This window comes from Xenopus laevis, chromosome 2L (assembly GCF_017654675.1).
Source record: "Xenopus laevis strain J_2021 chromosome 2L, Xenopus_laevis_v10.1, whole genome shotgun sequence".
NCBI classification, from domain to species: domain Eukaryota; kingdom Metazoa; phylum Chordata; class Amphibia; order Anura; family Pipidae; genus Xenopus; species Xenopus laevis.
The window spans coordinates 110,722,421-110,973,661 of record NC_054373.1 but is presented as its reverse complement, the minus strand read 5'-3'; the positions used below and the strand labels follow the sequence as shown (position 1 = coordinate 110,973,661).

The 251,241-nt window shown below is 36.8% G+C and overlaps 2 protein-coding genes across 5 annotated transcripts; one reads left to right on the top strand and one right to left on the bottom strand.

Annotated features, from left to right (window-relative positions):
• Nucleotides 1-7,776: 7,776 nt before the first annotated feature.
• On the bottom strand, nucleotides 7,777-138,168 carry LOC108708384 (rho GTPase-activating protein 6). Of its 4 annotated transcripts, none has more exons than XM_018247036.2 (14): nucleotides 137,879-138,168; nucleotides 111,217-111,286; nucleotides 50,734-50,893; nucleotides 35,538-35,609; nucleotides 32,471-32,727; nucleotides 28,097-28,292; nucleotides 26,680-26,735; nucleotides 25,461-25,611; nucleotides 24,798-24,946; nucleotides 23,500-23,679; nucleotides 22,424-22,521; nucleotides 15,350-15,606; nucleotides 14,535-14,615; nucleotides 7,778-9,936 (listed from the first exon to the last, which is right to left on the bottom strand). In XM_018247036.2, the coding sequence occupies exons 3-14, from the start codon at nucleotides 50,870-50,872 to the stop codon at nucleotides 9,245-9,247; spliced, it is 2,328 nt and encodes a 775-aa protein (XP_018102525.1). In that variant the 5' UTR covers nucleotides 50,873-50,893; nucleotides 111,217-111,286; nucleotides 137,879-138,168; the 3' UTR covers nucleotides 7,778-9,244. The 4 variants fall into 4 exon arrangements, with proteins under 4 accessions (XP_041438287.1, XP_018102525.1, XP_018102524.1 ...); XM_018247035.2 differs by lacking the exon at nucleotides 137,879-138,168 and adding an exon at nucleotides 111,517-112,387; XM_041582353.1 differs by lacking the exons at nucleotides 111,217-111,286; nucleotides 137,879-138,168 and adding an exon at nucleotides 55,713-56,109 and having other exon boundaries at nucleotides 7,777-9,936.
• amelx.L (amelogenin X-linked L homeolog) lies at nucleotides 77,179-86,880 on the top strand. The gene is given in 6 exon segments (NM_001085683.1): nucleotides 77,179-77,190; nucleotides 80,710-80,785; nucleotides 81,808-81,855; nucleotides 83,438-83,482; nucleotides 84,948-85,316; nucleotides 86,719-86,880. Coding segments are annotated over 5 exon segments (522 nt in total). The 5' UTR covers nucleotides 77,179-77,190; nucleotides 80,710-80,731; the 3' UTR covers nucleotides 86,725-86,880.
• Nucleotides 138,169-251,241: the final 113,073 nt, after the last annotated feature.

Below are 251,241 nucleotides of genomic sequence, written 5' to 3'. Positions count from 1 at the left end.
CACTTCTTCTTTTTCTTCTTAATAATTATGCTAGCAACCATGTATTGATTTGAATAAGAGACATGAATATGAATAGGAGAAGGCCTGAACAAAAAGAGGGTTAAAAATTAGCAATAGCAAGACAATTTGTAGTCTTGTTTTTTAGATGTGGTCAGTGACACCCCCCCCCCCCCATTTGAAAGCTGGAAAATGTTAGAAGGAAACGGCACATAATTTAAAAAACTGTAAAACTATTTGAATTTGAATTGGCCATTCTGTAACATACTAGACGTTAACTTAAAGATGAACTACCTCTTTAAAGAAGAATGAAAGGCAACAATCAACAGGGGGTGCCAAGAGTTAGGCACCCAAAAGATTGTATTAATTTACCCAATACCCCGGGCCAGTGCTCCTATCAGCAGAAAGCTGATAGGAGCCCAACGATCGGATCATAACTTGGAGAAAACTGTTGGTCCGATTGAAGACTGCATCAAAGAACCAATTTTGGCCCTCGATCAAATGGGATTTTTAAGCCAGGCCGATCAACATCTGGCCGAAAGGCCAGATATTGATCAGGGAAGCAATCTGTTGGCAGTCTATATCTGCCCGTGTACGGGGGCCTTAAAGGAAAACTATAACCCCAAAATGAATACTTAAGCAACAGATTTTACATATGGGTTTACATATGAGCTGTTTTATGCAATATCTTTTTATAGAGACCTACATTGTTTGGGGGTATAGTTTTCCTTTACGTGATTACAATCACTTGGGGCAACCCAATTGCCTTTTGTTGGTTTTCTTCAGTCCAATTGAGGTTATCATCAGTTTACAGTCTGGGGGGGGGGGGGCTGAAGAAAGATTCTGACTCTTAAAACAACATAGCAGAAGTTAGTTCTTATCAGCTTGTTTCTGTTGCATTGTTTCAGGAATTAGAACCAGCAGTGCATATAAACAGGCAAATGTCTCTCGTGCAGTGAGTTGAGTTTCAATATGTGTAATTTTCCACATTGGACAAAGGGATAGGTCAGAAAAGCCACAAGAACCAGAGGCACGTGCTGCTTGTTTGTTTATGTGGACATTCTAACACTGTGTTACTTTTCATACATAAATAGTATCACACACAGAACAAGAATACTGGCAGATTTATAGACATACAGACACATTTTATACACAATACTCCTCTTTATTAAGCTTGACAATTGTATAGTGGATACAAAGATGTAACCATCATTAAATGCACCTATGTACAGCCACAGACTGACAGATTCAGCTTTACATATAAGTACTGGAGTATTTTTGTAGCACATATTCCCTGGCACTAACTAAAACATATTTATGGATTCTGCCACTGGAAGGGCTTGAAGTAAAACTGCCCAGCAATAAACCACAAGCTTTTACAGCAGCGACTGTTACAAAGTTATACTTTTGAAGCAGTGAGAATATTTTTCAAATGCCTGTATCACCCATGAAAACATAAGAATTCCAACATATATTTAAATAAATCTTGGCAGAGAACAACAGTTTGCAAAACTAACTTGACCCAGTACAGATAGAGCATTGATATTGCAGTATAAGTCCAGAGAGCATGCAATTTGTAGCTACGCAATATTGACGGTGAGAAAAAAAATCAGTTACATTATAGACACAGCACATACGTTCACCACTAAGACACACACTCCTTCCTTTATATGGTGTATTTGACTGGCTCTGCTGTTAGCTCTGCTGATCAGTCTATGATGTAAATTGCTACACCCCTTACTAATTCACCTTGAGCTAGGAAATGTTTGTAACTGCAAACAAGCCTCTGCCATGAAAGATATGATTAATGCACCCACATGTTAAAGAAGCAGCAATGTGATTTTCTGCTATTTGAATGGCCTAGTGTATTGTATGGTGGCTAGTGCAGATCATTTACTACTTGCCGTAATATACTGGAAATGATTAATGTGTGTATAGTTGTGAGATGGCATACTGAAGTGATGAGTAAACCGTCCTATGAATTGCAGTAGGGTATACATTAGACATTTAAATAAACACCAGGGGAATGAGGGTACTTTCAGCTAAGCACTTTACCACCATATTCGTCCACTTTCCCAGGTATTCCCTGATCTGCCCTGTGTGAGCTGATGATTAGTATGGAACTTGCTCTATATCGCTCACTTGCCTAGTTTCAATGGGTGCAGGGAACGTCTGAGAACAGAGTAGAGGCCTTGCACTTCTGTAAAGTACCATGAACCGGCACATTTTTTGAAGAAGGGGAGGGACGGCCTGACGTTACAGGTTATCTTAAATTGGTATCCCTTAGTGATTTTAACCTTGGTTTTCCTCCACTTAAATTAGCAATGTCAGGTTTTGCCATTGCACTGGATTATGGTATAAGATATCATATTCCATAGAAGGCTACGAACAATGGCATTTTCCCAATGGATAAGATCAAGATCAATAGAATTCAAGATCAATAGAATCTAGCTGATCCAACTAGTGAAAGTAATTATAGTTTCACTGTTCTTGTTAGCATAAGTAATAATAGGCAAATAGTTGTCATTAAAAAAATAATTTAATTCAACTCAAACATGGGCCCTTCAACTTAAATCAAAAACCCCATCCTATTCCGTCCATTGGCCCCCTCACTGCTTTCTTCCTCCTTAGTAACTCGGTGGAAAAAGTATCCCTGTCATGTACCTTGGCATATTCATGCAGAGTAGCGCAGCAGAGCTCTCTGGCGCCATCTTTTTTATCTTCTGGTTCCTCACAGAAGTGAGCTCTGACAGAGAGCTTTTTTGCGCAAGCGCAGTTGGGACCATTCTTGTATTTGTGCCTACTGCGCATGCGCAGAAAGCTCAGAAGATTGCCGAAGGAAAAGAAGAGTATCGACGATGGCGCCGAAGAGCTCTGTTGCGCTACTCTGCATATTTATGCCAAGGTACATGATTGAGATACTTTTTCCACTGAGTTACTAAGGAGGGAGAAAGCATTGAGGGGGCTAATGGACAGAAGAGGATGGGGATTTTTGATTAAAGTGGGGTTTAGTTCTCCTTTAAAATACATGTAATGGCCTAACATCATAAGCTTCTTCCAAATGATGGAAGTTAGAGAAAAATAAAAAATATATTGTTCATAATTTCTTGATTTTTTTTAACATAAAGTTTAACTTTAACTGATACTACAGCTTAAATAATACATTTGGATATATTCCTTTAACCTTTGAAGTGTTGGCAGATCCTTTAAACTATGCAGTACATGGCAATACACTGTGCTGCATTTCAAGTAAAGTAGACTTTATTTTGCTTGCACTATGGTCCTTAAAAGTCTGATTCGTAGGTTTTGTGATGTACAGCGTTTAAAGGGGTAAAAGTATATTTCTTTAGCAAGTAGTCCTGCATTTGTTTTCATTTGCAGCTATTTAGAATATAATCAATTTCATGGGTTACAAAGTTAAGAAGATATAACCCTCCAATTATAGGAATATTTGACATCATTACTGGTTCTTTAGAATAAGAGTGCTCAGGCAGGAAAATTGCAGAAAAGTTTTGGCCAAGGTAATAAAAGTATAAAGGTTCCAAGTTAAGTTGCAGGTATATGCATATCGGTGCAGGCCCAATTTCTTTGCATTGAGGTATAAAGTGTTTACCTAATATATAGTGTCAATTGGCTCACAAAAAAAGGCAAAAACAATGATTAAATGCAGATGCTGCACAGGGGACAATTTTGGGAGCACTGAGCCAAAACATGCAGTGCTAAACCTCATTCATTGCCTGCTATTATGTTCATTGCCTGCCAGTGCTGGTGCAACAATTGTTGCTTGGAAATGCCTTGCAAAAGCAAGTCACATAGAAGTCATTGGGGATCCTTTTTTTGTGTCCTGTTTGGGTTACTTATAAACATGGCTTCCAAAGATTCAGAAATCCCCCCTTGTGCAATCTACCTTAGTCTACATTAGTCTATATTATTGTACCTCTATTTGTGAAGACTATTGTTCTAAATTTATCTTCCAACTATCTGCGATCATTGAGCCTAACTTGTGGGTTAAATTGGAGCATGTAGAGTTTAGCAAGAACATCTCAGGGTGAAGAATAATACACCATAACTGTGTTTGGCACATTAAATCAAACCAGAAGAACTACACACCGATGTTTGTAATATTGTCTTATAGAGAAGCTTAGCTTATAAATACTGTACAAAGGGAAAAGTTGTGATGGGATTTCATTTACAAAAACGCTGGGTAAACTCTGTTAATATACAGGGCTTCATTTTAGATCAGATCAGCAAATTCTTAAATTTTCCACAATGAGGCAGATGAAGTCCCTCTTGTCCCAAAAGGGCCTCAGGCTGTGTTTAGTATGCTCACTCTAATTACTCCTAGGAATGCGGCCTAGCAAATGTCTGGGACAACCCAAAACATCACTTCAGGATAACACAGGCTACACCTGACTTAGCAGTCTTGAGGTTATAACCCTTTTTGACCATATAAGGTCATTAAAAGCTAAGTAACTTGTTATGAAGTACCTTCATAATACTGTGCTCTGATTAAAAAAAAAATATATATATATATACATACATACAATGACAAAATGAACATACCTAATATACAGCATTATATTTCTCAATTCATATTGCAGAACAAATGTAGTCTGCGAATACGTCTTATTCAAGAAAGCATCACTGTGTATGTGTGAAACAGATACCATTTTATGGCATTTCCAACATTTAAGAACAGTTAGACAAACAATATGGATATTTCTTCTTTGTTACAGAACAATCTACATTTCCAATATCTAAGATACTTTAAATCGACTTGATAGTAACACTACAGCCAGTTCCAGTGATACAATTCTGGTGAAATAATGACTGGCAAATTACACATTTCAACTTAGAATCTCACAAATATACTGTCATTTATTACTGTCAACTGTCGGAAATCTTTGGCACCATCGTTTAATACTTATTTTTCATTTTCAGACTATCCTAAGCAATAAAAATGAAGCTAGACATGTGAGCCATATAGAAAAATATGTGAGTGGTTTTTTTTAATAAAAGCAAGCTCTTTAAAGGGAAAGAATCAAATAAAAATAAGTTTAAAGGGATACTGTCATGGGAAAAAAAATTTTTTCAAAATGAATCCGTTAATAGTGCTGCTCCAGCAGAAGTCTGCACTGAAATCCATTTCTCAAAAGAGCAAACAGATTTTTTTATATTCAATTTTAAAATTTGACATGGGGGTAGACATATTGTCAATTTCCCAGCTGCCTCAAGTCATGTGACTTGTGCTCTGATAAACTTCAATCACTCTTTACTGCTGTACTGCAAGTTGGAGTGATATCACCCCCTCCCTTTCCCCCCCCCAGCAGCCAAACAAAAGAACAATGGGAAGGTAACCAGATAGCAGCTCCCTAACACAAAATAACAGCTGCCTGGTAGATCTAAGAACAACACTCAATAGTAAAAACCCATGTCCCACTGAGACACATTCAGTTACATTGAGAAGGAAAAACAGCAGCCTGCCAGAAAGCATTTCTCTCCTAAAGTGCAGGCACAAGTCACATGACCAGGGGCAGCTGGGAAATTGACAAAATGTCTAGCCCCATGTCAGATTTCAAAATTGAATATAAAAAAAATCTGTTTGCTCTTTTGAGAAATGGATTTCAGTGCAGAATTCTGCTGGAGCAGCACTATTAACTGATTCATTTTGAAAAAATGTTTTTTTCCCATGACAGTATCCCTTTAAGTTATACAAAAGAGCAACAATGAATAACAGACCTGAGTAAAACGCTCTGCACTGCCATAATATTGTAGAAAGTTGTATAGTAAGCGATACTGTTTTTGGCTAAATTAGATTAGAAAATGCTAGCTTTAAGGACAACTTAGGTCTGGCTTTGGGCAATGTCTTAAAAATAGACAGACCTAAGCAGCTGTAAAAGTGTGCATTTTGTTACCTACTGAATTAGCCAATATACCTTTTATCTCTACATTTTTCTGTTTTGATCAATGGCTTATACAGTACAACATTCCGCTAATATAATATTGTAGATCTGAATTGTATTCTGAAGGGATATCCTACAGCAAAGGTGAAATTTTAGGAGTCAGTAAAATCATTCCTGATGAAAACCTTATGTCTGGGCAGCTCTGATTAATGATTCCAACCATCAACATGGTGGTACAATGCTTTGTAGAATTGACTATTATTTGTAATACCAGGGTTGAAGGGCTAAAGCAGAATGATGTGCTGGTCATGTATAGGGAGATATTTGGCCAGTATATAGATGCTGACAAGCATATATCTTATTTGCATGATTCTCAATGGCAAAATAAATTGTCTGTGGATGTAATGTGTCCTTGTTCATGGCAGACATTAATCAGAGGGCTACTTTTTATCTTCAGAGCACTGCACTCTGCAACAGTGGTGCAACCGGCACACTTTATAGAGCAAACATTGCATCAGTAGGCATAAGTGCAAGTAAATGAAATGCAACTGCTTCCCTTAGTTCCAAAAAAATAAGAAAAAAATATACATATATTCCAATTTGAAACAATATATATGTTGTCTTGTAGAACAGCGCCTAAAGCAAACGGAGAGAGCAAAAAAACAGGGGCATAATATGGTGTAGTATTTTCAATCAATTAGAACACCCTGTGATGAAAAAGTGTGAGAAAATTTTTTTTTTTTTTAAAAAAAGTGAAAAAATAGGAGATAAATATAAGAAAAAATAGATAAAAAGTAAAAATAAAGAGTGGTCCAGGTAAATAGGTAAAAATCAGAAAGGGATTGAATTGAGTGTTTTCCCTTTAAAAAGATCTTCCTTTTCCACAATGTGTAGAAGCAAAGAAATGTAGTGCCTTTTAAATCCTTCACCGAAGTTTAGTAAAATTGCCTACTTACAAGACAGTGGCAGTTTTATCGCATGTAGTTTTGGTTTCTTGTGTTCTTCCCTCCTATCAGTCACCATTGGGCTCCCAAGTAAAAATATAGAGGGTACATAGTGCAATGACGTTTTATTAAAAAGAATTTAAAAACAATAAAAAGATTTACACTCACATTTGTTTGTAAGATTTTGTCACATATAAGCAAGTCCTTTTTTGGAGATATCACCAGTTGTAAAGCGAAGGAGGATATGTGCCGGCGTCTCTCTCCCTCGTGGTGTCTGCTCCGTGTCTTGCTGTGACATCACTTCCGCCTGACGCGTTTCACCGACCAATCGGCTTCCTCTGAGGAACATATCCTCCTTCGCTTTACAACTGGTGATATCTCCAAAAAAGGACTTGCTTATATGTGACAAAATCTTACAAACAAATGTGAGTGTAAATCTTTTTATTGTTTTTAAATTCTTTTTAATAAAACGTCATTGCACTATGTACCCTCTATATTTTTACTTGGGAGCCCAATGGTGACTGATAGGAGGGAAGAACACAAGAAACCGAAACTACATGCGATAAAACTGCCACTGTCTTGTAAGTAGGCAATTTTACTAAACTTCGGTGAAGGATTTAAAAGGCACTACATTTCTTTGCTTCTACACATTGTGGAAAAGGAAGATCTTTTTAAAGGGAAAACACTCAATTCAATCCCTTTCTGATTTTTACCTATTTACCTGGACCACTCTTTATTTTTACTTTTTATCTATTTTTTCTTATATTTATCTCCTATTTTTTCACTTTTTTTTAAAAAAAAAAATTTTCTCACACTTTTTCATCACAGGGTGTTCTAATTGATTGAAAATACTACACCATATTATGCCCCTGTTTTTTTGCTCTCTCCGTTTGCTTTAGGCGCTGTTCTACAAGACAACATATATATTGTTTCAAATTGGAATATATGTATATTTTTTTCTTATTTTTTTGGAACTTTTTTCACGCAGTTGAGAGACTGAAAGGGAACGGCAGGAGGGGGTTACTCTAAGGGATTAACTTTTTTCTTTTTTATTGTATATTGCTTCCCTTAGTGTTTTGTAACTCAAACTGAACACTGGGCAAAATTACAAATGGGCAGTAACCCACAGCAGCCAATCAGTGATTAGCTTCTTTCAGCAAGATGCAGGTACAGCAAGGGATAATTTATTAGTTGACAAGTAATCTTAGGACCTGTTTGTAAATCTGAATCTAAATTTAGATCTAAAAAAACCCATATTAAGATCCACGGGTGATATGTTTTAATGTCGCCTAGTTTTGGTAATTTTTGTCCAGCTGGAGGAGGCACACATTGTATTTTAGACTTATTGCCTACAATTGACTTTTCATACTTGCAAAACTGTTTCTTGGAGTGAAAATAGGGGTGGAAGCACTGAAACCCACACATAGTAGGGCAAGTCAAGATGGCCACCATATCACTTTATTTACAGTTACCCTTACTATGGCCTTAATTTGCACTTCCAAAATCCCCCAACAACTAAAGGGACATAGGTATGCATATGTTAATGCATAGGACAGAAAGTCAATGAGCAGCGATGGGGCATTACATTTGAAGGGTGAGTTGGATTGCACATATAGGGGGTTATTTATAAAATGTTATAGCTGTGACTAGCACTTTCAGTGCTTACAAGAAAGATGTGGTGAGTGATGAATGTATGTAGACTGCTCTTGAGACCCTTGTTTTCTAATAGTTTTTCTTTTTATATCCTATGGTAGCTACATTCCAACCTACTGTACTTGATTAAAATGGAACTATATATAGTCTTTCTTAGAAGCAAACATGTAAAAGTTAAAACATGGAGTCAATTACAGTCCTCCTATGATAGTGCCCTGCAATATGGCATTTTAAGCTGCTTCTTTCCCCCCAGCAACCTGAGAATAAAAAAAAAAGTAACCCCCCCAATAAAAAAATGAAAAGCACAGAAACCAGCGTGTGCGTAATTTATAAAGAAGTTCTTGATTATCATGGCAAGACAAGTGCAGTGAAGAACAAAACTATTTCAACTGATTGTTTTACTGCTTGTGTCCACAGCACATAGTGTAATGCCGACAAGCTCACTGAAGAATATACATAGGGAATGTCTAGGCTTTAAGACAGCCAATCTACTTAGCTGCTTTCTTAGCATACACCATTCACCGTGATAAGAACTGTTCAACTCCTGTCCTTAGATGTAAGCAGCGATTTATAAAGAAAAGACAACATGGCAGTGATGCATACGTATAAATGCAAAAAATAGTTCCAAAGGAATTAAAAAATAAAAGTGTAAAAAAATAAAAAAAGTACATAATTTTCACTTTCTTGTTTCTTTAGTCTCAAGTAAGACTATGGCTTCTGTGTCCATTCTGAATATTCTTTTGTCCATCATACTAGTGTTTCAGGGAGAGTATCTGGGTTATCTGCAGATAAGAGTTCCCAGATCTGCCACCTCTCTCTCTGCCAGTCCTGCCAGTCTTGTTCTGTCAGATTCCTACTGTTCTGGTTATTGTTTGGGTTTTTCTGAGAAATCTGCCTGTTACAAGCAGCTTGTTCTGTGGCTTGAGTCCGACCCAACGATGTCCCAGCAATTGTCTCTGACTTTGGCAATCTCCACAAACCCTGCTCATTTGAAAATACTGGGGGACGATGAGTCTGTGCTGCACTTTGTTTTACTGAGCCTGGGTAGGGAGGGGGGAGACGGGCCTCATTTTTACTGACATCAATATGCTGCAGGTATAAAGGCCTGGGTTTATTCTCAATACAAGGTAATGTTGCATCTTTGTCAGTGATGTCCTCAGCATTGCTGGTATTTAAGTGCTGATCACACCTTGTCGAGTATTCCAGGTTTCTTCTGCTTAACTCTGTCTGTGGATTGCTGCATACTCGTGTCACTGGAATGTGTGATCGGAACTCAGAAATGGCAGACGACGTCTGACTCCTCCGTATGTTTGGCTTTCCGTTGTCCAATTCTTTTACAGAGTTTTTACACTGCTGCCAGTCCTGAGCAAGGTTTCCTTGGGAATGAGAACACTGTCCTTGTTGCAAAGAGTTATTTTCATAGATATTCCCATATGAATCTGCAATTCAAAGAAATAGACTGAAAAAAATGCAGATAGAAATATAGCAGACTAAATCATATCCTTCTCCTTTAACAAAAATCAAAGCCCTGATATTAATCCATCTGACAAATTATGGCACAGATTATGCACAATTGTCAGCCTACTAACCTGAATAATCAGGAGCAAATCTGCCTGGAAGTACAGTGTATAGGCCAAAATCACTATATACTTAACCCTAATGATTTTAAAGGAACAGTTCAATGTAAAGATAAAAGCTGGGTAAATAGATAGGCTTTGCAAAATAATAAATGTTTCTAATATAGTTATTTAGCAAAAAATTTAATGTATAAAGGCTGGAGTGACTGGATGTCTAACAAAACAGAACACAATTTCCTGCTTTTCAGCTCTCTAACTCTGAGTTAGTCAGCGACTTGAAGGGGGGCAAGATGCGACATATCTGTTCAGTGAGTTTGTAATTGATCCTCAGCATTCAGCTCAGATTTAAAAGAAACAGTTATGACCCATGTGGCTCTCCCACAAGTTACTGATTGGTAACTGCCTGGTAACCAATCAGCGGAAACCAAGAGAGCTAAAAAACATGAAGTAGTGTTCTGGCTATTATGTTACACATCCAGTCACTCCAGCCTTTATACATTACATTTTTGGCTAACTAACTATATTAGACACATTTTTTATTTTGCACAGCCTATCTATTTACCCAGTTTTTATTTCTCTACTGAACAATTCCTTTAAGCTGTTATTGATGGAAAAGGTGCCTTCACAAAGTATAGAAAGCCTGCAAATACAGCTATATGATATGTTATCCAGAATTCTTAAGACCTTGGTATTTCCAGATAAGGGGTCCTTAAGACGTTATGGCTGCTAAAAATCATTGAAACAAACTCATTAGTACAGTTTTGACACCAATATGGATTCATGCAGTTTAGTTACCACCAAGTACACAGAACTGTTTTATTATTACAGAGAAAAAGGAAAACATAAGACCTGAAATAGGGTGAGAAATTGCATTGCATTTTGCATAATGGGTGTGCTGTTAATATATTTTTCAAATATAAAGCATATATTAATAAAATGAAATTTACATTAGTGGTTGGGGCCAGGAGGATAGACATTTTGAGAATCACATGTGATTTCACACACGTTGGGGGGGGGGCAGAAATAAGATTTTTGAGTGTGTGGGAAGGGGGTCCGGGCTCCTGAAGTTATGCCCCTGCAAATGTATAGTTTTTTTATTCAAAAAAGTAAGAGAATTGACCAAGGGTCTGTGTACCTTTTCCATGATTTTGCAAAGACTTAAATTATTTCATATCTAAGCAGAAAAGATTCCAGCCTTTGTCATTCCAGTCACTCTGTCGTGTTTATACTCAGTTGCATAAATATTCAATTTATTTTATTGAAAACCATAGCACAATATGTTCTGTCTGCTTCACCGGAATACAATTTAATGTGTTCTTTTAAGAGCTATTTCATACTGAAGAAAAAAAAATCCTACGATTTAATTAGGCAAAATAAACTTTATAAGCTTGCGCTTTGTTATATTTTTCTGAACAATTGAAGTCATATGACTTTTGCAGTATTGTCTGAAAAGTGGGATGGTTTTAGTCAAGGGACATTAGTTAACTACTGGTTGTTTCACTGGTTGCTGCACCATTTCTGCCATTGCTCCACCTATAGGGCAATCGTATGTATATATATGTCCCACAGTGCCCGCACTCAAACTTGTCAAGGCCAGAGTTGCACGATCAATATTATTAGATATATGCAGATGAGGATCAGCAGTTTCAGTCCCACATGGGGACCTTTTTTAAGGATACGGTGCACAGTAGTGTTACAACTTAGATACCAGCTCCCTATGATGTGGGGTTTCCGGATAAGGAATCTTTCCGAATTTGGATCTTTATACCTTAGGTCTATTAAAAAATCACTTAAACATTAAATAAACCCAATAATGATATAAAATAAACCCAATAATGATATAAAATAAACTCCAAAAATGATATAATATATATATAAATTTGATTATGTCTTAGTTGGGACCACATACAAAGTACTGTTTTAGTAATATACAGAAATTAATATTAATACAAAAACCAAGAAAATATATTTTAACATTTTGAATTATTTGAGTCTACAGGAGATGGCCTTCCCGTAATTTGGAACTTTCTGGATAATGGAATTACAGATAATGGATGCTATACCTACTGTATATTCCCATTGTACTTTATATTCTGCATGTAATACACTCTGCAATTTATATTAATTTCCCTTACTAAATACAACATGTACTTCATTCAGTTCCCGAACCAAAGATCCTGTTTGCAGTTAATAGATACTGAAAGAACCATGCCAACTCCCCTGAGCATAGGGAACAGACAATAAAAATCTCTCAATAGCTAGATCAGGGGTAGGCAACCCGCGGCTCCGGAGCCTCATGCGGCTCTTCATCCTGCTTGCTGCAGCTCGGTCTTGTGGCTTTGCCTGTCACGTCGTCTATACAGCCCTAGCACCTGCTGGCGGCTACTTAAGTTCAGTTGTGAGTGCTGTAAAGATGTCCCAGGAGTGACAGGCAAAAACGAGCCACAGCAAGATGATTCACCATGGTCCTTACCAAGTTCACACACTCAAGACAAGAGAGGGAAGGTCAGCATGGAGCTTCAGAAACAGAAGTCACATTAAACTAGGGTTGCCACCTGGCTGGTATTTTACCAGCCTGGTCGGTAAAAATTATGGTTGATCCCAATGTTATCAATAGGGAAAAATTATAAATATATAGGAAAGCAGGTAAAAGGTGGCAACCCTACATTAAACAGATGACTACACTAGCATTTAATAGGGCTATTAAGTGTTTAATTTATTTAAAAGTAGGCCTACACATAGACAATGCACTTCTGTTTGTTGTATTCTGTTGTTGTAACAGTTAAAATTTAAAAAAGTTTAAAACTTTTAAAAGTTTATAAGCTGGGTTATGTTTTGCGGCTCCAGACTATTTTTCTTTAGTGGAAGAGGGGGCAAAATGGCTCTTTTGATAGTAAAGGTTGCTGACCCCTGAGCTAGATAATAAGAAAACATAGGTTCTTTAATCAGCTGATACTACACAGCAAATGTACAAGGATACATTTATGTTGTTATGTTGAAACAATTCCAATGTTCCAGATATAACAACTTTTCTGGAAAATACAGTAGTTGTAACTCTCAGATTGCATCCGGAATTAAATCTGGAAGTATGTTAGAGCTCAGAATCGTAAAACATCTATATAAAATGCATTGATTACATATGTCAATATGAATATATAGTAATAAATAAAAATATATAGTTAGTAGGGTGCTGTTAAGCTGTGCAGCAACTAGAAACATTTCCAATATGGACTCTCCAATGCTAGTAATGTGCCATAATGTGTAGCAGTTCATTGTATTGTATAGTAAACAAATTCTGATAAATGGACACATTTATTTGTTTTAGTGAATGTGCCAACTCATTAAATACTTTGCTGAAACTTTTCTTGACAATAAGGGAAAAAGATTATCTCCATTTAGAACCTCTTGAGCAGTGCGTAAAGTGCAAAAAACAGGCCCAATTCTCCGTCATGTTTCGAGCTTAAAAGCTCTTTATCAAGCTCTTGATAAAGAGCTTTTAAGCTTGAAACATTTTGTGTTGTCAATAAAAGCACCTTGCAGCAGTACACCTGCGCTGATTGGTTTCATTACCCATTCACCTGGATTGAAGATTTTCCTTCCTCCAGGTCATGGTATATCTAATATAAGCAATTCAAAAAAAACAACTGGACTTGCTGAGCAAAGAGTGCACAGTTCTGTACATTGGGGAGACAAAACAACTGCTCACCAAGTGAATTGCTCAGCATAGGAGGGCAAACTCTACAGGGCAAGACTCAGCTGTCTTTCTACACCTAAAAGACAAGGGACACTCCTCTGAAGAGTACAATGTCCAAATCTTGGATAAAGAAGACCGCTGGTTTGAACGAGGCACAACAGAGGCAATTCATGTCAAGGTGGAGAGACCATCTTTGAACAGAGGGGGGGGGGGCTTCGACACCACCTGTCTGCTATATACAATGCTGTTCTAACATCTGTACCCAAGCGGTTTCAGAACACTTCAAACATCCATTCATGCAACTCTCACAAGTAATACCTGTTTCTAGGAGTTGCATGACACATTGGATAATCCTATCACAGTAACTACATAGAATCAACACCTCTGTGAATTTCTTCAGATGTCACCTCTTTGAAGAGTTACAATGTACCATTGTGATTGGATTAGTGGAAGAGTTTATATGCCGAGAATTTCCCACACCAGTCAGTTGAACTGAAGAAGCTGCTTGGATGAGTAGTGAAATGTCAGCAAATCCAGTTGTTTTTTTTTTTTTAAATTACTTATATTAGACAATACCAAACAGTTTCTACAGATCTGTGAAACAATCAGACAGATAAAAAACAAGCATTAATGCTAGTAACTTAGAACCTTAGTAACTGTATGCCATTAATACAGCATGTTTGTAGCAATGATGTCAGATCCCTTGCTCGTGTTTTATTAACTGTGTGGGATGCCATTAAAATGCATTATATGGCCCAAACTATACCTGTCATTCCTTGATCTTTGGATGTAGATTTTAAAGTTGAATGCCAGGTGCCCCATATATCAAAATTATCCTCTGGAATTTCTGGAAAAAAGAAAGTATCCAAACATGAAACATTTTGTAAATAAAGCTTTACTTTATAGATCTAAACATTCAGAGCAATAGATGGCTTAAAGGAAAACGATACCCCCCAAACAATGTAGGTCTCTATAAAAAGATGTGCATGAAACAGCTCATATTTAAAACCCTGCTTCATGTAAATAAACCATTTTCATAATCATATACTTTTCTAGTAGTATGTGCCATTGGGTAATCATAAATAGAAAATTGCCATTTTAAAAAATAAGGGCCGCCCCCTGGGATCGTATGATTCACAGTGCACACAAACATACCATACATGTTAGGTCACATGAGCCAATTAACAGACAGAGTTCTTTCTTTTGCTTCCACACTTCTTCCTGTTACAGTTAGAGTTGAAGTATTTCTGGTCAGGTGATCTCTGAGGCAGCACAGAGACCATCATGAAATGGTGGTTAAAGGCAAGTGAGGTAAAAGGCAATATTTACTTAAATATATATAACAGTTTGGTAAGATTCTTTAATATGCCACTTAATATGATATAAACTATCTGTTGTGGGGTATAGTTTTCCTTTGCCTTGCTTTGTATTTTTTAACCTGTAATGTTGAACACAACATTAAGTTCAGTTAATCTAGACAAACCCCGGAATAAGTGCTACTAATGTGTTCAATGAACTGATATACTAAAGGCCCCCACACTTGTATAGGGCACACAACAAATTCCAATATAACTGTCTTACCCTTATTGCACTGTGTAGAGGAATAATCCCTGGTTTTGACCAATAGGTGCCCAACCAGGGTGTGTGGTTCAGGAGCCTTGTGAAGCTTCTCTGAATTGACATTGTCCTCTTGCCTTGCAATAGCAGAACGTTCAGACAGGATTGGAGAGTTATTGTCATATGGAGAAACATCCCCGCTAGAAGCTTTATTTGAGTCTGTGGATGAATGTCTTCCTTCTGCTGAGAAAGATGGCTCTGATCTTAGCAACTCAGGACTCCTAGCAACAAACAGAAAACAAGATTAGAACCCCCCCATCTTGCACTTGTGCCCTGTACTAGTGAGGTCAGAGCAGCAGTTGTCTGGAAGAGAGAGAGGTGGATTTTCAAATGCCAAAGAAACACGATGAGATTAGACTATAAAAAATACAATTAGCAGAGCTGCACTAATTGCAGATTGATTGCATTTAATTTACATGCAATGTTCCTGATTTAACATCTGGTAACATGGAAACCTTACTGTCAAAGTGACATTACCCTTACTGAAATATTTCACTGAGAAGAGTTTCACGCCTATAAGCAGTATAACATATATAAAAAAGATTTAACACCAGTACTGCAAAATAAAAGAAACATTTCACATTAAACAAATTCTTGTTCTCATTCTGTAGCATCACGTTTGAAGATAACATTAACGTTTTATGTTTTAAAATACCCACTAGAGGTCAGGCTATCACTACAAGAATGTTTTAATGCCAGCGCACATTGCCATTGAGCTTATAGGGACTCCATTTAGCCTTTTTACCCTTAATAACAGTAAAATAATGGGAATATATGTTGGCAGGGGTAGCTCCATTCCTTCCAGGTAAAGGTAGGTAACAACAGCCTTATTGCAACCTATCCAAAATACCTAATAATAAATTATCTATAAGATTACAGGAAGCACTGTTGTGCCTTATAATGAAGACACACTTTCTGTTTAATAACATTCAAAGCTCAATGACTCTATGGGGCAGATTTACTCGAGGGTGAAGTGGCTAATACTAGCGTCAATTTGCTAGCTTTACTGCCTGCAATTACATCGACAATTTACTAACCAGCTCAGGCATCACTTCGCTAGCGAATTTTCACTCTGGCGAATGGATGTAACTGTCCAACTCAGTAAAATGTCCCACCGTATGCAAATTAACCTGAGCACAAGACTCTAACGAATTTGCACTAGGCAGAAATGAATGCTAGAGCATCTTTGCTTTCAATCGCATTGCCAAAGTAACGCTAGCGAAACATCGCCAGCGTTCGGTGCCCACGGCGAAACTCCACATTCCAGTGAATTAGCATTGTCTGAGCAAATTTTAGCCTGGCAAAGTATAGCGATAGCTGCAAAGCAGTCGCTGGCGAATTTTCGCCCTTGAGTAAATCTGCCCCTATACATTCTGTTTGTGGAAGATTTGGTAGTTTTCTGAGAAACTGAATAGTCAGTAGCAATAGCACTGATACATTTGCCCATTCTTCTATATTCTCTACATAGAAAATAAAGCAAGCTATTATACTTTATGGATTTATATAGTGAATAAAGTACTCCCTCTTGTAAAACATACGAATATTATAAGTGACTGAGGAGGACCATATAAAAACACGAGGCCAAAAGCCAAATCTTTATACAGGTCATGGAACATCGAGGTGACTTCTAATATCCTCATATTTTGCAACAGGGGGTACTTTATACACAAGTTTCAGTGAGTTATGGGACAGAAATGACTACGCTCCGATTATAACCAATAACATCACTAAGTACCGTTTATAAGGATATCATTTACAGGATTTATGGCTCTTGTATATTATACAGTATAACCTTATATCCATATAAACAGTGCTTACTGATGTCATTGGTTATAATCGGAGCTTAGTGATGTCTTCTCTGTCGCATAACTCACTGAAACTTGTGTATTATAATAAACAGTACCCCCTGTTGCAAGGTATGAGCATATTATGTCACCTTGGTGTCCTTCGGCCTTGTGTTTTAATATGGTCGTGGAGCTCCTCGGTAACTTATAATATCCTTATATTTTTATTTATCAAGAGGGGGTACTTTATTCACTATATAATACTTCCATGCCTTGATTATCCTTATAAATGGTGCTCAGTGATGGCATCAGTTACATAGTTACATAGTTAAATTGGGTTGAAAAAAGACAAAGTCCAACCCCTCCAAATGAAAACCCAGCATCCATACACACACTCCTTCCTACTTTCACATAAATAATATATACCCATATCTATACTAACTATAGAGTTTAGTATCACAATAGCCTTTGATATTCTGTCTGTCCAAAAAATCATCCAAGCCATTCTTAAAGGCTGAATCAGCCATCACAACATCACCCGGCAGTGCATTCCACAACCTCACTGTCCTGACTGTGAAGAACCACCTACGTTGCTTCAAATGAAAGTTCTTTTCTTCTAGTCTAAAGGGGTGGCCTCTGGTACGGTGATCCACTTTATGGGTAAAAAGGTCCCCTGCTATTTGTCTATAATGTCCTCTAATGTACTTGTAAAGTGTAATCATGTCCCCCGCAAGCGCCTTTTTTCCAGAGAAAACAACCCCAACCTTGACAGTCTACCCTCATAATTTAAGTCTTCCATCCCTCTAACCAGTTTAGTTGCACGTCTCTGCACTCTCTCCAGCTCATTTATATCCCTCTTAAGGACTGGAGTATAAAACTGCACTGCATACTCCAGATGAGGCCTTACCAGGGACCTATAAAGAGGCATAATTATGTATTCATCCCTTGAGTTAATGCCCTTTTTTATGCAAGACAGAATTTTATTTGCTTTAGTAGCCCCAGAATGACACTGCCCAGAATTAAACAACTTGTTATCTACAAAAAACCCTAGATCCTTTTCATTTAAGGAAACTCCCAACACACTGCCATTTAGTGTATAACTTGCATTTATATTATTTTTGCCAAAGTGCATAACCTTGCATTTATTAACATTGAACCTCATTTTCCAGTTTGCTGCCCAGTTTTAAAACTTAGACAAATCACTCTACAAAGTGGCAGCATCCTGCATGGAACCTATAGTTCTGCACAATTTAGTATCATCTGCAAAAATAGAAACAGTACTTTCAATGCCCACCTCCAGGTCATTAATAAACAAGTTGAAAAGCAAGGGACCTAGTACAGAGCCCTGCGGTACTCCACTAACAACACTGGTCCAATTAGAAAATGTTCCATTTACCACCACTCTTTGTAAACTATCTTGTAGCCAGTTCTCTATCCAGGTACAAATACTATGTACCAAGTACAGAGCCCTGTGGGACTCCTCTAAGAATATTGGTCTAATTGGAAGTTCTCTATCCAGGTACAAATACTATGTTCCAGGCTAACATTCCTTAATTTAACCAGTAACCTTTTGTGTGGCACTGTATCAAATGCTTTAGCAAAGTCTAAGTAAATCACATCCACTGCCATCCCAGAATCGAGGTCTCTACTTACCTTCTCATAAAAATAAATTAAGTTAGTCTGGCAAGATCTATTATGCATACAACCATGCTGGCACACACTTATAGTATTATGATTTGCTATAAAGTCCGGTATCTTATCCTTTATTAACCCTCCAAAAAGCTTTCCTACCACTGACGTCAGACTAACTGGCCTATAGTTTTTTCAATAGAGGCACCACATTAGCAATTTGCCCGTCCTCAATGAATCCTGAAAAATTAAGTAAAGAGGTTTGGCAATCACAGTGCTAAGCTCGCTAAGTACCCTGGGATGAATACCATCTGGCCCCGGTCCTTTGTTGATCTTAACATGTTCTAGTCTCTTTTGAATTTCCTCATGTGTGAACCATGCATCATTAGTTGTGTTACTAGAATTAGGACTATTAAGAAGGAAACCTTCATTAACTGGTTCCTCATTTGTGTAGACAGACGAAAAATCTGAATTCAGAAACCGCGCTTTTATTTTGTTTTCATCAACCAGCTGACCCCCCTGGGATACTAAAGGTCCCACCCCTTCCTGCTTAATTTTTTTAATAATTAGTTATAATTGGTGCTTAGTGATTTAATATTATTTAATATCACCATATCAGAACACACACACACACAAATATATACAGGTATGGTACCTGTTATCCAGAATGCTCAGGACCTAGGGTTTTCCAGATAACTGATCTTTCTGTAATTTGGATCTTCGTCTACTACAAAATCATGTAAACATTAAATACACCCAATAGGCTGGTTTTGCTTCCAATAAGGATTAATTATATCTTAGTTGGGATCAAGTACAAGGTTCTGTTTTATTATCAAAGGAAAGGAAATAATTTTTAAAAATGTTAATTATTTGGATAAAATGGAGTCTATAGGAGATGTTCACTTCCTGGATAATGGTTTTCTGGCTAACGGATCCCATACCTGTATGTTATAATCAGAACGCATTAGGGTCTCATAAAGTACCTGTGTATAGACTGATATGACTAATTATAAATGGCTAGATATATGATTTCTGCATTTCAAAGGATTAAACTTTGGGTAAATATGATTTACATATTCATGAACCATCTCCCTACAATGTAATTATAATGTTTATGCACAATAAGAATGTACACATTCAATTCCCTGCAAAGGTTATGCAGAACCAAATTCCATGTACATAACAATAGATCTCTGTGGTGTTTTGTATAAAGTTGTGATACATTTTGTATAACTTTGTTGTTGGCTATGAATCATTTATGATTCCCTGAATGCTTTCTTTGGTCTTTTTGACATTCATCACATGTGGGCGTTGTGACTCATTCCATGAAATTGTATTTAAGAAAGCTGTTGCTATGTTACAGGATTTGACTTGATTCATATCTCGGAATATCTATTCTTTGTGTAGGGATTATGCACAAATCCACTGTATGTATTGTACCTCCAAGATATGAAGCAGGAAAGCTACTGTATTATAATTTGTTGTTTTATGTGATAACTCTGCCTGGATCTTCCTGCACCTGTCAGTTGGAATCCTGAGTAAGCAGTACCACAGATATACAAGAAGTGAATAACAGGAGAGAATTTCCCAAAGTAACAATAGAAAGGAAGCCAAAACAGCACCTATAAAAATAGGGTTCATCCCTCAGTGTTACTCTACACAGGAAAGTAATGACACATGAATACGTGTCTCCGACAGATAGATGACAGGAAGGAAGGAAAAAAGCAAAATCTTTGTAATAATGATGGACTAGAACTCCATGCTCCATGTAATTTTTCCTTCTAGTGATGCAGCCTTAGCAGGTGAGTAGCTTTTATGCTGTACAAAAGCAGCACTGAGATCTCTCAGCTCTTTACATATTATGTCCCACTTATGCTGAGCCTCCATTCTGAATACAGGGAAGGTACAGGGCAGTTTGTACAAGGGATGTGCATCCAAGAACTGTTGTGCATACTGAAAAATATATATATAATTCAATATGTTTAAACAATATGTTTAAATATAATCGTAACTGAAAGCAGTAATGGTTCATTCCTTTCCATTCTCCGGTTCTGGCTCTTAAAACCATGTAGAAAAACAATTCTTCTCCAAGTCTGTTAATCAGCCGGCTACTGCTACATAGTTTCAAGGGCAAAATAAACAGTGCAGAGAACAGTAGAAGTCGTAGCGCATTTGAGTTTGGCGAGCTGGTGTGAGCTGTGCAAAGCTGACGCTGGCGAAAATTCACCCGTTAGTGAATCTACCCCGAAGACGGGGAGAGAGGAAGGAAGAGCTCAACCCGAACCCGACAATGGCATATGGAAGTCTGCCTGAACTCTCCCGACTAGCGGGTGTTGGGTTGGCCCGCACATCACTACTGTTTACAACAGCAACCACATTTACAGGTAACCTTCTAAAACCATGTAAACATTTTCATTAATGTACACTGTAAATTCTGGCTTGAATTATAGTCTTTTTTTAGGTGTACATCATCTTAAAGGACAGGCACATATTACTGGGCACAAGAACTGTATAAAAAACCTTGAATCACTGGTGGTATTTTTCATTATCGGAAAGGAGAAATTAAATCAATTGCAATTCATAGTTAATTTTGCATACAAAACCATTAACTGGGTATGACCAACCTGAAACCTTTCAATTGTGATTGAATTAGAAGGCTGGGCCCAGGTAGAAATTGCTTTGGACCCATAGGAGAAGCAGCCGCATAGTTTGGTGTTCTCCACTCCAGTTCTTTACTCCTGTTCCTTCGTATATTTCTATCCACTATCCTCTAGCTAAATGAATTTCACTGCATTTTTTCTCTTAAAGGGGACCCGTCAACCAAAATAATTATTCAAAATCCTATTTTATCACATTAGTCAAGCAAAATGAACTTTAATTACACTCTATAAATTATTTGAATCTTGTTTCCTTGAGTCTGGGAATTCAAAATGATAGCAAGCAGGCAGCAGCCATTTTGTGCACACAGCTTTTAAGGAAAGCTTTGCATCATCTCAGAATCTTGTTTGCGCACCATAATGGGGGATGTGATGTCCATTCCCATGCCCTGGCTACACAATGAAATGGTAAAGAGAACGTGGAATGTGGGGAGAGCAGTGACATCTAGGAAGTTCTGAATGGAAAGTGAAAGTAATTGTCTGCCCCCCCCCTCTATGCCCGGGCATATTTTTGAGATTTTTAAATGAGCTTACAACAGCTATGAATGTTTTAATAAAACATAGAAATTGGATTTCATGTTTAATTTGAAAAATACTTTTATTATACAGATTTTTGTGTCTGGGTGAAAGGTCCACTTTAAATCATAGTAATATTAGTTTTGGAAATTAGCATTATTCTGGAAATCAGATTAACGCCGTTTCATAACAAAAGCTATCTAGCATTCAGTAAAGGGAGTATTTATTCTACATCTGTCAACCCACACTATGTCGAAAGCATTAAATGTTGATATGTTTATTACTAAAAGTTGGAATTGGGTGATTTCTAAGCAAATACTGTACATGTTTGATTAAATAAAAGATTATTTTTCTTTCTAATTCATTGCCATTTGGTATTGTTTCATTATGTTCAGTAGCTTATCCACAGAACACAACAGCAAAATGAACTGGGAGAAAAATGTTGTACTTACGATGATTGGGAAGCCTTCCTTCTTAGCAAATAGTCCACTACATCGGGGTCAGTCTCTAACAGACTCATGAGAACTTCATTCTGTAAATCAGGAGGGACCTTTAAATAAAGAACAGGAGACTTTTAAATTGTCTTGTAGATAGGGACCTGGCAGGAATCAAACTTTGGGCCCCACTGGGGCAGCAATGCTAACATATAATATATATATAAATGTAAACACAGGTAAACAACTTCTTATTCCCTTCAAATTTCAGCACTCCAAATAACACTTCCTTCTCACATTAAGAGATTACATAGCAAGGCCAGTACAATTGTGTGTTCTGTTGCCAAAAACAATAGAAGCCGAGAGAAACCCTTCCTGCATAAAATAGCTAGGACATCCAAGCCAAGAGTTATTTCTAATCTCAAAAGAGTGGGAAAAGGTTATTGCATGTCTAATGCTATGTACATTAGAGCACATGTACACACAACAGTGAGCAAAAAGCCAAAATCTGCCATCTCAGACCTGTTGGGAAGGCACCTACAGTATCTCAATTTGACATTTTCATGTTCTATGCTGGGTTTAGCCTGAAAATCTGATTTTTTTCAGGGGTTATCGGCAAAAACCTGAAAAATGTAAGCAATTCGGGGGGGGGGGAGACAGAAACATATGATCGATTCAGATTTTCACTCGATTTTATCGAGTTTTTCCACAATCTGGTTGAATTGAGTTATTTTATCAGTAAATAAGCTAAAATTAGGGCCTAGGAGTTTGGTTGTGTTTTTTTTTTTTTAAATAAAAAATATTAGTTAATAACCCCCTAAGTTTCTTTAGGTTTAATAACATATATCAACCAAAATGCCTACTTCAGATCATTAATTACTGCATATTGACTGCTTGCTAGCAAATGTTGATCTTATAATGGTATTATGTAAATAGTTTTATATATGTACACTTTATATCACTCTATTCTTATTGTTGCTAATACCATTTGTCATGAAGTTACATTTCTGGACTCTTCACTATACACCAAGAAGTTACAGCAAGACTGTCGTATGAAGAAACATTCAATATTTAACTTATATAAGTACACTTACCATAAAAAGGCTTTCAAAGTGCTCAATCATTTTCTGTACAACTGCAATTATGATTGTACTTTCCTCTGCGCGGGCCGTACTCTGAACTGTAAACTCTTTGTCAGATGATTTCTGCTTGTGCAACAGGTTGGGCCCAAATATTGTGGCCAGGTTTAAAGATGTCATTTTGTTCCCAGTAATCTGGTAAAAATCACATTAAACACAGTAGAACATGAAAGGAATGCTCATGAGTGCATTTTTATTGGCTACAACTACTTTGTTCAGCAGCCATTTTAGTGATATTGGTTAGTGCAGCAAACTCCATTATTTGTATATAAATATGTGTCTTAAATGGTTATAAATGCCTAAGACTTTAGGCCTGGAAGAGTAAAGTCAAGAGACGTTGATGACCCAAGTCAAGGTTGATTATATTATCAATTAAAGAATCTTACCAAACTGGAACCAAACTGGAATATGTATTTAAAGGGGTGGTTCACCTTTAATTAAACTTTCAGTATGCAATAGAATGGCCCGTTCTAAGCAACTTTTACATTGATTTTCGTTATTTATTTTTTATAGTTTTATATTTATTTCCGTTTTTCTTCTGACTATTTCCAGCTTTCAAATGGGCGTCACTGACCCCATCTTAAAACAAATGCTCTGTAAAGCTACAAATTTATTGTTATTGCTAATTTTTATTTCTCATCTTTCTAATAAGGTCCTCTCCTATTCATATCCCAGTCTCTTATTCAAATCAATGCATGGTTGCTAGGGTAAGTTGGACCTTGCTACCAGATTGTTTATAAGGCAAATTGAAGAGCTGCTGCATAAAAAGCTAAATAATTTAAAAACCTTAAATAATAAAAAATTAAAACAAATTGCAAATTGTCTCTGTATATCACTCTTTACATCATAATAAAAGTTAACTCAAAGATGAACAAACCCTTTAAGTAAATATTGTCCTTTTACACCATTTTGTGATGGTCTGTGTGCTGCCTCAGAGATCACCTGACCAGACATAATGCAGCTTGAAGAAGTGTGGGAAGTAAAAGACAACTCTGTCTTTTAATTGGCTCATGTGACCTAACATTTTTTAAAATGGCAATTTTCTATTTATGATTACCCAATGGCACATACTAGTAAAAAATTATATTATTATGAAAATGGTTTATTTACATGAAGCAGGGTTTTACAAAGGAGTTGTTTTATGCAATACCTTTTTTTAGGGAGCTACATTGCTGGGTAGAGTTTTCCTTTAAGACTGGAAGTGACATTGTGGTGTATTTTGTTCAGTTAGCACAAGAAGCCTATTGACTTACCTCTTGTCCATCTTTGTCCATTGTGTCATCTGCATGGTTGGCAACGGTTGAAAGGAACTGCAACAGCCTGTGTAGTGTATCACAGTTGCAGGGAGGTAGCAAGTAAATAAGTAGTTGTAACGTAAAAAGTTGGTCATCTGTATCTAATACTACAAGGAGCACAAAAGAAAAAATAAAATTAGCAGTGCTCATGTTCATGCTAGCATGCTGTAGGTGCTGATTACTACAAATACTAAGCCCTTTGGCTAAAGTATATCATAGGTTAGAACTAACATGGTGGCAGGTAAAGGATACTCTCATCAAAATGAACAGTGTTTATTTATAGGTGAAATCGATTAGTAACACAGAAAATTCAGTGAAGATTACAAGAAGCCAGAAGGAGCCTTGCACACTTAAGGATGTTACAGTATATAGCTTTCAGTCACAGATCTCTATACTGATTAAATATTTTATTTTTAAACTGTCACTACCAAAGCAAGCAATGTAATAAGTCATACTCCTTTGTACCCAAGCCCATGTAATCAGCCTGACTGGCTGTCTGACTCGTTACCTCACTGACCACTGTGCTGCCTGTCACTGACCCAAAACAGCTAATGGCAATTGGCATTGATATCCCATAGTTTATTGTGCTAAGGAAATCAAGTATAACATTGTTCAACCTACACAAAGTATTAATAAACGCTGTATAGAGTTCTCTGGTAAGAAGGGGATCCGGCATATCTCTCAGAAATTCTTTCAGCAAGGCAGCAACATCATGAACACTGTGTTCTTCTTCTAAAGCCACATCTATGCCACGGTCAAACTCTTCACGTAACTGAAGAGAAAGGAACACATTTCTAGGGGTGAATTTCAGCAGCAAACTACATCCTGTCAAGCTTCTAATAGAAATCTTGCATATTAAGTTACATTTAGTTGGGTTATCATTTTCCTATGGTTAACCACATACACACAATAATGTAAAAAAAAAGTTTGCACATTATATATATATATATATATATATATATATATATATATACAAAGAAGAAGGTAAGCACTCACAGGTCTTAAAATGTTCAAAAAGTGAAAATTTATTGAAGAATTTTTTCTGAAAAAATTCTTCAATAAATTTTCACTTTTTGAACATTTTAAGACCTGTGAGTGCTTACCTTCTTCTTTGTATATCCTACCGTTTTGGCGCAGCACCCAGGCACTTTATACCCTACAGACGAGTAGTGCCGGCCCTCTTTGGACATTATATATATATATATATATATATATATATATATATATATATATATATATATATATATATATATATATATATATATATATATATATATATATATATATATATATATATATATATATACAGTATATATATTGATCTAGCTATCCATGAATACACATAAAGGGCCCCAATACTATACCCTCAAATGGTATTGCTGAATTGTGCCTATTACAGGGAACTAATCATTTTCTTGAAATCACACAGCTTTGTTTCCAAGTTGTACCCCCTGCTGGCTCATTGCAATAACAATTTTAAAAAATCAGAGGGCTATGGGAAGTAATAAGTCAGGTAGTGGCTGGCCAGCGAAAGACAATAGAAGTTTAAGCAAAGCAAAACTACAAGCTAAATCAGTAACACTTTCACAGAAATGTAGCAGAAAGAAGTTATGGAAAATAGTCACCTATTACCCTGTAGATCCAGCTTGCTTGCCCTTTAATGTGCAGAATATATGCAATTATCCTATATTCTAACCATAAAATATCAACATATTCAATGCAATTGCCTTTCTTATATATACACAACAGGAAAAGTTACATAGAAAGCAAGAATAGATAGATAACACTACCAGCTACAAACACTAATAATACGTTTCTACTACATCAGTTGAACAAATACCTGTCGAACTCTCTTTTTGGAACTTCCAACCCTAAAGATCCCCACTGTCTGGAGCCCTGTAAAACAGAACTGATTACTTTAGAAAAAAATAACTATTATGCAGATTTCAGCAATTAAAATTATCAGGGTCAACATATAATTTAGGGTAAAGTCAAACAGAAATTAATTATTGAGGGCCTGTGCCTAGGGTGACACAGGAGGGTGGTCCTGGGGTGCCTATATAATTGATTAAATTTTTTAAAGAAAAATAAAAAATCCCTCCTGCCACCGTGGGAGACTTTTTGTGTAAATCTGGCAGCGGAGCTGGGGGGTGAGTGAGGGGTACCATGCTCATTGCAACGAAAACCCTCAGTGATGCATACCAGAAGTGATGGTACCCACAGCCGCGTGAGTGACGTGACTTTTGTAAGTTGGGGGCGCAGGATTCTAAATGCAGCTCTGGTGGCAGATATGTTTAGTACAGGAAAACATGAAGGTGTAATTTCTGTCACATGGCTCACTGAAACTTGTGTATTATAATAAATAATGTACTGCACTCCCTGTTGTAATCTATGATAGTAAGTGTCACCTTGGAATTCTGTAACAGCAACTTTCTATCCGCACACACACAAATTTTCTGCAGTGGGGAAATTGCCCCTTCTTTTTATTTGTTTATCAACATTTGGGGGGGGATACAAACTCCCTTCATCAGGAGGGAGGTTGTACCCCCCGAAACGTTGATATTGGTGGTGTAAACAAATAAAAAAAGGGGCACTTTCCCCACTGCAGAAAATTTGTGTGTGTGCGGATCCGTGAATAGAAAGTTGCTGTTACTAGGGGATTAGGCCGGGTCTACAGAGAACCAGCACCACTACTGCAGAGAGTAAATTCCGGGTGTGCAGTATACCTACAACATTACCTTGGAATTCTGTGACATATATATGGTCATGGAACTCCTTTGTGACTTATTATAACCTTATAATACACAAAAGCCATGAATATCTTGTAAATTATATCCTTATAAACGGTGAGTTCTGATGTCATCAGTTATAAACGGCGAGTTCTGATGTCATTTCTGTCACATGACTCACTGAAATTTGTGTATTATAATAAATAAAGTACCCCCAGTTGTAAAATATGAGGATATTAGAAGTTACCTCGGAGTTCCATGACCTGTATAAAAACACTCGGCCTTTGGCCTCGTGTTTTTATATGGTCATGAAACTCCTCGGTAACTTATAATATCCTTATATTTTACAAGAGGGGGTACTTTATTCACTATATATTTTACAAGAGGGGGTACTTTATTACCTATATATCTTACAGGTTATTTGTGGCTCTGTTATTATTTTATTGTAATGATATAAAGAGTCAGCTCATAGTTGACATAGTCAATTGTTGACGTTATTTTGTCATAAAAATACAGTTGCAGGCTTACCATACTTTTCTAAATGTAAACAGCAGCTGTCCACAAGTCTGGGAACTTGCCGGTAGATAGGGTTCAGACTTAACTTTTTGTCCCTTTCTTTTTCTTTCTTACTTTGGGCCTCTGCTGGCAGTGACAGCTGCAAAGCTTCTAGGAGTCTAGACTGATTGTCATCAAGATCAGTAATAGAGTCTACAGACATTGCACCCTGCAATATAAACATATATTTAGCAACAAGCATCTACTAGAACATCATATAAACCACTATGGCTCCTGAACTACAATATCATTTTAGAATCTTCAACCTCTGAATCAGAGGGGACTTTGGTTGAGTAATGGTGGCCATACGCTATTAGATACGCTCATTTGCATATGCAAATTAGGGGCGGAAGGGAAATCACATAACTTTTTTGGCATAAAACAAGGAAGTAAGAAATGTTTTCCCCTCCCACACCTAATTTGCATATGCAAATTAGGATTCAGTTTGGTACTCGGCCGAATCTTTCGCAAAGGATTCCGGAATCTGGCAGAATCCAAAATAGTGGATTTGGTGCATCCCTTATATAAACAGTATCCTGCATAACCAACATGCACTGATGTGCCTAGCCGTCTGAATCAGAAAGCATCAAACAAACAAAGCAGCATGAGACCGATCCAAAATATATTTATCAGACAGTTTTCCTTTGATCCAGCAATGTGCTCTAGGCTCCACTGGCAAGGAAGGAAGAAATAGAGGATTTGAATGTGCTTTTTTAAAAGTAGGTTCATTTTTAAGCTCTTACAAATGCAGTTCTGTGGAGGGCGTAGGACTTGACACGAGTCATCTGCTGAGATGAAGCTAGATAATTCCTGCAATCAATGATTTCACTTCCAAAATATATACTGGTTCCCACAGTAAGACAGTCTAATCACAAGAAGTTTTTTTTTTTCCTTGGCCCGGTCATGTATTTATTTGATCTGGAACTCTGAATAGCTCTGCGGTTTGTTTGTGAGGAAATTGAAAAGCCAAGGAAGCAGATGATATCCAACAAACACCAAACAATATGCTACACAGTTTGTGCACTTTTGTGAGCAGTGATATGAGGTATGAACTGTAATGTTAAACTCTGGACGCCTACCACCCGCAGTGATGTATGAATCTCCCAGCATGCTCAGTCAGACAACAACTGGTGATTCTGGCATGTGTGGTGGTAGTGGGAGAAGGATACTGCAGACCCTTCTGTTCTACAGTAATACTGATAATAAATGACAGATGCTTTATCTACAAACATTTACAAAACATTTTAACTGTATATGCTGCTTTACATGTATGCTTTTATCATTCAAACATAACTAGACTGGGAGGCCCATTTATCAACATTCTCATTTTAGTGGTTTTAAGGACAAGGAAAGTGTAATAGTAAGTTCAGCTCCATTGAAATGCATACCTTTATTCTCGTTTGAAGTTATTAATTCTGATTACTTTCCAGACTATTATCAGTTTAAAAGCATCAGTTTTAAAAAAAAAAAAAAATGAATAAAGGAAAAAAAATCCCATCATGCAGTGCTTCGTTTGCAAGACCAAGACTATTTACTTGCGCAGTAAAAAGTATTACTATTAGGTGTATGTGCCCAAAATAAATTCATGCACTTGTGCAGTGTGAGCAGAAGCACTTGCAAACATTGAGTCGCTACCCCAACCTCCATTCAGCACAAACCAATAGCAAGCAGTTGCTATGGTGATGTGCGACAAAGCCACCAATCTGCCAAGCTCTTAGTATTTATTGCATTGTTATGCAAAAGAAAATGGCGGCCACAATGAAGCTTTAACACATCTTATCAAAGCACACAGCAGGAGAGATCGGAAGAATTGAAAAAAAAAATAATTTAGCGGTCAGGTACAGGCATGTGTTTTCTTTTAAATACTAGGGCCTTGGGGTACAGGTTTTAGTTGTTGTTCAAGAGTTTTTTTACATATATGATTAAACGCTACTCCTCTAATATCTAGAATGCCTTGTAATTTATTATAAGATCGAATATAAAAAGGACATATGAAAAACAGCACAGAATGATCCAAAAAAAACAAATGCCTTGAGTTTTTTGGGCAATTACTAGTAAAAAAAAATCTGAAAACCTCTAAAAGCCCGAAGGGCTAAAAAAATAGAATTTGCACAGCTCCCATTAACTTCTATAGGACCTTGAATGCTTTTTTCATGTTGTTCATAGTTTTAACAATTTATAATTCTCACATTTTTCGAGTTTTAAAGACAAAGAAACCCCACATATTTTTAGAGAAAAATTTGATTTGTGAAAAAATAGATTTTGAATGTTAGTAAATAGACCTCTTAAGACTTTTCCACTGCTCGCTAAGAAAGTAGACATGAGTTACAGCAATCTAAGATCTCTTTGTTAAATGGTCAGTGAAAGCATCTTCATGCAGTTTGCTATTAACAGAAACACTTAATCATCAACAAAACATCTTAGATGACATTCTGGTTTCCATCAAGCACTGAGGTAATTAAAAGCTGACAGCTACACTACATCATCGGGATTTAATAGTTTATCGTTTCAATATGTTAGGGAGTTGAGATTTAATTGAAAATTACTCTCTATCAAGTACTGCTTCTTTGAAAGAATTTCAGCCCAAATACGCAGCTGGCTTGGCCACTGATATTTCAAAACTAAAGTAAAAAGAGCCAAATAGCACATTCAATAAAAAGGGTGAGTCAGTGTGAGCATAATAAAGTGAAAGTGCAACAATAATGCTTTTTTTTTTTTTTTTTTACAAAATTTTATACCAATTTAAATAGGGTCTTGTTGGTTTTTGTAAAGCAGGGATCTCCAACCTTTAAGCTAGTACTTTAAGCTGCATGAATCCATAAAGGTGGCAAAACAATTCTATTGGGTTCATTTATTATATGTTTAAAACTTTTTAGAGAGGCATAAGATATGGTGATGCAAATAATGGAAAATATCCTTATTCAGAAAACCTCACAAGCATTCTGGATAATAGATCCCATAGCTGCATAATTTTTGTTCCAAAATGAAAATCAGGTACACTCAGAGCCAGCCCAATAGCTTTGAATATGATGCCTGTTGTCACATGCAGTAATCTTGTAATGCACAGATAAACACATATGGCTAACCTTTCACTCTTCACTTCTTCACAGCATGCACCCGCACAATATATATAGCATATACAATAATAAAGAATGGAGCCAAGTAGTCTATTCAGTGTCATTAATGGCATTCACATACATCTGCATGCACTAGTTACAAGCTGTACTATAGCCCTTAGCTTACTACTTATATCAACTACATAGCAGCTACAGTATGGGGCAAGTGTTGCTTTAGGTTTTCCTGGGTTTAACCATATTGCACATCTTGCCTCTGCAGTGCAGGTCTTTGCACAATTGCCTGTGACTCCTGATGCTGAGCTGTGGACCTCACAACACATTTTCTATCCTCCATGAGGAACACAGCATAGCCATTCCACTAACATGGTAGAGTCCATCAGAAAAGTCACACAAGAGAGGTCATTTACATGTTCCTCAGGGAGAAGTGCAAGATTACTACTACACAAGAGCAGGGCTATTAAAGGGGAACTAAAGTCTAAAATAGAATAATGTTAAAATGCTGTATTTTGTATACTAAATATAAAAATGAACTTACTGCACCAATAAAATAAATGATGTATGCTTTCAAATTTGGCCACAGGGGGGTCACCATCTTGTAACTTTGTTATACATCTTTACAAGACCCTGCACATGCTCAGTGTGGTTTGGGCTTCTGTTGGGAGGTTAAGCTTAGGGGTCATCATAAATTATCAACAGCACAAGTTAAATAATTTCTGCCATAGAAGCAGATACAGCAAGACTGATTAATAAACAGAATATGCAGACTGCATTGTCTGTGGATACAAATCGCTATACAGTCGATGGCTGTTCTACAGGGAAACAGACAAAGCTGCTCCAGTTCTGGGAAGTAAGGTGGGGGGCTCCCCCTGTTGTTTGAAAGTATGATCATTTCCCTGCAGAGCAGTTTGGGACTATCTGAGGTTTCCTATCTGCAGCTGTCAGAGCAAGTAAAACAAATGGGGAATCTCACTGCATACAGTCAAGTTTCTTATAAAAACAGTATGCATTTTTTAATTAAAGTATATTGGAGATAGATTCATTTTTCATTTAAGAAAGTAAAAATTGGATTTTATTTTTTGCCTTTAATGCTCAATGAGGCAGCACTTCTACCCGGGAATGGGTGTTCCATGCACCTCACACCCAATAAAAATCCAATCCCTGTTCTTACAGCCGGTCATAAAGCCCTGCGACAATTCTGTATCATGGAAATACCTTTTTTTATATTAAAGTACATAACTGTTTCGTACAGTGCCCTTGAGTAGAAACTCACCCTCCTCCTTGCCCGAGGTGCTGCTTCTGGTGTATTGGGGGAGGTCGATTCATTTGGTGTTTCTGAAGTGGAGCTCAGAGATGAATTACTGCTCGAGAGTTCTTTATTCTGTCTCTTTGATCCAAAGGGTAAAATTGAAGCTACAAAATCGACAACATCTTTCTGCTCTTCTTTTTGAGAATCCTGACGAAGTTTGTGGGCTCTGTCATTGGCAATAACTTGTGATAGTGGCATTCCAAATGCCTGCGGTAAGAATTCTAAATGAGTGACATGAAAAAAAAAGAATCATCAAACAGGAACATACAGTACATTATTTGTACATACTGCATGGGAGTATTCATGCCCTGAAGACAATGCTATAGTAAAATGATTGTATTGTACAATCTGTTAATCTAAAAATAATCTGATTTTAATTAAGATAATGGGGACATTTTAAGGATATTGTCACTGGGCCAGCACATCTAGATTTGACATAGAAATAAAGAAAAAGAGTTTCCATTTCATTTGCTTGCTCAGAGAGTGTGGATGGTGAAACTGCCTATTAAAGTAGCTAAATAAATGGTGCTGTGTGGAAATTGTACTCAATATAGGTTAAAGGGGTGGTTCACCTTCAAGTTAACTTTTAGTATGTTGTAGAATTACCAATTCTTGATAACCTTTCATTTGGTTTTCATTTTTTTGAGTTTTTAAATTATTTGCCTTCTTCATCTAAAGTTTTCCAGCTTTCAGGTGAGGGTCACTGACCCCAAACTTCTGTGAGGCTGCTATTGTATTGTTATTGTTACATTGTATTACTTATATTTCCATTTGGGTTTCCTAAATTCATATCCTAGTCTGTCATTCATACCACTGCTTGGTTGCTAGGGTAATTTGGACCCAAGCAACCAGATAGCTGTTGAAAGCAGAGCTGCTGAACAAAAGGCTAAATAATTTACAATCTGCACATATTAAAAAAAATCAGACCAATTGCACATTGTCTCAGAATATCACTATCATATAACTCTACGTCATACTAAAAGTTATTATGAAGGTGAACAAACCCCTTTCACATAAGGTTAGATTTAAGATTTACAGTAAATCCCTAGGATTTTGTGCTGTATTTTCCAACAACTGTATTAGGGTGTGGGGCAAACAAAGTGGCAGTAACCTCAGAATAAGAATGAAATTTTCTGCAGCCAGCCCTGACAGACTCAGGAACAGCAGCCATGGCTGGGAAGAAAATGTATTTTATATATATATATATATATAAATGTGGTAACCACTGATTCATTTGAAAATTTAAGGGAAACTAGTCATTTTTATTAACAATTCCCTAATGTCAAAATACGTATTATGGTGATAGGGAATTGTTGAAGATGTTAAAAAAAGTGGGAAATATCTCTTGATGCATTTTGTTACACGATAAATGGATACAGGTCCTCTGAGCAAAAAAACAATTCACGAATTATTCCATGATGAATTAATCAGTGATATTAAATAACAATTGATTGAAAGTGAACCCAGTATCCAGATTAAATGCCTTTTAAATCCAATAAAAAGTTAATATCTTACAAGAATAAAGTGCATAAGTTAAAAATAAATTATTGAGGTGCTGAAGGAGTCAAATATATAGTTAATTAATTGCCAACTCTAAGGATTAAAGTGTGATGCTAATCAAATAAATAAATGAAATTCAATTAATTAGACTAATTCCTTTCAGAAATAAAATAAAAATCAATTGATCTTCTATTTTACAATCCCCAAATTCATGAATTTTAAAGTGCAGTGCTATAAATAGTGTTACAATCCCAATCGAGAATGAATTGTTGGTATGTTGACAAATTACAGAATTATGTGACCAGTATTAAATTAGGATCTAAAAACTTGTAAAACCATGCGTTCAATTCATATGAAATTGGTAGGAAAAGGAAAAAAGAACGGTGGTTATAAAATACCACCAAGGTAATAGATCTGCCCTACAAGTTTTACTGTTTAGGGGTTGTTCACCTTTGGGTTTTTTGGCTGCTGACCCCTATTTGAAAGTTCAAAAAAGTCAGAAGAAAAAAACAAATAAAAAAAAAAATGAACAACTGGGCATTCTATAACATACTAAAAGTTAACTTAAAGGTGGCTAGACTATAAAAACATGATATAAATCGTCACTTTAGGAGTTTCTATGGAGAAACGATGTTACGTACATTTAAAAAGTACACTGCATCAATCATATTTATAATCTCTGGCGTAGGTGGAATTCAATTACCAGCTATTGCCACTAACTTCAGTTTAGTGCATCATAGTATTTACTGCAAAACCGATGCATAATCATTTCAGAGTTACTGTAGGCAAGAGCTTTCTGAATAATACATTCATAATTTCTACTTTGCAGAGCACATTTTTATTATTGCTTTGATGCTTTGCATTTGCTATTGCTTTATATTTGTTCCCTTAATTCTTTGCCCCCAGAAAATGTATACTATTAACAGAACAAATATTCCAGGTTTCCAAAGTAAAAGATCAATCAGCACGTGCAATATCTTTTATTTATTTTTCCTTATAAGAAAACTATAATGTAAACATGAAGCCCTTCTGGAGACGAGATCTTGGAGCCAGTATAAACAATGAAGTAAACATTTTCCCAAGTTTTAACATGCCGAGGTGCGTATGCCAAACCACAATATGTTTCTACATGTGCCATTTGACTTCATAGGGTGACAGAGCAATATGTAGGCTATGATCAGTTACTTATTAACAGCTCATCACCAGGACACTCGTGTAAGGACTCTCTCTAGGACACTGACTGAGGTCTCATGGAACACAAAAAAAAAAGCACAAAATAAAGATGACTTTTTATTGCAGGATGTAGACACTGCTTGTGCATTTGATATAGGAAGCCATGATCCTGCTACCCATATCAAATTTACAGGAAACCTGTGCTGTACTTATGATAGTAACTTTGATTCACATCGAGGTCACTATTATACATAAAGGCCCATAGGCCCCACATCAGCAGTTTGCTGTGCATCACTGGACAGCTATCACAAGGCTAAACAGCAGAAAGTATTTTTAGCATATCTTTTCTTGGTTTTACCTTTGTCTTTGTTTTTCTCCTTTCCTAATGAGTCCAGCTTCTTCCGCAAAGACTTTTTCCTCTTCTGCCCATCTGAAAGTACATTGTATTTAGAATTGTTGCAAACAGAAGTACATGATGTTATATAGTTTGTATATATACTTGTGTATATATACTTATACTGTTAACATTATTAATATGCCTTGAAGCAGTTTCTATATATATATATATATATATATATATATATATATATATATATATATATATATATATATATATATATATATATATATATATATATACATACACACACACACACACATATGTTCAATAGACTGGATATTGGGCTTATCCAAAAAGTCATCCAATCCTCTGAAGTCATTAACAGAATCAGCAATCACAGAGCATTTCACAACCTCACTGCTCCCACTGTGAAGAACCATTTACACTGCTTTAAGCTGAAATTTTGTTCGTGAAGTCTAAAAGGATGGCCTATTATTCTTCTTGTAAAATACGGTTCCCTGCTATTTGTCTATAAAGTCCTTTAATGTACTTGAAAAGATTAAGTCACTAGCAAGAACTTTTTCTTAAGAGAAAACAACCCCAACCTTGACAGAATTTCCTCATAGTTTAATTCTTTCATCCTGCTAACCAGTTTAGGTGCACATCTCTGCACTCTCTCTAGCTCATTAATATTCTTCTAAAGGACTGGAGCCCAATACTACTATATGCTTAAAGCTAGGCCTTATTACATATCTATAAAGAGTCAAAATCATGTTTTTATCCCTCAGTTGACTGGAATAAAAAAGGATGTATATAAGTATTTCAGCAATTTCATAACATTATATATGCCCCACGTAAAGTAAATTTCATAAATATTTTACTGAATCTGGGTAAATATTTACAATTAGCAGTGTAAATTGTGATGTCTCTAATTCTACAGTATCATAGTAATGTAAAACATACTGAAAGTCTATATATTTTTCGTGGACAACCCTAAATTTAAATGCCTTTGTGTCACATGAGAAAAATATTGGCATCAATTGATCAAGTTAATCAAGCAAAAAAATAAGGTCCCTAAGAGAGGTATTTATCAACTCTAATATTTAATAACCTGTCACGCACAAAAAATACATCTTATATGTTAACAACACACAACCTCCTAAATAATAAAACAAATATAAAGAATATTTTTACTAAGACTATCACAGTTCATCTTTTCTCTTTAAACAAAGCTTTCGCTTACTGTTTGCTTCACACATTCCTTTTCTGCATATTTACCCTTATACAAGAGAGTAGGAGGTGCTATAATTCTTGTCTCAACAAACCACCCTCCACTAAATTTATTATTCTACTTTCATAGCATTTTTTAACTTGCTTATATGGATCTTTACATCAACATTTACAGTCTGCACCTAGTTGCTCTAATTGACCTAGTTAATCACATTGGTCTGCTTGACCTACCTTGACCAATTCTTTTAGTTGTCACTCTACTTTCAGACACTAGTTGTACTGTCTTCTCAGGTATTGATTGTACATGTGATAATGCTATATCTTAAGACATTGTGTGATGTGACAATAAGATTGTAATGTACTATATATGCCTTTATTTTGTATGGAGATACACCGTGAAATAAATAAAGAGAAGTTTAAAACATTTACAGTCTGCGAGACATACAGGACAATTGCCTACCCCCAAATTAGGGTATGAAAAGACTAGATATAATAATTATTATGGACTTCACTGCCAACAATTCCTTTATACATTAATTCTCCCCCTACATAAGGGGAGACTCCCAATAATTGGGCATCCCTTGGGAAACTTAAATGTGGTGAAAGCTGGAAAGAGTCAGAAGAAGAAGGCAAATAATTAATAATTAAAAAAACTATAAAAAATAAAAAAATTAAGGCCAACTGAAAAGTTGCTTAGACGTAGCCATTCTGTAAGATACTAAAAGTGAACTTAAAGGTGAACCACCCATTTAAAATAAGTATAGACAAGACAAAACACAACGCCACTGAAAATGTGCTTCAAGGAATCTAGTAAACAAGGTCAAAATCCAAATGACCAAGAAAAATCGGAGCATTCCCAAGTTCACAGGCGGAACTATGGATAGTCAGCATACAGTAGGTACCTGCCTTGGTGGCAACTATTTTTCTCCATTGGATAACATGGAGTCTTTGGGTGACTGCATTCCTGTAATTTGGGGGTTTCTAGATAGCAGGTTTTCCAGATAGTTGATCCCATACCTGTATTTCAAATATGGGTAACGGTGTAGTTGTACTTGCCTGGAATGCCAAAGCTCTTAGCTCGGCTCTGGTAAATAGACTTTGGCAAAATGATGTAAGCCTGGTAACCAGTAGGTGGATTAATTTACCAAACGACTATGTTGAAAATATTGTAGTTTCTTATACAGTGTATTGCCACATATTTATTTAGCACATCTATTTTAATGATGGTTAAACTGAAATGAATATCATTACGAACAAATAGAACTCTAGCAACAATAAAAATGGGTCTTGATGGGCATTCGTGTATGGTGTACAAATCTCCAGTTTAATTGTTTAACCAAAGCCTTGGTATATTAACTGTTGGAATCGTCTACTGGAAAGGAAAATGTTTACCACAATGATTAGGTGTCCGAGATCAACAAAATCATTCTTGTTATGATAGCATTCATAAAATAGCTTTTAATAATTTGTTATTAGTGTTGATTCTGTTTGTGTTACTGCTTACATTTCCAGAGGATATTTATTTTCTCCATTCCGCTTGTCATGCGTGTGTATCCTGGCAGCCATGCAGAAATATCTAATTACGTTGTTTTGGGCATTTGGTAGTCCCTAGTTCAGTCACAGTTCAGTGGGCATACTCATGGCGTGAACGTCAGATTTGTGTTGAGAACTTTTTGTACATTTCTGTAGAGCCTTCTTCGTACATGGAGCATGACAACAAGAAATATGTTTGAATGAACCAGAATCACCGCAATTGCTTAAGCCAAACAATTTACTATTTGGAAGCATAACAAGTGTTTTTACTAGCAATATGGTTAGATGTTTTCAATTAGCAGTAGATACCACAAATAACACATTTAGCTACATACATATTTATTTGTCCATCAAATTCACTTTATAGGATATTTACCATACTTTTATTTAAAGGACACCTATCACTAAAATAGTTTCCCCCACTGGAGGTGTGGGCTAATAGAGGCACACTCTACCAGGTCTGGTGTACTTGCTCATTATACACCTGCATGTGTGCCAACATGGCAATCCACACCAGGATCTCCCTCGCCCTCACTGGCGAGGGGCATTTTTAGTAAAAAGAAAAGAAAAATATTGTTTCCCCCTAACTTGCTCATTATGCTCATGTGTGTGCCCCAACATGGCCAACCACATCAGGATCTCCTTCTTCACTATGATGAGAAGGGCATTTTTAGTGAAAAGGGAACTATTGTTTCTCCCCTAACGGCAGAGGTAGCACATAGGCACAGTTAGTACAATTACTACAGAATATGGATAATCTGTATATTAACCCCCAACTGTCAGCCCCAGTCTAATCACAGTAGAAATGGACAATAAGCACTCCATCAATCCCAGACATGCCAGAAACATCACTAAACAATTTCCAATGAACACTCCATTTACTTCAGACATTCCAGTAAGATAGGGTTGACAACTTTCCCTGCTGCTAACTTCAGGCAGGGTGGTGACGTAGCAGTGGTGGGGTAAAGATGTTGGTGCGATCAACGACCAGCCAATCACCGCATCAATCTCAGGGAAAACCTGGCAGGCAGTTTTGACCTGGACAGCCCTTCTGGTGACAACCCTATAGTGAGATCTTTAAAAATGAAAAAAGGACCTTACTAACTCCACACATGCCAGTAAGATCACTGAAAAAAATCCAATAAGCACCACACTAACTCCACACATACCAGTAAGATCACTGAAACATGGCCAATTACCAGTAAGATCTGTGGATAGACCAGTAGCAAATATTCGTTCTGTCCTTGTGCCCCCATAGCTGCTTTGGCACTCTCTGTCTGCCTGCTCAATACTCTGCTGAAAAATCCAAGATGGCCAAAAAACAACATAACGTCAAATAGAAAATTAATTTACATTTTTAAAAACCTTGTGGCACAGTGGCCCTTTTATTAAAGCAGCACTGCAGAAGTACCAGTGTGCCTTTTAGATCACTGCACATCTAATTTCAAATATAAAGAGAAAAATAACTTATTCGTACATTAAATCACACAACACTGATTTCATTACATATTTAAGATGAAATAATGAAAGAAAAGCCTAACAGCTTTTCAGGTAATTTTAGTTTTTAGTCCCCGTGCTTCTACATTCCCTCCCCCCTCATCTTTTCTGCTTACTACTCAACAGATTTCAAATTCTCTTCCTGCTTCATATTTTCTGGCTTCTCTCCAACCACAGAAGATTCCTCTTTTACTTGCCCTCTTCCTCCCTTTTTACAGACCAAAATTGATATTTGACATTCCACAGATTTACAATTTCCTGCAACGGGCACCTTTATGTTTAAGTTCCATAAGGTAAAGTGTAATTTTTTTCCCTTGATTTCCCTTCTATTTACAACTTCTTTTAACTTATCTAAAACAAAGGTTCTACTGTATTAACATCACTCCACTTCCCTAGGCTCTTCCCCTTCTTTCCCTCTCTCCACTTGGCATTTTCTAGTGGTGTGCTTCTACTAGTGTCTTCTTAGTTTTGTCCCCTCACTTTTTCTACTCTTCTCTTTTTTTCTAATCTCCCATTCTCGCTATGCCCCCTCTGTTCTATTATTCTTTCTTTCTCGGTATATCATTTTTCTTTTTATATCACTAACTTTCTTTCTTTTGTCAATTTGATCCACACTACTGCTTTTTTTGTAACCCTTCTTATACTAAGCATTGAACACTATTCATAAAAATTTCCAGGTACCCATTAGGCAAAGCCCATGTTAAATTAATCACAAAGTGCTTTCATAGGGCAGGATCCTCACCCACGTGTAGTTATTATCCAACATCCTACCCAAGACTCCTGGTTGGCAAGCCCTGCCAACTAATTAGAATGGATTTGCACATTTTTTTTTTAAAAAAAATGCTCATCTAAAATGAACACACCTGGTGACAACCCCGATATGCTCTGTTTTGCCAACAACTGCTGATGATACTAATTATATTCTTGTTCTATATATTAGTAGAGCAATCATTTGGATAACAGGCCAAACAAATAAATAACTGGTGCAAAAGCCAGAAACACCAATGACTACACAGATACCAAAATGCTATTCTTACTACAGGAATATCTGAAAGGGACACAACGTTCAATCCTTAATTTAAAAATAAGAATATTTAATATGCAGGTGGACCTTAGGGTTCATGATTTAAATGTGTTTAAAAGCCAACCAACATATTATTGGGCCGTTACCTGACATTTTTGCATTTAATCCCTTAAAGTGGCAGTATAGTTCCTTTTTCAACATTACATCAACGAATAGGGCTTGTGTGCATTACACTTTCTGCCTATTGGTTTTAATCAAAACTTATATATGGTTTATATTTCTCACAGCAGGGCAAAGTCTGAAACTAAAAGGAAAGTCACATTCTACATTCTGTGCTTCAGCGCATAATCCAAACAAATCACTAGTCTACTAAAAAGCCCCTGTGTAATTAGCTGCTCTTTATCTAAAAGCCTGCAGCTGTTAGAAGATAGGGATTTGTTTATACACAGGGCTTCTCAGTGGACTAATATTTTTTTTTTGTGGGCATATGAACCATTGAAATAAACAGGGTATACTGCTCCTTTAAAACTATATAGCTATATAATTGTTTATTTAAATAAGAATGCAGGTATTGGATCTATTATTGCGGACACCATTATCTTGAAAGCTTACAAATAGAGAAGACATTTTAATTCGTATTGTTTTGATGAATTCCTTTTTTTTGTAATATGTAATAAAACAGTACCTTGTACTTGATGGTAACTGTGGTATGGTTATCCAGATTATGGAAATATCCCTTTATAGAGGAAAACCTTCAGGGCCCAATATTTTTTTTATAATAGTTTCCATACCCATATATTTTGTCATTTAGATTAATCACCTAATCAAGATTGAACTTTTGATTGTTTGTATTGGAATATGTGTGGACTACCTGTTTTGGGACAGCACTTGGCTTTTTTCTCATTTGTGGGACTACTTCTGATATGCTCCAAAGAAATTGGAAATAATCGCACACACTACGTTCCCAAATCTCTCCTCTTGGTGCTCAGTGATGGGGGAATCGGCCACCTCCAGTCAAACGTGTTACAATATCACCGCACACAAGGCATGGGTTTAGCAGGGCAAGCCCTTGCAATTTTATTAAATGCATGGTGCAACATTTTTGGGACACATTTTGTCAAGCATAGTGCATGTGTGGTGCAGAAAACATTTAAATACTTTCTCAAAAAACAAATTAACATATAATTAAACCAATAGTAGATAGTCCCCGAAATGTTGCACCATGCAGTAAATAAAATTGCAAGGGCTTGCCCTGCTAAACGCATGCCTTGTGTGCTGGTAATATTTTTACACTGTGATATGTGATAATCACTGTCCAGCCACAGTAGAATTCTGATCACAGAACCACTGCTAACACCAAGGGGGTCTACAGTAATTGGCTACATTTAATCCAGCTTGTATGCAGGTAAGTCTTGTTGTTTGGCAAGTTGGATAGTAGATCTATTAGCTTACTGTATGTTGCCAATGTAATAATGCTAAAACTTTTTTACTTTCTGAAACCTTCCACAGGGATCCTTAATTCATCATGTCTGCTATTTTCTTGTACTTTCTATATGAAAATTCTATGCCAGTATAAATGTTGTCACTTGGGGTGTCTGAATAGAAAACTGGAGATTAATCATTTATCTTCTGTGAGCTGTGTATTTGGCCTCAATTATGGTAGGTCAGTAGATGTGGAAGGCATTCAAAGGTAAATATTATTACTGTCAGGGTTGTATTTACCATATTTGCACCCGAGGAGAATTGGGGGAGGAAGGTAATGTAAAACAGTGTTAAAAAGACTGTATATATATATATATATATATATATATATATATATATATATATATATATATATATATATAAGCAAAAATAAGACCAGCAACACTGAGATCTCTTGTGATATACTCAAATCTGTATTGTGAAATCACATGCAAGCCGACGTGACGTTTCGGTCCACACAGGGACCTTTCTCAAGGCAACCATGTTTGCCTAACATGGTTGCCTTGAGAAAGGTCCCTGTGTGGTCGGAAACGTCACGTCGGCTTGCATGTGATTTCACAATACAGATTTGAGTATATCACAAGTGATCTCGGTGTTGCTGGTCTTCTTTTTGCTTATATTATACATTACCGTGCACCCCAAGGAATGTTGCAAAGGCGGAGTGCTGCCCTTACCAAGTAAGTATATATATATATATATATATATATATATATATATATATATATATATATATATATATATATATATATATATATATATATATAAAAGAACTTTGGGGGAGCCGGCACTCTCGTCACTAAGTTCAACTTGCCTGGGTGCAGTGTCCAAAATTTTTAAATAATTATTCAGTAAAGAAGGTCCGCACTCTCAGGACTTAAAAATTAGATAATGTTTTATTAACAAAAGACTATATTTTCAAAGCGTACCCTACCTGTGCAAGGAGCAACCAGAGTCAAAATGCATAACATCATTGACAAAATCATCCAAAAACTGGCCTGGCTCGTGTATGGAGCCCTTGTGAAATGATTCTACTCCTAAAAGAAATATGTCATTATAAAAATACACACCATTATCAGCAGATGCAAATAATGGAATTAGTAAATCACGAAAGAAACTTTGTTTAATACCTGGTGTCACAATGTTTCAAAACCCCATTGTGTACATCTCTATATAAGAAGTTATTTACACTTTTAAGGTTTAAAAACCGCAGGCATCAGTTAGATGGATGTACTCCGTAATAGTATAAACATCTAAATGCCAAGTTTATTTTAATTCATCGGAGAAGTCAGCATTAAAAATATCAGAGTGGTGATGCTAAATCAGGCCAGAGAGTCACACTTTCATTCTGATGTGGCTTTGCAGATGCGGGACCATTTTCTTTTCAGAAATACTTCTATTTGGGTAACATTATTTTAAAAGATTCAGGTTACATAGACATAAAATGTGGTGCCAGTTTCATTTATGAAAAATGGGGCAATGTACAAAAATGGTCTCAAACCAATTTTTTCCCTGCTTCTTTCACCCCAAGGCTCATTTCTTGGCAAAGTGCTGCTCCTCACTTCCTGAGTGCCACCAGCAGGGAAACAGTAGAATGGCTAAACATGGATTCCTCTGGAACTCTCTTTAACCTGATCATTTAGATGCTCAAGTTAGGCTGCAGGATTCAAGGTGGTGGAGAGCTCTGTACTTACCTTACTACATGCCTATGACAGATGTTAAATACAGGGCTCCCTTGCATCCAACAGTGCTGTGCCATCACCATGCATACCTTATGCTCCAAAAACTGAACATGCACATATTTGAAGTATATTAATTATATTAACAATGTCTAGTATGATGAATAAGCCTTTAAGGGCATCATAAACAATACTTTATATTACTATTGGTGTGTTCTATTGGTGTATTTTCTTCCAATACAGCATATTTATGTTTTACTTGCACAACTTACTGTTTTGATACAAAGCCTAAGGGAATGGACATATTTTGGGAAGTCAAAGAGCATTTCATCTGATCCTCTGCCTGTAATTCTAAAAAAAAACAGTGGGAAACTATCTTGCCTTACATAAGCTGTTACTTATATCCAGTGATTGGATACATGGAGGTGAATTTATCATATACAGTTTTTCAATAAAGCATCATTCAAAGTATTTTGGCAGATATTATTAAAACATTAATGAGAAATTGTTACACTACTTTAAATACATTTATGCTGGTATGGAATCCACTATCCGAAAACCAGTTCAAAATTCTCTGTATTTTTGAAAGGTCATCTCCTATGGAGTCAGTTTTAAGCAAATAATTCCTTTTTTTTTAATGATTAATTTCTATGTGATAATAAAAATTGTTACACTACTTTAAATACATTTATGCTGGTATGGAATCCACTATCCGAAAACCAGTTCAAAATGCTCTGTATTTTTGAAAGGTCATCTCCTATGGAGTCAGTTTTAAGCAAATAATTCCTTTTTTTTTTTAATGATTAATTTCTATGTGATAATAAAACAATACCTTGTACTTGATGGTAACTAAGCTGCATGAATCCATATTGGTGGCAAAACAATCCTATTGTGTTGATTTTGTGTTTAAAGGTGAAGGAAAGGCTAAAATTAAGTAAACTTTATCAGAAAGGTCTATATAAATACACCAGTAAACTCTCAAAGTAATGCTGCTCTGAGTCCTCAAAAGAAACAATGCTTTTTTGCATTTCTTTCCTTCTATTATGTACATGGCAGGGCCAGAACTAGGGGTAGGCAGAGAAGGCATGTGCCTAGGGCACAAAGCAGGGGGGCACCAGGCATGCACCTTCTCTGCCTCTCCTACCTCCTAGTCCGGTCCCCACTCGCTGCTCTGGCCGGTGTGTGCGCTCTGTCTGCATCTTTGCTTCACGCGCGCACATCTTTTCCGTGCATGCCCACGTTGTTGTGCGCTGCGACGAGCCAGGCCACCTAGGACGCATGACCGGGTTGGCCTGGCGCTGATACATGGGCTTCTGCATCAGACTTCCTGTTTTCAGCATAAACCGCTAGGGCAGGGCTTGAGCATGCTCAGTTTGCTCCTCTCTCCTCCTCCCTTTTCTCCCTCCCTCCTCCCCTCCCTGCTGTAATCTGAGCCCAGAGCTATGAGCGAGCAGTAGTGATGTGCGGGTCTGGTAAAACCCAACCTGAACCTGCCCTCACTCCACCTGCCCGAGCCCAACTTTCAGTTTCTATTTATAGACCCGCGTCACCCCGCCCCACCAATGATATCACAGAAGGGATGAGTCAAGCAGGAGCGTGTCTATAAAAAAGGAAGCCGGAAGTTGGAATCCGGCAGTGTAAATGGGGGTGTGAGGTCGACCCGAACCCACGGGTCCCGTTGGTTCCCAAACATTACTAGCGAGCAGGGAGAGACTCAGGCAGGAAGTGATGTCACACCAAGCTAATATGGCAGCTGCTATCCTAAACAAACAGAGGAAGCTTCTAGAGCTGTTTACACTGGTATGGTAAAGCATTCTGCAGAATAAATATAACATTCACTTTTGTGGCTAATCTATTGGCAATAAACTGCTTTGGTAGCTTTCCTTCTCCTTTAAATATTTTTTTAGTAGTCTTAAGATATGGTCTTTAAGGTCATCATAAACAATAATTTATTTTACTCTTGGTGTGTTCATTCTGTTGTTTGGAAATGTTCCATTACATTTATATACAAGTGTTAAAAAATATAATTCAGTACTAAGGGACAAAATATCCCCAGTATTAAAGTTGCTAATCAAATAAATGTTGAACTTTGTGGAACCAAGCACAATCCTTACAAGCATTATTTTAATGCTGATTAACACCCTTCCTATGTAGAGTCTCCCAGCTATAGGTATAGTATGCTATATGGAATGCAAACATGTCATATGGAATGGAGGATGTCAGTGGAAGGAACTTTGTTCTTCACTACTCCCTTCCTGGTAAGAAGCATTTTTAAAAAGCAATATATTATGTTATAATTGATTATCATACATGTATGTTAAACAGATCATTTGTTTGACTTCCTTTGTATCCCCCTTTATCCCTCTTTTGTTTTTCTGTATCCCAAGTTATTTCTTTTGGAAAAATATTTGAAAATGTAATTAAATAAAATTATGAGGGAAAAAATACATGATTATCATCTCTATCTTTTAGTAAGTAACGTTAATGCATTCTACAGTGAGATTCCCAGTAAAAGTTATTCCTTCTTAATAAAATCAGCGCTTTCTTAATATACTTTATGACTTTAACGTTTATGTTGTTTAAGTTTTACAAAACGTATTTAAGAAACTTCTAAAGGAAGATAATTCAGTCTGTACCCAATTCCCGCTGGAGAGCCAGAGAATCTGCTTAAAGGTTATGCAAGATGCAAAATAATAGCACGGAGCATAAGCCTCATATTCAGTGATCTAAGACGAGTTTGAAAAGTTATGATAATATTCAGTTGGGAAATCTTAGCATTGGCTTTGGCTTACTGAGAAGACATATTTGAATGACTGTTTATGGAGCTGAAATGTATCCTAGCAAGAGAATTACATATGTATTTACAAGAGAGACTCCAAAATTTCACCCTCATAATGCTGTATGTTTGTTTTTAAGACTTACATATACAGTAACTTGAGCAACTTTGACATCTGTACAGTATATTTGAAACATTACCCTACCACATATACATAGCAAGTGGCACTACCAGAGCTTTGACAATTATATGCAGTGATATTAGTATATGCACAACCTAGCCTCGAATAATAAACCTATCTATGGGACAATAATACCAAGTTCTCCTTTACAACTAAATACCACACACAAAAGCTCTTGTGTTACTATTTATAATTATATTTTTTTAATACAGTTATCAGATGCTTTATCCAGAAACTCATTATCCAGAAATCTCTGTATAACAGGAAGGCCATCTCCTGTAGACTCTACTTTATCAATAATTCTAATGTTTAAAAATGATTTCCCTGTTCTCTGTTATAATAAAACAGTAGCTTGTACTTGATGGTAACTAAGCTGCATCCATCCATATTCATGGCAAAACAATACTATTGGGTTTATTTGGAGGCACATTTATCAAGGGTCGAATTTGGAATTCATGTGAGTTTTTTTAAACTCCCATGAATCGAAATTCGACTAGTAGAAATGTATTAATAACATGGAATTTTTTAAACTCAGATTAATTTAAACGTCCCAGAAACTCAAATCGAAGTTGTTTTGAATTATAAAAACTCGATTCAAATTCGATTTGAATTATAAAAACTCGATTCGAATTTAAAAAATATAAGAAATAAACTTGAATGTCAGGAAGTCTACAGACATCACCAAATTGATCCCTGGAACTCTCCCATTGACTTATACAGTAATTAGGCAAGATTAAGTTGGCAAATAGTCAAATTTGAGTTCTTAAATTGCCAGAGTATGATAAATCTTGAAATTCAAATTAAAACTCGAATCGAAAAAAAAAAATTGATAATTCGAATTTTCACTTCGACTTTTAATAAATCTGCCCCTTAATGGTTGCATGATTTTTAAGGTATGGAGATCCAAGGCCGTATCTTAAGGTATCCAAATTACAGAAAGGTCCCTTATCTGGAAAACCCCAGTTCCCAAGCATTCTGGATAATAGATCCTATACCTGTATAAAAGTTAGTTCACCAAGAGCTGTCATTTTATAGGAAGGCAATTGGCGAGCTCTGATGAATAAAAGGGCAAAGCTTAACTGTCACCACAAATTAAAAAATAAACAATGACCGGAGTTATGAAATCAAGCAAACTTTTCTTCCAAGATTATTCATCCAATGCAGCATGTTTATGTTTCCCTTGCACAATTTACTGCTTTGATACAAAGGGATTGGACATATTTTGGGAAGTCAAAGAGCATTTCATCTGACCCTCTGCCTGTAATTCTAAAAAAAACCCAAAAAAACAGTGGGAAACTATCTTGCCTTATCTAAGCGGTTAGTTGTGTCCAGTTCTTAGATTCATGGAGATGAATTTTAAGTTTACAGTTTTCCAATAAAGCATGATACAAAGGTATTTTGGCAGATATTACTAAAATATTCATGAGAAATTGTTCTTGATAGAAGCATCTCTATACAAAAGTAGGTTAGGGCCATTGCACATGAATGTTTTCATTAAATAAATGGGAAGTAGCACAGGCTGCTAACTCCTGGCAGAGATGAAACATGCTGACACTCAGTTCAAGCAATGGAGCAATGGAAGCAGCAATATTGTATATGAGCTCTAATGCGTTCATAAGAAATAAAATCTAAGACTTCTTAGAAGACTTCTTTTACAGAAAATGATACATATATAAATGCTTTCAAAATATAAAACTAACAACTGGAAAGTATTTCGCTTTACCCCATTCTCCTAGAGACTGTAACCATGGCGACACAGCCAATCTAGGTATAAGTATATACTGTGTATTTTGGCACATTTGCTGCTCTGCACGTGGATAATTACTGCTGATACCAGGGAGCTTTCTGCAGTTCCCAGAACATAGCTAGGCTTTGACATATTTAAATGTTTCAAATGGGAGTAAATGGGCACTTCTGTGATCATATTTCTTATAAAGTGCTATAAAGGCAAAAAAGAGAGAAAGGAATGGCTATAAACTACACAATCAGAGGCAGCAGCACCAACAGAACATGGTAGGCAGCATGCTATGGGAAAGATGCTTCCATGTTAATAAACTCTGTGCAAATGAGAGGGTTAAAAATGCAAAGTGTGTTCAAGGTGTTTCCTTTAGTGACTAACTGTAAAATATATTTTGCAAGCATTCAGGATGTTATGAATCCTTTGTCAGGCTCGAGTTACAGATAAAGTATGTCATATATGTACAGGAAGCAGTCCTGAAAAATGTTTAAGGTGCAAAAAAATGGGGTAATTCGAGCAAACCAGATGCTGGAAATGTTACAATGGCACCAGCATTTAGATTCTTCTGTTACAGAGTGATGTAAAGTACACACAAAGGGGCAAATTCACTAAGATTCGTAGTTGCACCAGGCGTAACTTCGCCGCACTTCGCCACACTTCGCCAGGCGTAGTTTCGCCAGCGCTTCGCAAATTCACTAAAATCCGAAGTTGCGCTCAGGGGTAGCGTAAGGTTGCGAAGTTGCGCTAGCGTTGATTCGCTAAGCGAAGCGAAGTTACGCTAGCGATGGTTAATTTGCATGCGCCGCCAAATTCAAATTTCAATGGAGGAATACGTAGAATCACTACAAATGCCTGGGAAACCTTCAAAACATCAAATAAAATTTTTATTTTGCCCTACACATGTGCCCACTGTATAGGTAAGTTGCCATGAGTCAGGAAATGTAGGGGGGAAGGAGGGGAGCCCCAAAAATTTTTTCGATCTTTTTCAGCCTATCACCCATAATGTAGAAAACACGCCAGCGTTTTTTGGGACTTAGAAAAAAATTTGACTTTTTTTGAAGCAATCCCTATCTACTCTATTGCGCTTCGCCTGGTCTGAGGTGGCGAAGGAAGTCTAGCGTAAAAGGTAGCATTCAGTACAATGCGCGTGTTAGTGAATTTGCGTAGTTACGTCCATACGAAAATTCGCCAGGCGTAAGGGTGCGAAGTAACACTAGCGAATCGACGCCAGCGTTCGTTAGTGAATTTGCGCAGTAACAAAAATGCCAAACGCTAGCGAAGTAACGCTAGCGTTCAGCGCTTTGGCGCTTAGTGAATTTGCCCCAAAGTGTGCGATGTCACACTTTCAGTCACATCAAGATAATGAAATATGAGAGACCAGCCAGATGGGATTGTGTTGAATCCCACAATTAGGACTTGTATCCAACTTCAGAACAAGTCAATGCACAATACCACCACATCACCAATATCTGTGAGGACTCGTATTTGATTTACATTAGTGGGTTTGTCTGACTACAGAAGGTTTGTTGAGAACAAAAGGGTTATGTAATAAAAGGCACTAAGTTTGCCCAGGAGCAGTAACCCATAGCAACCAACCAGCAGTTAGGATTTACTGGTCACCTGTTTAAAAGCAAACATCTTATTGGTTGCTATGGGTTACTGTTCCTAGAAAAACGTAATGCCTTTTATTACATTTGGGGGAAAGAGCTCAGCTTATCACCAAAATAATATATTGCCCCATACACATCCAGTGGTGCATTAATGAGGATATTCAGCAGCACGGAACCAGCCTGCCTCTGGCCCAACCTCACCACCAACTTGCCAAAACCCATCCCTAATTAGGCAAAATCCCGGCCATTTTGCAGAATTCCCAACAACTGTACAGACCCCCTTATTTCACCGGCTCCTGACGCCCACTCATGGCATACCTAGTAATCTGTAAATTAGCAATCAGACACACTCTCTATTTTTTGAACTAGCAATAATTTATACAGAAAGCATTCTCATCGTAACAGCAATCCATCCATGCAGGAATTATATACAACGTAGTATGAATAAAGCAAAAGCACAAAGTTACCTTTGGGAATGGTGATCTGACAATTCAAATCATAATCTTGCTGCAGACGGTAAAAAGCAACCTCCTGAAGTCGCGCTCGCTCCAGTTCCGAGAGGCTTTGGATGGGAACAGATTTCAGACGGACGCTGCGCCCAGACATGCTTTTCCATGTAAAGTCACCCTAAAAAAAGGGAACACGAAACATAACAAACTTTAACAAGCACATTTTTTCCACATCAAATAAAAATTTCAATTACAGCTGCAATTAGCATATTATAATCTGGAATCCCTCGCCAGAAGGCCATTTTTAGGTGTTAAATTATTATAATTAATTTATATAGACCTAATACTTTTCTACCAGGCTTTACATGTATTCTTTAGGACTAAAAAAAGTTTAGAAGACCATTTCTATAATGTTGAACAAGTTGAAATACACAGGTTATTTCCCTTTATTTATTAATACATTTTCACAAAAAATTTGAGTGGCGAAAAAACTTGTAAAAAATGTACGAAAATTCAAATCGTACAATATTTTAAGATTTTTGCCCGAAAACGACAAAATCTTCAAATTTTTGCACGAAACTCAGCGCAGATCAGGATATCTTCGGGACTTCTCCCATTGACTTATATACAACCTCGGCAAGTCTGAGATACCAGATTTTTGGATTCTGACTTTTTCCATCGACGGTGTGTAATAAATCACGAAAAAATTTGAGGGGTTTTTTTTTCACCAAAAAACTAATTAACTAATTAACTAACATATTTGAACTAAGCGGCAGATTTACTCGAGGGTGAAAATTCGCCAGAGGCGCTTCACAGCTATCGCTACACTTTCACCAGGCGAAAATTTGTTTGGAAATTTACTAAGATTCAAAGTTTCGTCCAGGCCGACAAACACTCGCGAATTTTCACTAGCGTTACTTCAGCAATGTGAGCAAATCAAAGCAAAGATGCTCTATCGTTCAATTCTGCCTAGCGCAACTTTGTTAGAGGTCTTGCTAATTTGCACACAGCGTGAAATTTAAGTTAAATGGACCACTTTATGTTACATGCTGCATCTAATACATTACATTTACATTGATAACAACACATGCCAAGGGAACCTTAATAAAGTCAATTGAGATGTTATAATGCCCTACACATGAGCCCACTGTAAAATAATGTTCCCATATGTTATAAAATGTATGGGGGAAACTGGTTACACAAAAAAAAAATTTTAAACACGTTTGCAGTCTGTCACCCTGAAAAAAGGAAAAGATGCCAGGGTTTTTTGGACTTAGAAGTTTTGTAAGTAAGTAACTGAAGATTGAGGGAGTCCTATGCACTCCATTGCACTTCTACTGGTCTGAGCTGACGAAGGAAAGTCTGGCAAAAGAGGTAACGTGCAGTAAAATCTGCATTCCGGTGAATTTGCACCGTTACATCTATTTGACAGAGCAAAAATTGGCCTGGCGATAGAGTGTGAATGACCGCTAGCATCTGTCTCTGTCACTAGCGAAGTGACACCTACGCCCATGTGTTAGCCACTTCGTCGTTGAGTTAATCTGCCCCTATGTATCCAACAGTGATTTACAAACTCAGCCCACTGTCAGTAAAAGACAAATAATTCAAGTATAAAAAAAAATGAAGACCAGCTGAAAAGTTGCTACATATAAGACATACTAGTCATGCTAAATTCACTTAAAGCGTGACTATAGTTCTATAAAAGTCTTCTCACTTTGGTTATAGCTCATCACAGGATACCAATACTTAAAAAGATAACATTTCCTCTCATGGACACATACTTTTAATTAAATCAGTTAGCATCTATCAGATACTAAAGACTATGGTTCTTTACAGAAAGACTGCAAAGTACATACTGTACTCACATTTTTAAAGATATTTGGATGCAAAGTGTAAATTGACCCTAAGACACATTTGCTTTCCTTAACTTGATATACATAGACAATGTTTGTTTTAAAAATATACTTGAAACTCTAATGTAAGCAGTGAAAATGGACATTTGTTTAAGTGTTTAGATATATTATAGCGTCTTGCCAAAAACTGGATTAAGAGGCGACCCACAATATATGAAATAATAACAGACATCAGCAAAATACATTCTGCAAAATGGGGGTGGGGTGGCAGCTTAAGGGATGAACACATAAACACTGGAGTCTACACTGAAAGATGAAATTTCCTACAGTTCAAGTAAAAATAACATTTTTAAGCTCCAGACATATTTTCATATCAAAGGCCATATGAAAAAAAAAGTTCTAGGCTTCAAATATTGTGCTACATGAAACATGATGTTTTATTCTCCTCTTTAGTGTATGGTAGTGATGTGTGGGCCGAGAAAAAACCCGGCCCTAACCCGCCACCCAAAACCCCGCCCCTAACCTGCTGTGCGATCACATTTATATACCCTCCCTGCAATAACATCACAGAAGGGGCGGGGAGCGCGAGTATATAAAAAAGAAAGCAGCGGTCGAAGTGGGGCACTAGAAGGCCCCCAAACTTTGTGCGGAAGCCGATCTGAACCTGTGGATCCCCGGCTTCAAGTCAGGCCCACATCACTAGTGTATAGTGACAAATGGTAAACAGAGGTCTCTGCCCAGCACTCTGGTAGTCACATATTGAACTTGAATGATTGTACACATGGCTAATAAATATCATTGTAGCATATTATTAAATTACTAATAGTAATTTGTAATAGCATTTGTTCAGATATCTCTCTAAATTCCAGAATAAATTATTTACAAATCCACTAACTGAATATAGCAGTTGTCGGAAGGGACATGTAGAAGGAAGAGTACATATTATACCATGTGGAAAGCTAAAGCATATAATTATGGTTTATTATGCTCATTTAGGAATTATGGTACAGACATCCATAAAAATAATTACAGCATTGTGTGTGTAAATGTTAAGAAGCAGCTATGATTCTCATGCAAGGGAAATATTTATATCCTATTTGGTGTCCCTCAGGTAATTTGTTTTATTTGACCAATTCAACTCTTTCCCCCTGCCAAACTAGCAGCTATTGTAGTATGGTATAAAATCTGTGTCTTGCTGGAATTTTGTGAGTATTTTAGATGTGCAAACAGGCCCCAAGGTTCAGGCTTATGGGGCAAAATTATGGGAACGGCATGCCGCCAGGCCCGGGCCTAGGGCTGCGAAATTTTAGTGGCGGCATGCCGCCCAGCCGCATCCTGAGGTGTATGGGGAACGCAGCGTTCCCCAGTGCTATGACGCTCACTTGTGCGGGGAGGGGGAATGGTGTGTGCCGATATCGGGCACTAAGACCCAGAGGCCTTGAGGTGCCGGGGAGAGAAATCTGGTGCTGCATGCCACCCAGCCATATCTGTTCCCCAACTCCTGAAAAATTGGGGTGCGTGCTCTTCAAATCTCCCACACGCCAACGCATGAAAGCATGCCTTCCCTCGGGGCGGGGGGAGTGCTTAGACACAGACAGCAAGCATCGGCACTCACCAAATTTCGCACCAAATCCTGAGTGCTTCCCCCCTTCTCCCTGGCTTTTTCAAATAGATGTGTGTGTATGTGTGTTTGTGTGTGTATCTTACTTTATTACTAAGCTTCAGCAAACATTGGTGCAAAGAATGAAGATGCTTAGTGACGGTGCTGTAAAAAATTTTGGTGCTTTATAAATAAATGTAATAACTACAAGATGCCTTTAAGGGGCCTCTTTACTAACAAAGTTCGTTTTTTTTCCACGAATATCTAAAAATGTTAGTTTTTCCCCATTTCATTTAAAAGCTCTAAAAACATTTAGACTTAAGTGTAAAAATCACTAAAACTTCGCCAGGTCAAAGTCGTCGAGGTCCTATAGAAGTCAATGGGAGCTGCCCGGATCCTATTGGACAGTTTTAAATCAATTCAGACTTTTAGAGGTTTTCAGATTTTTTTTTCACTAGGAATTGTCCTAGTGATCTTTCACTAAATGTCATGACACAGTTTTAGACAAAGTGAGTTTAGTGTTTTTGGTTTCAAAAACCTCTAAAACCACTAAAATCCAACTTTTGATAAATAGGCCTCTAATTAGCATACAATCAAGAGGCAGAAGCATTAGGTGCTCCAGTGCAAGGACATATTTATACACAATGGCACGCTATAATGTGTGTAAACTAATTTCTTTTTAAAAAGTAGTGTTTACCCGGTTGTTATGTTGTGTGAATTATTGAATAATTATTTTTGTAAGGAAAAGTATAACGTAGGGTTACATTTATTTTATTTTTTTTAGAATGTTCAGTAAAATATTTGATAAAAGGTTACTCTGCACTAGGAGCCTTATTTAGCTGCATGCATGTTTTTTATTTACTGTACATGAGCAGGAGGAAACTTCATCCATAAGCACTAATGACAGTGTGACCTCTGCTCTCATAAACAAATAATAACAATGCTGGTAAATAGCTTTAGAATTGTTTTTCTGCTCAGCAAGAATAGTACTGAGAAATCAGGTATAAAGCGTACAAACCTAATCTCCATTTAGAAAATATAAGGATATCAGAGGGCAGAATTCCAAGAACTCTGAGGCGATTTCTAATATTCAATTTAATTTTATTTTTAATAATACACTATTGTTAAGCCATGTGATACAAATGATATATTTATGCACCAATTATAACTGATAACATCACTAAGCATCATTTACAGTGTATTTTACAGAAAATTCATTATTTTTAGAAGTTTTTATTTTTTTAAAATCATTATAAATTATGCTGGGTTATAACCCATTTCCTAACTCCGTTTTTTTTTTGAAGTGCTGTCTAGGTCAAAACTGCCTGCCCAGTTTTCCCAATTAGGAAAACTGATTGCCACGTCAATCATAGGAAATCCTGGCCTGTTTTACTAATTTGGAAACTTAGGAAAACCTCCGCCCCCTGATGTCATGACCCGCCCCACCGCATTATGGACCCAGCCCCATTATGTCGCGCTCCACCCCCTGCCCAGCGTTCCACGGGACAGAAGGTGGCAACCCTAATACAGAAGATGATACATACTAGTGATGTGCACACTATTTGGGGGTCGTGGTCAGGTTTGTGTTGAGCACTTCTGTCTGTTCTCCCATCTACGACCTTACACTGCTGCCTTCCTGCTGCCGGTTCTATTGGTTTGCTCACTCGGGCAGGTTGGGGTTGAGTTTTTCTTGACCGGCACATCACTAATACATACTCCTGTGACAGAGAACACATAATATCTGCAGTAGCATTGGTGGGGACTGGGCGTTTTTTTTAACCTTAAAGTAAACATACATCTGCTGAAGATGTCAACATGTAGTGTGTAAATGTCTTAATTAAACCTGTTCTGCCCTTAGCCCTGTTAAAATTAAAACAATGGAAAATGCCTAAATAAACACAAGAACAATTTTGTGTAACACCCTTGTTACACAAAAGAGAATGAAAAACAAATATTGGTAGAAATGTCATATTTTATATACAGGTATGGGACCAGTTATCCAGAATGCTCGGGACCTGGGGTTTTCCGTATAAGGGATCTTTCTGTACTTCGAATCTTCATACCTCAAGTGTACTAGAAAATCATGTAAACTAGGGATGCACCGAATCCAGGCTTCAATTTGGGATTCGTACAGGATTCGGCCTTTTTCAGCAGGATTCGGGCGAATCCGAATCCTAATTTGCATATGTAAATTATGGGCGGGTAGGAAAATCACGTGACTTTGTCACAAAATAAGATTTTTTTTCCACTTTTTCCTTTCCTGACCCTAATTTGCATATGCAAATTAGGATTCTGATTCGGTCTGGTATTCGGCCAAATCTTTCATCAAGGATTCGGGGATTCGGTGCATCCCTATTGTAAACATGAAATAAACTCAATATGCTTGCTTTGCTTCCAATAAGGAGTAATTATATCTTAGTTTGGATAAAGTAAAAGCTGCTATTTTATTACTACAGAAAAAAGGTAATCATTTTTAAAAATGTGGATTATTTGAATAAAATGGAGACTATGGGAGACAACCTTTCTGGATAACAGGTCTCTGGATAACTGATCCCATACTTGTACTAAACTTATTGCACCAGCCTAGATGTTCTTAATCTTTATAACAGCAATAATCCATCCCTTCAAAGTTGTGCACTGGAGCTCTCCATCTTGGATTTTGTTAGGATTAGGGGTGGTCACAAATCATCAAGCAAAAAATAAGATTCCAAAATTAAATTTGGATGCTGGCTTCTGAGGTGGTATCTGGAGTCAACAAAAATATACAGACTCCAAGTTACCGCTCCTTTAAGTCGGAGTCTGAGGTACCATAAAATGAGGAGTTGGAGTTCAAGGATTTATGTAACACAAAGTGATACCTATATTGGCTAACAATAAAAATACATTGCAAGCTTTCGTCGCACAAGGCCCCTTCTTCAGGCAAAATACAAATGAAAGCTGGAAAGGTACAGCATAAATACTGTTAGATCAGTGAAAGGTATTCGTGGGCAATAAATTAGGAAGTTACAGATAGATAGAGATCAATTGTACAGATAATACAATGAATTAAGCTGGCCATAGACGCAAAGATCAGATAGTATGAATCATTGTATGATCGGACTTTCCCATCTCCCGACCTGCCACTAACCATTCAGATCAAAGTCTTACCATTCCGATCAAATACAGTAGTTAAAGAACAGATCAGCCGATGTTCTGCCCCTGACAGCAATCATACGATAGACAAAGCTAGTGACAGTCTCCCACTGAAAATCGTACGATCGGCAATACACGCAGAGATATTATCGGCAGCCGACAGAAATTTTCTAACCTGTCCGATCGATCAAATGACCGATCTCCGCCGGACGAAAACTGTCAGGACTCGGGCCACACACGGTCCGAAAATCGTACAAATCGGATAGTTGCGTCTATGGCCAGCTTTAGAGTGGGATGTAAATAGTCCAGGAGTCTGGATTCAGTCAGGTCACATAGTGTGACATGAAACCTGATCCTAAATTAAGGCCCTGTCTTAATGTGTTATACAACTCCATACATTTAAATTCATAAATCTTCCTTTCCCGTTCAGTTTGAAAGTTCCCTTTTAGAATTAAGACCTTCTGCATGGCTAACACGGTACCACAGTTTTTGTTTTAGGATTTATTTACCAACTCCACGGCCCTGGCTCAAACAGTCCAGTCCTGAGGTATTCAGAACAGCAAGCAGCATGTAACACATTATTTTAGCCACTATTAGACCCCCCAAGTGAGACCAGCCTCAGTAGATCAATCACAAACATTCGACATATGACAGAATTCTCAGTGTGACCCATGTATTAGGGGCAGTGCAGTGGTGCTTGTTGCTTTAGGTAATACATGTAAGAAAATGTGAAATGTATTCATATTCCTGCATTTGCATTACCAGTTCAATGTGTGTAGAATACCAGAACCATTAGATCACACGGAGCTGAGATTGAATGCAGGTCCTTGGCTGGCTATCAACTGTTTATTCTAAGGTAAAAGAGAGAAGGAGACGATGCCTTCCAATAAATGGCTCTGTTCTCTATCTCAGCTATTTCATAAACACACACACACAGATATACACACATATTAACTTACACTAACATCATTACAAATGTTCACACTCTAAACAGACTTGAGGAGTTCATGGTTAATTCATTGAAGAAAAGAGATATACTCAAATTATAATTATAAGAGGCCTTCCTGAAAGACTAACAAATAGTTGCAGGGATGGAATACAGGGCTGAATGCAATCATCATTAAATGGTCTTGTACAACTAATTCTAGCATTGGAGAGCCATAACTGGCTGGTGTGTATGAATGGTGTGTAGGCATGAGCGTATAAATGATCTGAACACTCTGTGCCTTCTGAAAATAGACATTTCAGTTGTACACTAAAGGGGAACTGACTAGCTGCTGCTGTTTGATGTGAATTATTTTGTGCCCTGTGCAGTATAACTCCCACAATCCCTCCTGCTCTCAGAAGTGCACTGATAATGTTTCTGTCATCAGAAACCAAAAAGTAGCGCAGAAAATGAAACCTACAAAAATATCTGTTAGAAAGCGGTACATCGCACAGGGAACCCGCACAGGGAACCCGCACAGGGAACCCGCACAGAAAGGGGCAGATTTATTAAGGGTTGAATAGTAAATTAGAATTTTTTATTTTTTTTTTGCTGTCAAAATTCACACATTTAAATTTTAATCCCTCTATTCAAATGTAAATTGGAATGTGAGATTTATTACACCTCAACCATGGAAACAGTACTAATTAGAATATTCGCCAGCTAAAACCTGCCAAGTTCATATACAAGTCAATGGCAGAGGTCCATTGAGCCATTTGGAAATGTTAATAGCCTTCCTGACATTTGAGTTTTTTTATGGTGAAAAACGAAATTCTTACAAATCAAATATGATTCAAATTTTGGGGTCGGAACCATTTGATCGAATATCAGACATTCAAATTTTTTCTTAACCTCCCAGTCAAATTGTGAGTATATTTGAGTTGAAAACAATTCACATGAATTCGAAATTCGACCTTTTATAAATGGGCCTCTGCATATCTAAAAAAAGGACATTAACATACATTTTGTTTTATTGGCATTGTTATTCCAACAACTATACTTGAATACTGTTCTGCCACTTCTATGACAAACAACTGAATTTATAAGACACTACTCATTTACTTATATATTTCACTCCATTATTTCAGTGAAAAACACACAATTACCTACAGCATTTTTGAGCTAAAATGACCCAGCACCACTACACATTTCCTATTCAAGTCATTAATAGGCGCCAGTGGCAGTTTCAGGCACTTCTCTGCCAGTTTAAATATATCAGCATAGAATATATCCTGTGTGGAATCTGCATAGCAAACCTGCGTGTGCAAAAACCACTGAGAACAGTGCAGGTTTTTTAATGCAAAAAAAACAGTTTCTACCCAAGGCTTTGAATTTAACACATTTTTAATTGCAGCTCATCATCAAAAAAAAACAAAAAACAAATACAAAATTCCACAGCTTTGTAAATATACAATCTTGTACACAGCAAACTGCAATATAAAATGCAGCAATGTAAACTATAATTCTGCACTCGTTTTTAACAGACGTCTAACTCTCCTTCAAAGTAAGATCAAAAGTATGTTTGAAAGAGATGAAATGGTACAATACTTTTAGAATGATGTCCTAGCCACTGTAAAGGCACCAAGAAAATGTACTACTGTATTTAATGTATAAATGTATTGATACCACACTGAGCACTTTACGGAGTACTTCAATTAATGATGTTTTTGACCCTTTAAGAGGAAGTCAGCCTTTTGACTGCTATGGTGTTGCTCACTACTCGCCCTGACAGCATATCTCCCAAGCCAGCGTATGCTGCAACCTTTTAACTTCTGGGGAAGCTTTTTTAACTAATACATTAAATAAAGTATTTCATGACGCAAATAGAAACATTTATAATAGGCACTGTCAAACTAGTGTTTATAACTGACCTATAACTGGTCATATTTGGCTTTCTCTAAACACAGAGAATGCCAGACTTCTTCTTTTCCATAGCAACATGATATTTGTAAATTTTTTACAGGAACAATTCCCTCCATCCTGAATACAACTGGCAGACCAAATACTAAATTACAATCCACAATGGGACCAGGCTTACATTTGTTGTAAAATGCAACTACCAGATCTATTATCTTGAATACTAAGGACTTGGGGTTTTCAAGATAAGAGATCGTTCTGCAATGTGAATCACCATACCTTAAGTCTGCTAAAAACAATGTAAACATTAAATAAACTCAATATTGTTTTGCCACCAAAATGGATTCATGCAGCTTAGTTATCATCATGGGGCCCATTTACTTAGTTTGAGTGAAGGAATAGAGGAAAAATAGTCCGAACTTCGAATGGTCGAATATGGCTACTTCGACCATTGAATGGGCTACTTCGACCTTCGACTATGACCTTCGACTTCGAATCGAATGATTCAAACTAAAAATCGTTCGACTATTCGAAGTACTGTCTCTTTAAAAAATTCTTCAACCCCCTAGTTCACCACCTTAAACCTACCGAGGCCAATGTTAGCCTATGGGGAAGGTCCCCATAGGCTTCCTAACAATTTTCTGATGGATCAAAATCCTTCAAGTCATTCGATTCGAAGGATTTAATCGCTCGATCGATCGATTATTCCTTTGATCGTTCGATCGTAGGAATAGCAGTAAATCCTTCAACTTCGATATTCAAAGTCGAAGGATTTTACTTCGACCCTAGGTAAATGTGCCCCTATATGTTAAAATGTACTCTAAGAGAGTTGGCCTTTCTGGAATTTTGAACTCTCTGGATAATTGGTTTCCGGATAAGGAAACCAATACCTGTGACATTTTCTATCAAGACTGAGAGATGTAACATATTATAGATAGCATGTTTGTGAGGACAGTCAGTATGGAATGGAGTACATCTGCCCTGGGAAACACCTATAACATATACCCATTGTACATTATGAAGACCAGATAGTAGCCAAACTAAGAAAATCCCAAACCATTTGAAATATAAAAAGTTGAATGGCTGGCATTTCTACTTTTAAGTACAGTGGATGGTGTTTTATTAATCACAAACTTATGAAGGCTTTAAATAGCCAAATGCAAACACAATGGGCTATTTTTGTGTCATATGTACAACTTTTTTGTACAACATCTTTACAGATATTTTTTTCCTCCAAATGTCTGTGCCATAACGAAAATGGCAGAGAAAAGAGTTAATTTGACTTAAGTCTGTATAGAGAATTTTTTATGGCGCACAAACAACATTTTCACCATGCAATAACAACCATTTTTAACGGGTATATGTCAAAGTAAAATTTGGAGGCATTACAACAAATCCATAAAACTATAACATACCTTCTGTGAATTTGTCGTCCTTACAACATTTTTACAATTTGGCGAGCGACACTTTAAAAATTGTGTACTTCCATCATTTCTGTATTTTCCCCAATGAGTTCTACACATTAGCTATCAGAATCTCAACTTATTGGCATTCACCAGTGATTAACCCTTTTCTTTGTCCTTTGAACAAAAAGAAGATTTGAGGTATAAACCTTAACATTTAAAGCAGGTCAAAAGTGAAGATAAAACACAGTATTTATAATTATAATAAGTCTATACAGGTGAGAGAGAAAAAAAATCTGTATATGCAGATTCCTTCATGAGCCCCCTGACTTGGATGGATTCTGTTCTCAAGCTAGCCTTAGTTAGTAGTACCCTAGCCTTGAGGCAGAACCACCTGATTGGCTATAAGAGCAGTTCTTTGTTTTTCTATGCTGTGAAGAGATATCTCTTTGCTCTCCCACCAGTAACTCCATTTTTACAAGTCTATAAAGACTCTGTGATTCCTTTGTTCAGGGTTCTTCTTTGTGTGTTTAGAATCCAGGGAGCTTGTGTAAAATAAACCTTATCTCTTACTTCAAATACATTTCCACAACACAGGTGTAACTTCAAGTACCCTACATCCCCTAATACTCACAAATATATAAATTCTAACACAAACCGAAATAATCATACATTAAAATTAAAGATTAATGTCTAGTCATGACAATCCTTTCTTCAGGCAAAACAAAGAGCAGCTTAAGCCTGTCCAATATTCATATTATTATGTTTCTTATTCATAACTGCACTGTACAGAAATACATCAAAGCTGCACCTGTGATTCTCAGTTAAGTCATTTATGTATTTTTAAGCTTGAAATTTCTGACATGGCAATCTCATTTTAATCCCCAGAGCCCACTGTCCCCAGAACCCATATCCATTTATTAGTTCCAACTGCAATTTATAAATTCGGATGCCTTCAAGTACGCTATGTAGATACTTCAGAACTCTGCATAAAGATATGTTTCATTCTAATTATATACATGGCTGTTACACAAAAGAACAGGAAGGGGAAAGAACATCTCAAAATATTTGTGGTTTCTACAGCAAACTTTAGTTAAATCCAAAAGGTTCTTTAATAAAAAATCACTAATTATTATATAAAAGTCTTACACACCCGCACATGCAAACTTTGGTTTATTCCACTTGTGATTAGCAGTGCTGTGTTCGCAGAAGTAAGTGGTGTGCTTCCCCCTGGATGCCTTTTATTTAGATGTACAACTAGGTAGTGCCCTTATTACAAAGTGCAGGAACGCCCTCTATTTACTACATTGCTATAGCAGCCATTATCTACAGGGCTACCTTGAGCCTGACAGCACTGCGATTTGCGATTTGAAAAATAAATGTAGCACTAACAAATAGTACTTGAGCATTGTCAGATTGACCCTTTAGAAACTTTCAGTAGGCCTCAGAAGGGACACTTATGTCAATGTTATTATGCAGGGAAGTACCAGCCTATGATAAATGACCAGAGGAATATGCAGTATGGGGATTACGTTTGTGTGCTGTGGTGTCTTGTCAAACTGTACGACCATATCTTTGTAACTAAACACCCTGTTTTGGGAAGTATACACACTTGCAAATATACTAAATTACTGGTGGACCAGGAAATGTGCATTTATCAAATCCCTCTCTTTGTATGTTTGGGCCTAAGAATCAGAAAGTGGACTCTTTAGTGTAATGGATGCCATTATTATTGATAGAAAATTTAAACTGCAAACACACAGGAGTTTCAAAGCTGAACCGTTCTTAACCCATTTATAGAGGACACAAAACTTTGGCAGAAAAAAAAGACAGAATGAAAAAAGAGAATAAACTGATGAGCAGACAGAATGGGAAAGAAGAAAGCTAGAGGGGTAGAGGAAAGTGGGCCAGGATAAGAGAAAGAAATAATAAAATAGAGAAAAGTGCAAAGTAAAATGGGAGTAAAGTGGAGCAGTACATACACACACTGTAGTTTTACAGTAGCCTCCCAACACCAATATCTGAAACTGTGTCCAAGTCTAGGGCTGCTTAGGTTAGACATGGGTTACTTGGGACACAACTACAGTAGGCAAAGTTAAGCCTCCAATGTATTTGTAAAACAGTAAATTTTTGGAGAAGTTGGATATAGTTTAGCAATACGTATACAGTATACTAAGAAGTGCAGTTTAGTGGCTAAAACGAGCACACTTTAGAACATTTATATAGCTCCAGCATTCACATTCCCATTAGGGTTAACAATGAAATGCTTAATTTCAGCATGCCACTTACTCCTTATGGTGATACATTCCAAGCATTGAGCAATATTCCCAATGCATAATCAAAATCCCAAAAGCGATTGAAATTATAAAGTGCCAGGGAACACTGTGTCCTGGAAAGTCACACAAAAACAAAACCCCAACACTCTGGGGTTACCAATAAGAGAGCTTGACTCTTGACTTTGCAAGACATAAAAGAATAAAATAACACATCAGTTAACAACATTCTGTCCTTAATAGTGGCACACAGCTCTTTTGCTACATCTTGTTCGTCAATAAACATTTCAAAACTATGCATTCTCATTTCTTTCCAATGAGGCATCCCTAACAAATGCCAGACAGAAATTGGTTAGTGTGTTTTCCATCTACTGCAACAACAGAATAAATTACATTTTTCATGTATTAAGTCTTATCTGCTTAGAAAATACAACTAAGACGACTATTTGTTAAGAACTTCAGTTTGTCAGAGGTCCCATTTTTTTAATCACACCCTTATTTTTTTCAGAATATACACCAGATAATGATTTGTGCTGTTTTATTATGTATTACTGGATTAATAGACCCAGAAACTTACATGACATGGCAAATAGTATCCGGACACCTGCTTCTCTAACATCTTATTCTAAAACCAATGGTATTAATATGAAGTAGGTCTTCTCTTTGCTGCTATATCAACATCATCATCACCATTTATTTATATAGCGCTGACAAGATACGCAGTGCTTTATCTTAGTTATAAAAACAGGGAATAAATGGTGGATAACAAACAAGGGTTACAGAGTACAATAGGATTAGAGGGCCCTACAAATTAGTGTTTACAAACTGAAGGTTAGAGTACAATTGAGACATTAGGATTTACTTCTCTGGGAAGAATTTCCATTGGATGTTGAAACATTTATACTGAAACAATTATTTTGCAAACTAAAGGTAATATTTTACCCAAAACAGTGTTAACAGGGTTGGACAGGCTCACCAGAAAAGATTCCCAATGAGCCCGGGCCATTGGGTGGCCTAGCCTGCAAAATTGCCATCACCTGTCCTTATTTCCACCATGAGCTATATTAAAAACTTTCTACATCTAATTAGTCTGAGAGTTGGTCCAGCTTTTTCTATGGTGGGCCTTAACAAAGTCAGTCCAACACTGACGGTTACTAAATTCGATGCTACAATTCTTTGCTTGAATCTTGGAAAATGGAATGCATTGATTTACTTATTTAAAAATTTATCAAAAATATGAAAATATTAAATATGCTACTGTAATGGAAATTTTATGTAACAAAGACAAAATTTTGTTAGGTTTACTCTAATAACTACTCTAATCAATAACAAAAAAATATAAGCATGTGAGCAGATTTTGGTTGAACATAATTTGGGAATTCTATACAAATCTTAATTGCAGTTCTGAATGGTGATTTTGCCTTGTGAGTGGTCTTCACACATATTTGAGATCATCTGTGTGTGCTATTAAAATGGAGTACTGTATAAGAAGACATTTGCTGCTTCCCATACTGCCATTTGTAAAGTCCTTTTTGCTTGAAATTCTAAGTAGTATTTAATAGGTTTTGTAAACCAATAAGTTCAAAGTAAGTACAAAGAACACTAAAAAGAAAAGCTAAAAGAATGCTTCTTGAAACTGAAGCCAAAGTCAATGAACTAAACTCTAATTTATTCCTAATGATCCTAATAACATATTTATCTCAATTTTACTATGATATCACTAAGTATTTTGGATTGCGGTTTTAATAAAATAAATTATTTCATCATACTTTGTTAGTAGGAGAAAAACCCACTCAGCCACAGGGAAATTACTGTCTACATAATACTAAGAGGTTGATTTTAAGGAATTTACTACCCCTTCCCAGAGGCAGTATACCTCATTCTTAATATGAGTTCAATGAGTAGGGCCTTTGCCAAAAATACTTCTTGCCTAGAAGCAAATTTACTTACCTTCGAAGTTGCACCAGCGTTGGCTTCACCGCACTTCGCCAGGGCGCTGCTAAATCACTATAATCCGAAGTTGCGCTCAGGGAGAGGCGAAAGGTAGCGAAGTTGCGCCAGCATTAATTTGTCAAGCAAAGCGAAGTTATGCTAGCGATGCCTTATTTGCATACGGAGCCAAGTGAAAGTACAAAGGACGTATATGTAGCAGCAAATACATTACACTACACAAGCCTTGGAAAGCTTCATAAAATAAAGTTGTTATTTTGCCCTATACATGTGTCCACTGTATAGTTTAGGTGCCCAGTGTCGGACTAGCCCACCGGGCTACCAGGAAAACTCCCGGTGGGCCCAGGTGTCAGTGGGCCCTTTTGCTTCTAACTATATGGCCAATTTCATGGTCATTCCTTATTTTTTTTATGGGAAAAATGCTTAATAATGGAAGAATAGACTAAGTAGATATAAAAGACTAGAAAAATAAAGAGGTTGAGAGAGGAGAGGAGGAATAATAGTTTGGAAAGTGGGCCCACTGTCTTATGTTTTCTGGTGGGCCCCTAGCATCCCAGTTCAACACTGTAGGTACCATATGTTAGAAAATATAGCCTTTAAAAAAGTAAAACACGCCAGCGTTTTTTAATGTCAACTTTTTTTAAAGCAAGTCTTATCCTATTACACTTCGCCTGGTCTGGGGTGGCGAAGGCAAGTCTGGTGCAAGAGGTAACGTTCAGAAAAATGTGCAAGTTAGTGAATTAACATAGTTACGTCCCCTTCGCCATAGTGCAACTTCACCTGGCATAAGGGAGCGAAGTAGCGCTAGAGTAGGTCCACTTCGCTAGCGCATTTATACCAGCACCCGTTAGTAAATTGTTGAAGTAACAAAATGACGTCACGCTGGCGAATTTTCGCTAGCGTTAGTAACTTCACCCTTTAGTAAATTTGCCCCTTATTGTTTTAATCACCAAAAATCTATGCCTTGTTCGGCTCAAGAAATAACAAAATAGGGAAACTGAAGGTTTGGTTCTTGCAAGACAGATAAATTACCTGTACACAGATAATCTCGCTACATAATGCTAACAAAACTGTTACAACAACGGGGGAAGGTGTATACCAGTAATCTAATTATCTGCCTCGCAAGGACCAAGCTTTTGCGACTTTAAAACAGTGTTAAAAATGTTGCAGAGAAAAATTATTGGGTATTATGGGAAAAGGCTAACCCTGGCTTTAAGCCAAATTTACTTTGCATAATGTTTATACAGCAATGTCAAATTCCCGAGATTATTCTTTCAATGTAATTTTTTGCACAGTTCGTATTTTGTATATATCTCTTATTATACAGTCACCTAGAAAGTGTTTAGAATATTGTTTGTTGTGCTAGTGAAAACTACTCGTTTAGTAATTCAATGTAAAGCGATCTATTGCCTAAAACTGGACAAACTTAAACTATATACTATAATACATTTTCTCTGCCAGTGATTTAAATAAAATTAGTGTTCATTTGACGTGAGCTTAATACTATTTCATACAGTTCAAAACATGGTTAAGCGTGTTATTGTTTTCTAACCTCTGCTCCCTCGGGTATAATTAAAAATACAATTATAACCCATTTTATCCCATTCTTCTATTTATTTATATCGCACTAGTAAGCTTTTATTATTCAAATGAACACAGTTTCTGGAATGCATTGTATAGCCTTTAAAATAGCACTGTTCTATAGTTTCTATACTATTCCACATTTTACAACAAATACAAATTGCAGTAAAATCATTGTTGCTATGTCCGCACTATATAAATAAAAGATAATAATAATTTCTTACCCTTAATAACTAAAAATATTACTTCTTTGTTTCAACTTTGAACTGTCAATGGACTACAAACACAAACTCCAAAAAATAATATAAAATGCTTCATCCTGAGCAGAGCTGGAGTGTCCAGGATATGTTCTTGTTTTTCAGAAGGAATTCACTACTCCCAGGAACCTTTTGAAAACTGTTCTTGACATCAATATGGAAAATAAAGGCTTATTATGTTAAGTGTCGCTCTCTCACACTGTTGATGCAGCAGTAATGCAAATCCTCCTTTCTCGTGTCAAAAGCACTGATTTGTCATAGCCAACAAAGTCATTAGAAATGTTCCTCATATACAAAGAAGTAATAGAGAATAATAAAAATCATACACGATACTCTGTGCCTCTTAGCCAGACGGGATCTGTGCAAGCTTTCCTTATTAGGAATAGGCTTAAGAATGCTGGAAGGGTCGAGTAACATGCTTTCTAGTTTTGTAAAGCACATTTTATGATTTTTTTTCCCCTTTTTAGAAGATGTGCTCTGTGCTGTATTCAAATCAAACAAAATGCTTCAGTACAAATGTACATACTGTATTGGGTATCTTAGGCTCATTAAAAAAATGTACATTTTTACACTTTAATAGCAAATGCAGGAAGAATTCAATATTTTGTTAAACTTTGAATTCTAAAATGAGGCTTTGTGCTTATGTCATTATTGCTGACATGCATAAAAGTACTTCCATTTTGTACCAGTAAATAGCTGGTAAGGAATACTGGCTTTATGGCGATTTTGCCATCCATACTGACAATTCTTACAAATTAACAGTATGAAGATTTAATGTAAGAAACCCTGTGAATAAACAGTTCAATTTAAATTTTTCTGTTATGCGGGATCAGTTTAGAGACTATTATTACTGAAAGGGGATACCAAGGTGAATTTAGGATTATACTGCATTAACTGTTGCTATGCATTTTCTTACATAGACTCTGGACAAGTAGCAGGCTATAGATCAATGGATAAAAAATAGTTAAACTTGAAATGCCCTACAATTCAATATGAAAGCATCAGCTGTAATGAATGCATTTAGTTTAGTAAAGCTGTTCCTTTTTTAAAAAAAATCAGAGCTTCTGTTTCAAAGTACTCACACTTTGGGTTGCTACTATTGGTGAAATGAAGATTCGGGGGGGTAGATAATGTTAGTAACGTGGTGCATGATGTCAAGGTGAGAAACAATGACATGTATGGGTGGACATGTGACATCAGGGGGCAGGGCTATGACACGGCAGTCAGTGACTGGCGTAGTAAAAAATTTGACTTAATGGAGGCCTATCTAAGCAACAGAGCCCTATTAGTTGACATGCCAGGTCTCTGCTCCTTCTATCTGTGAGTCTGCACACAAGAAGCAATTCCCATACATTAGAGTTTATTTAAAGAAGTATAAGTTGAAGACAATCTCTATTTATAAATTAATGGTATTTATCCTTTTAAATTAAAGAGATATAAATGAAAACGAACTAAGTAATCGGCATCATTGCATTTTATGTATATGTCTTGCTTGGCAACTAGATAAGCATATTTTTTTGGGTTTTCAGCAGAACTCATTCAGAGAGGAATGTTCCTTTGTATCTAAAAAGGCAGTTAAATATTCTCCTATAAACCAGATGTATGATGATGGCTGAAATGTAATCAATGCTGAAAAGCATGTGTTAAAATGCAGGTAAGGCTGCAGTATTTAGTGCTCATATAGATAGCACTTCCATCTGGGGTCTGGCTGTGCTCTGAACCTTTTGCTGCAGTTTTGCCTTCTGTAACTCACTTACTGATTTTGTTGGACCTCAAATGGGGGTTTGATCCAAAACAATCGGAAAACACAGAGCTAACTAATCCCTGGCTGCTGTTGTTTACCTGTACCTGCGTATATATATCTTCACACTCAAAACCATTTTACTCAATCAATTAGGTGTGTTCGGTCAATCGAACCCAGCACTGCAGCCTATTAGCATGTGTAACAAGCAATAAGTTGAATTTATGAAGATCCAGTGAGGGGAGGCACGCAGGCATCCTGAACAACAACTTTTATCCATGAGGTGCTGAATTAGGGTGAGCCAGCAGGAATTAACCGCATTGGGACCCTTTGCTTACCACCTGACCTATGGCCTTCTGTAAATGCTGTATTCTGCACCTCACGGCAGATAGAACTGGTCTTTGAATGAGAACTAAGGAACATACTTTTGTGCCCCTTAAAGGAACAGTTCAGTTTACTAATAAAAAAATAGGTAAATAGATAGTATGTGCAAAATAAAAAATGTTTCTAATATAGTTAGTTAGGCAAAAATGTGATATATAAAGGCTAGAGTGACCGAATGTCTAATCTAATAGCCAAAACCCAACTTCCTGCTTTTCAGCTCTCTAATTCTGAGTTAGTCAGCCTTGAAGGGAGGCCACATGGGACATAACTGTTCAGTGAGTTTGCAATTGTTCCTTAGAATACAGGTCAGATCCAAAAGCAATCAGTTATGACCCATGTGCCCCCCCCCTCAAGTCACTGATTGGTTACTGCCTGGTAACCAATCAGTGGAAACCAAGTGAGCTGCAAAGCAGGAAGTTTGGTTCTGTTCTGTTAGACATCCAGTCACTTTAGCCTTTATACATTTTTGGCTTTCCTGGAATAAGGGGTGATCGGTAGAGGGGAAAGAGAGGGATATACTGTATAGGGCTTAATTAATTTTAGAGCAAGTAGATTGCAGATACTAGTGCCTGTCCTAGCTGGTGATTTACTGGCTAGGCTGGTCAAATACTGGCAGGGTAGCAACCATATTTATAGAAGACCTTCCATGATATGTGTCAGAGCCTGCATAACTAAGTATTGGCAGGAACATAACTAAAGAAAAAAAAGTGAGCATGACGAGCATCACATACACTAAACAATCCAGTTTCTGTGTGTAAATCTTTACTGAAAGACATTGTAACACAGTTTCTCTTATAAATTGTGGACAATGTAACGGTGGTGATAATTATAACAATATTAATACTATAATACTGGTATCTGTTCCTGTGGAGCTTCCTGTGTACTTCCTTGAGCTGCGGTTTGCCATTAATAGAGAGTAAATTCATGCACCGTATAAAGGAGAAAGTTGTTTTCATGTGATAGTTTCATTCTTTGGCTACGTCCTCTGTCGCTACAAAGCAGCTTTTTAACCCCTCTTGTGCATAAATGGATTTCTAAATATCTTCACTAATAGGTCCAAAGAAGACTAGGAACCACTAATTGTGAAAAACAGGTTATATATAGACTCTGTAATCAACCAAATAAAGCAAAGTTTAATTACTTATTATACCAAAAACAGATTTTGTTCATGGAAGCCAATCCCATCCCAGTTATTATTTTCATTCTAATAAAAAGTGGATCACTGAACTGTAGTGCCTATTTTGAGATATAAGCTTTTTTTTCTTTTTTAAAAGCATTTCATCTTTGTACTTTTCCCCATTAATTATCTAATTATAAGAGAGAATGAACTGCTAATGCAGCTCCACAAAAGCTTTTCAACTGTGAAACAAACAGGGTGTATTACAGAAAAAGATGAAAAGAAAGAAAGCAACACAAAAACAATACAAACTCCTATATAAATTAAATGGAACTAGGCTGAAATCCAATTTTATGAAATACCCCACTGCACCAAGTGCAAATATATATATTTTTATGCACTAAAGAGAGCTAATTCAAGTGCTTTTTATGAAAATTGTATTAACTTCATCCAATTATTAACGTTTTAAATTAATGACAGATTCAGGGGGTTATTTACTAAACTTCAAATTTATTTGGTGTGGCTTTTTTGAGGAAATGTTTTTTACCCAAGATTTATTATACACCAATGCTGCAAAAAGCACGAATCCGAAAATCCGCCATCTCAGAAGGGTAGAGGTCCTGTATATAGTAAGTCAATGGGAGAGGCACCTATCCCAATTTGGAGATATTTTGGCTGGGTTTAGCCCGATAATCCGAAAAATCTGGAGTTTTGGGTGAACAACCTGTTTCAGGAAAAAATGGATGATTAAAGTTTTTACTTGATTGTATTGCTTTTTTTCCCGAACCGATTAATTTGAGTTTTTTTTATTATTAAATAAGGTCAAATAGAGCATGGGAGTATGGTCATGGTTTTTTAAATAAAACAGTGAGATACATTTGGAGTTTAGTAAATAACCACCTCAGTGTTGCATAAAAGATTGTTTCAGTTCAATGTCATACTGAGCCTATGGGTCTACCAGGTAATTTGACATTTAGGGCCCACAATCATATAAATAATATCTATACAAGTCTTTTAGATAGCAATAACAAAATACTATATGCCTATAGTAAAAATATAAAAAAAAGAATTGATGGCAACTGTGGGTAGGCACCCACAAGGGTCTGGGCCCTTTAGGAGATACTTTGGTTTTCCGAAAGTACAGTCCAATCTTGTTTCGGCATTTCATATTAATGCCAAAAAAAACACATTGTAGGGAATGCCAAAAAACTTGGATGTCGCAAATTATGACACTGTGTAATATAAGCATGTAGGACGTCTCCATTGATTCCATTACAATAGCTAATCACATTTGCTAACTGGTGTAATATTAGAGTTGGAGGAGACTGAAAATTGGCGTCTAACAATCATCTACAAATCTTATAAGGGTCACTGCTACAGTGGGGAAATTATGTAAAGTTGTGCAACTTCATATTGCAATGTAAAGATGAGATACAGTATGTGAGATGGGTTTTTATTGTACTCACTAGTGAATTTATATGTGCCTTATATATACTGTGTTACTATTGGTACTAAAAATATCTGTTTGGTATATTGAATATTATAGAGAGAGAGAGAGAGAGAGAGAGAGAGAGAGAGAGAGAGAGGTTTAAATAGAATACAATTAAGATCTTGTGCTTTACTGACTTGAAAGGTTGTCAGATGTCAGTGAGGGGATATTAGGCCTACTGTAATGATGGGTTAAGGTGGAAGATTATAGGAATATCCATATCACCTCACATTATCATATTTATGTTTTAAATGCCTTTGTTTAAGATACAAAAATCCCAGCTGCAAAATCCCTGGAAACATCATTAGATATGTTCTGTGCCACAACATCAGTTCAGCATCATATTTCTCATCCATTTGTAACAGTTTTCAGTAGAGAACCTGTAGCTCTTTTAGGAGATGTTTATTATTCTATGTTCATGTTTATTGCTATACAGCACAGGGGACATTAGTGAGCACCTACTATAGCAGACCAGGTTGTATCCATGCACTAGGGTTGATGCAGCCATGTGGAATGTTAAATAAATTCTATAATGAAATCCTGTTCTGTGGGGGGTCTATACTTTAGAGAACCAGTTAAAACATTGACTCAAACCTGCTTGTTATTGGGTAATGAGCATGTTGCTTTTTATTGGTCCAGTAATTTGATTGACAATACAGCATTGATATTGTGTCTGCTTTGTGGAACTGAGGGTTAACTTTTTTAATAGAATCCTTTATGTCACAAGCATCTACATGGCTTCACTAGTCATTAACACCATTATATATTTTGTCCAAGCTTTCTTCATTTTTACATAATTCATTATGTAAATAACTTTACACATCCCTGGTCCTGTTACATGTATGTTATACATTTGCGAGACAGAATGCTTGTTAAAATTTACAGAATATCGTTTGTGCACAAAAGGATATCATTATATTACAAACTTGATTTTGTTTACTTTATTCACTAGAAGTGCACAGGAGTTTTTGATCACTGCTTCACTAAGGTGGAAAACAGTGATTTCACTTCCTATAGAAATATATAGGACAAACGATCAGAAAAAAATTTAACTTACACTGGATTTGTTTATAAGTTTGAATTGTATGTTTAACAAAACACAAAGATTTTATTATTCTGCACCAGACACATTAATTATTTACATATTTATATTAAATCATGTGAGAGGAGCCAAGAACCCTGACAGCGTAACAACATCAATAAAAAAAAAAAGTGTTCTATTTGTCAAGTGTTTCTGGCATTCTTTCTGGAATTCTTCTTTTGTTTAATGATATAATCATTATCAAACTCTAATGCATGCCTGTGGCTACTTGTCTGGAAGTAACTCAAGTAATAATAATAAAAACACAAAGTTTGACCAGGAGCAGTTACCCATTGCAACCAATACGATGTTTACTTTTAACCAGTTTATTAGCAAATGTTGCCTATTGATTAGTTACCATAGGTGACTAGACTTGTGGCAAACAATGAATCATTTATCATACTATATAGTTTGTAAACTTCAATAATTGATCAGAATAATGTCCTTTAAAGTGTTTCATTTTTCCTTGTTAGTTCAAGGAATATTCATTATTATTTATTAAAAATGTTGCCTTTTGACAAACAAAAGTGCAAGCAATGTTATATATACTTCAAAGTGACCAGCAAGTTCAGTGACCCTGAATTCCTAAGTCCAGTACCATCTTTTGTGGGATAAGGAGCACTACAGGTTCAACATCACTCTTTTCTAATTCTCTTTTTTTTCACCCTGTACTTTCCTCATTATGTTGCGACTTAAGGCTATAAACATTAAAGAAGCAGTTTATAATGCTACGTCTACCTCCAGGGTGGCATAGGCTGCATTGTTAATCCAGCTGAGAGAAAACAACCTCCTATCATTATTATTATTTACAGCTGCAGTCTAGACAAGGACTCTCTGAAAGACAGATAGAAAGATAGAAAACGACATACTTTTCAGGACTTGTGCTGCTTCCAGCCAAGTTACCACAGGTATGCATTGTAGGAGAGTTTAACTTTGTGCAAAGCAAAGTAAAATAAGAGGAGGTGTTTAGGGACACAAGCTGTATTTTGGTTGTTAGCGGTTTATAGCTGGCAAGATCAGCAAGCCACATTCATGCTACGACAGGCTCAGTTGTGGAGACTATACCTTCTTTTGCAGGTGCAAAATTCTTCTAAATGCACAGCGATATCTGTCTTTCAGGTACATCACAAAACTTTTTGTATATTTTGGCAATAACATACATTATAGAATGCTCTATTGCCCCTCCTTCTATAATATTTCTTTTCCACATTCCTGATTCTTTTAGATTTTTGTATATGCAAAATGTATTACAGATACCTGTATTATATTATGCATTTCATGTTTGAGGGGGAAAAGTAAGGTTGCCACGCATTGTTCAATCTAACTTTAACAAAATGATCTTATTGTTATTGTTGTGTGTAGTTCCCTACAACATTTCTACACTGGGCTCTTTTGTGCAAACATGATTAGATTACAGAGACTGAAAATGCTGTTGGAAACGTTTTGGTCTGATCTTAAAGGAGAACATAACCCCAAAAATACTGTAAATATGGCTAGAGATGCCTATTTTATAAACTGAATTTACTGAAGCAGCCTAAAACTTCAGTATCTCTATAATAATAATGATCCAGGCCTTCAAATTTGTAACAGGAGATACCAATACAGGTATTACATTTAGTTAGGAGTGTCTGTGACATACTCAGTGGAGATTAGTCGCCGCGAAGAAGAGGAGCAGCTGATGAGAAGCTAAGCTTAGGGTTTGTCGGAAACCATCATTCCAACTTCGGAGAACTAAGCGATCCGAGTGCCATCCGCCCGCGATTTAGATTCTAGCCGACGGGAAGGCCTTTCGGGGGAGATTTGTCGCCCGAAGAAGAGGCAATCAATCTCCCTGAATCTCCACGTGTGTCTCTGACCTTGGGGTCTGGCCACACGGGCAGATTCGGGGGGGAAATTAGTCTTAATCTCCTCTTCTGCCTTTCGCCGGCCAAAATGAAAATCGCCTGGGGGCAGGCACTCGGAGCGCTTCGATTTCCGAAGTCGCCCGAAGTTTCCTCATGAGACAATTACAGGCGACTGCACAAAACGAAGCGCTCCGAGTGCCTGCCCCCATGCCATTTTCATTTTAGCCGGGGGAAGGCAAGGGAAAGGCAGATCGGGGAGATTAGTTGCCGCGAAGAAGAGGAGATTTGTTGCCTGGAGACTAATCTCCCCGAATCTGCCCGTGTGGCCAGACCCTTAGGAATTGCAAGTAGGCTGCATCTGAAAAGATGGGGTTTGTCTAAGCCTTATCTTAAAACAAACAATTTACCATACCATGACACACAATGTACTGCAAACGATTGCCATTTCCCAGCAGAGGATTTAGATTACTTTATACAACCAAGTAAAAACGTTTCCTCCTCCTGAATAAATCTGGTAATATTATCCATGTGTCTCAAGTATTCTAAGGGAGGTTGGCTGGAGAGCCAAAACAACAGTTGGATTCTATTTCCTTTTTATATTACTTTAGAAAAATTAAGGAGACAGTTGCTTTGTGATACATGTTATATGTTATATATACAGTATGTTGCTTTGTGATACATGTTATATGTTATAAGTCCAGCTAGCGCAATAGGTAAAATTTGTTATGCTGGAAATGGAGCAGTTTTATTGCAAAGTGATTGCTCCATGTGTGCAAGGTCAATCATAGCTCTAATATCAATGGTACTTACAAGGCACACAATGCTACACCATTTGCACACCCTTCACTTGCTTGTGTTCAAGTATACAGTACATGTCCCATGGTCATTCCCATGGTGCGAGCTGTGTGTAATTTATTAACAGGCCCACACATGGTATTCGGCTTAAATATTTGTTAAGCACGATATTACTTTACCCAAGATATATCCAATAAAATTTAGCTTTCTCCCAAAATTAAAAAAACAATCATATAAATGCTCATTTACAATTGTGGTGCAAAATACCATGTTTTTTCTAGTTTTTTTTTGCAGTTTTGCCCTCTGCTATTTCCATGATGAGCTTATAGGTGTAACTGTTTCTGCTTGAAACATGGAGCACAGATGTTTATGTAATGTGGAACTGGCAGCACTTTCTGGTGTTTAATAATAATATGGCCAGTACTTTGCCAGGACATAGGTATCCCCCATTATGTTGCTAACTTGTGTATCATTAGGACATGTAAGAAGAGTAGCAGAGGGCAGTAGTTGTAAAAAAAAAAAGCCCTTTATTTACTACCACACAAAGGCAGGCATAAAAATCAGTGCGTCTGTTGCAAACTGTCCAGAAGCAGCTTGCAGTTGCAAGTGTTCCCTATATGGGGGCACTTGTATCTGGTCCATTGGTAAATAAGCCCTATACAGTTTCTCTTCCACAAAATGCTCCTTCATATGGGAACAGAACGACTTTTAACCATAGCTTCCCTTTAAGATAACTTAGCTCTGAAGTCATATATTTTGCAATAGTTGCTGATTTGGTTATAGCTTCCTGTTTTCCCCGTATAATTGGAAACATATTATCTGGCAAGTGAAACGATGCCATGTTAGCAAATCCAGGCTGGGAGGTGAGTAAATCACTGGGTACAGGTTGGCTGACTTGCCGTTTTTGTTTTTATTTACAGTAATGGCACATGCTATTTAAGAGTGGTATATTATTTAAAGTAAACCTAGCATTTTAGTTTAATTGGATAGTAAATATGCTGACATCTTATGCCCTTGCAGTTTCCCAACTAAATGGTGATTGGCTGCATGAGAGATACAGAATGATTTAAATGTTATGCTTCCAGGGACTTGCATACCTTCCACATGCTCTACAGTAACCAGTTCAGCCAAAGGTAAGAACATTATTTACAATACTCAGCAACAACAGGGATTCAGTCCAATAAGAACAACTGGACACCAGTGTTTTCCTTCTTACTCATTTAACACTTAAGCCTTCCCCTCTGTATTTCCTACTTGTTTTGTTTTGCTGTTAAGGGAACTCAAAATTCCAAAGTAACCAAAAAGAAATTAACGTCCTGCAAGGGAAATAAAATAAATGTGTGACAATGGCAGTATATTTCCATCACTACACTTGAAATGCCTTGGGTTAAAACTTTAAAATGAAACTAACCCTTTGCGTTGGCAAGCTGGCTGACTTCATAGTCATTTCTACAATTTAAACACACACGCTGAAGGCAAAATGTCATTAATACAATGAAATTGCAATGAAAAGCAGGCATTGTAGCCCATGCATGTACTGAAGCAGGCCAATGGCTGGCCCATTTTTCCCGTTTGGCCAATCAGATGTAGTGTACCACAGATTTGTTGACTTAAATGTTCAGTAGATAAGATCATAGAATTTGATCATAGATTAACCAAAGTATATCAGTGTTCAGTCAGGTCAAAAAAGTATGTCCTTTGATGTCAAAGTCCCAATATTTAGCACTTTACCAAGAGAGGCAAACATCTGCCCCCGGTAACTTTTGCTTTTGAGGAAGTGGCGTGAGGCCACGGAATGCGTCAAGCGTGGGGGTTTTGATACACTGTTTGCGGTTACCTTAATGATTTTTATGTAGCCAATTTACTAATAAACTTCAACTTTTAAGACCCGGTAACTTTTAAAGCCTGATTTCTATTTTTATAGCAATTCTTTTTTAATCAAATTGTGCCCAGGGGCATAACTACAGAGGAAGCAGACCCTGCGACTGCAGGGGGGCCCAGGAGGTACAGGGGGCCCCATGAGGCTCTCATTGATGAGCAATTTGAACATATATTGGTAAAACAGGACAAACACTGGATATGTTGGGGGCCCTAAAATTAATTTGCTGTGGGGCGTAAATCTAGTTACGCCACTGATTGTGCCCAACTGTGTTCTCTGTACTAACCATGCAACCCCACCTTGCCCTGCTCAAAGGACAACAAAGGCAGAAGTGGGTGGTGGCAGTATTGGGAGTGCTGATTTAGGAGGTAGCGGATTTCTAGGTAAATGCACAGTTCCTTGTGATTTCTTCAGGAGTAGAAGATTTGTGGCTAGTATTTTAATTAAGAAAAATCTAAATTGTTTTGTTATTTCTTAAGCTAAACAAGGAAATCAGGGAAATTTAAGGTACACCATATTAGGTAGATAAGTAGATTCCAAGTGCCCCTGCATAATGGACTTCTGCTTATCTATAATTATTATATAAAGAAGTACCCTGGGCCATTGTGTTTTTAAGTGAAGAGAAGCTTGTCCCAGGGTCTAAGGACAGGATTATACTCATAAGGATTATACTCACAACAAATTGGCACCCCCAGTGATTAATCCTTTCCTTTTGCTTTAACTTGGATTTATACATTTAATATGACCTGAAAGCAGGACACATCATTTACTACACTGTCTTTATATTTATACTAAAGGCATTTCAATACATTTTCTGGAGGTGTATCATCCGTACAGGAGAATAAAACAGTTTTGTGCATACCCAGGAGAGCTGGCTTTATTTACACTTTACCTCAGTTACTTGTTTCTCTTGCATTCTTCACCACCTACTCCATTCCACATGCCTGCATCTGGTGAAATACCAGTCTAAGGCAGATTTCATTTTAAATAGGCTTCTCTACACTCTGAGCTGTTAAAGAGATACTGACATCAGAAAATAATCTTTTTTATTATGTATCATAACGTTGTCTTTGAATGCTATTTATAGTTTTGCCATAAAAGTATTTGCCTGTTCCTCTATGAGGGGGCTGGCAAATTTGTGCAGCAGTAGTCGGTTAGTATTAGAAACTCTAACTGTCAGACTGAGATGGGGCCAGGTGGGCAAAACAGTCAGGTTTGGGAAGTTCAAGTAACAATTACTTACAACTATCAGCGAAAAACAATCAACATGACCTATAAGTAACTTTTAATGTAGATTAATAGTTTGAAAAGAAAATTTTTAGTGTCAGTAATACTTTAAGGTACAACAAGCCCTAAATATATAAACACGTGTAACTAAAGGCCTTATTTATTAATGCAGGTGCAAAAAAAAAAAGTGCCGTTGCTAACAGAAATCAGCAATTTATTTTGAACAATCTACTACAAAAATGAACGCAAAGACCAGATTGGTTACTATAGTACTGGCAACTGCACTTGTGCATGTCAAACCTATTTTAGTGAATGAGCTCTTAGGGTTGCTAGATTATTGTGCCAGTAAAACTGGTTACGAATATGAAATCTATGATGCAATACTTTGCATAGGGTAGAGGCAATAATAAAATTATGAGGAACTGCATTGAGAGTGTGACATAAGAAAACATTATTCTGTGGGTAGGGCTGCCACCTACCACCATTATTTAATACCACAGGCATCAAGTATCACTTTAACACACTGGGCCTGTAAAATACAACTTTACTAATACTACACGGTAACCTTTGCTGTAGAGCTGCTTTCCATCTAGGCTAATTAGTTCATCTATGAACTAATGCCTTGAGAAGATCTTTTAAAAACAGAAGGATTTGAACAGAAAGGTAATGGCCCTTACCTGATTTCAATTCAACTAAGAATTTGAAAAGCTGAGTGCACAAGAGTTTTTTCTAACCTCAAAAGCCATGAATGAAATTGAGCCAAAATCACTGCCAAACAGTATGCAAAGGTGCTACTTACTTACACCAACAATATTAAAGCTGCTGTTGTTTTTATACATTTTCCTGAAGATTTTTTTTTTATATACAATACAAAACACACTAAAAAATTAATTCTGAGTACCCGTGCTGTCTCTATTGACAAAATAAGCATTTTGGCAGTAGGAACTTTTTAAAAAATTGCTCAGTATCTTTATATGTCATTTTAAAACAAGCAGTTAACCTTGGGTTCAATTTTGTTACTGCTGGCCATAGATGTAAATATTTTTAAAAGATCCAATCGTTATCATGAGACCACGATTATCTCGAAACGATCGTTTAAATGTATGATGTGTCCATCAACTAAAAAGATCGTTTTAGGCGATATTGCCAGCAAAACTGAAGGGTAGCTGCCTGATTGGCCCTGAAAACATAGATAGATTGCACTGGGACGATAAAGATTTTTTAACCTGGCCGATCAACAGATGTCGGACGAAAAATCGTACAATGTACAATCGTTCGAATCCCACTAACTTCAAGATGATTTCAACATTCAAACTATGATTTAACATTCAAACTATGGAAATGAGTATGGAATAGATTGACATACAAATCAAAACAGGGTCCAGTAAGCACTCACATTCTTATTTAAGTAAAAGGGATAGCATACAAAGAATTTATCAAAACTATATATATAGTTACAAGAACCATCTAATAATGTTATGATCAAATAAGCTTAGCATTCATTGCTACCTTAACCCTAGCACTGACTACTGTATTTATTTCTAAGGACAGACCAGCTGACCAAGACAATGAGGCCATGGCTAATGCTAACAGCTCTCATTGGAGTAGCCTTTTCTGTTCCTGTAAGTATTCACAATTCCGTTAACTGGTGTTATATTTGGGAATGTACAAAATGAAATACAGGTATGGGATCCATTATCTGAAACCTGTTATCCAGAAAGCTCAGAATTATGGGAAGATTATCTGCTGTAGGTTCCATTTTAATCAATAATTCACATTTTTAAAAATATCTTTTTTCATTGTAGTAATAAAACAGTACCTTGAACTTGATCCCAACTAAGATTTGATTAATCCTTATAGGAGCCAAAACAATCCTAGTTGTTTATTTTATGTTTAAATTATTTTTTCGCAGTCTTAAGGTATGGAGATCCAAATTACAGATATACCCCTTATACAGAAAACCCCAGGTTCCGAGCATTCTGGATAAGGTTGATAAAGATTTATATTTATATATTTGTTAAACAATTTACTAATCTCCATTCAGCTATATTTTTAGTTTCTAGCAAGAAGACCAGAAGATTACATCTATGAACTAATGCCTTGAAAAGATTTTCATTCCAACATATTACAAAAGGTTTTCTTCAGGGATAAAAAAGTGGTATAATCTGTTGTAATAATCTTTACTGATGTTTGGCTATTTGTATGATGACAGCTAGTCAACCTGTTTAATGAGGTGGAACAGCAGCTGCCAAATTCTAGCCTCTGGGCTGCAAAAAAAAAGATGTTTCCATTCTTGATGTTTAGTATGATGATAAATACATGAAGGATTGCAAAGAGAGCAGAAATGAAGAGTAAAACAAAAGTTTCACATAATAAACTGCCATAAGACTTTAGTGCAAATATGTATACACAGAAAGAGATACATTGAGAAAGAAGAATGAAAGAAGAGGGTAAAAGGACAAACTGTGAATAATATAGAAAGAAATTTGGGGCACGAAGAATGGCATCAATTTTAAAAAAAAAAATTACTTAATTAATCTAATTTTGTTTATGCTGTACCAGAGTATTTTGGAGGGAACTGTACATTTTTGGTCCAAATCACATTTTTTTAATATATTCACTATTCATATCTATGAATTTGCAGCTTCCGCCTCACCCGCAGCATCCTGGGTATGTGAACTTCAGTTATGAGGTATGTCACACATGCTTATATCTCTCCCCCTTCCTCTCTCTAACTCTGGCATATTCAGCTCTTTAAGTGTCAAATCCTCGTTCATTCATTGTCAGAAAGGTATATTAATGTCCTTGTTCAGAATTATTTATTTATTATGTATCGTGCTTCTGTCATATAAAACACCCACAGGATTGCCTTGGCAACTTCCTGTTGCATATTTGTGATTGTTTATTTACTGGACTGCCTGGCAGATAAACACGTGTACCTTCATGAGATACAATTAACAGAAATGTCACTATATATATTTCTTACTTCTTAAATGACAAACCAATAAATATAACCACTAAGTACCCCTGTTTGTAACACACAGTCAATACTTTAAATGTATTAATAGCTTAGTGCATTGTCAATGATGACTTTATAAAATAGGTGGTAAAAGTAATGGAAGAATTCCTGCACCCATTTACCACTTTATACATGGTCGTGATTTGGTGGGAAATGAGTTTAATCGTGGTTTCAAAAAGCTCTAATACCACTAAAATTTGACCTTTAATAAATGGACCTCTAATGGTTAACCAAATATAGAAATTTAGGGTCATTATAGACAGTTAGAGTCACTTGCACTCTGGTTCTTCAGAGCTTTTAAAGGGAAACTATACCCCTGAACATTGCAGGTCTCTATAAAAATGTATCACATACAATCACTCATTTGTAAAACACAGATCCATCTCAATAAACCATTTTTATAAAAATTTGCTTTTATAGTAAAGGTATGGGATTCGTTATCCAGAAACCCATTTTCCAGAAAGCTCCAAATTTTGGAAAGACTGTCTCCCATAAGCTCCATTTTATCCAAATAATGCAATTTTTTTTAAATAATTTCCTCTAATTTCCTCTTAATAATGTCTCTCTAATAATAAAACAGTAGATTGTACTAGAACCAAACTAATATATATTTAATGCTTATTGGAGGCAAAATAATCCTATTGGGTTTATTTAATGTTTTACACTAGACGTAACGTATGAAGATCCAAATTACATAAAGATCCCTTATCAGGAAAACCCAGGTTCCAAGCATTCTGGATCACAAGTCCTATACCAGTAATATGTGCCATTGGATAATCCTAAACATAAAAACTGCCATTTTAACTACTATGGGCCGCCTCCTGATAAACACAAAACAAAGACACACATACATGCTAGGCTACTTCCAATAAGTTGACAGAACTGTGACTTTTCCTCCCACAATTCTTTCTGTAACATTTCGCTGCATTATTCCCAGTCAGGTCAAGGTAAAAGGGCAATATTTACTGACCACTCAATTTACACCAATTATTTATTTGAGGATTTAGATCAGTATAAAAAGTTACTGATTATGTTAACATGTTTTCTTGTTAAATAACTAGTTAAAACGAAAACTCTTTGGAACAGGCACGCAATAAAGGCAATCTTCCACCAGGCAGTTGGTTCAAAGTGAAAAAATTGTTTTGTGTTACACTATCATAGGCTCTATAGAATACTCTGTTACTCTGAAGAAAATCAACAACTGTATATATACTTTATAACAATCATTAATAACTGTGTGTTATTTTTATCCAAGATATTATCACCTTTGAAATGGTACCAATCTATGATGACACATCAGGTAAGAATTAGCCAGGGATATGTGTATAATATCTATAATTTTAGAGTGAGAACTGCATTATGTCATTCTTAAAGTAAGGTTCTAGCATTTGACTACATTCTAGATTTTCTTTGGGGGGTGGGGGTGTTTTATTCCTGAAACTGTGGCACTTTATTCTATCTCCTTATTACTGCACAAGGGCAATATTCAGTATTAGGAGGCAGAGGGCACTGATCTCTGAGCACCTCAACTCCTCCAACCAGTTACAGTTGAAGACAGCCCAAATGCAGTGCATTGGGTACGTGCTGCTAATTCCCAGAGACCATAGCTTGCAGATGACAGAGCTGTTCAGGTTTTCAAGTTCATCATTTAGCACAAAAGAGAAATACAATTACTGGGGTAGCATATTAAAACTACATGTATGGGATCCATTATCCAGAAACCCATTAGCCAAAAAGATCCAAATTACAGGAAGGCCATTTCCCTAGAGTCTATTTTAAAGGGATTGTTTACCTTTCATTTAACTTTTAGTATGATGTCGAGAGTGATATTCAGAGACAATTTGCAATTGGTTTTCATTGTTTATTATTTGTGGTTATTTAGGTTATTATTCAGCAGCTCTCCAGTTTGCAATTTGAGCAATCTGGTTGCTAGGGTCCACATTACTCTAGCAACCATGCACTGATTTAAATAGGAGACTGGAATATGAATTGTAGAGAATCTAAATAGAAAGAGGAGTAATAAAAAATAGTAATAACTGTATATGTCTAGCTTTGCAGAGCATTTGTTTTTTAGATGGGATCAGTGACCCCCATTTGGAAGCTGGAAAGTGTCAAGAGAAAAAGGCAAATAATGCAAAAACCATAAAAATTAAATGACTAAGACCACTCTATAACATACTAACAGTTAACTTACTGTAAAGGTGAACCACCCCTTTAGGCAATTTTTTTGAAAATGACTTCTTTTATTATGTTACTGTACTGTACCATGTACTTGAGCCTAACTAAGCTGCACAAAACTATATTGGGGGCAATCAATTAGTGTGTTTAAAATGTTTTTTTGGCAGAATTAAGGTTTGGGGATCCAAATTACAGAAAGATCCCTTAACTGGAAATAGTCAGATCCAAAGCTTCCTAGATAATATCACCTATAACTGTATATATATGCCAGGATTAACGTCAAGTACGTATAATATCTGTACATGAACTGCTATGTACATATTTGAGTATAGAAGATAAGAAAGAAAAATGCGTTGCTCTTTTATGATAAACAATTCGTTCTAATACATATTTTAACTCATAGCTTGTAGCCCAAGTACTTTCTTCCTACAGCTCTTTCATTCCTGATCTGCAGTAAAGTCTTTTAAATAACCTTGCAAATGTAGTGTTTTATTTTTACACATATTGGAACACTGGTACGGTCATTGGTGTTAAATGTTAAGAAAACAAAGAAAGAAAACCTTAATTCTCATTACATTTTTTCCCAGTATCCAAATTACGGCTATGAACCTGTGTCTGGCTGGCTTCAGAACCCAATTATACCAGCGCCACCTATGATGCCTCAGCAACAACAGAATGCAGTTCCAAAACTGCCACCCCATCACCCATTGCTGATACCTCAACATCCACTTGTACCAGTGCCTGTTCATCATCCTGTATTTCCTCTGATACCCCAACATACACATCAGCTCAAACCCACATATCTGTCAAATCCTGATGGTCAGTATCCAACAAATACTCAGCCTGATAACCAAAATGGGAAGCCCATATTCCCATTACAACCAATGCCGCCACTTGTAGAAGATAGACCACAGGAACCATGGCAAGCAGCAGGAAATACCAAGCAAGAGGAACTGGTAAATATTTTGATTAAAACATGTAAAGCCTAAGAGTGATACTGTGTAAATTAAAGAAGCACAGCAAAATAGACTCCCGTAATAGGTACCAACAATTGGAAAGGTCATATAACTTGACCAGAATTCCATTAAAATATTTCAAGAAATGTATATTACAGCAGTGACACAGAAAATGTGCTAGGTCAAAATGTCAACCCTCAAACTGTCCACATGTTATGAGTTCAATGAACAGGGCTTGTGCTGAACATATTTGTTACCTATTATTGGCATAATGGTCTATGTCGATTTCTTTAGATAAACAAAGCAAAGAGGCATTTGACGCTACTGCCCATTTGCTTCTGTGATAGAAAGAACCAGCATTAAAAAAGAAGCTCCTATTATATATTTCATTCTCAGATGAACACCTCATGTTTGAACCATATATACCTCTGCAACATATGTTTCTATTTTTTCATCCAGAAATAGAATGCCTCTCAAGAAAAAAACACATTTATAAGAACTAAGAAATAACAGCAAAGTCGCCCACACTGCAGAACTTTTCAGATCACATGTGTATTCCTCATGACACTGAGAAAATGTTTATTTAGTCACTCCAATCAAGGAGCATAATAAGTTACTGATTATATGTTAACATTTTTCTCTTGTTAAAGGGGAAACACAAATTAGCATTTAACTTCTTACTAGAGATGGTCATAATTGCAAACAGCAATGCATTTCTATAATTACAATTTTACAACATTAGTCCGTCTTTGTGGGTCCGATGTCTTGTCAAGGTTAGTTATCATAATCATTTCACTGAATTGGAGCAAATGTAATGCTTCTGCAATGGGCTGGCGTAGAAAATAAAGATGGAATAGGACAGGAGTAGGGCAATGGGGAGCAGGAAAAGGTTAGAGAACTATACACATGCAATTTTCAGGATATAGAATCAAATGGACAGTTAGACAGCAAATTGCAAATCCGTGTGTGAAGGTATTGGCCAATAGATCTGGTTATCAAAAAGTAATCCTGACATTTTGGGCCCCACATTACATGCTGTAAGAGCTAAAATGATTTCAAGCCCAACACAGTTAGAACATTCTTTGTACTCCTGATGGAAGTTTGTTTTCATAACAGTGAATGCAAGTATCAGGTATTACAGCCGACCTTTTAACTTCTGATTAACATAACTTTTTTTTGTAACCACAGCATTGAAACGTAATCCTTTTTATTAGTTTTCGTCCCTTTGATTTTAAACATGGCGAACGGGCATGACTTTCATTTTCTTCTATTGCCTGAAGAACTTCAGAGACTTGTTTACTCGAAACAATATTTTTCAGTGGTTTCAGAAAACATTCACAAATGAAGTGCAGCTGCGGCAATCTCTACTTAAACATTTCTTTCTTCTGCTCTTTTTTTATAGGATTAGAAGCCTTTGGAAATTGAAGGGAAGATTATTCAGTCTCCTGCACTACTGCAGAATATTGTTTACTGTACTTTGTTTCCCATTTTTAGCCTACCTTATCTGCATTTTAATAAAATCCAAACAAAAAAAAAACAAGAGGTAATAAACAGCTTAAATTGTTCTGAATGTTTTCTTGTCTTTCAAACTTGCTAAACGGAGAATTTACCTCCAAATAGATGTCAAAAGACTATACTGTACTTTTCTTTCTTAGTATGCTTTATGCAAAAGAAATATCAATCTTCCTTCTCCGAATGTACACAGATTTGTCCCATCATATGTTTGAACTGCTGCCTGTGTATTAGTCTTTCATTTTAGCGATCAGGTCTGTCCCTCCTGTGAAAACTCTCATAGTTCATTGAGAACCTGAAGAAGGTTAGGAGGTGTTATCACAATGTTGTTCACAATACTGGAATTTTGAAGTTTCTTCTGGTAGACATTGTTGTATTTCTTCTCCATATGGTATACACAAAAAGAGACTCAAAGTTCCTTTTTTCTATTCGGAAAAACAAAAAAAATCAGTGATCCTCCTCCATATATCTGCAAAATGTCAATTAACGCCCCTTCTCCTTTTGATAACTACAAAAGGTAAATCAGTGCTTCTTCTTCATATCATATCCATAAAATGGGAACCATAGCTCCTTCTCTGTATATCTACAAAAGGTGAATAAGGGCTCATTCTCCATTTGAGATCCACAAAATATGAATTCATTCTCTCGATGATATATTCAAAAAATTGGGTTTCCAAAGCAGAAAAAGAGAATTAATCTACATGAAGAGAGAATCAATCCTGCTTCTTTATGTTATATGCATAAAATATGCATAAAAACAAGAATTCAAGTTTCTTCTCTTCTGGATACTGACGTGACATGGTCACTTTTATGCAACAATAATTATTGATAAAAACTGTGTATTATTAATATGCAATAACCCACAACCTTGACACGTACTGGCAGGTGTAGTACAGAATGAATGTGGACTAATTCATAAATACATTTCTGAAATCAAGTGTTTCCACTGTGGCTGCTGCATTTCAACATCTCCCTATTTGCATTGCATAAAATAGATCAGCAATGTAGATGTCTAAGCATTAGACAACAATGCAATAGCTTGTGGAGCAGCTTAAAGCAATAAGATGGTCCATCTGCCACCCCACCCACAAGGTAGCACAGAATCTGATAGGACTTGATCAGCCGTTTTATTTCCATTTTAGTGCTGGCTTGTCAACTCTATTATGTAATATGTCTACTTGACATGTTCAGGTTGTAAGTCATAAGAATCATCATCGGGCTATAGGTTATTATTGTTTTCTAACTTTCAATAAAAACCTAGACCTATGGAATGCAGTGCAATAATGCAAATAAGAATCTCATGTGACTTCCAAACAGTAAAAAAGTATTGCTTTTATATGAAATCTAGTCTTATTTTCCAGTAGGAACATAGATTTGTCAAAAAATGCTAGTCAAAAATCAGAATGCTTGCCACAACCAAGGTTTCATCCCATAGAAACATCATCTGTGGTCTGTGGTCAGAACACAGAATTTTGTGAAATTTGGTCTTAAAATGAATTTGCCAGTGGTATAAATAAATTCAGCTAGCTGATTAGAAAGGCGATTGAGTCACCACAGGAGTAAGCATTTGCTTCCAGGCAATACACACATGCATTAGTTGGTTTCTTCAGTCAACCAAATTTTCCACCGTGATTAATTCAAAAGATGTTGCATAATTTTAATCCTCAAAAATGATGAGGCTGGGGCCACACACAGACAAGAATAATAACAAATTGTCTGACCTGGTCTTTCCGTGTGTGGCGGGCAGCAGGTGTGCATACTGTATAATGTGAGTAAGATGTTAACCTAAGTCATATGTTTATGCTATTGTACAAAAGCAGTAATGGAACACAAGATCTGCCTGAAGAAATGCTGAGCCATGATAAAACAATTATCTTCAAAAGAACATAAGTATGTGGTTTAGTTGCTACTAATTGCAATAAACATCCCAATATACCCTCCAGTAAAAGCATCATGGAAAGTTAACAAGCAATATAAACTATGGCGTTACTGGATGGACATTGTTTTCCTGGCAAAAGCATCTATTTCACCTATAGCCTAGTTATAGCCTAGTTATACCATTATAACCTAGTTCTCTAGTTCTAAGATTTGTTTTCTTTAATTAAATTAAATAAAATATACAATCTATTAACTGCATTACAGGGGCTTATATGAATATCATACTACAAGTATTGGATCTGTTATCCAGAATGCTCGGAACCTGGATTTTTTTTTATAATGGATCTTTCCGTAATTATTATAATGGATCTTTCCGTAATTTGGATCTTCATACTGTACCTTAAGTCTACTAGAAAATCATGCAAACATTAACTAAACCCATTAGGCTGGTTCTTCTTCCAAAAAGAATTAATTATATCTTAGTTTGGATCAAGTACAAGGTACTGTTTTATTACTACAGAGAAAAGAGCAATTTTTGATCAAAGGTGAACTATCACGAAAATGAAAATTTAATATAAGCTTCATCATATTGAAAAGAGAAACTTTCTAAATATAATCAATTAATAATTCTGCATTGTTTGTGAAATAATCAAGTTTATCTTCACTATCCATCTCTCAGCATCTGTTTCTCTTCATTCTCTCTTTATGCAGCAGTCTGGTGTCAGATATTCATTGACAGTTTGATCCAATATGTCTAATAGGGGGCTCCTTTTACCTAGAAGATGTATTAGAGCTCTCTACATGCAGGATTTGTGCAAAAGGCTGTTATTTTGTTAGATTTTGTTTGTACTGGAATTAGTTACTTGAGTGAGCTCTAATACAATACATACCAAGGACTAACACATACCAAGGACATGGTACAGCCCATATATATATATCATGTAAAATAGTAGGCAAAAGAACTGAACATTTCCAAATGCCCAAATGGTAATAAAAATATTACAAGAATAACGTCACCAAGTTGAAATGTGTTGAAGAGCTGAATACTGTTGGGGAGAAATTTCTGACATTCTGAAACAATATACAGGCCTTCGTTTGTCTGCCATTGTGGTGTAAATATTTATTTTAGAGAGTCAAAAAGTGTCACATTTATGGTGGCAACGATGTATTCGAGAAGATTTTCCAAACCTGCCCTACTTTCATTCATGTTCACATCTGGCACATAGTTGTTTTGTTAAAATATGGCTTTAGAATACATGATCACCAGAATGGCTCACAGTAGCAACTCAAATATGTACTAATTCATGAATATAACATCTTCCTGCACACAGCACCCTATTGGCTGTCTCAGAATGAGGATGTTTAGAGGCAGTATATTGGGAACAGCTGTGTATGGATTTCATGTCACTTGACAGAGATGATTCCATCTGGCTGTGGAATGCAGCTCTGGTGAAGCGCATTGCATGTTTACTGAAATAGGAACACTCTGATCTCTGGATGGCTACTGAACTGAAAGATGTGCCGCTGAGCCACTTTCACATTCAACGCCATTATTGTCCAGAGACGGAGTCAAAGATCGAATTAGGCCTTGATTTGTATTATTTAAAATCTTTTAGATATTAGGAACAATGTCATTTGGACTAGAACAAGAACTGAAGAGTGCCAGAAGTATTGTATAAAGATATAACAAATATTTGATTAAATAACTTAATTATTACTATTCTAAATTAAGAAGGAATAATGTCCAAAGAGCCCACGCTTTGATTTGTTAAGAAAATGTAACACACTAACCTGAAAATCTCTTATCTATATCTCAGATCTATATATATATTGTATCTATATTTGTTAAGAAAATGTAACACACTAACCTGAAAAGCTTGCCATTAGCTAAATCTTCCTATAGCTTCCTCTTATCTATATCTCCGATCAATATATATCGTATTTATATTCCAAAGCATTTAACCCTCTAAAAAAATCAATATTGGCTTTAAACATGAGATTCTTGTTAGAGCCATGTGGGTGATTGCACAGGTTTGTTTCATATAATTATCTAAGCTCTGGTATTTAAAGATTGACATTAAACATGTAAGGCTAAAAAACCTTGCAGAACCTGAAAATTGCTTACAGACTCTGTACTGAGATACTGCCTATGATTATACAGGAAAAATCTAAATAGGCAATTTTCTATTATTCTTTGGAAATAGACATTAAGCACTGCATGATCATTATTCAAATGTTTTAATTCTATGGAACCTTTAAAGGAATAGTTCAGTGTGAAAATAAAAACTGGGTAAATAGATAGGCTGTGCAAAATAAAAAATGTTTCTAATATAGTTAGTTAGCCAAAAATGTAATATATAAAGGCTGGAGTGAACAGATCTCTAATAAAACTGCCAGAATCCAACTTCCTGCTTTTCAGCTCAATTACTCTGAGTTAGTCAGTGACTATAAGGGGGGCCACATGGTACATTTCTGTTCAGTGAGTTTGTAATTGATCCTCAGCATTCAGCTCAGATTCAAAAGCAACAGATATGACCCATGTGGCCCCCACTCAAGTCTCTGATTGGTTACTGCCTGGTAACCAGGGTAACCAGTCAGTGTAAACCAAGAGAGCTGAAAAGCAGGAAGTAGTGTTCTGACTGACATGTTATACATCAAATCACTCCAGCCTTTATACATTACATTTTTGCCTAACTAACTATATTAGAAACATTTTTTATTTTGCACAGCCTATCTATTTACCCAGTTTTTATTTTTACACTGAACAATTCCTTTAAGGAAACTATTACATCAGTGGTAACTAACCCTCCAATGGCTTGCAAAACATTTCCCAAGCACATCTCATAAAGAGTCCGCAATGAAACTATGGTGGTACTGCCCAATGATATCGCTCTACAGGAAATAATGTTCTTCCTATTGACTGATGTAACCAAGGCTCATATGGATTCAACTGCAGAATTTAGTGATCTTAGACATCACCAACATTCCCTTACAAAATGAATACTTGCCACACCTTGTCCTACATAAATATCAAGAAAACATTGAAAAAAATCCAGATTCTGTTTTGAATTCTTTGAAGTCTTTTTTTTTTTTAATTTTCCATTATGACTGTTTATTTTTACAGGTGTCCCTAGCTCTTCTTTAGTTCATTTTGGTCCTTATTGTCAAGCCACCTAAATCCTTTACATTGTAAGCAATTGTGAGCAACCCATGTTTGTTAAAATACTGTATTATTATATATTATTATAATATTGTTTATTCTAAATTAATGTAAAGCAATGGCACCCCCTGCTCCCCTTTCAAGCCCATACTAGGCCTTGGCTTTGATGGCAAATTAAGGTCTAAGTATGATGTTCTCATACATTGGCCTGCTATTATTATTGTGTTAATTAGTGCTACAAATCTATAAAGTGCTTTATATCACAAAAATACAAAATCACAAAATTATTACTGCATGTAAAGTCCAGCAGATCCAGCCTATCTGGTCAAACTGATATATATATATAAAACATAATAACATAGTAAGTTAGGTTGAAAAAAAGACACACATCCATCAAGTTTACATTTAAGTCTATATATAACCTGCCTAACTGCTGGTTGATCCAGATGAAGGCAAAAACCCCATTTGAAGCCTCTCCAATTTGCCTCTGAGGGGGAAAAACATCCTTCCAGACTCCAAAATGCTATATATATATATATATATAACTCAAGAGGCATAGCAACCTTGATTATTTCATTGCAACATTAACCACTGTGGAAACAGATATAAAATATAACAGATCCTTTGCCAAATTCCTGTTTAACACATGCTCAACAACAGGGCAAGGATAAATGTTCCACTTTTTCAATAAAAAGCTAATATAGGAGCAGGACATAATGTACTTAAAATATTTCCAGAAAGAGAAAACAAAACTAATTCTGTCATCAAAATCTTTAATTTTTCAAAGGACTTGAACAGTCAGATACAAAAATGTTAAGACAGTTAGTAACACAATGGCACAGTGGGTTTTATTTTATTCAGGGAGCTATCTATAGGTTTCCTCTATCTATATGTACCAAAAACATTCTGGCACATTAATTGGCTCCTGATAAAATTGCTTCCAAAATCCCACCGGATGTGCCTTGAATATTGTGGTAATTCCAGGGTTTGTTCAATGTGCTTTATCAATCGGTGCAGTTGACTTGCTGCTAAATCTGTTTAAATGCTGAGCATTGATGTAACACCAACCCCAATATGAACATGTCGACTATAACACTCACCCAATTTGTGTTCATTTTAGCACATAAAAGGCAACGAGGCAACTATCCACAATGCTGCATGACTCTGGAATTGTCAGAACAAATTCTGCATTGTGGATAAAAGCATAAATGCAAAATTGTACTTTGCATACTGTACTTGTAAATGCCACCAATTTTCTTACAATACAGACATAGACAACCAATGTTTACTAAGATACCATCTAACACCATTCTAACAAATTACACAATTTGTAACCAAAAAAAGAGAAGATATCCCCATGCAACATTAAAATTAACAACATTTTGAGCACCTTTAAAGATCTCTGATTTTGTGCTTTGAGTTATGAGCAGTTTGTGCCATGTAACTGAACACTCCTATGAAACCGTGCTGTGATTGGCTTCTTCGGGTCATGATCTGACCTACTAAGACCCAAGTAGGCTCAAAACTATTAGCGGCTTATCTCTTCACTGTACAGTTCTGTCAGAGTGCTGAAAGCATCATTATCTTCAGTAAGGAATGCCTTATCAGTCAATCAGCCATTCAATCTTGGCAAAGTACTTTTAGAATTTTTTGAACCAGTGATTCTCCTGTGTCATTCAGACACACAAGTCAGTAAGACCAGTGGCTTCAGGGGTGCAGTGATGTAGTAACTATAGAGGATGCAGACCCTGTGGTCAACATGAGCGAGAAAATGGGGCCCAGACCGCAGCGTCTCTTACCTCTTTAGTTCTTAGATACCCCCTCTCCCCAGATGCCGTGTCGGTGTTGCTGGGTGGCCAAACCCTCCCAATGATTTTTTTGCTGGGGAAGGGGGCAGCGGACACTTGTTTTGCTGCTGCAGGGGTGCTCAGGAACCCTGTCCTACCTGGTCTGAGGTACACAATGCAGCAATGCCCCAGATGCAAGTGCTGGTTAAATGAACACTAAGAGACATAATACTAGCACCATCCAGACATTCATCTGCTGCCTGCTTTCCTAGGCTATTTAGAAGATCAGCAGTTTGTAGCATGCAAGTCAGTCACCATCATGTAGGTGGGCAGGCCTATTACACCCTTCTTCAGGTACAATTAGTTCAGGGGAGCTGAGAGGGAACTGCAGTATATCTTTCCATTGTTGAAATGCCCACAAAGTAGAGTATGAGCATTAAGACATACCCACACAAACTAACCGCAGAAGATTTATGGAGTTTTTCAAAAAATGTGTAGTTTACAAAGGTAACATCTATATCACATCTTTATCATGGGCTGGGCATAAAGATAAGCATGAAAAAACACTATAGGGGCCATTCGCTATGCCCCCAGGCAGAATTGCACAACAGTGTGCCCCTTAGTATTCATGTAGAATGTATTCCTGCCCAGAGACTGGCTGTGCTATGCACCCTTTAACTAGATGGAAAATCAGGGACAAGGTGCAAAGCACAGCATCGGCAGGCCAGTCCTACCTTCAATACAATCCAACTTTGTGGCCTCCTACCACTGCCTAAGTTCTAAATATCCTGCAAGGAAGGGGGTTGGTAGCGGGGACACCTACATGCCTCCCTCCTGATGCCCCTCATGAATACAGCTCTGCTGAACGCAGGGGCAATGTGCAAAAAAAAGGCTGCACCTGTTTATTGCACTGCTGTGCTGTTCGTGAATGAGCCCTTATATGTAACTATATACTACATTCAAAGTCAGCGTAAAAATGTGCCCTGAACTTTCTTCAAAATGAATGTACTTTGTTAAATGTTTTTTTTTGTAGCCAGCAAGGAAAAGGGATGTTTTTCCAGGGGTGCATGGTACTCAACATTCCATAAGTCTTAAGGCTATTAAAACAAGTTTAATAGCAATAGGAGCAATTAGTTACTATTTAAGCAGATGTTTTTTTTCCAAAGAGACAATTGCTGCAATTTAACAAACTGGAATACTTTATTATGGTTCTAGAATGCTTTATTAATCAACTTTTCATAGCAGATAAAACACTGTTCAGGAAAATGTTGCACATGTTGATTTGTCCTGTTTCTCAGGAAAATTCTTGGCAACAGAAGGAGGAAAATTGTTGCGCATCCTTTCCTATAATAGTGATCAATGGTTTCGAATTCAAGAGTGAGTAGAAGCAATTTCAGCCAGTATCTCTAGATCTATCCAATGATTATTATTGGAAAATAATGAGTAAGAATTGTTGCAAGACAAAATACTGCAAAAGAGATTGTAATGATAAAATTGTCATCCATTTAGTGGAATGGATATATACACCCCTGTTGAGTTATGGTGCAGGTGGACATAGACCTGCAAACAGAGAGGAAAGACAAGTAGCTTGCCTTATCATAATGTAATTCACGTGTGTGTGCTGCTGTGCATACCTCAATGCTTTCTGGAATAGTTCTGCTTTAATTTCCAAAACATAGTTTTTTTTTGCACTATACACAGGTGCCTCTGCTCCTTGCACGTAGTTTCAGCCCTGTTGTTCTGGGGAGTATCCCTAGAAAAAGTTTAGACAGTCACAAGCCTTCATTCTATATTTGTATATAGAATACTGCAAGGGCATACATTTTCATGATGCCCTTGGTTAAGCAGTGAGGTTGTTTTACATTCCACATTGTTTTTTTCTAGAATTGCTCCCAGGACTGATAAGAATATTATACAGTATAAATCATTAACATATTCTACATTTCTTTGGTATGCAGCACATCCTGACTGCTAAAATACAACCATATGCATCGTTCTATGCCTGAGCAAAGCCTGAATACAAAGCATACTTTAATATAAAATCTATATCCTTATAAGGAAAAAATATTTTTATAATTTTTTTTGGGGGGGGGGGTTCTGTAAATTTGTATATTTTGTCCTATTCACTGTCTCTGCACACATTTTTTCTACTTGTGCCTATTGTTAATGCCAGATGGCAACTTTAAAATAGCAACAAAAAAGCTGTTTGGAAACAATGTAAATTCAGCGTAAATACCTACTTCAAAAGCAGTACAGTTCATATGTGAAGGAATTCAAAATTCCAAACAGTTTCATCCAGTAGGTCGCTTAACCAGTAACACACACTACGGGGCAGATTTATCAAGGGTCGAATTTCGAGGGTTAAAAAACCCTTGAATTTGACCCTCAAAGTAAAATCCTTCGAATATCGAATTCAAAGGATTTAACGCAAATCGAAGCGATCGATGGAAGGATTTTTATTTGACCACAAAAAACGTAGAAAAGTGCTGGGGAAGGTCCCCATAGGTTAACATTGAACCTCGTTAGTTTTGAAGTGGCGAAGTATGAAGTCGAAGTATTTTTTAAAGAGATAGTACTTCGACTATCGAATGATCGAATAGTCGAACGATTTTTACTTTGAATTTGACCAATTCGATGGTCGAAGTACCCAAAAAAATACTTCGAAATTCGAATTTTTTTCAATTCGAATTATTCCCTCGAGTTTAGTAAATCTGCCCCTACATATTGCTATTCTGCATAGAGTAAATACAATCAGGGTTCCTGAGACCCAGGGGTACAGTTTGTGGGACAGAAGCCTTGCAAGAAGAGTGTACAGCCCACAATGGAAACAATTTTATGTTAAATGAAAGTCCACTTGGGCTTTCAAAGAGTTACTAATACTTTAAATTTACCTCATTTTATGGACCAGTGTAAGACATGAGTCACCTAGGCGACTAATCGCCTCTTCTGCGGGGCGACAATCTCCCCGAACTGCCTTCTGCCTGCTACAATAAGAAAACGCCAGCCTCACGAGGAAACTTCGGGTGACTTCGGAAATCGAAGTGCCGCGAGTGCATTGCTTCAGGCGATTTATCATTTTAGCAGGCGGAAGGCAGTTCAGGATGATTGTCGCCCTGAAGAAGAGGCGATTAATCGTCAGGCGACTAAATCTCCCTGAATCTGCCTATGTGCCCCTGCCCTAAGTTTGGCAAAGTTGCACACCACCTTGGTCTTTATCAGCACAAAAGGGTTTTTACTCTTGCATTTTTTTTTGCCCTATTTTGTTTATTGTAGTGGATTTATGGGAATTTCTTGAGTTTATGCTAGTACATGGCTTGTTATCTTCATTTCACACCTCTTGTAGGTGCCCCATTGGGGATTTCTTATCATATTAATAGGGATTAGCATTTAATAGTCAGCGCACACGTTTCTGTGTAAACCTATAATAGGTGTAAAGGCCTCATTAACAAAACAAAAATAAATAAAATAAACTCCTTCCCACAGAAATTCCAATTTGATGGCTGACAGGTTTAGTAAGAGTTAAAGACAAATTCTGAAAAAAAAATGTTGTTAAAATGTCGTTTGAAACACAAAATCTGAAAACTGTCTGTTTAAAAGACAAAGTCACAAAAGTGGAGAGGTTTGTGAATTTGGTGGGAAGTCCGACATTTTTATCTCCACTTTTATGTTGTCTCAAAATCACCACTTTTGTGAATTCCCCCTGATGTGTTACTGTCTTTATATAAAGCTGAACAGAACGGTTACATCATTTCACCATAACTAATAAAAACACTTGACCAGTTTTCAAAAGCAGTTAATATAAAAATCATTGTTGCTTGTCACTGGGCATTTCTTTAAATCTAAAAGTGAAGTTACAAATATGTATATGCACTTGCCATGCACCAGAGAATCTCTGTAATACATTTCCAACTTTATTTTTCATCTACCTAGACCTGCCACGTTATGCTGTTAGTGTTATGGAAAGCTTTATATCAGGGATAGCCATGTCTTAGCTGTAATTAGTGTCTTTCCTTTAGTGTAAGGAGATTAGAGTGAGGGTTAAGGGCTAAACCAAGGATCTGCAACCTGTAATTCTCCACCTGTTGCCGGTGCTGTTTGGAGATTCAGCAACAACCATGGGCTTCAGGTTCCATTATAACCATTAGTCCTTACCCTAATTGCCTAATGTTATAGTAAAACAAATAAAGCATAATCATTGTATACCAGATTTTCTATTGACCAAATAAGTAAAACTCAACAAGTGTAATGTGGTGTCCAGGTTCACCAGCAGAGTACTTTAACACATAAGTAAGGTACACAGCCTCACACGTTTTGTGCTTCTGTTGCTTACGCGTTCACAAGAAAAACCCTCTTGCTGTATCAGTGGAATTACAGAGCACATTTTTTTACTGCATAATATACTTGGCCTTGGAAAAAAAATTCTACCAAAAAAGAAATAATCAATTCTAAAGAATTCTAAATAATTATGACATTCAAATGTCTTGCTAAACATGCCTCAGAAAACTTGGAAGGACGCAGAGTGAAATTAGGAGAGATTACTAGGGATTGTTATGTGAGTCATAGATTTCAGTGCAAAAATGACAATATGGTAAATGTGTTTAGAGCAAGGATGCGCCCATCTGCACAGTGTTGCTTTTATATCACATTCTGTGTAGAAATAATAAAGTGCAGCTAAACTTTATAAAGTTGTTATGGTCCACATAACAAAAGATGTTTAAAATAACAGTATAACATGGTAAACAGCCAAAATATAGAAAACATGGATATAAATAGGGTTGTTTACCATAACCAGGGTGCAAATGCTAGTGTGCTAGGCATTAAAGGAGAACTACATTTTAAAGGGATCCTGTCATCGGAAAACATGTTTTTTTCAAAACGCATCAGTTAATAGTGCTACTCCAGCAGAATTCTGCACTGAAATCAATTTCTCAAAAGAGCAAACAGATTTTTTTATATTCAGTTTTGAAATCTGACATGGGGCTAGACATTTTGTCAATTTCCCAGCTGCCCCATGTCATGTGACTTGTGCCTGCACTTTAGGAGAGAAATGCTTTCTGGCAGGCTGCTGCTTTTCCTTCTCAATTTAACTGAATGTGTCTCAGTGAGACATGGGTTTTTACTATTGAGTGTTGTTCTTAGATCTACCAGGCAGCTGTTATCTTGTATTAGGGAGCTGTTATCTGGTTACCTTCCCATTGTTCTTTTGTTTGGCTGCTGGGGGGAAAAGGGGAGGGGGTGATATCACTCCAACTTGCAGTACAGCAGTAAAAAGTGATTGAAGTTTATCAAAGCACAAGTCACATGACTGGGGGCAGCTGGGAAATTGACAATATTTCTAGCCCCATGTCAGATTTCAAAATTGAATTTAAAAAAATCTGTTTGCTCTTTTGAGAAATGGATTTCAGTGCAGAATTCTGCTGGAGCAGCACTATTAACTGATTCATTTTGAAAAAAATTTTTTTTCCCATGACAGTATCCCTTTAACAAAGAATTAATTTAGAAATGTTGTACATTATGCTTTGAGGTTCTGTAAAAGCCATAAGTAACCACAGCCCATTAGCAATGAATATCTGTGCCCCCTAAATGTTGAGTCATAGCCCATGCTCTACGCGCTGCTGTCAGTTACCTAAGCTTGGGGACTGGAACCCATGGTAATGCTTATTGCAGGCTGTACTCTAACCCTTGCACTTGAAATACAAAGTGTAGCACTGTCAGGTACAAGGGAGAGCTGCTTGATGGTAAAACTGCCATGTTTTCTATAGCAAATAGAACCATCCCTATCTTTTTTCCCAGTCAGCAGGGGCGATCCTGGCCCCTCCGCCGCCTGAGGCAGCTAGGTGTTGCTGTCGCCACCCTCCCTCCCGGTGTTCTCACCTTTTTGGTCCGGGGGGTCCAGGACACTAGCGCAGAGAGAATAATTGCTCTAGAAGAGCCAAATTTCCGTTTTGAAAACCTGAAATTCGGCTCTTAGATAACCAGTAGTGGCATTTTTGCTTACCTAGTGGGGCTTTGCTCTTTTACTCAACTTGCCTCATTGGCTGAGTGCCCCTGCCAGTCAGGTAACCAAAAACTTAACTTATAGCTGCTCGTGCCCTTGAATAGTAAAATACACACTTTCCTGGAGACTACAGCTTTAATAGGTCTGGCATAGAAAACATTTTGTTGAATAATCCTCTGGCATTGTTATTTTACTCTGATTATGTCCAATGCCTGTATGGTCCTTACTGCTCCAACCTGCCTAGTATGTGCATACTGAGATATTCAGCCAGCTAAATTGCCAAATATTTCCCAAGCTGCAGAAATCATGTACATTAGTGTTTTTCCATGTGTGACCACTAGTCTGTAATTAGTGCAAAAAACAAACTTTTTGCTATCCAGTCAAACATGGCTGCCCTGTGGGCATGTGGTTGACAATGGTTATGCCATTACACTTTTAAAAAGAATGTTACATGAAATTATAAGATAATAACATGACATATTGGCAGTTTAAAAAGAAAACCTTTATTAGCTGTCAGTATGACTTTGTCCATCTGTAGTGTTCATTCAAATAACCCAAATATTTAGCATAAAAGGGTGACAATGACCCTTGGACCTGTGGCACCTCTCATAGGCATAAAATAATAGCAATAGCAAGCGGAGAAGGTGGTTTAAACCACAGCAGTTTGTTGTGTGCCACAGTTCAAAAAGTTAATTCAAAAGAGGCTACGTAGATTAAACTGTTTGATATTGTACATTTAGGTTTTTAAAAAACACGACTGTCAGTTTACTTCCAGGAATATGCAAGACAGCAAATTAGGATAGAGACCCATGTTACCCTAATCTTCTTTCAGGCGTGGGAACCACTGGATTAAAATTATAGATGAGTGTCAATAGGCAGATATACTGTAATGCTCATGCTCAGTAAATATATTTCAGCATGTTATTCAAGCTTTTTTTATTACTAAAGTTAGTCAAACTCATTAGGCAATTATGGCCTTTGAACTGTATCATAAAATGTAATTACACTCTCAGTATTATGTGTTAATTGCTAGGCAGTACACCTTGATAAACTGAGATCCTCAGATATACCTATTTTTTTTACACATTCTAAGGTTTTATTGTCCAGCAAAAGCATAAGAATCACCTATTGAACTGCATTCCTGTCCAGTAGTTCTAACTCATTGCTGTCCAGCCAGTTAAGCCAGTACTTCCACTTACCATGTCCATGAAACGGATGTGAAATCAAATATCTGCCTAATTTTCTAGAGCTCATAAAAATCCCCATACATGAAAAAATTTTTGTGTACTTTGACTACGGAAATAGTCCAAATTCGATTCAAATTTGAAAAAAAAAAAATCGTAAATTCAAATATCGAAATTTATCATTTATTTTCTCTTTAAAATTTCAACTTCGACCATTCGCCATCTAAAACCTGCCGAATTGCTGTTTTAGCCTATGGGGGACCACCTAGAACCTATTTGGAGTCAATTGGTGGACAAATCAAAGTTTTTTTTGGGGAAAACTTTGAATCAAATTCGATTGATTGTGGTATTAATTTGTTTCAAACTACTCTAATTCGGCTGAATTGGACCTATTTGACCCAAAAAAAACTTGTTTTTTCAATTTGACCCTTGATAAATATGCCCCTTAAAGGAATTGTTCAGTGTAAAAATAAAAACTGGGTAAATAGATAGGCTGTGCAAAATAAAGAATGTTTCTAATATAGTTAATTAGCCAAAAATGTAATATATAAAGGCTGGAGTGATTTGATGGATAACATGTCAGTCAGACACTACTCACTTCTGCTTTTCAGCTCTCTTGGTTTACACTGACTGGTTACCCTGGGTACCAGGCAGTAACCAATCAGAGACTTGAGGGGGGGGGGGCACATGGGTCATATCTGTTGCTTTTGAATCTGAGCTGAATGCTGAGGATCAATTACAAACTCACTGAACAGAAATGTACCATGTGGCCCCCCTTCAAGACACTGACTAACTCAGAGTTAGAGAGCTGAAAAGCAGGAAGTTGGATTCTGGCTGTTTTATTAGACATCTGTCCACTGCAGCCTTTATGTATTACATTTTTGGCTAACTAACTATATTAGAAACATTTTTTATTTTGCACAGCCTATCTGTTTACACAGTTTTTATTTTCACACTGAACTATTCCTTTAAGTCAAGTTTGGCACAGAGCCTCTGACTCAAAGAGGAGATAATGATGTACAGGTATGGGACCTGGTATCCAGAAAACTGAATTACAGAAAGGCCATCTCCCATAGATTTCATTTTATCCAAATAATCCAAATTTTTAGAAAGTATTTCCTCTTTCTTTGTAATAATAAAACAGTACAGTGTACTTGGTCCAAACTAAGATGTAATTAATCCTTATTGAAAGCAGAACCCACCTATTGGGTTTATTTAATGTTTACATGATTTTCTAATTGCCTTAAGGTATGAAGATCTAAATTACAGAAAGATCTCTTATTAGGATAAACTGGAGTCTATGGGAGACGGCCTTTCTGTAATTCAGAGTTTTCTGGATAGCAGGCTTCCTGATAATGGATCCCACACCTGTATTTCCTAAGGCTTGGTTTACATGAGATGTAAATCTCAGAATTACATGGTATATTATAGCTGTATACCATGTGTACTATACTTGCTATCGCATGGTTTATACAAATTCCCATAAAATATGTGTTTAGGATTTAACAGCACCTCATAACCAAGAGATCGATATTCTTAGTCGAAATTATAGCAGTCCTAGTGTGACAAAAGCTTGCATATATAACTAAAACAACATATGGGCCTTATTTATCATAGTCTGAATTTATCTAATTTTTTTATTGAAAAAAAGTCTGACCAAAGTAGAATCCACAATTGGACCTTATTTGTTATTAAAAAAAATCATGATTTCATGGAATCGGGGACAAACGCGAAAAAAATCAAACGAAAATCCAAATCATGACTTTTTTCTGATATTTTCCCCAAATCTCTGGATTTTTTCTGACTTTTCTCCGAAAAGTTGGGTTTTCGGACTAATTCCAGCGCAGACCACAGAAACTTCAAAATAAGATAGGGACCTCTCCCATTGACTTGTATACAACTTTGGCAGGTCTGAGATGCCGGATTTTCGGATTCTGACTTTTTGCAGCCTCGGGTTTAATAAATCCCCCAAAAAATTAGGGTTTTTTTATCCCACTAAAAATTTGGAATTTATAATAATACAAAAACTTGAATTTTTCAAGTTTTTGGCATTCAGACTTTGATAAATAACCCCCTTAAAGTTTCAGGGCAAATTAAGTTGTTTCTTGCAAACAGAAGTCTGCAGTATATAATGATCTCATATTGGATGTATGTGGTGGAATACTAGGGTATTTAAACAAATTAATTTATGCTGTATAGTATAATGTACTCCAAAGGGAGATTCACCAAACTGGTATGATACCAATGGTAACTCTCAATTCTATATTTCCTTTACCTTATATTCCTTTACTATAGTCTTAAATATTGTTGTACACATATTTATCACTACTGTGCCACGTCAGTTGTAATTAAAATAAATATTATAAACATCTTACAGTCACAAAATAAATATATATTATAAAATGTTTTGAAAAGCTATATTAAACTAAATACACATCTTCAATTTCCCCTTAAATATGAGACACCCTTTTGAAGAAACAGTCCAAAACCCTTGTAGAACATAATTATTTTTCTATAGCTGGAAAATGTTAGCCACTGTCATAAGATAAAAACTGCTAGGTCAGACATGTCTGAAACCAGAATCCTACAAGGCAGAGCTGATAATCCAATTAGCAAGATTCCTCTGCCTTGCACCAAGGCAATCATTTCATATAGTTTATCTGGTTCAGTTTCAATCAATCTGATGGGATAGATCAGAAAGGAACAGCCAACTGACCTTCTGATGTGCAAGAGAAGTGAACACTGGCTTGGGAACATTTGGTCACGGAGAAGATTTGCACAGAACTCTTATTTCAGAATGCAGAGTGTAATCTTTGTGTAAAGGAAAACGCAATGTGAAAGGGTTATCGTGCATTTGCACATACAAAGGCAAGGAAATGCCTTTCAAATGAAGCACGACATATGCAAAATGGATCCTTCTCAGAGTGATTAAGGAAGGAAAGGTCTCATTTGTCATTCAGATGCATACTGTGTATGTCATGCACTCACAGATAACACTCAGCGGAAATGTGGCAGTGCTCATTTACTGCAGTGGCTTCTACTTTTCATTCCAGCAGCACAAAGTGAAAAGACAGGTATCTTAAAGTTATCAAAAGAAAGCAAGTGGACAAAGGAAATTTGAATCAACATAATCAGTGGTGTAACTATAGAGGAAGCAGACCCCGAAGTCGCAGGGTGGCCTGGGGAAAAAGGGGGCCCAAACTGCGGGGTCTTGTTCCTCTATAGCTAACAAGAACTCCCCGCTTCCCCAGCCATGCTCTCATCTGTTCCGGGGAAGCAGAGCACAGGGTGGCACAGGGTGGAGAGTGTGCAGAGTATGGGCGGGGAGTGGGCGGAGGTGGAAAGTGGGCTGGAGGATTGGGATCAGGGTGCTCTGGGCTCCTTTTTTGGCAGGGGGGCCCCACGCACTCTAATTACGTAATCCAGGTTCCTGAAAGAAAGTGGAATACACTGGGCAGTTTGTCACTTATCTTTTAAGCAGGGGCCCAGGTTACTTTCTTTGTGAGCACCATGCCACCATCTTCACTGATTTTCCAGGGGCCTCTTACGGTTGTTCTGGACCGGCACACACACACACTCCATCTGCCATCAGCCTTAGGCTTTGCTTCTTAATTATTTTACCTCCACTCTTCATTCATTGTTATTTCTTACACATGTTCCTCCACTCTCCTAAGCCCTGCCTGCAGTTAAGTCTTCCCTGTGGGGGACCAAGTTTTCACTCGAATAACCTAAGTGTAGCCCCTACCGTTCTCCGGGATCTCATATGCACTGTATTAATGCATCAGGATATAGCACTGAATTCATGCCAGCCTAATAATGTCTGGTGCACAAAATATTTTTAACAATCATTTAAACACAATTTTACAATGATACTAAAAAAAATTTCAAGAAAAGAAGTAAAGGCAGGAGCTGAGATGAAGAAGGTAAAAACCTTTATAGAACAAGGGGGAAAGTCCCACAGATTTCAGTGGATGAAATCTGTTATATTAATTCAGCTGACTCTTAGGGGCCGATTCATCAAGGGTCGAATATCGAGGGTTAATTAACCCTCGATATTCGACTAGGAATTGAAATCCTTCGACTTCGAATATCGAAGTCGAAGGATTTAGCGCAAATTCTGCGATCGTACGATCGAAGGATTATTCCTTCGATCAAACGATTAAATCCTTTGAATCGAACGATTCGAAGGATTTAAATCCAACGATCGAAGGAATATCCTTCGATCAAAAAAACTTAGGAAAGCCTATGGGTCCTTCCCCATAGGCTAACATTGACTTCGGTAGCTTTTAGCTGCCGAACTAGGGGGTCGAATTTTTTTTTAAAGAGACAGTACTTCGACTATCGAATGGTCGAATAGTCGAACGATTTTTACTTCGAATCCTTCGATAGTCGTAGTCGAAGGTCGAAGTAGCCCATTCGATGGTCGAAGTAGCCCAAAAAAACTTCGAAATTCGAAGCTTTTTACCTTCGAATCCTTCACTCGAAGTTAATGAATCGGCCCCTTAAAGTATGTGTGATCAGTGTCGTGGATGGATGAAAGCAGACAAGTCAAGAAAATTATTAGTGAAACTATACCTGTATACATTGTATATATTTTCTAGTAGCGTGTTCCATTGGAAAATCATAAAGTAGTAAGCCCCTCCCCCACTATGCTCCCACAGAAACCATGCTAGGTCACATGAATGGACAGAACTCTGTCTTTTACTACCACAATTCTTCCTGTTATAGTTTTAGCTACACTATTTCCTGGCAGTTGATCTTTGAGGGGGCACACAGGGCATAACAAAATAGTGACACAAGGTAAAACGTGTAAAAGGGAAATATTTACTGATATATAAATGCCAATTTGGGAAGATTCTTTAAAAGGTCACTTAAAATAATATGAATTATCTGTTGGTTAGGTATTCATTCTTGAAGGTATAGTTTTCCTTTAAGAAACAGAGCTAATAAACTAAACTTAAAGCAAAGGCAGTTTATACCTAAAACACACTTAATAATCTAGTAGTATAATTAAAAAAAAGTGTTCAGTGTACTAAAGTTTATCGTTGCTATAGCAGTTCGTAAGGCCTACAATATTCAACTTTTCAGTGACATGAACCCTAATCATGGCTGGAGTGTTTGCAAATGTATAAGTGTCATGACGTTGGCTCTAATGAAATTCCTAGGACGAGCCAAAGCAAATATGTTAGCTTTCAGGGAGGTTAATGAAGAAAGACTGTATGAATATGGTGTGAGCCAAAGTCCAGCGAAGATGCCCCAAGACATTTAGTGATGGGAACCTCATGTGTATGATGGTTGCCATTTGTTATTAATACTGCTTCAACTGTTTATATCTGTACTATATGCTATTAATATTCCTCTTACGAAACAATAGAAATCAGTAAAAGTATACAGTGAAAAGACTGTTCATTTGAAAGTATTTTTTTGCAATCGAAGGAGCATTTTACCAACTGATTCTGAGACCGGAAAACAATAAATTTAATGTAAGGCTTTTCTAGAAAAACAAGGACTGCACCGGCACTTTGATCAAGACTCACTCAACACAACAAACTTTTCACTGCCTTTCATGAAAATGTAACCATCAGACATCATTGTTTCTGAAGGTTAGCAGTGTATGTCTATCTTCTCATAGAAATAAACTCAATCATACAGAAATGTATGTGTTCTTAGGCAGAACAGCCTACGTCAATATGTTTGCCCAAGATTTATAGAAAATGAAGCAGATATAAACCCAACATATAAATATGTGTACACTCACAATGAAACCTCTAGAGGAGAAATTTAGCATGGATTACAATTGCTATACAGGTATGGGACCTGTTATCCAGAATGCTCGGGACCTGGGGTTTTCTGGATAAGGGATCTTTCCGTAATTTGGGTCTTCATGCCTTAAGTCTACTAGAAATTCATTTTAACATTAAATAAACCCGATAGGCTGGTTTGGCTTCCAATAAGGATCAATTATATCTTAGTTGTGATCAAGTACAAGCTACGGTTTTATTATTACAGAGAAAAGGGAAATAATATTTAAAAATTTTGATTTTTGTATAAAATGGAGTCTATGGGAGACAGCCATTCCGTAATTCGGAGCTTTCTGGATATTGGGTTTCCGGATAAGGGATCCTATACCTATACTATAAACTGCAAGGCCCCATTAAGTCTAATCACATGCTGTACCAGTTAGGATATCTAACATAGGACAGATCAGTTAATCTTGAGCATTGTGCCACCCTGTAGCCAACCTGTTATCACTCCTTCATTACCAGCCTGCAAAGGGCACACAATTGGCTTTATTTACTAAATAAACATAAAGACACCTCACAGCTTTTACTGTTTTGGGGGTGATGCAAGGCCTAATGGACAAGTGTTCTTTATTCCTGATGCTGGCCATGTGCAAAATACAGTCATAATGCCTGCCTGCATGTGCCGGATCTATGGTCTCCAAAAACTGCAATTAATTGATTCACACATAAATAGAAGCCCACGTTCCGAAACATGCCTATTTCATTGTAGGAGAAAACTGGAGCACATTCTCACCAGTTTTTAGTAGATACAATAATACTGGGACTTGGGGCGGGGGGACATAGCACTTTGGGGCAGAAAAAAACTCATCTTTCTGTCAGCATAGGAGCCACATTATTATACATGCTGATATTATATAATTTCACTCTTAGCAATAAAAATGCTATGACTATGACTTAGGAAGTCATAAAGCTATTGTGTCAAGTTTAGTTTTTCCTGGGGTGAAGGATTCTCAGTCGTACAGAAGTTCTACATGTTTTTGAACTATTCAAGGAAAGGCAGTAGAAAAAAACAGAGTTATTAAACTAACAAATATTATATTATATATATATATAATATTATTATATATGTAGGCTATTTAGAAAACGTTGATGTAGCTTACACTAGTAATTCCGGCAGCTCTGGGAGGACATGCAACCAATCATCTGTGCAATTTATGGTATAAGCTGCAGACTATTGAATCCCATCAAATTAAAAATGTCCCCTTTACAGAAGAGTAAGTAACAGTCTAAATGGAAAGTTATGACATAAAGTGCTACTACAAAGTCATGACTGCCGATAGTAAATGCATTAGTGACTAATATTAAGATCTAAAATATAGGACAGCTGTGCAAGTTTTTTAAAAACTAAACCCAATCTTCATCTCTACAGTATTAATAACAGAAACACTTAGCAGCACTTAAATAAAAAATGACATTCAAAATTATAAATAAGATGTAAAAACAAATGCAGCAGAGGTACAGACAACGGCATAGCTTTACTGATGAAGTACACAAGGGAGGTACAAGTGTAGACCATTACCGCATGGGAAGCACAAATATCAAAAGAAGGGACCAATACAGAGTTATGTTTAAAGACAAAGTATTTATGATGTTGCTAAGCACTGAGCAGATGTTTTCCAAACTAGAGAGGAAAAAGACTGTTCACAACTCATGCATCAGTGCAAGACATATGTATTAATACAGTTAGCTTAACATTCCTCTAGATAACGTTTCAACAGATCACTGGTTCCACAATAAAACCTTCTGTGTGCAAAAAGGTAATATTTCCCCAAAAAGACAAGGCTCCTTTTTCTATACAAATCTTTTTCTGTGTGCTTTGAACTCATCTGTGTTTAGCAGGCCTCATCACAATGGCACAATTTCCTGGAAAAGAACTGTGTATACAGTATCTCTGGTGCTTCAGCCTATATCTTTCCAGCTGTTACTAAAACACAACATTCATTATTACTCCAAGCTGCCTGTCATTCCTCACTGCCCTCTGATCCTTTTTCTGTCACTTTCAGTCTCCTTTTTCTGGGGGGTATTTGAATGCACATATATGTAACTAACTAGATGGTTCTCAGCTAAGATGTCTGGTATCTTGAGGCACTTTTATGATGGGTTCTAAACTGACAAATCCTGTGTCTTCAGGAAGTTTTTTTTTTTTTTGGACTATTCCTAAGTATTAAAGGGATACTGTCATGGGAAAACATTTTTTTTCAAAATGCATCAGTTAATAGTGCTGCTCCAGCAGAATTCTGCACTGAATTCCATTTCTCAAAAGAGCAAACCGATTTTTTTATTTTCAATTTTGAAATCTGACATGGGGCTAGACATTTTGTCAATTTCCCAGCTGTCCCTGGTCATGTGACTTGTGCCTGCACTTTAGGAGAGAAATGCTTTCTGGCAGGCTGCTGTTTTTCCTTTTCAATGTAACTGAATGTGTCTCAGTGGGACATGGGTTTTTACTATTGAGTGCTGTTCTTAGATCTACCAGGCAGCTTTTATCTTGTGTTAGGGAGCTGTTATCTGGTTACCTTCTCATTGTTCTTTTGTTTGGCTGCTGGAGGGGAAAAGGGAGGGGTGATATCACTCCAACTTGCAGTACAGCAGTAAAGAGTGATTGAAGTTTATCAGAGCACAAGTCACATGACTTGGGGCAGCTGGGAAATTGACAAAATGTCTAGCCCCATGTCAGATCTCAAAATTAAATATAAAAAATATAAAAAAAAATCTGTTTGCTCTTTTGAGAAATGGATTTCAGTGCAGAATTCTGCTGGAGCAGCACTATTAACTGATCCATTTTGAAAAAAAAAATTTTTCCCATGACAGTATCCCTTTAACATATCATAGCCATTATACCATTATAGCCATTATACCACAACAACAGAATTACATAAAATAGAGTGTGTGGCTTCTTGTTGGAGTAAGGAGTGCCAGGAGGTAAGCCAGTGATTTCTGTATTACTGCATCTCTCTACGACCTTTTAAGCAAAAATACCACGTATATTGCACAGACTGATGCAGTTATTATGATCGTTGGAAGTATGTGTGATAAAGTAATAGCACAAGCAGCCACATGGGGCAACAAATTCACCATATGATTTGGCATATGTTATTCTCCTCTCAGCCTCTATTACTGATACCATATGAGCAGCAGAAACCCACACACAGAGGATTCCAGGGCAACACACAGATAACTGGAGTTTTTCAAGCAGCACAAGCTGAACCAGAGACAGACAGGAAAGGGAGGGCAACCTCAGATGCAGGCACAAATTTTACAGGGTTAGTCTGGGACGGAAACCTTCATTGTTCTCAGTGAGATTGTGAAACTAACCTTACAGGCCTATTTACCATATAAAAAGATTCACTTTAAAGGAGTTTCTCTGCAGTTACCCCGCTGTGATAACTGTTGCTTTATACAAGTACAACATCTTGAATTTGAATGACTTTTTTGGCCATTTTCATTAACCATGCTTGTTAATTTAGGGGTTTACTAAAACCCTTGTAATTTAAGTGTGAAGGAAACTGCTTTTTCCTTAAAATTGTGGCTTGTACGTATTTTACTGTGGAAGTTAATAAGACCTCCTGTCATCAAGTCATCATAAAAAGGAACAGCCATGAAAGAAACATTTTCACTAACTTCTCTCATGACGTACAATGTAGAGCAGAGCCACATTTTCATTAGCGTTTAGCTTGACATGTTCTGTAGAGTTGAGTGACATATACATTAACATTAGTGTTAAGTACATGATGGTATATGTCTTATGATGAAGACACAATGATTCTTTCATATTTTTATTCCTTTTTTGAGTTATTTACATTTTTCGTTCAGCAATCTACCAGATTGTGATGAACTACCAAACGACAATGCAATAAGGTAACCACAGACTTACTACAGCTATATTTATTTACTTTTTTATTTATTTACTTTTTTTTTATTTACTCTAAATAAGGGCCTGCAGCATCCCAAAGAAACCAATTACCCACACATGCACTTTTCATCCTATTTACAATGAAATTCTCCATTCCTATGCCCCAGCCTACAACTCAGCTCAAGTCTTTGGTTACATGCCTAGGAGCATTCCAAATGCTGTGGACATAACTGAAACGTATGATTCCTTATCTCAGGAACTCATTCACATCATGTTCACAGAAAACAATGTTTCTTTTAACTTCAGCTCTACTATTATATACCATTCTTTAACATGAACAAAGTAGAATACTCTATTCCTGTGCACATTCATACATATCTAACTTTGTTGCCAACATCTTTCTGCACTTTTTATCCTAGATTTGTGGAATAAAGCGACATGTGCATATCTCTTAAAAAAAGTAAATGTAGCAAGTATATGCAATTATAGAATCAAAAAGCGCAGATAAACAGACTGCCAGGTCTCTTTCAGAAGTGATACACATGACTAGGCATGACACAGAGGGATTTAGGAAGGTTTGACTTACATGGACAACTGTTGCCATTAAATTAGTTACTGCAAACTTTTTAATGTAAAACTCTGAACCCTATAGATACAAACCCATATATTTTCTCAAGTATCAACAACACTTCTTGCCTCTGCATGAGATGTAATAGCTACATACCTACAGTTTTAGGAGCTACATGAACTCACTCAGCCTACAGGCATGAAACACCTCAGCAACATCCAGTATCCTTTAACAAAAAGATGAATAGACTTGTATTAGTAAGGAAAAAACCACAATCCACAAAGAACATTAGCACAATTACAATAGAGCCTGGATATGACCAACTGTTTCCCAACTGCTGCTTCATTCATTAGGCACATCTATATTCTAAAGATGTAACCTTAACTGAGGAAATCCTATCTGAAACACTAGTTACTATGATGCTACGAATGTTAAAAATTTTTTAAAAAGACCTACCTGAAAGCAGGGACGCTCTTTCTGCCTTCATTGTCTGAACGAAGGCTCCTGTCAACCATGCAGAGTTCATGTAAGAGGCAGCTAGGCACTGTATAACCCCACACACTCTGTGAGCTCTCAGGTATGGTAATTGCTTTCTAGGACAATTTATTTTGAAAACAACTAGAAAGCCATAAGTATGCACCTCTCCACGCAAACAAAAAGGAACAAAGAAAGAAAAGCTGACACCTGTGTGAATCAAAGGAAGTTAACCCACTGGTTTCTGGCAAATAAAGTGCTCTAAGTCAACAATAAAAATAATCTTGCCTTAGGGGAAGAGTCAGGTGCTTAAACGTTCCCTCTGAGATTGAAAATAAATGTGGGTGTGAGGTTTACATTATGTCACAAATGGCTGGTTGCTGCACCTTCTTACAACACACAAAATGCTTCTTGATATTGGTAGCGGGAATCGGACATAGTTTAGAGAAGGGACTCTCATCTGTATAGCCCTTACAAAGTTATATACATAGTAATATTATAAACATGATTGCATATGTGCTTTCAGTGCACTTTTTTAGCACAAAAAAAACACAAGGAGCAAGCCCAAGGACAATGGCACACAGGTCAGTTTAATGTGTTTTCAACACCATGTTTTTAAATCAGCTGAAAGCGCTTGCTAAAGTCTGTATTTAAGTACACAGTCACAAGTGGTGTATGGTCTGCTGACAGAAATTGGCCGTACACCACATGTGACTTGCCTGAAAAACGCAAAAGTGTAGTTGCACACAGGCCAATGCTCTGCATGTCAGTGGAGCTACAAGTTCTTTCTTATTCAGGGACATAACTACAGAGGAAGCAGGCCTTGCGGCTGCAGGGGGCCCAGGAGGTATAGGGGCCCAGGAGGTATAGGGGTCCCAGTGAAGCCCTAATTAATGAGCCATTTTAATTTGTATTGGTAAAACAGGACAACCTGTGCATATTGGGGGGGGGCTTAAATTAATTTGTTGTGGGGCCCAATAACATCTAGTTACTCCCCTGTTCTTATTTATACTTTTATATCATATAGCAGTTGTTCTTGGCACAGGATGAAAGCCATGTTGGCACTGTTTTTGCCTCTTCATGTTTACATTAGACAAATGAAAATGAAAAATAAAAAACATGAAATTATAGGAACAATCCTTTAAACCTTTAAACACAAACTTTAATGCTAACCTTATTAGGCAGACACTATGGCATTGACAGTTTCACATACATATTTTCACATTTGTCATATGTCATTGAACTTTCTTAGTTAATTAATCATTATCAATAATAATAGTATTCAGAAAGCTACACCATAATTGGCAGAACTGAACATTAAAGGGGTATATACTTAACATGCATACCAAAACACAAAAAAATAAACATCTTACCATCGCAAAACCAGTTCATTATAGTATTAGGATTGATGACAGTAAGCTGCACATTTACAGTATATATGCAGACATACTTCATCATGTCAGATGTTTAAATACAGCACATAGAAGGCAAACATTTTAAATCTTTCTAAGGGAGAGAGGCCTAAACTCTAGCAGTAGTTACATGGCAATGAGATAAAGATCCAGTCCTGGTTACACAAGTATTTCCTATTCTAAATGCAAGACCTAGACAATAACCTATTTCTTAGCCTATTCCAAATACCATCTCCACTTACTTTTATTATTAACTTTATTACAATATAACTCAGGGCTGCCACCATTTAGCAGAACAGAGAGGGGTGATATTGGGGGATAAGGCCTTGATCATGATTTTTGTATAATGCCACAGTAAAAAAAAAAAACAGGCATGACCATAAAGAAGGAGATACTTAATGAACAGGCATATGGATGACAAACGCAGTACGTTACACTAAAGTTTAAACTTTCCTGTTGTAATAAATTAAATTAATAGTAGCTCCCGATGTTCCTGGTGAGAGGCCAAGGAACACATTAGATGTTTGAGGCCTTTTCATCCTGTTGATCAATGTCTGGCAGAAACAAAGCTTACAACAAACCAAACCTGTTTAGTAACATTGCATTTTAAATTGATTTTATACTGATCTTTTTCTATAATAGTTCATTGTAATGTACTAATGCTGTTTACTTTCCAAGTTGATTAGGGGAAAAGCGTTTACAAAAAGTCCATGAACTAATCTTTCATATTTTCACTCATGGTACAAGTTAACATACATTATAGAGCTTTCTCTTCCAAGATCAACTAAAGCAAATGGATGAGCAATGAAAAATAAAATCAAAATGTAAAGGCATTGCTTGTGCCTGGATTGCAAAAGTAATTGGTATCAAGGCATAAGGAAGAGCAGCAATGTTTTTTTTTAAAAAAAAAAAAAGGTTTTGTTTTTTCTATTTCCTGCAATCACAAAAATACATGATTGTATGATTTTTATGTTCTTGTTTATACATGGTAAAATAAATCCATTATCTAATGTGGTTTTATGGAACTTGACTGATCAGCCACCAGGATATCACAGCTTACATCAATGCATGCAGTCTATCTCTCATAGCTCATGGTAAGTAACACAGATTGAGCACCTAGTGTTCCACCAGTAACAGTAAGGGTAAGGCCACACGAGGAGATTCAGGGAGATCCCTGAATCTCCTCGTGTGGACTAGCCCTAATACAACAGTATTTGGGCATGACTGTCTCAATGGAATCTGACTTTTGGTGCCAAAAGATTCCACTGGTCTAATTTTTAATGGCTTTTATTACAGGCTAAACATTTCAAGAAAGCGACTAACCTAGTTTAGGTTTAATCATAATTTGACAAGGTATGATAAACAACTCATATAAGCCCTAGCATTGTATAGAATACTATCTGGAACTCTAAGGCACACTATACGACTGACAGAATTTATCAACCACACTGTGTAACTTGCTGGTGCTACTGGACTGGGCCCTGGCATTCCAATACACAGAGGCCCAAACAGCTCCTCACCAGCCCACTAAATAGTGACTTTCTATGGCATCTTATGGCAGCCCCTCTGGCATTTGCCAGAACCCACAGATTGCCAGTCCAGGCCTGTGCTATACAAATAAACGATGACGATGATTTATGTGGTTCTGTAAGGCTTTCCTGGCTGGTGTCTATAAAAACTCTTTCTGCTGGAGTGTAATCCTACTATCGTGCATTACAAGCTTCTTCAGCACCTCAAGTCCCATGGAACAGGGAAGTGTTGAACTTCATTCCATCTCTAGTTTGCTAAATGCAGTCTGTCACATGATAGAATGTTCCTCGGCACACTGGGAGGCACATTTATCAAGGGTCGAGTTTTGAATCCATGTGAGTTTTTTGAAACTCCCATAAACTCGAAATTCAACCAATCGAAATTTATTAATAATATCAAATTTTCTCAGCTTGGAGGAATTGAATCAACCCAAAAAATATAATCGAACTGGATTCTAATCAGAAAAAAAACTCGAATTTCAGGAAGACTGCAAACATCACCAAATTGATCCCTGGACCTCTCCCATTGACTTACACAGCAATGTGGCAGGTTTAAGGTGGCGAATAGTCAAATGGAAGTTCTTAAAGGGCCGGAGTATGATAAATCTCGGAATTTGAATTCAAATTAAAACTCTAATCGAGTTTGAATAATTCACATTTGAGAGTTTTGACCAAAATGTTTTTTTTTTACTTCGACCCTTAATAAATCTGCTCCTTAGTGGTAAGCAAAGGTTCTGTAAGGGGACTCCTATGGACAGGGTCGGACTGGGCTGGCAGGAAACTGGGAAAAACCCGTGACCTACTCCCTGCCACCACTGCTCTGAACCTCCTCCTCCTGGCCTGGAAAGAAGAAGAAAAATGGCACACGTGCAGTTAGCAGTGAATGTGGCAGGCCGAGAGGGGCTTTGCAGTATGGGCGGGGGTCAGGGGAGCCACTGAGACAGCAATCCAGGTGGGCCCCCCAGTCAGACCCTGCCTAAGGAAAGCACCTTCTGACTGCTCCAGTGAGCCTGAAAAGTGGCACCGTGCAAAATACTTAGCACATTACTTAGCCCATAATAAGCTTCACTGAATTCTTCTGATGCTAAACTGCAGTAAACAGGTAAAGCTTTGCTAGCACAACATGACGGCATGCAAGCTTTCCAGCTATGACTAATAGCGTCTCAAACTGGCAAAAATGTTAAAGCAGAATATAACATATATAATCCACAGTTAAAGGTTAAATAGAATTACAAACAAATAAAATGGGTTTCCTTTAACATTTGTAAAACCTATTGAGATAGTCTTGTGAAGACTACTGCTTGATCAGATTTAAGTTTCTCATGTTAAGATGGTGGTTATATCTGGAATTCAATCAACAGAAACAAAAATTCTTCCGCCTCATATTTTGGCTGGACCCATCCTTATGAAAGAAACACTAAGCCATTTTGAGCCATGCACATGAAAGCACATGCAAGCTGTGCAAGTAGCTACACCCACAGGGTGTTACCCAAAGCAGGGAATGTACCCTTTTCTAATTGTTCTGTATGAAAAGACAGAACAAGCTAACACTGTACTGCCAAGAAGTGTAATTTTACCCAGCAGAGATGTTATTTGGGATTTTAACCCTGGAGTCACTAAACGAAAATAAGAAAACATGTTTCTCATTTAGAAGATAAGATTTAGAAAATCCACATTGTACATTAAAGTAACCACTGTACTTTGGGCCTCTTTAGTGCTGTGGGTACTATGACCTCTAATACTGTACTCCATGCATAAACCAGTTGCCTTTTCACATTTCAACATGCAAGAGTATATTGGGAGAACTTGTGGAATCTCATGCAATGAAAGGAGTTTAAATATAATCTCAGGTCATGTCCATAACGCACCTATATGAATGATAAATTGATGTTTTCTGTGTTTCTATCTATGAGCTAAGAAGGACCTGACAAAATGTTGGACCTCACTGGGGAACTTGAGTCAGAAAAATAAATGAAATAGTTGAAATAATGTTAACTGTGGATGAAAATAAACAGTGCATGTTGAGTTGGTAAATTACTGTTGACAATGATGTCTCCTGCATCAAACTTCATACATCTTCGTTTTCCAGGTCTATTTACTCTTCTTATAACAATAATAGCAAAGTCAAAGGAAATGTAATTAAGTCCTCCATGGAATCTATGCCAGGGGTACTTCTTGACCTCCTGCCACCTGAGGCTGCAGACCCAATTCTACCCCTCCCCCAGCCCTTACCTAGGATGCGGTATGGGATTTTGTACTTTACTCAAAAAGAGTTGAATTACTGATGAGTACATTGATATTTGCTTAATGATTGGCGTGGTCTTAAATGTTCCAACTAACTTGACTTATGGACAGATTTGATCAAAGTTCAAATCGGAGTATAAAGATTGCAAGTATTTCTCTGATGGAGAGGAGCCCTCACTTATTTGTGACCAACACTTTCAACTACGTTCTTTGCCCCAAACCAACTTTTAGTTCCTATAAGGTTTTTCCAAATCACCCAACAAAGTCTTAATTACAAGAGATTGCTTTTTGCTTCCACTGGTAATGTGCCAATGTTCTCCCCTTGCCCAATTACAGAAGTGGTCCTGGGACAATAGAGCAAAGAAACCCATAAATAAGACATTTTAATCTGCACCCAGACTCAAATGATCCATGAGAAGAAGTACACAAGCAAATGTGTGATGGGATGTGTGCATGTATGTATGTGTATACAAATAGCTGCTTTGTTTTCCTAAAGGCTGGCAATCACTGTTCTCCCTGTGTTAGGCTTCTTTCTACTGTGTAGACTTATGGAAAAAGAAAGCTAAGTATTTTTAACATCAGAATTGTTATTAGATTGATAATGACCCAGTCCTGGATTTTTAAAACATAATTCCTCTTCACTGCAACTAAAAACAATAAACAAGGGCTTTGAAATGCCTGGATTGGATCATTATCCTGCTAATGACATGCAGTTAGTTGACACCTGTGTAACTGTGGCTATGCTAGCTGCCATGGGAACTTTTTTGTTTTGTTAACAACATGACCAGATTTAATATAGATCAATCCATTAACTTCGGATGAAATATCCTTTTTACATTATTATAGTTGATATGTAAACCGTGTATAAATACATAATAGGAACACAACTCACATAAAAATCTCAGCACCATGCCTTTTATCTAAGCCAAAGACTGATGTACAGCAGTTTCAGGGGGACATATCATCCCTTTGTCAGAAAACATTATTATATAATGTTACATGGTTATGTCTCAACAGACATCCTGGGAGCAAGAACATGAGAAAAAAGTGGCAAAAAAGACATTAAAATAATTTCATACAGTGAATCAAGCATAACGTGAGACATGAGTTCAGTTGCCTCTGCTCGTAAGAGCAGAAGGTGGCCACACATAGGCCTATTTCATCTGGTGACTCTTCCCCTCTGCCCAGTGATCCTCCAGCTAGGTACAGTATCTGCAGGTCTGAAAATCCATTGGAGACAAGGACTGCTTCAGCCTGCTAATGCTGTCATCTCACCAATGTGCCTACATAAGGCCCTCTTACACAGCCAGCTTTAGCCCATAACATAAGTAGTCAGCTCTGTATAGGTAGGAGATCCATTACCTGGAAACCTGTAATCCAGAAAGCTCCGACCTCCATAGACTCAATTTTGTCCAAATAATCCAATTTCTTAAAAATTATTTTTTCTCTGTAATAATAAAATAGTACTTTGTACTTGATCCAAACTAAGATATAATTAATCCTAATTGGAAGCAAAACCAGCCTATTGGGTTTATTTAATGTTTACATGATTTTCGAGTAGACTTAAGGTATGAAGATCCAAAATACAGGAAGATCCATTAACCAGAAAACCCCAGGTCCTGAGCATTCAGGTTCACAAGTCCCTTACCTGTACACAATTAACTCCTTGCAGAAGTCAGCGAGAGAGTAATTTGCTGATAGGAATCTTTGCCCTGACCTTACATATGTCTGTATACAGTAATCATATTTTCTTTTGGACTATTGTGTCCTTAAGTAAACAAATGCAATTTGTCTGGTCTTTTTTCATTCCATTCCCTGTAAAATCAATACTGTATACAAAATAAAAGGTTTAACCACGTGCCTGCCATAGATTTTACAACCCTAGGTTTCTGTTCTTCCTATGCTGTGCCAAGTATTTACACGTAACATGCAATGGAGTAAAATAAAAGAGTTGTGGTAGGGAAGGGGTTAAGGAAATCCAAAGTTTGTAATACATAGGAAAATATTTTATCAGACAACCTTAGTTTACCCCCATTGCTTAGAAATGAGGCATTTTGGAATTATTATCTGTTGAGAATTTCTGTTTTGCACGGTGCATACAAAAACATCATCTATAAATCTGATAGATCATAGACCATCTCGAATTACACAAGATAGCCTTGCAGTTGTAAAGGTGCCTCAATCAGTAAGTGGATGAATATGATCTCCTGTGTAGCAATCAGTGAAGTTTAGGTTTGTAGACCTATGCAATATGTTACTTTAAATGCAAATAAATGAAAAGGCCTTCATATTTATTTAAAAATAACAAACCAAATGCAAAGTACCTGTGCAAACTTTACATGCAGTCTGCTCTGTTTTTTACCCACAATACAGTTATTTTCCAAAACCAGAACAGTCAAATGTATTTAAAAATGTATATAAAAATATAAAACTCTGGAGAACATTTTCTGTAGCTGAATAAACAATCTCCTCAGTAGCAGTGAATGCTTTCACACAGGGTCCAACAAATGTAGATACTAATATTTCTATGAAACGGCACCATAACACAGCAAATTTGCTATTAATGAATCTCTTGGGATCTGACGGAAACTAACAACAATGGAAAGTTTATTCCTGTGAATATGCAGATCCCAGTCCCTTTTCTGGTCCTAATAATGGGTAATTTTACTTGGAAAGTTCATCTTAATAAAGTGTAATGGCAGACTCATGCAAATTCAACTAAGCAGTCTAGAAGTATGTGTGTATAATCATACGGCAACTTGCCGCAATATGAAAGTATCATTTTGTGTAGCAATCAAGGGGCTCTTTTAAGTGCAGGTATGGGATCCATTATCAGGAAACCCGTTATCCAGAAAGCTCAGAATTCATAGACTCCATTTTATCCAAATACTCCACATTTTTTAAAATGATCCAAACTAAGATATAATTAATCCTTATTGGAAACAAGACCAGCCTATTGGTTTATTTAATGTTTACATGATTTTTTAGTACATTTATGGTGGGAAGATCCAAATTATGAAAATATCCATTATCCAGAAACCCCCAGGTCCTGAGCAGGAAAAGCTGTCCATTGTGGCCTAGAACTATTCTAATATCATTCAGTTATATAATTTTGAAATGAAAACAGATGCCAATATATATTCTCCGAAAAGGGCAGGACATATATATATATTGCCAATAATAGCAAATTCCCATATGGGAAATGATAATGAATGTTTTAGGAATATTCAACATGCCCTATGTACCATGAGTCTAAGAGCATGCATGTACAGTGCCTAATGAATATTGATTCCTGTATGTGACACAAGACTGAGTAGCCCACAAACTCCTATCATGTGAAAAACAAGCAAAATATAAATGAGCAGGGTATTTGTTACTAGTCAAAGGAATAACACTTTCTGGAATGTAGAACCAACAAAACACAAAGAACCCTCAATAAGGATCACTTGCAGGGCAGCTGAACAGGCATAGCCAACAGCAGTCTCCCTCTACCAAGACAACCGGTTTATTGCCTGATTTCAGCAGTAAGCAGTGGATTATGTTCTTATGTACATTTTACTTTTAACAATTTTGCTAAACTTGTAATAAATAAGTCAAAATGCAGACCATAAACAGAAAAGAGACACAGGCATATAAATCACTGACATATATTGACTGGTACTCAATTGTTTGGTGGAACTTGTGTTTTCAATTTCTACTTCTTGTTGCTGAAAGAGCTAAGAAAACAATGCAAGCTGCTGGGTAATATAATGCCCCTTAATTACATGCCTATTTAAATTAATAAAGAATATCACTGAGGGGGTTTTAGGCAGTTTGTCAGTGGATTTTTTCTTTAATGAAGAATCTTTGGGAGAGAGCAACATCCCTATCTTCCCTTTTCACTTACATATTTCTATGCTATATCTGCAGTATTGATGTATACAAGCAAAATGTACACTATAAATGACCCAGATCTTTAAGCATCTGAGCGAGATTAACATTGAGGTGGATGTATCTGCATCCAAGCCCTTTTGGGAATACAAGCCAGTCAGATCATGGGCCAGAGGATGAAAAAGCCAAAACACAGGGAGCAAAGGACATGATCCCAGAAATTAAGGACCATGTTCTGAAATCAGTCTGATTTAGCAGGCAAGCCATGCCTCTACCAAATGTGAAAATATAAATACAAATGTGACTTGCAGGGAATTTTTACAAGAAGAATTAAGAGCAGGAAAACAGAATACAATAAGGTAACACGGTAACAAGTGAAAATTTAATTAAAAAAATATTTTTGCAAAGAACTAGGACCCATTAATAGATGTATTACTAGTGAAACTACATTTAGTGAGAAAAGGCTACACCTTCTTTCTGGGAACATGCTACAGTATATATAATGCCTATCTCCAACATAACTGCATATATGTGTGCATATTGACTTTTAGAATATATGCACCCAATCCATTACCTTCTATCTATAATAGTAAGAGTGCAGATATGAACAAATCCCCTAATAAGGGGTTACTAGATACAGGGTCAGACGGAAGCATTAGGGGCCCGCCAGTTTCAAAACCTCCGGGGCCCCCACGTGAATGCGGGAACTGCTCGGCATATCAGGGGAGTGGGTCTGGGTCGAGGGGGGGAGCATGAGGGCTGGGGCCCACCTGTTTTTTTCTTGGTGTCCCATTGGCCCAGTCCGGCCCTGACTAGAAATGCTTTGAAAAGCATATGATGGAAACATAGGGGGACATTTATTTATAGTAGGTATGGGGCAAGGCCCAATAATTCTACACCCATTATGCGGCAATATGAGCAATATGGCCACAGAAGCATTCTGCACCAATTAGATGGTTGCCCCTATATTGGCAAATCAGGAATGCTTATGCGCAGGGGCTTTTTTGCAGCTGTTATGTTCAGGGCTCCCTTAGAATTCTGAACATACAGGTTCTTGCTCTTACACATAGTAATTTTCAGTCAAGTAAGGCTTTTCAAGGTGAATGGAACTTTTGAAAAGCATGGGGTATTGTGGGTAAAACATGGCAGTAGGCACCACTCTATTAAATTAACTCTATAAACTGCTCAAGAGGGATATATTACACAGGGTTACCTGTTCACAAAGTCTGTCTTCTCGTAAAAACAAAGTGATCAAAGACAGGCTGTTAGCTATAAAAACAGAGAAAGCTAACCAGATGGATGATAAGGACCTAGCCACATCAAAGTCCAATTTAGGGATGCATTTAATAGTTTTCAATAATCCCAAAAAATTTATTTAACTGTAGAAAATCTCTGCAATTATACCCACTAGCCCTCTATGGGAAGAACTGATATAGTATACATATTTTATTGAAAGACAAGTATAAAGAGTCCTTAAGCATCCCAACATGGAATCTTTACTTTATAATGTTTTATTATAACAGTGGTAAAAGATACCCAAAAATGCAACTACAAGCAAGTGCTCATTTGAATAATCTGCTAAAACACCCCTAAAATAAACATATATAAATATACTGTAACAATTACATATTTTGCAGTTTAAAAAAGGAGTCAGGGAAATCTTTCTGGCCCTTCTCACAGACAGCAAGCTGAAGGCTTCAGATAAAGAACCAAATCAAAGTTGGGAACAATGTTTCATTTATCTTTTGTATGTCAATTTGGCTCCTGGAGCCTTTCATCTTCATTTTATTTTGTTTTTGTTGAATTTGGCACAAGAAAAATTGAAAGAGTTCAGAGCCACAGCTTTTAGAGGAAACGCAAAAGTGTCCTAAAAGCAACAAGCTTCTAGATTAAATTGGACAGAAACCACAGATTAACAAAATGCCATAAGGCTGAATGTATGGAAAGATATTTCCAACTGAAAGATTCTTATTTGTAGTTTTTTAGATTCTTAAATCATTTATTGACCTCAGAGCACAATTTGAGAGTTTAGTGGGCACAAATACATTACTATTTAAGTGTAGCCAAGACTAGAGACTAAAGTAGCAATTATTTTTAACACTTTCCATATACAAAGATTGCAGATTATAGTCAGATAAGGGTGGTCTGGTCACAACGATGGGCTGAAATTATGGATAATTGATATTATTATTTTTTCATTATTACAGAAATGCATGGAGTTGATAAAATCATGATTGTTTACTCAAGCACAAAAGCATTCTTCATTAGAATAGAAATCAAGTGTATCATCCTTCAGTAGCCTTCCCAGAGCAAAGCTAGAGGTTTATTAGGTTGTTTATTTAACAGAAACTACCCCCTGTTGATGCCTCTACAGGCTACACACATTCAAGTAACCCTTAGGCGTGTATTCTAGTACTTGAAAACACCCATCAACACCAGAAAAAAAATTAATGGTATTCACTTCCTTTGCTTGGTATAGTCTGTGGTGCTATAGCTATTTTAATATTTTCATATCCAATAAGAATTCAGCATGAAAGTGAGCTTCATGGCTTGATTGCTTGCTTGTGTCTAGAAGATTAATAGCCCTACTATGTCTGGGAGGGTTATCTTAATTATTACCAGTAGTAACTACAGGCCCTTTTTGTGATTTGACAGGAAAAATTTTGAGCAGCCCATGTAACGGTTAACCCATGAATACGTCCAACCTGCTTATCATTTTTTTCCAGAATCAGCTATAGTAAGGACCTGAGACAAACTGGTTCTGTCAAAGTGATTAATGACTCCCTTTGGCAGGTCACTTACTCCTCCTCTGGTCGACAACCTAGAGGACAGTAATTAGAAATGTAATAATTTTAACAGCAACCACTTCATATCAGAAGTCATGCTTGTTGATATCTGCTAATATTTATTAAATATTAACAATCCCTACATATACACACACACACAAACATGATCAATATATACAATTTAGTAACAGGTGGGCTATTTAGCAAATCCATAACAGTCTCTGAAGGTTTAACTCACATTTCAAGTCAAGTTTATTACCTTAGTATCTGAGTACATAGCAATTAGTTTTGTAGTAGTCAATAGTTCACTCTAAGAGCTTTTCTGGGGTAAGCTATTTTACAACTGAATTCAAGTTAATGACTCAGCCTTGAGTTGATTCACAGATGGGTGTGAATCAAAATGGTCATGTTATTTCCCAAGTAATGACCTCTAACATACAGTTTCCTTTAAGAGACAGTTGACCACTGCTTTTATGTTACTGAATAACAATTCAAACACTGACATTTGTTATTTGAGGTGTTTTTATTTCAAACCTATTTTAAAATATTTGTTTAAATAACATTGTTTTATATAAAAAAAATATCTAATTGTTCAATCCCTACATTTTAATTTTTTGCAGAACCAACTTTTGCCGCTGATTATAACCTATGTACAGGAATGGGATTCTTTATATGGAAATTTCAGAATATCCAGAAAGCTCCAAATTACAGCAAGGCCATCTCCCATAGACTCCATTTTAATCAAATATTTCAAACTTTTAATATCAATTTCCCTTTTGTAATAATAAAACAGTATCCCGTACTTAATATGAACTGGAATATAATTAATCCTTATTGGAGGCAAAACAATCCTATTGGGTTAAACTCACGTTTCAATGTTTTTTCAGTAGACTTTATGTATTGAGATACAAATTACAGAAATACTCCTTGTCTGGAAACCCCCAGTTCCAGAGCATTCTGAATAACATATCCCACACATGTAATTTACACACTCATTCTTCCTTGCTGATTCGGGTTGTTCAGGTTAGCCAAACATTGGGATTGGGACAGTATTTCCAGGAAAAAAGTTGTCAAAACCACTTCAGTGTTGTCCTAAAAAATGATTACTTTTGAAAAGGGTGGTTCTACCAAATTGGTACTGAAATTGTTTGTAAACAGCATATTTCAGTTTCTTTTTAGTAATACGAATGATTGGATCATGGGTGTGGATAGTTTTACAAGGCCCTTTATGATTAATACATATAATTACTAAACTGCTGAAACCTAAAAATATCATTCTCAGGGAAAAAAAATCACCAAAATCCAATTAAATTCTAAAGCTTAATAAACTATTGAAAGAATTGTTAATTAGTGCAAATAGGTTCAACCTCTATATTTTCACACCAGATTTACAGCAGAAGCAGTGATGTAGAAGTGTTAGCACTGGTTAAATGAATGCAAACCAAGTGGGTACATAAAATAAACTTAATAAACTTAATAAATGGTAGCTCTCCTTAAAACTAAATAATAAGACATTCTAGACAAGGGGGTGGACAGTGATACTGACACCCAACTTTTAAGTAATGAAGCAGTCCCATAGCCTGGACCTGATCTCCTGGGATGGCAAACATGCTAATTAAGGGGTTGGACAGACTTTTAAAGTGATACTGACACACATTCTGAAAATGGAATACTGAAGTAATGCAACAGTGACTTTCCACACAACCAATGTCCCGGGAATACCACTTTGTTTACAGAAATCACAATATTTTGGAGCTACAGCAGGCCAAATCCAGCCTGACTCTGAGTACCGGAAGCCATTGTTCTCTACAGAAACAACCTGACTTCTGGTTCTGAGTAAAGAACCTTATTGTAGATTTAGGATGCTCTAGCTCTGAAAGTACAGTGATTTTCATGAGGATGGCATTATACACCTGTATAATTCTGGTATGTGTCAGTATTGTGTTAGATACTGTATGCTCATTCATTTGGATTCCACCCATTATTAAAATGTAATAATAATTTAATAAGTGCATTGCAGACAGTTACCTTAGGGGTTAAAAAATGTGTCTGTGGTAAATGCAATAAGTCTAAAAGTACATAACTGCTTTAAGTAAATCTCCTGACTTTCCTTTGCAAGGCGTATCTGTGAATATAGCATAAAGCAGAAGGTAAAAGTAAGCTGTCATGTAAAACGTGGCTCATGAAAAGGCTCAGAATTTAACAGTCAAACAGGCAACCAACAAAAGGATCAGTTTGATGAAACAGGTGTAATAGTTAAGGGACATACAGATCTGTGATGAGCAGTAATGCATTGAGGATGCAAGCTGCAATTGTATAAAATAAATCAAATTCTCATTCTGGAAAGGTAAAACATAAGGTCAGCACACTGCAATTTTATGTGTGTTAGAATTATATATTATGGGGAAATCATATATTTATTAGAGAGGATAATGATAGAGTTCATAAATGTAGTAAAGCAAAGCTATAAATTGTACAGTCTTATATAAAAAGTTAAGTCATGAAGCAACATATTATAGTTTATAATAATCATATACATTTTGGAGCAAATTCTTCTGCTGTAATGTCATGAGTTACAAAATAGGCATTTAAATATTACTTGGCCTACTATGCTGTTGTGAGTACATACTGCAATTACAAAAAAAAAAAATATTTACAGATTTTATGTGTGCTGCTTTCACTTACTTGGGTTGTATAAGTGTATTCATTCCTTGCAAGTATTTAAAATACAGCCTTGTGTGATTTCACCCTACACAGGTCTAGGATTTCATATAAATGTAGTATGCTCTGGGGATAGTTTCACTAGCATTATGCATTAGCCATGTGAATAATATCTCCAAAGGGCCCAAGGTGGATTCACATTCACTGATTACTGAATAGAAGTAAATTTGATACAAAACGCTGGTGACTAAACAACCTCACAAAATGATGTGATGCTATTTACAGCTCATGAATTGCCACAGAAATTTGATCTTTTTTTTTTTTAATTTTGAGATCTGTCTCTTGATTGGCTGGCTAGACAATCATAAAAAAAATATCCATGTACCATGAATATTAGTAGGTTTGTTCTTGTTGTCCTGATTATTAGGGCTGTCGGCCTGAATTAACAGAAATATAGTAAATTTGCCATACCGCGTATCAGTCCATTTGGCCCAGTCATCTTACTGTTTTAAAATTAAATATTCAATACAAATTCAAAACATAGAGGTATATTGACGCAGCTCATAATTAGGCAAATACTATTACTTCAGAGAATAAACTGTTCAAGAGAAGGAGACTGATATTTCAGTGGGTACACAAACATCACAAATGGGTCCCAAATTCTAATCAATCATTAATCATAGACTAAACTGGGAAAGAAAACAAATGCAATAGGCAACACGTACACGGAGAAAGAGATATTCCCCAGCAAATTGTTAAATAAAATGACAACTTATTTTAGGGTTCCCATAGAGGACTATACATTTGGATCAGCTCTTTGTATCCCTGTAGCTCTATATACATCATTAAGTAGCACACAGAACAATGCCACTACTAAGCACCATTTTTTACAGGCAGTTTTACATGATATTCACATGCATGAACATGAGATGAAAGTACAATATTCACCACTGTAATTACCATGTGTTTTTTGTTAAATAATGAAATTTAATGGCATTTTATCCTTAGTAATTTTTCTAGACATATTTTTCTGCTTCGGCTGCTGCAAATGAACACAGAGGATTACACTCTTAGTTCAAGTCTGTTTTTACAGCAAGTAGTAAAAACGTGAGTGGGGACACTCAACTTTTAGGCTTTCGCAGTCACATGGAAATGTTTTTCAAGAAAGCATCAAAGACCACCTTGAAGCTCAGTAGATGCCTTCATCATAGAATTCTGGGAATATTATGAAAAAAAAAAATGACTAGTAAAGCTATTGAATATACTACCTGCAAAAACAAATGATAAAAATCTATGAATAAGTAAATAAAAGTGTTCCTTTTGCTCACAAAATCTATTTTATAGATTCCTATTACACAATTCTTAGAAAACAATCTCTCAAATTTCTCTGACATTTTATAAACTGTTATTTTAACAATGTAGCAAGCATGTTGCAAATGGCAATAAACACAGAGGATGGGTTTTCTTCTATGTTTTTCTTTTTCTTTTTCTTTTACTGTACATTACACCTCTGGGTAATAGAGAGTATAAAGCATTTATACTGTAGTTAATGGGGTATAAATACAGTGACCCTATTAGTAATATTAACAACCTACACCAAAGGATGAAAATGTTCAATAATTGTCAACCAACTATTAATACTTCTATTTAGTACAGTTACAGCTTCAACAAAAAGCTGCTTATCGGAGATGAATAGCCAGGAGTATGCCTAATCACTAACATGGCTATACTTGGGCAAAAAAACGGAGAAGAAAAAATGTAAATATTTTTGGTTTTAATTTTGTGGAACATTTTTATTATGATTTACTTAGACAAACCCAAAATCCACAAATACTTTTAAGTATGACAGATTCCCTGCTAACACACCATCCTCTTTCACTGCTGAGAAATGGGGAATCCTCTCATAATACCCTAGGGATGGGCACATTTTTTCACCTTGTTTTGCTGCAGAAAATTCGCCCATAGACTTGTATGGCACCGTGCGTCAAAAAAAAAAAAGAAGCACATCAAAACAATTTTGTTGCGCATCAAAAAATTTTGACGCCCATAGACTTTAATGGGCGTCAACGTCAATTCGCCGGCGGCGAATTTTTGTCAAAGCGAAACTGATCAAATTCGCCCATCCTTACTGATGAAATGCAGTAGTATTTAACATGCAGAATGAAGGAGAAGAGACTGCATGAAGGGAGTGCCTAGGAGAACACAGGGCTGTAATATAATATAATATAAGTAATTAGGTGGCCTCTTTATAGGAGCAATATACATACATATAATATATATATTTATATATATATATATATATATATATATATATATATATATATATATATATGTGTGTAAAGGCAGCGTCGGACTGGGACACCAGGGGCCCACCCAAAAACCTTTGACTAGGGGCCCACCAATTAATCTTAGACCAGGGGCCCACTCTCAGTATTATTATTCTTCCTCTATTCACTCAACCTCTATTCTCCTAGTCTCTTCTCTTTACATACTATAATCTATTATTCCCTCTATTTAGCCTCTTTGTTCTCATAGAAATAGGGAATGACCATGAAATAGGCTAAATGTCTAGCAGCATGAGGGCCCACTGACACCTTGGCCCACCGGGACTTTTCCAGGTATCCTGGTGGGCCAGTCCGACACTCTGTAAAGGTATTCTGACTTGAAGACATTTCGATGAGTTTTAAGAAAAGCTAACCTTCTTCACCAAAATGTAAGAGAAAGCCCTGAAATACACATTGGAAGTGCCAAGTGGTTGTCATCATAAAATGTAACTATGGCCAAATTGCTTATAATATATGCACTCTGCTGGGCAAATACCTTCAGGAAAACATTGTCCCCAAGAATGAATACAGACCAGCATATACATGTAAGGATAAAAGTACAAGAAAATAGGATGGTGTTTATGAAGTCAAATATCGACCATATTTGGGGAATCTCTTCTATTCCATGGACAATTACAATTTACAATAACTGACTTTTTTCCTTAGCGAACTGTTGACCTGGTATGTGAACAATCTGCTGTTTCCTCATATTCTTATCAGCAAAATGTAGCTGAAAGTTACTATCTAATCTGTTATCTTTCCAAGCAGGCATGTTGCTAAACGAACAGAGCATTGGAAAGAACATTTGGCTATGCTTACCCGTCTTTCCTGATGGTCCTGAAGAATTCACAAGAACATTTATCTGCTTCAACAACACTATCTATAGATATAGGCAGGTTAAGCACAGTACAGTGATGTTCAATAACGTCCCAGACTGATAACAAGAACTGGTGTCTTATCAGATTCTTTTCCCGCTATAGGCCTTTCTGCTCTCCTGCTCTATGCCAATTAACCTGCCTGTACACTTTGGAGTCTCAAGATGGCTATAGATTTTAAAATTAGGATCTTTCCTGCAACCAATGGTTATAGGAAAGGTTGTTTGCTTTCAATACAGACATGTGAGAGCAGAATCTTCAGATATACAGGTAGAATAGATGTTTAGATATTTAAAAATATTTGTGCCCATATTCTGTTCTTTTCATGTTTGTATTCTATCGTTTAATTTACCTCAGAACGGTCAGGTGGGAGGGAACAGATGTGAATGGAGTGATCCATGTGCACAGTTACATTTAGGAAATAAAGTCAAATCAGTACAGGACTTGGCCCCATTAACGAAATGTTAAAAAAAGGAAATACAACAAAAAGTGTAAATATGTTTCCTGCATTGAACCATGAATAAAATGTATTTTGTAAATGGTTAGGTCATGCGATTAAAACAACAAACTAACGTTTGATTTCTGCTCTGTTTGCTCTAATAATATTGCTTCTCAAATTAATGCTGCGCTGCCTTTATCAGCATCTCATTCATGAGAACGATTTCACTTCCTGGCAGGGCACAGCAGTACAAACACTAACAAGCCGACTGATGTGTGTATGTGAAAGGAATAGGCTGTAAAGAATAACAGGATTGTCTGTGATAACAAGAGGTCGCTCCCAGCATGGGACAGCACAATGCCTCACCACATTGTTTTGCCACTGATCAGCATGTGAATCAAATCAACGTGTCTGTTTTTGTAGGATGCCTCACCAAACCCATTTACAAAGGAGCGACCTGTAAACGTTCTTCTCTTCACTTCTTATTCTGCTGTTTAATCCAGTGGTTTTAAGCCAAGCAGCCAATAGTGACACAGCTGGGGAGTCGCAGCATTCCTTGGAAATCTCTGCACAATGGCTTAGGCTAAAGGGTAACCACAATATACTCAGGAGTTGTAATCACTCATAACAGCATGGAATTGCACTCTTAGCAGAATTTTCACCAAAAGATGAACCGTATCGGCTTACTAAGATGTGTGAAATCTCCATCCTGAGGATATATTAGAAAGATTTGAGCAAAGATCACAGTCAAAAACAAGCAGTGAGGGTACAGAGGGGTACTGTGTCAGGCAAGCCAAATTGCTGTGCAGCTTTGAATTAATTTGAAGCACAAGTATTATATGAAAGCAGATTGAAACACTCTGGTTAAGAGAAAAAGATGGATTAGTTAAAATAGTTCTATTTTTAAAAACAGAAAAAAAGAAAGGTACAAATTAGATTAGCTACATTTAGTTAACGGCATTCAAGTTTTACTGTTAAAGGAGTTGTTCACGTTAAATTAACTTGTATGATGTAGAGAGTGATATTCTGAGACCATTTACAACTGATTTTAATTTTTTATTATATGTGAGTTATTTAGCTTTTTATTCAGCACCTCTCCCACTTGCAAATTCAGCTGTTTTTAAGAACAGAAAAAAGAAAGGTACAAATTAGATTAGATACATTAAGTTAATGGCATTGAGGTTTTACTGTTAAAGAGATACTGACATGAGAAATTAAACTCTTTTTTTACATCTATCATAATATTGCCTTTAAAAGCTACTTCTAACTTTGTCATAAAGTATTTGCACAATGATTTTACATTACCTGTCTGATGCCCCATGTTCCCCTATGAGGGGGCTGCCATATTTGTGCAGCAGGAGTCGTAACTCTAACTGACAGACTGAGATGGGACAGTCAGGTTGGCAAAACAGTCAGGTTTAAAAACTTCAACTAACACTAACTTACAAAAACAAATCTGTCAGCAAAAAACAATCAACATGACTTATAGGTAACTTTTAATGTACATTAATATTTTAAAAAGTAGTTTTTTAGTGTCAGTATCACTTTTATAAAGTGGTTGTTCACCTTTAATTTAACTTTTAGTATGATGTGGAGAGTGATATTCTGAGACCATTTACAACTGATTTTCATTTTTTATTGTTTGTGGATTTTTGAGTTATTTAGCTTTTGATTGAGCAGCTCTCCCGCTTGGAAATTCAGCAATCTGGTGGCTAGGGTCTGAATTACCCTAGCAACCATACACTCATTTGAATAAGAGACAGGGATATGAAAAGAAAGATGAGTGATAAAAAGTTGCAATAATAATACAAATATAACGATGCATTTGTGACTATTTAGATAGAGGGTCAGTGACGCCCATTTAAAAGCCCGAATGAGTCGGAAGAAGAAGGCAAATAACTATAAAAAACGAAGGCCAACTGAAATGTTGCTTAAAATTGGCCATTCTATAACATACTAAAAGTTAACTTAAAGGTGACCCACCCCTTTAAGACTGCAGTTGTAAATGAGAACTAAAGCCTAAACAATGAATATGGCTAAAAATGCTGTATTTGAAATACTGAAGTTACTGTACCAGACCAGACTTCAGGGGCTTGCCATCTTTTGTGCCAGAGACGCTGCACATGCTCAACCTACTCTAGCCTGTTGAGACCCATTAGCAGAAAGTGAGGTTTCATGATAGAAATTGATGTCACAGGGCTGCTTATTAATAAATCTAATGTATTAATTACTAATTAGCCTTACATAATGAATTGAATATTATGTGTACATATCACATATCTCAAATCTGTGCCTAAACTCAAGTAACTGACAGCAGCCAAGTTTATATGTTGTAAATCAACTAAAAATGCCATAGAGAGCACATCTTCAGAGGCACAGTAGCATGTTGGTACATCATCATATCCCATTCTATATGCATACTGTAAGGCATTTAAACAGATTCTGTACATAAATGAAAAATGTTAAATATGTTCACATGATATATGGTATTTGGGGGGGGTTGTATTCCTTTTCATGCAAAAACATTTGCTTGAAAACACAGAGTTTTTAATAAACACATTTGGAAATTGAAAGCAAAACAAACAGCACTGGCTAAGGTTTAGTATTTAAAGGGGTTGTTCACCTTTAACTTAACTTTTAGTATTATGTAGAGAGTGATTTCTGAGACAATTTGCAATCGATTTTCCTTTTTTATAATATAAAATTATATAAAAATAACAATACAATTGAAGCCTTACAGACAGCGGTGTAACAACTCCGTGCCGCAACCTCCCCCCCCGAAAAATCATAGAAGGGGCCCAACTGAACATACCAGGCTATGCCCAGCTGTCCCCTGCTCTCCCAATCTGCTTGAGTGCATGCCAGCTTCCCCGGCTCTCCCCTCAAGTACAGCCAGTTTGTGAATCTGTAGTGATCGGCCGCGGGTCTACTTTAGTGATGTGGGGGTCGGGATTTCCCTGACCCACACCCGACCATAACCCGCCCTCCCTTGGCCCGCACCCACCCACATCCACACTTCCGGGTTCCTTTCATAGACCCGCGACGCCTCGCCCCTGCCGATGACATCACAAAAAGGGCGAGCAGGAGCAGCGTCTATAAAAGACGAACCTGGAAGTCAGAAGCCGGCATTTGATGGTGGCGAAGTGTGCGAGGTCGGCTCGAACCTGCCCGACTTGCTTCCTTTATAGTTACGCCACAGCTTACAGTGTTTTTTTTAGATGGGGTCAATGACCCCCATTTGAAAGAGTCAGAAGAAGAAGGCAAATAAGTAAAAAAAAACTATAAAAAAGAAAAAATGAAGACTAATTTAAAAGTTGCTTAGAATTAGCCATTCTATAACATACTAAAAATAATGCAAAGGTAAACCACCCCTTTAAGGTTCAAGTAGTATAGAGTCTAAAATATCAAACACAAGGCTTCTGGATGAATTCGAGGAGCTGGGGAAGTATATCATGGCAAGTTGTGGCAACTCAGATATGTCAGTATTTCAGCAATCAGCCCAGATCAGTACGGATGCTTATAAACAGAGGAGCATCGGGTGATATCATGCATATAGCATCACACTGTTTTGCTACTCCTGAAATCCCTATGCAGGGAGCTGGGGGGTGTTTTCTGTATTCTGCAAACTGTTAGAGCTTCCTCAAAATACTGACAGCAGTTATGTAATCGTCATCAGCATGAAAAGTTGAATTAGGACAGCCAATTCGATGAAGTTGTGTGTATTTGTTCTGCCCACGGCTCAATAAAGAATTCCAGAAGGGAACAATATCACCCTTCCAGCACATTTAATAGGAGTCAGGCAGCCATAAAAAAGGGGAACATTGCGTAAAATATTTTGTTGTGAGGCTTATGCTGCAATAAACATTTCCGGGTAGAGTCCTGCCTTCCACTCTCAGTACAAAGCATCATAAACTGTCCAGTACCCAGAGAATATACATGAGCATCAGATGGCTGCCAGGAGCAACAGGCCAAATGATGATGAAACATTTTAAACTAGAGCTAAGTAATAAACATGCATGAAAATTATGTAAATATTTCACAACTCAAAATAATGTGTACTTTATAAATAGTCACTCGTTATGGAAAAGCAAATTCTTCATGACCCTTAAGGTTGCATCAAACATTGCCCTCTGTTAACTGGGCATGCTGGGAGTTGCAGTTCACAAAAGTTAGCCACAGACTTTGTTGCATAGATTAATGTGAAAACAGTTTGGGATAAAGTCACTAAAAAACAGCACATGCAAGCTGAAATATCTTAAATTATGTCACCACACAAAAGTTGCACAAACACTTTATCTGTCATTTACATCAAAAGCTCTGACGTGTACTTTCCGGACACTGAAAAGCAAATTCTTACTTAAGGTAATCAGAAAGTTCTTTATTTTAGTAAATATAGTCAGGAAAAAAAAAAAACATTTCTAGCTGAAAATTTCCAGTAAAACATTTCTGTGGAACATTCTTCACGTATAGACTTAGTAATACAGGGTCCGACTGGCCTGCCGAGACACTATGGGATATCTCAGTTGTCCCCAATCTCAGTGGGACCCCATGGTTTAAAACATTGCTGTCTTCAGATAAACAAACAATATGGCTCATTGACAAAACTGTAGGCAAAGTGCAAAGTGCTAAACGCAGGCGCAAATCAGGTTGTCCTAAAATAAAGTACAAAGAGCTGCGCCCTGTTTGGCAGCAATGTATTCTGAGGGGACCGGTGTTGGGCAGCATGTGCCCCCTGGAATGCCTCCAGCTTGTACTCTATTAGGACTATTGCAGACATTAAAGTGATACTGGTATGTGCATAATTGCTGTACATAAATTTTACAGGGGATGGTGTCAAAAAGGTGTAAAGTCCAGGAAATCATAAATCTGGGAAAGAAAAAACATAGTTTCTCTGTGTGGCATAAGGAAGAAATAGCATAAATTCTGGGAAAACATAAAATCTGAGAGCATAAAATTGGTGTTCTACTGTCAATTCTTTATTATTTTTCTTTGCAAATTGTTTTCTTTGTGGACCTAACTTGTAAAGTGCCCTATCACTGCACCATTCTATAAGCTAGAACTTGCAATCTTATGATATATGATAATTCAGAGTACCCTTAGCATCTGGTACTCTGGTGGCCAGATGTCCCATTCTGACACAATTTAAGATTGTTGGTGCCTTTTCTTATAGCTGTTAAAGTTATTCTTCATTTCAGAAGCCTCTTTGGGTAAAATGACAAAGATTGCTGAGCTTTTTGTTGTTGTCAAGAATACCTGCGTTATTAGTAAAGGGGTAGTTCACCTTTAAATTAACTTTTAGTATGTTAAAGAGTGACCAATTACAACTTTTCAATTGGTTTTCATATTTATTTTTTATAGTTTTTAAATTATTTGCCTGCTTCTTCTTCCATCTTACAAATGGGGGTCACTGACCCCCATCTAAAAATCAAATGTTTTGTACAGCAACAAATGTATGATTATTGCTATTTTTCTTATTCACGCCTAGCAACCAGAATGCTGAAATTGAAAACGGGAGAGCTGCTGAATATAAAGCTAAATAACTTAAAAACTTCAAATAATAAAAAATGAAAACCAATATCCCTCTCTACATCATACTGGAAGTTAACTTAAAGGTAAACCATCCCTTTAAAGTTGCTTGTGCAGAAAAGCACGAACAATCTTAAATTGGCCCCTTAATTTATTGCTCTGAGAACTGTGCATAAGTATGAAGTCAACAAAATAACAAAAAAATAAACTTTTAAGAAAACCGTTCCTCGATTTTTTGGTTGACATACACAAAGTTGAATGTTGAGTAAAACAAAACATTTGCCGTCTGCTAGTATCTGTGAGCCATTGGTAAGATCTTCTTGTAAATAAACAATCAAGATACACTGTGCCTGGGGCCAGAGTTTTAACTCGACTGCTGGGGAATTTGCCTTGGAAAAGAAAGAATTTTCTTTCTAGGTATGTGAAAATGTACACAGCAATTAAGGCTATGTAATGCCTTCCTCTGTAATTGTAGTTACAGTAGCTAACCCAAACACATCCTTGGAGATGATTAACCAACTTTGAAGAACGCGGGCGTCTTTTAACTCCTCCAATAGTGCACGCAAGACATTTTTCCACCTGATTTTCAAGTGTTTTACGGATTTGTTTTTCCTGTTTTCTTTTTCTTCTATTTGTCTTTAGAGAGGCTAAAGTGTTCACACTGTGAGAAAAGTTACCAAAAATGTAACCCAAGTCAGCACAACATAAACACAGCAAGTGTAAACTCTCACCATATATCCACGACATATAGTAAAGTCAAAAGATTTGCATAAACATACCCTATACATTCACCAAAGGTGCCCAATATCAGGCTAATCCAATCATTTTTCCCCATGTGGCCCTTGATTTAACATGAAAACCAAACCTGCCTGATCAACTTATGGCTGATTTTTGGCCAGATATTGGTCGGGTAGCCCCGTTGGAGGGCCCCATACATGGGCAGACAAGCTGACGACTCAAGGATTCTAATTGGCAGCTTAAATCTGCCCGTGTATGGCCATCTTCGTACTCGACAGCATAAATATAGCGGTAGTACTTTTTTGTTACATGCACACGACAACTTGCTGCCTGCTACAATAAACAAATGCCACTTCTTTTTGAGTGCTGAGGAGGAAGTGGTTTGTAGCCTGACAGCATGTTGAAGCTCCTTAAGAAAACTACAAAAATTTGAGTAAATTCAACTGCCGCCTCAAAGAAGTGAAAACAGTACTGCCAAAATCCATAACACCCTGTATTGCCATGCTCATAAAAGGGACCCTTCTGTCAGTCATTGTAATTAACTAGTGTAGAAAGGTGGATTGTGGCTAACATGCTGTCACATGCTTATGTCAAGGGGAGGGGTGAGTGGCTAATACTTGGGATGTAGAGTTCAGGCAAGACCACTCAGGTTAAACCAAGTACTACATTCTAAAACGCCTTTGTCCCCAAAGAAGGCGAGACAGGTAAGGCATGAAAGTATATGATATATATAAATAAATATAGACTTGTTCTATTGTTGCCCAGCAGCTGGAGAGTTGATACCAACCCCTTTGTAATGCCTTGAATTGTTTTTTTGGCTCCCACCCACCATTCCTGTCTGTGTGAAAAGGTGAGCGCTGCAATAATGTTAATCCGTCCATCTCTGTTCCAATAATCCTCCTCGCATTAGACTAATTGTTCCTAAGGAAAATAATCATTCTACAGAGCCAAAACCTGCGTGGAATGAAGCAAAAACTAAGATATACATATAATCTCTTTTTAAGCGCCGTGACGTTGACTAAAATGTTGCTCAATGCGGATTTGCCCTCAGACTGCTTTCATCCCCAAAAGAGCCAACCAAAGTGGTTTCACTTCCCTGTCAGCTGATAGGCACTGTACCCCCCTTGCTATGCACAATACTTCATTTTCATTTAGAGAGGCAACAGGGGAATCAAAGGCCAAATGTAGCCAAAACATAGCCATCAAACTCCCTGCACAATCTCCAGCAGCCACACCGTCTATAATTCACAAGAGACCCATATGAATGCAGGGTGAGGGAGTAGCCCTCAGGACCAGATGTTGCCTGTCACTGTCTGCAGACTTCATTAGCACAATGGGTGGTCAGCTTGTACCTCTCCCTCCAGCTGCTGACAAACTACAACTCCCAGCGACCTCTGCAAGTGGTAAGGGGAGCCCATCAGAAAACAGGGAGTAGCAGGTTTGTGTTCAGTGTAGAAGTAGCGCCACCCTGCACTTGGGGCATCCCACTGGGTAAACTACCGTCCAACATATTCTACCAAAAAAGGGCATTTTTATGCCTTAATGTGACAAGAAGAAAGCATTATTGACAGTGCACGCAGACTGTTTTTACAAGTACTGGAATGACCACCTCAGGCTCTCCAGCTGTTTCTGATCTACAGCTCCTATAAACCCCAACCCGACATGTCGGGAGTTGTAATATACAGGCAGGCACTGAGCCTCCAGTTGCAGAAACAAACATTTAGCTAAACACTGTGTAACTCTGCTTGTCACCTTCAATTTCAGCTTGTCCTACTAACAAATACACTATCCAACTCTCCCAGCCATGCCCATTAACTTTACTGCTCCTCCAGCCTTCATCAGCCACCCCACCAGCTGTGCGCAGAGACTGGGACTGGGTTACTTAGCAACAGCTGGAGGGCAGCACATTTGGGCACCAGCATAAAAACAAAAGTACTTACTGTGTAGCACAGCCTCCTGTCACAGAACACAGAGTCCCCCATCTCGTACTGTAGCGAGTAAGCAAGTCCTCAGCACTTGTGTAAATACTTTATCCCCAGAACTGCCAAAAAAACACCCGATTATATCCCTGTTGCACACTACATCCACATCCTTGCGATTCCAACAGTCGCTGTGAGAGTGTCCCCCCTTGTCCCACTAGCTAAGCCAAGTCATCCTCAGAGGCTGCTAAGAGAGTGCCGGCAGCAGCACTGACACCGCTCCCCTGCCATGAGCCTGTGCCTGGAGCAGCTCTAAGAGGGAGGAGGGGAGGAGGGAGTGAGAGGATATGGGGGCCGGGCTGGGAGGCAATGGGGCTGGAGGAGAAGGGACATTACTTCAGTCTGGTCATTCTGGGTTTATATTCACTTGGTTTTTATATAGCATAACACATCCATCTGTATGGTACTGAATTTAACATGAAGGCTGCATAGTATGTGCAGCTGAAAATAAATAGCCCATAGATTTATATGAAATAGCACCCAAACAGACAAAATACATGGGAAATTACAGAATGCTGCATGGATTGAGGATTAAGGACAGTGGCTGACAGGGAGATTTGTCGTCCCCGCGATAGAAAATGCACGACTGCGGGCAACAAATCTCCCGAAAAATGTGTCTCCATTGGAAATAATTGAAATCGATGGCGGTAAAACCAACATATCGCAAAATCACCCAAAGTTTCCACCCAAGGCAACGTATTTGGAAGAACAAAGTAATGTGTGCGTTTTCTAATGGGGAATACCGTTATTTCCAATGGAGACGCATTTTCAGGAGATTTTTATGCCGCAGTTGTGCATTTTTATCGCTGGTGACAAATCCGTCGGCAATCTTTAGGCCCCAGACAGACATGCGTTTCCATTGCGGTTGACACCGCAAGCTAACCAGCGCATAAATTTGCTAGCCTAAGTGCCATTGCCTAAACTTAAAACTGTTAAGTGTATTTACGATGCGGTCGGCTTTTTTAAAAAGCTGCACATAAACGTATGTGTGTCCATACCCTTAATCCCCAGTCCATGCAAGCATTTTGTTATTTGGGCTATTTTGTATCAATCTTTGGGCTATTTATTTTCACCTGCGCAGACTATGCAGCCCTCTCATGTTAAATTCAGTACCACACAGACAGCTTTGCATAGTTATGTTATATAAAAAACAGAAGGACGGCACTCCGGGTAAAAGCAGGTATTTATTGCAAGGATCTGCAGAGATACATGGCCTTGTATCTCTGCAGATCCTTGCAATAAATACCTGTTTTTACCCGGAGTGCCGTCCTTCTGTTCGTTTAGCATATATTGGCAGTGCTGCGGACTGAGCACCTGGGATAGCTAGAGGAGCAGCTAAAGGGAGGTGAGTTCGGAGCGGTCCTAATCGGTTTTGGTGATTATGTTATATAAAAACCATGAGTGGGCTGCAGAGTCTGCGCAGGTGAAAATAAATAGCCCATAGATTTATATAAAATAGCACCCCCATCAGACAAAATACATGGGAAATTACAGAATGCTTGCATGGACTGAAGATTAAGGTCAGTGGTGATAAAAATACATGACTGTGGGCAACAAATCTCCTGAAAATGCGTCTCTATTGGAAATAATTGAAATCACTGGTGATAAAACCAATGCATCAGTTCGTTTTTCCAAAGTCAGCTGAAGTTGCTTTGGGAGAAAACATCGGGCGACTTCGTGATATGCTGGTTTTACTGCCAGTAATATCTGCCTGCTGGTTTTCTTCCAGCGAAGTTCCACACGTCCATCTTCTGGCTCCGCTGTGAGCTGACTGAGAGATCTGTATTTCTGCGCATGCGCAGTTGGAGCAGTTTGCCGGTTTTCGGCTGCGCATGCGCGGAATTACACGGAAATTGCCGATCTCTCAGTCATTTTACCGAGGAGCCAGAAGATGATTGCGTGGAACTTCGCTGCAATAATCTACGCCAAGGGGTAAGTATGTAAATTAGCCTGGGGGAGGAGGGAGGGAGGGCTACCTGGGGTGGGGGGTAGGGTTTTTTCCCCCACCGGTTGATTTCTCCTTTCAATTTAACATTTTAAAACATTTTAGTATGATGTAGAGAGTGAAATTCTGAGACAATTTGCAATTGGTCTTCATTTTTTGTGTTTTTAAATTATTTAGCATCTTGTTAAACAGCTCTCCACTTTAGAAGTTCAGCAGCTATCTGGTTGCTAGGGTACAAATTACCCTAGCAATCAGGAAGTGCTTTAAATGAGAGACTGCAATATGATCAGGAGAGGGTCTGAATAGAAAGATAAAAAAGCAACAATAACTACCATTGCTGGTACACCCGGACCAAGTGGGTTTCATCCCGGGCAGACAGGCAGGGGATAATGTGAGGAAAGCCATCACCCTAACCTATTCGGCAGAGAAATAATCTACTTCCACAATGCTACTATCATTAGATGCTCAAAAGGCTTTCGATAGGCTAAACTGGAAATACATGATGACAGTACTGGAGGAGCTACAAATGCTGCTTCCCTTTTTATGCGGAATTCAACAGTTGTACAATGCCCCATCAGCTAAAGTGCCAATGATGGGCGCACTCTCGGAGGAGATTAGAATGGAGGGGGACAAGACAAGGGTGCCCACTCTCCCCTCTTTTGTTCGCCCTTTCTCTAGAGCCATTAGCTAATGCCATAAGAAACCACCCACAAATAAAAGGTATCACGGTAGGTGAAACAGACCATAAAATTTGTTTATATGCTGATGACATTCTCTTGACCTTAAGCTCACCTCAGACCTGTTCCCACATCTTAACAGGCTGCTGGACCAATTTTGCCTCATATCAGGGTTCAAAATGAACAACTCCAAATCACAAGCAATATCAATCAAGATGAATCCTATGGAGAAAAAACGATTTTGATTTCCATTGGCACGAACGGCTATTAAATACCTTGGAATACAGCTAACTGCCAAATATGATTCCCTCTATGTTAACAACTATGTCCCAATGATCACCTCCTTAAAATCAAGTTTACAGTCTTGGAGCAAATATGGACTATCCTGGTTTGGCCGTATTTCGGTAGTAAAGATGACACTACTGCCCAGGATACTATACCTCTTCAAAGTTCTCCCAGTACACTTTTTAGAGAAGACGGCTAACTCCCTACAAGAAGCAATCACATATTTCATATGGGATAATAAGTGCCCCAGAATAAAACTGGACATAATGACGAAGCTGAAAAACATCGGGGGAATAGGGGTGCTACACGTATTTAGATATTATATGGCAGCGAGATTATCTAAAGAGGTGGCTATGCACAGAAATCTGACCATGCAGTGGTTAGATATCGAAAATGCGGGCCTGACCCCATTGGCACTGGATCGGATCATCTGGATACTTGAAAAAGACAGGGACATACCTGACCATCTCCCCCCTACAACTATGCACTCAAATTTGCAATAAATACAGAGAAAAGCTACATCTATCCTCACGCAACTCAATGTTTTGCACATTTCTGGGAAATAAAAAATTTCCACCAGGGATAGAGATACGAAACTTTCTTCCCTGGACTGACGATAAAGCTTATCTATGTACAACCTTAGTCAAGGGGAGAGATACGTGCCTTTCAAGATCTCAAAGGTCTCCAGATACCAAATGGCCAGTTCTTCCGGTACTTACAAATACGCCACTTTATATCTCAGACCTTTTTACAGGGCAACACACCACCAGCAGCCCCCACACAATTCAAACTCTTGTGCAACTCCTCGGACCAAACTACTCACCTGATATCAATAATGTACAATAGGCTCGCTGAGGACAACACCATTCTAGCACAAATGTATATGACCAAATGGGAAGAGGAGACAATCTGGGTTAAGGCCAGTAAAACATCAGTGTGCATCATAATACTGGAGAAGGCCTATAAATTGATATTTAGATGGTTTTATACCCCTCAAAGCTGGCCCATCTATTGAGTAACACCCTCTCCCTGCAAAGTTTTGGGGGCTGTGGAGAGCGAGGTACATTTTACCACATGTGGTGGAACTGCGAAATAGTCAAAGCATTCTGGAAAATGGTAGCCCAGACCTTGTCAGCTATTTTCAAACATCCCATCGAGCCTGAACCCTTATCATTTCTTCTAGGTCTGCCCCTTAAAACACTGAAAACCTCAAATAAACTAATAAACTCAAATAAACTAGCGACATACATACTCACGGCGGCAAAAACACTAAGGGCGGCCAAGTGAAAGAGCACCTCCTTACCAAATCAGCAGGCCCTTCTTACTAAAGTGAAATGGATAAGAAATATGGAGACCATCAGAGCATATTCTCAGGGCAAAGGATATCAAAATGGACTGTTATGGCTCCCCTGGGCGGAATTTGAGACAGCCTAGACAGAAACAAATTGACTCACAGATGTGGCTCCTCTGCACTCACTCTCTGACCTCCCCCAATAATTTTTTCCCCTTTTCCTCCCTTTTTTCTACCAGTTAATTTTTTCCTTTTTTTTTCCCCTTTGGGAATTACAGAAAAGCATTGTTAACAGATTAGGCAAAACCATTCATGTAACACATGTTGAACAGTGGCGGAATTAACGGGGGAGCAGGGGGTGCGAGCGGGCCAGGGCCCGCACCCCCTCAGGCCCCCCCGGCAGTCCGCACATATTCCCGGCAAGTTCCGCGTGTACAGAGGGGGGCGGGGGCCCGGCTGCGCGTCCTGCGCCAGGACCCGCCCCCCTCTAGTTACGCTTCTGATGTTGAATAAATGAAGGCAGTGATAATAAAGACAACGACAGGTCTAAGTAATAAAAATAAAGGTTTATTTGTTACATAGAGTTATGAATATAGAAGTGCTTATGAATGTGATATGCCAATCTGTGATAATGTCACCAGAATTACAACTTGCATGATCATATGTGTGTTAACAATATGCTTGTAAGAACTTTACAGAAAATAAAAATCTTTAAATAAAAAAAAAGCAACAATAACAATAAAATTGTAGTCTCAGAAGAGTTATGGGCTGTTAGGGTCAGTGAACCCCATTTGAAAGCTAGAAAGAGTCAGAAGAAGAAGGCAAATAATTAAAAAACGATAAAAAAAATTTCAAAGATGAAGACCAATTGAAAAGTTGCTAAGAATTGCCCATTCTATAACATACTAAAAGCTAACTTGAAGATGAAATACCTATACTCAATATCTGCCCCCATTTACCAATTGAGGTCCCTGTACCAGTTAGTACCTCATTGTAGTACTAACCATATTACAAGGCTTCATTGAAGCTTTTGGCTTCTAACCAAGTTGTATCTATACATTACAGAATCTCTGAATCTTGCCCTCAAACTGGCCAGTCCTCACTCGCTATGTACTTTTGTGTGATCTACAGTCTACTGTCACATGCCTACCTTAGGCCCTTGACACACATCTACCCTCTGTCTTTAGCAGAGTTTCAATATACTTTACAAAAATCATATTTATTTACTCGTTATAATTTGTTTAGAAAAAGTTCTATAGTTTGTACAAATAAATTCCTTGTATATTCTAAGAAGTATGTTAGATTGGTAAGAATGAATAGTAACACAGAACAGTGATGGGTTTCCCCGTGTAAAGCTGTTTTTATCTGGTTGTGTTCATACAGTGCAACAAAACAATTATCTAGTTTCAGGCAAATAAAATATGCAAGGCTGTCTGTCTACCAATCCCATTATGGTGCAAAAAGACATTATAGCAAAATATTCTGAGGCTATATCCTGGAGGGTTCATTTTACTGTGCCTGACAGTGCACTCTGAATTTGCTGCTTGTTTGAGGATTAGACAGACACTAATCACGTTAAGCCGTTACACAGTTAACGCCTAAAAGGAAGGCTATTGCTTATTTTTTCAACAGCATATATTTCTGGTCTTTTTATATGCACAAACACAGTTATGAATTTCACAAATAGAAAAGAACCAAATATTACCAGAATTGGTTGAGTTTTAAAAAATCAGATTTATGAAGTCTAGGTATCCGACGCATACCTCCCAACGGTCCCGTTTTTAGAGGGACAGTCCCTCATTTGTACTGGAAAGTCCTGTTTTTCTCTGCACTGAACAGCCAGAAAAAGAAACAACTTTTCTAACTTAATTGGCTTTTGGCAGAGAGCCCAGAACAGCTACAGCTGCAGATAAGATACTTTTGTTACAATTTCGATATAAGCAAATAAGTAATTGTAACAATATAAGATAACAGGTCCCTTGGGAGAAGTTAGACTCAGAGCTTAAAGGCCAATTCATCTTCATTAGCAAAACTGTAATAACTGGGGGAAAAAAAACAGAAATATGTTCAAACTTTCATAACCTGCCAAATTTCGTAAAATGAACATGGTAATTATTGAAAATGGGAGTGGTCAAGCAAATTTGCTGCGCTATGTGCGACAACTTTTTTGTCCCTCTTTTTATTTCCAAAATGTTGGGAGGTATGCCAATGCTTTGTGAAGCATAAGTACCTATTGTAATCCCTTTTCATGTACAGTATGTGTGTCTGAAATGCCATTGCTTTAACCTCAGTAACCACATCATGTAGTAGGCAAGTTTCATCCATAATAAAACAGAAGTGCGTCAACAATTTTGCAATTCTACAGCTGAGATGTAATCAGACTTTGGTTAGCTGGCACAACATAGGGATATCATTGAGTTGTAGCATATAGTGATGTCATACACAACTAGTTGTTAAAAAAAGACAAAACAGGAGTTTTCTTTTCACCTCACCTTATACGATACCAAATATTTGTCTATATACAAGAATGTAATGGGGAATTTGCCTGGCCTTTAAAGGAAAACTATACTCCTGAACAATGTAGGTCTCTATAAAAATATTTTGCATAAAACAGCTCATATGTAAAACCCTGTTTCATATAAATAAACCTTTTCCATAATAATATACTTTTTAGTAGTATGTGCCTTTTGGGAACTCTCATTCTAAAAATTGCCATATTAAGAACTAAGGGCCGTCCTCTCGGGTCCTTTGATTCATGGTGCACACAAACAAGCCAAACAAACAAACCATACACACTAGGTCACTTCAGCCAATTAACGGACAAAGTTCTGTCTTTTGCTTCCACACTGAGGCAGCACAAAGAATATCATAAAATGGGGGCTCAAGGTAAAAGATGTAAAATATATATTCCATTTTTTTAAGATTTTCTAAGGTTGTTTAAGTATTAATTTTGAGGGTATCATTTTCCTTTAAAGCTATGATGTGGAATCTGAAGTGATAACAGTATAACTGCAGTAATGGTACTTACCATACATGAAAAATAAATAAAATAAATAAAGACTGGATCATTTGCAAACTCACTGAACAGTTACGTCCCATGTGGTCCCCCTTCAAGTCGCTGACTAACTCAGAGTTAGAGAGCTGAAGAGTCTCTAATTCAGAGTTAGAGAGCTGAAGCAGGTAGCAAGTAGTGTTCTGCCTATTCCAGTCACTCCAGCCTTTCTACATTTTTTGGCTAACTATCTATAATAGAAACATTTTTTATTTTGCACAGCCTATTTACCCAGTTTTTATTTTTACACTGAACTGTTCCTTTAATAGGTACCTGCCAAGCACCCCCATAGCTTTGTGCCCTAGGCAGGTGCCTTTAAGACTTTATTCCCCATTGTTATTTGGTCCTTTGTCATGTCTCAAGTTTGTATTCTTCTAGTAGTCGTGGAGGGCTAAAAGCAGTAAATGCAGGCTGATTGTTTTCTGACTGTTTCAGGAGAATTCCCAGTAGCCTCTGCGAGCCTACCATGCTAGTATTTTCTATGGAACACTAAGGGGCACATTTATTATGTGGTGTAGAAAATGGCTGGATAAAATACACACATCACTTGACTTTGCTGTGTAAAAAATGGCGTACAGATTTTTACATGTTATTCATAGAATTAATTCTTCTGGAAGCAATGCAAAATAATGAGGGCAAATCTGGCGTTTGCATGACGTAAAATAAAACACATCTTGATAAATTCACCATTTATTTTACACAGCTTTTACACTGTTTTTTTATTTTATAAATTTTAAACAGCATCATATATATGCCCCTAAATGACATGGGATGTTGGGAGCTGTACCACAATGACAATCTGAGAATGCAAATTATAGTATGTTATCTATGAGCTATAGAATATTATAGTAAGAAGGACAACATAAGCAGATCATATGCATGGACTATTATGTTATTCATGGATTCAAAGGATCTAATAAGTGGGAGCAAATTGTATAAAATGCTTCGTTTGAGATAAGGAAAAGTGGTGACATATGTATACTGTAATTATAACTATGCATGGGAAGTTTTTTTTACACACACAAACATTTGTCATAACAGACTATAGTTTTAGGAAAAAATACCGAAATTTAGTGATGTTGGGTGTCTGCTGCTGGTCTGTCTGTGTGTATAGCACTTGGCCCATCAGTGCCCTTCATCGCCTAATGTATTTGTTTACTGAGCAGCTAATCAATAAAGATTTCAACTCTTGAGTCTGTCTAATTCGTTATAATTTAGAATTGTATTGAAAAGGAGTTGCTAGATCGATTTGCAGCCCTGCCAAGTTAGGAAATGGGGGGCATGTCTGAATAGCACAAGGTTCATGGTTCTTAATCCGCCATTGGAAAAATTAATGGAAGTAAAATGCTGCTAATAATTAGGCTGTATTTTCCCTTGAAATTCTAAGCATAGTTTTTGGTTTTAGAGGCTCTATGTGCTTAATCCTATGTCAAATAAATATTACTTTCACTAAAAGCAAGGATTCTGAAGTCTGCATGGTAAGAATACAGTATATATCTATTCTGGCAAGGAAACCCCATATCCAGATGACACTGTAAAGTATGTGTTGGATTAATGTTACTTAGAGATCACCAGTAAACTGTATAGCTGGGCTTTTACAGTATATACTCATATCATTTATAATATATATATATATATATATATATATATATATATATATATATATATATATATATATATATATATATATATATATATAAATAAACAGATTGGTGCACTCAGAACACTGAAAACTGCCTAGGTGCGGGAACAATCAATCATAATATCGAAACAGCAAAAGTCCGCACTCATAGATCTCAGCTCCTAAACGCGAGCCGTCATCAGGAAGTGCAAGCCAAAAACTAACATACATATTTATACACTCTAGAATAAGGGGAAAGAGTGCCAAATAATTAATTACATTTTTTCATCACAAGACTTATGAGTGCGGACTTTTGCTGTTTCAAATTTATCAAATGTCGAGTTCTGTTTTCAAAAAAAAAATCTAGTTTTTTGAGGGTAGTTTCCCCGAAGCAGCTAAAAGCCAGAATCAGAATATCCTCCAGCTAAAACCTGTTGAGGTCACGTAGAAGTCAATGGCAGAGGTTCATGATTTTCAGGGTTTTTTTTTTAGTTTTTTTAGCCTACAGACTCAATAAATTTGAGGTATTCAGGTTTTTTTAACCAATTGCATTAAATCGAGTTTTTTCCATAAATAAGCAAATATTCGAGTTGTGAGTTTATTCGAGGTAGACAAAACCTAATGAACCTCACAAACTCAATGAATAATCCCAAAGAAATCTGAAGGATCATCTGTTCAATCAGAAAGGGCTTCTGTTTTTTGCCACACTATAATATGAAGAAACTTTTATGCAATTAGGTTTACGAACTCGATAATAAGGGCAGCTAAACAAATAAACTAAAGAGCAAAGCATCATTCTACTTAGTTCATTGTGAACCTACAGTACAATGCTGTAATATCTAATGACACTTATATTGTAAGTCACAGGGAAAGTATACATGAGTATATCTGCATCACCATAGTGAAAAATATATGATTACAAAGTACCTGTCTCCGAAAAGTGTTTCTGGAATCTGGCAAATCTGTGAAGCACTTTACATATTCATCCTGTATGAAACTAATTTATTTTCACACAACCATCTTACTTTTGCAGAACATAAGATTACTTAATTGCCTATGGCATTTTTGCTCTTGTTTTCAATTATGAGATTTAAAACATCTAAGAGTAAAGAAACAATAGCTTGCCTGTTTTTAATAATAGAAACAGCAAGTGCAAGATCTGCAAATTGTTTACATTTTCTAAATGTATATTTTAGTTTCATTTCCCTTGATATGCACTCCTTCTTTACTTTTCATTAATAGGGTATGATTTTCCCATTACAGGTGAGTGCTTCAAACAGATTGCATTTGTAAACTGGTGATTAGTCAGTCTTTCCAGAGCCTGATTTAGCTACTTTGCATTTCCTAAAGTCCCTAAATTAAATGAGTTTGCAGTGTCCTGGGTGGTCTAAGTGGTGAAGTCATGTAAGGAAGTTTAGCACTTCAGTGTGTAATTCAATAATATTTATATTCGTTCTGAAAAGGTTATAATTTTAACTTAAAACAGTAGTGAACAAGATACATTTCCTAATCAAAATAGAATCACAACAGTAACATTACTTGGTTGGTTACTAGGCAGATAAAGAAACGTAAACTTTTTTAACGTTAAAAAAAACTGTGGTGCCAGGGCCCCCCTTAAAAGTTTTTTAAAAAATTGGAGGTCAGGGCCCCCCTACAAGTTAAAAAAATAATTGGTGACCAGGGCCCCCCTATAAAAAAACATTGGCGCCCCCCATACAAGTTAAAAAAAATTGGGACCCCAAACAATGTTTTTTAAAAAAAATATTGGCGCCCCCCTTACAAGTTAAAAAAAATTGGGGCCACAAAGAATATTTTTTTTTAAAAAAATGGCGCCAAGGCCCCCCTTACAGGTTAATAAAAATTGGTGTCCCAAAGAATGTTTTTTTAAAAAAAAACATGGGTGGCAAGGGCCTATAGAATATTAAAATAATACATTTGTGGCCAGGGGATTAAGGCAAAAATAATTGGCATTGCCGCCAATGAAAAGCTTACATATACCTTGAAGAATAATATCGCCGCCTATGATAAAATATGGCTCCCTTGGCTAGCCCATGAAAATGACTCCCAGCTCTACCAGGCCCTACATTCATGATGATGGGACTTTCCCAGCGGCCAACCAGTAACAAATATTTAAAAGCCAACATAGATGTACTTAAAATAATAATACCCCACTGCCATATAACTATTGTTACTAATAATATATATTTCACCCCACCTCCCTTCTTTCACCCACTTTTTTTTTCTTATTTTTCCCTGTCTTTTCTTTCCCTTTCTTTATTTTGTTCATTATCAGTTATGTTAACATGTAACCCTTGAAAACAGGGTACCGTAATACGTGGAATACCCATTTTATTTACAATGAAAATCAATAAAACATGTCAGATTAAAAAAAAAAATTAAAAAACCACAAATTAGTGTTTAGTAGAATTTAACTTCAGGACTTCATCTTCGCCTCCTTTTGTGACTTTGGGTCTTTTCATCACTTCAGGACTTCAATTTTGGCTATTTTCGTGACTTCGGGTCTTTTCGCCGCTTTGGGAGTTTGGCTTTGGCTGTTTTCGTGGATTCGGGTCTTTTCGCTGCTTCGGGACTTCGGCTGTTCGGTACTTCCGCATTTCGGGACTTCGGAAATGGCTGCATGTCTTCGGCGCTGTCAAGGGGGTTGAGAGAAATAGAGATGGGGTCCTACATCTAATTTTTCATGCAGGCCCAGGGCCGCCATCAGGGGGGCCCCGCAGTGCTGCACTTTCGAAAGAGCATAAAAATCATGACAGAATGCCTTTAAAGGAATTGTTCAGTGTAAAAATAAAAACTGGGTAAATAGATAGGCTGTGCAAAATAAAAAATGTTTCTAATATAGTTAGTTAGCAAAAATGTAATGTATAAAGGCTGGAGTGATTTGATGTATAACATGTCAGTCTGATCACTACTTCCTGATTTTCAGCTCTCTTTGTTTACACTGACTGGTTACCCTGGCTACCAGGCAGTAACCAATCAGAGACTTGAGGGGGGGCCACATGGGTCATATCTGTTGCTTTTGAATCTGAGCTGAATGCTGAGGGTCAATTACAAACTCACTGAACAGAAATGTACCATGTGGCCCCCCTTCAAGTCGCTGACTAACTCAGAGTTATAGAGCTGAAAAGCAGGAAGTTGGATTCTGGCTGTTTTATTAGACATCTGTTCACTCCAGCCTTTATATATTATATATTTGGCTAACTAACTATATTAGAAACATTTTTTATTTTGCACAGCCTATCTATTTACCCAGTTTTTATTTTCACACTGAACTATTCCTTTAAAGTTCATGCTGCTGTTCCTCTTTTTGCCCATGGCTCTAGAGTGGTTTCAGCCACTGTAGCTGTTTTTTTATTACACAAAATAAACACTTTTGTAGCTTTATCTTGTTCACCTTACTGCAACCTATAAAATATGACAACATCCCAGACACAGTATCTGTGATTTCTTTGTGACTTGAATAAGTGCAATTTACTATCTTTGTGTGTAGTGAAATTACACATATATCCAAACCTATGGTAAGACATTTGGCCAGATATCTCAAACTTCAGCCCATTATTGATAGATGGTATGGACTGCGGAATGTTTTTATCAATTAATTATTCCCATATTGCAAATATTTCCCACTAGGTAATTTTCAAAAGAAAATAAGTCTAGCAGGGAAACCAACAGGTTGATGTTAACAAGTAAAAGATTTTAGTACATGGAATGTTGTTTCTGGCTGTATTTTTTGAGTGCTTTTTTATACTCTTCCATGACAGCTGGAAGGTATCAAGTTGCCTTAGAAATGACCATCAATTTTTCTTTCATAAGAATGTGCACTGTTTAGTTGTGGGTAAAGCATCATTAAGGGGCAGATTTACAAAATTCGAGTGAAGAATTCGAATGTAAAAAACTTCGAATTTCGAAGTATTTTTTGGGTACTTCGACCATCGAATTGGTTAAATTCGTTCGAATTCGAACGATTCGAACGTTTCGAAGTAAAAATCGTTCGCCCATTCGACCATTCAATAATCGAAGTACTGTCTCTTTAAAAAATACTTCGACCACCTACTTTGGTAGATAAAACCTACCGAAGTCAATGTTAGCCTATGGGGAAGGTCCCCATAGGCTTGCCTGTGATTTTTTGTTCGAAGGATTTTCCTTCGATCGTTGGATTCAAATCCTTCGAATCGTTCGATTCGAAGGATTTAATCGTTCGATCGAACGAAAAATCCTTCGATCGATCGATCGCAGGATTTGCGCAAAATCGTTCGACTTCGATATTCGAAGTCGAACGATTTTAGTTCCCAGTCGAATATCGAGGGTTAATTAACCCTCGATATTCGACTATTGATGAATCGGCCCCTAAGTGTATGATCTCTGATGTTTGTGATAAAATGATATTCCTTCTCAAGTTCTAGTATATAGCAAACTTGAACCATTTGTTTTTTGTTTTTTTTTCCATTGCTCTAATAACAAGTCATCCAAAAGATATATTTCTTAATTTTTTTCCTCACATATGCAATTGTTCTGAATGAATGAACCTATCATTAGCTCTATTTGTTTCCAGTTGTAGGGTTGTGTAAGTCTAAGGGGGTTATTTATCAAAGTCCAAATTTATCTCAATATTTTATGAAAAAACTCAGACCAGATCCACACGGGTTTTTTGGGCTTATTTATTAATACACTTTCCTGAAAATTTTGTTTGCTTCAAAAAATCCAAAAAAAATTGAAAAATCCGATTTTCGTGATTTTTCACCCGAAAACTTCAGGGTAGTGCCAAAATCCCATCGCACTTAAAAAAATCATTGGGACTTCTCCCATTGACTTATATGCAACCTCGACATGTCTAAGATGCTGGATTTTCAGATTCGGATTTTTCCTTCCTCTGGGTTTAATAAATTCCAAAAAAAATCATGTTTCTTTTAAAAGTCATATTTTATAAAAAAAAAAAAAAACACACAAATTTTTGGTGATTTTTGCATTCGGAGTTTAGTAAATAACCCCCTAACTGTTGTAATTCTTGTATAAGACATTAAAATGATTTTCATCTTACACCTTTTGTACGTAAGCCACCCTTAATGCGTGCAGTCTGATATGGAATTCTTCCAGAGTCAAGTCTGTGTATTTTCATTTAACTTGGTATGGTAATTTCCCTTTGTTTACTTACCTTTAAAATGAATAGTCTTTTGAAAACCTCACGCATTTTTGTGTTCTTAAGCTATGTCAAAGAATGCTTTATTAGGAAATTTACGTTGTTATATTGTTATTCATGTAGTTTAGCTTTTTAACTTGTTAGTTTTATTGAGTAATGAAAGAAAACAGAATTTTAAGCAACTTTCCAATATAAATTAATTGAACTTTTTCAATGGTTTTTAAGTTATTTGCAAATTTAATCACTCCTGAAATTATTATTTGTTTTAACTTTTCTGTTCTCTCGTTCTGACTCTTGAAACAATGTAGAGATCAGTTCTCCTCAATACTATTAAAATGGTTTAGGTTTCAGAACCAGTAATGCACACACTATAAGCAGTCAGCCAGATGCTGCTTTCAGTAGCTTTTACATTTACAAATTACTTTAAATTGCATTTTCTTTCCTTGTGCAAACAACAGGTTTGTGGAGGAGGACCCTTTTAATAAAATATATTAATTTAAGGCACTTCAATAATTGTAAATTTCTTCACAAAACATTAACCAGAAGATACATATATTATGGAGTAGAGAATGTTAATTTCAAATGAATCTTAATTAATTAATTAATTAATTAAATAGTGCTGCACCTCAAATAAAACAAAAAAACTACTTTTTCACTAATTTGCTCTCCAGTAGACCATTTTGTTTATATGCTATATTGAAGTAGAATTGGCAAAGCTACTACACTGAGCTAACACACACTTGCAGCAATCCAGGGACTAATAATAACCTTTTTCATAGTGCAGATGAGTATGGTATATTGCGAGGGCACTTTAGGGCAAATAGTACCATATATATCGTCTGATACCCCTTTTGCGGCACACCTTGCAGGCTTTTTGGGCTCTTTGTTTTCCAGGAGTGGGTGGGAGTGCTTTCCCATTTATTGGGCCACATTGTCACTTGCGTGAATACATTTGCTTTGTCAAAATATTTGCTGGAAAGGAGCTCATCATTTCTCAGGGCATAAGTTTCTCCACGACAGTCAAGGGGACAACATGGAGGGTATAATTTTGAGTCCTTTCCTTTGTAATTCAAAAATTAGCTGGTGTGCAACATGCTGCTTTTCGCAAGGTTTATAAAAGTTTATCCATAGTGGGCATGCTTGCTTGGGATGTATTGATGAAAGTTTAGGTGGCCTTTAAACAGGAGAATGGGCTCATCAATACAAATGTTTTGGGAGGGGGCGTACATTGCTGCAAAGTGTTCAGGCAGGCTATCTATAACATCAATAATCGTATCTATAAGGGCAGGCCTGGACTGGGAGTCAAAAAAGCCCTGCCATTAAAAGTACACAGCGGCCCAAACAGCCCCCTACCAGCCCACTATATGGCAACTTTCTATGGAACCATACAACAGCCCCCTCTGGCATTTGCCAGAACCCACAGATTGCCAGTCTGGGCCTGATAAGGGGCCTCAATTTATGCAGCCTGTCCTGGGAAGGATCATTAGGGTGTGGAACCATAGCATTGTCTTTGAAATGCAGAAACCGGAGCAGTAGCTGATACTGGTTTCTAGGCATCATAGCATAAAAGACAGGAATGGCTAGCACTGTAGTGTTATCCCAGTAGGACTCCAAGGAATTTGTTTTTACGAGACCCATAGCTAATGTGAGTTGCACTAACCTCTTCATTTCAGCAATATTAGTGGGATGCCACAGCTGAGCTTATCTAGGGAGGGAATTCTGGGTAAGATATTGCTCAGCATACAAATTTGTGCATTGGGCCATATCCTGTAGGATGGCCTCATAAATTGGCTCAAAATGATTGGTGTCCACCTTAACACCAGAGACTGCAGTAAATGGGCATCCCTATAGGGTAATTACAAAGAGGCCCACATAGACTATCTTCCAGTAGTAGAATCAGCCCTATCACCCTTCTCTACCTGATCTTCCACATCCTGCTCTACCTCCATGGGATTATCAAGGACAGTAACAGTGCTAATACTACCACCTGGTGACTCATTATTAGAAGAGTCACTTTATCATTCAGGGGGCACATACTCAAAATTTGAGTCATTTAACTCCTAGCACAGTGCACAGTGCAACAGTGCAACAGCCTCTTCAAAAGAAAAAAACCTTTTTGCCATTTTTGCCAACAACATATATCCCCTAGTTCAAAGAACAATCAATGACAATGACAAAAAGAAAATCAATTAATAAGAGATTTAACAGCCAGAAACAGCTGGATCACACTATGCAAAGCTTGTAAAATGACTGCAATACAGACAAGGCAGAGACTTGAGAAAAAATAAATCAGACCAAGAAAAAAAAAAAAAACTATTAAGTCCAACCCCCTGAACTCTCAAACTCCCTGAAACAAAAACCCTATCTCACCAAAAGACTTACAATCAATACCAAGTGAAATCTAACAACTACAAGTAACCAAAATATCTGACCACTAGTGACCCAACAAAAAGAGCAGGTATTGACCAACTATTGACCAAAATGAACAGCAACAACTGAAAATTCAATAAAATGAAGTGATAACTGATCACTAATCCCACTTTGAAAAAAAAAGCAATCAATGGAACACAAAACTGAAAATGCAATAAAATCACTGAAAATCAAGAAAGAACAGTAATCAGCAGCAATGCAAAACTGAAAATATAAAGTACCAGCAAAAACAGCTAATCAACAGCTAAGCAACACTGAAATGCAATAAATAACTGAAAATCAAGAAAGAGCAGTAATCGGCAGCAGTGCAAAACAGAAAAAAAACAATAAAAATCACTGAAAATACAATAAAAACCATAAATATAAAATACAAAACTATAAGCTATGACACAAGCAATAGCAGCAATACAGAATATACTGTATAAATTCACACAAAAGGTGTATGTGTGTGTGTGTGTGTATATAGGTTTGTGTATAGGTGTGTGAAAAAGTAAGTGTAAAAAAAGTCAAGTTAGATAAAGGTGTATAACAAGTGTGTGAGTGTGCAAATGTGATACCTCAGGCAGGCACAGCAGATCTCACAGGCAAGGACCGCAGCAGGCAGCAGGAGGGCTCCAACAACGTCCATGACCAGCAGAGAAGAGGGAGGGGAGCTGATCTTATATACCCCAGCAGCAGGCACATCCTGACGACGTTGCTGCTGCCTTGGGGTTGTTGTGGGGGCAATCTGCATCGTCTTCTTGAAATCTAACCCCCAAAGCTCGTTGCCTAGGAGGTTGCCAGCAGGTCTGTGGTTTTCATTCGGCACAGAAAGCCTCAGACAAAGAGGACCATCGCCAGCCCCTGAAAAGGTACAAGGTACATTCCTGTCGCTTAGAGCCCTAGTCCGCCGGCACGTATGGTCTACATGCTTGATAGGCAAAGTGTTAAGGGGATCTAAAACCAAAAAATTAATTGATAACAGGCTTACTCAGAGTGCTCACCTGAGAACTTTTGCAGTTTACATTTATTTTCTATTTTTAGTGGTTTCTCAGGTATTTGCATTTTTAGAATGTAAAAAGGTTTTTATCTCCACTAAAAGGAAGAGCCCATTTTAAGTAGCTTTTAAAATAGTATTTATTTTTCATTGTGTTTGGTTTTTTAATGATAAAAATTCATTTATACTATTTTCAAACAAGCAAATGTTAATGTTTTGTGGTTGTCAAGGTCATTGATTTGGGTAAACCAATAAACAGACTGAGTGATGATTCACTTTTATTGTTATTTTTTACTCTTTATCATATATTCTGACCTTCTCCTATTCATCTTCTCTTCTGCTCACATCAGGTCTGTTAGTAGCAAGTCATGAATACAGACCAAAGATCATCTATAGGAAAAACATTCTAGTGGAACAGACTGTTGAAGTTTCTAGGGATAAAATAAAACTTAAAAGAGCAGTATAATCCTTGTTCAATATGAATTTAGTGAATAGGGCTTTGGATAAGCCATACTTTTTCATCTGTGGTATTTCTTGAGCTAAGCAGGACAGACTGATACTATAAATTAAATTGACTCCACGTTGTTTTTTTGTGAGATAATTAGAAACCAGTTCCAGACATGGAGTAGCTTCACTTTCCCTGTTGCCCTTATTCCCTGTCCCCTATAGATGTTTTCATTACAACATTAGGCAAAAAGTATGTATAGCCTTCATTGAACCCAGTGTTACTAAAACTTCAAAAAAAGTACCGCTATTTAGGGTTGCGGTTAAAGTGAAATGAGTGTTACAATGATTTCAATCTCTGTAGCAAACTGTCCATTAGACAATATAGGCCATCAACATATCTCCTCATTGCCGGACAGATTGTGGAGAAATGTGAGTTTATCAATAAAATTGTCTATAACTGTGGACTGCTTGCACTGTGCTGTTGGATCAACATACAGACACAGAAATATTACAGGAAGACTATTTAGAATAATTCAGAGACATGTATCCATGGAGAAAACAAATAACAAAGAAGTCCTAATAATACAGGAAATTTGGGGAGATCAGAGTCAGATATTTAAGATATCACATTTCATTCTGAAGCAAAATGAGGTAAAATATTCTGTCAACAATTCCTCCAAATTAGTGAACCATTTTAAAGAATGACTGGGAGATTATAATACCTTCTATCACATAGCTAGCTTTGTAAAAAGCAAGTGTACAAATCTTGTATTAATGTTCTTTGTACATTAATTAATGTGTACATTAATAAGTCTACAAAAGGTTTTTTGTACTATTCACCCTGCCAAGGAGCTTACAAAGTTCTGTACTTAAACAACTTTGACTAAAGACAATTCATAATGGTTTTTAGTTGAAATACTACTAGCATGCTAGCTAGCTTGGTCATCATCAAGTAAAAAGTACTGTTTTAAATCACAAACTGCCCCCAACTGCCCTTTTCTTACCTATTTTTTAAGGTAACGATTTCCGTACAAATTAACTAGTCCTAAAGTCCAATTTGCCCTTTTAATTTTTTTTAACATAAGAGTGCTTACAGAGATTCTGCCATGATTTTTATGGTGTAGTTTGTATTGATAAATTACATTGTTTAAACTGCAAATAATTCACTCTACCTAATAACATTTTATTCCTGAACCAACAAATATATTTTATTTAGTAATATTGGTGTGTAGGCAGCCATCTCATGTCATTTTGCCTGGTCATGTGAACAGCCAGCACTTCACAATAGAACAGCTTTCAGTTAAGCTATTGTTTCTCCTACTCAATGTGGATTAAGGAGTTGCAGTGGGACTTAGATTTTTACTATTGAGTTCTAGTCCCATATGTACCAAGAAGCTGTTATCTTGTGTCAGACAGCTGTTATCTGGTTACTTTCCCATTATTCTGCTGATTGGCTGCTGGAGGAATAAATGGAGGCATGACATAACTTTAACTTTTAGTGCAACTGTAAAGATTAACAGAACACAAGTCACATGACTGAGGGCACCTGGAAAACTGTCAATTCTCATGTCATATTTCAAAATTAAATATAAAAAAAATTGCTTTAGAAAAACAGATTTCAGTGCAGAATTCTGCTGGAGCAGCACTGTTAAAAAAACATGTTTTCCCATGAAAAAATCACTTTAAGTTTGTGCCTGCTGTGACAGATGTGGGATTCTACTGTTTATACACCGTTATGCAGATCTACCTATACAGTCACATATATAACTATAACCATAGACCTTAAGATCACAATAGCCTAGGATAGTATGCTTGTTAAAGAAATATTTCAAACACGCTCAAACACATTAATAGAATCTGCCATCACACCCACATTGCCCTCATCATGATGAACCTATGCTGCTTGTTCCTTAAGTACAAAGGAGTACTCTGGTGTGTTGATCGTTTCAGTGAGAAAAAGAAGCCCCCCACTGTCTGTCAATAATGTCCACTAATGGGTCAAAATATAATAAATAATATAAATAATTATAAATACTGTTAAACTAAATTGCAGAATCGCTGGATTTTAGATTGCAGGTGTTGGCCATAGTGTGATCAGCAGCATAGTTTGGATTTCTGCAAGACTAATTATAATACTATACTATATGTTTTTTTTTTTTTTTAAATACTCCTTTGATGATTCACAGGCAAAACCACCCTCACTTGCTTAGTTTTCTCTCAAAGCTATAGAGACCTCTAGCTAACACAGTCCTATTCATTTTTAAGCTTCACAATGGCTCTTTGCTGGCTGCTTATATTTAAGAAGCCTTTTTATCAATCTTTCTTCCTACAGAACTTTTTCATAATTTTCTTCAAACATCTGCATACAGTACATTTCTCCTATTGCAAGAGATAATGCTATTATCCTAGTAAATAATAAGTGGAGGTTTTTAGATTATGTCCAAAATGTAAAAATGTAATGTGGTCAGCTTGCTACAAGAAGCCAGGTAGGCTAGCTAGCACAGGTGTCATAGAATCATTTAGCAGGTCTTATGATAATGCAGTTACAAGCAGTTATAGGCTACATATATTAAGTACCAGTAGCTTTTGCTTGTAAACAGCAATTTAAAAACATAATTACTAGCTTACTATGCTTTTCTTTGTACCTGTTATTACATAACTATCTATGATATACAGAAAAATGCACCAAGCTTTTCTTGAGGGTCTTCTTACACATGCATGTGTTTAAGGGGTGTCCATGCTCAAGCACAGAAGCTCACTGTCTTTGTCATTTGATTAAAAAATGTTTCTCGGTTGTGCAAAATAAGTGCTGGCGGGCAACCAAAACTTGCCTCTAAACCAGAAATTCAAAAATAAGAACCTGCTTTGAGGTCACTGGGAGCAACTTTCAATGGGTTGGTGAGTAACATGTTGCTCACAAGCCACTGGTTGGGGATCACTGCTCTAGTAGCTAAATTGGGGTCTAGGGATTAACATTCCACATATACTTTGCTGTGTTAAAACGGTTCTGTTACAGAAAAACTTTTTTTTACAAAAGGTATCAGTTCATAGCATTCCTCAAGCAGAATCCTGCATTGAAAATATTTTGAAATTTGTGAGGCTAGTCATGTTCTTATGAACTCGAAACAAGCAGACGGCACTTCTGGAAAGGGTTTTATTGTGGTTACTGCTGTAGAACCTTACTCGTTTCAGGAGTAAATCCCTTAATCATAGGACCTATGATTAAGGGATTTACTCCCGAAACGCGTAAGGTTCTACAGCAGTAACCCCAATAAAACCCTTTCCAGAAGTGCCGTCTGCTTGTTTCGAGTTCATTGGATGTTCGAAGTGGGGACACTGCTTGATAGAGCACCTGGTCAGGAGTAGCGGTGAGCAGTAGCGGTCCCTTTTCTTTGTTCTCTATCTCCATAGTCATGTTCTTAGTTTTCCAGGCATCTTCAGTTGTGTGACTTGTGCTCTGATAAACTTCAGTCACACTTTACTGCTGTACTGTAAGTTGGAGTGATATTATCCCCTACCACCCAGCAACCTATCAACAGAAATATAGGAAAATAACAAGAAAATTGGATTGTTAAAAATGCTCCCATGCCACACCTAATCAATAATAAAGCAATAACTTATCTGAAAGCAATTCCATAGGGAAGTGCTGGTTCTTTATGAAAGCACAAGATTAGGCACAATGACTAGAGATGGCTGCCTACATACCAATATTACAACAAACAAATACACTTGATACACAGGAATAACATTTAATATGGTAGAATGGATTATTTGAAATGTACAGTGTAATTTAGTAATGAAAATTATACCATAAATATTATGACAATATCCCTTTAAAAAGAAAATCTTCAAAAAAGAGTGACCTTGCATGATCCTGAAGTTGATCTGGAAAGATACATGCAAATATACGGCATTACATCATGTTCCTTCCTATAACTCTCCCAAAAAGAGGTGGCATGGGACAATGTCATATTTCTTGCCTGCAGCACCCTGACAGTCCTTTTATAAACTATTTACAGAAATGTAATCATATATATGATATATGTGACCGATCCATCATAGCAGTGCTATGCAAGGACAAAGAACTTCTCTCCTTTCTACTTTCTGTAATTAAACTGCAGCCCATCGATATCTAATGCCGTAATAGTTTCAACAGCAATGCAAACAAGATTACAAGTTAATTCCTTTGACAGGAACTTGGCAAACATACTGCTAAAGGTTTCTGGTGTCACATGAGCCCTCAGTAATATGTGTGTGATAGGAAATTAAATGAATCACTGGATGGATTTAAAGGGCAAGGATATTGTTCTTCTGAGCTAAATATTTCAATGGAAACATCCATTCAGTCTTTCATCTTTGTTTACATAATGATTATAACATGCCTATGCAGTGTGAAGAATTATCATACCAGGCGTAGATGTCCTTCATAACCACTTGGAAAAGTCACAGAGTATTCACAAGAGGAAATAGTCTCATGTCAGAACACAATGTAGGTATTCATGGGAATTTATGATGAATATTATTAATACACATTGGTACACACACACACATATATATATATATATATATATTATATATATATTATATATATATATATATATATATATATATGTGTGTATATATATATATATATATATATATATATATATATATATATATATATATATATATATATATTTAAGTCAAATGCTATAGATCAATGATTTTCAACTGACAATATTCCAGCTGTTGCTGGGAGCTGCATTTTACTAACAGCTGGAATGGTGCAGGACAGTAAGCCTTTACAACAATGTTCACTTCTCTTCTCATAGATCCACTGAGAGATCAGTTCATTCGTTTAGTTATCAGTTTACTGATGATAACGATGTTGATCCTAAGGCATTGTTTCTCATTGGCATTCTTTCATATTGACATATTGTTATCTGAAAAGTTTATTTAAAATTCAATAAAACTATTTTGAACAGAACATGAGCAGAGAGAAATTGATGGATCTTGCCACTATAATGCATAGGAAAAAGTGACAGGTTTTGACTGTTGCATTGATTTGTCTAAAGTTTAGGCTAATCTTGTTTTGGCCCCCTATTGTCTGTGTCTGTATGCATTTGCAGGATTGGAAGCAATTTTCCATTCTACACACAGGCGAGTTTTGGTCAGAAAAAGTTTAAGGGTGATTTTTCTGGATGAAACACACCCACATGCACCATTCCAGGGCATACACGCATGGGGGAGGGGCTGAATCAGCTTTTTCTCCACCCAAATTTTTCTTGTGACATTATCCCTAAGTCTTAGTTTATTCCTAAGCAGTATGCTGAAACAGTAGGGCAAATTTAGCAACAGTTAGCCAGGAGACAATGAGAGATCTTTGTCTAAATTTGAGGGGTAAGGGACTGGATAAATACAGGATACATCTGAAAAAGGTTAACCACAAGGTAAAACACATTTCTGATTCTTCAGCTTATGTGTAGATTTATTGAACTTTAAAGTGGATCTGTCACAAAAATCTGTATAAAAAAAGTCAACTTACTTTCACTTTCCATTCAGCACTTTCTAGATGTTACTGCTCTCCACACATTCCCCCTGTTTTCTTAACCATTTAATTGTGTAGCCAGGGCATGGGGATGGACATCGGGTCCTCCTTGCTATAATTTTGAGTTCCCAGACTGAAGAAAACTAGATTCAAATAATTTATATAGTGTAATTAATGTTAATTTTTTTGGGTGACGTGTCCCCTTTAAGTTTATGTGCTGCAACCAATGGTACAGGAAATTTTGTGCAGGCAGGAGGGAGTATCTATTTAGCTACATATAACTAAGCACAGATGCTTATGTCCCACAGCAAAAACTGAATCTGAGAAGAGGTTGAGTATTAGAGCAAGATGGCAATCTAAAACATACTTTATACTTGACAAATTCAGTGATTACAGGAAAGAAAGACAACGATTTTGTAATAGCATTTATAGTTCCCAGACTTAAATATTGTTGAAAGCCTGTTGGAAGGTTTCAAATATACAATGCATGTAAGGAGACCTAGGATTATTTCTGAATCCAAAGTTTTTCAAGGAACTGTAACTTAATTCCACAATTAAATGACTGATTTGCCATGGCACAAGGTGAACGCCTTGCGTAAGGTGACACATTTTTACTGGAAATTTCGTTTTTTTGTGTAGGTGCACTCTCAGCACGGGTGATCTGCCCCCTCACCAGGTCTGAGGCAAGCAATGTGTGTGTGTGTGTGTGTGGGGGGGGGGGGGGTGACTTAAGCAACATCAGATCTCAGATGAAAGAGAGTACTTAAGAGCACCTGCTGAAAAGGAAATGGTCTAAAGCTTTTACTTCTGCCATAGATGTTGACACGTGCTATTTTCCTATTGCCAGGCTTTATACAAAGGCTGCAACTACAATTAAGGGAGTTGAGGAGAGGGAGTTACAAATTTACCATCGAGTACATTGCTGGTGAATATGTAATGCCTGCCCTGAGCCTAGCTGGTGATTTAGGATGAAGCAATACAATACAGGTGTCAACTCTACAGCAGACAGGCAGATGATTGACCAGTTCATTGTTCATGACTGAAATGGCCAAAAATTCCTAGCAAAATGCTGAAAAAATTACAACTGCATAACTCTATTCAAACTGTCTCCAAGTCATCCATCATTCTGATACTGAGACAAACGCCTGGTTGCTAAGGGGAAGTGAATCTGGTAAACATAAAATCTAAAGTACATTTTTAAGGTGTACGTTGCCTTTAAGAGCACTGTGAAGAGGTAAATACAAAATACTACCTGTTTATGTTTTATAGCTCAATAGATATCAGTATAACCAGTATCCAGTTCATTACAGATAATGCAGAAATATTACAGATATTTGGAAGAGACATTCCAGTGCAGTGAAGGAGGAATGTAAGCAGCCCACATATTAATTCCCTCCATAAGCAGGACCTCACGCATGAAACATATTCCTTACAGTTTTGTGTTTTCATTTAGAAGCATGGGTCTATTTAGCTTGACCTTTGAGATTTTGCCATCTTTGCTATTTGCACAGTAAAAACAGATGAAAGTCTTAGCATTGCTTTTATGGCTGATCTAGACTTTCTGCATGACCAAAGTGAAAACGGACAGTATATAAGATGTGAAAGTTGCTCACTAGTGAACTTCATGTTAAGGATGATTTATGATGACTTATAATACACACAATTCTTAAATGACCTGTAAAATACAATCCTATATGCTTAACGGTTCCATAATGATATTATAAATAGTGCTTAGTGATTTTATTTATGTTACGTAACTCAATGAAACAGTGCAAACCCTATTTTAAATGTCATTAGGCAGAAAACAGCTGTGGTCACTGATGACACCATAATAATCTCTGCTAAATGCTGTAAAAAATGTCCCTGACATCCCTTTCTTTCTCCACCCCCAGCCTGGCTTTTCTCTGCCTTAACTCATTCCTTCTCACCCATTCACAGCTACATCTGAGTCTGTCAATCTTTAAATATAAACCAGTGTAATCTGGCTGCTGGTCATTCAGATCCCTTGTCATGCAGCCCCTGCGCTTATAGCTCCAGGGTTTTCCTTTCTTGAATGCAAGAGGAGAATCAGTGTGTGAAACATTGTGGAAAAGGATGGGAATTTTTTTTTTGAACAAACAGTATTCAGTTTAATGAGCAAACATTATTCTCTTAGATTGTAAACTCGTTTGGTAGTGTCACAACTAGATGTTACTTGACCCCACAGCAAATTCAAGGTAGGGCCCCATAATGTTGGTAAATTGACCTATTCTACCAAGATACTGTATATTGAAACAACTCATTAATGAGGACATCACTGAGCCTTCTACACTCCTGCCCCCCCCCCCAACAGCAGGGTCTGCTTTCTCTGTTGTTATGCCCCTGTCTATTGGGAGGGGTCCTCATGACCTGTTGTATACATTTTGTATGTAATCTGTATGTTCAGGGTATACATTGATTTATTGTACAGAACTGCAGAATATGCTGGTGCTTTCCAAAAATAATAACAATTCTCTTGCTCATTTCCACATTCACCCATAGATTTCAATAGGGTTATCATAAGATATTCCTGAGAAAATGTTTCCTTATCAAACTAATTTTGGAGAAGTGCATTGGAGATGATATATGTATAGGAGACTGCAATATTGGAGGCCACTGGCTACAAGTGCTGAAATGGTAAAGGTAATAAAAATAAATTCAGTTTTGGACATAATTTGTCATAGCCATTTTGTATATTTGTATATATATATATATATATATATATATATATATATATATATATATATATATATATATATATATATATATATATATATATATATATATATATATATATATATATATATATATATATATATATATAAAGTTCAGAACTGGTGCACCCGTCACTCAATGGTAATGCCTGGGTGCTGGTTGTAAACAGTAATCTGTAATGCACAAAAGAACCGCACACACAGGACTTTATAGTGAAAAACAAAAATTGTTGGCTTTATTACGACGTTTCGGCTCCTAAACTCGAGCCGTCATCAGGACGGCTCGAGTTTAGGAGCCGAAACGTCGTAATAAAGCCAACAATTTTTGTTTTTCACTATAAAGTCCTGTGTGTGCGGTTCTTTTGTGCATTATATATATATATATATATATATATATAAAATAAAGAAGAGACCAGCAACACCAGGGTTTCTGTGAGTAAAAAAAGTGTTATTGCATATGTAACCGACGTTACGTTTCGGTCCCCATTGGGACCTTTCTCAAGGTCCCAATGGGGACCGAAACGTAACGTCGGTTACATATGCAATAACACTTTTTTTACTCACAGAAACCCTGGTGTTGCTGGTCTCTTCTTTATTTTGTATACTAATCTTACCGAGCACCCAGGTAAAGGACTTGGAACAGAGTGCTGTCCACTACAACAAGATATATATATATATATATATTTATATGTAATATGCTCGATTTACATATATATATATATATATATATATATATATATATATATATATATATATATATATATATATATATATATATATATATATATATACGTGTGCAGGGTGGGACAGCACTCCAAGGATTTGAAGACAAAGATATAATGTCAAAAAAGTGAGCAGGTTTATTCAATCCGACGTTTCAGTTCCACACAGGAACTTTCTTCAGGGAAATACAGAACACAGTGCAGGGACACACTTTGCCAAGGGACACACTTTGCCCACTTTCAGATGTATGGCCATTGACTACCAACCACCCTTGCCCAGGGGGGGCAACCGGGACCAAGCATTATTGAAGAAGGAATCCAGATGGATTTACACATTGGATACTGTGGCCCCACGTGGCCTTAATGAACTATTGCCACTTGGATGTTTTATCTAGAACATCCGCTGTATTGGACTTTGTCATGTCCTTTTCACGTTTGCAACATTTCCCTTTTTGTTATTATCCATCTGCTGTTTTTTCCCTCCTTATACTGTAGTAACCTTTTCCACCTAATCTAGCTGGATAAATGGCACAGTTAAGTGTTGCAACTTTGTTGCTTTTATTCCCAGTCAGATCCATGACTCGCTTTCTGGGCTTAGGCACAGACCTATGGGAGTATCGGGCGAAGGAGCGGAAGGTTTGGCTCCTTACACATGAGCGATACAAGGTTTTCAGTATGTGGGCACACATGAAGGTGGTGCGGCTGCCTTAGCAAATTTAAGTTCCGGTGCCAGGATGTAGGTGGGGAGTGATGTGCAGACCTGAGAGTATTCGCACTCATTTGAGTGTGTTACTATCACGCTGCTACACACCCGAGTACCTGCTATGCAAATTCCGGCTTGTGGTTGCCAGGGAATGACTGGTGTCACTACCTGTGGGTGTTCCCTTCGGGTCGAACACTCCGCTCCGCCCCACTGTCTCCTGATTGGCCACGAGGGGCCCCCACCTCCACTGATCACTGCCTGGGCGTCTGGACACGCCCCCTAGCTGTGTGTACATTCATTTACGCTTATACTACTCCCTACTCTCTGTTTCTGCCTTATACCCAGCGAGGAGGTCTGTACTGTTGTTTTAAACCACCATGTTTTACACCAGTTTGTTTTTCACTAAGCTCAACATGTTTCATGTTGCATACGGTTGCCTGGCAACCAGACTTGGCGCCATTATGCTGTTTTAAACCCTGCACTGTGCACTGTGTTCTGTATTTCCCTGAAGAAAGTTCCTGTGTGGAACTGAAACGTCGGATTGAATAAACCTGCTCACTTTTTTGACATTATATCTTTGTCTTCAAATCCTTGGAGTGCTGTCCCACCCTGCACACGTATCCATTTATCTTTTGGATCAGCACCCAGGTCTTTTGCCATTTATGGTGTGCGGAACATCTGCATCTCTATATATATATATATATATATATATATATATATATATATATATATATATATATATATATATATATATATATATATATATATATATATATATATATATATATGTATATATATATATATATATATATATATATATATAGTAACATTACCTTGATATTGAGCTTCATCAGATATTATACAGTTTCTCTAACAGAAGGATTACTAGGCACAGGCTGAGTATGTCACATGCATCATATTACATATTCAGTGCAACCTAACAGTACTTCCTTAATAGTAGAGACTGTTTTACTCAAATGAAACATTATTCTATTAATGTTCAGAAAACAATAGTGATGATTGTAATTTTGTGCTGGCAAAATTATTTGAGTGAATATTTGTATTTATTGTAGGAGAGGGAACTTTGAGTGTTCTGCTGAATCCTGCATGCCCTTGGCTTTTCAACCTTGTAGAATATAACAGCATTATGGTTGAGCAATAAGAAATAACATGAAATGTTAATGTGTACATTATCGTGAGTGGTTTAGGATAGTCTAAAGGGCAGATTTATCAAGGGTCGAATTTAGAGTTCATGGGAGTTCTTTTTTAAACTCCAATGAAAAATTCGACCAACTACATCGACCCGCAAACTCGAATCGAATTCCAATCAAATTTGATTCAAGTTTTTTCTCCGAAAAAAATGCAATTTTCAGGAAGGCTGCAAACAACTCCAAATCGATCCTAGTACATCTCCCACAGGCTAAAACAGCAATTTGGCAGGTTTAAGTTGGTGAATAGTCGAATTTGAATTCTTAAAGGGCCAGTACATGATACATTTCGAAAACTGAATTCAAATTTTTTGAAAAACTCTAATCAAATTTTAACTATTACCTAGTCAAATTTTACAAAAAAAATTCAAAAATTCAAAAAAGTGACATAATAGAGCTAAATCCAAAATAATTGTCATTTGCTTTTTTAGGACAAAAAGTATTTTAGATCCAGCAGAACCTATGGTTCTCTTTTATAAAGCAATGTTTAGGACAAGAATCATGGGCTACTACAGAGGTGATTCATAAGTTCCATCATTGTTATGTAAACCCTTGCCACTGATTTTGATACTGTCTGTTGGTTAATAGACCTTAGTGCATATTTAAGCCATCTGCTTTTAAAATACTTAAAAATGACTATACAATACCTACTATTCATAGACTAATTCCTTTCCCAGAGGTTACAGCAAAGCTCTCGTTGGCACGCATGCACAGTGATGTGGAATGCACCTCTTGCTGCTGCACTGCATTGTGGTTGGGAAATGCCTTATTAGAACTATTACCTCTATCACAAACATGTTTCTATGAGATGAAAAAGTTTGAACATTTTTCCTCCAATTTTTTTTATTCCAGTTTGCTACTGTTTATATTGTTCATTATAGGCATATTTTATTTTTATTTCAGACTTACTGATCTGTATGGAATCCTGTAGGGTGTAGGCAATGGGTTGTGTGGAGTTCCTCCCAGATTTGTGGAAAGGCCACAAAATCCTGGGCCTAGTGTGGCAGAATTTTAAGGACAGCAAACTGCCCAGCCACATTGCAGTGGGTTTGGATATATCATATATATATATCATGTAAAATAGTTTGTATTCCAGAACTCACTATATCTATACCATAATCGTACACTTAGGTGCAGATGTATGAAATCAGGGCTCTACACAAAAAAAATTCACCCAGTTTGTATTCCTATGAGATTTTTGGAAGCGTATATATCAAATGGTGAACTCCAACTTTACCTATTTATAAATACACTTCTAAAACTCCCATGGGAATAAACAGAAAGTTGGTGATCATTTTTGTGCTGTGAGTTAAATTTTCATAAATTTGCCCCTATATCTCACTATTATTGTAAAGAGGTCACAAGTAACTCGAAATATTACATAATTGCAACTCATCGGTTAAAAGTTAAAAATTCGTTAGTCTGACCAATATCTATAGGAGAAGGATATAGGAGGGAAAATTAGGATTAAGGTTAAATGAGCTTCTATACCTTTACTTCAAGATTTAATGACTTTAGTTCATTTGGCATGTCACAAACCCAAGATTCTCCTGTATTGCAGAAATTTCCCAATCAAGTGATTGGCGAGATGGTTTGTGTAGTGTGTTAAACTGTAAATGGCATAAATAATGTATCTTTGATCTCAACAGAGAGTGATAGTGGCTGCTGACCATAAAGAGTTAAAACCATATATAATATGCTACCCCTAGTTTTGAAAATCCTTTTTAAAATCTTAATGGTGTAATTTTTCAATTTTTGTCCCATTTAGCCAGATCTTATATTTAATTCTGTTTCACAGATGTTCTAAACTGAATCTTTCTTTCTAAATAATGGGTATCATTAAACTCTCAGAGACCTTAGATATGATCTGTTCCCATCTTTTTGTAAACTCTTTTTATTCCTGTTATTTAAGCTAAATCCAGGGCTTATCTTGATGTCCAGCCCTCTAGAGATCATAACATATAAAATATGCTTTTTTAAACGTAGTATCTCCCATTTCAGACAAGAATATTAATCTTGGGACTTTTAACATCTCTACAAACAAAGTATGTGTCTCTGTTTTAACCTTCTCTCATTCCTGTGGGTATGTTTCACTCCTTAAACACATACTGAATTTAGAACACCCTTTTCCCATTTCATGGGTTTTAAACAGAAGCTAAAGCCTGTTTTGAGATAAAAACGAGTGTACCTATTTATAAAGTAAATATATTACAGTGCTATTACATTGTATTTATTGGCCCACTGTACACTAAGCAATGTTATCAATTAACATTTTTTAAACCAAGACATCTTCACAGTTATTTGCCTCCAGGTTACAGACCTCACTAATAGAAAGAGACAATTGAGGTAACAAACTATTGTTATACTTTATTTATACAGGTATGGGACCTGTTATACAGGATGCTTGAGAGTCAGGACCTAACACAGGATGAGGGGTCTTTCCATAATTTGAATCGCCTTCCTTATGTCTATAAATAAAATAAATCTTTTCAACATTAAATAAACCCAGTTAGATGTTTTCCCACCAATAATCATTAATTATATCTTAGGTGGGATTAAGTACAATGTATTGTTTTGTTATTACAGAGAAAAAACAAATAATTTTAATTTATTTCTTAAATGGAGTCTGTAGGAGATGACCTTCAGAGCTCCTACACCTATGTAGTGCCAACATATTCTGTAGCTCCTTTCAGATACTTACATTCTAATTTCCCTATCACATTTACACAAACTACCATCAGTTTTATCAGCAGCCAATTTAACTGGCTGTATGTTTTTGAAATGTGGGAGGAACATGGGAAGAACATACTAACTTCCCATACCCAGTTCTGCAAGGCAACAGTTCTAAACAATAGTGCCACCAATGCACCACAGTAAATAAAACTGTAAGGGACTGATAGGGGGCACTAAGAAGGAATAGGTAGGGAAGGTAAATTCTTCATGCAAGAGCTGATTCTGTGTGGACAGGAACACAACGGAGCTGGCAAAAAATCTGTGACTGGATGTAGACAGGAGAGAAACAGATCAGGACTAGGGCCAAGACTCTGTGACAGAACGGGATGGTGCGGGCGTAGAACAAGGTTAGGATTGGGATGACGAGGAGGACTAGAGCAGGACTGGAAACAAGAAGTCAGACCAGACAGGACAGGGAAACAAAGAGTCAAACCAGACAGTACAGGAAAGGAAACAAGGAGTAAAAGCAGCAAGAGCACAGGAGTTGATCTGGCCACAGTGCTCCAACAGTAGCTATTGCTCAGGCAATAACTGTGAGGAGGGCTTGGCTATATATAGGGCAGGGTCAGCCCTGATTGGCTAACCCCAACCCACAAATAAGGATGCTGCGGTGAATTAACTAAGCCCAGAACCCAGATAACAAGGGAGTGAGAACTTGCTGGCTGCTCTCCTGGCCCGGTGGTTAGGGCAAGCATCCAGCAACCAGGAAGTACTGGTATCAAACCCCAGGAGAGCCTGATAAAAACAAGTACCAGATTGAAGTAACACAACTACAATGAATGAATGGAAGGGACCCAGCTTAGGAAAGGAAAGTCACTTACTGTTGTTATGGTTTTTTCTTAGTAGAAAGAAATTGTCATGGGTTCCATGGGTAGGTGAATATTTTCACTAATGCAGAAATCCAGGGTAGCCAATTGCAATTTGGGTTACTTAAATTTTGAAGTAAATGTCTCTTTAGTTGCTATGCATAATGGCATTGACAATAGTATACGTGCTGCATTTTACTAGTTGAGAAGAGGGTGAGCAGAGCGCTGCCTCATAACAACTTTAACTGCAGCAACAACGACATCCTATATGCAAGCAATTACAATTCACTTAACAACCACATCATTTAATGTTACAGAAATATGATATTTACCTCAAGAGAAAAGATATATTCAACATTTCCTGGTAATACTGTATTTATATATATGCTTAAGGTTAGTCCATAATTAATTTAATTTCTTATAACTTGAACTCCATTCAAGAGCAACATTTCTTCCCTTCTGAAAGGCTGAGGCAGTCGTTTTAAGGGTATGATAAAAAACAGAACTTAAATCTCACTATTGCCAGAAAATTAATAGCTGTTCAGTTGTGAAAAAAAGTCTTATAATGAACTCATGACTAAGGAATGTACTAAAGGAATGAAAAAAATATGGCACTCCAGGTATTGCTCCAAAGGGTCAGAACAGATATTTCTGCTGCCATCTGGAAATCACAGTTTCTAAAAGATGGAGACAACAGGTTCTCTGCACTGACAATTCAAAGGCAATCTTTTTTTAATAAATGGGTATATGCAGTACTTAGCTGCACTTTTTTTTATAAACACTATTGTCTAAAGATGAAGTAATAAGATGTAAAAAAAAAATATTTGTTAAATGGGGTTCTATGGTAAATAAATAATAATAAATTAAAAATAAATAAGAATACATTTTCCTTGCAATTTCAGGCAGCTTGGAGCTATTAAAACATTAAACAGTATATATTATGTACATATTTTAACCACAGCAACAGTATTTAATTACATGTTTTAAACTAAACTCAGCTTACCAGCTGTGTGTATTTATTTTATACATATATATATATATTGATGACAGTTATATATAGGGATGCATTTTGTACAGGGATGCACAATATCAAGTAAGTGACATTGAGTCACCAGAACATAAATTATAATTTTTGATTGCAAGTCAATAAATCTTTCAACTAGTTCTAATGTGCCATACTGTGGTATAACATTTTTGCCCTTGTCATGCCATGCTAAAGTTAGAGTAGAAGAGTAAAGGTGGTTTGTGGCATAAATGTTTTGACAATGTTTATGTCATTTACACTACACTCACATCTTTTAAAACTGTGGAAGGAAACAAATGTAAATTAGAGCACATCCTGTCATGTCACAAAGCATCAGTCCTAATAATGAAACACTCTGCAAGAACTCATTTTGTTAACAAGCTGTTAAAACGATCAATAATTTTCCATGCATAAAATAATACAATTATGAAAGTGATTAGTTGCCAGCCAGCATATTTCTATTTCATTTAGATTGAATGCTTAAAGACACATTCTTATGCTATTTAAGAGTGTTTAACAATAACAGTGCGATGTCTATGTTCTTGATCACAGGAACAAAGCTGTATAGATTTGCTGATACTTCCAAGTTCTACAGTGCAAAGAATACTTCTCTCTGTCCTCATACTACTTCTTTCTGCCAACTGCATTACCTTGCTGATTACACTTTTCTTTCACATTCTTCACTAAGCAATCGAAACAAAGGAGCTGCCTAAATCCCTAAATATATCAGTATCCATTTCTTTGGTTGTACTACAAGGTTCAGTGCTGCGTATTGTGCTTTTGTAGGACAGCTTACACCAAGAAAAATAAATGTCTATATGCATTAAGCATAATTTCTGCACAGTTTACACTTTTCAATGCTTAGTAAAAATATTTTTATTATTATAATGTTCATAGTTTTCTAGTGTAGGGCTTTCTGTCTCAAGTTACAGACTTCTGTATTAAAGCAGTAATGAAATAAATGTATGTGAGTTTAAATTAGTTAATGTTTGGTCAAAGGAGCACATATTTGAAAATATTACAATGTAGAAGAATTCAAATATAATCCTTTTCCCATTTATTAGATAAAAATAACATTCATATTGGAAGTAACATTTTTCACTGGTATGGTGGCCCTTTAAACTGCACTTACAATTTCAAATTCAGATTGCAGATCTTCAGTTGTATGGTCACATCCTTATCCCAAAGGGCAGTTTCTTTTTTAGAAACAAGAGGCATCAACCCATGTTGATTACAAACTGCTACTGGGTTTATGTCATTTCTAAATGGTTTCTAATAGCTTTAAAGAATGCTGATCCAAATTTCAGAAAGAATTCCTGATAATATCTGATCTTGAACAGAGATTAAGAAGATACAGATGACAACATGCACACCTTTCCTTTTACTGATTGTAAGATCTTTTAAAAAGGTCCCTTTTACCTCTTGTATTAGTTATTGTTTTTTTGCATGTTTTTTTCTATGTTTATACTCATTTAGAAATACATATTAATAATAATGATAATAATATACATATCTAACAACTGTGATAAAGCCCACATTCAAGCACTAAACGTATCCCACCTAGATAAGTGGCACCCCCACTTCCAGGATTTAATATCTAATTAAAGGAAAACTATACCCCCCAAACAATGTAGGTCTCTATTAAAAGATACTGAGTAAAACAGCTCATGTGTAAAACCCTGCTTCATGTAAATGAACCATTATCATAATAATATACTTTTTTAGTAGTATGTGCCATTGGGTAATCATAAATAGAAAATTGCCATTTTAAAAAATAAGGGCCTCCCCCAGAGATCGTAAGATTCACTGTGCACACATACAAACCTCATGTAAGGTCACATGAGCCAATTAACAGACAGAGTTCTGCCTTTTGCTTCCTCACTTCTTCCTGTTACAGTTAGGGGCAGATGTATAAAGGGTCGAATATCGAGGGTTAATTAACCCTCGATATTCGACTAGGAACTAAAATCGTTCGACTTCGAATATCGAAGTCAAACGATTTAGCGCAAATCCTGCGATCGAACGATCGAAGGATTATTCGTTCGATCGAACGATTAAATCCTTCGAATCGAACGATTCGAAGGATTTTAATACAACGATCGAATGAATATCCTTCAATCAAAAAATCTCAGGCAAGCCTATGGGGACCTTCCCCATAGGCTAACATTGACTTCGGTAGCTTTTAGCTGCCGAAGTAGGGGGTCGAAGTTTTTCTTAAAGAGACAGTACTTCGACTATCGAATGGTCGAATAGTCGAACGATTTTTAGTTCGAATCGTTCGATTCGAAGTCGAAGTAGTAGTCGAAGGTCGAAGTAGCCCATTCGATGGTCGAAGTAGCCAAAAAAACACTTCGAAATTCGAAGTTTTTTTAATTCGAATCCTTCACTCGAGCTTTGTAAATGTGCCCCTTAGTGTTGTAGTATTTCTAGTCAGGTGATCTCTGAGGCAGCACAGATAGAGTCACGAAATGGTGGTTCAAGGCAAGAGATGTAAAAGGGCAATATTTATGTAAATATATATTCCAGTTTGGTAAGATTCTTTAATATGTCATTCAATTTGATATAAACTATCTGTTGCTTAAGTATTCATTTTGGGTAAGATATTTATGGGCATCAACCATGTTGGTTGCAAAACAATGTAACTGGGTTTATTTACTACTTATAATGACTTTATTTCCAACATTCATCTGTAAAGGCATTTTTCCATTTAAGCATCTATTTTCATACAAATAGTACTGCAAAATGTATTGGTGCATATGGTCTATACCTTGCACACAGCACACTATTCATTACAATGGAAATTACACTGCTATTGCATGTGAAAATATGTTTAAAGCTTCAGTTACACCTAATCTGGCTGTATTTTACTGGACTTCTCCTTGGCTTTTCTTGGAAATAGCTAATAACTCCCACTGCTGTCTCACATGTCAAATCTCTCCTCTGAGTACTTCTTAACTCTAGAAATATATTCCCTTGCGCCTGCAATAAGATATGTAACCATCTGTCTTTTTACCTCTCAGGACTGTTACATGAGAGCAGGACCCCCATTTTCTTGGAGACTTTACAGTATTGCAACTGCCCACATGTAACATACATGAAAATGTAGTTTAAACATCACTATATTTTACTTTTCTGTCTATTTCCTCTTCAAGACTGCAAACTGTACAGATAAGTCGCAATATAGTGATTATGTAAAAGACACTATGGGTCGTATTTATCATGATGTGTAAAAATTGGAGGAAACCATAACCGGTGAAAGTGCCGATAGCAACCAATCAGTCACCTATGAGTTTGAAAACATAAGAAAACATTTGATTGGCTGCTGTGGTGATGTTTTCCTCCAATTTTTACACAACAAGTAAAATAGGACAGTGAGGTTGTGGAATGCACTGCCGGGTGATGTTGTGATGGCTGATTCAGTTAATGCCTTTAAGAATGGCTTGGATGATTTTTTGGACAGACATAATATCAAAGGCTATTGTGATACTAAGCTCTATAGTTAGTATAGATATGGGTATATATAATTTATGTGAAAGTAGGGAGGGGTGTGTGTATGGATGCTGGGGTTTCATTTGGAGGGGTTGAACTTGATGGACTTTGTCTTTTTTCAACCCAATTTAACTATGTAACTATATAACTATATGCTTGCCCAGGAGCAGTGACACATAGCAACCAATTAGCAATAAGCATTTATTGGTCACTTGTTTAAAAGCAAACATCTTATTGTGTTTCTATTGGTTACTGCTCCTAGACAAACCAAGTGGTGGTCATTTATAAAGACTGGATAATTTTGCACCTGGGCGGTGACCCATGGCAACCAATCAGATGATTGATTTCAGTGTATAACCTGCTGCTAGCTGAAAAAATGAATCACTGATTGGTTGCTATGGGTTGCTGCCCAGTGTTTATACATGTTTTAATCTTAATGTATTTTAATCTTACATTGGCACACTTACACAGATGCGGATTTATTAAAGGGCTGTATATGTATGTATGTATGTATATTTATACTGTATAGGGCTCCTTGAGGGCAAAGCACTGTATACACTAAATAGCACAATCTATAAACATAGGTACTGTTGCTTACTGATTTCCCCATGTATTAGTCAGGATGTCTAATGGCTACACAAGAAATGTGGCAGCTATAAAAAATAAAAATGAAATCCTATTTATTGCACAATGTAGCCTCTACACCCGCATGAAACACCAAGTACAAAAATCAATTTGATTGGCATATGCGTTCCCTCGTGTGAGGCAGTTTCTATGACATGGAGTATAAAAGTGTTAAATCATAGCATGAATATATTTTATTCTTCAGCTAAAAATGTTACTTGATATCTGCACATGAACAACCATTCTGGGGATGCATTACGTCTTGTGTGGATCAAACTTGTGAAATATCAGCTGTCTGTAAACTGTTTAGAATTGAAATTCTTTTTAAAATGCTAATTCCTGAATGACGTCGGTAAATTTGCTTTTATGAGATTGTGAACCTTTTTCTTTTTAAACAGTACTTTGTCTCCAAAACTCTGTGGTCGTCATGGAATGTCCCTTTCCTGTCTACTAAACAGGCCAAAGACGAAGATCGAGAAGTAGGTTTTTCAAACAGTAGTATATTTTTGCAGTTGAACACATTTCAGACCGTTTGCCAAGCATTTTAATGTTTTCCCTTCCAAAATGTTGAAATATTTTTGAGGTTATGTCAGAAATGTACCAATGCATTCAATGGCTCACTGTAAAAGACTCACACTAATATTCAAAGGTATCAACTGCAATACAGGTATCTATAAGCTGGAAATGCATTATACATAAATATTGTTTTAAAAAATACAATACAATCAGTATAAATTTTCACAAACATTCAGTACTCTGCCTTCCTTGCTACTGCCTGCATTCTGCAATGCTGTATTAATAAGGGTTGGGAGGGGGAGACACGTAAGAGTTCTCTCTCCTGCACCCTAACTTACACATCATTCAGAAGCCCAATTTATTGAGCAGCAGCAATGCAGCAAAAGAGCAGTCTGCAGCCAGACTAGGAGGAAAAAGCTCTCTGCATGTGCAGTAAGGGGTGTGCTCTTGTGTCCCGTAGTATTGTTGCACTTCTGCCCCCTGTTCTTTGTAAATTATGGATTGTGAGGTATCAGATTTATAGTTTTCATTTTGTATTTTTTATCTTACATCTCAGGCCTTTGCCCTGTTTTATTCCAGTCTGACTTCATAACTGTTTCCTGGTTATTAGGCCCTATCAACCAGATAGGAGTTACAATTTTAACCCTAAGGTTTGCAGAATAATAATTCAAAAACAGCAAATTTCAAAATTCAAAAACAGCAAAAAATAAGAAGTTTAATATTACAAATTGTCTTATGTCACTGTTGTTTATATCACACCAAAAGTTAATTATATAGGGGTTGCTCACCTTTAAATTAACTTTTAGTATGATGTAGAGAGTGATATTCTGCGTTTTCTTTTTTATTATATGTGTTTTTTTTTAATTTTTTATATTTTTACTCAGTTTGCAGTTTCAGCAGTCTGGTTGCTATGGTTCAAATTATCCTAGCAACCATGTATTGATTTGAATAACATACTGGATTATGAATAGGAGAGGGCCTAAATAGAAAGACGAATAAGACAAAGTAGCAATAACAATTAATTGGTAGCCTTACAGAGAATTTGTTTTTTAGACATTTGAAAACTGGAAAGAGTCAAAAGAAGAAGGCAAATAATTAAAAAAAAACGATTTAAAATAAATAATGAAGACCAAATGAAGAGTTGCTTAAAAAAGGCCATTATATAAAATACTAAAAGTTAACCTAAACGTCAACCACCACTTTAAGATGAATAAACAGTTCTTTGTCCATGCCTGATACTCTTTTCTCTGTAACAATAAGACAATACCTTTAAAGTGAACTAATTTATCACTTATTGTTCTTGAAAAAGTCGGAGGAAAAAAAAGTTGCAACAAAATCGAGCGTCAATTCGAATCATATGATTGATGCTTTGAAAACCGTCACTGTGAAAACTTGACTTTATCAGACAAAAACCCAGACTTTATCCCTACTCTTAACCAGATCACAATGTCAAGAGACAACTTCAGAGACATCTGCCACTGAATTTTACAAGAGGTTTGAGATGGATTATTTTCAGATTCAAATTTTTAGCAGCTTTGGGGTATAAAGTATTCCCTTTTAAAAACTCGATCAGAAAAATTTGAAGTTTAATAAATGGACCCCTACCTTTTTAATAACACAGCAATAATCCATATTAACAGCAGTTTTCATGTTTCCGTATGCTTTGGTAGATTTTAGTAAATAAGTTCCAAATTATGAAAAGAACCATTATCTGGAAAACCAAAGTCCCAAATTGTAGCTCCCCTGAAATCCCACCAACCATGTAGCATGGTTGCATCATCTGTACAGCCCCTGAAGCATTGGTTCACATTCCAGGTATATTTTGTGTAGTCTAGCTAGGACTAAATAAGTAATAAGCAATTTGTAAGCAGTACATTTCTGATAAAGCTGACCCACGCAATTTTGGACCATTCTGCATTGCTGCTTGGCCTATAACACTAACCCCATAACTCTCAGGAGGTTCTGGACAGTCACACGCCTGGCAAATTTTAATGCAGTCTGATGCCTGTACTCACCTTATATAATGACAGAAACTATTCTGATTCTAGTTCTGTCTGTGCATGTTCAAACCATTTGAGCTATATTAGCATGATGAACCTTACTATCAATAACGCTCATTTCAGTTCAAATGAACTGGAATGGAACAAGCCAAGTCGAATGATTTTAAGACTGAATGCTTATAAATGACATGTGGAGAAAGCTTAATTCCTAGATATTTAGAACATTTACATTCCTAAAAAGTAGTATTACATTTTCTAGATGTGCTTAAAGTATCGGAAATATAGTCTTCTCTTGTAGCCAGAGTACTTACTCTACATTAAGCTGTGCAGGGCGGTTATTGGCTGCACAACAAAGAGATTCTTAATTACATAAATATGGAACTTTTTTGTATTGACTCCAAGGCATACCACAATCTGTTTAAAATGAATATCAGCCATATAAACATCGATTAATTGAAACATAAATCGTAAAAGTGTTATAGTCAAAAAAGTTATTAGAATAAAAAAAAAACAATTACATAGTTAAAGTAATTATAGAAAGTTGCCAATATGTGCTATGTTCCTTGTTGATAAACTCCATGTAGACGTCTATAAATAAATGTTAACGATGGCCTAATCTGCAATATAAAATACAGTCCATAGAATGCCTTCCCTAGAAAAAAATGAAACTTATTTTAAACCTTATTTTAAAGATTTAGCAGTGCTCAGGATATAAAACATAATGCATGATTTCATCAGCAAGCAAAAATATCTGCAAACAGTTTCTAGAAAAAGATGCAGTGTTATAGTATTAGAATGTCTTAATACATACATCCAGATGTGGTCAGCCTTGTCTTGAAGTTTAACACTTCTAGTGGAAAGCACAATCATCAATGTGGTCAGTATGAGAAATGAGAACAAAGGGGACTTCCCACCATGTCAGACAGGCAAAAATCTGAATACTTTGTTGCTGCAAGAATGGAACACCATGGTTTTAAAAAACTTGAGGCGTATATTCTGCAGGTAAAATGTCCCTCTTGAACCTTAATAATAAAAAGTTTATTTTGGTCACTAATGTTTTTGTAATATAATCCTCCATCAAAACAAATGTAGGGGCCCCTACTGGTTAATCTGCCCTGCAGCTTTAAGGCCCCCTCCTTTTTCTTAGAGTGATCTGCCAGGAGAGAATGACACTCCCCTGCCAGTGGCGTAACTACTGGGGGAGCAGGGGGTGTGATTGGGCCAGGGCCCGCACCCCCTCAGGGCCCCCCGGTAGATCGCGCGCCACTGAGTTTTTTACTAATTGTGGCTATACGGAGGGGGGCGGGGGCCCGGCTACACGTTGCGCGCCAGGGCTCACCCCCCTCTAGTGGCCACTTCCTCTTTGGCCTGTGGATGGTGATCCAGCTGGGTGTGCTCAGGAGAGCCTGGGTACAGCTAGGCCCAGAAAGGCCCATGTGCTTTGAAGAAGTTGGGGACCAGGAAACCCCGTGAATGAAGAATAGTTACACTAGGGCAGACTTGTAATAGTCTCTCTAGGAGAGAAAGGCAGAGAGGTGAGAGAGAAAGAGCATCTGAAGCTCCAACGAGGATTTGCAGTAAGGGAGTAGCTTCCCAGAGGCTCTGTGTGTTGCCTCCAGTCAGGGACCTCAGTGACTGTAGGGTAGAAGCTGCTTTCCTGACAACTTCCAGGAGGGAATGTGTGTGAATTCTGCAAATGCCTAATGGAGACCTTTCCTCTATAAGAAAAGCCTAATGCCTGCAGCTCTGTGTGAGTAAATGTGCTATTGCCTCAGCTCCTGTGTGAGTACTAAACCTGTGGTCACTTGCCTTGTGCATAGTTAAACAAAACCGTTTTCTGTTTTACTGCAAGAACCTCCTGGCGCCCATCTTTTGTTGTATGCACAGTAGCCTGGGGGGATGTAGTTGCACTACACCATAAAGGGAACACTTCCACATGGCGAAGGCCCTGACCTTGTTGTGTGAGTCGCAGTGCAACCCATGCTTCTACTGCTAGCTGGACAGTTTAACTATTTGTGTGCTATGCAGCCCAAATACGTGTTACACGCACACACACACACACACACACATATATATATATATATATGGGGATTTTTGAATATGTCTGTTTATTGTACTGTATTTCTAATTTAGTTATAACTATGGACTCCTGTGCATCTATGCATCAGAAAGTCCAAAATAAAGGCAAAGGTTTACAAAATATGTATCCCCTGAGGGTGCTATTCATATGGCCAAACGCCGCACAAGAGATCAAATTTTTTCAGCAAGGTTAGATTTTTCTATGATTTTCTTTCGTATCTTTTGAATATACATTTTCACAGAATAATATTTAATATTTATATATTTACAATGTTTTTGGAATGTTAATGTTTATTATCATTTTAACATACTTCCATATATTAAATTTCAAAATGTAAATAATTAGAAAGATGTTTTTGGCAATATTAATTTAAGTCAGTGGCACTGGGACTTTTGGGAAAGGTCTCAATTGTGTTGCCTCTTAAAAATAAACGTCAATTGCCTCTTTTTCTTTGGCTACCTATTTGGAGTAGTACATACAGTTCTGGAGTCCAGCTCTCCTGTATGTCACCTGTGCTACACTTTATTATCCTTCCTTATACAATGGCAAATTTATGTCACCTTTAGTTTACAGCATGTACATTTATCTTCCTGCACTGCTGTATGTGACAGCCATTCATTTATATCCCATGACAAGTGAACAGAAATGGTTATTAAACTCAACTCTTATTTTAATGCAACAAATAATTAAGCCTACAAATGGAAAGTTTAAAGTTTTGAAACAATTTCAAGTTCTGTTGCCATAGGATCAGCTTTTAACATTTCCAGCCCTTGTCAACGAATGAAAGCACAGGTAGGATGCTATAAAGAAACAATAGGAAGTCTTTTCCACTTAAAGCTAGCATAACAGGATTCGAAATGCCAAGCCTCAATAAACCTGTGGGTGGATTTGCTCCACTTAAAGAGGAGAGCTGCTGTGTGCTGGTGTTACATGACTCACCTTTCTACAGGGATTCTTTCTGAGATTCCATATAAATTGGCATTGATTGCAGAGTAATTCAAAGCTAACTGCATCAGCTGAATAATTATTTCAGTTCAGAGCACTATTTTCAAAAACAGGACAGATCTTGTTGTTTTCTTCTAAGTTTTAAATATATATATATATATATATATATATATATATATATATATATATATATATATATATATATATATATATATATATATACACCAAAATGTATGAGTGTACCTTTCTTTTCAGTTAGACAATACATTTTGTTCTATAATTCACTGTGTGAATAGCCTATTCCTTGTCATTACTGGCATATTGCCTGCCTCCTTTCAGTTGAGTTCCATGTTACATAATGGGAGATGGGGAGAGCGATATCAGGAGTTTTGCTGAGCACTAAAATGTGAATGCCTGAAATATGTCATGCCCTCTGAAGCTCTGGTTAAAAAGCCTTTTATGCTCATCTGAAAGCCATTAATCATGCAGCCACAATAACATGAATACACACTGCAGAAAAGGAGTAAAATGCTACTACAGGTATGGGGCCTGTTATCCAGAATTCTTGGGACCTGGATATTTCCGTCATTTGGATCTTCATACCTTACGTCTACTAGAAAATCATGGAAGCATTAAATAAACCAAATATACTGGTTTTGTTTCCAATAAGGATTAATTATATCTTAGTTGGGATCAAGTACAATCTACTGTTTTATTATTACAGAGAAAAAGGAAATCATGGAGTCTAATAATGGAGTCTATGAGAGACGGCCTTTCCGTAATTCAGAGCTTTCAGGATAAAGGGTTTCCGCATAATGGATCCCATACCTGTACCATGTTGACGTGCTTCCTAACATGCTGACATATGTAAACCATGAGGGAAAGCCACCAAGGTTATATGTTTTCATCAGTTCTAAGCTTGTGCTTTTGTGATAAATGTGCGTATTTGGTGCATGTTGACCATACGTAAAATATATAAAAAACAGTAATAATTTATATTTTTTTCGACGTAAAAAGGGGTTCTCCAAAACTGCTCATTTTAGGGTGGCACTTCTGGTTTAGCTGATGAAAAAATATAAACTTCACGTGGACTTTTTCAGCATGTGTCTGCTTGGTAGGAATTTTACCAATGGCATGTCAAAGATCAGTGTCCTGGAGGGATTATTCACATTCACCACTAAAGTACGTCTTTATTTAAACAATTTGCTTTATTGGGACGCTGTGAAGTTCAAGCCCCTAGAGTCATATACTATGGCAGAAATTTCACTGCTTCATTTCCTAACTTGTATGTTTGTGTCTGTACATAGTTTTTATTGCTGCTCTTTGTAAATAATAAACTGATGCCTTTCCTCAGACACCATAACCGCTGTAATAGGCGGAAAGCCGGGAAACAGCTTTACGTGGTTTATAGCTTAAAGATTTTAAAAAAGCAATTTTATTAGATACTGTTCCAAATGCAAACCCCTTAACTGAAAGGTATAATCAAATTGTATACGCTGTTTTACATGATAAAATTTTTTTTATGTCTGCAAAGTAATATCATCAGGTATTGGCAGCATCTGAGGAATGACAAGAAGGGAAAACACAAGTCTACAATTTTCCCATCAATATTCATGCCCAAAATATTAGTATGGGAAGATTTATGTGAAATGACATGTTTTCTATATCAAATTATGACTAAAATTACTGAAAACTGGGTGTTATACTTTGTTTATGAAAATTTGGCAACTCAGATAAAGAGAAAATACATGTGTGAAAATATACAAATTATTTTGAATGGTTCTCTCTGTGGACATAGGTGAGCAAGTTAACTTATTAGTCATTTAGGAATTTAAAAAACTTGGGATAAAAAAACTGTTCATTATACGTGTACAATGTCATAAAATACCCTATAGGTACAATCTTGTTAAAGGGGTGGTACGCATTTAAGTAAATATGTTATAGAATGACTAATCTTAAGCAAGTTTTCAATTGGTCTTCATTTTTTTTTTTTTAGTTTTTGAATTAAAAACAAATTGCAAATTCTCATTCTGCATTATACTAAAAATTAATTTAAAGGTGGACAACCCCTTTAATTTCTTCAATCAATCAATTAATTTCTTCAATCAATTAATAGACCAGCCCTTAAATGTAACAGAATTGTATCATTATGCAGGTATGGAATACCTTATCCAGTAACCTGTTACAGGTCTGAACTGGGATTCAAACTTGGCCCTGGAATTTCAAACAGCCCCCCATCAGCCCACTAAATAGTATCTATGGCAATTTACAGCAGCCCCTCTAACATTTGCTAGAATCCACAGATCGCCAGTCTGTTATCCAAAATGCTGACCTGTTATCCACAAAGTTCAAATGTGCGGGAAGGCCAACTCCTATAGACTCAATTTTAAGTAAATAATACGAATGTTTAAAAATAATTTCCTTTTTCTCTGTACAGGTATGGGATCCATTATCCGTAAACCCATTATCCAGAAAGCTCCGCAAAGGCTGTCTCCCATAGACTCTATTATAATTAAATAATCCATATTTTATAAAACTATTTTCTTTCTTTGTAGTAATGAAATGTTACCTCGAACTTGATCCAAACTTAGATATAATTCATCTTTATTGAAGGCAAAATAAGCCTATTTGAGTTTAAATAAATTTCTTGTAGACTTAAGGTATGAAGATCCAAATTACAGAAAGATCTGTTATCTAGAAAACCACAGATCCTGAGCATTCTGCATAAAAGGTCCTAAACCTGTACTTATAAAATGGTACCCTGCACTTGATGATAACTAAGCTGCATGAATCCATATTGGTGGTAGAACAATCCGATTGGGTTTATGTTAATGTTCAAATAATTTTTAGCTGACTAAAGGTATGGAAATCCAAATTAAACCAAGGTCACTTATCCAGAGAACCTCAGGTCCAAGCATGCTGGTTAATTAATCCTAAAACTGTAGAATTATTTTACAACAAATTCATTGCTGTAGTTTATAACTCGGTTGCCCACATTTCACAATTACTTAACATTGTAAGGGATTTTTGCTACACTTTCGTCTTAAGGAAAGGTTTGGGGCCCAATGTATAAACCACTGAAATAGAAGTTGACTAGTTTGACGGCCTTTACCAGTTTTCATTGATACTGGAATCGCTCATTGGAAATTTTTTTTTTGATTAAGTCGATGTTAAATAAATGTATTAATAGAGCATAAAAAAGTTCCACTATTGAAATTATATTTTTATTTATATATAATAAATAGTGGAGTTTGCTACTTTGACCCAAACAAAAACACTGGAAAGCCTCCTAATTTTCGGTTAAGCAAAATATGTCAGTTTCACCCTTCACTAATCAGGAGGGGCCACCAGACCTCAGTAATGTCTTCTCCTCGTTGCAGGGTCTGATGCAACTACTCTAAAAAGTAAAATTTAAACCCGTTTTTGACATGTGTCCATTCAGCTAGGTTTATGGACATAAAGGTGCTTAAACAGATTCCAGAACTATAAATGTATTTTTTTATTTCTTTACACAAACATAACTGATTCCACAGACTGAAAGAAAACCTTAATACTCATACGAGTAATTTCACAAATTTTAATGCAACACCGGTCTTAACTTGTTCCATTGTGAAGTGATGGATTATGGGACTTGAGGTCCTTCTGCTTTCCAGAATGGGTGGTGCACAAAGGTGCTGCAAGTCCCAGATTCCATTACTTCACAAAGGTGAGGGAGGGGTTGCATTGCTGTATAAGCTTAGAATGATAGTCAGTTGCAATTTATTTGTGTAAGAAAAAAATATATTTATAATTTTTACTAGAAATTCAGATAATGGTTATACACCTTTAATAAATAAGCCAAGTTGAATAAACTCGTATCAGAAAGGGGGTAGGGGGGTATATATTCCCTTCAAGCCTACACTACTCAAACTACTGCCCACCCAAATAGAGCTTTCACTGCTGTGCAAATACATACTTTATATATTCAGCACTGAACAAATTAATTTCCAAAACATGTTCATCAGTTTCTGACAGATTTAGAAACCTCAGGGGCACATTTACTATGGGTCCAATATCGAGGGTTAATTAACCCTCGATATTCGACCATCGAAGTAAAATTCGAATATCGAAGTCGAAGGATTTACCGCATTTAGTTCGAACGATCGAAGGAAAAATCGTTCGGTTCGAAAGATTCAAAGGATTTTAATCGATCGAATGATTTTCCTTTGATCAGAAATTGCTTAGAAAGCCTATGGGGAAGGTCCCCATAGGCTAACATTGGTGCTCGGTAGGTTTTAGGTGGCGAAGTAGGTAGTCAATTTTTTTTTAAAGAGGCAGTACTTCGACTATCGAATGGTCGAATAGTCAAACGATTTTTAGTTCAAATCGTTCAATTAGAAGTCGAAGTCGTAAGTCGAAGGTCGAAGTAGCCAATTCGATATTCGAAGTAGCCAAAAAAACACTTTGAGATTCAAAGTACTTTTCATTCTAATCCTTCACTCGAGCTAAGTAAATGTGCCCCTCAGAGTTCAGACATAATTTTTACCAAATAAAAACTGCTGGGGGAGTCTTGGGGAACTGTTTTTGAAAAGTTAATGCAAAATATTTTTTTTTAACATAGCATGTATACTGACACGTTTATTATTTAATTACATAAACATATGAAGGTATTAAGAAGTCAATCAAAACAGAACTTATTAAATAATAACAAACAATTATCGTTGTAGAAATAGCACCCAGGGATATTGCCACAATAATGTACTACCATGTATTGGTATAGGCTATTACATGGTTCAGTGGCATTGTTGTAAACTTCTCATGAGCACACTCCGCTTCAGAACTGAAGTATGACTGTGGGAAAATTCCAGTAATTAAGGCTTAATGCTACATTATTATTATTTGGTTCTAATAAAATGCAGATACCCATTGCACAGAATAGATTAGAAAGAAGCTGTTTCACATTTTGGAAGGATATTGTCGTACAGTATATCATCCAAATATACTAAAATAACAAGTGCAGCTCTTTGAACATGTGCTCACCCTCATAGTACGGCAGGACTGGGGTTGGGTGATGTTTATGAGAAGGAACATAGGGTCCACCGATCCCCCACAGTGAGCACGTTGTTGCCATGAATGCAGCAGCAGTTGTCAGGGATATTAGGTAAAGTTGGGCTACATTACTTTAAAAGCAGTGGCAGCAGATGAGGCAGCTGTTCCGAGTACTCACCCCCTTTCAGTAGGCCACATGTTTGTTAGTTGGGACAAGGCATGAATAAGCAACATTATAGCCCTGGTATCCTCCTTAGGCTGATGTTAGATGGCCTGCAAAAGGAGAGCAAGGTGCCCAAGGAGGAAGAGGGCAGATCTGAAAAGCTGTCTGAAAAGTAGGATGAATCCCAGGAGAACTGACACAGGAGGGGGAGAAGGGCTAGGGCACACATTACCCACATACCCAGCTACTGTCTGGTTAGAAACCTGCATTCATAACAATGATAGTTTCAAAATATAGTGCTTGCTATATAACCTGTAGGTCCTCCAGCCATGTTCTAAATTCTTTTCCTTGTTTGCACTGTGAAGTGACATCTGCATTCATAATAATAATAATAAAAGTTTCAAAAGAGACTGCCAGATCCCTATACTGGGGTGGCATGCCTGCCACCTTCTAAAGACCTGCTACATGTTTGCTTTCTTAGAGAGACTACTGCATTCATACCAATAAAAGTCTCAAAAGAAAGTGCTGGATCTCTAAACTGGGGTGGCTTGTCTGCCACACTCTAACATCCAGCTGTTTGCTTGCACTCTGCAGAGCCAACTGCATTCATAAAATTAACAGTCTCAAAAGTCAGTGCTTGTTCTCTAAACTGGAATTGCTTCCTTACCACACTCTAAAGTTATCCTGTTCTTTGCAATTTGGAGACATAGCCTCATTTACTATAGTGCATAATCAATGTAAAATTAAAAGGAGGTGTTGGTCATGTTCATTTGGAGAATCTCTGGCCTGAGCAACTGGGAGAAAGGATATCTAAATGAAACAATATTGATAGAGAAACTGTCACCAGGTGCCTTTTTTCTATGAAGAACCTTTGTGACATAGTGGAAAGGACAACGCATATGCTATTTCAGAGCTAAAATGCCTTAACCACTATGGAATTTCACAAAATCTCGACATGTATGGCCACCTTATGTTCCGTTTAAAAGAAGACAAAGTTGTGCATCGCTGTCTACTAAGTCAATGGGAAATGAGAAGGCATGTCTGTTATAGCAGAACATGCTCCATCTGCAGTGACACCTACAGTACTCACCTCCTATTGGCTTCTACGCTACTCAGTAGATAGCTTCACCAGATTGAAAAAAAGTCATATCTTCCGACTCTAAGGAGCCTATTTAAGATTGCTCAAGCTTTTTGGTTCAAGCAAACCTCCACATGATGTTTTGAAATAAAGATAAGAGAGGACGCATAGCTTTTAACATTATGGAATAAAGCTTCTTTTTACTTCACCGGCTGGCTGCAGGAGTGCGTGTACATTCATTGCTTTTGATATAAAGAACAACTTTAGCAGCGTTTAGGTACTAACTTTTTTCTTCGTTCCAAAAGCCTGTTCGGGTAAAATTACCAAAGTTGGTGAGGTTTTTTTTCAGCCTGAAACCCCACGTGATTAGTATCTATATACTACAATTGTAGAAATCCAATATACTGCAGCACACTATAACTTGTGTAAATATAAAGGTGTACTTTATTTGGCTCAATTACGAGCAGACATGTGGCAACGTTTCGGGCCTCGCAGGACCCTTTCTCAAGCCAGGCTTGAGAAAGGGTCCTGCGAGGCCCAAAACGTTGCCACATGTCTGCTCGTAATTGAGCCAAATAAAGTACACCTTTATATTTACACAAGTTATAGTGTGCTGCAGTATATTGGATTTCTACAATTGAAGTTTGGATCCGTGGCAGGCGTGATCGAATACTGCTAGAAGCACCTGATCCGAAAGGAAAATTGTCTGAGGTGAGCACTCCAATTTTGTGTAGTATCTATATACTAAACTGTACATGATATACTGTACATCTGTCACTTATGTATATCTGCATATAAGGGACATAAAAGTGTCTTGGCATAAGAACTCACGCTAAATAAAACTATAAGATTTTTTAGCATGCAAGAAGAAAGTTTCCACATAAAAAGGAAACGTCAAAGCCAGTATGAGAATTTGTGGTCTCTGGAAACAATTAGACTTCATTCCTATCTCAAATATTGTTTAACATTTCATCCTAATTATTAAGCTCGAAAAGGGACCAAAATGACAGTTTGGTTTATTTACCTTTCTTCTTTGTTCTAATAGTAAAGCTCTGAAGTGCAAAAATTGGAGGTACGTGTTAATGATTTATTTTTTTGAACTGCAAATAAATATTTACAGTCATATTTTCTTACTTATTTGTTATGTGTTTCACTGGTATGGAAACTGTGTCACATTAGTGGGGCAACATTTGCCTTTGCTAAGTATAATAAAAAATCTCTTGTCTTACAGATGACAATAAAAAATAAAATAACGTTTGTTTAACATTACCAATATGATTTACGGACAGCTAAAATACATATAGCAGGCCAGAGTTTACAGAAAACACAAAGAAATAACCTTTTGTCAAGAGAAAGAATTAGCTCACAAGGCTTAGGGTCCAATTAAGCCTAGGGGCGGGGTGTTGCCATCAGGGGTCTGGACTTTGACATTGCAATTGGTAATTGCATAATTTAACTCCGAGTTCTGTTTGGATTTCCTAATTTGGAAATATATTTCTACAAACCACATCAGGCCTCAATTCAAAAGACAAGCAAAAGAATTACTGTAAAATAATATTAGTAAACAGCAAATAAACAGGTTGTTTCAGTATAGGCCTCACTTTTCATGTCACAAGCAAAGCAATATATATTGCTGACATAAGAACTGGTGCATCATGGAGAACTAGAATACCTTGACATGTAGCAAACTTTATTGTCCTTATTGTTTTGAGGAACAAATTAAATTCAGTTATGATAATGATTAGTTTACCTTTTCAATGTGTAACAGGTAAGATCAGAGGAACTATATACTAATCCTATATTAGAGCTGTGCGGATCAACATTAACACTTGGCCATGGTGTTTGCTCAGCTGGTAAACATTTGGTTGCAAAGGTTTCAGGAGTAACAAAATTGTTGGCTAGCATAAATTGTAACTACTAACATCTGTAAATATTTAAAAAAAATCCATATAACGTTCTGGCAAAGTGTCAGTGAACTAAGTTTTGCAATGGATACCAAGATAAAATGCTTAAAGGAGAAGGAAAGCTATGGAGGCATTTTATTGCCAATAGATTAGCTGCAATAGTGCAAGCTAGAATGCTATATTTATTCTGTAGAATGCTTTACCATACCTGAGTAAAAAGCTCTAGAAACTCTCTGTTTGTTTAGAATAGGAGCTGCAGTATTAACGTAGTGTGACATCACTTCCTGCCTGAGTCTCTCCCTGCTCTGGGCTCAGATTACAGTAGAGAAGGGAGGGGTGGGGGGAGAGGAGCAAACTGAGCATGCTCTTGCCCAGGGCAATGAGGTTTAAGCTGAAGGCTGGAAGTCTGATACAGAAGCCCATGTGTACACAATAGAAGGAAAGAAATGCAGTATTTCTTTTGACAGGGGACTCAGAGCAACATTACTTTGGGGGTTTACTGGTATATTTAGATGGACCTTTCTGATAAGGCTTACTTAGTTTTAACCTTTCCTTCTCCTTTAATGGAGTTGCTTAAAAACCTGTGTCTCCTCAATATGGTGGCAAAGGGTAGGATAATCACAAACACAGTGCATCAAAGGTTTTTATAATAAACCTAAATAGGCTATCTAAAGGCATTATTATAGCATACCACTGCAAATTACTACAGTATTGAGACAAAGCTATGAAAAACACTCACTTCATCAAATATTTACAAGGTTTACATAGATACAAAAATAACTTTCCAGTCAAAAAGAAAGAAAAAGGTCCACAACCACTGTGGCAAAGCAGAATCTCAGTCATAAGGCATATTTCAACTGGGTTATTTCCCAAACTTATATCAGTACCCCTAAAAGCTTTCCATCGCTACTGGTCTGGCATGGGTGCCACAAACAACTACTGCGACATGGGGGGTCACTCACTGCTGCTCTTTACCCCACTAATCATTTATGCATTGTGTTTACAGTTTTGTCTGAAAAAAAATGATTATCGTATGATTTTTTTTCTTGCTTTCTGGAATCAATCATCACATTTTCTGGCAAATCTAGTTTAAAAACATGTAAGTAGCAATCCTTTGTAAAAAGACAAAATCATTCAGAATAATGTCAGTACTCCTACAAAGATATTATTCTTCCTTCTGTTTGCTTTGTTTGGATCACCTGAAAATGTAATCTTGCTTTTGAACCACAGGTTCACGAACTTTACACTATGCTTAACATCAATTTATAATAAAAAGAAAAAAAAATCTATTTTACTGAGAAATAATATTAAAGGAACAGTAACACCAAAAAACAAAAGTGTTTAAAAGTAATTAAAATACAATGTACTGTTGCTATGCATTAGTAAAAGTCATGTGTTTGCTTTAGAAAGACTACTACATTTTATGTAAATAGGCTTTTGTCATACCTCTAAACATTTTGGAAATAGAAAGGGGTACAACAAGATTTTACCATGTTCATTATACAAAATGTGTCAGGTTATGAAAGTTTGAACACAATTCTGTGGTTTATATGTGTTATTACAGTTTTGATAATTAAGGTGTATTGCCCTTTAAGCTGTGAGTCTAAGTTCTCCCAAAAGACCTGCTTATCTTAAATTGTTATAAAATTATCTAACTATCTATTCTGGGCTTTCTACCAAAAGCCAATTAAGTTAGAAACCTTGTATCTTTTTCTGTCAGTTCAGTGCAGGAGATCAAAGAGAAAGTCTGGATGTTTCAGTAACAATTCGGGACTGTGGTTTGAGCCAAAATCGTGACTGTCCCACGAAAAACGGGACACTTGGGAGGTATGTATTATACAGCCATGGGGGCACAGGCTACTTAGCAGAGAACAGATAAGCTCTTTAATATAATACAATGGTATTCTATAGAGTGCATCTTGTGCTATGTATCCTGAGCTGTATCCACGGTTACACAGCAGCTTGTTTATACAACTATAGCGGTGTTTCTAAAGCAAACCCACCAGTTGTTACCGGTGCAGCAAAACAGTATATTAGATTTTAATTACTTTAAAACACTTTCTTTTTTTGGTGTTACTGTTCCTTTAATCTTATTTATAGAAGAATAATTAACAGAATAACATGACAAAACAGATTCACTGAATGCACAGATCAAAATTTAATTTTCTATACTACATTTACAGAGATAGTTAGGGCTGCATTTGAGTATGAGTTATTTGGGTGGCGAAATGGTTAAAAAGTACAGAGAGAGTTGTTGACATCTAAAAGTCACGCCTGGTCTGTTTTGGGTGGATTTGATAGAAAGAGTCCAAGTGGAAAATTTCTGTCAGCTGCCTCGCTTTAATCCCAAAAGTGATATCTAGAAACTTAGCATAAAACCTAGTTCTGCTCATATTATTCAAAGATTGTCTTTTAGTTTTTGTGACATCTCACAGGTGAAGCATTGTAGCCTCAATGTAAGAGAGTAGGAGAGTTTATGGTGCAACAGACGGTTAGTGAGCTTTATGTTGGGTATCCCGACTTGTATCCCGGGGTCCCTTAAAGGAACAGTTCAGTTTAAACTGTTACACATTCAGTCACTCCAGCCTTTATACATTACATTTTTGGCTAACTAACTATATTAGAAACATTTTTATTGTGCACAGTCTATCTATTTACCCAGTCTATTTTTACATTGAACTGGTCCTTTAAACACATCTCCAGACACACGAAGAGCTAATGACTTGTAACATCATCAGGTTTTGTTGGCTTTTATGTCACAGGTGTCTGTAGGAAAGTGTGACTGCCTCAAGCCTCTATTTTGCAGGTCTCTGAAGAGCAGCTTGCAATAGCTCGGAATTATGCACAATCAGAGTAACAGATTGTGCCAATGGATTTAGTTTTTATAGCACTTATATGCAAATAATTGGGATCCAAAATGCTGTGCTTGACATCACAAGGTCTACTCCGTGTGCTGCATTTTACATATCATTTGAAATATTGAAAACTTTATACCTTAATAAATGTCAGCATTCAAATTATTGTGCTTGAAACTATTAATAAAGATACAGACTGTATAAAGAAGAGAAAAAAGAATACCATAAGTGCATTTTGGAAATGTTAATACTTTGCAGTATTAAATTTCAGTATTTTCTTAGTGATCTCATTTTTTTTTGCTGATTGTGGAATGCCATTTGTTTCACTTGCCATTAAAGAGCCACTATATCTTATTTATTTTCAGTGTATCTGATTGAAATGGAGAACTGGACCAGGTAGTGTTGCAGCCCAAGGCAAAAGTAGTCAGCTTGATGCTCTGTTTACTCAACAGCCTCACCACCCTCTCCTGACACTGCTGTTTGCTAGCTCAAACCTCCATCCACCTACTGCTCCATCTTCACACCACAAAGTCCACCTCTGCTCAGTCTGAACATCATGCTCCTCACTGCTGGCTCCTTTCCACTACCAATAGCCAACAACTGAGGCATGTGCCTTTGCTTTCACCCCTAGTTCTGGTTGTGTTGAAATGTTAAGGTGTGAATTCATAATTACTCTTTCTAGTTTCTATGAAGGTGTTATTGACTCAGCTTGTGGTTTCACACTTGCCTAATCTGACATTGCCTCAGGCAGAGTAGCCCCGACACTTTTTAAACATATAGGCCTACTACTGTATAATATCCTATTATGGAAGAGGTCTAAATACTCTTTTAGGTTTAAGATCTGTTTTTGAACCGGGGGGGGGGAGAATTATTACAAGTCATATCAATGACAGAGATCTTTATCACCCTTGGGTTTTCCAGCAATGATTGCTCCTTTCCCCACAATTATTTTTTTAAAATACACAACATGGTTTTTAAGGAAAAAAAGCCCACTGCCTAAAACCTGTTTTATGAATGCAGGTGTGACTGTAAATTAGCCTGTGAGTGACTGTGCATGACCAGATATATGAATATGCTTTCTTCTCCGCCATTGATCATTGTGGCATTTAGGAACTGAAAGAATATACATATTGCTGTACAAATCAATATCATTATGGGCATTTCTGGGAAAGAAACACTGAGCGTAAGACCAATTTAATCAATGACTGTCAGTGTGTTTACCATTACGCTAGCTACATAGTAAGTGCTGCATAGAGAGCTATTGGCAGAACACAGAGGACAGTGGGAGTAGGTCAGAGAGCTGAATAGGGGAAGCCTATATGATCATTTTGCAGCAGGCAACAGAGTTTGCAGAGTATGTAAGCGAATACCACTCAGACTCACCGCTGTTCTTCTGCGAAATGCAGGCAGTCCGAAAGTGTATATCTGGGTGCTGGAATTCCCTTGGCGTCCCACACCGCACAAGATAGGAGGAAGAGGAAACGGAATTTCCGCACACCAGGATACGTTAAAATCCAAAATCTTTGTTAGTCCATTGTTAGGCATCAAATAAGGCCTGATGCATTTCGGGCGCATGCACCCTTAATCGTAAGCATAGGGGAACAGTGTTTGCAGAGCCAAGCTGCCTACAAGAATAAACTAACACAGCACAAATGGCTTTAAAATGGTATTAAAATTCACTCAAATTGCAGCAAAAAAAGTTATACTTGTCCAAATGATTTTGTGAATAAATAGTGTCACTATGTTTGCAGAGATAAAGCATATTGATCAAGCAATAAATCAATTGGTGTATCAGCATGTGGGGCATTTACAAACAACATCTTCCTACACAATCAAAGTGTAAATCACCTTTTGTGAAGAAGTTTAACTTCAGGTTAAAATAATACTCAGTGTTAGGGCACAACACCGCACCGAAATCGTTAAACGCTTCAAGCATTCCTCCAAGACTGAGGTCATTTAATGGAAACTGTATGTTAGGAATTTACAGCTAAAAAAGCATTGCACAGATTTATATCTCAGGCTACAAACGCTGGTTGATATCTGGGCAGATTTGTTACATATTGCCCCTAAGAGGCACTTTGGATCTAAATTGGTGCCAGTGGCACTTGCTTATATTTATGTGATATCAAATATTGTGCTTTCTTAGTACATTTCACAGCATGCATTTAATTTACAGCCGTCTCTGTCAGAACATTTATAGATAGCGCAGAATATCTATTTTTAAAAATACCTATTTATTCTTTGGGATCTGAAGTTGCTGATTATGTTTGTTCAAAAGCTATAAGACCATGTAGAAGTCAGACATCCAGGGGCCATTTCCCCAAATAACCCTCCCACATTAAGACAGATGCCACAGATGTAATTCTCCAGTTTTTTCATAAATACAGTTACGGTCCCTGTGGAAGACAATTTGAACCCCAATCACGTCTGAAAACCCAGAACCCCCATAAATCAAACATTTCCAAATGTCTCATGAGGCATAATTTCCAAAGCAAATTTCCCTGTGTTTATGTCATTTATTATGTAACTTCCCTTAATGATTAACAATACTTGTCTTAGAATTGGTTTAATGATGGCTTACTAGGCCTCACAGCAAAGTCATTTTAGAGTTCTAAATATTGAGAATTATTTATTTTTAATAAAATTGCTAAGCATTGGGCCCTCCAGCAGTCAAAGGGTCTGCTTCCTCTAGGGGTATATCTATCATTTGATCAGTAGCGTGTATGTATCATTTTTCCATGGATGGGGTTTTACAAACAAACAAAAAAGCTTGCCAGGTTTTACAACTTCCTGCCAAGAAAATAAAAAAAAACTTACCCGTAGAAGATTTTAGGGTTGTTTTACAAAAACTGTCATGTAATGGGAATATTAATCTATGCTGTTAAAGGGATACTGTCATGGGAAAAAAAAATTTTTTCAAAATGAATCAGTTAATAGCGCTGCTCCAGCAGAATTCTGCACTGAAATCCATTTCTCAAAAGAGCAAACAGATTTTCTTATATTCAATGTTGAAATCTGACATGGGGCTAGACATTATTGTCAATATTGTCAATTTCCCAGCTGCCCCCAGTCATGTGACTTGTGCTCTGATAAACTTCAGTCACTCTTTACTGCTGTACTGCAAGTTGGAGTGATATCACCCCCTCCCTTCCCCCCCCCAGCAGCCAAATAAAAGAACAATGGGAAGGTAACCAGATAACAGCTCCCTAACACAAGATAACAGCTTCCTGGTAAAAACCCATGTCTCACTGAGACACATTCAGCTACATTAAGAAGGAAAAACAGCAGCCTGCCAGAAAGCATTTCCCTCCTAAAGTGCATGCACAAGTCACATGACTGGGGGCAGCTGGGAAATTGACAAAATGTCTAGCCCCATGTCAGATTTCAAAATTGAATATAAAAAAATCTGTTTGCTCTTTTGAGAAATGGATTTCAGTGCAGAATTCTGCTGGAGTAGCACTATTAACTGATGTGTTTTGAAAAAAAAAACATGTTTTCCGATGACAGAATCCCTTTAATATGTGATGGGCGAATTTATTCCGCAAATTCGTCGGCGTCAAAAAAATTTGTCACCGGCGTCAAAAACTGGGCGTCGGCATAAAAAACCGGACACTGGCGTTAAAAAACGAGACGCTGGTGCCGTTTGGCGAATTTTTCACCGTTTCGCAAATTTCGCAGGAAATTCGCGAATTTTCCGGCGAAGCGAAATGGCACAAATTCGCCCATCACTAAATATAACCATAGACAGGTCCATCTAAGAACACTTACAGGATAGAAAAAAATGTAATCTCTTCCCATAACATTCCCTATGAGAACCTAATAACAGTTTATTTAAAGTCAACTTGTTAACCTTCCTTTGATAATTACATAGTAAACATTTCATTTGGATTGGTTAATCTAGGGTGGTTGAGGATCCTGGGAGAAATAGTCCACGGCAGCTGGAAGGCTATGACGCCGCACAAACACACGTGATAATATTAGCAATCATTAAGAACGGTCATTCATTTCAACAATTGCTTCCTTTTTTTCCCTCCCTTAGAACAACTAATATGGCTTGCAGGAAATTTCAATACCTGGATTGCTGTTTCTACAAGAGTTGCAAATTGCAGTTCTTTTGCTCAGGCTAGGGACAATGGTTCATTAACACAAGTGGATCATAAACTAGAACACACACATACTCTTAACAAAAACCTGCTTTGCACATGAATCACTATATGCTGAAATAACAGCCACATCAATTGCAATGTTATATACCACACAGCTTTTAATAAAGCCATATTGTTTTGTCATATTGTCCCTTTAACTCAAAAGGGGTGAGTGGTTCACCCCCTGCTTAAGTAAGCCACATACTGTACCAGGCAAACAAAGAACTAGCACATCAAAGCCATGTATCCGATCCTGATAGGAGGAAACTGCTTTAATTATGCACATTTTACTGTGTTGCATTTCGTAATAGGCCCACTATGTACCCATGTAATTCAGTGCTTTAAAGGTCTTATAATTCCATTTTAAGATCCAGTTAAGATCCTATGTGGGCAAGTTGTAATGTTTGTTTTTGCAAATGTGAGAAAAAAAAAAAAAATGCAAATAAAAATATAAATAAAAAAAAAAACAATGTGATATCACCACAAAAAAAAAAAAAAAAAAAAAGATCCAGTTAAGATCTCAGAAGATGTTTTCCTGTAATGTTGCAGAGGTTTGGAACACCCTCCAGCTTTTTAAATTATTTTATTTCCTGCTATTTATATAACACTGACACATTTCTGCAGAGCTTATACATCAGTCACATCAGGCCCTGCCCCAGTGATCTTTCAGCCTAAGGTCCCTATCACATTCACACACTCTGAGGCCAATTAACCTGTCTTTATTTTTTTGGAGTGTGGGAGGAAACCAGAATAACAGCACAGGGCTGTAGTTGAACTCAGTATCCAAAAGCTGCAATGCAGCAGTGATACCCACTGAGCCATCATACTGCCCATATTATGTTCTACAACAGTCACTTCAAGAGCAAGCATGTATGCAGTGCAACAATGAACATGATATGGGGAGATATTATTGCAATCGAATACCAAAATAAGTGCATGTTAGAACTTTTCACTTGTCGGAGTTAACATTAATACGGTCCAACTTATGGGGAACAAGTGACTGGATGAAGCAGGCCAAACTTGTGTGATTCCTAAAAGATAACGTCTGTTGTAAAGCCCCAACATATCCGGCAATGCTGTACAGTGAAAAGGCGTATCCATTAAACATACAAATACTAGCAATACATAAGGTAATGCAAGTTCTGCTCATTACATATTGCATCTTTCCGACCATCTCTACATGCAAAAGGCTATATTGTTTGTATGGGAGTTGCTTGGGGCTCCCTTTTTCTCCACTTTCAAGGGTTTTAGAGTGGAAGAGTGTCATAAACAATGACAGAATTCTCTAAGACTTCTCTTCCTTTATATTCCTGGGCAGAGAGGGTTGACCATATCACTGGGGTGCTTAGACGCAACAAATAACCAATCAGGATTGATTTTACAACATTAAAGGGATCAGGCCAATAGGGACTGATTTCCAAAGCATGCACCCCTAGGCCTGCCACCTAAGACCCAACCCATGTTTGCCTCCCCTAGGCCTGACACCTCAGCCCTTAACCTCCCTCAACTATGTTAGCATACGCAGCCAGAATGATAAGCCCACTTCCACTCCCCACATCACTCCTACAAGCAGCATTGGCAACTGACTGGGCGGGATATTTTGACAGCTGTTGAACAGAAATGACATCTGAACTTCTAAGAGTTTGAAAATTGACAAATATCCTGCCCAGTCCCCAGAGCAGATGCACCAAGACAGCATGCAACCCCAAAAACTGTACCACCCTAGGCCTGGGCCTTTGTGGCCTTTCCACATATCTGGGCCTACACGTCTATTTCCAATAAGGTGGAAACTTGTGGGATAAAATCAAGGGGCTACCTTTTAAAGGTCAAGATTGTAAGAATGAAAAATCTGACACTTTATAACAGTTTCTCATATCGAGGTGCTTCAGATGTTTATCAATTTTTAAAACTTCAGGAACTCAGAGGTGCTGAGATCAATTATATTCAATGGGGTAACACAGCATTTAATTGACATAAGAATTATATCACTGGAGGTACTCAAGAATTCACAAGATAGGTTATTAAACTCATTTCATAGAAGCAAATAGAAATTTTAAATAAAAAATTGAGATTGACTTGAGAAATAATAAATGTGAGTAAAACACACACAAAAAATGGTTCTCTCACATGTTACATGTCCTTCAGCTGCCTAAGCTCTTTTTTACAGTAAGAGCTGTACAGTTGGGGAATATGCTTGATAAAGGGGTCATATTAGACAAACATGAACATGTTGACTGCTTTTAGAGCAAATTGGGGGTTAGTTACACTTTATCGTTTTGTCCTCCACTGGATCAACTAAAAAAAATGAAACAGTAATTTTTTAAAGGGTTAAAAAGAATCCAAATCTCTGGCTAGGCTGAAATCCTGAAATGTGTGCTTTAGTTTATCATTTACATTTTTCTTCTCTTACTAGTATGAATGCGTTCTTTTTTGCTCAGACAACTCATGTTTTAATATTTTTTTTCAATGAGCGTTACATCAATTTCTTTCCATTTTAATGCTGCTTTCTCTCAATGTAAATTTAGAAAATGAAAACCCAAAGTGCAATGGCAGTGCTGGAAAACATTCCATGAAGATTTGTGCGCCCAGAATGTGTGTACACAGTGAAATAGAATGAGAATTCCTACAAACTCTGTCATCTAGAACATGCTTTGCGGTGGTCAGGTTTATTCTACTTGAGGCTATTAGAACATCAATAACACGGCATGTCGTAAAAGATTAAGTGCTATAATGAATGTAGACGTCAGGTGTTCATAAATGGTTTTTAAAAGCTCTTCCTAAAGTTACCTCCCACATTATGCCCAGGGCATTTCATTTACTGTCTGCAGTAATAGAAAAAAAAGTCACTACAAATGACGCCTGTCATACCTTTCTAGACGTATCTTTTCCAACAGGCTGGATCAAAGTCCTAGACATTTTAAAAGGCTCCAGTTAGATAAATGAGCCACAAATGTGTCACCAGTGTTTTTGATCCTTCTGCTGTTGGTCTTATAAAAGGCAACTATGCTTCCATGACATACACTTGCTTTTAAGGACATTGGGTAGTGGTTTGTAACTATGCATCAATGCAGTACTTGCCTTCTGAAAAAGATTTATTTTAGAATTCAATTTCATCAGTGTTATGAGCCTGGTACACTTTTGTGGAATATTTGCATTTACACCAGGGGTGAAAAAATTTGTAAATCAATGTTAAAATTTTACTTTTCTTTTGCCACCCGTTTTTTTTTTTTTGTTGCTACAAAATAAATGCAGACACCTTCTCATTTGGCAAAATTCTGGAAAAGTTTTACCATTTTTGCTAGTTACTACTCATCAGGAAGAGAGATGGATTTATATCTGCTGTGAAGAATGAATACTAATAGTGATGGGCAAATTTGCGCCGTTTTGCTTCGCCGAAAAATTCGCGAATTTCGCAAGAAATTCGCGAAAAGGCGAAAAATTCGCGAAACGGCGCCGGCGTCTCGTTTTTTCCGACGCCGGCACCCGTTTTTGACGCCGGCGTCCGTTTTTCGGAAGAAAATTTTTTGACGCCGGCGAATTTTTACTGCGAATTTTCGCGGGCGTTTCGCGAATTTATTCGCTGGGCGCGAATCACGCAAATTCGCCACAAATTCGCGCCTGGCGAATAAATTCACCCATCACTAATACTAATATGCATTAATATTATGCTAAAAGTATTTACCATTAGAATATTTTGATTCAATGGGCACTTGAACCGTGCAGTCCCAAAAATGACAATAGGAAGTATAAAAGTTTTTGCTGATTTCCCATCTAACTTGAAATACAAGTCTGTGATTATGTTAGGATTGGAACTCTAATCCCTACAATGAAGGAGTAATGATGTGATACTCTTCCAGTAAGTCAAGGACACATGAGAACTATCCTCATTTTCAAATTCAGCCTAATTTCAAGAATAGCCTTAGGAAATGTAGATAGTGTTAGAGGTCACAGGTGGACCCTGTCATTCTGTATTAATAGTAAGATGGGCTGACATTGCTCCTTGTCTCGTTTTGCTTTGTATTATAACTTCCCCAGTGAAACTATCTTGAAGGCATTCATAATCGTTTCCCTTCATTTTGTAAGATTGAATTGATTAATTTAGCAGAATAAACCCAGACTGTACTGCAGCTAACAGTATGTCATTCACTGAAGCACACTGCCCTGCTTCTTACCATAAATCATATTCTACATGCTTTATATTTTTTTTAGTTTCTCTTTTTTAAAACATGCCAATCAAAAAAATAACAAAATTAGGCTGTTCAAAGATAGAGGACATGCAAAGCTAACAGAGGGATGTCAAAATGACAAAGTAGTCAAAAATTAAATATGAGCGCTGTCACCTCAATGGCAATAGGTAGTTTGAGGTATTGCCATTATAACAATTCTAAAACAACACTGAAGATGAACATTTTTGCATAGTAATTGGCTATGTGCACCAAAATCACAAGATGTAATACAGATTTTATTTATACACAGCTCATGTTAAAATACCCTATCCCATTAAAAACAAAGCACAGTATTTGGAGGGGGCCCTCGAGTTAATACATATATTATATGCCCATATATGGCCAGTTCATAAGACCTGAAAAGGTAATTTTATTGCAGGTAATTCCCCAGGATTGTTATGGACAGCTAAGGGTTGGTAATGATTTACATGTGGGAGGGGGAGATGTTTCCTATTCCTGGGTAAGATGGGAAGTAACTGGCCAGAGCTTGTTCCCTAGGTTATAAAAGAAAATGGCATGTTCTTTCTCTTTTGGTCCCCACTTGCTGAAGGAGGGGTGTGCTTAAGGCACTTAAACGGAGTTAGGTTACAGAAGGTGGGTTAAGTGTTAGGAAGATCTGCAATATTAAATTTTAGGAGTGAGAGACAGGGTCAGAGTAGTTAGCAGGGCAGCCAGAGGCTCCAATGAGGAGTTAGTACCCTATGGTGAAGAGACTGCTGTAATATGGACTTATAAATGATTAGGCTTAGGAACAGAAGATTCTTGGAGCGAGGGACCAATGTGAGCATCGCCTAAAGCTGAGGAGTGTCTGATCAATGCTACATCTCAAAATAGGAGTACCAACTGAGAAATGAAAGTATTTGCAGTAATTGTGACCTGATTGATGTTTGTACTATCAGATCAGCACCAGCCAAATACATTGTGAACCATTCACTCAACAGTGTTTCAGTTGTTTTTTAATAACCACTGGTGCCTAAGCTATTTGTGAGATCCAGTTCTGTGTGAATAAAACAATGTGGTTAAGCCTTCCTACAACAGAACAGTGAGGGCCCACCCGAGAGAAAAGAGAGAGTCAATGTAACACATGCTCTACCGGGAGTTACAGGGAGTTGCTACTGCCCGAAGCAAGCCTGAGTATGACCTGTACAGGTACCAGTAAGCAACCCATTTTGTAAAACAGTTTTATTATATATATATATATAATTGTAAAGAGGACCAGCACTCCGTTACCAAAACTCAATGATTTATTGTAGTATCACAGTGTCTCCAATGTTTTGGCCCACTTTAGGGCCTTTATCAAGGATGAAAACGACATATTGTGAATGAGTGCGGGTATCATCTGCATTATCGTTATATATATATATTTGCAAAGCAGAACATATAGTACATATTCTAAAATAACTCACTGTTATTTGGTTTAGATGTTTTTTGTTGTTAAAAGAAGCTACATTGCTATCAAAGATATGACCCGATCCAACAAAATCAAGTCATCTGAATCTACTGAACCCTATGGTGTCCCATCCTTACTAGGAAGACAACAAAAGTACTGCCATGCTGCCTTGGATTCTAGATGTAAGCCGTAGCCTTTAAAGTTTCATGGCACAAAAATGTAAATAAATACAATTTGCATTTTGAGCTGATTCTGTGATTTTGTTGTGATCCGACGTGCTGCAACAAAACGCATCCTACAGTCGTGTCACGTCGGATCAGCGCTGTGACACCATGCGACAATTCTATTTCTTACCTTATTTTTGTTGCATGCAACAAGACGCATGCGTTTTGTTGCAGCGGGTCGGATCGAGACAAAATCGGTCGTGGAGTCCCACCCTTAGAAGCAAAGAAAGCTCTTCTATGAGCACATTTAGGGGCAGCTTAAAAAAGTTGAGTTTTCCCAAAAAATTCGAGTTTTTTAAGGGTAGTTTCAGTAAAAACTCAAATTTTTCGGGTTCAAAAAAACCTAGAATTTTTCGAGATTTATTAAGCCCTGACGTTGGAAATGAAGAAAACTGCAACTAAAACCTGTCAATGTCATGTAGAAATCAATGGCAGAGGTCCCTTGAACCATTTGAAGATGTTTGTTTCCTTCATGATTTTTGGGTTATTTTCAGGGAAACTTAGAGTGATTTAAGTTTTTTTTTCGCCAATAACTCGATAAATTTGACTATTCCAGTTGTCCCCCCCTCCAAATGCACTGATTGAGTTTTTTACATTCCAGCTTTTTCATAAATAAGCAAACATTCAATTTATGAGTTTATTTGAGGTATGAAAAACCTCACAAACTTACTCACCAACTCTACCTTTAATAAATAACCCCCTAATTGATCACAATAGGATTTTGTGCTACAAAACTTTTCTCTTTGAGGAACAAAAATGTAATATTAGCAGTATGACATTATTTGTTGTATTTTTACAGCCTGATTGCATCTCTATGTGGGCCAAGCTTTAGGCACCATTTGTACTGTTTTACATTTAATTAATGAAAGCCAGTATTTTCACTTTTACAAAGCGCTGAAGAGGATGAATCTCTCAGTTCTTCCATAAATGGAACAAATCCCATAGAGTTTCATGTTCAGAAATTAATTTTTTAAGGCATGTTATGAATGGCATTGGATTCATATTAGTCATGGATTAATTTTGTATAAACCAGATCACTAATTATAGAATTTTCTCAAAACAGAAATAAAAATGGATTTCAAACTCTACATTTTAGAAATAAAATATGCTGATTTAATTTATTTGTCTGCAGATTAATAAACCAGTGTTAAGGTTTTTGTCCAATGCCAATTTAAGGGTTGAATAATAATACAGTAGGGAAAAGATACCCCCAATTATTGTAGTATGATTTAAAATTTTATTGTGCCCTTTCCTTGCTCTGATTCATAAGAATCACTGAAAGAATCATCAATGCACTAAGTTTATCATAATCATTGTCTTATACCCACAGGTTGGATTGGACTAGGGATGACAGGACACCTAACTTTTGAGTGGTTCATTAAATGTTTATTGAAGAAGAAACAGTTTGGAAGCTGCCAACAGATAACACTGATCATCCTAAATTTATGAGGTTTTAACAAATTTCACAGTAAGATTTTCTAAGCTTGATTGCTAGAGGTTAATTTAATTCAGATAGTTGAACTCAGTTGGGACATCTATCACAATACTTACCAAAAAGAGTTTAACCAATTTAATTTGGACATCCAAGTTAGAAAATGTAACTATTTAGGATATCCCCATAAATCTCTTCGCATAACTACCCTACCCTACCCGGGTAGGGAAATCACATGACTTTTCATCAAAAAAGAAGAATTTTTCCCACTTTTTTTCCTTTCCTGCTTCGGATTCGTTTTGGTATTCGGCCAAAACTTTCACCAAGGATTTGGGGATTTGGCCAAATCCCAAATAGTGTATTCGGTACATCCCTACTTTCCACCATCAGCTCTTGTCTGTTAGTACCTGTCGGACTACCACAAAGTGATGAACTGGTCACATAAGCTTCTTCATCTGGATATTCCGCTTGATAAACAGACCAGATTATTTTAATTTATTTATTATGATATTGATCATCAAACTTATTTCTCTGCTCTATTCTCACTCATGATACAGATGAAAGTTTCTCATTTAAATCCAGAATATTTTAAAGAGAATTGGGTTTAATCCTAGCTTTAAACTAATTGGAAATGTATGTATTTTATCAGCAAAATATATTTAAATGTTTAAAGAATGGTAAAGGAATTTATTTGGGATCCAACAGAAGAAGATCAAATGGAAGTATCAAATGGATTACAGTAAGAACATAATTTTTCCTAAAGGAAACATTTCTTAGTTTAGATTTCAGCCATTTAGGCAACACTGTATCAAAGCATTAAATAGGCAAGTTGTGCAGAGTATATATAATATTGGTTCTTACATTTGTGTTATTATTTTATAGTAAAGCAGGCTTTAGGTCAATAGTTTTGGAATCTTTCCTACAAATAACAAACAATGTGACAAACATATACAACATTTGATGAATGTTTTTGTTGCCTTTTATTTCTCCTCTATATCAAAAATATGCATTTTTAAAATTATACTTTAAAGGGCTTTTTTTTACAAAAAATGGGAATAAGTGCAGAAAACTGGAGGTAAAACATTTAAAGACCATGTATAATTAATTCCATGTAAAACAGACTTTATTGGTATTGAAAGCAGTGACTATTTGCTGTACTCTCATTTGTCCATGCTTTTGATTTGATTTTCATGATTCTAAAATAGCCAACAGGTGTAAGGCAACAATAGTTATAGCTGACTGGCCTTAGGTTATTCATTCCTGAAACAGAATATGCCATGATTGCATCCTAATTGGAAAATAAATGGAAAAAATGAAGGTTGACGACACACAGGGAATTTTCTTAAACTGTTCTTGTCACTTCCCTTTTGCTTAAATGGAAAACATCTGATAGAACCTTTTCAGCCAGTAGATGCTTTAATTAGTGTTTGATGGACTGAAAGGTACTAGTTTTGTTGCTGGCAGGTATTTAGCATTCATGTAACTGGGAGGTGGTAAGGCCTTCCTAAGTTCCCATAAGTTAAAAATCAAAAAGGACAACTAACATGTTACAATTTCACTACAAATAATCATCCTTCTTCTAGTTATCCTCTTCTAATAAACAAACGCAGGATGCACCAAACATGGGATGATTTATGGCATAGTTTCATTAAAGTACAAGTGAACTTGCAGTGACCCTACTATAGTATGGGTTCATGTTTACCTTCTTAAAAGCATTTCAGCTATGCTCTCCCTAAACACAGCCAGAGAAACTTTCAGAGCTACCATGTCTTTCTACAATAAAATAATATGGCTGCATACTAACCCAAAGACAAATAATTGCATTTGCAGATTCTTGATCTGTCCTTTTATGTTTTATTGAACAAGCAAGGATGGATCTTAAATTTCTAAGAAGAGATATAAAGAGGTAACCTTCAAATGTACAAACAATTATTTCCCACTAACTGGTGAGAACAAAATGTGGGATTAGAATTGGAGCATGATGTTTACTTTAATTGTTGTTGGAATGCCCTTTGCTGGGAATCAACTGTTCTGCCTGAAGACAATTGGGTGGAGTAAGCCATAGTTTATAAAGTGCTTAGTGGTAAACCCAAAGTCATATTTCTTGTAATTCAGCAAAGAATAATACTTGCATAGATATAGGAGTTGCCAACAATGGTCCAGATTCAATTCAGTGAGAAAAAGGTTTCTCTTGGTTTATAATGTGAAGTCATGAACAAGATTAATTTTGGGGAGAAAGATTTTTCTCCAAATTCAGGTCCAGTTTTTTTCCCATAGACGTCAATAGACTTTTCACGTGATAAACAGTAAGATACGTTTTTATGAATTAAATGGCATCTCAAATTGAATCTCATCCATTAGTTTTCATGTGATGAACCTTTTTCAAACTGAATTGAATCTGGTCCAATATTTGAAACCTTATGAAAGATTAAGAAAATGACAAAAGTACTGTAATACGTTCACGAACAGAGATAAATAGATAATTCAAGGGGGAAAAAAATCCCCCTTTTTGACATGAGCTCGTTCAGTTACAATTTTCTAAAAATGTTGCATAAACACTGAATCCCCCTACACAGATATAACTGGTGGGGTTGTGGCGCATGCTGGCCCCCTCTGAAGATTTTTTTGCTGGGGGGCCTGGCGGTTAGTTCTTATGCCACTAAAACAGACAATGGGGCACATTTACTAAAGTGTGAATTTTCTCTTTACCTAACTTCCCCAAAGTTCACCTCACTTCGCCAGGTGTATTTTAACAACACATCTCCATATTTACTAAAATCATAAATTCACTTTTTCAAGAGAAATGTGGTGACTTTTCTCCTGGCGTAAAATCTCTGCCTGTATATTTCTCCATACAACCAGAGAATTTTCACAATTTTCGTCAAAAAAACAAACAAAATTCGCCCTTTAGTAAATGTGTCCCTTTGTATTCTTTTTGAGTATATATTCAATAAAGCAAGACCATGGTGAGACATATTTATATGTTATGCTTTTACATATTTGAAACTAGAAAAATATGAAATGCAAAATTATTTTACCTACTGCCACATGTGGCTACATGTACATATAAAAAGGAGGTTTTCTTTAAGGACTGCTGCATGAGCACAGTGCTCACAAAAAATCAAAATGTTTGCAGGGCAGTCTACTGCTATCTTCAGCCTTCACTGTTAATTAGTATTAATGAAATGCAGAGCAGGATTATTCCTGTCAAATTGGCCTATGCTGACCAAATAATCCTGGGCTGGGATTTCAGGGACACCAAGAATAAGTTCATGTTCAAAGCACCTAAAGCCTGAAGCAATGGCAGGCCTTGAACATAATGGATGCATAGGTTTTAGGGAAGCTTGCAGTATAGTATAATGTAAGTTTTAAATCCCTTAATATAATTAAGCTAAAAGGAGATTTGCCTACTGAGCTGTAACAGAAGGCAACTAACGCCATGCCATGCCATCCAATAATCCTGGAATTATTCAATTTTTATTCAACTTTACACCAAATTGTAACACTGAAAAAGCTAGTAAAATACAAAGACTGGATCTCCTTGGTGACACTGAGCTAGCTAATTTTGCTACTTATATTTTATGCAAATTCTGCTGTGTAGGACTCAGTTTAGTTTAATCTTTTTACCTGTTTCTGAAGTTAAGTTGGAGAATCAGCTTCACATCCCAAAAATGGTTTAAACCAGTTACTTCATTGGGGTATATTAATCGAAAAGTGAAGTTAGCGGTCGCCACAGTCCTCTAGAGGGAAATTCCGCCACTCTCCATTCATTTCTATGGGATTTTCAAAGGAATATTTATCAATGGATGAAAGTGAAAGTTCATCCCTTGATTAATACGCCTTTCAAAATGCCATAGAAAGGAATGGAGAGTGTTGGAATTTCAGAGATCCAATTGTGGCGATCTCTAACTACACTTTATACCCCCATTGACTTTATTGATTTATTTTCTAATCTAGGGGAATCATGGAGACACACCCTAAACAGCATTTATGGGTCCCAACCTATAGGTTAAGAATCCATGACTTAGATGCAATTCATAGGCCTGGATCATGGATGGGAGATGTTAAAATGCTGTGAAATGGAGAAATTAACTAGAGACTTTGGTAGAAAAATGTATATTGTAAAGTAGGCACAGGTTTGTCATAACTTTCCAGGGCTGGTTTTTCTTTTAATTTATTCTATATTAATTCATCCCTCCTGTCCCTAAAGCACTTTTGAATGTATAAACTTTATTAGTTGAATTACTGGCAAAAGTCTGACTGGATCAATAGGTGAAAAGCTGGGTCCATATAAATTCCAAATCACTGGTGACCTAACATATCAATTAGCCGATCGCTGAGTGTGGCTTTCCTTTTTTAGCTGTTGATTTTGGTTTAATGCCACCAGAGGACTGATTGTCCTAGTGCTTTTTGGGGGTCCATATGTGCACAAGATGTGGATGCAAGCTGACCCAAATGCTATGAGAAATGTCTGTGCATGTGTGGTTGGGTTTAGTCAGGGGTCAATTAAAAGAAAAGATTGCTGGTAAACAAATTAGATTTTATTGTTAAAATGTGTTTAGCATTGACTTCAGGGATGGCCAGTTTACAGCTCTTGAGCTGTTGCTGAACGACAGCTTAAACATTCCCACTGACAGCCCTTGACACCCCTTCTCCCCTGGGTCACACCACTTTTTGAGTGCACTTTACAGGATATGTGAAAAATGCTAGTGGCTATGTCTGCCAATGCTGCTACATGTCATTTTTAGCAATTGGTAATACAGTAATACAAAATACTCATTTAGGAATTGTCGAAATAGTTTTGAAGAAAAATGAAATAACGCAATTGATAAATCTACAAAATGCCATTGAACCCAGCGCCTCAATGTGTGGTATTGCCCAACTGGTACTACCAAAGCCAAATGAATAAACTCTAATGTTTCCACTTGATCACATACCAACTTAAACATGCTTTTTGTTATTTTTAATGTATTCAACAGAACCGCCGTAGCACACAGAAGAGCCCTTTCAGAGTTTTATTTACTTGAATAATATTGAAGTTTAATCACGGCACATATAATTACGTGAGTATTCTCATATATTGTAAGGTAATAAACAGATAGTCCTTTCTCTGCCTTCTGGGTGTCGAGTGTCTGTGTTTAATCTTGTGGAATGTGGAATTATTTGAGGTTATACAGCACGGGGAAAGCTAAACAATATCCAAGTCACAAAAAAGCTGCTATTCATGGCAGGTCAATGGTGCTGCATTTTACAGCCAGAACCACTCCTAATGATTAGCACGCTTTACATTGTACTTTCACGATGTTGGTGACTTTACTTTGATGTTTCTTTAAAGAAGAGCTTGGATTATTACAAACTGGCAATAATTCATGGCTGATACAGAAAGAATACCATTAAGCAGATAAATAGTGCAGCCAATAATTTAATGCAACCATCATCAGTGATTTCATTGCAAACGCTTGGTTTGTCCTGGACCACAGTTGTCCTGGACCAAGTATGTATGAACAGTCTATAATAGAATTAGAATTTTTTCTATACTGCTCATGTGCACAGCCCAGGAACAACACAAGCTTCAGTTGGTTAGCAGGCCTTGAGTGTATTCATTAGGATGTTCATAACTAACTGGCATCTGCCACAAACCCCCCAGTGAAAACATGTTCCTTGTCTTTTAAAGCTTATAGGCTGATGGCACACAAGGCATTTTTAACTGCCTGCTGTCTGCCATTGAATTGAGTAGGAAATGCCTGGCTGGGACTGCTTTTTAGCATGAAAACATTGTGTTGAGCAACCTTACTGCTTGCACTGGTGCTTTTGAGCATTTCCTATTTATGTCAATGGGTTGGCATCAGGGAACAATTTAGGTCAATTTACAGACAGCTCAAGAGCCACCCATGTGTCATTAGACCAAATGGAAACAAAGTACAGGCATTGGAGCTGTTATTCGGAATGTCTCAACTTGAGTCTTTCAGGATAAGGGGTCATTCCTTCATTTGGTCTCTGAACAATTCAATCGTTCAAACGTATAATCCCAATAGGATTGTTCTGTGGCCAATAAAGATTGCTTATATCTTAGTTACAATCAAGTACAATGTACTGTAATAGTTTATAAATTTTTCTTATTTGATTAAAATGTGAGATGAGATTGTCTATGTCAGATGACCTTCCTATAATCTGTCTTTATAGCGCAACCCTATATAAAGATTTGTATACTACAATTTAAATAAATGGAGAGCCTTGAATTTCTGTAAACTTTTCTAATTTATTACCGTCTTACCATGTAAATATTACCTATTGGTACGTCTATGTCTATCTGTATGTCTTTGGCCTGTACAGAGAATTCCATCACAAATGAAGCGAACTGAATCTAGATATTTGGCTCTGATGGCTCATCCAGTTTCACCATTTCGCTCCATTCAAAAAGATCATTATCACATCTGTCAGAAATAAATGCAGTAAAATACTGTTTTATCATGCACTTTGTGTGAACCATATGAGCTATGTGATGTCAAACGTTTGCTCTGTCTTTATTATAAAGTTAAAAAAAGCAGTTATTCAGTAGACATATTAAAGGACAATTATAGACACATGCTGGCAGGTTGAAGGAGCAAATCCTTGTTTTCAGTATAAAGCCTTGGGATTAATGGTAAGGAGAACAAGTTCAGTTGGGATCTACAGCTACAATGAAATACCCATCATGGATATGAGCAATCCTTCCCTACGTGATGTCCTCAGGTGAAGCAAATATGTTGTTTTAATATTATATATATATAAATATATATATATATATATATATATATATATATATATATATATATATATATATATATAAATCTGGATTTTACATTGCTATTTCTCCCATATAAGTGTAGACAAGGTCTATTGTGCTATTGTTCTAGGTAAAAAAAAGTTCAGCAAATATTTGCATAAACAATCTCTAATTATGTGCAGGCTTAGGGAGACTGAGTAGTTGTCAGTGAGTTACTAATAGAATGAAATAATGACAAGAATGTATTAAAAAGAGGATCAGAGAGGGAAGCTAGCTGACTAGAAGAGCTCTCACTGGATATAAGAAGCAAATGAGTAAGTAATAATTGTTAACAGATAAGGATTATGATTATTTATCTGAGCCGTGCCATTGTGCAAATAGGATAGACAATAAAATCGCCACTTAACTGAGTGTTAGATAAAGTGATGAACTTCTGTGCGAGAGCATATAATTTACATACAGCTTTGAGCAAAATCACTGATGATATTCAAGCTTCACAAAAAATGTTTTTTTCTGCAGATACCTTTTCTTCTCTATTTTGTTTTACTTAACCCTATCCAAATACAGTATATATTCAAGTTCTTCTTTCCAATATAGTCTTTTCTGTCAAACATCCCACCCCCTTTTTTTTTCTTCAGTCCCTTTAGTAAACCCATTTCAGCATTTACCATCAATAAACACAGCCAATTGTTTAAAATCTATAGTGTTAAGGGCTGTCACCTGACCAGTAAAAATGATGCTTGAAGGAAGGAAAGTATTTTTTTTTCCAGAAACAGAGGCAACCCTAATTATGTTGTTTCTTGCACTAAATATGGAAAAGACTAAAACTGAAAGTAAGAGTCTGTCCAACTTTCTGGTTCTAAAGCTGGCCATAGACGCAAAGATCCAATCGTACGAATCATTGTACGATCGGACTTTCCCATCTCCCGACCTGTCACTAACCATTCAAATCAAAGTCTTAACATTCAGATCAAATAAAGTAGTAAAAGAACAGATCAGCTGATGTTCTGCCCCTGACAGCAATCATACGATAGTTATGTCTGACAAAGCTAGTGACAGTCTCCCACTGAAAATCATACAATCAGCAATACACGTAGAGATATTATCAGCAGCCAACAGAAATTTTCTAACCTGTCCGATCGACCAAACGACCGATCTCCGCCGCACGAAAAATGTCGGGACTCCCCACACACGGTCCGAAAATCGTACGAATCCACAATTCGTACGATCGGATCGTTGCGTCTATGGACAGCTTTAGGAGCTGCTGAAAACAAAAATACCAGTTCACATAGGGGCGTATTTATCAAGGTTTGAATTGAAAATTGAAAAAGCTTCGAAATTCAAATTCAAAAAGACCAACTGAAATTGAAGTTTTTTTTGTCAAATAGGTCCGTTTTCGATTGAATAGGTCCATATTTGGGCGAATTTGAATCGAATCGAAGGAATAGCGCATACGATCAAATTCAATTCGAAGTTTTTCCCAAAAAACTCGACCAATTGACTCCAAATAGGTTCTAGATCCCCCATAGGCTAAAACAGCAATTTGGCAGGTTTTAGATGGTGAATGGCCGAAGTCTAATTTTTAAAGAGATAGTACATGATACATTTCAATATTGAAGTTTTTTAATTTTTTTCAAATTCAAATCCAATTTGGGCTATTCCCTAGTTGAAGTACACAAAAAATAGCTCGAAATTCGATTTTATCATTCGAAAATTCACCTCGACCTTTGATAACTCTGCCCCATAAAGTCACTTTACGTTCAGGTGATTCACTAGTTTAAAGTCAGTTGCTTGGGTAGGTGAAACATGCTCAGGGTTCCCTTAGCCATCATTTAAAGGCAGATGTTAATTTCATGCCTCCTGTCCATCCATTCTCCTTTCATTTTGAACTTTGGTGTTGTAATTCCATTCGAAAAGAGAACAAATTTGCGCACAAATTAGAAATTGCATTGCTAATCTTAATTGCACATTACACACTTTCAACACATACCTGAAGGTGGTGTAAACTTTTGGAGCAACTTTTTCAGTAAGAAGTTTTATTACATACACTGCACACAATCGCAAACTATAAAATTCGCAATCACTATCCTACTGTTGCGTGAGGGCAAAGGGTTTGCAAAATGTTTGTTACGTTTTCACAAAGGCAAAAATGTTTGCAATGTGAACGTTTATTCGCATTATAATTAGCATTCTATATTACAATTCCCCCATTTGAGCGTAATTGAAGCAAAGTATGCAGAAATGGGGCCAGGGCAAGTTGCAAGGTGTATGCACAAGAGCAAGTATTTTATGCTTTGTGAATTGATTTGTGTAGTTTTGTGTAGATTTGTGTAGTCAGCCTAAGTTATTGTCTTGGCTTAAAGATGCAATCAAAGAATTATTTGAAAAATGGAAATACATTATTTTACATCAAATTAGCTGAAAACTCACGTGAAAATAGAGGTACTGCTATTCTGTTGAAAAAATCAAAGCAACCAGTCTATCATACTTTTGACTGCCCTGTACTTCTAAATGGCAGCTTAGTATAAACATTACATTTTGTTGTTTTTAAGAAACAAGTTAAGCATTAAATGATTTATTAAACATGAGCTCAATATGCTGCACAGCATGGCTGCACAATCTGATACATCTCTAACATTGCACGGCTTTCCAAATACCAGTCAACGACTCCCTCATGTGGTGTTTCTGCAACACTGTTTATTTTTCTGCTGCAAACCAACAGCTTTACTATCACATTGCTGTCTTCTTAAAGGATTAATGTACATAGTATTGGTAGCTGGGAACTTATCGTAGATCAGTGTGACCCCATTAGCTTAGGGGCACATTTACTTAGCTCGAGTGAAGGAATAGAAGAAGAAAAACATTGAATTTCGAATGATTTTTTTGGTTACTTCGACCATCGAATTGGCTACTTCGACCTTCGACTACGAATCGAATGATTCAAACTAAAAATCGTTCGATTATTCGACCATTCGATAGTCGAAGTACTGTCTCTTTAAAAAAAAACTTCGACCAAGTACTTTGCCACCTAAAACCTACCAAGCACCAATGTTAGCCTAAGGGGAAGGTCCCCATAGGCTTCCTAACAATTTTCTGATCGAAGGAAAATCGTTTGATCGATGGATTAAAATCCTTCGAATCGTTTGATTTGAAGGATTTAATCGTTCGATCGAACGATTTTTCCTTCGATCGATCGATCATAGGAAATGCGGTAAATCCTTCGACTTCTATATTCGAAGGATTTTACTTAGATGGTCGAATATCGAGGGTTAATTAACCCTCAATTTTCAACCCTTTGTAAGTGTGCCCCTTAGTGTTATTCAGGTATGGGCTCCTAATAATAGACTTTAATTGTGACTGCAGCTTCAAAATATGCTTTTTAGTATTTGATTACCGTAATACATTTTATTTTGCATACAATATATCCTTTTAGATACAAATACTTTCTATATTCTCATGCCACGGTGATCTAATTAAGATACACAAAACATATCAAACTCTGCAAAGGGATGAAATATTTACAATTCTACAATACACTATGAGACAATATCGTTTACAGAAAATACACAAAGGCAAAGATACTGATAAAGATGGGGCCATATGAAAACCACTCAAAAATATTAACTATTGCATAAGGGAGGTGTGAGGGAAGCCACACTGGAAATTACTCAAAACTGCATTTTAGCAATTATTTGCTTGGGACCTGGGTTTTTCTGGTTAAGGGATCTTTCCATAATTTCTATCATAATACCTTAAATCTGATAAAAAATCACTTAAACATTAAAGGGGACTATCAATGAACTGTCAATGATTATCTGACACCCAACTGCTGCATCAAGACAGAACGAAGAGAAACAATGCTGAGAGATGGAAAGTGAAGACAAACTTGATTATTTCAGAAACTATATAGAATATTTAATTGATTGTATTTAGAAAGTTTCTTGTTTCAGTGTGATGAAGCTTATATTTTCATTTTCTCGATAGTTCACCTTTAAATAAAACCCATAAAATTGCTGTGCCGCCAATATGGATTCACGCCAGTTTAGTTACCATCAAGTACAAGGTGCTGTTTTATTATTACAGAGAAAAAGGAAATCTTTTTTTTAAACATTAAAATGTATTCTATGGGAGAAGGCCTTTCAATAATTCAGAGCTTTTTGGATACCCGGTTTAAGGCATCCCATCCCTGTACATACTGTAAATGCCTATCACTAATAGAATACAAGACTCACATAAACAATGATGTCAGTTGGCTTGATGAGCTTTTCTACCTCTTTTATACGTATAATTCAAAATATATTTAAATAAATTAAAGAATGATACACACTATGTGGCTGCCTCATATATTTTTGTATATGTTCTAGATGACCGAGGATTGACGTGTCTCCTGAGGTGGCTGCAACCGTGTGTCACTTTTATGAAGAAACTGCCATCTGGACTCTTTTTTTAATTTTCACCAATTGTTTTGCCATCAGGAACTTACTCTTTATATCAAGTGAGAAATTGGGCAGTGTTTGAAAAACTGCACCCCCTTGTGGTATTATTCTATATAGTTAGACTATCATATTAAGTAGGCACATTATAATGTACATGTACATTCAGTTATGCTATTAATGTTAAATTTAACACATTGCTCATATTGATTCGGCAGTGCTGAGCTGTACACATTTTACACACAGACTGTCACTCCTTGGATATCCTATAGCTATGTGCACTCTCCTACTGTTGTTTTCTGGGCGACATGCCAAATGGGAATTTGCTACAGTATAAGAGATGTTGTGATAGTGGACTTTTATCTGATAATAAATATCTAAATACTGGTTGCTGGGTATACTTATGATTCTTTGGATAACTTCATTGCCAGTCCAGGAAATATTTACTTATACTATTCGGCAGATATTAGCAGAGATTGGGTCAGGACATTTGTTCTAATTCACTTTATCGCTACCAAGTAATACACCTTTGGGGGTTAATATTGTTTAATTCAGCAGATTGAAAGATGCTACTTCAGTGAATTACAAGGTATTACTTACTATTCTCTTGATGCTTGAGAATGAGGGGGGCAGGGCTATGATGATGATGTCATACACTTTGGCACCATTTTTTTTTTAATTTCTATTGTTGATATGTGTATTTATATTCACTGTGTTATATGGTGCGGATGTTCCTGAACAAGGCTCTAATGTGAGCCGAAAAATTGAACAATAAATCATTTTTTATTTTTCATTAAGACCTTAGAGTGCTGGAATTTGTACTATTATACTGTATATATTTACTATATGTATATATACATATATATGTACTAGGGTTCATTTGGAGGGTTTGAACATGATGGACTTTTTTCAACTCAACCGAACTACTGTGGCAAATTTATGAAAGCAGATAAATAGTTTATTAAATCGTTTCCTGTCTGTCAGGAAAATGTTGAGTAATTGAGAAAAATTCACAATTACACATTCTGGATCAACCCCATAGTTTCATTGACATTTACTGGTATGAAAACTTATATATGTTGCATACTAAACAATACTTTTATTTTTCCCCCTCTATGTACAGTTTCAAATTATAATTATTGGTTAATATCTATGTAGCTATTCTAATGATGAAAATGTTTTGCTCAAGTATTTTCAAGGCCAGCAATGTACATATTATATACGTATAAAAATCAATCATTTTCCTACATTTGAAATGCAAAAGTTCCAACCCTCACATCATCTGTAATTCCCAAAGTAAAAGATGCTGTCAAGATAAGATAGAATTTAAAGTAAATGTTATTCCACATTGGAAAAAAAATAATCCCAATATAAAGGAATGTAGGAATGTACTATTTCCATCTAAGGCTTTCCCAAGATTACTTGACAGCTCTATTTTTAGAAGCAACCCACTGGAACCTTATCAAGTAGTAAACAAATCTGGGCACAGCAGTGATAGTTGCCTATTGCCAGAACCTACAGTGTCCATTTCTTTTTTAAACAAACTGGCAGCCATTTCTATTTATGAGTTAAACATCCCACAAACCACAAGCATCAGACTAGTCTTACTCTAGTAAATGTATTTTCCTAAGGTAACAATAATTGAACACTGAACAGAGCATGTAATCTAATATGTTCTTGATATGATACATTTTCCTATCAACTAGTTTGAATTCCAGTTGCAACCTTAGTATCCATGTGCAGAAAAAAAAATGGTATGTTGCAAATTTTCACCAAACTTTCTCATAATAAAGTTTATATCATTCAATCTTTCCGTAATAATGATAAATAAACATTGATTTAATAAATAATGTTATTATAAGTATTGTGCTCTGCTACACGCACGATACAATCCTCTGATGACTCATTAGTTCTTTCCTTGGGAAAAATACAACAATTAATGAAAAGCCTATCATTTTAATCTTTGCAGTCCAAAATTCTATCATTTGAGTCTCCGCAGCCAGCTGGATTACAGCAATGCATTTTGGGGGAAAAAAAAGCTTGGAATTTTCACATGAGTATTGCATTTGATATTTCATGAAAACAAATGCTAAGGGCAATTCCTTTTACAATTTGTCATTGGCAAAACTAATGTTAATAATGGAAATCTGTTTAAATAGCTTTTACAGCCAAAGATAACATCTGATTTACCAAAAAGGGCTTTGACTTGAGGAATGAAAGCATATGATTTTACCTCTTTATAGACCACTGGTAGGACCCACCTTATTCAGTACAGTTTGGGGTGTTAGTTCATAGGAAGGATATTAATGGGATGTAATGAATGTAGAATAAACTGTGAAATGAGGTTAATCCTGATGGGCAGTTGTCTTTGCCATACTGCCACTCATATATTCCCTGTATACATTCCGTCTGCTTTTTACATTTTTGGGGTTCAAGGCTTCTTGGCTGTACAACATCTGTCAAATCTATCCTTCTTGTGCACAAAGGTTAAATAAATATAAAAAATATTACCCTGAAAGACGCTCTCACATCAGTTATGCCTGCACAGTGGCTTTCAGATGCATACTGTATTTAGGTATAAATATTACAATCTCCCAACACTGCAGCTAGGGTTTACTTTTACCTCAGTATATCATGAAGCCTTATTTTTTGTTCACATTTGTTCCCTTAGCCATACTAAAAAGCTCTTTGTGCCGCTATATATAGCTTCTGGCTGAGCAAGCTTGCAATATATATCTACTTGCTACACAAAGCAGTACACTCCCTAATACACCACCCTGTTAGGATGCTGGGGCTTGTTGTTCAACAAAATTTGGAAGGCCTCTATTTATCTGTCTTCTCTGCTTTTCAGCAATTTTGTGTATATTTTAAAAGTTCAATTCCTTACTATGATTGCAGCTTCTTTGTGACATAAACAGATTTCCAGTTTTGAACAGAGAACCTGTGTAGAATATAATGCGGTAATATTATGGGGCACATTTACTTAGCTCGAGTGAAGGAATAGAAGAAAAAATACTTTGAATTTCGAATGGTCGAATATGGCTACTTCGACCTTTGACTACGACTTCGAATCGCACGATTCGAACTAAAAATCGTTCGACTATTCGACCTTCGATAGTCAAAGTACTGTCTCTTTATAAAATACTTCGACCCCCTAGTTCGCCACCTAAAACCTACCGAGGCCAATGTTAGCCTATGGGGAAGGTCCCCATAGGCTTCCTAACAATTTTCTGATCGAAGGAAAATCCTTCGATCGATGGATTAAAATCCTTCGAATCGTTCGTTTCGAAGGATTTAATAGTTCGATCGAACGATTATTCCTTCGATCGTTCGATCGCAGGAATAGCGCTAAATACTTCGACTAGCGAAGGAAATGGCAAAATGCATTACTGTAATCCAGCTGGCTGCGGAGACTCAAATGATAGAATTTTGGACTGCAAAGATTAAAATGATAGGCTTTTCATTAATTGTTGTATTTTTCCCAAGGAAAGAACTAATGAGTCATCAGAGGATTGTATAGTGCGTGTAGCAGAGCACAATACTTATAATAACATTATTTATTAAATCAATGTTTATTTTTCATTATTACGGAAAGATTGAATGATATAAACGTTATTATGAGAAATTAACCCTCAATATTCGACTCTATGTAAATCTGCCCCTATGTGTAACTTATACTTGAGGCCTGAATTAATGCCATGTTTGAGATATAATCAAGCCATTCTTTTGTCTTTTGTACAATCCAGGCCTATAGACTGATGGATAGTTGTCTTTTTCAGCCATAAGTGACAATGCATTGAAATAAAACAGATATTACTAGGTCCTGTGATGAAAACATTATACCGGTATGGGGCCTATCTATGGGACCTGAGGCTTTCCGGATAACAGATCTTTATACCTTTTAACAGATCTGCATACCTTAAATCTAACAAAAAATCATGAAAACATTAAATAAACCCAATGGGTGGGTTCTGCTTCCAATACAGATTAATTATATCTTAGTTGGAATCAAGTACAAACTACTGTTTTATTATTACAGAGAAAAGGGAATTCCTTTTTAAAAATTTGGATTATTTGGATAAAATGGAGTCTACGGGAGACGGCCATTCCGTAATTCAGAACTTTATGGATAACAGGTTTCCGGATAACAGATCCCATACCTGCAATTTAAAAGACAAATGGTTTTCTTCTAACACCAGCATATATTTTAAATCTTAGGTTGGTCAAATAGCCTCAGCCCCCCCCCCCCAACAATAAAATCTACACATTCAAGCAAGCACAAACAAATAATACACATACGATAGAAAGATTATGTACACAAAATAGCAAGTAATAATCCCCATGCAATATGATTATTGCTGCTACAGTAAAGTATAGAGCGTGAGACATACTGGATTTTTCTTTTTTTACCACATAGTTGGAGGAATATATTGCTATGGTTGAAATGTTCTGACTTTATTTAATGAGCACACAAATATTAATATATATTATTACATTTGCAGTACGTTACCATCAGTGGTTCATAATTAGGTCAAGTCTACTCAAATGTATAGCAATTTTCTTGGAAACACATCCAGAAAATGAATGTTATAGGACATATATGACAGTGATACTGAATGGAACATAACGGCTTCAGAAGAATACTTTTGTACTTAGAAAAAGGCACATTACGTTGATAGAATTTCACTGAAATCTGAACTGCATTTTAACAATGTAGAGAAAATGTTTAACCCTGCAACCGTTTTAGAGTTTTCATGACCAAAGTTTCAAATTACAATTGTGATCATGTTTCCCTTAGGTTCCAAGAACAGAAATGCTACAGCATCAGATCTCACTGTCAATGTTATGTACAGTACATTATAAGTCTAGAATACATACAGCCATATAACAGGATAGGTTTCAGGTAGAGACACAAACAACTGAAGGAGTAACTGGCAGTTTTTTAGGTGGCACTTTGACTGCCACAACTTTTTAAGGGAAAACAGCAGTATGCAAGTTCCCTTCCCCACCTGGCACATATTTATATGTTACATTTTCACAAACTGCTTTAACTATAAATGAGTGTACACATCAGCTGAGTTTCTATGAGGTTGCTTTGAAGAATAGAGAGATCTGCAATTTAGGGTTGAGGCACAAGAGGGCACATTGTGTCTTGTACTAAATGGTAGCTGCATAGGCAAAGGAATATACTACAGATATTTAGATGAATTTGCTAATTAATTTGTTTCTCTTGCATATAATATATGATGACAGTGTACATAACAAAATGCAAACTTCTTTACCTAATTAACTATAGAGTATTGTTTATCAAAGGAACTCAGCACTAGAGTTAAAAATATTCTAAAAGGCAGGAAGTCAGTGAGGATTGTCAACAGACCATCACATGCCCTTATGAACTTTGGGGCAAAGTCCCTAACGGCGAAAATTCGCCAGCGACAGCTTTGCAGCCATCGTATCACTTTGCCAGGCGTGAATTGCATAGGAAAACGCTAATTCACTTAAGTGTGAATTTGCGTCCAGGGCGCCGAACGCTGGCGAATTTTCGCTAGCGTTACTTTGCCAATCAAAGCAAAGATGCCCTAACGTTGCCTAATTTGCATACTGCGGGAAATGATAAAGTTACATGGACGTATATTTTGCAGCAAATACATTACATTGCACAAGTTCTGGGAACCTTAATAAATAAAATAGAGTTGTTATATTGTCCTACACATGAGCCCACTGTATAGTTTATGTTCCATATGTTAGAACTCAGTTACCCCCAAAAAAAATTAGAAAAATGTTGCACTAAAAATTGAGGAAGTCCTATGCACTCCATTGCACTTGGCCTGGTCTGAGCTGGCGAAGGCAAGTCTGGTGAATGAGGTAACATTCATTAAAATCCGCATCTTACTGAATTTGTGGAGTTACGTCCATTAACCAGAGCGAAAATTCGCCGGGCGTTAGAGTGCGAAGCAATGCTAGCGTCTAACTCCTTTGCTAGCAAAGAGATGCCTGCGCCCGTTAGGAAATCGGCAAAGTTCCTTAATGATTGAATTTTCGCCAGCGTTAGTCACTTCGCCCATTAGGGAATTTGCCCCTTTGAGTTGTCACCCAAAAACCCAGATTTTTTGGATTATTGTATGAAAACCAGCGCAGATCACGTTGTCAAGAAACATCTTCAAATTGAGGCTTCATAAATAGGCAGCTAGACTGCTGAAGGATCTGGCTACTTCCACCTGGTAACTGATTGAGCCACATGTACCAAAAATATAGATTTTTCCCCAAAAGGCATCTAAGAATAAAGGCAAATACGAATATTGATGGACAGGAAGGCATCAAATAAAGAAACCATTTGTGAATGTGTTCTTAGATGCCTTTCTCCACTTCGGATAAAACTCTGATAGACTGGTTTGGTGGGCCATTCACTGCTGTTGGCCCTTGGCTGCATTATTATCATATAGTTTGCCAATAGCAATAAGAGCAATAAATAACATTGAATAACATTGAATACTAGGCATACACTTCAAAGATCCTTCATCCTGACAACACAGGAACTACATAGACATTTAGGGGAATATTTATTATGTGATATAAAAAAAGAACTGAATAATTCGCAACACATCACCAGGCATCAGCATGTAAAAAGATTTTTACTCTTTTTTTTGTCACCTTCCGCTGGAACTTACTTAAGAAGGTCTGAATCAGTGTAAAATAATGGAGGAAAATCTGCTTTCATATTGCGTAAAATAAAACACCTTGATAAATTTGACATTTATACTGCACAGCTTTTTACACAGTTTTTTCGGCAAATTTAGTTTTACACAGCATAATAAATAGGCCCTTTAGGGTCGATGATATTCTGTCTGTCAAAGGGAGCAGTTGTGCCAAAAACTCAACAGCTTTTGTTATTACTGTAAATTCATGTAAAATTTGTACATTGCTAAAATGCTCAGAGGATCGCTTTGAGTAAGTTTACATCAATATATTTTTTGGATTTAGATCTCCCTCTAATATTGTCACCAGGTTTATACATATTGGTGGGACTGAAACCTCTACAATCTATTATCCACAAGTGATTTCAAAAGGAGTGTTTCCTTGTTTACCTTGGGAAATGTAGAGGTGAACTTTAGAATTCATTTCACAGCAATTTTATTTTTAGAACTCAGCATGCTCTAAAGATATTTACTGAAAAGGAGTTGGCTAAGGCCCACAAAACTAGTGTATATATAGTAAGAAGTATCTAATATAGTGCTGGCAATAAATATGTGTGCATTTTTATTTACTTCTGAATGATAAAGTATGCGTTGCTTGAGGCTAATATGCTAAATATTTGTAAAAGTTAAACAATAACAAAGGTTTGATGTAAACAGTCCCATTTGATGTAAACAGTACCATAAAAAGCAAATGTGTATTAACTATGTCTGGGCGAAAGTCCAGCCATTAAATGAACTCTATTTCAATTATAAATGGTTGATATATACCCTGTGCCTGTATCTACAGTTATATTGGTTGAAAACAAGGTAAATGCCTTGCGAAACAATTGGTAGTTACATGCATGCAAAACCTTATAATATAGGGCTGCTTCCCACAGCCAGCAGACTTTTTCCACTTCATTTATAAGCCAATCCCCTTCCAATCAAACATATCTACTGCAATACTCTGGTGGACTTTAGCAGTGTCGCACTGGGGGGCTTGAGGCCCACTGGGGCTGCTGTCTCATATTTCTTTATATGCTGCTGCCTACCAGCCTATACCCCCTATCCAGCCAAAAGCTGCTGTTATTTTACAAACTGTAGTTTGTTCCTCACTACAGTCTTCTAAATCAGCTAGGTTCACACACAGGGGCAGTTTTACTAAAGGGCGGAGTGAGTAACATTGGCAACGATTCATAAGTGTTACCACTTTCAGGCACTTCGCCGATTTACTAATGGGCACAGGCGTAACTTCGCTAGCGAAAGAGAGAGACACTAGCAGTCATTCGCACTCTATCGGCAGTTGAATTTTCGCTCTGTCGAATGGACATTACTTTGCAAATTCCCTAAGATCCACAGAAAAATCTGCATCTTACTGAATATGGGGAGCTTCACTTCACCAGAGTGAAAATTCGCCTGATGATAGAGTGTGAATGATCGCCAGCGTGTCTCTTGCGCCAGCGATGTTATGCTTGCACACGTTAGGAAATTGGCGAAGTACCGAATGACGTTAGTCACTTCACCCTTTAGGGAATGTGCCCCATTGAGTCAAGATATGGATTATTCTTTATCTAGTCCACACTGTCTGGTCAAAATTGTGCGTAACCAATTATAGCGAATAAAGTACCCCCTCTTGTAAAATATAACATTCAACATACTTTTATTTGCTTTTATGTGGTCATGGCATTTTTGGGGTCTATTGGGGTAATGTAATAAATAGTCTTACGTTTGCTACTTGTCTAGTAACCCATAATAAATCAAAGGATAGCATTGGTTGATCCGTCCCATCTGCTATGCGTTACCAGCGGCAAAGTTAAGACTTTGGGTCAAATTCACAAAAGGGCGAATTTTTGCCTGCAAAGACTTCATCACACTTCGCAGCAACTTTGCCAGCTGTTAATTCGTTACCACTATGCTAATTTGCTGAAATGCAAAGTTGTGTCTCAGCAGCCGAACACTGACGAAGTTTCGCTAGTATTTCATAGTGAACTTTCGCTAACGTTTGTTTCTGCCTAGCGAAACTTCGTTAGTACACTTACGCTTAGGTCAATTTGAATAGGGCAGGTTCATATAAGTCATATATACTGTACGTCTTTATTAGAGATGTTGGTGCAAATGCTTGAAGTGGTCACTTATTATTAAAAATGTTCAATGAAACAAAATAAAGGCAAAAGAGATCCTCTAAAGCCCTCGACATGAGCCAACCCTAAAACAAATGTGGCATGACTCTCAAATGGTTAAAATAAAAATATTTTAACAAAATATTTTAATAGTTACAACTTTTAAATACAATCCCACTTTAAAATATGAAAAAACTCTGGTGCTTTAAACTTTTCAGCAGGGATGGGCGAATTTGACCCGTTTTGTTTCGCCAAAAATGCATTGCCGGCGAATGTCGCCGACGCCCATTAAAGTCTATGGGCATCAACATTTTTTTGTTGTGCAGTGAAATTTTTTTTGATGCACGTTTTTTTGTTTTGACGCATGACTCCATATAAGTCTATGGGCGTCATTTTTGCGGCGAAACAAGGTGAAAAATTTGCCACTCCCTATTCACCAGGTCTAAGATGGCGAAGGAAACTCTGGCAAAAGGGGTAACATTATGGAAAATTCACACTTTAGTGAATTTGCGGAGTAACGTTCGTTCGCCGTAATGAAAACCCACCTGGTGAATGGGCACAAAAATTCATTGGCGATGTACTCTAACGCTAGCGAATTGTCCTCGACACCTGTTAGTAAATTGGCGATCTTCCTGCGGATTGGATTGCTGGTGAATTTTTGCTAGCGACGCCCATTTTGCCCTTTAGTAAATCTGCCTCTTTGTATTACATTTCCCGTTTATATAAGAAGCTACTTTAACCCATGGGATATGTGAGTGATAAGTCCCCAAAGTTGTCTAACTGACCTGCTTCGCAAATGCCTTTATGGGGCCGATTCACTAACTTCGAGTGAAGGATTCGAAGTAAATATACTTCGAATTTCCAAGTGTTTTTTTGGCTACTTCGACCATCGAATGGGCTACTACGACCATCGACTACGACTTCGAATCGAAGGATTCGAACTAAAAATCATTCGACTATTCGACCATTCGATAGTCGAAGTACTGTCTCTTTAAGAAAATACTTCGACCCCCCTAGTTCGCCATCTAAAAGCTACCGAACTCAATGTTAGCCTATGGGGAAGGTCCCCATAGGCTTGCCTTAGTTTTTTTGATCGAAGGATATTCCTTCGATCGTTGGATTTAAATCCTTCGAATCGTTCGATTCGAAGGATTTTATCGTTCGATCGAAGGAATAATCCTTCGATCGTTCAATCGCACTATTTGCGCTAAAATCCTTCGACTTCGATATTCGAAGTCGAAGGATTTTAATTCCCAGTCGAATATCGAGGGTTAATTAACCCTCGATATTTGACCCTTTGTGAATCGGCCCCTATATGTCCAGGGAATTTCTTATTATCCTCTGAAATTACAGTAGTACATTATACAATATCCTGTTTATTTTATTTTATTCCATGGAAAGATGATTGCAAAAACATGAGAACAGAAAAAAACTAATGTTGAAATCAGCTAAGTGACTAAGTATCTTAAAATATCTTCTTAAAAGTAAACGATAAATAAAAAGAAACACATGGAACAATGTTTTTCTGGCTATAAATAAGGGTAGCAACAAAATACTTGAAGACAAGCCAGATGCTGAGTATTTAATAACAGAGAACTTCATGATTGTTATAGATTACACCCTATAACACTTGGGGGCACATTTACTAAGCTCGAGTGAAGGATTCGAAGTAAAAAAACTTTGAATTACAAATAATTTTTTTGGGTACTTCGACCATCGAATAGGCTACTACGACCTTCGACTTCGATTCGAACATAAAATCGCTCGACTATTCGTCCATTCGATAGTCGAAGTAACTTTGACTACATACTTCTGTAGTTTAAACCTACCGAGGTACAATGTTAGCCTATGGGGACCTTCTCCATCAGTTTTCTAAGGTTTTTTTGATCGTAGAAAAATCCTTCGATCGATCGATTAAAATCGTTCTCATCAAACGATTTTTACTTTTGATCGTAGCATTTGCTGTAAATCCTTCGAATTCGATATTCAAAGGATTTTACTTCGAGGGTCGAATTTGAGGGTTTATTAACCCTCAATATTCGACCCTTAGTAAATGTGCCCCTTGATCTAAATTGTGACTTAAGTGATCCCTTATCTGGAAACACATTATCCAGAAAGCTGTGAATTACAGAAAGCCCATCTCCCATAGACTCCATTTTAGGTAAACAATTTACAAAATTCAATTTGTTAAAAATATTCTTCTTTTTCTCTGTAATAATAAAACAGTACCATGTATTTAATGGTACCTAAGCTGCATACATGAATGTTGGTGTCAAACCATGTTTAAATTATTTTTAGCAGGCTTAAGGTATGCAGATCCCAAATACAGAACAATCCTTGAAAAAATCCAGAAAACCCCACATCCCATACATTCAGGATACCTGTGTAATATTTTTCAGGCACCTTCTTGCTTATCTGTGCTCCTTACTGGTGCTTTCTGGGGATCATTTAGAAACACCAGGCAAATTTGCACCCAGGCAGTAATCCATAACAACCAATCCATGCTTAGTTTTTTTTTTCAGTCAGCTGCAGGTAAAACAGGGACAGCAGACACCTGATTGGTTGACATGCAGGGCCGGATTTACATAGAGAGTGCCCCTAGGCCCACTGCCGTTCGTCGCCCCTGTCCTCTCCCCTTTATTCGTGCAAATTTTCATCATCAATGGGGAAATTTAAAAAATCATTGTATCTCCAACGCATCCCCAGTGTTTTTGAACCAATGTGGGTGTGGTTGGGCAGGATGCCGCCCCCCTAAAATCCTGCCGCCCTAGGCCCGGGCCTAGGTGGCCTTTCCACAAATCCAGGCCTGTTGACATGGATTACTACCCATTATTTGTAAATGACTTCTTGTTGATGCCATATGACATAGTGGGGGGTAGACGGGTCAGTAAATAGGGATATGAAAATCTGTCCAGATCTGCTATACATACTGCCATGCACATGTTTAATGGGTAAACCAATTATTACAAATGTCATTGTAAATTTAGTTCTCGTTTTAAACTACTATTCAGAGAGTATTGAAACAAGGTCATATTCATAATCAGACACTTAGGAGAAGAGAAAACTTTCAGAACAATGACTGAAAGAAACATCTATCAGATAATATTCTGTATTATTTGGGGAGAGTTTCCACGTTTTACTTTGCTGAATAACTAAACATTAGCCATTGTAATCGTCTGTATTGTAATGTTACTGTTTTTGCATTTTATCCCAGTTATAACATGTTCTGTAATATGCTTTTGGCTCTCTAAATAAACAATTTGTTTTAACATAAGGGATTTATCAAGCCGTATTAAAAAAAAAAAAAAGTCAGCGGATGAAGGAAAATTAAAAACATGTATTTTGCCTAAAGTATCACGAGGGTGGCTTCTTCTGTTGCATGGAATATGAAAACAGATTTCCACATAATTTAAAGGAATTACGAATGTAATAAAAACTAATTTCATTAACGTTAAGGCAATGAAAGTTTTATCTTTTACATTACAAGAAAAGTTTCTTTTGAAAAGACTTGGACAAATAATCCATGAGTGGGTGCCAGAGGTTCAAGAAACCCAGGAGGGGCATAATCAGCATAGACAATCATCTGGAAACCAGTAACTCTGGGGCAGTTTTTGAAGGAGAGAATGAATTCAGAGAGGAAATTACAATAATAGATGAAGACCTGGAGCTTAGATTTGGGGTCTGATTCTGTAAAACTATTTTCTGATAAACTAAATGATATGGGCTTTAGCAAACAAGAGCAACTTCCTGAAATAAGGAATTCATAACTCTCTCAACAGATAGGCACAATGTGCAAAATATTTCATTTTGTTAAATAGAATAGAAAATAGAAAAAAGCAGCAGCAGCAGCAAGAAAGAAAAACACTCGAGACACAAAACATTGCTTACGTGTTCAACTTCTTTCACCTGTTAACATGCTCTCCTTCCAAATAGGTCACATCACCAGACCTCAGAATTATCTGAATCAATGAAGAGTAGGAAGAGCTACTGTATACGGACTGCAGTCTCTGCTGCAAATGACTTTATTTATCACATGTTTTAGACCACATGGATCCTTTCTCAAGTGCCACTGCATGAGGAGGACCCCATGACCACTTGTGGTAAGAGTGGAGAGGTATCGTCTCAGGCAGTGGAGCAAGATAAAAGGATATTTTTTGAGAAATATACATTTTGTTTTTACTCTAAATAGCATTTCATGTTAGATTTAAGCTGGCAACAACTAATTCTGGTCATAATAATGCAGCCACTTGCATGACCACCTGCTCATATGATAGCCTCTGACAAAGGAACCAGATGGACACTTTGTGCTTATACTTGGCTTAATTGATAAAAATATCACAAAGACACAGTTGGTTTCAACAAAGTGCAACTGCATTGAGTCACTGTTCCATAGAGATTGAATAAGTTGTCTAAATTGTACAATATTCAGTAGATTAGGCCAGAAGGCTAAATAGCTAAAAACAAATGACTGTAGTTATACTAAGTCTTTGTAACTCCCTCCTTATTCAGTGCCTGGAAACTTCTTCCTCAATCTTCTGTCACACACATCATATCCTGTGTGCCAAAAATGCATCAAAGTTCAAAAAACCTGGGCGTCTTTTCCTTTTTCAGCGTAATTGCCTGCAAAAGTCCTAAATAACTTTTTTTGGGTAACCGCTTTTTTCCAGACATTTCCTAACAAATGGAACATTAATTTTACAGTGAGCTCATGTGTAGGGCATTATATTAAATGTCTTGTCTTTATTAAGGTTCCCTGTGTAATATAAACCAGTAACTTAAACCATTTGCAGCAACATTTATAATAAAGACGTCCATACAACTTTAAATTTCCCGCCCAATGCAAATTGACCTAAGCGCAAGTTCACTAGCCAAGTTTCGCTAGGCACAAATGAATGCTAGCGCATCTGCGTTATGAAATGCTTGCACAGCCAAAGTAACGCTACTGATAAAGTCACCAGCGTTCAATGCCTGGGATGAAACCTCTCATTTTAGTGAATTAGCGTATTTGTAGTGTATTTGCTCCTGGCAATGTGGTGTGATGGGTGTGATGGGTACGAAGCTGACACTGGTGAAAATTCGCCTGTTAGTGAATACATCCCATCCCATCAAATTATGTTAAAAATGTATAGCCTAGCATAGCATAGTTCAGAGTTCAAAGTTTAAAATTACCCAGCAGATATTGTACTTTTGGTGACAATGTGGGATCATGTAATTGACTTTAAACTAAGGGATACTCCAGGACATGTGAACAGCCATTTTTAAACATTTTTCACTTGGCAATAATTCACAAAAGTTGTTATTCTTATCATTTGTTCTTCTTATCAGACATGTTTTTCTCTTTGTGTGAATTATTAGCAATTTCTTGGTGCCCCAAATGTAATTGTCATTAATTCAGTTTTATCTATGAATATAGGAAAGAAGTACAGGTACAGTATACAGTTTACCTTGTACTTTAAGGCAATATTACACAAGGTATTTCATTATCAGGTTCCTTTCAGGAAGAACTGTGGTACTCAAAACGCTTTTACTCAACCTCAGTATTTTCACATTCTAATAAACCACAAACACTGAAAAGCACTGTAGTTTCAAAAAATAGCCATTTGAGAATACAGTAGGAGAGAATACATTTCTTATTGATATTCAGTTCCTCTACTGAGTGCCCTGGGAGCCAAGTTTCTGATTCAGCAGAATTAGAAATGTTCTCAATAAATGCTCACAAAATGTTTAGATTTATTACTGTACACACATATACTGAAGCGCCTCATATATGAATAGAGTGTTTGTTTTCAGCATTGCCATCTGATATGGAATTCATGTTATAAAACAAACCCTGCCTAGCTTTGTGCATTAGAACAAGCCTATTGTGCTTAAGTTAAATAAATAGAATTAAAAGAAAAATGTTGACTGGCAGAAATGACCTTTTAAAAATCTTGTATTTGAAGCCCAGTAGGAGACGTGCCTTAGGTCATGTTTAACATTCTAATGTGGGGCCAGTGGAGCACATCAACATCTGCAAGTCACACCACTGACGCCTGTTCTCAAATATTAACATGCTGTTTAAACTGGTGAACTACTCTTAATAGCTATATGCCACGAGCTAATAGTTATTTATGTGAAAAAGGTGTGACTGGTGTCTTAATAAAACCAGACATTACTGTTGCTCACGGAAGCAAGTCACTGTTTTTGTTTTAATATTTTCTTTGCTTCCAAATACAATGGACTGAAAACTAAAACGTGCAAGTGTTTTTTTGACTCAAGCTTCTTTAACAAAAATATTATTATTGGCTGACACAGAACCGCTGTGATTTGGCAGTGGTCAGATAATATACCCCAAAATGCTTCTTTCTAGGAATTTATAGTACTTGAGAAAAACAGTTATATGTTTAACTAACGGTGATATACATTGTGTGCTCTCCCATTGACAATCAAATAGAAGATTTATACATGTTTATCGACCTAACCAAATGTATACGGATGGGGGAATTTGACCCGTTTCGTTAAAAATTCGCCACCAGCGAAATGTCGCAGACGCCCATTAAAATCTATGGGCATCAAACGCGCGTTTGACATTAAAGTTTATCGGCGTAATTTTTTCGGCGAAACGAGGCGAAAAAATTCGCCCATCCCTACGAATGTACCTTACTGGGACTATGGATATACTTGTGCACTGTATTTGTGACTGATTAAAGAGGCAAGAGGAAAACACTAATTCTTTTTTTGTAACCAGCTGAAATACATCTATCTGCACGTCTCAAGATGTGCTAGAAAGCCACTTTTCTATAGGTTTCCTGATAGGTGGAACATTTTACACCAGTGTTAACCTTATTATGAATATTTATGAAAAAGCAAAACTAGTCACAATTTGCCAGAGGGGAAATCCATCCAGACTTCTATTTAACATATATTGGCTTTTTAGGAGCATAAATAAATATGGCAAAAGGTACACCATCCCATCTAATCTAAATTGAAAGCTCATGCTCTAGCTAATCCTGTTATAAAATTTAGTTACCTAAGATACTTTAGTTCAATGTATTTTAACTCAAAATTATGTCTTTGTGACATTGTTTTAAAAAGTTATAATGAAAAAAAATAATAATAATAGTGGACTACTGACTAGGCCTCTTACATTACTGAATCTCATTCTTTTTTTTCTCTTTTATTATGATCTATAGACCCTATTTATTTTTATACAATATTAAGGGGAATATTTACTAAAACTCTAATAGGGTTATGTAATAAAAGGCACTAAGTTTGCCAGGAGCAGTAACCCATAGCAACCAATCAGCAGGAAGCATTTACTGATCATCTGTTTAAAAGCAACCATCTCATTGGTTGCTATGGGTTATTGCTCCTGTGCAAACTTAGTGACCTTTATTACATATAGGGGTAATTCATCTAAGTTTTTCCTTAAAGGAGAAGGAAAGTGTTCTTACACTTGAGGGTGCCAAATGTTAGGCACCCCCAAGTGATGGTATTGACTTACATGAAACCCTGGATAGGTGCTCCTATCAGCAAAAAACTGCATTGGCCCAGGGTTCTTCCAGCGATCACCACAGAGCGATCCTCTTCCATCTTCCTCCTTCTTCACGCGGCTGTGCATGAGCAGTAGAGCGATAAATCGAACTTTAACTAAAAAGTCGGCTATTTCATTCTACTGCGCATGCGTCTGCCCTGGGAAATTTGAAGAAAGAAGAAGCCAGTGGATCGCTCCATGGTGCTCACTGGTATAACTCTGGGTCAGTGCATTTTTCTACTGATAGGAGCACCAGCCCGAGGTTTCAGGTAAGTAAATACAATCACTTGGGGGTGCCAAAGATTTGCCACCCCCAAGGGCAAAAATACTTTCTTTCTCCTTTAAAACGACCTAACTCCCTTCCAGGAATTAAATTAATTTATCAATAATTTTTCTCAAAAAATTAGGAACAAAAAATCGTTCAGTGTGCAGATCACAATGTCAAGAAACAACTTCAGGGACATCTGCCATTGACTTCTACATGACCTTGACAGGTTTGAGTTGGAGTATTTTCAGATTTGGATTTTTAGCAGTTTTGGGGTATCATAAATCTCTAAAAATTTGAGTATTTATTTTTCCATGATTCAAGTTTTACCCCTAAAAAAAACTAGATCAGAAAAAATGAAGGGTTTAATAAATGGGCCACCAGATATTTACTTGTTTAAACAGGGCTGTATACAGTTCTTTATTCCTATGTTAAGGTTACCAGTTCACTTAAAATTTCAGACGCTTCTAATAAATACATGTTGCAGGGTCATACTGATTGCTGTTTAAAATAAAATTGCAATTAATTCAGTTTTTCTACTTGGATTTTCTAGACTTGACCCTGAATTTTCAAGTCATCTGGAAACCATAACTCGAATACAGAGTATTAGACAAGAAATTTGTCTAATGAGGAGCCTGACCAGAAACTGTCAGTTACATCCCAACACCGAGAGTCCCCCTTTAAATAAATACCACAGAACGAATTGTCATATGTTCTTAATCCAGATGAATACAGCTGAGGAAAAAGGCATTTAAATGTCCAGCTAAACTTAGTGAGGTAAGTTAATGTACGGTTAATTAGGTGTTATTACAAATTTGTTGATACATAGTGAACAAATACTGTAAAATAACATAATAGCCAGAACTCAAATTTATGCTTTACATCTCTCTAACCTATTATAAGTCAGTAACCAATCTGTGACTTGAAGAAGGGTCAGGCTGCCTTCAGGTTGGCTAACTAACTATATTAGAAACATGTTTTATTTTACACAGCCTACTTATTTACCCAGTTTCATTTTTACAATGAACTGTTCCTTTAATATGCCTTCATATCAATCAAATGTCTCAACAACCTAGCTGTATAAATGACGTAATCTACAGTAAAGGATTTCACTCCATATATTTGGTTGCTTATTCTGTTTTGCAGATGCCATTACAGTATGTTAAATTTGCGCTGTAAATCTTTTTAAATGTCTAAACATTTACACCCCATCCACATCAAATTGGACAAAATAAAAATCTTTTTAAAGTTGTTTTTCAATATTGCTGCCTATTGCTCAACAATATTGCTCAACAATATTACCCATGCAGATACATTTTAAAGGAATTCTGTCATGGGAAACCCTTTTTTTCCCCAAAACACTGAAATCCATTTTTCAAAAGAGATTTTTTAATATCTATTTTTTAAATCTGACATGGGGCTAGACATGTTGTCAGTTTCCTAGATGCCCTCAGTCATGTGACTTGTGCTCTGATAAATTCAGTCACTCTTTACTGCAAGTTGGAGTGATATCACCCCCCTCCCCCCAGCAGCCCATCAACAGAACAATGGGAATGCAACAAGATAACAGCTACCTGACACAAGATAGCACTCAATAGTAAAATTCAAGTCCCACTTCAACTCCTTTAGTTACATTGAGTAGGAGAAACAATAGCTAATCTGAATGTAGTTCAATTATAAAGTGCTAGCTCTTTCTGAAAGCAAAGGATCAGGCAAAATGACCTGAGATGTCTGCTTACAAACCAATATTACAACTTAAAAAAAAATACAATTTTATATGGTGGAGTGCATTATTTGTGACACCATAAAAATCATGACAGACACCCTTTAAGTACCCTACTTGAAAGAAGAACCAGAGGGTGACACTGTTCATAGAAGTGCATTTAAGTTTCTCTTATGTGTATAAATGACAGTGAATTCAGACCTATGACCCAGAGGAACACCTGTGTCTTAGAAAGAAGGTACCTTTTCTTTTAGGTGGGTGTGTCTACTTATAAAGTATTAATACCCTACATATCTGAAGGCTCTCCTCTTTGTCATAAGGCTGACAGCTGTGGAAAGCAGCAATGTAGCCCTATGCCATAAAAGGAATTGTAATAAACATTATTTTTTTATGGGGTTTAGTTATACTTTAAGGGAAAGTACATGCAGCAATTCTGTCAGCCCAGCAAGTAGTGGTAGCAAATGTTTTCCCAGTTACTTTAAAGGAATAGTTCAGTGTGAAAATAAAAACTGGGTAAATAGATAGGCTGTGCAAAATAAAAAACATTTCTAATATAGTTAGTTAGCCAAAAATGTAATATATAAAGACTGGAGTGACTGGATGTGTAATACAGTAGCCAGAATCCAACTTCCTGCTTTTCAGCTCTATAATTCTGAGTTAGTCAGCGACTTGAAGGGGGGCCACATGGGACATTTCTTTTCAGTGAGTTTACAATTGATCCTCAGCATTCAGTTCAGATTCAAAAGCAACAGATATGACCCATTTGGCCCCCCCTCAAGTCTCTGATTGGTTACTGCTTGGTAACCAGGGTAACCAGTCAGTGTAAACCAAGAGAGCTGAAAAGCAGGAAGTAGTGTTGTAGCTGTTATATTACATATCCAGTCACTCCAGCCTTTATACATTACATTTTTGGCTAACTAACTATATTAGAAACATTTTTTATTTTGCACAGCCTATCTATTTACACAGTTTTTATTTTTATACTGAACAATTCCTTTAATGGCCAATGACCGGGACCCACATGGTACAATCGTGGGTCAAGCATGAATGCTGTTGAAGCCATTTGGATTACAGGCTTTTTGTCACCCACAAGCAGAGTCAATAAATGCTCAGGTGACAAAACATACAATGCCTGTGTGTGCACTAAGGCTTATGTGAATTCACCTTGATCGGTGTTCGAGCACAGTTAAGTGTTTTTGGGGTGGATATATTGTGATTCCACTGGTGTTGAAAACTCCACATGTGACATAAGCTAAAAGCTGAGTAAAGAAAGAGCATTATGAGAAAAGAGAGTCGGTATTCAAATATTATTATTAAGGCTTTTGTGAGATGCTGAGGAATACAGCAGAAAGCTTAGAAAAGACTGTAATTGCCTCACTATTATTGTCTGTAGATATTGGGATTTCATAATCTGCAAAATATAAACTGTTCAAGCAATTCCAATGATCATGATAAAAAACAGAACTTGAATCTCCTACTTGCAGCATACATATCCCTCATAACCCTGACTGTCATGTTTAATATCTAACATGGCTTTTAACAATACTCTTTATCACAGTACTGCTCAGCACTGTAAATCAATGGGTCCATTTTCTTAACTCTATTGAGAGGTAAAATAGATCTTTATATGATGATTTTTTCCATTCATTATATTTACATTCAATGTCCTATTTGCAAGACTGATTTTGTCTAACTAGCCCTTACACAGGGCACTGTGTAATCCTGTAAGGCAAAGTTGCTGTGTATCCTATTCTCAATGAAAACACAGCTAAACAATGTTTAGAACTGTATGTAACTTTGATGCTAATAAATCATGAATATATAAAGTAGAGCTGCTTTTTGCATTGTGCCTTGGTAACTGTCTGCCTTATTTAGGGAAGAAACTTTGGGTTGAATTTAATAAAAGGTACTGAAAACTGCAAAAATAAAAATGAAAAATTTAATTTCTTAACTTTATCATGTTCATTAGTTTATTATGCTGCATGTTTTAATTATTCATAAAGCATTTTAAGACTTCCTTGAAGGTTTTTTTGGCACAAAACTATTAGCGCAAACAAAAAAGACACACAATCGTTGGCAGTTGCTACTTGTTTGCAAAACTCGTATTAACTATGCACAAAGGAAAAATTCTTTGTGTAGACCAGTGATGTCCAACTTCTGTGGTACCGAGGGCCAAAATGTTACTGGCCTATGTGGTGGAGGGCCGATAATGGAATTCAGTGTTGGCCACTCCCCTTTTAAACCACACCCACTGAAACCACACCCATGTTACCACAAGAACTTTTAAGATCATACCCACATTAACAGTGGCAGCATACCAAAAAACTAAATGGTTGGTGCTCACTGCAGGGAAATCCCTCAACACTCATATGTGAAAATTGAAGTCATGTTAAAAACATACCCTTAAATCCATATGCCTCATCCTCCCCTGTGGATAATTCAACAACCCCCCCAACACATGATTAATCACCTTAGGGGCCCTTAACAACAATTTCCAAATGCTAACAAACCCCAAGAACAAACCCCTAACAGGCTTACATTCCACAGGTAGCGTAGGACAAGCAGAGAATGGCACACAAGCAGCACTGGGCAAGCAGAGAATGGCACACACAAGCAGCACTGGGCAAGCAGAGAATGGCACACACAAGCAGCACTGGGCAAGCAGAGAATGGCACACACAAGCAGCACTGGGCAAGCAGAGAATGGCACACACAAGCAGCACTGGGCAAGCAGAGAATGGCATACACAAGCAGCACTGGGCAAGCAAAGAATGGTACACACAAGCAACATTGAGTAATCAGAGAATGGCACACACAAGCAGCACTGGGCAAGCAGAGAATGGCACACACAAGCAGCACTGAGTAAGCAGAGAATGGCACACACAAGCAGCACTGGGCAAGCAGAGAATGTAAGATTCCACAGGTAGCGTAGGACAAGCAGAGAATGGCACACACAAGCAGCACTGGGCAAGCAGAGAATGGCACACACAAGCAGCACTGGGCAAGCAGAGAATGGCACACGCAAGCAGCACTGAGTAAGCAGAGAATGGCACACTCAAGCAGCACTGGGCAAGCAGAGAATGGCACACACAAGCAGCACTGAGTAAGCAGAGAATGGTACACACAAGCAGCATTGAGTAAGCAGAGAATGGTACACACAAGCAGCACTGGGCAAGCAGAGAATGGCACACACAGGTAGGGAAGGCAGAACAGAGCAGAAGACAAGGAAAACTATCATTCTAATATGTACTACATACAGTGACACAGTGCTGGTGCCCCATTAGCATTTTGAATAAGGTGTGAACAAGTGAACAATGTGGGCAGTTTCAGTCTGGGTCTCAGGTGTGAACAGTACAGGCCTTTAGGATATAAACAATAGAGGTGTCACAAGTGGGAACAATACAGGGGATCACAGGTGTGAACAATACAGGGGATTACAGTCTGAATTTAAAGTTTAAACAATGCAGGGGCTAGTTAATCTCTGTAGTGATACCTTTTAAATCTTACATATGGTAATCAGACACAACATGTGGGGGGCCACAGAAGGGGGGGTTGCAGGCCGCACGTAAGGGTCAGTGATGGATGAATTTGTCCTGTTGCACTTCACTGCGAAATAAGTTGGTGTCAATTTGCGGCCATCAAAATTGACGCTGGTGACAATTCCGACGCCTGCGACTTTTGACCCACATTAAAGTCAATGGGCGTCCGTTTAATTGTCGCCGACATCGAATTTTCACGGCAATTTCGCAAATTTATTCGCTGGCGGCAAAACTTGGAAATTCACAGCAAATTTGCACCTGGTGAATAAATGTGCCCTTCACTAGTAAGGGTAATTTATGAATTTAGTGCAGTGTGCAAAGTGAAAATGTCATATGCCATGTTTATGTCACCCAGAATGCAGTGCTTTTTCTTATTGATGCAAACTGCTATGGGTAGTGTTAGCTCCAGAGTTCCTTAGAATTGGAAGGCGCGCTTGTGCATGCTTCAGCAGAAAAGGTAGGACAGACAGATGTTTGATACAACTATACAGGAGTGCAAGGAGTGTGTTTGGATTAAAAAATTTTAATAGTGTCAGTTAGCGACACATTTTTTGTCCATTTTTTTTGTCCAGTACACTGGCAGCTGTTTTTGTATTTCTTATCAATAATGTGAATAATAAACCCCAGAATAAAAACTGGAAGTTTATTTATGAAGGAGTTTGATTTAAGCAAAGTAGTAATAATCTATATTTTTATTCTTGCCAAACTCGCCATCTGCCATCTGAGTACGTTCAGCATTGCACATGGGAAGATAAATCAGTGCCTATAATCCTTAAACAATAATCAAATCAAGGAAAACTGCATGTACTATTTCCTCAGTTATATTTGTTCTGCCAAAATTTTATGATCTGTTATGATGATGGAATAATGATACCAATTGATTAGCCTTTTTTTATGTGAACTAGGGGATATACTCATGGGTACGAAAATGTTTGTTTTTACAAAATAAAAACTGGCAATTTCACAAATATTAAAACATTTTTTAAAAGAAGAATGTGTCTGTTTATTTATACTTTTATTAGAACAGTAACATATTTCCATTTTAATGTTTAGACATTAATCATATCCCACCATTGCTTTTTATGTGCTGTAATTAGATTTGTATTATGAATAAATAACCCAGTAAACATATGAGCTACAAACGTTATCATTTCTGTATCTTACAATATGATAATGTGTTGGTAGAGGGGAATAGAAAAATGATAACATAAATATAACATAAATATTTGCCACTAGAAATAGGTTACAATACATTGAGTGTAGAGAGAATGTGGTTAGCATACAACATACAGTTTGTATAATATGTTTCAGCATTAATCCCTGACACAGGCACAGGGAACCTTTTAGGTAGATTATTATAAGTAAAGGTATAACCCAATCGTATGGTAGGACTGGATTTGCTCCAACATGCCACAGTTTTTAAACGCTTCCTTCATTTTTTCAGAATCTCCAGGGTGTGTAGCCTTTTGGTCTGATGTGGTTCAATACAATATGATACTCACCAACCCACACAATGTAACTATATCACCAACTTGCTTAACCTGCTTGGGAAAGCAATGGGTATCCATACCCCCTAGTATGTAAGTCCTAAAGTATTGCACAAACCTATGTGATGAAATTAAGCGGTCTTTAAAGCCTTCCACCAAAAGATCTTGTCACTCTTGCAGATGGCTCTCATGATTGAAAGAACAATGCCAACCCTCAACTCTAAAGTTAATAAGTCCCCAAAAGTGTTTGAACAATAATTTCCTAAAGCTATTATAAGATATGGTGGTGAGTGTATTGAAAATCTGCAATATTTTCCAGATGTAAAAGCAATTACACCTGCACTTCCACATTACCATTGAGTAAAATGGGATCTCCCACTGGTGGAAAACAACCAGCCTAGGGGAAGTATTATTCAGACTGCTTTCCTTGGAACTAAGGGCAAACAGACAACTAAATAAATTACTGTCCTGCTCATTCCAAGAGACTTACAAAACACTGACCTATTCAGCTACTAGTAAATCTGTTTTTAAATTAAATAAGTAAATTATGATACAGCAGTACATAATCAGTATAATGTATGCCAGCAAAAAAAAAAAACACACACACACGCACACACACACATATACTGGCACTTTCAATAAACTGCTATGTTATTTACACACTGAGCAACCATATGTGAAAATCCAAGGCACAGACGAACATGTGTATTAATGTAGAACTAGGGATGGGCGAATTTTTTCGCCTCGTTTCGCTGAAAAAAATGACGCCCATAGACTTGTGTGGCTGCGTGTGTCAAAAAAAAAAAGACGCGCATCAAAACAATTTCGCCGCAAGACAAAATTTTTTTGCCGCCCATAGACTTTAATGGGCGTCTGCGACATTTCGCCTGCAGTCGAATTTTTGGCTAAACGAAACGGGTCAAATTCGCCCATCCCTATGTAGAACCCTCGTTGGTGGTTTATTTGGACAGTTGGAGAAGAAAAACTCTTCTATCCCTTGAAAAAAATTACCCATACCACCCACACAAGAAATAGTGCAGAAATTTTGTACAGTATATGTTGGGCTTCCGTATCAGCCCAAGGCAACCACAACCCTTTAGCAGAGAAGATCTATGCCTCCAAAGATGCCCCTGTAACTCTCCATCTTGTTTACTGCTGATTCACTGCCCATGCTCTGTGCTTCTGTCGTTTACTGAATTTAGGAGCTGATGCACAATATACTGAATATATATAATGTAAATGTCACAATATAAGGCTGATTAGTAAATCATTCATATTATTGGTACATGGCAGCTCAGAAACCAGCACAATTAGCATTATTAGATAATAATAATAGCCCTGTAGCATCATCTTAAATGACAGGCAAACCTAAATAATTCCTATGTGACGTGATTGTAGGAGTGCAACAGATTAGGCCACACACCTACATGGCCAAACTTCTGTTACTGAATCACAGAAAGTGACATGCATTCCATGTCACTTTCTATTGGCTGAGATTGTCTCATATGAGCCTTACCACGTTTTTTAGCCTCGTGTAACTCATGGTGCCCCAAGTAGGTGGGGACAAAAAAAGGATAACCATTACTTTTGTGTGTGGCCTGTATAAAACAGAAATAAAAGTTTATGTGCTGCTTTCTCGTGTATTCAGGAGACAGTAAAGTTAAATATTCTTTCTTTCTTGTCTCAGTTTCTGGAAAGGCATTGAATAATTGTATGTCCACAGATATAAACAGTATATTCTGTCACATCAGAATATATATCTAAGCAGTATTTACTTAAACATTCAAAGCTGAATGGTATGCATTTAGCTGCTTTTATGATCCCACTTCCTAAATAGCATTCCCCAGAATTAAATATGTTCTGCTTTGTCCAAATGGTCTGAAAAGTACTGGTATCTAGCCAGAATATAACGTTGTACTATATTAAAGGATTAGTAGTATAAAAATCAAAAAATATATGTATTATTTGACTTGACATACTTTTTATTTCAATTCTGTACAAGTAAAAATAATTTCTTCTAAGCAAAAGGCCTGTTCTGACAGTAGCCTTCCTTCATTTGTTGAGCAAATAAAGTCTACCCCAGTCTGATGTTATCAGGGGAGCCATAGATAATGCATAAAGCCAGAAAATGCCCTACCACAAAAGTATTTATACATTTCCCAAAATGGCACTAAATATTTCATAATCAAGATTGAAGAGGGTGTAAATAGAAAAGCAGACACATCCAACAGGCTATTTCTTAGTAAAAAAGAACTGTCTGCAGGTGCTGGAGCACATTTATATTGGAAGCAGCTATTCATAAATGCAGAGCCCATAAATAAGCTACAGAAGGAAAGTGTAACAATACACGAATGTACTTATGTAGTGAAAATGCACAATTTTAAACACAGTGCATCATTTCCCCTTTAGTGAATAATGTCCCTATGCAACCTGTTAGGCCATATTTTGCCTTAAAGCAGAACTAAAGCTTAACTAAAGAAATAGGGCAGAAATATTGTGCATTATGTTTTGGGGTTTTACACCAGCCCAAGGGAACCACAGCTGCTGTCAATTACCTTACCTTAGGGACTGATGTGCAATATACTGAATATATTTATATATAAATATAATATATTTTTTTTTTTTTTACATGTCACAATATAAGCCTCACAATATCATCCCTGTAGTATCATCTTATTTGACAAGCAAGCCTAATTTTCTGCATGATTATTTGTGATGACCCCCTAAGCTAAGTTTCTCGACAGCTGCTCAAATCATACTGACTGAGCATGTGCAGTATCACTGACACTCTTAACAAAATCTAGGATGGGGAACTTCTGTGACAACATTAAAGCCCTGGATTATTATTGATATAGAGATGCAGATTCTTTACGTTGGTTCAGAAAGTTCAGTATATAAAAAATATATATATCTATATCTATATATATCTGAGGAAGGTTCCAGTATGTGAACCGAAACGTCGGAATAAAACATTTTTTCATTTTTTGCACTAACAAGTCCTATGTGTGCGGTTTTTGTGGAGATATGTACAAGCTAGTAATTTAACCAGCACCTGGGCAGTTGCCTTAATTGAAGAGTGTGCTCCAGTTTTTGGACTTGCTATATATATCTATATATATATATATATATATATATATATATATATATATATATATATATAATTCCACATATAACGGCACTCACCATATAAAGTATCACAGCTGGGTGCTAACCGTAATTCACATTCACACTGATGAAATCTGCTGTGAGTGCTTTCATATTGGGCTTATATATATATATATATATATATATATATATATATATATATATATATATATATATATATATATATATATATATATATATATATATATACTGTATATATATACATATATTTCTAGCCATATTCATTTTTAGGCTTTATTTCTCCTTTAAGCACCATTAAAGCCTGCTTCATCTGTAACTATGATTATGTATGTATGGGTGTGTGTGTTCATATTCAGATTATTTAAAAAAAAAAACTAAAAGTTTAGGTAATAGCTGCATATAACTGCTATGTCAGCAAAGTTCAAGAAGTCCTCTGTATAGCCTTTTGGAAAATTATATGTTCATCTAGGGAAAGGGAAGGGCCGAAAACATTGCAAGAGAAAATAAACAGGAAATATTCACAAGTTGTGTCATCAAATAGAGGGTTTTTCAATATAGTAACAGTATTTAGGAATCAAGAGAGCAACATGAATGGAATTTTATTCTTAAAACGCATGAAGTGTGAAAATTCCATTGAGCAAAAGAATTCAGATTAATGCGGCACTGTAAGATATTATACTGTACATTTCATTGGCAACACTAAACCACATAAGGAATGTAAGGCAGCAGCATGAATGCTGCCAATAGATTTTGTCATAGATCATACGGGGCTCCATGTAAATTCCCTTCCACTGGAAAAGCTTGCATTTAAGGGAGGGATAAGAAAGCTACTCCAGATGGATTTATGTTAAAACTATGATGTTTAGCACTCAATTATGAATATTTTATTCTCTGTGCTACAATGTCATAGATGTGGCAAAATAGACAACATGATCTACAGTCCTTTTATAACACACAAAGTCATATTCTTCACTTTAATTCAGTAATAGGAAAAAAGCCCAGCCTGTAGTCCTTGTCACTGAGATGCAAATCTATGTTCTTTTGTGAAGGCACAGTTGTGACATTACTCATGCATAACAAGAAATAATTTACCCTCAACAAATATTTATAAGTATATGAGGCAGGTTTTTACAGGCTTCAGTCCTCCAGCTGAACTATGACTAGCAACATCTTCCAAAATCTGAAGCCAGGTGGGGTCTCAAAATCATATTTTAAAGGAGAAGCAAACCCTAAATACAAATGCCGTTAGAAATTCTGCACCAGCCTAAAGTTTCATAATTTCTATAAAATCTCTAAAAACTCTCTGTATTAGAAAGAAAATATGGGAGCAACAAATGTATTCTATCTGTACTTCAAGAAGGGGGTGAATAGCAATGTGTGTGTTTGCCCAAACAAATAATATACCACCAGCATACCATTCTTCTGCAGAAAAGTCTTCATAGGACGTAGGGTTCATGGGTTTTCTACAATCTTTTCTAATAACTGGCTGAATTATTTCCCCTTAAATGCACCACTTTCCATCGCTAAAGTGCAGCTGTTGTAATTAATGATCGGATCAAGAATTGTGGACAGTATTAACTTCAGAACTGTCTAGTTAAATCCTACCCTATTATTGAACATTAAACAGGCCTATTTGTTATGCCAATTGTAACTACACTATGGTTACACTGAGCATTATGTTACTGTCCTGGATTGTATCAATACATTCCTGAACTTAAATGTGGTTGAATTATAACCCCCAAAAATATTGAGGTATAAATCCCTGTCATTTGATTTACCTTTTTATGTTCCATATTAGTTGAAATGCAGATTTAAGTAACAAATAACCTCTTTTGAGCAGGTATTATCCAATAAACCCGAATGATAATATTAACAGCAGTACAATAAAAGAGGTAAAATCTCCTAGGTCTGCATTTCTTCTTATACAGAATACTGTGCCTCATAGCACAATGAAGCATGTTTCAATTCCTGATTTTATGATGTAGTATACACATCTACTGTAGGCTTGTGGCAGAATTTAGACTCACCAGCCATTGTAAGAGCTACTGGTACATTACAAGATGAATTGTATACCAATGGCAATTCAGCATGAATTGCTAAATCCTTTGTAGTAGGGCATTCAGACTGATTTGCCTTTGTAGTTCGTGGTCTGCAACTTATTAAACACAGAGGATAAAAGGAAATAAACTTTTTTAAAAGTTTTTCTCTAGTAATGACAATACACATTGAGATGAGTGTAAGTTATTACTGACCATTCCAAAACATGCTTGGTATCCCTAAACCCAGAACAGGCTCCAAGGTTCTGGTTATAGCTCATGCTTCTGCCTATAACAGCTGCCTTTCACATCAGGAGGAACCCTCTGCTACTCAGATGCCGTCAGGTCTTAAAAGTGAGAGCACCAAGGCAAGCGTTCTGGGCAGACAAGGGAACTATAACGTGTGACTGGAGGGATGGGTTAGAGCTAAGTGTAGTCGTAGAAAAGGCCGGGGTCAAAAAAAAATCAGTCAACGCAGTACAGAGTCAGGATCTGGAAGAGTAGTCAGTAACAGGCAAAGGTCGATTCTGGCAGCAATACATCGGCAGTCAAGGACAGGCAAAGTTCAAGAAACAGACTAGAAACACACCCATGCCGAAAATAATTGCGCACGTCCAATCCTTGAAACTGACGAGCACCAACTCCCAGATACTTTTACACTGCCTCAATGTACTGTAACATGGAAGAACAATAATACATATATATCTTTTCAGCGAAGTGCTTGTTTCACTTATAGAAGCAATTGTTACATCTACGAAAAAACTTGCAAGAAAACAACATGGTTTTCATTCAACACAAAGTCCAAATTTAATTGCTTAAATGACAATATAGCTTAAAGGGATTCTGCCATGAGTTGTATGTAGTTTTACTTTTATATTACACTGTTTACACTGCAAATAATTCACTCTACCACATAAAATTGTATCAATGACCCAACAAGTATATTTTTTTTAGCTGTAATAACTAAAAAAATGCTCTTTTTCCTTCAGAAAGAGCCAGCACTTCACAATCGAACTGTTTTCATATAAGCTATTGTTTTTCCAACTAAATGTAACTGGAGGAGTCGCAGTGGGACTTGGATTTTTACAATTGATTGTTGTTCTGATATCTACAGGGGAACTGTTATCTTGTTCCTATTGTTCTGCTGAAAAAGGGATGGGTGGGTGACACCGCAGTGCGGAAGTAAAGAGTTACTGAAGTTTATCAGAGCACAAGTCACATGACTGAGGGCACCTGGGAAACTGACAACATGGCTATACCCATGTCAGATTTTAAAATTAAATATAAAAAAATATGTTTGCTCTTTTGAAAAATGAATTTCAGTGCAGAATTCTGGAGCAGTACTATTAACTGATGTGTTTTGCATTTGAATCTGTGTCTCAGAGAAGAATTCCTTTCAAAGAAAACCTTTTCATACTATATAAAATTTATACCATGATAGGTTGATGATGAGAGGAGGAAATGTGGGCATTCAGATAGTTCTTTGTAAGAGTTAATTTACTCAGGGGCGCGCCGCCAATGAGGCCAGCTGAGACGCTCGCCTCAGGCGGCAACGCCGAAGCGGTTTCCAGGGGCGGCAAAAAGCCGCTCCTGCACCTTTAAGAGCCGAATTTCCGGTTTTTAAACCGGAAATTCGGCTTTACTAATGCGAGAGAGCGCAATTGCGCTCTCCGCATTAGTGTTCCTGCCTCCCCTCCCGACAAGTAAGTCAGCGAGGGGGGGCGGCATTGCAGGAGCCGCCTCAGGCGGCGCTTAGGTCTGAATCGGCGCTGAATTTACTGGTCAATATATTGGAGCTTCAATACAAGATCAGATAAGAATGCATTAGAATTGTCAGCAGGCATGCCATTTCTAAGCATGCTTCAAGACTAAAAACAATGCAAATTTAGTTTTACCAGAGACTAAAACACTAAATGCTGCCAGAATTTCTTGGCAATGACGTGCAAATAATCACTATTTCACCTCTTAAAAATTTGAATGCTGTTTTAAAAATAGCCTGTAGTACATGCAAAGCATCAGTGAATCATTTTCCCTGGAAAAATTCGTGTCTGGTGTTAAACCTGTTCAAACTGTAGGAACCTATTTTTGAGAGGCAAAGGCCAGTCTTTTGCTTACAACAAACTGTACAAGTGTTTACAATCAACAGAAGATGAATCACGCACACCAGGAACCAGTGGCTGCTAAAAAGAGAAATGGAAAATCCAATTTTTGTAAAGTAAAGTAAAAAAACTTCAGGGCCATACTGAATTAAATCAGTTATTATGCAGTATTTGTGCCAACTACAACAAGGAAGGAACATTTAATTGGATGTCATGGGTTGATCCCCCCGGCAGAAATATATAGGACAGATTTTAAGGACAGGGCCCTTTTGCACCTGCCAGAGCTCTGTAAGTGGATGGCACACAAGTTAGGGGACAGAAGGGAGCACCCCATGTTACTCCCTCCGCCAGTCCCTCATCAATACAATGCATTAAATGCTGTATTTAATGGGGAGATGCAACCTTCACTGTAGACCAATTGCCACTGGTTTCTGCAATGTGCAACAACCTGGAAGATTGCACTCAGTGTTGCACCATGCCATGCATGTAGTAAATAACCACAATTGCATGTGGATGTCTATATGTACAGTATAATATTGCCTTGTCCCCTTTGCCTTTCCAATTTTTCATATCCAAATTAGTGGTTATTGAAGTGCAGTGGCTCTCTTACTTTCTCTCCTGCATGGAGCTGTGATGCTGATTCATATGTGTTCCATTATTGCCTGTGGCACTATTAACACTAGAAACTGAATAATGCAACTGCAAGTTTTACAGCAACATTCTGTAACACAAACAGCAGTGTAATTTTTTTCAACCACGGACTCCAGTGACGCTCAAATTAAATCAAATTATGGTGCCAATTGTGATGCTTCAATGTTTAAAATTATAGGTACTAGATGAAAGTAATAACATAATGACCTTTATAAGTTGTTTCCTACATGTCCTAAATGGGTAAGCCAAAAAATGTATGTTATCTTTTGATGGCTGGGTCAGCTTATCAAGGTATCCATATAAAACGCCCCATGCCAAAATAACCAATCCATGCATCCGACTAATGTGAAAATACCCATGGAAATTTATATATATATAATGCTCACAGCAATTTCATAAATGAAGTAAACAATCACTTCCTTCTAAATACTAAATGTAATTAACCAAAAATGCCTTGGGGATTATGGCAATGACATACTGGAAATACTTATTCAGAGCCACACTTTATCTTGTGTATATTTTAGATATAACACTAGATCCACAAATAACTGTACAGATCGATTTGATAGCAAATTTCCATCTGTAAAAACAATGTATAAACCCATGGTATAAAGGGTTGGTTACAATCTAAATGTGTGACTCTTTAGATGTTTTATTTACAGAGGTCAATGGCAATTTAAATCTTTAGAGAATTAAACAAATAAATACTTTTTTAAATTAAACCCAGCTTTTTACACCCAAATGAGTTTATCTAAATACAGTAATTGAAAGCATGTGTCATAAAGGGTAAATATGTATCTTGATCTCTGATGTTTTTATGATTGAGGGAAAATGAAGAGAGGGGTTAAAGGCTTATCTTACAACAGAATTTATATAATATGGATTTCAATAAATTCATAAAAACATTGGTACAAATTCAGCCTGCTGATGTTTTACAGGTGATAAGAATGATAAGGAGGATAGGTAGTTCGTGTTTCATATACAAACCCCATATAAACTACATATCTGATACAAAAGGTGGTTCATGTATGACAGTCTGCAGGCATAACATTAAGACAGAAGTATCAAAGATTAAATGGGGAATACTGTAGCGTAAGTTTCCTGTAGGATTCCTGTCCACTTGATTTTGGTAGGAAATTTGATCTGTTAAATGGTCATATTGAATTTATAGAAAAAAAAACGGTTGATTTAGATAAAATAGCAATTTAGCATTGTATGAACCTTCAAGAAATCAACCTGTGTTAATTATTCCTATAGTAGACTATGGGCACTGTATTGATTAATCTGTAATGATGAAAAAAATGTTGGCAATGCTTATTAATAGTCTTTTGTAGTGTGAATGATTCCACCTTTCTCTTTGCTTGTTGGTCAAAAGCCCATATAACATCTGTGTTATTAATGAACAGGGCGTATCATAAAAAAAAAATTTGGCCCAGGAACTTTCTAAAGCAACGCCATGTTGCTATTTTTGTTGTCTCTCCCAGGCAACCCTCTCTAGATTTGCACATGTACAATAGAGTAATAGCAGCATGGTGATACACAGGTTGATGAATGTTACCCTTAAAAAGGAGCCCCAGCATAATTCAATAGAGGGTGAATTTGGGTTTCAAGAGACTGCAACTCTAAAGGATTCCCAGCTGTCCCAATTTTATCTTTCAAGTAAGTTTAAAAAACTTTACAAAGCATTTACTGATATGATCAATGTGTACATTTATTGACTGCTTTGTGCAAATAAACTTCATTCGTACTATAAGGTGTCCAAGCTTAAAGAATTGTGAAGTTTTAGGAATCTAACAAGGCAATGAGAGGCTTTACAATTTGGAAAAATATATGAACAGTATCAAGCAGTAACTATCTTTACTATTACTGAAAGCAATGCTTTATTAGCTGACTATATCTGGTCTTTTCAAATTTACATTTTCCTACCCAATCATAAGTCATTTAAGTCTTGCAGGATAAAACAGCCATTTAATCTAAACCTCAAGAAAACTTTAGGCTAAAGAGTCCCTTAAAATATGTTTGACATATGTGTGTGTGTATGAGTTAATTCATTTCTTAATGTGTACACACATTATATAGTAGACATTTGTATAGCTTATATATTTATAATGTAAATTAAAATACTTATCCATGCACAGTTACTTTAAAAACTGCCACAACACCACCTCTTACACCACTGTCATCACATTGAGTTGTTAGGAGATTCTTGTGTTTTCTTTAAAGTGAGTTATCATAACCAGGCATAAAATACTTCGATATGTGCCATATTAAGTAATAATGAATGTATTGGACTATTTGAATTGTATGTTTTAATCCAGCATTCCAAAGCCATAAAGAAATATACAAAAGTTGAAAGTGTCATTTTATGCAATCGCAATGGTATATTTTACACAACGTCAACACAAATGCAAGTCATGTAAGGATTTGGATGAGGCTTTATGAGTCAATGTAAGGTACATTTTAGAAAAGAATATTTAAGTGTATCCAACTTATTATCTCTATCATGATTGCTATAGACTGGCACACGTAATGTGAAAATAGATAATTTAGAGAAATTTCTAAAGTAATCCATTGACTTAAATTATGCAACAGAAATTTAACAGAAAATGTGAAACTTGGGCCACTTTTGTTTCCTGAAATACCCGCGAACAACATTACCAAAAATAAAATGAAGAAACCTGTATTGTCAATACAAATCAGCTAAACTGAAAAACATGTTCCTTACTAGATGCTTCCAATGTGAGCTCAGTGTTTATGGTTTATCTTTGGTAATTACAGGTTTATATCTGTGCAATGCAGCATGATTAGCTGTATCTTGCTTCAGATGCATAGTTGGTAGACAGTGTTTTTAACCTCCCTTTATCTAGTATTTATATGTATTAATAATAACAAGACTTCAATGTTTGTATAATTTGTGAAATATTTACATTATCCGTATTCTTTGAGAGTCTTTTTCTTTGATCCTATTTTGTAAATACATGAATTTAACATGATCTTTTTATAAATGCAATGACTTGGTTGAAATTCTACAGTGCTTTACATATGAATGCAAGATTGAAGGTGAGAAGTGTTTGAGCAGGTGTCTATTGTGGGGCCCCAAGATTTCTAATTGTTTGCATCATGGCAAGGAAGGCACAATTGTGAACTTTCATTGACTGTTACATTAGCTGTTACTCTACCGTACAAGTATGATACTACAACACTGAACAGTGGCTGCAAAGTTACTTAGAATAATGTCAGCGGCCGTACATAATTTACATTAATAATCTCTGCCATCACAACATCACCCCTCTGGCTATTTTTACAAACTTTACTGCCCTCAAATGAACGTTCAGTTTATCTTCCAATGCTTTCCTTTAAAGGACAATGATAAAAATAAAAATGGGTGGTGCCAACTTGTGCTCAAGAGCACCTACATTTTGCCAATATTAGACATAACAAGAGCTAGTGGGGAAGAAAGCTGATGCCAGCTAATCATGCCCTTGTGTGGCATTTGATCTTTGCTTTTCATGTCTAAGAGTACCTCACTCTTTTTAAATATAACAAAAAAGTAGAGCAACAATTTGTAAGGTCTCTGTTGCTTCCACCCCAACCTTTGTTGGCTATCACTATTGTAAATAATGGAGCTGAACAGGATTCATGTCACATTCACTGCAATAAATCAACCAAGTAAAGGCTTTCCCTTTTTTTCATAGCAATTAAAACAACACATTTTTATGTAATTATGCAGATGCCAGTTATAATGTAACAATGTAATATAACTATGCAGTAGTAGAGCTGCCACAATTAAAAAGAATGTATGGAGGCAGCTTCTCCTTTAGGGTATGGATTTATTTTTATCTATTGTATATGATACCCAGACCCATGCATCAGTACCATGTCTGACTTTGGCAAGAGTTATAAGACAACTCTCTGGGGACTACTTCAGAGCAGTTGTTAGAGTCTGAATGAAGTGCCATGGACAGACGACAGCTGGAATGTAAACATATACTGTAAAGTATATTATAAATGACCCAGTTGCAACATACCCACAGTACTCTGTGTAGCTGAGTAGACCCCATATTCTAGCTGCTCAAGGAGCACTTAAATATAATATGCAATGATATGCTCTGTTATAATAAATATGAATAGCCAGTGCTGCAAGCAGTGACTGCTGTGTAAAAATATATCTTAAAAGGGATACATAAAAAATATAGAAAAGGGTACTTTTGTGAGTCTTACACAGTTCTGTTTGTTGAATGATATACAATATCAATAACATACATGATAGAACACTTGTTGCAAGTCTTGATTTTTTAGTCTTTATATGAAGATTTTAGTAGAAGAACTAGTAGAAGAAGATTTTTTTTCAGCTTTTAAAATACCTCAATAGTAAATAATGCTTGCACAAATGCACATATCGTGGGTCTGCAGAAGGATCTATTCTGTATTTTCAGGACAGAGTCAGAAAACTAATCCTCTATACTAGGGGACAATAGTGTTGTGGTAATAAGTTTCCCAAGAGAAAAGATTGATACACACAATTTACCATAAATACAGTACATACAAGATAGATTCTGACAGAAGCAACATAGGGTACATTCTACAAGGCTTGGGCAACATTAAATACAACTCTTAGTTAATATAGAACACAGAGAATGTTTAATTACATATTTAACTCTATATAGAAAATAATTTTCAAAGTTAGACTAGAGATAGTGTCATTCATACTTGCTATAACCAAAATCAACTATAAAAAAAACATAGAGATGGAATCTAGGCAAAAGTTTGGGTTATGACAGAACACAAGAATTCATCCATATTTCATCCTTAGCATTATCCTCAATTTTTGTTTAATGGAAGATGCTAAAGGAAAATAAAGTGAGAGAGACAGATGGTGTGAGAGTTTGCTGTTGGCAGAGAATCAAGAGCAGATAGCATTGCCACCTGGACTGCAATAAAGCAAAGGCACTGAATCACTCTTTACTTAGGAAGAAAGATGGAAGCTGTTTTTAGATAAAAACATCCTGGGCTATGCTTACAGACACTATCATTTCCTGGTTTGCTCTTCTGATAAAATGGTTGAGGAGAGATTTTAGGAAGAGCAAACAGCTTGTATTTTTAATAAAGTCTCTTACGTATATATTGAAAAATGAAAAGAACAGCTCTGCTTGACCTTCTCTTTTTAACAGAAGTGAATGAAATGTCCTTGGCAGGATTCTATGTAACAGACAGAAATGCTAAATGAAACATTAATTCATGTAAAAGTACATATTTAATGAATGCTAATCTAACTAGGGTAAATTGCAAAACTGCAAAAGCTTTCCAATATGTCCTTTATCCCTGGTTCCCAATTTATATTTCTGGTATGAAACTTATGGACCCTAAACATGGCCACGTGTTTTTTCACAGAATTCTAGTACCATTGTGGGCACAGCAGGGAGAAAGCACAAGCTGTGCTGTGTGCTTGCAGATGTAAAT

Coding starts and splice junctions, on each gene's coding strand:
- LOC108708384 (XM_041582353.1), bottom strand. CDS start 55,904: ATGTGTTCTCTGTCACAGGAGTATGTATTAGTGATGTGCCGGTCAAGA. Junction 28,293..32,470: donor CACCTCGGGCAAGGAGGAGG/GTGAGTTTCTAC, acceptor TTTATATTGCAG/GGTGCAATGTCTGTAGACTC. Junction 23,680..24,797: donor TGGACAAAGATGGACAAGAG/GTAAGTCAATAG, acceptor GATTTTTACCAG/ATTACTGGGAACAAAATGAC.